Source organism: Tachypleus tridentatus, chromosome 2 (assembly GCF_004210375.1).
Source record: "Tachypleus tridentatus isolate NWPU-2018 chromosome 2, ASM421037v1, whole genome shotgun sequence".
Classification (NCBI taxonomy): domain Eukaryota; kingdom Metazoa; phylum Arthropoda; class Merostomata; order Xiphosura; family Limulidae; genus Tachypleus; species Tachypleus tridentatus.
This window is the reverse complement of record NC_134826.1, coordinates 22384419-22606053: the sequence shown is the minus strand read 5'-3', so window position 1 is coordinate 22606053 and position 221635 is coordinate 22384419. Positions and strand designations below refer to the sequence as shown.

General features: G+C 32.9%; 2 protein-coding genes across 4 annotated transcripts; both read right to left on the bottom strand.

Annotated features, from left to right (window-relative positions):
• Positions 1-13064: 13064 nt before the first annotated feature.
• On the bottom strand, positions 13065-25601 carry ND-MLRQ (NADH dehydrogenase (ubiquinone) MLRQ subunit). The gene is made up of 4 exons (XM_076480446.1): positions 25421-25601; positions 15527-15615; positions 14851-14908; positions 13065-13491 (listed from the first exon to the last, which is right to left on the bottom strand). Exons 1-4 carry the CDS (start codon positions 25454-25456, stop codon positions 13435-13437), a joined length of 240 nt encoding a protein of 79 aa, XP_076336561.1. The 5' UTR covers positions 25457-25601; the 3' UTR covers positions 13065-13434.
• A 6125-nt stretch (positions 25602-31726) lies between these two features.
• Positions 31727-164067, bottom strand: LOC143239400 (talin-2-like). 3 transcript variants are annotated; one of them, XM_076480417.1, is made up of 60 exons: positions 163498-164067; positions 133220-133380; positions 132887-132984; positions 132054-132183; positions 130129-130223; positions 129198-129267; positions 128759-128901; positions 126099-126226; positions 125634-125697; positions 123156-123260; positions 122858-122947; positions 117899-117964; positions 116853-116954; positions 116508-116584; positions 113872-113966; positions 113255-113343; positions 112245-112497; positions 110574-110625; positions 107743-107893; positions 107391-107492; positions 106666-106833; positions 106058-106159; positions 105711-105938; positions 105134-105265; positions 104466-104594; positions 96906-97019; positions 96216-96329; positions 95937-96071; positions 95348-95476; positions 94771-94854; positions 91100-91327; positions 88108-88227; positions 87562-87759; positions 86664-86803; positions 86227-86320; positions 85465-85554; positions 84730-84852; positions 84249-84392; positions 83453-83614; positions 79900-80040; positions 76744-76925; positions 75547-75679; positions 72714-72815; positions 72009-72179; positions 71654-71800; positions 70424-70525; positions 69662-69781; positions 65560-65706; positions 64008-64177; positions 62667-62850; positions 60361-60486; positions 50016-50132; positions 48617-48802; positions 45630-45734; positions 42615-42720; positions 41052-41179; positions 39996-40121; positions 39505-39567; positions 35699-35881; positions 31727-34781 (listed from the first exon to the last, which is right to left on the bottom strand). In XM_076480417.1, the coding sequence occupies exons 2-60, from the start codon at positions 133353-133355 to the stop codon at positions 34527-34529; spliced, it is 7674 nt and encodes a 2557-aa protein (XP_076336532.1). In that variant the 5' UTR covers positions 133356-133380; positions 163498-164067; the 3' UTR covers positions 31727-34526. The 3 variants fall into 3 exon arrangements, with proteins under 3 accessions (XP_076336532.1, XP_076336542.1, XP_076336549.1); XM_076480427.1 differs by lacking the exon at positions 163498-164067 and adding an exon at positions 146513-146530; XM_076480434.1 differs by lacking the exons at positions 31727-34781; positions 35699-35881; positions 39505-39567; ... (4 more) ...; positions 48617-48802; positions 50016-50132 and adding an exon at positions 52886-54393.
• Between the last annotated feature and the right edge of the window lie 57568 nt (positions 164068-221635).

Genomic DNA, 221635 nt, shown 5'->3' with positions numbered 1-221635 from the left:
GAGTAGCCCAAGAGTTGGCGGTGGGTGGTGATGACTAGCTGCCTTCCCTCTAGTCTTACACTGCTAAATTAGGGACGGCTAGCACAAATAGCCCTCGAGTAGCTTTGTGCGAAATTCCAAAACAAACAATACTGTCTAATTTAACCTATAATTCGCTGGCCTCATGTGCTTAAAAGAAGGAGGTAACAGATGTGGGTATTTTAACCCACAACGTCCAACATCTTTACTACCTTTCGCTGTCTCCAACCAGATGCGAAAAGGTGGTTGCTCTCAAAAAAAGTAAAATAAACACAATAAACAATAAAAAAGAAATAATTAAAATACAAGTCATCAACGTGGAAGGCAAAAGAAGCTGAACTTAGAGTTAGCGATCCATCCTGAATATCATGTCTGGACATAAAAACCATGATATAAATGTATTGCTATTCTAAACCTAACCTAAATTTTTAGTCACCACCCTTCCATGCTAATATCTGGATCGTCAAATGTGCTAAAGAGATTCATACAGTACAGGGTCTTATATAGGGAAGGTGATACAACTACATGAATCCATTCATATACCAGTTTGGCCGTCATTTTTTTTATTTCATTCCTCTAAGTTGCACGCTGAATCCTTTTTTTTTTTTTCCACACACCTCTTTTCATGCTTTAGGTGTTTTTGATTATATATCATGACTTTGGTCAATACACACCAACAAAACACACTGAATAGAAAAGTGACGTTCGCTGGAAACTAACATTAGCCTTAGGATCGCAATAATATTATTCGAAACAAACCTTTACTTTACAGAAACAATGAGATTCTTTAAAATATGTAATGATGTTTTCCTCTCTAAACAATGTTAAAAGTTTGTTTTTCTATATACTAACGCCATGGAATTTAGATTAACAGTTTCTTGTCATCCCCCATGCAATCGATACACCCGTGTCAAGCATCATTATTTATGCTAATTGCTTTATCTAATGGCCCGGCATGGCCAAGCGTGTTAAGGCGTGCGACTCGTAATCTGAGGGTCGCGAGTTCGAATCCCAGTCGCACCAAACATGCTCGCCCTTTCAGCCGTGGGGGCGTTATAATGTGACGGTCAATCCACTATATGTTGGTTAAAGAGTAGCCCAAGAGTTGGCGGTAAGTGGTGATGACTAGCTGCCTTCCCTCTGGTCTTACACTACTAAATTAGAGACGGCTAGCACAGATAACCCTGGAGTAGCTTTGTGCGAAATTCAAAAAACAAAACAACAAACTTTATCTAATACCACGTGATCCAAATCGCTCTTTAACTATGATAATTTCATCAAATTTAGTAAATTTGTGCAGAAAAGTTAGAAATGAATAATCAATAATAACTGTCAACCTGTATAATTATTTTGAAAACTTGAACTAGAAATTGCTAATCTAGAATGCTTGGCCTAACCAATACTTACGTATCTGCCAGTAATTTCACCTTATGGTTTTGCTGCTCTAAATCAACCATCTTTAATCCAAATGTCAAAAACACTAAAAACATTTCACTTTTACTCTTGGGTGAAGCTGTAGTAAATATGTTAAACCGATAGCTAAAGTGACTTTTTGCATATGCGTTGGCAAATATTTTAGATAAGTTTAAGCGATTTTTGCTGAATGACATTGCACATGTGGCTTATATCTACACCAAATGAGAATCGTAATTGTCGGTTGAAAAGATCTATCAGTGTGCCAAACTGGAAGAAAATTCATAAAACCTCTACTTTTGGTGTAAAAAAAATAAAGGAACTCAATCAAAATTATAGATATTATATCTCATGTATTTCTTAATGGATTACCTTAAAAATCGGTATGTGGAGTAATAGACTAATAGAGCACATTCACTGAAAATATCTGATAGTTAAAATTACTATAGTCCGAGCTACATTAAGGTAGAAAATCGCTAAATTATCACTCCTGTTAGTAAAACACAATGAGTCGTGCAGTTTTGTTTTTGTTTTTTTCCTTTTGCTGCAAGAAATGGCTTGAGAATTTTGGTTTGATTTAGTATAGTAATACCTTGAAATCTACATATTTGTCTCCAAATATCATTTTGGTAATTAGAAAGCTAATTTTAAGAGTAGTTCTGCTGTCTCCCCATTGATGTTTTGTATTTTAATTATTTATTTCTTATTATTGTATTTTTAAATTAATTTTTAACATCTAATAAAAGTAAAAAATATAGACCAGTTCTACATAACTAGCTAAGAATATATATCACAAATGAGGAATATTTGGGTAATTTTTCTAAACTTTATGTTTATAGTTAATGACACCCTCGTAAATCGGAGGTCCTAAGATCGTAAATATGCACTAATTCTTTTGCTTATTTGAAAATTGCACACGGAAACGGCTATTCCATGAAAGCTTTTGAATAATTTGGCTTTGTTTCTGTACCGACTCCTTAACATAGGGCAATCCTTTCGAAAGGAGTGATAGAGATACTTGTAAAAAGTTTATATGAGTTGAGACACTTTTACTGATATTTGTTATTTGTAATAGTCTTTGACATAAGTTATCTAAGGACTGTGATATACTTCACTAGGACCTTGGTCTGACTTGAAAGTGCGATGTTGCTTTTTTTTTTTTTTCGTCTTTGTCTTTGTAGACGTGTTTAACTTCTCCTAGTCTGTACTCCAGCAACCAGAAAAATTCATGTTCAAAGTAAAATCCAGAAATTTAAAAATATTTCACTAACGTGAATAAATATTTTACTTTGTTTGTTCACTTATTTCATTAGTCTTTATTTGCTGTCTGGGTACATAATAACTCCCTGTAAAACATTTCTGAATCTTGCATTTTGCTGATAGTTGACTTTCTTATCTGTTAAACTTTGTGAACCTGAATACCACATCTATTCTAATGTCATCAATTAATAAAGGTAATTAATACTTTTTTATTTAAATCACTGCAAGTTAAAGTACACAATTATTATTTCTCTCTTGTTGCATAACATATAACAATTAAGAATTTTTTTTTGTTTCCTGACATCTATTTTTTTTACTTTATTAAGTATCTTAAAATAGTTTTGAAAGTTATGATAACGTATAAAAGAAGTAAGCTGTATCACCTTAGTTTTATAGCTCACAGAGACTGAGTTATGCCCTTTTGTGTATGTGCTTTTGTTCCTTAAATACTTCGAAAAGTTATTGTATAACTTATTTAACTAGAGTTATAGTTTGTTTTGTCGTGTGAACATTTTTATGAGGTCTTTACTTTCTTCTTCTTTTTTGTAAAACTTCTAACTTTATAGATATGCTTGTCGTGAAATAACGATTTGTAGAACCTATTGTTTAAATTTGAAAAGTAACGAATTGTACTTTATTTGGTGAAATGTAAACGTGAGGCTGCATTTTCTGATAATCAATGTATGTTGGCAATATTCTTATTAAATTGTATAATTTTCTCAGTTTGTTTCTTTGCTTTTCGTGTTACGTTCGACTTTTTTGTTATATATTAAGAGAAACTAATTGTTTTTTTCAGTCTGAACAAGCACCATATGCAAAATGTCTGAGAGACTTTTAAACAGTCAAGTGAAAGACCCCTGGAATAGAGGTATATTCATGTCTAATTTTAAACTACTGACCAGTTGAGGAACTGTCAGGGTTTTCATAAGTAGTTTAACGATTTTAAGAAACTATATGTTGTGTTCTGAAGTATCTAACATTTTTCAGTTTTGATTCAGAACGTTCTCTTGTATTTGACACTACATGTTCAAATGCATACTTCTTGAGCTTGCATTTATAGCGTATAGGTGCATTCCGCATGAATCGTTTTAGATAGCATTAACTTATATTTAAAGTAAACTCTGTATTATGGTATCGTATAGAAATGTTTTAAGTCCCCCTATGGGTCAATATTTTTTTACTTCACTCTGATTATTACTGCTATATGAGAATGGTCAACATGAGTTTTTTAATGTTATATTTATTTATCTATGTCACAAGCAGCATAATAGTGCTTTTATCATTCTTACTACATTGGACTCGATTGATCTTTTCACGTATTAAAGCTTTATTTGTGTATACATCATACATTCTTTTATGAAAGAGGCATAGCGTCTTACGTCACTCGTAACGAGTATGCTACGTTAAGTTAGTCTCAAGTTTAAATTTTAATTTATATTAAATTTCAAATGAATGTTGGCTGGAATATGTGGATATTATATACTGAGCCACTCAATAGTATAGTGTGTTAATATAATCGCATTTGTATATTTGTTAACAATTTTAAGTACGTAGTTCTTAGTCCTACGTGAATAGGACGTATCAAGGTTTTACATGTCTTGGAATAATTTCAATCTGAGGAAATCGTAGCATTGTTTGTAATTCTAAATAAAATTAATTCTTTTTTTAAAATTTCACTTCTTCTTCCTCCGGTTTAATTGCCTGTTTCTCCTCCTGTAGTCAGTAAAGCAAACGTTACCAGGCTTATTAAAAGGAAATAATACTGAATAAGTCTTAAGTTGGATAATCGTCACCAAGCTTACTCAGTTATTGTTTTCTGTTACAGAATAAAAATTAATTGTTTAATTGTTCCCAGTTCATATCCGTATTTATGATTTCTGGTTAAGTCAATGTTATCTATACTTCTCATTAGAGATCTCGTAACATTATTTTAATCCAGCACCTAACGTTTTAGTTTGAATTCTACATTAGAACACCACAATGAATCTCTTTTTTTTATCCTACAGACTGGAGTATTATAATTAAATCTGTGGGGAATATGATGCTTTGGTTTTTGTCAAATTTCAGATGAGGTATGTGTGTCTACGTTTTCTGATAACAAAACCATATTTGATTAGCTACTGGGTTCATCAGGTGCAATCCAACCTCCTGATTCTAACATTGTAAATTCGAAGACTTACCACTACCCCACTGAGGTACATGAACATAACTCCATGATATATAACATGAATATAAAGCACTATATATTATAAAGGAACAAACGGTATAAGTATAGATGGTATACAATGAAATTCATGTAAATTAATTATTTAAAAGACCTCCCTGGTGGCCAAGTTGGAAGACTGTGGTCTGATAACGCTAACACTTGGATTCCGATGCTCACAGAGGGCAGAGCATACATAGCCCATTATATAACTTTATTCTTAAGAACAAAATAAACAAAAAGATTATATGAAGAAAAAAAATGAGCTCATGTCCGAAACTGGGAAGGTTATTATAAAAATTTACATTTTCCTATTTTAATGTTTTTAAAATAATTATCACGCATGTAAGTGCATAAAATTATAAATAAATATACATAACAGTTAAAAAAGGGGTTATTTTATCCATTGAAGATTTCCTATAATTTTTTAACATTATTTAATTGAAATGGTTCTTCTGTAACTTTTTAATTTATGTTTTTACCACTACAGATGCTTTTATTGCAATCGTTAAACCTTATTTGAGAACCAGTGAGCAAGGTTTAGCCATGGTTCAAGGAATGGGTGTTAGTAGGCCAATTTTCATCAGTGAGACACTAGCCCACGCTTTTTTTAACTGATTACTCCCACTTTCCGAAATGTTTACATTAACTATAAGTACATTTACAGGAAACTTTCTGACTTATTTTACAATATACGATTTTAAAAGCTCTAATAGATTTTTACATTGTAATGTATCTTGTCAAAACGAAACGATATTCCATTAAACTCAGCAATCAAATGACAATCTGAGGTACAGGTTTGACGAGGGCGACTATTCTAGCTTGTCACCTCCCAAAAACCCAGAAAAACTCCCAAAAAGATTGAAATACTTGAATTTGAAGTTAAAAATAAGGATGAAAAATGTTTAGCCCTTTTTTACACACAAAACATTAATTATAAAAAAGGGAAAAAGCTATTTTAGTCAAGCTAGTTAACTGATGTTACTCTTGTATCTACTTCTACATGTGTGTGTGTGTAGGCAATGTTAAAGACATTTTTGTTTCAGGATTGTCATATAAAACTACAAAAAGGTTACCTGTGTGTAACTGTGATGATAGCCTAGATGAAAAAAAATAAATAAAGCAAACCTTTTGATTTCCTCATGTTCGACCAAATAATGGTATTTGACTCTTATTTTCATAGTGCAACTTTCGGTCGAAAGTGCAGCGGGAAATGGTCCGTCAATCAGAATCTACAGATTCACATTAACTCTAAACCGCACTCCAACTACAAATCTTTAGCTTGTATTTCAGTTTTATTGTTTATCACGCTATGAACAATTATGAAAAGACGAATGGACAAATGTTTATTATTTTCATTTTACAAATACTAAATTATCCAGTTTTAGAGTATTCAACTAGAGGGCCACCAAGAAATATCTTTACTCCCTCTCAGATTGATCATGAAGGTTTGGTTTGTTTTGAATTTCGCGCAAAGCTACACGAGGGCTATCTACGCTAGCCATCCCTAATTTAGTAGTATAAGGCTAAAGGGAAGGCAGCTAGTCATCACCACCCACCGCCAACTTTTGGGCTACTTTAAACCAACGAATAGTGGGATTGACCGTCACATTATAACGCCCCAACGGTTGAAAAGGCGAGCATGTTTGATGTGACGGTGATTCGAGCCCGTGACCCTTAGAACGAGTCGAGTGCCTTAACCACCTGTCCAAATCATGAAGGAACACTTAACTAAAGTTTGCCACAAATTCAGTGAACTAATGCAAGTTTAGTGCCTTCATTGAAGCTCTCAAGAAACTGAAATTTGCTGTCGATGTTTTAAATATTTGGTTCCACATTTTCCTAAACGTTTCATTATCTGCTCTGAAAAAACATATTATTAAACTTTTAACTTTCGATGTTTTACAAAATAAACTTGAAAAAAATATATATCTACTGTGTAATTAATTTATATTTTCTACAGATTTTATTTTAAGCAGTAGCTTATATATTTTAACGCAAAGTTATCTGCGATTCGTCCAGAGGGTGAATCCTCCTATTTTAGTTTTGCAAGTTCGAAACGTTACCGCTGGTTCTTTTCTTTCTTTCACGAATTGTATTTATGTATAAACACACACACACTGGCTCTGTTAACAGTCTCATGATTCTCAGCTGTTAATAATAATTATTATTATAATATTATTTAATTATTTAAAATATTTTCTTGCTAGAATTTGTGTTAGCAACTACAGATTGTTAAAATAATTACAGTGGACGCATAATAATGCTAACTAGTGCACAGTTTAAACACACACTTTTATCAAACAGCTTGTATTCGTGGTTCAGTGAAGACGCCTTACTTGAGTACCTGTACTTTGTACAAAGCATTTCACTTTGCCAGGAACGCCCGCTTTTATTTCATATCAAGTATTACATGAATGGTAGAATCTTCAAGCAATTAGATCCGGAATTCAGCACAGCTTTTATGCAACGAGTGGAGACACTCTGGTACGTGTGTTCCTTGAAAATCGCAACAAGTAAATATCTAATTATAGCAGAACGTTAACAGAATGTGAACACAAACATATAATATCAGTCCGTGACCTGTTGAAATTGTTCTCAACTGATTCAAGAAGAGTTATCAAATAACCATATAGAAAACACATACAAAATAATTCTAGCTGGATTAATTAAGAATAAACAACCGAAGACTGTGAGAAATAATTCTAACAGCCCAGAACAACAGCAACACTTACCATTATTCTTATTACTACCTTCATTTAGTATTTGGTTGACGCTTTGGTCCAAGGCGACTTACAGAAATTTAAGATAAATAAATACATACACATACAACAGATATATACTCTCACATAATTCCAGACAGTGTTCTGTTTCAAGAATAAGTAAAACCAAAATTAAGAGTTACAAATGTTTTTATCCCTTGTTTTTAAACCTCATTCGTCAGGTTGTGTTGTAACCTACAGAGTGTATAATTCTTCTTGTGATTCATGGCTTGCGCACGTCAGGACTGTGCAAATTTCAACGTTAATCGTCCCTTAAGTTACGTCATTTTAGTGTTTACAAACTGACTAACAAATAACACACTAATGTATAATGGTGCGAGTGGTTAAAACAGGTAACACTCCAAACGGCCTTCCGCCCTTTTGGGGAAAATAAATCATCAAATGTTCTGATTAGTTTCACAGCCCCAGTACCATTTTTATTGTTGTTGTTCTTCGGTCACAGATGATGACAGAAAAATATGAACACGTGCCCCCTAGTGGCACAGCAGTAAATTTGCGGACTTATACTGCTTGAAACTAGGTTTCGATACTCGTGGTGGACAGAGCACACATAGTCCTCTGTGTTTAAATACAAAACAAACAAAGAAACACTATGAACACGCACGTTGCAAAATATTAATTATATCGATCATCATATGTGCACAAATAATAACTACTGTAAATGTTTGAATCATATTAGATAAAAATGTGTTTTTATATAATCATTATCTTACATAATTTCATATTATCATAAATTATTTTATTACTAAAGATTTTATCTGTTGTTAATTATATTTAGAATATAATAGTAGTTATCACAATGTAATATATATATATTTAGTATTAGTTCATAGAGCAGTCACTTTCCCACAACTCTCTTTAGGCAGTAGTATAGATGTGGGACGTTGCGAGCTTGTGCACCCACATCTATCTATCCTCATATATAAATTACGATTCGGATTATTTTATTTTTTCAACATCTGAGATTGGTAAACGGTGTATCCCCACCGCAATATGGTCCCGTTTTGGAACTACCTCCACAACCCAATGTACATTTTATATTCCACATTATGGTCTATGTCCCGGGGGCCCTTCTAATTGATGCAATGTCTTCAGTTTTGTTTCGGTCTGTTTTGTTCATATATATAAACCGCACTACTGTGAGATTTATTACAAATTCATATCTCTAAGTATTTTTACAACGAATAAGAAATTAAATAATTTTTGGCATAGCAATAATTATGGAATTGAAATTGTTTGGGATTAATCACAAAGCTATATAATGAGTTATCTGTGCTCTCCCGACACGGGTATCGAAACCTAGTTTCTAACATTGCGAGTCCACAGATATACTACTGTGCCACTGAGGGGAGCACAATAATTGTGAATTGTTTTCATTCAAGTTCAAAATAACTGCTTGAAGAAAGAAGTATTCTCGCAAAAAAGAAAAAAAATGAGTGGACATACGTTTGTTGTGATACTTGTACTTGTTTTTTATTAAGCACAAAGGTACACAAAGGGCTGTCTCCGCTAGTACAGAGGTAAATCTATGAACTTACAACGTTAAAATCAGGGGTTTAATTCCTTTCGATGGCTCAGCAGATAGCTCAATGTGATTTTGCTATAAGAAAACACACACACAAAGGGCTATCTGTGTTCTGCTCACTTTGCAAACGTACCGCTATGCCACTAGGAGGCTTGCACTCATACAAATATGACTGTTTATTTACCACGCTAAAGATAGACGAACACCATTCACTGCACCACAGTTAGGTATTGTTATCTGACCCGTGTTATTAGTGCTCTGTTAATCAACAATATTAAGGTGCACAAACTTCTGATAAATGTATATAGAAATCCGACAGAGTACACAACGGACCTTCGATCACTGGGGTCCTCTAGTGGTACGCCGGTATATCTGCAGACTCAGACTGCTAAAAATAGGTTTCGAAAAATGTAGCGGGCAGAATACAGACAGCCCTTTGTGTAGCTTTATGCTTAAAAGGAAACGACAACATCGATCATTGGTTATGGCAATATTATATATAAATATAGAGAGAGATATGCCCGTATATATCTGTATATTGAAACAGTTATAAGAAAGTTATGAAAAAATAATAAAAATAACAATAAATATTTACAGCGATAAAAGCAAACCTTTCATTGTCGTCGAGATATTTTTATTCTAGTAAACATTCCCCTTAATAAAGGGCTTAGTAGTTAGGGTGTTTGACTCGAAATATATGGGTCGTAGGTTTGAATTCCTGTCACCAAATATGCTGGTCCGTGAGAGCACTATGACCATCACATTATTCGTTAGTAAAAGAGTGACCCAAGAATGAGAGGTGGGTGGTGTTGACTACCCGCCTTTTATTACAAGTCATCCGCTGGAATAACGGTAAGTCTATGAATTTAAAACGCTAAATCAGGGGTTCGATTCCCTCGGTGAACACAGCAGATAGCCCGATGTGGTTTTGCGAGAAGAATCACACATTTCACTGCTAAATTAGCGACGACTAGTGTAGATCGCCCTCGTGTAGTTTTGTACGAAAACATACTATCGTTTCTGGGTTGGCCAAAGCCTTAGTTGAAAGATGAAGTTGACCAAAACGTGACCTACTGTGCAGAAAAAGTCAGAATAAAAGTACTCTGAATTTTCGTTTCATGAAAGGCAAGAAGTTTAGCTACAATATAGCAACGAATCTTGTGACCTGACAAGCCGTGGACCACATAGCCTTCTAGAAATCCTCCTGGATGGATTGTTGGTGTAATAAGGAGTGATCTGTTTGAGGTTATCTTTCGTGCTGATGCACTAAACTTTTGTTAGCCCAATTAGCACAACATCGGTTATCTTTGCCAAATTATTCAGGCTTCTTAGGGATATGCAAAAGACCATCGGGCTCGGCTTTAAACTTTTACCATTCATCTAGATGATGGATGCTATCTCTGATATTGGAAAGTTTTCGCTAGTGTCTGATTAAATCTGAATCCTCTGATAAAGGGAGACAGAGTAACACAAAGTGAAAAAAAATGTTTATATCGTTATCGTTACGTGGTCCAAACTTACATTACGTTTACCTGCACCAAAATAACCAGCTTAATGATATAACACGTTACAACGCTGACTTTTAAGAGAATGACCAGTCACGTAGAGACGCACATCATTTTCATAACATTCCAAGATACCAATTTTGTATGGTGTATCGAGTTCTCAGTTCCACTAGGTATCTGTCGTGAGTGAAATGACAGAAAAACATCTCAAAAGATGAACGCTGTAACCTCCGAATGATATACAAATCCTGTAAAAAGCAATTTTTTGAATAATGCATAAATATTGTGTTCCACTTTACATCACGTATCCAATCAGTTTATTTCATTAGTTCATTTTCAATTGTACAAGTTATTTTCAGACCTATTTCACAATATTCGTCAAAAAGTCACCATCTAAGAATACCATAGCTTTGCCCAACTGTATTATTACATATTAAACTTTATTATTTCCATATATTACTTTTTAATTATTTGTTTTGTACAAATAATGACTCTAGAAAAATTACCATTATATCTATTTTTCTCAAACAAATAAGATAAATGAACATATGATCGTGCTTTGCTTGAGTTTTTGGTATGAAAAATATTTTGAATTGTATTTGTCAAAATGATACTGGGAAAACAATTATTTACACTTTTAAACTACAACTTCAAGTGTTTTCATTCAGCTGTTTTGCTGGTCCTTTGGCATGCATTCATGGATGGGACCAATATCCCCAGAAATACCACATTATTTTGCAATAGTAACAGTATTTTCCCAGGAAATTTGCAAACGTTTTTGTGATAGAGACAGTTAGACTGAGTGTTTACTTCAACATATAATTAACAAAGCTGGGCACCTTTTAAACAAATAAAATCTGTACTTAAACAATAAAAACAAAATTACTGTGTACCCACAGTCTTTTAGTTGGTGTTTAATTTTCTTTGTCATCTTTTTCTATATATCAGACACTAAATTAGATATTCCAGTTGATGATCTGGTGTTTCCTTTCTGTGTACTAATGAAGAACTGAACCAAAAGAACACACGAATACAGAATAGTAACAAACTGTCTTTATCCAAAGGATAGCATCATCTTGTGACACATTTCCGATAGAATCGGTCTGTCATAATCAACCAGCCAACGATATTCCAGTGCAAACATGTTCAACTCAAATTCTATATATGATATTGAAACATCCTTGTGGGCAGAGGAGATATCAACTACTAGGGAGAGCAAAGCAACAATCTGGATCATCTGTTATTTATTGTCTTGACAGTGTGGAAACTAAAATGTTGCTAAAAGTAGAACACCCATGACATGTTTGGATAATTCAAGTATTCTATAACAAACTAATAGTCAGACAGAATATGTATGAAGGCTTCATAGAGAAAAATGCTTATTCAAAAAAAAGTAAAAGACAGTTAAGGTGCACAACGTGCTTTAAAATAAAGCATATCTTCTCCAGCTCTTAAAAAAAACCCACCAAGAAACTGATGAGTGTGAGGAATCCAATGCTTTAGTGTTTCTGTTGTTTACATGTAGCATAAAATACAAAGGTTGTTCCATAACTGACCGTATTAATGTTTGTTTTTACTGTAAACATTCTTCGTGATTGTATCTCAGAAGACTGTTATGGGCATTAACACTTTTACTGATAAGGAGAGAACGTTTCGACCTTAACCTGAAGATGACTTAGGAAGGTCAAAATGTTGTTCTCTCCTTATCAATAAAAGTGTTAATGCCCATAACAGCCATTCTGATATACATTTTTATTTCGAGTAGGTTTCTCATCTCCAAGAATTCTTCATTTTTCTTTTTGGATCAGCTCCACAAGGCTCAATTGTTTTGTATATTAAAAAAAAATCTCTCTCTCTCAAGTAAAAACCCAAGCATTCTAAATACATATGGTAAAAATCCTTTGTTAAACCCAATTAAAAATAATTAAGCAGAGGAAATTTCAAATGGCTAATAGTAAACACGTACAAACAGGACTTCCATGTTTCTCTCTTTAGAACTTGAACTTCAGTTATCATCATGCTCATAATTTATTATTAGCAAGAAAATGGCACTAGTGATTTAAAAACAATAGAAGTATGGTTATTAGAGGTATTGTAATCTTTTCAGTGCATTAAGTAATTAAAATAAATTGTTTAATCTTAATTGTGGAAACAGACAAGCATACTGATGTATGCTTAGAGCCCTCACTTGATAAATGAACACAATTTAGATACATTTGAAGAGAATCAAGTTTTTGCTGTAGTAGGACCTGAGCTGCAATTACTTATATTTTAAAAAAAACAATGGAGTTTGATTTCTAAAACATTTCTTCCTACAATAAATTACTGTGGTAACTTACACACTGAAAAAACAAATATTTTCCTTGGTAATGTTTATTACATTCTGACTGATACAATTTCTATTGAAAAAAATCTAGAAAGATCATTGATAAAAAATGGTTTGAACTTACATCAAAACTCGATACATAAACTACTTACTACTTAAAATAAACGATTCTTCTACAACTCCTCATGACAGTTCTTGAAATTTATTATACCTCTGGTCCCAAACCAAAATAAAGTTAATACAAAAAAGGGTTTCAAAAACTGAGTAAATTACATTTCAAAAGATACAATATTTAAATATATTTCAAACATCCATATTTTAAAAAAATTGTAAATTTTGAGATTCCTGTTCTTAAGTTGTGGAAAGAGTATAATGGAGAACATCCAAGAAAAATGATGGACTCAAAATGAGGGCCGTTTGTCATCCAACTTTTCATAGTCCACATTGGGCGAATAGAACTACATTGGAAGATAAAAAACACAATACTTAACACTAATAAATCAACATTTAAATAAGTTTATACATTCTACTCAATTAAATATTTATATAACTATTTTAAGAAAGGTATGTTGAAGATGCTTTTGTAGTTTTAATAAATTTGTGTTTGAAAATAATGTTCGAATAAAACTATCTCTAGCCTCACTACCAATTATAAGTTTTACAATGACCTAGATGACATACAGAAGGATTCACAATGGATCATGTAAATAAATTACTTTTAAAAAGAACAACAAATTGGTTATTACTGTTTTCAATTATTTTAACTATCCACTACTCAAAGTACCTCCATTACAATTTTATTATTTTGGATCAAATCAAACATATGCCACTTAAAACTGTTATTGTCACAACTCTCAAAAAATAACCAACTACAGTGGAACCCTTCTAAGCAGTCACCCCTTGAAAGCAGTCATTCAATCACAGTCCCTTTTTTTGTTTACATAATCCCTAATTATGTACAGTGGAACCCCTCTAATTAGGCCATTTCGTCTCAGTCCCGAAGGTGGCTGCTATAGAGGGGTTCCACTGTAATCAAACGTAGTTCATTATTAATATGTTTGAATATTTCTTCTACCCAAGTAATTAAATTGATGATAAAGAAGTTTGATATTCAAAAGGATATTTTTATGTAACATGTAAACACACAAGAATTAACATCCATTTGTGCTTAAGTAAAAAAACTTGTCTCTAATATGCACACCTACAAAACAGTGTAAATATTTTGAATGTGTTATAAGAAAGCATTTCATACAAAAATGTCATAGGCTATCTTTACATGGCTGACATAAAGGTTAATATTATCAACTCTATGCAATCATTTGAAGACCAGTAAATGAGAATTATATCTTTGAATATTTCAAGCTTATGCCACACATCTCATTAGAATGAAGTTAGTTTTTAATACAAGTTTCCCACAATTTAATTTTTTTTTGTAATTTAACAGTGTTTCAATAGTAGTGTTCTATATAGTTTTTGTTTTTTCCTTTTTGAATTTCCCACAAAGCTACACAAGGACTATCTCCTCTAGCCGTCCCTAATTTAGCAGTGTAAGACTAGAGGAAAGGCAGCTAGTCATCACCATCCACTGCCAACTCTTGTACTACTCTTTTACCAACAAATAGTGGAATTAAATTTCACATTATAATACCCCCATGGCTTATAGGCCAAGCAGGTTTGGTGTGATGGGGATTCGAACCCACGACCCTCAGATTATGAGTCGAGTGCCTCAACCTCCTGGCCATGCCATCCCATAGAGTTTTTATTAAATTTTAAAAAACATAACTTACAGAATTATCATAATAATATTACTAGCTTACCTTGTACTGTTTTTTGTCATATTCATTCCATGGTTCAGGATTCTGCTTTTTATTCCAACTACAGAAAAATTAAATGAAAGATAGTTTTTTTTAGCAAAATTCATACACATAAACAGTTTAATGTAACAAGATTCTAAAAACATAGAAATAAAAATTACTTTTCTAAAGAAGTTGTAAACATTTTGCCACTTTAAAGGTACTTTTCATCATTCTCACTTTCAAAGGCACTATGTTCCCCCCCCCTTTAAATTTATAAAAACTCTAAAAATAAACAATTAATTTGTTTAGTACATTTGTCCTTAATTTGTTTGACCAAATGAGTAACATTAGAATTTTGCCCTTGAAGAATTTTTTAAAAAATGAAATGTTTAAAAAAGTAAACTTTTCTGCATTTTTAATGAACTAAAAAGTTCTAATATGATAAACAATGATATTTTTATTTTTAGTAGCATAATATATATCTAAACGTTTTAAAATAGTCTGTATAATTTGGTAGTAAAAAATGCAAGCTGGAGAAATAAACCTAAAGTAAAAAAAAAAACCCTCACTGAGTATTTAAAGTTGGTAGATTAGTCACTATAACTAGTTTGCATTCAAGCAATTTATATGATACTTGTTTTCACAGATTTATCCACACATGTACACATAAAATTATTATGAACTTTTCCTCTGTTACCTAACTTCAGGACTCTTCACAGCAAGCCTTCCCAGGTATAGACCTGCAACGACTACACCAATTCCTACTGTAGCTACCAGGGGCACCAACTGAATAGTTGCAATAAAAGTATAGACAAAAATAAAAGTAAACATGATTATAACGGTGATACATAATAGTTCACAACTAGCTTTATTAGTTCATAATTCTTAAGAATAAAGACTGAAAATTTGTTCAACGATTACACTGGTCAAAATAATCAAGGAATAATGGAAGTTCTTTCTCTCTGTGTGTATTATAATAAAACAAAAGCAACCACAAACAAAAATAAAAAATGCTGAACAAATAAAAAAGATCCCCAGGGTACAGGCTATAATGTGGGATATAAAAATGTACCTTATGTTTTGGAGGTGACTGGAAGTAAGACCCACAATGCAGTGGGGATACACTGTCTATCAGTCTGACATGAAGAATTTCATAAATAATATTAATAAAATAATCAAAATTAAATAATAAAATGATCAAAAGAAATAGAAATTAAGAGAGCAAGATGTGGGCACTCAAGCCCACAATGTTCCACATCTATATCACCCTTCACTGCCTGCAGACAGTTGTTGGAAGGTGACTGGTCCCCAAAGTAGTGATATAAAAAAACAGGAGAGAAAGTAATACTAAGGTACTACCACCTGGGAGTAAGAAAGATAAAACAACCTCCCAAAGTTGGCATTTCAGTCTCCATTATGACAGTAAGACACTAATTAGTAGCACAGTAAACAAATTTTCTAGTACAGAGTCCTAACCATTTACTTAAACTAACTAGTTTTAACTCCCAACCACCACCCATTAAGTTCACTATAACTGACAATTTTCAGACTCTGAAGAAGTCTTTATATGCAAGGTGTTCGTCTGCATAAAATTAGTGTCTAGTTGTTTAAAATGATGTTTTTAATTAAATATATCACAAACTTTCAGTAAAATTTATTTAATTTTTTCTTTATATTTATTTAATACATTTTTATATTTAACAGAATATTTTAATAATTTTATTTAATTTCTTAATTAAATCCATTAAATATTAATTTTTGCATCAGTAGTTCAACATTAACAGAAAAATTTATTACAAATTAAGATACTTGATTTTTGTAAAGACATTGTTTTTTCACGTTCGACATAGTAAATAAGATTTTTTAATATATATTTATTTGAATTTAACAAAAACTTCAAAACTGTTTCAATTTTATAATTAAAACTTTTGCCACAACTGAAAAACTGATTTAAGTCAAAAGCACGAATTTATGTAATGTCGTCATTTAAGTTGAATGAAACTTTAGAAATCCTTTACATACAATACTTAGTTTTCTGTACTGTTAAATGGGTTTTACACTTTCATTAGAATTTACTATAATGTAACTAAGTTTATCCTTCATTTGGGAATCAATTGAAACATATCTTATAGCAAGCCAAAATGTATGTCCTTCCTGACTTCCAATTATTTTTAATATAATACACTCAATTAAAAATCCCTTAATGTTTTAACACAGGCAACAAATCTTGAGACAAAAAAAGATCTTATAGTAAAGGTTAATAAATTAACCATAACGAGAAACTGAAATTAACTACAAGTTAATAACTTTCCACACTAAAAGAATATTCAATATAACTGAATTCTATCTGGCATGCATGGGATGCTCCAGAAAGAAGCTTCACAGCACAAATGGGCCACCTGACCTCAGCAGCTCTCACTGATATATTTATTTTGAGCTCAGCACATCAACAAATGACTTGCATTACAGTCCAAAGTTTTCATGTGCCTCATTAACCATAGTACAACATTAACAGTTGCTTGTTACCTCAGTGCAATTCATTTTGGGGCAGACATAAGAAGAATGGTTAATGGTTGCCCTATTGGGCAAATAAATATATGTCCTATGTCTGGACATTGATGATGAAATTGGTCATTCAAAGTGTCACTTTGAAATATCAATAAAAAGTGTTTTCTCCATTGGGAATCTTCTTTGGCTGTTTGGCTTTCAGTATTAACCACTGTCCACTGTTTTATAACCAGGTAAACTGTTTCTTCATACACAATATGTACATGTACATTTCATTCTTACATTCTTTGTTTCACTGTAGATTTTTACCAGTTACAATCTACAAAGCAACTACAACTTAATGTAAGGATAGTAAAATTCGAGTCAATTGTTTCACACTGTTAAGAACAATTGCTAAGCTGCAAAGTCTAAAACAACAAGTATAAACTATGAACACATACTTCAGTAGCAGACATATGTACAACAGATCACATGATTAGTCATTCAAGCTTACATCATATAAACATTAAACAACAGATGTTGATGTTTGGAAACTCCATTTACCCTTTACTGATTTAAGTACTGTAATTTTAACTTTATGTTTAACATTCTAAACATACATGATCTATCAGTACCACTAAAATTCCCTATCTCAAGGTTGCCAGCACTCTGCATAATATCTACTGTAAAATGTATGTAAACACTATTACATTTTACTTAATACGAATAATTAAAATTGACAATTGAATTTATAAAACAACAAATTTTATTAATAACTGATCTTCATGTCAATAGTATGGAAATTATTTGATTCAAAATGCTAAAACATCAGCAAGACTTGTTTTCCAGGGCGAGCAAATGAGGTGTTGGAAACACTGACTTTGGCCAAGTGACTATGTTGTTTAGGACTTGGTAGTTGTAAAAAAAGTACAAGGGCACTTGTAGTACAAGTTACAATAATGGTGAGTAATAAAAGACATTATCAAACTACATTATGTCAAAAGAACCTCTAAACTATTACTTATAATGTTAATATCAATGTATTAGTAATGTGCCCACTTGTAACATTTCAGGTTCACCCCAGTTACATTCATGAAGTTTACTTAAATAGAAATTGTTAGTTATTAGAACTGTTATAAGAAATATCCAGAGTAAAATAAATACTGTAATAAATACACAAACAAGTGTTACTAGTTAGATAGATTTTAAAATATTTAGTTTTCATGTGTCCATTTAATAAACACAACTGAAAGTGTAGACATACCCCTGACAGCCATAATTCTATTTAGATAGATTTTAAAATATTTGGTTTTTATGTGTCCATTTAATGAACACAACAACTGTCCATTTAATGAACACAACAACTGAAAGTATAGACATATCCCTGACAGCCATAACTTCAACAAAAATTAAAGCCAAAATCACAAATTTACAAAAGTTAATCTTTACTTTAGCCTAAAAATAAATGTATAAAGCTGCCAAAGCAGGGATTAACTTTTATAAATTTGTGGTTTTAATTCTTGCTTCATTACTTGTTTTAACAGCATCCCTACTTTATTTTAAAAGTCGTGATTCTTGTTCATTTACTTTTTACATCTATTTATACTTTACCTTTAGAAACTATTACATCTAACCATCATTATATAGCTCCACCTGTTGGTCTGAAATGGGTTTAAAATATTTTAGTATGTGCATGACATATATATTTAAAGATGCCACCTCAAGCATTGGGAAAAGCCATCAAAACTTAATCTTACCCTTTAAAGGAGTAAAGAGAAACTGAAATTTCTGACCACTCCTGTATATTTCAGGAAACCTAAATTTCCATCATGGATCACACAAATTCATAATGTTTATAAAAAAATTGCATACATTTATGGGAATAACAAAAGTAAATGCCCACAGACCAATCAAGTAAGCTGCAGAAATCTTGTAGCAATAGTCTGAGTCATCTAGGGTATAGCCCTGCTGATATGATCAAGTTGGTAGCTAGGTAGTGGACAAAAAAGTTGCTGTTTCAGACATTTTTGAACTGTTATACTAGAAATGTTAATGGCCTTTTTTGTATGTAATTAGTATATATGCACATAATAAGTTATAACCAATATTTTTAATGATCAGTTTTTTTTTTGCTTAGTAATTCACTATTGTGTTTTTTTTGGGACATTAATCATTTGAAAACCTTGTTGATCCATACTATTAAGTACTACAGTACTTAATATTACTTTGAAAACTTAAATCATAAGGGAAGTAACTAACAAAAGTGTCAACACAATCCTATTCAATCAACTGACTATAAATGTCCACTCTTAGTAATGCTTTTCAGTAAGCAAAACAATGTCTGAAGGATATTCAAAATGTCCACTGAGCCCCTTTTATTTTGATTAGAGCTGAGTGATTAGGAGCATTTGCCCATTAACCAATTATATTTGATGAACCATACGAGGTCTGTTCAAAAAATATGCGGACTGACGTCATAAAACAAAATGTACTTTATTTAGAAGTTACAGGTCTGGAACCCCTTCAAAGTACTCCCCTCTCCAATGCACACACTTATCCCAACGGTGTTTCCACTTGTTGAAACAGTCCTGGTACGCTTCTTTTGTAATGTCCTCCAGCTCCTTCGTCGCATTTGCCTTAATCTCGGGAATCGTCTCAAATCTTCTTCCTTTCAAGGGTCTTTTGAGTTTGGGGAACAAGAAAAAATCGCAAGGAGCAAGGTCAGGTGAGTAGGGGGGTAGGGAAGAACAGTGATCGAGTGTTTGGCCAAAAACTCACGAGTTCTGAGGGCTGAATTTCGCAGCAACGCAGTGCATCTTCAATTTTTCGGTCAAAATCTCGTAACAAGAACCAACTGATATCTCACACTCTTCAGCAAGCTTCCTGACAGTCAGACGTCAATTTGCCTGCACCAGGGTGTTGATTTTGTTGACGTGTGGGTCGTCAGTTGACGTGGAAGGACGTCCAGGACGCTCATCATCTTCAATGGACTGTCGACCATCCTTAAAACGTTCATGCTACTTGAAACATGCCGTACGCTTCATAGCAACATCACCGTAAGCCGTGTTAAGCATAGCAAAAAGTTTCAGTCGCAAATTTTCCAAGTTTAACACAAAATTTCACAGCAAGTCTTTGCTCCTTCAGGTCATTCATTCTGAAATCCGCCAAACGAAAAAAATCGCACTTCACTTAAAACCGCGTAGTTAATACACAAATGAAGATATCTGCAATCGGGAAATGGCGTTGTAATCAGCTGATCTGTGCAAACCTAGCGACACCAAGCGGATTCCCCTGGAACCAACTGGAGCTGCACAATTCAAACAGTCCGCATATTTTTTGAACAGCCCTCGTACAACGTTCCTCAAACCATGGTAGATACAAACAATAAAAGTTATAGTTTTCCTACATAAAATCTATTTCCGACAGATACTTACATCCCGAGATAAATAGCTGTATTTTTCAGTGTTGCTCTCTATAGACAAAACACTTATGTTTTCTATTTACCCTCCATTGTAATTGACTGATCCCAATGTGTTTGTCATGCAAGTCATCATGCATCAATCCTCCATTAGGAAGAGTGCAACACACTGTGGAGTGCCCTTCCACGTTTGGCAGATAATGGAAGCATTGGGAAGGAAGTGTGAAAAGAGTTAAGTACCTGTCAGAAATACATTTTCATTGTAGTAAAATTATATCTTCTGATATGGTACATTACCTCTGTTAACATAAATATCTAAAATCCATAATTGAAGAGATGGAGCACAAATGTGAGGAAAAGAAGATTCCAAAGGACACTTCCTAAGATGAAAAACTCAGATTTGAAGACCTGATGAGGGGAGCCACACCACTTCTGAAACAAGTGTAATCTTTGCCCACCACAGAAAGAAGTTGCATATGTGGGCAAAAAAAAGGCAGGATCACATTTAAGTGAGAGAAAGTAATCTGAACCATGCAATATTTATGAAACTCAATCCCAGAGATGAGAAAATAGATAAAACAAATAACATGTAGAGTTGCTTGAGCAGGATGGATCGTACATGGCAAGTTAACTACATCCAAATCAATGCCACTGGGAACCAACATTCCCATGAGAGTAGAATGAGGATCATACTGATGGCAAGTAAACTACAATCCAAAACCCAACTATCTGGTGAGGGTGGAAAAGAGGATTATACCATTTTCACTTCAAGTTCATAAGATCAAAGTGAATCTATTACTTCACAACTCATGAAAAGGGCACATGTGAATATGATAACTGGCAGATCAATCTAGATACCCGATATCTGGAATAGGAAAGACATCTATAAAATATGACCTATCTCATGCAAGGTGAAATTTATTAAAACCACTCCAAGTACATTAACATTCTCAGAATAAAACATTGAGGATAGTAGAAGGGAAAGAACTGCAAGAATCTGCAATTACTTCCACCATGACCCACAACACTGATGGAGTATAAATGAGGGAGGACTACACATGAGGACTTGTGATGACTGATTTTACTCTAAATCCAAAATCCAGCCATAGAGTACTCACTTTCACACTGAGGTATGATTAGGGATCACATCTGAAGGAATGAACTGTAATTTTGATATATCACTCACATTTGCTTTAAGTTTCATATTGGATGATATCACATCACCTTCACCAGCAAATCGCCACTGTTGGTTTCATAATCATTTCTACACTTCTGTTGTACACTTCAATAACACATTCAGGAGGATGCCTCTATGGTCAACCACCACAATAGCTTGGAATTGGAAGGTGGTAAGGACTCTCAAAACTTCGTCAGAAGAAAAGGGGGAAGAAAAAGGCAAGGTGGAAATTCTGTAGGAATATCACACCTGGAACAGTAAAAATGGGTGACCATAAAACCATATCTTTAAAAACACACCATACCAATTTACTCAATACAAGGCATGGACCCTTGTTATATCCTTCTTCTTTACCCATATAGTCCATGGATGGTTATAGTCCTGGCAGGCAAATTTATGAAGCAATTCTATCATGAGAATGAATGTACAAGTGATTTTGTGGAACATCCCACTCCTACAGTGTGCTCTGCATGGCCATGAAATTACAAAACACAATCTAACATAGCTTTACGATGCAGGATCCAAACAGTGAGCAAAAAGAACGTATTAGCAAAGAAAACCACAGCAAAAAAAGATGTGTCTAGCAACATGTGTGTAAAGCAAGAACTGAAGATGACAAATGAGACCCTGAGGTAATTAGGAATCAAAGAGAAACATGGAATGAGAAAATATGACATACCTGAGAAAGCATATCAAAAAATGCTTCATTAGGCATTATTTATAATTATTAAGATTATTAGTAGCACCCAAGACCTTACTATTATTTGCAAATTTAAGTAATCTATTAACCATTCCTTCATCTGTAATAGATGTAAAACAAAAAGAGTAAAAGTCCTAAGGTAGAGCCCTGAGGTACCTCATTTGTAACATTAATCCAGTCTGACTGAAGTCCATTTGTCACCCTCTATTTTTTCCACCCAGCCACTCTTTTATCCAATTATCTAAATTTAACCTTCACACCTACAATGATAATTCTTTGTAGATGCCTGTATGTGGTATCTTGCCAAGTGCTTTCTGAAATTTATGATGCACAACAAATCTACTAAACTGCTGTTCATAGGTAACAGATTAACCCTTTTCCAATGGGTTTCGTATAATATATACAAGTTCATCTGCACATGTCAAGCACTTGCAATATAACTTTTGATACAGCACATGTATCTTCACAAAATTTGGTAGACTTTTAGTTCAGATTACAAGTATTTTGTACACAAAAGATCAGATTTTTAATGAAATATTTTTATTAAAGATTTGTTTGTGAAAATAGTCTTTTTTGTTACAAGTCTGAGTGCAAAGTGATTTCATGTTATGATTAAAAAAAAACTTTTAATCATCCCAAAAACCTCAAATATTATTTGCATAATCTCTAAAACCTCCTAAGTACATTTCAATTGTTTGTTTCCAGTAATACTTTATATTTTATGTTATTTTCTATATTCTATGTGAAGTCTGTCACTTGACCAATGTCGTAACCATCATAAAAATATTAGAATATAGATTACACTTCTTCTATGCTAGAATGAATATATGTTATAACACAAAAATGTAAATGTGTAGTCCAAGTAGATTAATTTTCATAAATCTATACATAAACATATATATTTATTTTTATTATACTGACCTAACATTACATAGCCTGCACTAACGCTGTACATGTGCACTCAGGCCATGTATCCAGTAACATAAAACTGATCTTTAGCCTTCAGTCTTGGCCATATTTTGAAGTAGACAGTCACACTTCAACTATTATACATTATATATATATGTATTAAAATTATTACAATTTGGAAATAAATTACTAAACTTATTTTTATTAGAATACAGAACAATAGACCAAGAAGTAAAGCAAACAATTATTTCTTCTTGCTATGACCTTTGTACTTGGGTGTTGCTAGACGTAGGTTGCTAAGCCTTTTAGAATTTTGCATGAGTAGGATATCAAACATTTAAAGTTTTATATATATATACACACACACACACACACAGTTGAATAATAAAAAAAATATAAATAATTACACTGATACCATAGAATTACACTGCAATTTACTGAGCTTAAAAACTGAAGTTTTTTATATTTCCTAAAATATGAAACTTTGAGTAGAATAAAGACACAACCTTGCACCTTGAAAACTTTGATCCAAAACCATGGAAGCCTTTTCAAAGATTAAAATGACAGAAAAACCTACTCTGGGGACATAATAGACTGTTGATTGGTTATTCACATGTCATATACTGTAGTAAGAGTTTATATGGGGCTGTTTCAAAAACAGAAAGAGTTGAAAGGGGCCACCGTGTTTGATTAAGTACATAAGCCATATCTCAGCAAAATAAAAAGATATAGGTTCTTATTTTATATTCTAGCTTTTCAATGTTAGTAATTTGAGTTCCTAACTTGTATGAAATTATAGACTTAGTATGTTGACATCACAAACACCTAATTTTAAACAGTATTGTATTCAGCATACCATGTGACTCACTTGTATATCTAAATGTGTTCTTTTAATATTTACTTTTAAAAAATCAACACAAACATACAGTCTGTAATAATGTCTAGGTAGTTTTACTAGTCATATGCATACCTGTACTGCTTTTACAATACTATGAATTCTCCTGTGTAATAACAATATTCTGTACTTGCATAACTTATGTTTTAAATAATTCATCATATAACACAACTGCACCAAAACATGACCAATTTCTTTTAACTTTAATACAATGAAATAATTCATTTTAATCGTTATAAATAATATACTCATTACTAGGTATACACATTTAATTCTGGTCTACATAGGTAGCTTGTTTTAATCAGAAGTTTAATATTACTTGGTAATTTTTCTACATCTATTGGTGGATTGATATTCATATATCAGCATACCAAGGCAAGTCTTACAGGATTCAACCCTTCTCATACACCGAACTAACCCCCCACCATTAAAAATCCTAAAATTATCATTGTTTTTCCAGGTAAAGTTATCATTTTTGATTAATGTTCGTTATTTTCACACTCAACGCACCCGAAATATTTTTAATTTGTAAATTAGTTCTGTTACACACATACACACAATTACATTTTTAGCCATTTACTAATATGTAGTATTACATAACCAGAGCCCAAACATTAAGTACTATAATTTTTTACTTTAAATTTATACGACTTGAACTAATGCTACACGTGACACTTAAGCAAATTATAAAAACTAAACTGTAACTAACTTATGTTAGCCAGTATAGCTACACTCAACAGTTAGCGCCTTGCATTTAAATTAGATCAACGTGGTCTATACACACTGTGCTGCAGCATGTTACCAACGTAGGCTATATAGTAAATACGAGAAACAACTTGTAAGGGGTAGGAGTGATTTTTGCCCACTGCTAGTGCTTGCGCAGGCTTACTACAAACACTTCACCAGTTACAAGTAGAAGTACTACGTATAATATTTAACAATTTCTGAGTGAAAGTAACTAATCACTATATTATAAATAAATGCATAATAAATATACTAACTTACAGAAGGATATTTGCGAAAGCTACGGAATGTTATCATTTTGTTACGATTAGTCCTTAAACGTTAGAGCTCAGCAAAAATGTTTTCCTCTCTCTCGCACGCAGGTTATCAAAAATAAAAGGAATATCCAGGTCAGGACTCAGATTAATTTGCGTTAGCCTGCTTCATATCAAAAGAGGACGCTACTGCATCGACAAGTGATAAAATATATTCATATTATTTTTTAACAAAACATTATCTCTACCTGTATAATGTCTAACTATAATTGCTATATTAAATATATATATGCAAAAACGGGTCGTTTGGGTTGAAAAAATATTTTACATAAAAGAGCGAACAACGTTTCGACCAAGTGGGTTTTCTCGACATCACTGATTATATTAAATATAGTATTTTAATACAGCTATTGAGCGATTACGTTTTTAAAGAGTAATTTCAAAAATTATATTTTAGTGCACTACTGTAAAGTTATATCAGCATTTTTACTTCATAGTTTATGCCAGCAGAGGAAAAGATTTTATTTGTTTGTAGTTAAGTACAAAACTGCACAATGGGCTATCTGTGCTCTGCCCATCACAGGCATTAAAATCCGGTTTCAAGCCTGTAAGTCCGCAGACATTCCGCTGTGCTGCTTAAGGGCTAAAACAAAACAAAACACAACGTATTAACAATTTAGGTATTTTACATGCTATATCACTTGTGTTTTGTAGCTTATATTAATTCACTATTACAAGCACTTTATTTTCACCAACTTAAACATAAGAATATGAAACCAATTCAATACAGCAATATTTTCTTAGAACTTCCAAGCCCATTATGTTAAATAACACGATAAATCAAAATAACCGAAGAATGGATGTCTTCAGCTCGTTAAATAATTGAATGATTTATTTAATATACAAAAATATCTCGTTAAATTTACACTTCTGTAAGTAGCACATAAAATATTTATGCATATAAATAAATATATTTTAATAGATTATAGTCAAATAGAAAATGAGCACAAAATGTAAAATTTTTATTCGAGTTTATCTGTTTTTCGTATAACAAAGCCACATGGGGCTATCGGTTGTGTCAACCAAGGAGAATCGACCCTTTGAGCTTAGCCTTGTAAATCGGTTGACTTGCTGCTGTCCCAGCGAGAAACGTAAATAATCGAATAGATGTTTTGTATTACATGTATACATATTATGATGCTATCATGCAGCTCAACAGTAAGCCTAAGGGTTTATAAGGTTAAAATAGGGGTTCAATACCTGCAGTGTACATATCACAAATATCTCATTGTGTAGATTTGTGTTTAACAACAAATAACGCATAAAGAAGTTTTCCATGGCATAACTTCAGTGCACATATAATATATAGCTATTATTTCGTACATGTTCTAAAATATTTCATGGTAATAAATGAAACAATAAATGGCGTTGCATTAAAAATTTAAATACAGTTTTGTACTGTTGGTGTTGTTTTTGGAATTTCGCACAAAGCTACTCGAGGGCTATCTGTGCTAGCCGTCCCCAATTTAGCAGTGTAAGACTAGAGGGAAGGCAGCTAGTCATCACCACCCAATCTTGGGCTACTCTTTTACCAACAAATAGTGGGATTGACCGTCACATTATAACGCCCCCACGGCTGGGAGGGCGAGCATGTTTGGCGCTACTCGGGCGTGAGGCCGCGACCCTCAGATTACGAAGCGCACGCCTTAACGCGCTAGGCCATGCCGGGTCCCAGTTTTGTACTAAGATGTATGTTATTTACTCTAAAGTATTTTTTTCAGCATGTTTCTACGATCATGTCCGTATATAAAGTTAAAACAACTTTCGAAACAAGTAATGAATTACTCTTAATTACATTACTTTGGGCTGACTTACCTGTTAAGTGTATAAAATTTTTATAAAATAAATTATATTTTAGGTTAAGAACTATTAAGTTAATCGAACTCGATTAATATAAATCTAAATATAATGAATAAAATTTTTCTTAAGTTTCCTCAGATTTCTAGAAGTCTAATAATAATATTATTCTTCTCATAGCATAAAACGTGGAATGACATTGCATTAAGACTATTTATTATTAAATCATTTTCCCGCAAAAATACTCGCCCTGTAAGAGGTAGGAGTGTTGTAATGCAACGATTAATCCAAGTATTCGTTGGTGAAAGAGTATGCAGTGGATGATGCTGACAAGCTGCCTTCCTCTGGTCTGTCATTGTTAAATTAGGAACTAGCACAGATATTACTCGTGTAGTTTTATGCAAAATAAAAACAAACCAAACCCTTTCTTTATCTAGAATTACAGTTTAAAACAATCTCATATAGAATATCTTCTTTCACTGTTTCAAAGTAAATTAATTTTGGGTATGAGCCCTTAGAACTTACATACATATAAATGAATACTTCTGAAGCTATCAAGTGCATTAATTATAAATAGGCGAATTTTAAACAGCACTACAAATCAATGAATAATAATGAAATTAATATAAATAAAACAACATTAGAGAGCCTCAGAAAGGATAGATAATACTCGTGATTTACACTAATATATATATATACATTACACAAGCTATTGTAATTATTGTTGTTATACTTCCTCGTGTAAATAAAAACATTTTTTTTTTATAAGTCTCAGCGATAGCGACTAGGATCGCGTATCTGTAAACCAAAAATTTGTTTGTTGAAAGTTTAATTAATGTTTACTAGTCTCGTTTTCGAAACGTTTCTGTGACTACCGTAGCAAATGGGGCCAGATTTTATGTTTGATACTGACAACCTAGAAATGACAAATTCTGTGCGGTTAGACGAAAACATTTGAGATTCTAGACTTTCTGATCATAAACAATAACATAAACTAAGTTTTCTAGACGGCTCCTTTTGCGTGATATTAAAAAAAAGTTCTCCAAGAGTCATTAAAATAAGCATAACAAATTTCTAAAATATTAAAAAAGGCAGTTTTTTTATTTCAAAATGATTTTATTCAATTAAAATATTAACGAAAACAATACAGCAAGACGAACTGACGCCAAGGTCTATGTATATGTTTATAACAGGAAAAGTACAACGTGTTTTTTAAGTTTTATCGTGTGGAATTTTAGTTATCTAGAGACTATAGGCTAGTTTTATTTGAAGGTGTGTTTGTAGCGAAGCTACACTAGGGACTATCTGTGCTCTGCTCACCACGGGTATCGAAATCCGGTTTCTAGCGTAATAAGTTCGCAGTCATTCCGCTGTGTCACTAAGAGACTCTATGAAAAGGTATTTCTAATTGTATTTTATTTAATGGCTGGAGTGCCTATACTGTGACTCCGAGAGATCGCGATTCATGTTTCTTTGCCACAAAATCGCAGAAATCATTTAAAACTTATGTTACCTCACTTAGGGAATAATTTATTTTTGTACATACAAAAGTAAATCATGTCTGGTTATTGGGATTTACTTAATAAGGTTTATACATTAAAAGCTGATTTTCCTCATATTGTGCACACGCTTAAAGTAGTGTTAGTAAGTAAACATGTTACATAAAGATTCGAAAACTTCCTGAATAGTTAAAAATATGGGTATCTGTAAAGTTTTCAAATAACTGGAATACATAAATTTTCAAAGTAACTGAAATAAATATTTCATAAGGATAAAACTTTATTTTCATTCTCTTGAAAATTACATATATCAAATATATGAGAATTTTTTCTTAGCATTAACTTAACCCTAATTACGAAACAAAAACATATGGAAGGGAAGCAAACATTTATAAACCAAATCCACTTAGCAAGCGTGTAACATTATTGAAATAAAATAATAATAAAAAAAAGTACTGTTAATATATATTTTTTAACTTCAGCTTTAATTAACCTTTTAATACTGAATTTTGCGACTGAACTTAATGAAAGAAAGTGGAATTTCCGGTATGAAAATAAAACTATTTTATAAATTAGCTTGTCTTGAGTGTTAGACAATTTCATAAACTTAAAGCGATCTTTGTAATGATTACTGGATAAAATAACTACACATATAAAGTGTACACTTCCTGGACCTACCTTCATTCTTATTTATATTACACAGTCTCATTTTGAATATATCAGCCATTATACATCAACAAAGTTTTGTTAAATATAACATATAGCTGTACTCAACACACTATTTAAAATATACATTTTATAGATTTCAGTATTGAAGATATGTACCAGTTATTACTAATATAAAATTCAAAGGTATTACATTAGAGTAACCACACTCTTAAGTGAACAAATATCACCATTAAGTAAACTCTACACTTAGCAACACTAAACTGTGGGAGTTAGTGTGAAAAGCATAAAACCTTTGAAACATAAAAATTCTCTGCTAGCTAAAAGTTAAAATTTAGATGATCTCAAATATTCTTATTTCTATAGAAATAAGTTGCAAATGGGTCACATTTCTGTTTCTTATAGCATTACTTGAGTCAAAACTATATGTTCTGATGACAAAATACAATAAAAAAAACCAAAAGAAACTAAACTTCCATTATAACTAAATCATTGAAAGTTAAAAACAGCCTCAAAGTGATAAGCACTATGTATGATGCAAAGATAAAACTTTCTTATCAATGGACTAAAATTTCCAGTGTTCTACTTCTGACAGAATAGTTTAGTTACTACCAGTATCCCTAGCTTAAAAGTTAAATGAAGTTACGATAAACAAGGATGATCCTAAATTTGAAACAAATTTGTTAAAACCCACAACACAATTTGCAAATCAAACTATTGACTCCACTAAAACTAAACACTGTGTTACTACAGTTAGTTGTTGTAGTGTGGTTTAAGGTAACTGATATTTGAATGTGACAAAATAAGATTGTATAACATTATTTTATATGATTTTCTTAACAATTTTTCACTTTTATAAAAACAATATAAAACTTATGATTCAAATTACACAAACTTCTGAGTACTACCTTTCTTCACACTAAATATACATTTTACTAGAGCTGTGCAATAACTGAAAGTAGTACAAAACTTGTAACAATAAGTAGTTCGAAAGATATTTAAATATCAACAATTTGTCTGGATCAGAAATTTGTGCAAAGCTACACAAGGCTATGCGTGATAGCCATCCTTAATTTTGAACGTGTACAATAGAGGAAAGGCAATTGGCAAGCATCATCTATTGGAAACTCTTGGGCTACTCTAATCAAGTAGGGAGATTTGACAATCACACTTATAACCTATAGCCTCAAAGTGCAGAGCAGTTTGCAGCAACAGATGCAAACCATGGATTCATTGTCCAGTATAATAATTATATATAAACATGCGACAAAATACTTGAGGTTTTAAATAAATAAAATTTGACATGGTATTTCTTTTCTTACATAAATTTCATAACATACATAAAATAAATCATTTAGAAACATTACTGTTTAATTTTTTTCAGTTATTTTTGTTTCACTACTAGCCTAAATTTGGGAAAACCTTCCGATAAATTTTTAAAATTACTAATTGGAAAAAAGTATGGTTACAATAAGAAAATCAAACAAACAAACACCTATCACAATATTTTAAAAACTACACAAATTTTTATTTCTGACCTATAGTTTAACTTAGGGCCTATAAAAAAAAGTTAAGTTCACATAGAGGTTTATACTGTAATAGCCAATTATTATTAGTCTATAAAACGTTTTATTACAGTTTTATTTAACCACATTTTCCTTATCTTAAAAATTAATCTCAGAAATCTAATTTTTCTTTTATACAAAATAATGTTTCTGAAAAACAATTCTAATAGTGATGAATTGAAAGTTGAATTTAAACTAAGAATTAGTATGAAAAATTCTTTTCTCACTACACACTTACTGCTCATATAGTGTTATTCTTACCAAATTACAAAACAAATGTGCAAACTTATGAGGGGTGAGAATGGGGGGGGTATAAGAGTCACTTTCCACTTCAAATTAAATTGCTTATTTTAGTAACGTACTAAATATAACTTTCATTCTCACAAAAGCTACTTTAGCTCAAACTAAAATTATACAAGTCTCGTATATATATATTTCTATGATCAGTAGCTGCTATGCCTTATATAAAGCTAATATACATTTTCAACATGAAACACAATATTTTTCTAAAGCTGAAGATTATTTTATTAATTATTAAAATTCACAGATAACCACAGTTTCTCTTATATACATGTATTACCATTAATATACTACAACGTTTTGCTAAAATAGTTTAACTATTTTATAACTTTGAAAGATATGCAAACTTGGGCTGTCATTAGTATTAAAATCTAGTACAATGATAAATAAACCTCTCTATGCAGCTGACCAAGAAAAAGATCGAGGTACAAATGATAAAAACTTTATTTTCAATTCCAAGAAGTGGCTTATACATAGATTGATAAACATTATTAATAAACAAAATAAACAATTTCTGAGCTTTCATGCTTTAACACTCAATTATTGGACAAAATTGTTTAATTACAGCAAAAGCAGAAATAGTTTTACATACAATAACTTTCTGATACTCAAACCATAAAATTCCAATTATGATAAATATTAAAGAAACAACCAAACTTTAATTACAAAAATATTGTAATCAAATATTAAACTGGTTAAAATAAACTTTGACCACAGTTTACTTCACAATGTCCATGTTATACCTATTATTCATGCACGCATAAGCAACATTATAAAGTACATTATATTAACATACATTCCCATAATTCATATTTCTATGTTAAAATAAAAGGATGCTACAATAAAGATATGACTATTCATATAATATCACTAATTTTTATTTAGAGAAAAATCAGTTTTATCTACCATGCAGTTTAATTCAAATTAACAAAAACCTGTTACTTTTTCAGTCTACTCTGATTACACATCTTGTTAGATAGAATTTCCTGTAAAAATTTAATGTATTATAAACAGTTGTTTAGTGTGTGTGTGTGTTTTATGCCTACTGTGTAATTTGTGTAGTAAAAGTACTTACAAAACAAGTACTTCAATTCTCATCTTAAACTCAAGTTTTGGCACAAATATCTTTCATTTATCACACTAAATATCAAGCAGAAATTTTTCAAATTTAGTCAAGAAATGATAATATCACAATGTTGGTTATAAAACTATCAAGTTGGAGATAAACTAGTGCAAGAACATTCAATTATTTATGTTTCCAAAATATATAACCTTCATAACAAGTCTTTGTAAATATCTACACATACCTTACATTATATGGAAGCAAAGTTTAATTTTCAAACTCATTCAAAATTTGTACACCCATTTAAATACTGAGATTTGGTATCAAAATAAATGTTTCCTATAGACCATTCATGAACACTGAAAGAAATGTAGGTAAATAAATAAGTATTTTTAAAGATACAGAAAGAGTGAAAGAAATAATCCATGCAGATACCCAAGTAATATTACATATGCTTTTTTGTGAATTATCAAACATTTATTCTCCTTTCACTCATAATTCCAATACCATTACTATGGTTTTTCATAGCCAGCAAATACAGCTGTTACATTTATCAGTAAATTACTTCAGGACACAACCAGAGCAAATATAATATTTCAGTTGATCTGTTTCTTCCCCGTTGTTCCTAATCATTAATGAACATTACAACCATAAACTTTGATGTTTTTATATGTCACATTTTATATGGTTTTTAGGAAATAGTACATAAATACATAATAGTTATGAAGAATACTTAAGACATAATAGTGAAATGGCAAACTATCTAGGGTAATCAGATATCCTAGTTTTGCCGGGAGAGTCTAATTTTTTTTTTTGTAGTTTGTCCCAGCATTTCAAGAGCAGTTCTCGGGATGTACAGAACATCCTGGTTTCATGTTGAAAATATTAAACTCTGTCACAACGAGGGGTGTTGGGCTGTCCCAGCTTTTTGGTTTGGAAATCTGGTAACCCTAGAACCATCCTATGGTATATACTGGATACAAGTGTAACACTACAGTGTCATCACACATATTTGTAGGAGGTTGGTTAATCAACTAGCCTGAAAACTGAAGTTACTGAACACTATATATGTACCCAAAAACCTTTAACTTCAATGATCAGAGTATTAAAAAGAGCACAAAAAATACAGAAATTTTCAAATTTAACTTTCTACTGTTTTAATAAACTGGACACTAAAAATAACTAAAATTCATTGGAAGGTGACATTTCAACGAATACTAATAGCAACCATCAGGTTTTTTTCTTATGTATAATAACAATTCAATACATAAAAAGCAAAACTGTCTTAAAGAGAGAGAACATAGCATTACAAAGCTGCTTAATAACACAAAAAAAAATATTACTTTTCTCAAAAAACAAAAACAACCAATACATTCTTAATAGACATCATAACAAACGAGAGCTATACGTTTCTGAAATTCTCGTAGCGTATAGCACAATCTACCCAATATTAACCAAATCAGTTAAAACTACCATGATCAATGGATAATGACTTATAAATTAAAGAAGCTTTATTTATTTGCTTAATATCAACTTTAATAAAATTAATTACATTAGGATTTTTCATATTCATTAAAAGGTAAAAGGCACATTATTAGCTGCAGTAAACATAGCCGCCTCAACTGTTTGAATATTGTTCATCAAAAAAAAATTAATCACTAGTTCAGTGTTTTTTTTTATTTTATGAACTGCTAATCATGAACATATAAACAGTTTTACAGTAATAATCATAACACAATACATTATACGATGTTATCCAATGCACATAAATCTACTATCTTGTTTGAAAATAAAATGACTACACTACCTTATTAAAAAGGCAACAAATTCAGAATCAATGTATTCCACCCATTAATTTTCACAAATTCATTTCTTTCCATAGTATAATAAATTTTATCATTTGATGTGCTTGGTATTTGCATTTCTTTGCACAAAATTATTTTCAAAATGATCCACAAAACTGGTTAACAAGTTTCGAAATTTATGTTATAATTTCTAGTTTCCATTTAGATCAAGCCATGCTAGTTTCAATGATCTTGCATAACAGCTCATTTTGTTCACATCACACTAAACGTAAGAGATCAGCTCAAAGAAACATGTTAGTTATATATTTGTTTTAATAAAATGCATTTTTTTTTTTTTGAAGCTGTGTGCTGGAGCACTTCATGAACCATAACCATGGTAATCGTCTGGAGACTTATTTCCGTACTTTGCTTTGCGGAGAGCTGCTAGCCGTTCTCTTGCCTCTTCTAGTTCTCTTTCTTTTCGTAAGATTTCTTCTCTTGCAATAATTTCTTGGGCAATACCTCCTACCATTCTTTTATTAATAATCAGGCTTCTCTCTTCATCATTTTCAATTGACTTTTGAGCTGCTCGAACTAGGTTATCTGTAGCTCTTTTGACTGCATTTCCAGCATTCTGTAAAAATATAATCGTATCTTCAAACTGAATTTAGAAAGTATAGGTAATAAAAAATACAAATCTCCTGCCATTTGTTAATTCCATGGTTTATCAGTGATTCAAAAGTTAACATTTTTCATTCACGAAATATACTTTTAACTCAGGGCAACAAAAAGCTTCAGAAGTGTTAAACGGGACAGTATAAAGCAAAGTGTGTACTTCTGAAAAACTAACACAGTGGTATATCTATCCTTTCATATGAGTTCCTTATAGGTTTCCACATTTATTGATCAGCCAGCACTAAACTTGTCACAGTAATACAGGATTGACAACACGAGGAAGATGTGTGGATTCCCATCTAATTTCATTAAAAGCTATAAAATGAGCATAACTTGACACAGTGATAAAGGATAACACGAGAGACTGAGTCTCCTATTTAATTTCATTACAATTGAATTCTTGAAAACTGTATGCCTTTTGTTTTAGTATTGTACCTTTATGGTGTTTTTAGTTTGTTTAGGAAGGTTTGTTAGTTAAGAATAAAACAACTGAGCCACAATTTCTTATTCATTGTGATAAACAAGTTTTTATTTTACCTGTGTCAACAATGATTCATCTATACATTTCTTGTCCATTTCAGTAAGTAACCACTTCAATAATATTTTGCTTAAATCCCAGAGAAAACATTAATTTACTGCATGAAAAATACAAACATTAATAGAAGTACACAAACAAATAGTTTTCAGCTTCTTGTAAATAACAAATGTCTCAAGGAATTGAAATAAAAATATTATTACCTGACACTATAATAATACTATAAATTCCTCACAGACACACAAAGTATTTATCCTGGCTAACGTGCAAATAGATAATATTAACGTGTTGATATGAAGGCATTTACTGGAAGAATCATTACTAGCAACAATACAACTTACCTGTAGCCGCCTCATAGAGTGAGACTCGGGGTCCGCTTTAACTTTACAAGCAACAAGTAGTTGGGCTGTAGAACTTGCTACCTGTTTAGCAGAAGATATCATCTTTTCTTCCGTAGCATGGCCTTGTACAAGTGCATTAGCTGCTTCAACGAGGCTGTGAGTGGTAGCAGCAACGAGACGTGCCTGGGGAAAAATGAATGGAATAGTTTAAAAGTTCATTTATGACTTGCCACATCAAATACAAAATAGGCTACTATCATTGTCACTTTAATAGAGTGTTTAGGCAGAGTATTCATGATGAAACTTTGTATAATGGACAGCTACTGCCTGTTGTGGAGACAAGCATAGAAGATGACTTGAAGACAAAGACCGGAAGACTTTCGAAACATCATCTACACTTGTGTCTTCACAACAGGAAGATGCCGTTGATTCTACAATGTTTTATCATTATTTCCTTTTACTTGCTATACAGCTGAAAACAAGCATGCAAAGCTAGGGATACTAACATGCATATAGACAGTTTCTATTGTTTTGTTTACTTCTTTTAATTAATACTGTAATTGTGTGTGTTCCTGATATTTTTTTGAAGAACATAAATTCATGATGATTTGAAATATCAACGTTGAAAACAAAAAATACACCACAAAAATATTGCATTAATCTATAGCTATGTTATTAACTAAACCAAAAGATATAAAATCATTGCTCTTTGCTATCAATCTGACAATTTTTTCAGAACTACGTGCCAGTCATAACTCAAGCTTTTAGTCTTTTATTTACTTTAATAAAAATCAGATGACTGATAGCCACATAGAGTTAGTACCAATTAAAACAAATAGTTTCAAAAATGTCTTTGAGGTACAACTTCTGAGACATTAAAATCTAAAAAGATATTCTTAGCAACTGAAATCCACATACTCCAGTCTGTAATTTAATTTGATTTCTTTAATAACTTTATTTCTTTTAGGCTGTACTCAAAAGTTGAAGTATTGTTAAGAAGTGAAATGGTTCTGATACTTTATCACAATAATGGTAACCTTGTAATGTGGTTTTCCAGATCTTTATTTTTTAATTCCAATACAGAATGGAGTATATGTACTTCATTTGCTAAGAATATCTTTAAATTTCAATGTCTCAGAAGTTATACCTGAGAAAAAGACATTTTTGAAGACTACAAACTACTTGTGAGAAACTTGATTCCTTTAACTTTTTAGTCACAATTTAACAAATGAAAGTTTTCACTTCCAGTTTATTTATTGTGTCTACATATTAAGTTTTCTCTGCTACAATAAATTCATATTCTAAATATTACAATCTGATTTAACATGAAAGGTTTATATTTTATATTAAGGATGTAATAATTTTGCTGTAATAATGTGTGACAAGATAAATAAGAAATTGCAAATTAAAAAACAAACAAACTACAAACAAGGATCATAAAGAGACAAGAAAACAAGGCTAGAGATACTGTAGACATTATTTACACAAACTACAAACCATATTCTGGTTCCATGTTGTTACCTAGAATTACCTTTGGTGGAGTCAAAATAAGAATTTGTAGTGTGTGTAAATAATATCTACAAAGATTACTTTGTATGGCATCTAACCTCATACACTGTAATGGTAATTATACATGACCAGTTGCTAGCAGATATGGCTCATGATGATTTACTGTAGCTATTGACCACATGATCACATTAATTCAAGATGTAAAATAGCTGAAATTTGTCATGGTAATTTGTTTGAGAATGTAGTTAGCATTTATAGTTTCTGTGCAACTAAATTCTCTGTACATAATGTATAGCAATGGGCAGATATATTACTTAGACTAAAGACATATTACTAAGACTAAAGACATATTACTAAGACTAAAGACATATTACTTAGACTAAAGATATATTACTTAGACTAAAGACATATTACTTAGACTAAAGACATATTACTTAGACTAAAGACATATTACTAAGACTAAAGACATATTACTAAGACTAAAGACATATTACTTAGACTAAAGATATATTACTTAGACTAAAGACATATTACTTAGACTAAAGATATATTACTTAGACTAAAGACATATTACTTAGACTAAAGACATATTACTTAGACTAAAGATATATTACTTAGACTAAAGACATATTACTAAGACTAAAGACATATTACTTAGACTAAAGACATATTACTAAGACTAAAGACATATTACTAAGACTAAAGACATATTACTAAGACTAAAGACATATTACTAAGACTAAAGACATATTACTAAGACTAAAGACATATTACTTAGACTAAAGACATATTACTAAGACTAAAGACATATTACTAAGACTAAAGACATATTACTTAGACTAAAGACATATTACTAAGACTAAGACATATTACTAAGACTAAAGACATATTACTTAGACTAAAGACATATTACTAAGACTAAAGACATATTACTTAGACTAAAGACATATTACTTAGACTAAAGACATATTACTTAGACTAAAGACATATTACTTAGACTAAAGACATATTACTTAGACTAAAGACATTACTTAGACTAAAGACATATTACTTAGACTAAAGACATATTACTTAGACTAAAGACATATTACTTAGACTAAAGACATATTACTTAGACTAAAGACATATTACTTAGACTAAAGACATATTACTTAGACTAAAGACATATTACTTAGACTAAAGACATATTACTTAGACTAAAGACATATTACTTAGACTAAAGACATATTACTTAGACTAAAGACATATTATCCACTAAGTGCATATGAAATTTTACCAACAGAAAAGCAGCATATTTAAATCAAACATACATTTAAAACTTAAATAAGCCTTTGTGTCTTTTAAGGTACTTATTCAACAAAGGTGTGTAATAAAACTTAATATCATATGTATTAGTTTTTTAATCCTTCACTTCATATATAATATGGGTGTTGGCTCCATAAAAACACCAATTATATGATCTATAAAGCATTGAGTATTTATACATTGCAGTCATCTAATGTTCATCTATTACTGGCTGGTAATTCTTGTTTCATCCTGAACTTAAGCTGTTTGAAAGAACACCATACATTCTTAAGAAAGCTAACTTCAAAGGGTAATGATAACATTGTTTTCACTGGAATTATGATGTTTTTTAACTCGTGTGAAACATAGAAAAAAAAAACAAATAGGCTTTTCACTAGCTCTACGACTTTTGCAGTACTTTATTCTGCAAAAGGTTTGGGTGCAATACATATGCTGCAGGCTGGCAATAGAACAACAATTGCAAATGGGCCACTCCGAGCACATTTTCTTTTTCTTGCAAGCCTCAGACATGTGCTTTTTGCATTTTTATAAGTGTACAGCTTTAGCAGTCAATAGTAAAGATTTTAAAGTGTTGTTAGATCTGAATCTTCACTGTTTAAGGTATTTTTTACCTGAACGTTCTATTAGGGTTTTTGCAATTACTTATGATTGCTATTATAAACAAATGTCATGGTTCATGATGGAAGAAGAAACCATAAAAATAATGTGTGTGTGTGTGTGTGTGTGTGTGTGTGTGTGTGTGTGTGTGTGTGTGTGTGTGTATATATATATATATATATTTCAAATGAATTCCACATATAATATATATTGCATTCATTGAAAAAAAATGGAGTTAATATCTTGATGTCCAAACTTGGACAAAGAGAATCAACAATGGAGTTGTCACTTTATTAACTCTTCAATTTCTAGTAATTAAATATTAACTTCTGTTGTCTTGGGCCAGAATTTTAGGGAATTGGCACACAGCCAGGTTAACACACAGATAAACTTACAGCAGAAACAAGTCCTTCAGACCACTGACCATCATCAGATGTATATAAAGGATGTGCTCCAATCTGTGTAAGAATATATTACACTTAAAGAAACTACATAAAAAGTTTAAAATAAAAACTGCAAAGAGACAATTCTGATAGCATTTAGAAAATTATATACAAGATTTTAAAACAAATAATATTTAACCTGAAAATAATTAGCAATTATGAAACAGTATGCTATTACTGCTTATCTCTTTATAGTTAAAAAACAACTAAAAATATACAATACATCTGTAGATCCACACATAACAATCCTCAGTAAACACATGTTAGATAACAGAAACACACAAGTTGCTAGTATTGTATATATAAACAATAATATATTTTATAAGCCTCTCAACTATCCTTCATCATTTTCAAATTAAATAGTGATGGTCACTTGAAAGATAAAATTTAAATATGATTATTTGTACTCAGAATATTTATGTTTTAAGGAAATATCGGTGTACCATTCCAGCATCAAGTAACTCCTTCTGAGCAGAGGACGCTGCTTTCACGAGGGCAGATGTGGCTGCTGTGATCGACTTTGCAGCTTCCAAGATCATTTCATCAAAGTTCATTTCTTCATTAGCTTCCTGAAAACAATAACAGTATTTGCTTACAAATATAGAAATAATACCAGCATTTTTATATTTCTATCAATGAACAATGGACAGTTTTTCTCCCCCCACAGATAATATCTTTTCAGCACCACAATGACAAACCGGAAAAAAGCCATCACTCTGTACACTAGATCAGTGGTTTAATTTCAACCATAAGACATGCTCCAGAATAAATTACATGCAACTTAGCCAACTCAGCAGACCTTAAAATATACAAGTTGGTTCCTCAACATTAAAAAAATAGGCATTTGCTAACCATAAAATTTGTCTTATTAATTTACAGAACATCAATAAACAATTAAATCATTCCTGAATGTCTTCAAGTTTTTATTTCACAGTTACAACAGCCTGAATCAGGTTAATCAAACTAGAATCCTATTAATTATAGGGCACAGTTAAAAGTTAAATGTGATGCAAGAGAACAGTTTATTTGTACATGTTCATCAGAACAACACCTGAATACCATTCTTCAAAACCCTTAATGTAGAAACAGTTCACCCATTAAACCAGTAAATGATGATTAATGTTTCCAGACTTTAACTGTGCTTCATAAAACAGTGAATACACTTATTTTTTCCAGAGATAACAGATTTTATTAGTTGATATTTTCCTTCTCTGTAAGCATATGTTTGATTCCTGGTTGACACAAATGCAACAACCAAGAATATCAAACATATCTTACAGCCAAAGGATTTTCCATTTCTTGTTCACCAAAGTGCTGAACAACATTGCTCAGCTTCGTCTGGACTTGGAGTAAACAACGTTTAAACAAATTTGATTGAAATCAATTATGTGACAAAAAAACTATTTACATTTTATTACCTGTATGGTTCAATAAATAAAAATATTACAGAAATATAAACTGTTATGGCATTTTACAAATATAAAAAATAGCCACTAAACCTTGACACTACGTTTTCTTGGTTTCAAATGAGCGAGTTTTTTAGCAGCAGCATCAATTGAGGAAGCTGCTCCAAGTAATTCAGTTTCGGCTATCACTGTCGGATCATCTGGATCAATCCAGTCACTACCTGAAAGTTTTAGAAATATGTCATTTAAAAAAAAAACTGAATGTGAAATTACCTTCATTATGAAACTACATTTATGAAAGCTTTTGATATTAAATTAAAAATTACCACAATTATTTAGAACTACTAAAGCAAACCCATTTCCTTTAACAGCTTTCAAACCAAGTGACTTATTACAGAATGCACAAAACAGTGAAATTAGATGATGGAATTATTAGGTATTATTTATGATGATTGACTGTAATATAACAAAAATTGTAATAAACTAAAACTACAGGACAAAACTCTTGGGTTATTCAGGTTTTAAAGTTAATGGTTCCGATTCATAGTTAGGGACCAAAGTTTGACATTACCCTAGAATTTTAGGAATGATATATAATTAAAACTGAATTATATGAACATAATAAAGATTTCCTTTATACCATTTAATTAAAGGAACTATCAAATGGTAACACAATAGTATACCAGAAATAATATGTATTTGCTGTGCATTTTGTAGTTTTTCAAAACCTTTAGTCCTCTCAGGTATGGACCTAACAAGGCAGTGAAATTTTATTTTTTTAAATTAATCTGCACAACCTTTAAATGTAACAGTATTCAACATGCCTCATTTGACTTCTCGAAGTAAAATTAGATAATTTTAAGGTGACTCAAAAGTAAATCTGCCAAATTTATGAAGCTTTTTGGTATCAACGAAAAACTTTACATCATGAAACTTCAGTTAACTGCTAAATAACATTTTGTCTTACAATGATATTGGAAGACTGGGGGAAAGTCATGTTTAAATATTTACAGTCTTAGGTTAAAAATAACGTTACAAAGAAACTATTTATAAAACCTTTTCTTAACAGCAGTTAGAACATTTATTTGTACTTTATAGAAAAAAATTAAAATGTTTAGTTTAACAGTAACACTAATTCTTCACTCATTCATTCAGTACTGTTAGGAATAAACATTTCTGAAGGCAATTGTGATATGCTTGTTATGAATAACACAAAGAAGAATGATTAAAAGTCTGTTTTGAATTTTGTGCAAAGCTACATGAAGACTATACACATTAGTCATCCCTAATTTAGCAGTGTAAGACTACAGGGAAGGCAGTTATCACTACCCATCTCTAATTCTTGGGCTACTTTTTACAAAAAAAACAGTGGGATTGACCATCACATTTTAATGTCCCCATGACTGAAAGGGCGAGCATGTTTGATGTGATGAGGATTCGAACCAACGGCCCTCAGATTACAAGTCAAGTGCCATAACCACTTGATAATGATGGGCCTATTAAAATTGTGATCCTGATAGAAAATAAGTAGAGTGCTATAATAGAATAAAGTTATCTCACTGAAAGTAGTAAAGAATTTGAGTTTATTTAATAAACCTCAGTCAATAACATAAATGACACACACATACATAAAGTATTATAACAACTAGCACTAACCTTTCAGGATTTCAGCAGCATTTACAATCTCAGAAACAGACTGGGCAATTGTTCTAGACATGCTGACTAACTGCTGTTTCCCTTCATTGCTGGGTCTCTGAATTACCTAATGCATCAAATTAAAACAAGTTTTTCTTCACTTCAAAGTAACAGTTTGTGCACAACTCAAGAGCTAAAAACAAAATTTTTTAAGAGACAGTAGTTCTAGCAATGAAAATTTTCTCTGGTACTTATAAAAACACGTGCATTATGAACCTTATGCTGCTCCAGGAACACCATTTCTAATATCTGCTTGTTTAGATAATTGTAACAATTGTAAACTGCTATACATTATAAAACACAAAGTAGTAGTAATTCTGGTTAACATGCACTACACAACTAGATTACTTGGACTCTTTAATACTTAAAAAATCAGGTAACTGCACATACATGCTGTAATGATCAGTTTAGTTAATAAACAGTGAGGATATACAAACCAAGATAAAACATACCAAGTAGCAAAGGAACACAAATGGATGTAAGGCAAAAATTTAACAAGTAAGTAGCAAGGGCATCCAGTTGAAGAAAGAATGTAACTTTAGTCACTAAACAGCAAAGGTACACACTTATAGTCCTCAACGTTAGGATATGTAGTCCACACAATGTTAAAAGGTACACACTTATAGTCCTCAACGTTAGGATATGTAGTCCACACAATGTTAAAAGGTACACACTTATAGTCCTCAACGTTAGGATATGTAGTCCACACAAATGTTAAAAGGCACACACTTATAGTCTTCAACATTAAGATACTAAGTCCACACAATGTTGTTATAAGTGCATTAATCAATACAATACCATGGCAAATAATATGTCTTGAAAATATTTGTCCATGTTAAGACACACTTAATATGTTGGTAGTGAACAAGGCAAAGATTTTTGCCAAAGGGAAAGCATAGTGGATTCAGTTTTGTTTTTTTTAAATTTCATACAAAGCTACACAAGGGCTATCTGTTCTAGCTGTCCCTACTTTAGCAGTTTAAGGCTAAAGGGAAAGCAACAACTCTTGGGCTACTCCTCTACCAACGATTAGTGGGATTGACAGTGCTATTGTAATGCTCCCACAGCTGAAAGGGGGAGCACATTTGGTGTGACAGGGATTCGAACCCACGCCCCCTCAGATTACAAGTCAAGTAACTTAACCACCTGCCCCTTCCAGGCTGTTTACAGTAGTTCACAGTAGACTAATTTGTATCTATCTGTTTTTTAAAACAATTTTGCAATGGGAGCATATTTGATGTGACCGGGTTCAAACCTCACAACCTGCAGATTACAAGTCAAGCACCCTAAGCAACTGTCCATGCTGGGCCTTGGGTTTCTGTACTAATGAAATATATTTGGTTAAATCATAAATTAAAAGGAACTATATTCAACTTCCTCTGCAAATTAAATTCAAAACAAAACTTGCAATATTTAATGACAGCACAATAAAACAAAAAACAGTTCTTTCAATTTTGTTTTCAAACAATGATATTCCTCACATAAAACTCAGCTAAACTTTTGCATGTCCGCTCTATGAAGTAGTAGCAAATAATTTTTCTCTAAAATCACAATAAATTGACAAACTTCACTGTTGTCTTTGAAACTAAAGAATGCCATAATCCAAAATCAAACTACACATGGTAGTGGTTATGGTTGTCAATCACCTTGAGATTTAAAAAATGATAAAAATATTTCTCATTTAAACCAATAAAGTGACAAAGTTACTAGCCAAAGAATTGTTCTTTTTAATAAATATTTCTTCCATGGCAGTAAGGCAATGCTTTCAGGAGTCACTCAGAAATACTTAGTTCTCTTGATCCAAAATTATAGCATGAATTTCTATAAATTTGACATTTACTTCAGACTTAGTTTGTAACAAACTTCATTCAAATCTACTCAATGTATTCTCTATCAACCATTGTCATCTCTTGAGCTGTCTTCACCAATGAATAGTTTGACTGACCATCAAATTAAAACACCATTTCATGGCTGAAATAATAAGCATGTTCACAGACAGGATTCAATGTACCACAACATACAGGTAGCAAGTTGTGTGCCATGTGCCCTAACCACCAGACCCAGTTTGTTAAAACAATCAGCTATATTTAATTGTAAATTCAAACAAGTTAATGTGAAATAAATTGTAGCATTAAACATTCTAGTTGTTTATCAACAGTTTTATTTTCAATGTCAGTAACAACAAATGGAAAAACAAGGGAAAAAAGATTCTCTCTTTTTTGTTTTATGACACTTTAGTTTTTATACTGCATTTCATATTTAAAGAAAATGCCATGAGTTTTCTAATAGCTTAAGAATATTAAAAGGATTGTAACTGACGATAAGACAAATTTAGTCATGAAATATAATGAGGTTACCCAACAGAAGATAGTGTAAATTGAGGCACTAACAAGGGAAAGAAGCTCTTGAAGATAATACATAAATTTATCCCCCAAGTAGCAAAGGTGCTCATCTGATGTCACTAAACAACAAAGTTACCTAAATGGAGGTAAAATACAACTTTAGTCATTTAGTAGCAAAAGTACCAAGCTGAAGACAGGGAGTGAATTTAATTAGTAACTAGGTTTTATTCTCCATACAGGCTGTATAAACGTGTAGTAGGTACACAAAGATACGTGGTGTGTGCGCACGTATGTCTGAGGTGTATATTAATGGTACAGGCAAAAGTTTAAAACTCTTCTTGGTGCATAAGCTTTACATATAATAAGTATTATTTCTTGAATAAAGCACCATTTTCAAAGATACGAGTTTCACATCAGCTGTTCCAGTATGTTTTCTCACAAGTAATACTTGCAGAAAATCAAGAAAAATTACAAATAAGCCTAGTGAACAATTTAATATTTTGAATGATTCAAAGTCTTAAACTATGAGTTGTTACAATTGTTACAGCATTTTGACACACATTTAGAAAAGCAGATAAATTCACAGTAATATTAAGTAACTGACGATCAATACATAAACACAACAAGGACATACCCGATGAACCATGGTTAACAATTCCTTGTAATTTATGGCACACTTTTGACCTGATTCTAAGATTCTGATTTTTATTTCCTGACTTTCAGCATTGAAAGCAGCTGCCTATGGAAAAAAAAACACTTTTAACAAATACAGACTATATTTAAGAATACAAGGTAATTCACTCACATGCTTCTAAGATAATTATTTTCAGTTATGCCATGTATCAAGATTTTCATTTTTTCTTTATTTCTTTGTCCTTGCTTTATTATTTTTCATTTACACTTTTATATATAGCATTTATTTAATATTTTTATTGCACTGGCATGGAGAGTGAGACAATCATTCAATACCTACAGTCTAAATCACATTACTACTTAGACCAGTGGTTCCCAACCTTTTTTATGCCCCACACCCCTAAAATTTTTAATATGTTCTCACACCCCTCACAATAATTATTTATTTAAGAATAAAGGTGAAGGTGGTCAAAACAAATGTTATTTTGCACCCCCTGGAACGCTATTTCGCACCCCTGGTTCGGAACCACTGACTTAGAAAGACCCTCACTAATGAAGGTTTTGTGTAACATCTGTCGTTAAACAAGACATTGACTTCCACAATACTGCATGTTCTTCTTGATAAGACCCATCTGCATGTTTTGAAATAGGTTTAGCTCATTAAGAGTTTTGACACAACCTTCCATGTCGGGTAATGCCTTTGCTAAAACTCAGCTAGTCTATGTTGGTGTTTAATCAAGAACACTTGTATTCAGGGAATTCCAACTTCCCTTGCAAGGTTTCACTTCACAGATACCTCATTCACATGTTTGGTACTTATTTTCTTGTTTGTTTGTTAAGCACAATGTTACACAATGGACTATCTGTGCTGTGCTCATTTTGAGTACTGAAACCTGGTTTTTAATGGTGGGAATCCACAGCCTAACTGCTAAGCCATTGGGAGCCACTTGGGGTAGTTATGTAATCAGTAGTTATGGTTTCTAAGAGAGACAAGACTCGTACATCACTGTTCTGCAGGTATCTAAAAACACTTCTTTTTCACTTCTTGCATTATCAACAATTCCAATGTTTTGGTTATAGCAGTACGGTAGTGACCTGTATCAACAGAAAATCTGTTGGCATGTCCACTCACGTACTGCACTGAGAGATCTTATCATCTCAGAGACTCGCATCCACTCAATAATTTAAAATCTTTCATATTTAAGTATATCAGCAATCAGGGATAACATGGTGGAATAGTCTTCTCATTCAAATACAAAGCTGTTTGCAGAGGGGTCTTTTAATGCTGTTAACAGAACAATTAGTGATAACATGGTGGAATAGTCTTCTCATTCAAATACAAAGCTGTTTGCAGAGTGGTCTTTTAATGCTGTTAACAGAACAATCTTTTGTCGTCTCGTAACATTCAGTTATCTCCATTAGGTTCTTAGATGTGGAAACAAGATACCATTCTTTTGGTTTCAAATTCTGGTCCAGTTTTGTCCATTTTCAGTAGGAGATCCATTACTAAGAATAGACAGTACAATTTCAGTTTGTCTGTCGTGCAGTTGAATTTTAAAGGAACTTATCTGCAACTTTCCACAGCCATCCCTTACAGATGAAATCTCTCATTTTATTTCTCACAATTTTCTTCATCATAGAGCAATTCTTTGCCTCTTAATACCCTTTATTTACTTCCTATTGGACAATAACTTTCTCTAGTTATTGTTATTCAAAGCTATCATAAAGGCAGCTTTACATAATTATTTTACTTTCTGTGGTGGTAATTCTGGTGGTAATGCAGCTACTGGGTTATTCAAATCTTGTCATGTGGGATATTTTCCCGATTTTCAAAATATTCCTCAGTCGTATTTATGTTACATTAAAAACTGTCTGAGAATGGTTTTTTTTTGCCAATTGTTAGTTGTAGTGCTTTCCTTAGAAGATTTGCATTTGAAATTGTCTTTATTTCTGCTTGCAAACATTCTGAGATACAAGCATTTGGCATCCAATTCATGTTATATTCTCATGGATCAGTCTTCCAATGTCTGACAGAAGTTCTTATGCTAAAGTTTAGGTCAATTTTCAAAGGTCAGTTCTGCTTTTCTTCTAGAGCTTTATTTTACTTACCTGTCAGTGACAATAGCAGAGATTCCAAGAATCCTTTATGAACTTCTTACACAAACAATTTTTGTAGATATCTGATTCTGCTGCCAACTAAAGTTATGTCATCATCCTCTTATAAGGTGGTCTTTCATGGTTATGTTCACTTAAGTGAACTTCATTTGTCAGGTATTCCAAGATACTTCCCTTTGTACATGCTACTTTACTTGCAATATAGACAAAGTATTCTTTGAGTTTGGGCAATACGTTTTCGTTGATAAGACTACTGACATTAAGCCTTGCCACAAAAAAGTAGAACAACATATCAAAAACAAGAGACGTACATTTTCTTCAAGTACCAAAAGGGAAGAACTGGTCAAATCTCTCCAGCATGACAATAATAAACACACACACAAGAAAACTTTAATCCATGCACAATTCAGATGATATTTTATTGATGGATGTTGTTTCTTAATTTTTGGGTGAACAATTAGTGTACTATGTTGAAAAACAAACAATTACATATTTCTCCAGCAATAACTGTATTTTAAGACTGGTTACTCAAAATATTATAGCATACGAACAGGATTTTGTAAATTTCACCTAGGTTGGTCAGAAAAGGTAAAAAACTAAAGTGTTGTTAATTATTACATCAAACAAAAATGTTGTTTCTCTGTCACAACATCATTTGAAATTATTGTTGATATTTTAGTGCAAATCTAGATAATGGGTTATCTCGCTCTCCATCATAAGAAATCAAACGTTCTGTATCTGTAAAAATAACAAGTACAAAGTCAAGACGGGTCATGTATTAAAGTTTAAGAATGGTTATAAAATTTGAAAAAGTCTTTTTCAAACATGACTGTAACAATTAATTCATAATACACTTAATCTCTTACAATATACCTTTGAAGTTGTGAGAAGGTCAAAGAGAGCTTTCCTGCCCATATTAGCTGCAACAATTACATCGTCTTGTTTCCCACTGTTTCCTGCAGCAACAGCTTTTGCTGTTGCTAGTGTAACAGGCTTAGTAGCTCGAACAAGATCTTCTGGAGTTGCCTTTTTTGTTGGAATGTCGGACATATTGTACGCCTTAAAAGAAAGCTATAATTCACATTTTGCCATACTTGAAGTATAAACTTCACAAACTACAATTATGTCTAGATCCTCTATTTTCTTTTTAAGCCATTTTAATGGACTAAAGAAAATTTATTAACAAAATACACTAACGATCCATAATAGTTTTAGTTCTCAACACAACATTTTTAAAATAATTCAATAACTATTTGTTTTAATTTTTGAAGACTTATTTTTCTATCTATAAGAAACAGTGTATATAACATACAAATAGGAAATTTTCAAATTAGACAAAAGCCCATTTGATTTACATACAATATGAAGGATTTATAGTATACAATACCACGATAAATTTAAAAACAACCAACACAAGATCTCTGAAACTTTGTCATAAATACTACATACACATACAAAGTATACAAGTACATTCATTACACATTTTCCACAACGAAGGCCAAATCTATTGTATTTTAGAAATTATAGTTGTTAAATTTTAACAAAATATTGCTATGCACATTCATCATTTCTAAAAGTTTAAAATCATACTCCACAACTGTTCCTATTTTCCTAATCATTCAGTGGATTAGTGTTCTTTTTTTAGTTAACCTGTTCAGTGTCGTAGACGAGATAACTCATCCAAGCCGATCAGTAACATACTGCCATGGACGAGTTAATTCGTTCTCAATAATACCTAACTTCAACGCTAGATGTCAGCACCACATATGCATTTGACCTACTTACAAATTGTTTCACTTTCGATCCAAAATGGAGTCATGAAAAAAAGTTACAAAATGAAGAAGCATTAGAGTTGTATTGTAGCAGCTGAAATACTTGCCAGTCAACAGGTTAATTTTATTGAAGTAATTTCTTGGTGATGCCTTAAGTAGTTTTTAAACATTTAGTTTGAAATAATGAACTTGAAACCTGAATAAAATAAAACTTAGAATCCCAATAAACACTAATATTACATTTAATAATGTACATTGATATAAAAAAGTTTAATTAAAGTTTGAAAGTAGAAGTGATTTGCACAGAAAAGTTTTAAAGAAGCTTCTGTTGTGAAAGGGTAAAAGAGTTGCAATCGTGAGCAAATAACAGAAGGTAAAGCCAATTAAACACATCTCTGAATGGGTGCAGTTTAGCTTCAGGTTTACAATGCCACTGCTGTGTGTACATTTTTCAAGGGGATCAGGACAGGCAATGTTCAAAATTCTTAGGTATTACGTACTCGAATTTCTTGGCCAATAACTTCAATTGTGGACTCCAAAGCTCTAGTTCCACGGGCATGTTCATCTTCTAGAGATTTGACGGTCTTCAGTAATGATGTGACATTTGTTACCATTACCTATGGATTAAAGATAAAAAACTTTAAGGCACAAAGATAATGACAAAGGAACTGCACTGGTTACCAATCCAGATACATGTTAAACAGCACCCATACTTTTTAACTTGGGTGTACATATCAAGTGAGAAAAAAAAAAACAGCAAATACTTTGTAGTTAAGTCTTTCAATCTCAACACTGATTAATTAATTACTCAGACTCAGAACAATCATACAGCATATAACAAAAAGTTTTCTTATATCTAGTAACAATGTTACATGTGCCAAAATTAAATAAGAACATGCAAAAAAATTAATTTTAATTTCATGGATCCTAGTAACAACCACCTGAATGTTATAAATATCTTTCAAACCATTTTCATTATGAAAAAACAAAGAATAAGAAGGGTACTCATTACTAAGGGATGGCTAACAAAAGTTAGTTAAATAATTTTTTTCACACATAATGAAGTAAAATTTTACTCCACTTTTTAAACTAACACTGCTACAAAGGCATAAGCAGTTTAAAACACGAACTAGATGTGTTATCTTTTATACATCTTCTGATAGTTCACCATTTATATGCCCAACATGACTCATGCATTTGGTTAATTTGCATTATGCTCTCCAAAAAACAAAATAATTTATGAACAAAAAGAAAAATTCAAATCTTTTGCGATTGTATTTTTAAATATTATTTTCCACAATTCAACTTCAAACATATACAACTGTTTGGTTCCAATACAACTACATAAATTTTAAAAATAATCTCTTTGTGGGGCAAAGCCACATCACCTCGAATTTTGAACTTCCAAAAGGTAATTTGGTCAGCAATACCCACTGCAAATACATGGGTATTCTTTCACAAAGATGCAGTGGGATTCACCATCACACTGCAATGCCCCTGTGGCTGAAAGAGCAAATATACAGCTCTGGGTTCAATTCTCGTGATTCACAGAATTAAAAGCCATAATCAATAAGCAATCAGAAAAAAACAACAACAAATAATAGGTGTAATTTACATGCTCTTCATTACTTTATGTCCCCAACCAACAGTCTCGTACATGGAGAAATACTACATTGTTTCACCTACAGTTGTTTTATGTTAAAGAATTGAGAGATGAACAAATAGTTAGGAAACAGTCTGTCACACTCACAGTGTTATTAACAACATCTACCACAAAAATATAATTGTGTTTAGTTATCATACCAGAGATTAGAACTATTACAGTAAACAGTTAGTGAAAATAAACTGTGTACAATGCCACCATGCAACTCAACACAGTACAGACTATAAACGTGCCACGACCATGATAAAAACCTAAGACTTCCTGAATGATTGAGGCACATCTTCATTTCTCCTCTTCGGTCTGCTCCTCTTCTCTACCTGATCTTTTTTATTATTATCATCATTGAAAGGGAATGTGGATGACAATGAAAAAATGGACTCCATGTATTTTAAATTGAAAAATTTGAGCATATATAAATAAATAAAATATTTTTTATAAACTTGCAGTAAATTAAAACAAACCATACTGATGAAATCTCAGAAGTTGAATGTGTAGTGTAATTACTGTTATTACTGTCATATTATTGTACAGAAAGTAATCCTGATATAGAAATGTAACTTATCCTTTGGCTTAGGTTTAAAATATTCACATCTATATTCATTTTTAATAACCACTTATTACATTCTCATTTGTGACCATTTTAAAGTTCTTATGAATAACCACTTCTTGTTTTATGGACTTTCATAACATGCCTCAATGCCTGGATGGGATTTTCTTGACTAAAAAAACCATGGATAAGTAATAAATGTTTACAAGAAAACTTTATTATTAAACATCCTATAATTCTGAATTTATCACTTACTGCATTGTAGTTAAGCACAGAAGAACTGGTATTTATATACCCGATATCCAATCACTATTTTACATTCTAAATATAACCTTTTTGTCACACAACAAATTTCATTTTAAAAAGAGAAAATTAACTAAAACAGTGATTATCACGTGAAAACTGTTTACGAGATTTTCAATAGTAAGAATGACAGTTTATTTTTATTATTCAAATTTTGTGATTTTCTGGCCTTTACCTGCACCAGTTTTTGTAAACCAATCATGGCTTTATTTTTCTTTTTTTTAAAAAGTATGACAGGGCATTCATTATCAATCACTTTGGATGTAAGTTAAGAAAACTGTAAAATTTGATACTTGAATTATTTTATATATAATTTCACAAGTTGACTGTTCAAATGTAGTTATATGTGTTGGATCTTCATTGAGAATGTTAAAACCAAGCAGAGAAATGGAGTAATTGCTGGGCTGAAATTGTGCATCATGTATTATACCCTACTGTACTCTTGACTTGAAATGTTAATAAACACATTTCATATTTTATTTTATATTAGAAAAAAACAAAATAAAAACTTTTCATTATATGTATAATACTGTAATTTGAAATCATAATTTTCCTCATGACAATAAATATAAAACATATCACTAAGATCTTGCGTTTTCTTTATCTACTTAATGCAACTAAGATACTGAATTGGCTAGTAAAAATATTTAAGGTAACTACACATAACCCAATTTCTATTTGGGAAAAATAAGAACCATGTAGCACACATTTCAATTATGCACTACAAAATGATAACCTTGCATGAAAAATTAAAATTTATGCATCACCATATTTTAAATTATGCAATTTACCTACAACTTTAAGAAAAATAACACTTAAAATAAGGTTAAACATAATTAATGCAATTACACCAGCAATAGTAATTTAATAGTTTTTATTCTCTGACAAATGACAACGTACATACATACTTTTACATTTTCAAAGTCTTTTGAAAGGTCATTAATTAAGCAGCTGCCTAGTCAATAAGCATCACTTGCCGAAAAAGGAAGTAACAATCTAAGTTATAACTATGTTACAAACCTGGCAACACCAACCTTTTAGACCATATGTAAGTTATACTGTGCCAGTATAAACGTGTTAAACTTGGGTGCCCAGATCTTATTTTGTGTGCCTGGCTAAATTTGAATGTAGTAATTTTATAGATTTATTTTAATTAATGGCTAATCAGAAAAATGTAGATTTGTTGCTTATAGCCATATTAAATTTTTTTCCCCCCTTACATATAATTTTATGATGAGCTTCATACAACTATTATGAATTAACAACTTATACTAAAATGATAGTTATGCAAGATCTTTGAGCAAATGACGTTGAATGTTTCGAGTTTGGACTTATCACTTTATCTACAGTCCAATCAACATGTCTAATAAACTCGTTTCTTTTACTTTTTACCTTTGTTGTTTTAAATGCTAACAGAAAATTGTCAGTAAGAATATCCTACTATTATGATATACAAACCATAGGTATTATTTCATAGATAGTCATATCTCAGAAGTAAACAACAAAAAGATACTTTATATCTAACTTACAGCTAGTTTACTACTATTATATTTACTATAAAAATTATTTAGTAGCAAAAACCAAATAGAAAACACGTATTTTTTTTTTTTTGTAATCACAGACTCATCTTTTGGTCTTGAGAGAGAAAATTTAATAAACGTGCAAAAGAAACAGTAAAAGTTGAAAACTTTCACAAATGATAAACAAGAATGAATAGAAATTAATAAGAATCAAACCACATTGCAATTCATTTTGAACTAGTTGTATATTTTTTTTTAGGAAAACTGCATTTTAAATTAACGATAAGTCACTTTACGACAGATTACCTTCTTCACTACTTTTAGGTTTCATTGTACTTAAAGACCACGTAAATTTACACTTAAACCAATGAGATTTTAAATACTTAAAAACAAAACAGTTTATTGTACAAAGTATTATTCTTACAAAAATAAAGTAAAAACAAAGAAAAAGCTTTATACATTAAATATTCATTTCCTTAATTTTTTATGTTGAAATTTTTATTAAGAATCAGACATTTCATTTAAGAGTATAAAATAAATTAATAAGAAGAATTATAGGACAATGACTATCGTGATCTGTTTTTCTTTGGTTAAAAGGATATTCAAATTGACAAAGAAAAACTTAATGAGCTTCTATTTAGATTGTACTGTTCACAAACTTGAAAGAAAAAAATGACAATGGTTTAAATGATGATCTACAGTGCTGAAAATTTTCAAGGCTTCCAAACAGTATCTACTGATTCCAAATTTTCTACAGAAAGCAAACGGATAAGTTCTTCCTCTTGGTCAGAAACCAGCCACTCCATAGGCTCTGTGTCTGATGTGCAACTTTCATATGCTTGCACCTGGTGACAAAGAGCAATGTTGCTAAGAAGCGTGATTTAATAAAGGTTATGTGACTCGTGGTTCATAGGAAAAACAGTCAGAAATTATATTAAAATAACTCAGGAAGCAGCTCGTAGCAGTTCTTTTTTTAGTGGTAGCTCAAAGAAGTGTCTAACATTACATACACTTCATGCATTTCCACTGCAACAAATTGAATATAAGCACAGTCAACATAGATGGCGAACAGCAGGAAGTGTGGTAACATGCTTTGACAACATACAGTCAAAAGGTATGATGGTCTGAAACACATTCTAACACAATGGTATTTAGTGCTAACATGCCTCAAACACACATGCTCATTCAAAACAAAAATTATTTTAAAACTAATTTTATATCAATTGAAGTACTGACAAAATGTCTGATTAAACTATCATAATTACCAATGAAAGAAATGCAGGCTAATAAAAAACTAAACCTAGTCATGTATTTTCACAATAATGACAATAAAACCACCCTTCTAAAATTCACTTTAGAAGGAAGCACATTACTTGTAATTATCATATGTCATTCATATGAAGTTTTTAAACTTCAAAAAAGTTTACTTAATTTGTTGAAAGAGTAGGCTACTTTACATATCGTGCAAAAAAATATTAAAATGACAGTAATACATAGAAAATTACTGTATTAAGCTGATAATATACACAGTAATACAGTCAAACTTTACTCTAATAAAGAGCTGTGGGTTAACTTTTGTAACTGTCCCCTATGTGCTCAGTTGATTACAAAGCCCATGACCCCAAAGTGCCCATCACGGTTTCCACACTGTAACATTTGATATGTTTTTGTATCTTCAAGACATTTGGCAAGCTTTTGGTAAATGTTACAAATACACATTATACAGAAAAAATCTGATTTTTTTTAACTAAGCATTTTCACTAAAAATTACAAGGAGGAAGTATTTTGCCTGTTCTAATTTTTTGTTAAAACTAAAAATACTCTTCTTTATTCGAAAATTGTGAAATTTCATTTTTATAATCTTGAAAGCCTCCTAAATATATAAACGTTGTTTCAGTAAAACTTGGCCCCCTGCTAGTACAGCAGTAACTATGGATTTACAAGGCTAAAATCAGGGGTTTGATTCCCCTTAGTGGGCTCAGCAAATAGCCCAATGTGGCTTTGCTATAAGAAAACACAAACACACAGTAAAACTTTATATTTTGCTACTTTATATATCCTAATTCTCTACCCATTTGGCCAATTTGACTGATCTCGTAACCAGTGGAAAATGATACTAAGGAATCTAAACTATCCATTTTCTTTCTAGAATTACTGCAAATTGTAACATGAAACCACAACTGTTTATCTGAAATAGCTTAAAGCTCAAACAGTATCTATTTATACATAAATTTATTATTTTATTTCCCTTTGAAGCATGTCTAAATAATAATCCTGCCACTCAAGTTGTACCTAATTTGGTAACATGCAGCTCATACTACTGAGTTACATAATACACAATCTGCTTGGCAAACAATTAATTTTTCATCATCTTATCTAACCTAATCTTATTTTAACTTCATAAATGATGTAATTTTTACATTCAAATTACTTTTACAATAATAAATATGCATGAAAATCAATAAATATAATACTTACTTGGATCTTTGTTTTTTTGTTATCAGCTGTTGATGAAATTTTACCATACTTTTACAGACTAATGGTACTAGTACACCAAATTTTTATTTTATTAAATAAAGTACCAAAGAACACCTGATAAACATAAAAAAGGGCAAAAATGTCCTATAATTGTCAATTTTTCTGGCTTTCTGACTAAGCCAGATATAAAAGTGTAATAGTACTAATTAATTTATCCTGAGTTTGTAACCCACTGAAAACAAGGTTATGGAGGTTCCTAGAAGGTCTAAGCGATAAGACATGTGAATAACTGTGATCAGACAAGCAGACAGAGTGTAAAAGTCACATGAAACAGAAGTACGATCAGAGAGAAGATAAAAAATGTAAAGTTAACAATCATGAGAACAAATGGCCTAACATTTGGTATGCTAGAATGAGATTAACAGAAGAAATTATTCTCCTCATCTCTTAAAAATTGTTAAAGCAGTGGCTCCCAACCTTTGTTTTTGCCCTGCACCCCTAAAAAATGTTAATATGTTCCTGCACCCCTCACAGTAATTATTTATTTAGGACAGTACCCTTAATATAATCAAAAACTGAAATGCTATCTCACACCCCCAGTTGGGAACCACTGTGTTAAAGGGTATTATAAACAAATTGAACCTACCTGTGTGGACAAAAGGCAGACAATTATTGGAAGTATGAAGATGAAATGACTATTGGAAGTACCAAAAGCAGATGATTATTGGAAGTTCAGAATACAACTGTAGTAACTTGTGTAACAACAGCGTAAGTGAATTATACACAAATACTACTGCATTAAAGAAAAAAAAAAGAATAGTTTGGCTTCTCAATTGAATTCTAAATAAATTGAATTGACCTAAGTGAACTTTTGACAACAAGAAGAAAACTGTAGTGTTTAAGATACAACTATGATCCCTACCGTGTAAAGAAAGTTTGTACAGACATTTAATTTGTTTTGAATACGTATTATTTTAGAAACAAGTGGAGTGGGTGCTTTTTGTTTATTGTCAAATTTATCACCAACAAGTCACAGACACCTACTGCAGAAGAATATTCAGCTTAACATACCCATATACTGTCAGCGTGAATATTGTGAGAAAAAGTTTCAAATAGGAGGAGAAAAATAACCAATTTTCTGTACAGAAAACAATGTTATACAATACATCAATTGAAAGACTGAGACTATGGCTTTCTGTTCATTATAAATAAGGTAGTAATCCAGATAAAAACTACTGACAATTTGTGAGAGAGACAACATAAAAGATATGCATGGCAAATGGGTCTGATTTTCTAGTTTATGGCCCTATGAATAAATAAGATTTAAGGCTGTAAACTTTGCTTTAGTAACATCTGTATTATAATGAGCAATTTGTGTTAAATTACATATTTCTCAAAACAGGAGGTATGCAAAATTTAAAATACTTCCTTGTAGAAACTGAGAACTTAAAACTTGTACAATATTAAATGTTTACTTATTAACTATGTTTTCATGCCAAGTTTAGAAATATAATGAAGTAGTTTAATTAAATTTTGAACATCTCTAAAAAGTTGTGATGTGCAATTTGATGTCCTTGTTGTGAAAAGGTTAAATAAATTTCCTCTTGACAATAAATAATAAAAATTGTATTACTTTTTTTTTGGCAATCTTTAGAATCATATGATATATATGGAATTTCACATATTCTAGTAATTTGCTTTGAGTTTCCTTTATTCTAGTTTCCAAGTTCAATATATTACTGCTGTTTGCCACATAAAGTCTAGTTTCACGACTTTGTTTTAACGTTACGGTGTGGTGTTATATTTGTCAGTAATTGTTTGTTACATTGTTATTGTTCTTTACTATTCCAAGATTTTTAAAGATAAGTTAGAACTGTAGGTGCAAATAAGCAGTGTTCCCAACCATAACCATAAATCCACAAGTCCCAACAACGAGTAGCATTTAAAAGTGCAACTTGCACTTTACACCATCAATGACAAACTGTTTGAAAGAAACACCAAGTATGGAGAGGATGCTAAGTACACCTACTTCTTTTTAGATAAAGACAATTTTAAAAATAAAAAAAATTACTACAATAAAATTAATGCTCATTTTCTTCAAAGGTCACTTGGGTCAACCAACGTACATTCTCAAGAAAACCACTGAAAATTACAGGGTTATTTTAAATACAATTTAGCCAAAATGCACTACACCAGCATGGTATTTTTTTTATGAACTGTAATGAAATTTCTTCATACAGATAAAGGTTTTAGCAGAAAAGCCTAAAAATATCATCCTACTTCCAGTTAATTACAAATTATCAGGGTGTTTCAAGTTTATATACAATAATTCCATTAGCTGGATGTGATTTATTCTTAAAGAGTAAAAATGGTACCAGTGTAATTACAAAAAAACAGAAGTTTTGTTTATATGGGTAACATCATTCATCTCTGTTAAAAAAACACTAAGTTAGAAGTTTGACTTCAATAAAAGGTAATAAATTATGTTCAATTTTATTATCAGTAATTTGAAAATATTACAATAAAATTCTAACAATCTTTAAACAATGCATTTTTCTACTTCATATCAATATAAATTAATTCAGTACAAAAATATACACGGATCAGATTAGTGGTGATAATTAAAATCTTGATATGAATGTGGTTGAGTAGCAAGGCACTTACAAAACTGCATGTATTAGCAGAACACTAAGTATATCACAACTAAATTTGTAAGGAGTTATGGGTTTCAACAACATAAACCTGGCATACCATTCCGATAGTTAATACATTAGTTGTGTCCAAGGCTAACTGATAAAATGTGATGAAAACAGTCTGTTTCACAGTATCCATAGTTTACAGATATGTTTACATCTGAAAACATTCCTGTATGTATTGATGCAAATTCCACAGTGGTACAAAGTTCTACCAGCAATACCACTGATAGAGAAAGCATACATATTTAATAATTAATTATATTTTATGTACGTGATTTGCAATGATGAATTATGCAAATAAAAGTTTTCAATTTATTTTTTTGAAACAATAATATTCTCAGTTTGTACAAGTTTGAACCAAAAAATTAATGATGTATTTTGTCTCTTAACACTCAATTTAGAACATTTCTGTTTCATTGTAATACATGATAAGGGAAACACAATATCTAAACACCATACTTATAAATCATGCTACATACACCAGCTGGTTAGATACAACTGATATAATCCTTTGGTTAAAAAAGAAACACACTGCATTTTCTCCTGTGACTGTTAGTTTAAAAACAATGACCACAGTAAACAATAAAAATAAGTCTGAACTACATCAATGGCCAAAACTATGACATTATAACACAATTCAAAATGAGTTAGTTAATTTTCAATAGATAGATATTTTAATTAATTAACAAAACACTCAAACTTTTCATAAAGAATGTGTTATATCAACAATGTATAGTTTACAGTATGTTCCTCTATTTCTACTACATTTTTTTATGTAAAACCATATGTTAAAAAATCAACAGTAATCAAATTACAATTTAATATGCCATGTTACTTACATAATGAAGTATGAATTTTTAAACAAGGTTTACACTGCTAAAAGTACTATTGACAAAAATTTGCTATTTTATATTCCAAATGTAAACAAACCACATTAACCTTTTACTGCAGTGAGATGTATATTTCTCAGTGACTGTACCCACACTGTTAGGCAGCAAGGAGTATCCTTAATTAGTAGGAAAATATGCTCGATACACTTGATTCGGACAGCTTGAAAAGATAGTGAAAGTGAACCAAGTAGTGTTTAAATATGTGATGTTGAAGAGCCAATAAGACAAGAGGATGATAGCTCTCCATCTAGTAATGACAGTCAAAATGATGAACATGGACCTAGTAGAGGAAGGAATAAACAGCGTTGACACTGGGAAACGTTTGTCCCAGTTGTAGTGTGAGGGAGTGGAAGTAACGAGGAATATACGTCAAGCTGCAGCAAACGGGTAAAAGTAATGGTTAAAATGATAAAATTATTACTAAATAAACTAAAAATAACATTGTATTAAAATGAAATTACTTTGCAAGACAAATATTAAGTTATATAGAGTTATGTTGAACACCTTTGGGTCATATAATACCATAACAAAGTGGATAATTTACAAAAGTGAAAACTTAGTAAATAAATGAAACAGGCTAATATTTTTGGGTTCAGAGCAAGTTTTGCTTCCCATTTTCTTTAAACCTAAAAATGTACTAATCAAAATTTGAAAGAGATGAACTTGACTAGACTAAAATAGTGATATTTTACATTCAGTGCAGAAATGACACAAAACGTAATTAAAGATAAAAATTAAAATTGCTTACCTTAGCTGATTCTTTCAAATGGAACATAGCAGGATCATTAATACCTTTTCCTGAAGCAGCCTTAGTAGCTTGGATAAGGTCGCCCAAAGCATTTGCAACATCTTTGACAGCATTAATAAGAAGCACCTGTGATGTAGCATAAAATACAGTCCATAACACTAAACTAACAGTGTAGCTAGTATGAAGCTAGCAACAATGGTTATTTTAAGTTTCATTTTTGTTTTTTTAAAAGACTTTTACTATGCAACAACATAGATAACACTGAACTCCACAATGTTAAAAAAAGTTAGAAGTGAATTTAAAAAAAAAAAAGAAAAAAGTTATTTTTACTTGTCAAATTTAATGTACATGTTTTTGGTCTAGAGTTCAGGACAATTAGATACTAATTTATGATTTAAATGTTAATACTAAATCATCACAACTAAGTAAAAAATTTGTACTGATTCAGAATAGGAGGAATAGCTTCAAGAATGAAGACTTGCAAATTACAAGTTTTCTCCACTAATACAATAACATTTATTTTAGTAGTATGGGTATTCCCTTTTGAGAAAAATAAGATATACTTGCCTTACAATTTTTGAGAGGTGCTACAGTGTTTTGGAATAATCAGGATTAACACTCAACGTGCTATAAAGTTCTCAATATAGTCATGAACTTCTTTTAAAGTAATGTCATTTATTATAATCACACTAGCATTACATGATAGTGAATTTATGAAATTATAAAAGCAACATTTTCTTACTAAATTTTGTGGAATACAGCCTTGCAAATTATAATAAAAAAAAATGTTACCATAATCAGAAGATTTCTACTTTTTTTTTTTTTTTTTTTATTTGAGAAAGTTGAAAAAAAATATTTTCCAAATCATTTTAAATTCTTAATGCTTGATAGAAGTACTAAACATTTTTCACACACAAAACAAGTGTGGATTAGTTTTGATAGATTTCATTTTTCCACATTCCAGATTTTAGAACCGAAAACATGAATGTACTGATGGATTATGTCAGAGGTAATAAATGGTGTGCCTAACTATTGAAGATAATGCTACATCTCCTGGTACACAGCATTAACAATATCATTTATAATTTCCATGTTGCTCAGTAGAGCAGCTTATAAAAGTAAATAACTTAACTGTAACGAATGATGCATTTATTATTTAATGTTGATATAAAGTACTAAAGTTCTATGTTAGTTCCATCATTCTAAAAAAGTTGAAAAGGTTAAAAGATACTGTCTAAGTCTTACTCAACAAATATTTTGATTATAATATGGTATAAATTCTCAAGTTTATAATTTACGAGTCTACATACGAGGTACATACAAACTAAGAAGTAAAAAAACGTTGGTGAAACAAAGGAGTAGGCAAGACTTCCTTTTTTATTTTGTATATTTGAGTCAAATTATATAAAGGCTATCTGGGCTAGCATGTTCTTAATTTTGAACTGATAAACTAGATGAAGATAAGCCAGTCAACAGCATCCAGTATTCCAAAGTACTAGGTGCAATTCTGTGCCTACTGTAAGTGAGCCATAGACAAATTAATGAACATTACAGCTCACTAACCAAGAAGCTATACTCAATTTGCTAGCATTGTAATTTAAAAATTGGATTCAGGTTATCAGCAAGTTCAAGTGAATTTTCTTCTCCATCAGTGTATCTTTTATCTATACTAAGCTGTAATAAACACTATAGAAGTTTCAAAAGCTTTTATTATTCATGATCCCCCCACTTGCTAGAAACCGGATTTCAATACAAGTGGTGGGCAGAGCACAGATATCATTGTGTAGTTTTATGTTTAACTGCAAACAAAGAAATAATTACCATTTATTATCTAACAATTAAAAAAATAACTACATAATTTCTTATAAAAGTTTACTAACCTGCAGAGTCTTCAACAGAAAATAAAAGATATACAATTTTACAGTATGTGGCAGTGTGGAATTTTTAAAACTTGGAACAAACAGATATTAATATGCTGTTGGTAACCATAAACACAGATCCATCACACTCCTTGACACGTTTAGTCCGAGATGTATCACAAACGTTCTGTTTTTGTTTTATTAAATTCAAACTTGTTTTATTTGTGCATATACCTTAAAAACAGTAAATAAACATTTCAAAACTATGTAAGAAACATTTTAATAAGCATTATGATGAACTTACTCACCATTCACTCACAGAAACTAATGACAGATGAATTATTTCAGTCATAAAACATTCTACACAGCTAACTACCGAAATTTATTATTTTAAAACACCAGTATATTTTTCACAACATCAGATACCAAGACAAAAGTAAAACCCACCTGTGCTTCAGGATTACTTGAACCAAGGGATGCTGCTCCAAACTTGACAGCTTCAGACAGCTGAACAATAGTTGTAACTGAATTTTGAGCAGCCAGAGCCAGCTGTTCCTGGCTAGAGGCAGCTCCTGCAACTAATGTTTTTGTATCCTCAACCAGCGCCTTTGCAGTTTTTAGGATATTTTCCCTAAACAAGGAACATGACATGGAAATTTTCAGTTACTGCAATAAAAATGTCTATTATTTCGTACAATACCACATATGTTGCTTTCATATAGCATGCTGTCAGTTTAATATCGAATGGCTTCAGTTATTTTTCTTCTGTCAAAGTATGTATCTCAAGAAGAGAATATACAAAGACATTCCACAAAATATTATATTTGATTTTTCTAGTATTAAATTTCAAAATTTATCATGTTAACTCACATGAAAATTAAATAAATCAATAGATTATGTATGATGTGGACACCGAATCTGTTACTTAGACATGGTTGTGAAACTGCCTTATTATTTAGGTATGACCTACATACAATCGTAGAAACAAAATGAGTCACATTTAGTGCTAAAATGTGAAAGTCAACTTCTATTTAGGTTTTACTTCATGAAAAAGTAACTAACGTTAAGCATAAGTTCAATAAAAAGGTAAATTAACACTGTACAACACATTTTTTTTACAATAGCTTAGTTAGAACTAAACTATATTGTACTTAATACTATCTATCTATAAACTTATGATGTTATTTCAGGACTTAAATGTTACATATTTTTTAAAACTTCAAGCTTTTATTGTTATTATACTATATGATTGACGAATTATATTTACAATATTTCATTCACAAATAATTTGTAGCAGTTTTCATTGAGCATTCCAGCTTCTCAAAGTAAGAAGGTGCTTGCACTGTTTTTCTGGTTAAAATTATTAATGTGAATGCTTATACAGGTGCAACCAACAGCAGAATTACAATGTGACAAGATTTCAGTGTCAGCAATTATAATTCTTTTCCATTATTACAGAAATTCTGTATTTAAAGAAGTACTATAGCAATAAAGATACTAATATAGAAGAAATGTCTCGCAGGTTTGTCATATCTATTATGATAACAGTCAGATTTTGTGTGTGCATTTTGCTATCTGAATAGCACATATATACAATTTTTGTAACAGACATACAAACAAGCATATTATTATACAGATGGTTACTATATGACATTATTGCTATTTGGGCAATATCTATGTACTCTACTCTGACTACTCATGTACTACCCATCTAACTATTATTTAGAATATTATAAAACAGACCTATTTTAAAACTAGTTTTTAATGTTCAAGAAAAGTAAAAATAACCTATGATCAGCGAAACTTTCATTTTCATTCTCTGCATGTAATGTTCCAGCTGTAGCAAACATAATGGTGGTGTCCAGGTCTCCAATGATACCACTAACAGTGCTCGCAGCATTAATACAAGCTTGGGTTCCACGAGAACCTGCCTGGAGAGCTGCTAAAACAAAAGATGCCTGGGGTATAAAAAAAAAAAAGTCTATAAGTGGACAATAACATTTACCATCAATCACAAATATTTCATACTACACTGCAATTTAAGCAAATGTTGATATTATACTGAAGAAAGCTGATGATGAAAAAAAGACCGAAGACTCCAAACTAACTGTACTTTGTCATTTTTGCTGTTGTTTTTTACTTTAATGACAAGATAATACAAGTTACAAAGCCTGCTGTCAAAATTAAATACAGATAAACATTATGTATTTGCATACTATCCAATTAGTCTTAGTTGCACACAAGCTTTTATTTTTAGCCCCATTAAAAACAATATATAATTACATATTAAGAATAAAATGTTGATAATTCTTGATGAAGAGAAACCCACTTGAAGTAAAAATGTATCTCAGAATGGGTGGTATGGGTATTAACACACTTATTGATAAAACAAAGTTTCAACTTTCTTAGATCATCTTCAGCTTAACAAAAAGAGGTTAACTTCCAGATGACCTAAGAAGGTTGAACTGTTGTTCTTTGCTTTGTTGGTAAAAATTTTAATGCCCATACCAGCCATTCTGAGATGCAAAAACCTAAACCTGTCAGATTAAAAAGGTAAAACACTAACTGTATAGCCTTTAAGATGAGTTTTGCATATTAAACCAAAACCTAGTGATTTTTAAAAGCTGTTAATAGTTCAGATGAAACTGTATAGTTTTGTGCCAAAATTCTTTTTTTTTTTATATATATATATGGTTAACAACTTTTTCATGAAACACAGAAGAAATAAGTTCAAGGACGAGAAGAAATTAGGTTGATAAAATCTGAAAGTTAAAGGCATGCACAGCTGAGCCTATAGTCAGTGATACAGTCTGGGAGAGGGAGGGAAATAGAAAATTGGTTATTTTAAACAAAATGTAGTTCATTTTAACTTTAGAACTGCATGCAGAACTAATATTAATATTACTGTTTCTATATTGTGTATCTACTATATTTATGCATTAACAACAGTTGGAAAAACACTTTCCACAAGACAGTTCTTTTACAGACAGTATTCCTTTCATTTGATGTTTTTGTGTTGTATTGAATGGAGCAGAGCCTGATTTAGAATGTTAAAAAAAGGTATCCTGATGCATTTGTGAAATAATTTCATTTTCAGCCCCCAGTACTGTATTTAAATAAAGTGGGTTACTTTCAATCAGCAAAATTTTATCACCCGTGTATAGCTCTAAAGGATTAGATTAGCTGTTCTCTGCTTTTTATAGCCCCACCTACTCATCTTTTAAAAAACTTTAAAAAGGTAGCAAGATAGACCATTACCTTTAATAATGTAATTAAAATAAACTATTTTAAAACAATTTTCTATGCAGGGCTTTAAACCAAACTTGACACTAGGATTTACCTTTTCTGAAACATTTCTTGCATTTCCAGCTACATCTCGTTGACAAAAAACATCACCGGGACTGCTCTGACAAGAACCAGCAGATTTTGTAAGGTCTATGCATGCTGCTCCTAGATCTTGGACAGCTGTTCTGATTCGAACTGCAACCTAACAAGTTACAAAACAAACTAATACTATTCCCCAAGAGATTGTAACTCAGAATTTTTCATAAGCTTTAATTCTTTAAATGAAACATTGGTAGACTAATCTTTTTTTAACTGAGCACTTCAAGACAAGTTTTTCTATATATCATATTAGTAAGCAGAATTTAAATCATAAATGTCATTTATTATTTGCAAAGGTATAAAGGTCCTCAAAATTTAGTGTCAAACAATCAATACAGATTTCTGGACAAGCAGCTAGTAATTTGTTTTTGTTTTGTCATGTCGATAAGATTTTGCTACTAGATGTGCACAATAATAATATTGTTAAAAGTCACTTTAATAACAATACTATTACTCAAATTTAAAGATTTAAATTATTTTTACTAGAAGCATTCCTTCAGGGCACTTTCCTAAGCTACCAATTTCAAATTTCTTTTAATGGTGTAAAAGTCTGTTTTCTAAAACATTTTTAGAAAGACAATAAAGCAAAAAGTTACCAATCAAAACACTGTGGCGAAAATTAAGTTTAAAACTCACATAAATACACGATTCAAGAAGCCCAGATCCCCATTAAATAGTGCTAATACTGTACCTCCCCAGTTTTAAAATAAATACAACTTATTTATAATATGAGAGCAAAACTAATGACGACCATATCCACGAGATGGTTTTTAAACCTTAAAAACCACCGAGTACCTTACATCCACATACGAGTTTAAAACACTAATGCAAAACAGGTTTACCACTATTATTAACAACTATTGTTATTTTGTAACACAAATTGTACTCTGTCTATAGAAAATTACAAGTAAAATATTAAAAAGAGATAATCTCTTCAATGTTTTTTTAAAATTTAAGCCACTCTTAAATAACAGTTTGTTAATAGTCATGTGAAAAATAAGTTTATTCCATAATTGTTTTGCACCACGTTAAATCAAATGAATGGTAACATTTTTCTTACACTGAAGAATCGTGGTTGTACTGAAAAAATTCAGAGCTGCAAATACAACTAGACACTGAGTGGTTTGGATTAGTGATAGAACTCTGGAGAGGAGTAAGACAGGATGGTAAGCATAAATGTCATGGCCACTCCAGTCTTGGGCAAATATATTCACTTATAGGGCTAGCAGGTGTGGAATAGAAAACTAAATGGATGGAAGTTTGGTGTTCCAGAGGGAGTTGAAAGCCTCAGTATGAGGTGTTCCCAGCTGAGAATGCACCCACAAAAAGATCTGTAGATCAAGGATCATTCCATGAAGAGAACCTTGTTGGGTTGAAATAATGATCCATAACCACATTTAGGGTACAAAGAACATCGCAAGCTACGACTACCTTGAAATGACCATGGGTCCAAGAGATCTAAGGTCTGTAAGCACAGAGAAATGAATTTGGTACTCTCTGTTGGCTTGGTGAGATAGGTGATCTCTGTTGAGTTGTCAGTGTACCATAACTACCCTCCCACACAGGAGAGGAAGTAAGTGGAACAAAGCTCAACACACTGTTCTAAGTACAAGAATGTTGATGATATGGAAAGAAGACTTGTTGACCAACCAGAGGCTGGAAATCTCCAGTGTTCAGATAAGCACCCTAATCCTCTTTGAATGTGTCCACGAAAAGATGTAAATCTGGATCAGGTTGAGAAAGCAGATTTTCCACAGTTGTCTGGTCCCTAACTAGCCACCAAGCCAGGCTGGTACTGATGAGGAAAGAAAGGGCCCAAAGGAATCCAAGGAGGAGTTCCATTGATTAAAAAGTGTCAACTCGTAGGAATGAGAGCTTTTTAGAAAGACCATATCCCCAAAAGAGATTGAACCTACGAGTTGTGAAGGATGCAAGGTGAGGGTCTTGTGGGCTACTTGCTCCATAACCCAAAGATGACGAGGAAAAAGCTTGGCCAGACTGAGGTTGAAATTCAAGAAATCCCTCAAATTAAGAAGCTATTAAGTGGGGGTATGAATGTACTTCTCTCCCTTTGTCAGGAATCCCAAATGTGCTGCTTTCTGTAGGAGTAAACAAGTGGTCTTTGAGCATTGAATGGTAAGAGGACAGCAGGAACCACTTGTCCATGTAATGACAAGTGTGAATACCCTCAGAGTTAATATGTCAAGCAAAACTTGTTACCACTTAACAAAACACGTAAGGAGCCGAGGTTAATTCAAATGGCTGGGCCCTAAACTGGAACACTCAACAACTTCTAGCTATAAATAACTCACAAACAGTGCGAGTATTGTGGAGATGTACCTCGAACTGCAGAGTAAAAAGAAAAAGAATTATATTATCAAGAATGCAGTAAATATAATCAAAGTTCAGCACTAAGTACAGAAAAACAAACAAACATGTGGGCAATGTAACAATGCAAAAAATTAAGTCCTACCACTGACAAAGATTAGGATAAGGCACATGTTTAACAATGATGAAGAAAAATTATTCAGATAGAACAATGAATTATTTGTTACTAGTAGGAATGAAATATGAAGTACAAACATCCTCAACATACCTGGTTGACAAAGTACTCAGAATATCAAACTGACAAAGCAAAAGAAATTTACTTTTAAGTCTATAAAATACATAATAATGAATGAGTTACTTGAATAAACTTACCCATGAAACAAAGTAATAATCAATACCTAACTCATAGTAAATTTGAATTAACTTAGTGATAACAGCCAAATAAAATACCTAATTTACCAAAGTCGGAGCACTGATGGCGTGAAATACTCAATTCTTCTATATGAAAAGAAAGATAAAGCCATACAAATAGCACTTGAGCCACACCTACAATGAGTACTGAAGCCAGGTGTGAAGTGTACAAGTTAAAATACTTACCACTGATCCACTGAGGGGAAGAAAAAACACTCAAAATGAACAATGTGTTGGCACAGCAACAGGAAAAAAAACTAGCAAAAACACCCTTGTCTCGAACATACACAAAAAATTGTGTCATCCTGAGTAACCAGCTGTAAAAATGTGTGTAAGTTTCTCCTGCAGAGTGTGACAAAAGTAAGATGATACCAGAAGGAGTCCAAAAAGTTTTCTCCGTGTATTTACCCTCAGTAAAACTGTGAGGTTGAAAAGGAGAAGAAATTGCTGACTTAACATATGATTCTAGCTTCCTCCGAGTTAAGACTTGTACCAGTAACCCTAACTCTACAGATAAAGTCAAACTCATTTTTTTGTGAATTAGTACCAGTAACAAAAACTAATGTAATTGATACATTGAATTGTGAATTCCTGAAGAGTTATAACATTACTCGGTAACAATAAACAAATGCCTTTAAAACAATCAAATCCAAACAGTAAAAGAAAACTTAAAAACAAAATAGAAGTGGCAAATAAGCACAATCATAAACAGCAGTGACATGCAAAAAACATGAACTTTGGCAAATCTAGAAAGTGAGGAGTGAGTGGAAACAATAGAGTGAGCCAGTTGCATCAACACAGGTGGTGCAATACTATTGGTGGAGGATAGTTGTCACATGTTCAAAAATGGAAGGAAAATATAGCCTGATGCAATGACTGAAAAATATATTGGAAAACTGTGCTAATTTCTATTGGCATATCTCTGTGGTATCAAACATTTAAAATTACTTGTTTTTTTTATAAAGATTGTATATCCTTATAAAAATATGTTATTTATACAGAACAACCAAAAACTGACTGCAAAAAATTAAAACAAACTTTTGGTTTATTACAGTACTCTTGTTACAGTTAAAGTAAATCAATCGGATGTCTAAATCATGCACACAATAAATATCTAATAGTAAAAAGAATAAATTATACTAAAACCTGGAATATGTTGATTGTCAAAAAGTATTAAAACATTAAAATATCTTATTACTAAAAACAGTAAAGTAAATTTAAAGAATCATTAAAAGAGCATCTGATAACTAAGAATTAAATATACTTTGCATTTCTAAAGAACTTACACTTATCTTACAACTTAATATATCGAAGCATACCTCTGAATTTGAAGTAGCACTTACTGCTCCACGGGAATCATTGGCAACAATAGCATACTGGTGAGAAAGATCTGCCGCATGAGGACTAAGTTGACTGACATCTGTTGTTGATTTAGTAACCTGAAAAAGTTAGTTTTCTCAAGCACATAAACTAACTTGTAACAATGAAGCTCGGCCTATAATGAAACGATATTGTTTTACTTTATACACACACAACCATTAATTCACCAATCCTAAAACTCAGTTCTTGTCAATGGTTGCCACTGGTCCAAATAAGCTCTAGTAAAAGAAGGTACCAGCATACAATCATACTACATTCATTTATCTCAGGAAGGGGTTGAAGAGGACCCAATACTTATCCTGCACAAGGGCCCACAATCAAATATGGCTGCCACCAGTTCTTGCCAGATGTGAAAAATAATTGGAGCCATCACTGTTACTTTCATTAAAATAAATTAAATACTTCAGTTTCATAGTTTAATTTGTTGATTTATTACTAATTTACTAGACTGAGGAAACTCAAGTGAAGTGTTGACAACAGTAATAAACAAACATTAGAGACCTGTGATGAATAAATATAAAATAACTGTGTATTAATTGTTTTTCTATATTATTATTATTAGACTTTATTTCATTTTCAAAACTTCTGTGAGAATATACGTAGCTTTTATTTATTTTTTTTTAAAGAATTAAGATATATGCACATGTTTACAGATTTCAAAGGTGACTTTTTATATTAAAGTATCACAAACAGTACAATACCATTTCTTGAGCAATTCTGGCAATTTCCTTGCAAGCATTCACCATTCTAGTTTGGTAGTCAGCGAAGGAAACAGTTGTAGTGACAGTCACATGTTCGTCAACCTACACACACACACACACATACAAAAAGAGAGGTTAACTGGTATTTATAGACAACCAAGACCTTGAGTAAATAGTGTCTCAGTATGTGAAAATTATTGTGGAATGCTTATTAAAATATTTCATTTGCTTAAACATTAATAATGACTTACACTCTTTTTTGTTGCTTAAAACAACAAATGCTACAATTATCCTTCTATAGTCACTTGTTTGAATGATCCATGTAATACAACTTGTAATGTTTAGTTATACAACCACAACACTTAAAGAGGGTTTTTAATTTCTAAACATATTTATGAATGGTAGGCTTGAAAGAATTTATTTACAAATGCAGCATTTGAAACTTACACCTAACAGACACTGTGTTACTTTATTTATACAAAATGGCACCTGCTTTTATGAGAGGATGATTCATACCGGCTGCATATGAAAATAAACAACCTAGAACAGTTTCTTGATTAAATTTTTAGAAAAAAGTTCAGTGTATTTATGAAACATTCATGCTCGCACTTTGAGCTTTGATCCAAGACCTTCAAAAATTAATTATATCTGGAGCTTTTCAGTACCTATTGTAAAAGTTTGGTCAAAATACACTAATCCAATCTTAAGATATCCTGTCTGTGAGATATAGACAGAAGGAGAAGGATGATGAACCAACATGCCCTGCTATGTTTTGCAGTGGGGGCATAAAATTGCACATTTCATACAAATTAAGAGAGTTTTTGCACACTAATAAAAGAAGAAAACATGATATAAATTACTAGAGGAAACACAAGAAGGTATAAAAAATAATTAATAAACTATTCTTGTAAAGCAAATTTAAATTATCTAACTACTTTGAAATTTCTTTGTAGTTCTTTTAATGTGACAAAGAAAATCCTCATGTACACCTTTAAATTCTCACAGCATATGCTTGGTTTAATTCTAACTAGTTATTAAATATAAAATGTTAAAGACACAGTACATGTCTACAGAAATATTTCCATCTTCTATTAATTATAAACCAACCCAATTCCATCATCAGTATTTGTAACTATCCAATTACATAAAAAAACCAAAACCAAAAACTAAACATGCTGCCATCCCAACAACTGTTCTTTTTTAAGATGTAAAAATAATGGAGAAACCTACCTTTGCAACTGCTTTATTAATGGACTCAACCAATCCTGTCACTATTCCAGCTTCAGTCGCTGCAGCTTCCAGAGTGTGTAAAAGATCATGTAGAGCATCTTGCATTGCATCTGCTGAGTCGTCAATTTCTGTATGAACATGAGTAGCCTAGAAACATTAAAGGAAAAAAGGTTTTTCTAAGAATCTATGACAATGTTTTTTCTTATATAAACTACTAAATGTATGTTTTATATATTTAACAGCCTGGTATTTTCAAAGTAAATTTTTCAGGTAGGATAACAGAACTTCAGTTAGGTTTGAATATAAAATACGTTAGTTGACTTATAATTCAAGTTTTGCTAATGAAATAATTTACCTTTGGATTCCCTCCAGATTCTTTAGCAGCATACACAAGCTGCAATGCACATTCAGTTACAGTTTTAGTCTGATCTAGCAGAGCCATCTGTTGCTTAGAACTTTGTGTTTTGGAAGCACTACCAACTGCACTTTGAACAAGTGGATTGAAATAATTCACCAACTGTGAAACCTGAACAAAAATTATTCAAAACTTGTTCAAACACTAAACATTCACAATAAAAAACTGACCAATTATGGTATGAAAACGTTAAATACAGGACATATTACTCGAAGGTTAATATAGGTTTAGTAATCTGATTTCCTGCTTGATGAAGTTTTGCCCACGATGAAAAACTTATTCTTAATTATTATTATTTGAGAATTCATGGATCAATTTCACAATCTTTTTTGTTTTTTTAAACAAAGAAAAGTAATTTTTTTCAGATATATACGAGGACAAAAGGCAGATGTTTTACACAGTTAATTTTTCTTACTCTTAAAATACTGAACTCTAAATATCTGGGAAACAAACATCTTTTCACTAAAATGTCACACTAAGTTTTGTACTAAAAAGTTGTAGGTATGCTATGAAGTACTTATGTAACTCTAACATCTGCTTACATCATTACAAATTTCTGATTACTTATAAAGGCCAAATACATGCATACATTTCTCTGTAAAGGTCCCAGCTGAAAAGATCATTAAATTTTAGATCACAACTTACTGAATGACCCAGCTTCTCCGCTTCTCCTTTAGATGATGTTCGAACACTGTCAATTTTCTCCATGATTTCTGTTGCACTGTTTTCCATCTGTTCCTGAAATCCCTGTGATTAAATTTTTTTCAATACTGTTGTAATATGAAAAGTTCTAATATTTTCTATAATAAAAGCAACAACAGAGATACAAATATGATACCGTGTACCTTTGAACACAATACAGTATTTACTAACACCAATGTCTAGAGTAGTATACTGTATTAATATTATACAGCCACATTAAGCCAAAAGCTGTTATTCATCCTTAATTATTTTTATATTGGCTGTTGTATTTTATGTCACTTCCACTGGGGAAGGATATTTATGCAAGAAAAAAAAAATCATATTGTAACCCTAAGCATTTCTCACAAAACCATGGAATTTTTTTAATTAAAAGTTTAAGTATATTGTACACAAAGAATGACATTATTATAATTATTTTGTTTTCTAATAAAATTGTTATTTATCTATAGCAGTTACCTGCCCTTAAACTGTTGAAACAGTTCGACTGTAAAGTGATTTTCATTTTAAGTATAAAACCATTTTTATTCATTTTATAGATTTCATATTCCATTTGCATAATCTCTAGGGCATACATAAATATTAGAAGTTTCTTGAGATAAATGTTATTTTGGTTTTTAATTTTCTCTACCATATCACTAACTAGCTACTGTCATCAATGTACAGTGGAACAAAATTACTGAAATTAGGAAACTGAAAAAAGTACATACCTATCAATCTTTTTATAGAATGTTTTAAAATATATTGTTCTGGTTACATTTGTATTTAAGTCTTTGTTTTCACACATAGAGTTAATTTTTAGGTTTTTTTACTTTTCTTATTTGTTCTTTATAATTTATTCTTTGTCTTGATACAAATCAATGGTGCCCTTGCAGCATATTAGAGTGTCACGTAATATCATAAGCCTTGAAAACTGGTGCAAAGTATGTTGCATATTTAAAAAAATGTTTAAACCTTTCAATTATACATATTAAAATATAAATAATTAAAATATCAAAGTAAGACCAAAATACAAGTTAACCATATCTCTAATTATAACATACTTAGGTAAGAAGCAACCATAGATCAAGCAGCCAACAATACTACAGTCACTTACATGTACTCTGACAACAAATATGTGTCTATGTCAAAACAGTTATTGTAGTATTATAGTATAAAATAAGTTATTTCTCATGATTATACATGTGTGTAGATAACCTCTATACGTAGGCTATAAAAGCTCTAACAAATCTGTTGAAGGTTGACAAAATATATTGTTTCAACTGCATTCGCTCGGAGATCTTTCAAATGTACATAACAGTAGGTTAAGTAAGCCTCTTATAATCTAGATGTAATCTACATAACCATCATTTTATGACTGAGGATACAGAATACCAAGGTAGAGAAGTTGTATCGCTAATGGGTCATGTGACAATACATTTAGTTTTAAATAGTTTAAAGGTTTCTTTTGAAATAAGTAGCACAAAAATATATTTAAAGGGGTACATTTTGTCAAAGATGCAATATTTAATTTGATGCAACAGAGATTTTTTCCATATTTTTTATTTTATGGTGTAATAACCTCACACTTAACCCTTTACAGACTGTCAGTTTTCAAAGTTGCTTGTTCATGGGATCAGAATTACATTTTTAAAATTTTGTTACACTTTCTGTCCTGAAGTCATAATAAAAATAAAAACATAAGGACAGGGGGGGGGGGGACAAAACTGTAAAGATGCTAATCCTGCTATCCATATTCTCATGTCCAGGTTTAACAGTTAAGATGTGATGTACATTATAAATCACAAACTGAGACAGAATAATGAAAATCAAGTAAACATGCATTTTGTGTTCAAATTTTTGAACCTAAAAAATATAATTTGCATTATTTCATTCAACTTGTTACTTTCCATTACACAATATTCACCATATGTATACATCCATTACACAATATTCACCATATGTATACATCATTTTCCTTATCAACAGCATTGTGATATTTGGTCCATTTACCAAGGTACCAAAGCCCTTGTCACTTGATATTAAATAAGGTAATACAACTAGTCAGTCTTTTGGCAATTATTACTCGAATGGTGTCTCTTCAATTTCATCATCACATGTTTGAAACCAACTAAATTAATAAATTTTATCTCGGACCCAAGAAAATTATTTCTCAAAGCTATAAGAGAATAGTTGTAGAGTAATAGCCACAAAGCTAGCATAGCTATATAACAAATATGCACCTACCTTTACTAGTTTTACTACTTTGTAAACAGTAAAAATCTTGAGAAAAGCTTATTTGACTATCAAAATTTAACACAAAAATTACTTTATATCAAAGAGGAAAACAATTAATAAGATATCTGGGTATTAGATAAGCATGTATTTACTGATCACTTTTTGGACTTAAAAGGGTTAAGTGGAATCATGCAAGATTTTTTGATTACTTTGTGTTTCCAGATAAACATCAGTATTTTCAAAGTGTATATTCATAAACTTGTCTTGCTTCTTTTGCACTACAGAGTTTGAGTTAGAATTCTATATACACAAGTGATTATTTCAGTCATCCAAACATGTTTTCCTTAAATTGAATTACACTGAATTAAAGAAACTGTACTTCCAGATGTGAAATCCACAGACTGTACTTGATGGTATAATAATTGAAGCCAAGGGAGTAGCTTACATTTCACGTAGTTTTAATTTGAACAGGGAAATTCAAGCATTACGTATTTTATACTTATAACACAAAAAGAATGAAATATAATACACTGGTAACTCTTAGACACAAAACACTACAAACCTTCAAGGTGTTGTCCTGGCGTGGAGCCAGATTTTGACTCATAATATTCAATGCTGCTTGATCCAGTTCTTTAATACAAGCACTCAATTTCTCAATAGCTTCTTCACATTCTTTCTGACCAGGAGCTTTATCTCTAAAAACAAATAGGACAGACTTTTTATACAAACTTACACAAAAAAGATCAAATTTACATATGAAAATTACTTTTTTACTTCAAAACACCTATCTTGATGTTTTTTTGGTGTACCATTCAAAGATTATAAAGTATTAAGCACAGGGCTGATATCAAGACTATAATAAAGTACACAAAGAAACCAAATGTATCAAAAAGATGTAACTTGTGAAATAAAATGCCTCATGGTGTCATGCTCTAACAAAATAATACTGAAAAAGATATAGCACTCAAATGCAAATAGTTTGATATTATTTTCTGTAACAAATATTAAGTTCTTCCTTCCTTTATACAAGATTTGTAGTAATATACAAACCTTAAAAGAAAATAAGTAAATTATCAACATACACAAAAAATGGACCACTTTAAACCTTCATACATTTCATCCTTTATGACACAGTCACTTTTCTATATATTTTTTCTTGAAGTCTATACATCAAGTCAAAAATCAAACACATTAAAATGAGAATTTGTTACAATAACTTAAAGCAGAATTAGCCACATTTTGTAATTAAGTAAACAAAGGTGTATTTTAAATATTTGTTATTTTTGCAACTTTTGTTTCTATCTACAATGGATTCTGAGGCATAGGGTTAACAAAGACTTTAAGGAAACTTCCAGAATCTTTTCCACTACAACATTAAAATTTCCAGAACTTCTGCATCATGTTACACGGGAGTGATATGGTATTTTTCATACTTTTTTCTTCCATTAAGTGTCCCACCAGTGAAGACTGCAAAAAGTCTTGATTTTGTGAGGAAGGAGATTCAAAACAGACACACGGAATATAAACAAACTTCAATGCAGTTTGTTTACATTTTTGTTTCATTAAGCCAACTATTTCATGAAAGATTTTTACAGAAACTAAAATTTCAGAACTGACTTAAAAACATGTTTTCCAGGACTTCCAGCATTGAATTCACACTACAGGTAATTTTCATGACTTTCTAGGAATGAAAGGTTCATGAAAACAGTTACATAGCATCAAATTATCTAATGTCATAAAAACCTGTATTGTTACTTACTTGATGGAAGTGACCAACTTCTTAATAGCATCTGAAACATTCTTGCTGTGACTCGCTAAAGTCTGCCATGCAGGAGGGTCTTGAGGGTTGACAGCAAGGGATTTAGCTGTTTGAATCATGTTACACGATCCATCAATAATAGATTTACCAGCCGAGGTAATGGGCTCCTGAGCTGCACAAGCCTACATTTTAACAAATTTATCTTCACTTTTACTCCATAAAAAGTGAATCTTTGTTACGTAAATAGCTTGATCATTTGATAAAAATATAGAACATACAGATATTAGTTAAAATTTAACAGGCAAAGAGGCTTTGAATATCACTGAAAGTTAAAGCTATAATAGGGAATGAAAATGGCCAGAATCCAAAAAGTCTGAAAACCTGAGCTACAATCAGTAGGATTTCAATCACGTAATAAAATAGTTTAAGCATTTTTAACTACACAACTAAATTGTGTCAATTAGTGGTATATTGTTCCCTATTGTACTTTATAAAACATGAAAATGCAACACCTACTTAACGAAACTGCACTAGTTTATCAGCAGTACGCTATTTCAATTTAGACCATAAATACAGAAAACTTCCTTTCTAGAAGGCAATCAGAACATAAGATACTATGTTAGCACTTATTGTGCCTACTTTTATGTCTATGAATTCTAAAATATGTGCTCGAGTATTTAACCATTGTGAACACAAAATGAATGGAATCATACACTGTTTTGAGATAAACTCTTTTCTTCAAGTGAACAGGACTGTAGGTAACTCCACGACCTTTTGCATTGATTCTCAGTTACCAAAACGAGGTAATCTTGAACTACATTTCAGTAAGCATTTACATTTTGTTGAGTGTTCAGACAATAAGAGGTCAATAATTGAGTGATATATGCTAATCTCAATGTAATGTATCTTAGTGTTGAATATATTGTTCACCAATTTTAAGAAAATGTTGATTTCATGGTGTAAGCTCTTTGCACACGTATTAATCAACTGCTCATTTGATCATGACTATTTATCATTGCCATAAACTTCTGTAGTTCACCAAAAGAAGAAATGAAAGGAATGTTGAATTAAAATTTATTTTTTATAGAATTTAATGTACAGAACATAAAAAATTGAGGTTTTTCTTCAACTCTTTCAAAATGGGCTGTCAATTTGGCTGAACATGTAACTTCTTTTTACTCATTTAAAGCCTATACAGATGTAATACTCCTGACTTTCAATATTCACATAATTTGACAGTTTTTCAGTTAACAATATATCAGTGACATACAAAAAATATTTATTAGAAATACTTCACAAAAACTGAAATAAAAGATATAAATATTATCCATTAATATACTGAGTATTTGTTTTAATTTGTCCATGTGCAAAGTAATTTTCAAGTTAAGATTAAAATTTGACAAGTAACAAAGTGCCAAGTAAAATGATTAGGCTTTTCCATAAGTAGCAAAAAGATTTGAAAATAAAAACACCGGTCTCATAAGAAGCAATACACCCGAGAACTTTCTACCAAATTACAGCTCAAAGCATTTCTAGTAATTAAGGTATATGCACAAATAATTTTTGTTTTCTTGAGATGTTGAAAGTATAGAAAGAAACCTGTAGTTCATGTTAATGCTTTTGTATCAGAAGTAATAAAAACCATGACACACTTTCTAGAACACTTTATGTTCAAGATGTAGCCCAGTATATTATTATATCTTTCATCTTACTCCTACTTTTGGTTTACACTAATGGTGTTACTATACTAAATAACGTTTTATTTAATTAAATAATGCACCATAGAACACAGAATAATATATAAAAGAGAGACAATATCCCATAACTAAAGTTTTTCTAGCTTTCAAATTATGCAACAAGAGTCGTTACAAATTCATCTAAACTAGTCACTGTTTTTCCAACAGAAACAGAGCTTGTACTTTGAGTGAAATTGACGATTATTCTTTCAGAAAACAATGTAATATAATACATCATTTGATAGACAAAAACCTTGGCTATTGACAAATCCTGAGAATGTGACAAAAGGGGTTTGATTTTCTACTTGATGGCTCTGTGACCAAATAAGGCTGAAAGTGATGATGACATTATAATGGGGAAATTTAAGTTAAGTTTTATATTTCATAGAGAGATGGTACACAAATTAAAGAAGAGAGGGAATGTTACAATTCTCACAGTAGAGGAAACTGAGGATGTTTTAAAATATTTCTTTATAAGATTAATAACTCAAAATTTATATAATGTTGAAATTTGGATTATTAGCAACATTTTTAAGCCAAGTTTATTTACATATCATGACGAGAAAGTAGTTTAATTAAACTTGAATGTAACTAACTAAAACCTAATGACACGCAAACAAAATGATACCAGTTCTGAAAAAGTAAAATAAAATTAATTTTGAAAAACAAAAGTCAAACATTTTAACACTAATTCACATCACTATAACCACAGCTGATATGTTATTGTGGCTAAATGTGGATTTCAAGCTTGCTTACAATTAGACACATGAAAATATGCATATATATTTGTGTGTGATTGTGAATGTATGAGTGAAGGAAGCTAAAAAAACACTACACAATGGCCAACGTCCTGAATATGATCATGTACTTTAAAAAGCACTAAGACATTTTGTCCCAAACAGTTATTATGCACTTTTAAAGTCAGAACAGGTGCCTGTCTCCAGTATAGAATAACAGTTCAGAATTGATGTTTTTAAAGGTTTACTAAAAATTTAATAGAACTATGAGAAAAACACATAACAATGCTACATAAAAAAAACTAAATAGACTAACCCATCCTTTTGTAACTAGCACTGTACAACTGTCCTGGGTTTTGCAGAATGCAAGTACACATACAAGACACTGAACTGAAGCTAATAATTCAAAGTTTGTGGATAAGCCTATTTTCTCAGCAAATTTGTACTGATCTCGGAAATAACCCAGGGACAATGATGGATTTCTATGTATAATACAACAACAACAAAAGAACTTGGCCTTTAATTAATATGCAGCTTCTGTTATTAACCCTTTCAAATAGCTTAGCTGACAATGTGTCTCTTACAAATCATTAAAAATTTGCTAGGAAAGGCATATCTCTCAACCTCTTCATTTATCTAATTAACAAGTTACTATTACAGAGGCATGAGACAGTTCTGTTTACCTTTGGACTAATCTTTGCTGGTACACTTGCAAATTCTGGAGAGTTGGCAAAAGTGGTGAGGCTCTCAACAGCTTCAATTAGTGGTTTTGTAGCAGCTGAACAGTTTTGGCGGTTTGCTTCACTTGGGTCTTGGTCAAGTGCCTGGAAAACAGAAAAGTTCCTTAGTAATTGGTAAGATCTTACATTATTAAAAACAAATATAAATGTTTACTCATAGCCTGAAGAAGGTTATTTGAATGTTATAAAATCTTGAATGATTCAACAAAAAAATTGAACAGTTACCTTATAATCTTTTAAAATATGTAAACAAAAATAACAAAATCTGGTGGTTAATATAGCAAATAACTTTTGTAAAATATTTTCTTTACAGAAGAGAAAAAACTGATTTATTATGAAGTACATGTATTTTGTTACTTGTCTACGACAAATTTAACCAAAGACATTTTATTAATGAATGTGGATGTTAAAACAGTATGAAAGTTTGGTCTTTATATTAAAAGAAACTTATGAAATTGTCACCTAATTTTGTATTGGTTTTTTTTTTTTTTAAATGTTACTGCATAAGAAATACTTTTCATACATGTACATTTTGCATGTGTGACAGCTGTTGTTAAGTACAATATCAGCTGTTATATCTATAATTTACAAAATATGTTTCTTACATTTCACTTAACTTTCAAAATATAGATATTATAGTCTAGCAATTAAGGAAAAGATACAATTTACTGTACTCAATTAATTTGTATAGATCTATTTTTGAATATATTACACAATATTTCAGAGTTCTCATTATCTCTAGAAGGTTAAATATTTAATAAAACTAGATAAATAAATTTTCAATAAGTTTGGAAGGTTCTGTACAAGTTTTATGTAAAACTCAGAGAAATAAATTAAAGGTAATCAAAGACAAGACTGCATTATGTAATTTGAAATAATGGGTTTAAAAAAACACCACTTATGTTCATTTCAGCTTCTATTCTGAAAACAAAAACAATAAGTAGAATTTAAAATGCTAAATTGATTTCTTAATATAAATGCTCATAATTACTATTAATTTTGGTAATGAAAAATAATTCACATTTTGTTTATAATAAATATGAAGGTTATAACTGTAACTGTAAATAATTCACATTTTGTTTATAATAAATATGAAGATTATAACTGTAACTGTAAATAATTCACATTTTGTTTATAATAAATATGAAGATTATAACTGTAACTGTAAATAATTCACATTTTGTTTATAATAAATATGAAGATTATAACTGTAACTGTAAATAATTCACATTTTGTTTATAATAAATATGAAGATTATAACTGTAACTGTAAATAATTCACATTTTGTTTATAATAAATATGAAGATTATAACTGTAACTGTAAATAATTCACATTTTGTTTATAATAAATATGAAGGTTATAACTGTAACTGTAAATAATTCACATTTTGTTTATAATAAATATGAAGGTTATAACTGTAACTGTAAATAATTCACATTTTGTTTATAATAAATATGAAGGTTATAACTGTAACTGTAAATAATTCACATTTTGTTTATAATAAATATGAAGGTTATAACTGTAACTGTAAATAATTCACATTTTGTTTATAATAAATATGAAGGTTATAACTGTAACTGTAAATAATTCACATTTTGTTTATAATAAATATGAAGGTTATAACTGTAACTGTAAATAATTCACATTTTGTTTATAATAAATATGAAGGTTATAACTGTAACTGTAAATAATTCACATTTTGTTTATAATAAATATGAAGGTTATAACTGTAACTGTAAATAATTCACATTTTGTTTATAATAAATATGAAGGTTATAACTGTAACTGTAAATAATTCACATTTTGTTTATAATAAATATGAAGGTTATAACTGTAACTGTAAATAATTCACATTTTGTTTATAATAAATATGAAGGTTATAACTGTAACTGTAAATAATTCACATTTTGTTTATAATAAATATGAAGGTTATAACTGTAACTGTAAATAATTCACATTTTGTTTATAATAAATATGAAGGTTATAACTGTAACTGTAAATAATTCACATTTTGTTTATAATAAATATGAAGGTTATAACTGTAACTGTAAATAATTCACATTTTGTTTATAATAAATATGAAGGTTATAACTGTAACTGTAAATAATTCACATTTTGTTTATAATAAATATGAAGGTTATAACTGTAACTGTAAATAATTCACATTTTGTTTATAATAAATATGAAGGTTATAACTGTAACTGTAAATAATTCACATTTTGTTTATAATAAATATGAAGGTTATAACTGTAACTGTAAATAATTCACATTTTGTTTATAATAAATATGAAGGTTATAACTGTAACTGTAAATAATTCACATTTTGTTTATAATAAATATGAAGGTTATAACTGTAACTGTAAATAATTCACATTTTGTTTATAATAAATATGAAGGTTATAACTGTAACTGTAAATAATTCACATTTTGTTTATAATAAATATGAAGGTTATAACTGTAACTGTAAATAATTCACATTTTGTTTATAATAAATATGAAGGTTATAACTGTAACTGTAAATAATTCACATTTTGTTTATAATAAATATGAAGGTTATAACTGTAACTGTAAATAATTCACATTTTGTTTATAATAAATATGAAGGTTATAACTAACTGTACAAATGGATGACTTATCTTTCACACTTCTAGTTTTTATTCAGTGTATTTTGTTTATGAAACTTCATGTTATATGATAAGCAGTGCAATAATACAATTCAAAGAAAAGTCATCTTATTTTGTTTTGTCCACATATTTCAATTAGCCTATTAGAAACTGATCTACTTTTTAAAGCAAGTTTTAGTTTAAATATTTGTACCAAAATTCAGTTTTTAATATAAATATGGTAAAAATTAAGTTTTTCCTGTATTTATTCAGCCACTTTTATTCTAATGTATATTTATAGAACCTCTTAATTCTTAACTGACATACAAAATTCATGATATTTTCGTTTCTGACAAACTGTACTGTCCTTTTCCTTTTATACAATAAATACAAGACAGAATTGTGAAAGATGTGAGAAAATCTGATGGAACACATACACAAATCTGAAAGAAACTTGTATATTTGCTTCCACATAGTAGATCATGGTATGATGCTCAATATAAAAAATGAACACTTATATAATGATTTGTTTCAGATACTTGTTCATATTCACACGAGAGAGGAAAAGCAGACAGCCAACAGCACCTACCACTAATTATTTGGACACTATAATAGAATAGTAAAATTTGGTCATAACTCCTATTATGTACCTTTTATGAAAAGTCATGGAACACTGAATTTACAGTGTAGCATGTTAACTACTGGTCACAGATGGCCAAGACAATAAAGTCTACAACAAAGTAGTGTCAGAGAATGAAAAGAAGTCTCACAAAACTAAAATGCACAGTTTTCACATATTGGTTCATTCAAGGTAAAATTTTTCTCTTCAGCTGAAGACTAAATGAAAACAAGAAGTTTACTTATTGTATCCATTATTAACACAAAAGTGTACCTTAATCTCTTTGACCAAGTTAGCAGTTGCATTTGCCACTTCTTTGGCCGATTGTACAAAATGTCGTTTAGCAACAGGATTTGCAGTCTTAGAAGATGCAATTCGACAAGAATTACACAGTGATGAAGTATGTTTAGCTATAATTGTAGCTGCCGAAAGAACCTGAAAAACAAAAAGTTTCATCATCAAATTTACATAATATAATAATCGAGCTATTTAGCATGTAGACAGTTAGCATACACAGATGATGCTGCCACCTAATGTACAGTGCTATGAACTAAAAATCACAAGGTTACAGATGCAAAGTTCACCTGTACCTAGTTGTTGGGTCTTTGAACAACACTTTACTTAATGTGTGCTTTAGTCTACCCAGCTGCAAAACAGATACTAGGAAATGGCTGGGAGTTAACCTTTAATAGATTGGCATCCCATTTAGAAGTAAATGTGAAATTAATATCAACTGCTTGTGCTACAGGAAACAGAACTTAAGAACCTGACCTATGTGCCTTTAACACATGAATTGAACTTTTAATTCAATACAGTTAGTATTAACCACACAGTCCTATAATTAGAATAACTAAAAAAAATACACTCCTAATAGCAATAAAAAACAGTTTATTACTCAGGCATAAACACTTTATTTAAGCCAATGTTATACCGTTATAAGTTAATCTATGCCTATTTAGAAATACAACTCTTTTAATTCTATTGTAAAGGAACACAAACTCTCATAAAGCCACACAAAATTGAGTAAGTCTTAAAGCATATTCAAAAAATAACAAATATAAAAACACACCTGTTGCTGGTTGCTAGTTTGGTTTGTTAATTGTTGACAGGCCATTTGTATGGCTTGGCTAGCTCGTGCAAACTGTGCAAGGTCCACAAGTCCTGGTTTCCCAGCCACACTTGAGGGATCTGACACACCAACAAGGTACGCTGCCTGGAAATATTATAGTCGTTATAACTTAAGGAACCTTTGAGTGTTCTCATAAACCTTAATACAGAATATTAAATCACTTGAAACAAAGGAGAATTCAAAAGCTAAATTGTATACACTTAATTAAAAAACTAACTTCTTCTCTTAGGAACTACTACCACATTCAGATTAATTGTAAGGTTTATAAAAATCATTATGGTGCTGTCAAAAAAATATGAAGGTTGAGTTAATCCAAATTTATTTTGAATTAAAAAAGACAGCATGTGGAGAATAACATTATGCAAGATTCGTTGAAGTTCCAGACTTTTCAGGCATCCCATTCAGAGAAAAACATTTTTACCTGAGCAGCATTTTCAATCAAACCACATATTGACTCAGAAACGTCTTTGACAGCTTCACCAAATTTCTCATGTTCACTCTTCTTAGCATGATTTGCTATTCCAGTCATCCCTTCACCAAGGTTCTAAACATCAGAAACAAATTAAGAATGATATACTTGTGGAATGTTTTCACATGCTTTAAATTAAGATCATTGTTTTATTGCATTTTGAGAGATCTAAACTCAAGTAATAGATAATGCTACTTGAAAAACATTCTATGAAAAATTTAAATACGTTGACAATAAATAAGTTCTTCATTCTATTAGTACTGAATAAGTTTCAATATAGTTAACTGTGAACGATACACAATTCTAGATACTTAAAATGTTCTTGTGTTATGTTTACTAAATCTGTTAAGCCTAATATTAGTAAGCTAATAAAGAACAAACTACTGTCAAACTGTAACTTCCTACGTCTTACCTTGTACACAATACGTGACAAGCTTTAAACTGAATGCACATATGAACACAACAAAACTGCTTCTAAAAACCTCCAACATATAATAATTATACCAAAAAATCTTACTTCTCTATAATTCAAATATTTATGTCATTTTTTTTATCTAATGTTTTCACCACTAGATGACTCATTTTAGATGACTTTACAAGGTATTTGTTGACTTTTTGTTCCAACTAAAACTTTATTTAGTGGTAACATTACTGAAATACAAGGTATGAACACTACTAAATAATTACCTTTGATTTATCCATAACATTATCCAAACATTCAAAGTACGAGAAATCACTGACAGCTTCAGAAGGCTTTTCTAAAAGTGGCCTCATCATCTGTTGATCAAGCAATTTAGATTAATAAAAACATGTACAACAACTTAACATCTTACAGATTTAACTTGACAGTGTACTTTTATATTTCAAAACACTAAGCTAGAGTTATAGTAACCTAGAGTTACAGATCAGATACCATGTAAATTGTAAACTTTCTTTTGTAGGAGGAATGTTTTTGTTGTTTAAATCATTACTTTATTATACTGCATACACAAGTAACATTTCAGAGAACATTTTGTTTCTCCATGTGCAGCCTGACAGACTAGTTATGGTACTGTATGAAAGGCCTCTTGGGCAGCAATTAGAAGATACACAAGAATGTTACTTTTACACATTTCTCATTTTCAACCTATGAACAATAAACTACGGTTTACTAGTATAACAACAATTTAGTAACTTGGTAAACTGAATAAAAAATACAATAGTAATTAGTCTGACACTTTTTAGTAATCACAAAGCTTCAAATATTGCTTTAAAACCAACTCATCTTTGTAGATTATATAAACATGCATTTTAGTCAGAAAAAAAGAAAACTTTGGACCAAAAAACAAATTAATGTACTTTTTTTTTTTTGGACAAAATTAAAATCAAAGTCATATTTGGGACTAATTCTTTTATTTGGTGTAAAAAAAAAAAAAGACATTGTATATTAATACTAAATCAACTCTTCACCTGAATATTCCTGATGGCACTATCACATTCCTTCTGACCTGGTGCTGCAGATGTACAGACATTTATCAAATGGTTGATGCTTTCTGTCACAGCTCTACATTAAGAACAACATAACATAACTTTATAAAATTATCTACAACAGTTTAAAGCAATAAGAATATAACTAGAGCTTATTAAACAGTAGAAATTACCAAAATAATTTTGTATAAACTACAACATATTGTTAAAAAACATAATACAAGATAAAAATTCTAAAAATAATTTATAAGACTGGCTCCAACAACTGAATACAAAAGATGAGTTTCATTAATTTAATTTAAAATAACTAATTACAACAACATATAAAAGACAAAATATAATAAAAGTGTCCCTACAACAGCCATTCACTCTACAATATAAAAAATAAAATTAATGATGAAATATAGAAGAAGATTTACCTTGCAGCAAGAGCTAATTGATTTTTTGCATTAGGAGCACTTGGATCTGCAGCAACAGATTTAGCTGCTACAAGTAGCTTGCTTGACACCATAGAAACGTTCTTAAGGCTTACCACCATCTGCCCTCGAACTTCAGTATCCTAGAAAGCAGTGTCACATAATTATGTCATCAAAATGTACCATATGAAATTATTAGGCACTGCATACATAAGCAAACATAATTAGTTTAATTTTGAAAAAAAACTACCAATGTTATGGTACAATTACATTGTGAAATCATGTATCATAAGAAATTTACAAAAATACCAGGGAAAAAAAAAATTCCTTCAACAAAAATAATAGTTTCAAAAACCTGCAACAAAATATTTTGGTTCCAGAAACTCTGATCTCTACAAAACCATATTAGAATCTGTCAGTTATTTCAGTTTGTAACTGTTTGGAAAATATTATTTTACTAATAATATTGTTTTTGACAAAAAAATGTTTGTTTATTTTGAATTCTGCACAAATCTATTCAAGGCTATGCTGTCCATCTCTAACATAGCAATGATAGGCCAGAGGAAGGCAGCTGGTCAACACTACCTACCACTATATCCTTTAACCTATAAATAGTAAGATTGACCATCACATATTAACACCCCCACAGCTGAAAGTGCAAGGATGTTTGGTGATGTGGATTCAAACCCACGATCTAGAGATGGAAAGTCAAACACCCATACCCAGGCACGTTATGCCCTGTTGCTGGTACAACTTTATTATATCATGATTGCACGTCCCACCTGCAGGTAGCTAAGCAAACAGCACCTTTACTTATAATCACATTTATATTATACTTTAACACAATTAATTTTAAAAAATGTAAGGAAAGTTTACTAAACAGATTTATTATGCAACTTACTTTTGTTTGCCCAATAATCTCCATACCACAGTCCAGCAGATCACCAAAAGCATTACCAAACTTTTTTGCAGAGACAGCTAACTGACTTGGTGAGCCTTTAGAAGATTCCATTACATTTCCAACTTCAATGTTCAAAGTGGCAGCAGCAGAGTTTAAGTTATTTTGAAGTTCATTGTATGATCGATTAGAGCTTGGAAACTGTAGAAAAATACACAAGTCATTTCTTATTTTGTACTACTAGAAATACAATATTAGTTTTTGTAAAACTCCTTTAAAGTTATTTATAAAATAAGAATAATTACAACAAATAATCTAAAGAAATTTCCATTGAAAAACAGACTTCTAAAATAGCTTAACAAATTATTTCAAGGCCCATTATACAAATTAAATATATATTAAATGAGCTTAAACCTTCTATACTTAATGATAATGCAATCACAGATATAGTTTATATTTTTTTTATCATAATTCACCATAAGTATTAACACTACAACTATACTTCACTTGTATGAAAAAGTTTGTTATAACTTGTATATGAAGTTATACCTCTTGAGCGTTCAGAGCTTGAGTAGCTTCCGTAATGCCACGAATTGCATCATCAACGTCTCTCTGCCCTGGCAGACAGTTTACACAGTTGTTTAAAGCTGCTGACACAGATTTGGCTACCTAAAAACATTTTTATAAGCAGATTAGTTAACCCCATTAACAAAATCTTAAATTATAGCTACATACATCTAGACAGGCAGATAGTTGGCTGTAATTAAACAAAAAGCTACATGACTGGCTATCTATACTCTGCCCATCATTAGTATTGAAATCCAGTTTAATGTTGTAAGTTTGCAGACATACTGCTGTGCTCTGCCACTTGCAGTTTCACCTAGATAATCTTATTTTACTATACTTCAGATTATGCATTCACCAAATGACATGTAATGGACGTTTCTTGTCTTTAAAATGAAACGTTACATCATTACAAATATCACAGTATATTTGAAAAGCCCTTTAATCTTTTGTGATGGGTTTGGTATACAACACACAAGTTCATAAACATGTTTGCACAGAAAGTATTTATACTATAACTTTTAAAGCAGTATGTGTATCATCTTCAACATTTGCAAACTTTTTGTTTTACTTGTTTGTAAATACATCAAGCCTGTTTCATGAAAATGTGTTACGAGTCAAAATACAAGGTGATTTTCATGTGATTAAAACAGTATTGTCCACAAATTCTCAAATATCACTTGCATACTCTCTACATACTTCCTACACACATTTCATACACTTGTTTAAAGTAAACCTTTATATTTCAGGTTATTTTCTCTACCTCAACTCTATATCGGGTTGGTCAATTTGACTGACCTTGTCACAACAACAAAAAAATCAAAATCAGTATTGATTAACATTTTGCTTCTTTCTGGAATTAAACTTCATTTGTTTATTCTAAATAAATTTAAACTCTTAACAGTACAAATATATTTACACTTATATTTTATTGCCCTTTGAACAACTAACTACTACTACTGTCCAGGCTATTATAAGTTGTAAATCACATGTGAAAAGTGGAACTCCATTATGCTACTGAATTACGTTATTCACAAGATATTCCAAGTCCAAGCTGTTAGCATTCAAGCTTTATGAAATAGTTTTTCTTATATTATTTTTTATTTCACCTGATCTATATTTCCTTAATTTGTATTATTATAAAACATAACTAAAATGAACATAAAATAAAACAACAAATAAAGTACTTATCTGGGTCTTCCTTTTTTTAGTGTCAACTATCAATGAAACTTAACCCTAACTGAGAAACTGTCAATTCTTGGTTCAGAAAACAATGTAATATAATAAGTGATTTGACAGATGAAGACGTTGGCTTTCTGTTGGTTATACATAACACAGAACGAAACGTAAGAGAGAACTATTAACAAATCCTGAAAACGAGGATCCGACAGGTGGGTGTGGCAAGAGGGGTCTAATTTTCTATTTGATGGTTCTATATTCTATATTATATTTGATGGTTAAAGGATATAAAATTTTGATTTTTTTGAGCAATGATGATTTTATAGTGAGTAATATACAATAAATTTTGTACCCACTGAAAAGGTGATGAATGACACAGAAGAGGGGATGCCTACAAAACAACTAAAAAAAAAAAAGTAACATTTCTCACACTAGGGGAAATCCACAATTTTAAAAAAATATTGCATCTTGTAAAATCAAGGACTTAAAATTCAGATACTATTAAAATATTGATTACTAGCCACAATTTTATGCCATACAAATTAGTACAATGTAAAAAAAACAAAAAAACTTTACATTTTGAAAATAACTCACTAAAAGACCCTACATGCACAGTTTACACCTACACCATATAAAAGGTTTTGAATCTTTTGTTGAAATTCAATTTAACTGTGGTGAAATGCAAATACAGCTGGAATCTACAGCTGAACTGTGTGCTATGGTTATACTACAGGAGTTTCCACTAGGAAATTTCCCTATTTACAGAAACATTCATAGCACAAAACTGTAACATTTCAATGAAAGGGAAACCTGTATTGTTGAACTGTATCAGTAAAACAGAAAAGAAAAGGCTACACCAAATCTGGTTGCTAGTTGCACAACAGAAACTTAAATAGTTTGTCACCAAAACTGTAAACAAGATCATTCACATGGATACGGGTCTAAAAAAGTGACAAAAATTGTGTTGACAAATTTCTTTCAAAGCACAAACTGAATGAATGACTAACTATTGAAAAGATGTACCAGTAGCATTTGAAATGACACACAACAAACAGAAGTACACCATCACTATGGACAAAGAATATCCATTTAGTCTTTTGGAAAAAATCACAAAAATTATCTTTCAACCAATAGTACAACATTCGTGAGGAGGTATTGAACATGTTGCAAAAGTTTTTAGAAGGGATTTTGGAGGGTTGCAGACCACAATGGTAAACTAAATAACAGCAAGTTCAGAAAACTGCTAAGGTGAATGCAAAAACTTTACATACCATCAGAATATGCTGAATTACCTTTCCACAAAGAAAGGTCATATTCATATAAATTAAGTGAATATAAGTTACAGCTTCATCAAGTTAAAGCTCCAGCCATAACTCCAAGTCAACAAAACGTTCCTCTAAAGGATATAAGAATGAATGGGACCTCACATTGCATCAATTACACATATCTACTTTGATCTTTAGAATGCACAAGTGGAAGTCTTTGTTTTTATAAAGAATAGGACAACACTGACCTCAGTGTATTGTGCAAAACCAATCTGCAAATTAGGAAAAACACAATGAATAGTAAACAAGGGCTGTATGGCTTAGGGATTCATTCTTGTACCGCCAACACAGATCATGATACTTTCTGTGCAAATATAAACCTTGCAAAAAAAAAAATCCTACAAATTAATAAGGAAACGAGTTTGGCAAATATTTGGAACACAAATGAAATGCAAAAAAACAAGGTTAAAAGGAATATGAAATCCTGCAACAATACTTTCACTTTAAGAGAGAAAATCTGAATTAAAACTTACCTGTGTCAATCTCTGTGGATTTTCTGGGTTCCCAGGATTCTGAACAGATCTTCGAGCTTCTTCAATAAGCTGAGCAGACTTAGTCATAACATCTTGAGCACTGTCAATGATCTTCAACTGAATATCCTGCTCCGAGGTTGTGGCAGCTACACCTCTTACAGCTCCAGTAAGAACTTTCAGAGCATTTGCAGTATCTCTTGCTGCAATTCCTGTGTAGTTCTCATTACCCTAAAAAACAGAACATAACTGATGACTAATATAGTACAAGAGTGCGACTACATTTTTATTGTAAGTTCATAAATTCAAACAATTCAATTTCCAAAACTGCTTTCTTTACACTTAACACATTAGTTTAACTCTCTCGCTAGAGACTCAGTTGATCTGACCAAACAACTTACCCAAAATTGGCTTTCAGTTTTTATATTATAATTTCTGTTGTACGAGTCTTCACGAAATTTCATTTTTTTTTTTTTAAGTGGTGAGTTTCATCCACAGACAATTCATTAAAAATCGATTCTTTATCATCACTAAATGTTTCTCCAGAAATGTATAGAGTGAAATTAGTGACTGCTCCAAGTGCAAAGTTCTGTTTCTGTTCAGATTAAAATTACTTTTATCTGAAAAATCTTAAATTTCACATACATAATTCTCAAAATCTCCTAAATAAACTTAAGACTTATTGGTAAAACTTTACTTTCTTTACCCTAACTCAACACGAGGTTGGTCAGCTTCTTGTAACCACAATAAAACAAATTTAAATTATCTCCTTTTCTTTCTAGAATGCCTTTACATTGTAACATGAAACTACATTTATTTACCCTAAAGCTTTAATTAAACTCATAAAAGTATCTTTCCTGTTTAAACTTTAAATATTATTGTTTTATTGCCTTTTGAACTGTGTTTAAATAAATATTCCTGCCATAAAATCTGTAAATCAACTGGTGAACATGAAGCTCATGAAATATTATCAAATTACATAATGCACAGGTTACTAACCAGTACATGTTGTAACACATTTTATTTATTATTATTATTATTCTTTAGTTTACCTAATCTAACTTTCACATTGTAGTTGTTTTTATAATAAATAAAAATACACATGAAAAAAAAAAAATACTTATTTGGGTCTTTTTGCTTCTGACAACCAATCTGTTTTTGATAATGGTACTACTAAGTAATTTTTATTTCATTAAATATTGCACCAAAGAGAACACAGAATAACATCACATAAAAAAAGACAATGTATAATAACTATTACAGCTTTTCTGGATGGGTAATTATATAACAAGAGACATTAAAAATTCAACCAAGCTTGTTATTGGGTTTCCCATGGGAATAAAGTTGGAACTAGAAGTGGACAATTCTCCAAGGAGAAAACAATGTAAAATACGTTATTTGATAAATTAAAATCTTGGCCTTCTAGTGGTTACAAATAATAAGGTATTAAGATGTCAGTAAATGGTAATTTGTGAAAGAAAGGATGCAACAGGTGGGTGTGGTAATTGGAGTCCGATTTCCAATTTGATGGCTCTAAACCAAATAACGTTGAAAAATTATTTTGCTCGAGTGATGATAACATCACAATGAGTAATTTGCATTAAATTTCAAACTTCTTGTAGTGATGGTTGACAAGTTTGAAAAGAGGGATAATCAGAGATCAAGTGTCACAATTCTCATAGTAGGGGAAATTCAGAATTATTTTTTAATATTGCTTTATAAAATTAAGAACTAAAAACTTTCCAAATTTTATGTCTTTTCTATGTTTGTATTCCAAGTATATGTATATTCCATGATGAGGAAGCAGTTTAACTAAAAGTTAAACCTTGTGATTTGCACAGAAAAAGATGGCTGTAGTTAAAGGGTTAAAAATAGCTTTAAATCTGGTGGTAAGTAGAAACAGTAAACGATAAATAAAGTACCAGGACTAACAATGTTTTAAAAGGTCAAAGATCATATATACACAATCCTCTCTTTCATTTTTGTTAGGCCAATAAAACAGTGGACAGGAACCAGAGGACTGAAAGTTCGTTAACGTAACTCTTATTTGATATGCAGCAATATGAATTATTCTGAAAATTATAGGCTAGTTATTACCATTGTTGCAGTAGAACCAATTTTTGAGAATCAGATTAAAGCAGATTTGCAAAATCTGCTACTGAAATGTGATACCATGAAAGAAGACCAACACAAAATTCACTGAAGGGAAATCTTGTCTTTCTAATCGGTATTTTTCTAGAGGATGTTACTTGTTATCTAGATGATGGAAAGGGTATATATGGACTTAGATTTTCAAAAAGCTTTTGATACAGCACCACATGGGAAGATCAGTTAAAAATATCACAGTAAGGTTGTGCATTAGTTAGTTGAATCGTAGGATGGTTGAACAAGGGAAAGCAAATAGTTACTACTAATGGAAACCAGTCAAACTGGATTCTTGATAGTTATGGAATGTTTCAATAGCCAGTGTTTGGCCCTTTGTTTTTTTTTTTATTTACATTAATGATGTTGACATAAGTACAGTATCAGATGATATTAAACTGTTGTCTACATCTACCTATATTGAAGAAGTTGAGTACCACAAAATGACTTTGCAAGTTGGACAAATATTTGGCAAAAATCTTTTAATTATATTTAGTGTAGGTTAATGAATTTGAGTTGATATAACTAATTCACTTGTGTAATCAAAGTAAGTGATCTTGGTATAGTAATGAATAAGTCACTAAAAGTTATTGCTTTGTTGCTTTAACTAAAATCTTACTGAATTTTAGAGCATAATTAAAAACATACTGATTACAAAGGAAGTGCTAGATTATTTTTCTACACAAATCACTAGTTATCTTACATGTGAAATACTGTGTATAATTTTGGTCTCTTCATCTAAAAAACGAATACTGGATTTATCAGAAAGGGTTCAGAAGAGTGCCACTAAGATGATTCTGGGAATAGATGGGTTGTCTCGTAGGGATGGGTTAAGATCTCTCAGTTTTTGCTGAGAAAAGAAGAGTAGAGAGGTGACCTTTAATACTGAATTTCACAAGACTACTCAGGAGAATCTTTGTATTATATGTGGGAAACAATAGGATGAGAGAACTCGTTTTAAGAGAAGAAAAAGACAAACTAGCATCTTTTTAAGACAGTTTTAATTTTTAACATTATGACTGACTTATGAAATAAGTTCTCATTGCTAATAATGGAGGCTAATATTTGTTACAAAAGTTTTAGGAGTTGCAAACATTTAGGATGATTCAAGTTATTTTTAACATTAGTTGGTATAAGCAAGGATGACTTTGAGGGAACGAATGGTTTTACCTATGATGACTATAAACTCATGAAGTAAAAATATAGCCTGTACTTAACTTTAATTACAGGTTTAATACTCATACCAGCTGTCTTTAGAATACAAATGGTGTTCCATTGACTGTATGCTCTCTTACTTGTTGAAGAGAAAAAAATCATAAACAACTACTTTGGAAAAGTGGAACAACAGAGAATAAAGTGTTTGTTTGGAATAAAGCACAAAGTTACACAATACACTATCTGTGTTCTGTCCACCACAGGTATCAAAACAGTTTCTTTTTTTTTTTAATGGTGCAACATACCACTGTGCTACTGGCATGCGTGTACTATAAAACTGTACAAGTTATGTTTGTTTTGATGAAGTATGGGCATACCTGAGAAGCTGCTGTAAGAAGTTGAGCCATTGAGGATCCAACTGTTTTGGAAGTGCTTCCTAGCTGAAGTGTTGAGGATTCATTCTATTAACAAAAAAGAAGTTTTTAAACGTTTCTTTATCTTTGGTTTCTTTTAGACTAGCAAATAATATCTCCATCAAAATTGTAGTTAGATTCAAAAATAAACCTACAACATTTGTAAAAATAAATACAAGCACACCACACAAGCTTTCACAGAATTATTATTTTTTGCATAAATGCTGTTAAGTATTAGAATTTATGACAAAACACTATTTTCTATTGCACCAGTCAACAACAATCTTTCATTTTGATAAGTCTTCTTTTTAATACATTCTGCTTAATATTTTGTTTTTTTAGAATAAAGGATCATTTCTTTTACTGTTCACTATTTCAGCAAAAATAAGCTGTAATTTAAAAATTTAGAAAATCTTAAAGTGAATCTAAAAATATTTTATGAATATGCAACTTTGTCTGCTCTTACTAAGATATGGAAGAAGAAAGAAAGAAAAAAGATGAAAATAGTTTGAAAGTAAAAGTGTCCATATTAGTAACTTACAGTTTCACCAGGCAATGGCTTCAAATCAAATTCTTTTACAGCTCTTTTGAAAGCTTCCAACTCATCATTCAAGCTATTGATAAGGTCAAGAGCACTGTCAAGTTCAAGGGTTCCACAAGCTTCTTGAGCCTAAAAAAAAACAAAAAAAACGCACGTCATTACAGAGAGCAATCACATAGTTAAAATAATTTAAATGTCATATAATAAAGACAGCACCAACATTTAATTCTCAAATTAGACAGACTGTGAGATTTAATAACACCCAAGGTTTTGATACTTTTGTTTCAGAACAAAACTATTTTGAACCAAAACTGTAAAAAAAAAAAAGAATTACCTTTTATATTAAAATCAAATCAAGACTTAAACATATGCAGAATGTTATAAATAAATGTTACGAGAACAACCTATGAACGATATGAAGAGTACATGTTATTTATGATGATCTGGATCAAAATCTTTCATAAATAACTCCAAGAAATAAACAGGTCTCGCACTACTTGTATATGTAATCATAACAGCTGAATTTTATTTCATTTGTGGAATAAAAGTTTTTCTATATTTACACACAAAACCAAATGTAAACTGTTACCTTTGATAAAGCACTACGAAGTTCTGATAGAGCTGTGGCCATGTCCCTAGAAGTATTATTCAGCTGTGTGACTGAGGACGGGTCAGCAATTGTTGGAAGAGCGGCTTTTGATGCCGAAATCATACCAACACATGGCTATGAAAATAAAATTCAAACCACATTTAGAAATAAGTAGAGCTGAAATAACATACAAGGATGTAGATGACTCTGTTATAAAACACAATTACAAAAGAAATTTAAAAAAAGGAAATCTGTTCACCCATTCTGTAACAAACTAACCTGAATCATTTGTTCAGATGCATTAATCAAAAACAGCTGGTTGTTGGCATTATCTGGTTCTTTCATGGTTCCCTTGACTCCCTGCACTACAGCTGGAATTGTTTCAGCAACTTTCTAATAATAATAATAATCGTGTTTTTAACTCATTCTAAACTAGTTAGATTACATTTCCATAAAAGCTAACAGTTATAAAAAAAATTATCATGAAGCATACACAGTGAAGATATAAACTACCAAGAAATTCATGGTAATTTATGAATCCCAGAGATTTTACCAAGTATCCCAGAAATGAATTATTATTTTACATTCTGGCAGCTATAAATCTGTGCATCATATTCTAGTTAAGCTTAAATAAACAACTACCAACTTTATTTCTTTAGGCTTATATCATCTTTGCCTTGGAAGTGAACTTGGAAAGAAAATGCATTACAGTAACACATTCCCACCCACAATATCATCTTATTAATAAATAAAGAAACCAATTTTACGTCTCTTTACTTGTATTATCACACACCCATTATTATTTGTTACACCAATTGTACACTGGTAACAAAATTAATCGATTTTCTTATGAGATAATAGAAAAAAAACAATGTTTATTTAGTGAACCTGAAAATTTAAAAATTAACACATTTTGATTTAAATACAATTAAAAATATTTCTTATTAATGTGAAGATTAAAAACTTTACTTTGCAGCTTTCAATAAGTTGCTCTTGGGTTGCCCAGTTCTGATTGTGTGACGATGCTCTCTGGGCTGCAGCTATATTCTGGGTAGCCATGGATGCAGCATTTTTTGCAGCATTCTGATGGTAAAGATAAAAATTCATTATTAAAACATCTACAAATACCACTAACAGGTTATATTTTTAACATGTGTATCAAGCAGTCTTAGACCATACAACAGTGCTTGAAACTTTACACAAAAATGTCTTGTCATTTCAGCACGTGCTTCAGTCTATTTAAAGACCATACAAAAGCATTTGCAACTATACAATAATGTGACAGCAGAACATATGATACAACTTTACAATGAACTGGTTGGTTGGTTGGTTGATTTAGTGTTTTATGACACAAAGCAGCTAAGCTATCTGTGCCAAACATCCAATAAAAAGATAAAAATAAAGTAAATGTAGTAAAAGTCATAAAAGGAAATGAAGGTAAAACAAAATATCATTGAAAAACAGAAAAAGCATAAAACCAATGTTGACACCTAGTCTACAATGTTAAGACAGAAAGCAGAATAAGAGAAGTTGTAAAGGACTTTCTGTAGCATAATGGTAATGATCATAACTCACCAGGAAGACTAACAGGTAAGTACAAAGACACCTGAAGTTCGCTTTTCCAGTCCTGGTTCTGGGTTATGCGTCATTATGGCCAGTAACAAAAAGTAAAGTAATAAAAGTGTTAAAAAACATGCAGCAAAATTGTAATAATAACTCGCCAGGACGACTAACGAGTAGTTCAAACAGTAGCGTTAGTCAACTGAAGTTGGCCTTTCCAGTCCTGGTGTTGAGTTATTTAATGTCATGGCCATTTCCAATTTCAAATCGAACTACAGAGAATGAGACTCTTAATTAAAAGGGAACCACAATTAAAAAGGTGTAATGAATAAATATTAAACACTTAAATGACATTAAAAAGATTAATGGCCATTAAAAAACTAAAAACTTTATCAAGGAAAACAGTGTCACCATCACCAATAACACTTTCTAATGTTATGGACAAACTTTGTGACAGAACATGGTTAAAATAGTGCCGTCGTTGAGAGTTGTAACGATAGCAAGAAAGTAAAATGTGGCTTACAGTGATTTGAGTGTTACACAAACTACACACTGGTGCAACAGTTCCAGATAGAAGAAAACGATGAATTAAAAAACTGTGACCAATGCTTAGTCTAGTTAGAACAATTTCCTCCTTTTGAACCTTACGGAAACTAGATGGCCAAAGTCCAATACAGGATTTTATTTGGAAAAGCTTGTTGTCGCGTTGCTCACTCCAAGTTGACTACCAACTGACATGGAGCCGAGCCTTGAATACAGGACCATAGTCCATGTATTGAATAGACGCAGTGGTGATAGTGCCAAAGCAGATAGATTTAGTTGCCGTATCTTCAAGCTCGTTACTGCGAATACCAACGTGGCCTGGTATCCAGAAAACCTGGATAGAAGTAGATGATAATGAGAAATGGGCCAGTTGGTTTTGAATATCAGCAAGAACAGGGTGTGAACCAACATGAAGCAATTCCAGGGCCAGTAGAGAACTAAGCAAGTCAGTTCTAACTATCAATAGTGCAATTGGAGTACTGCTTGGCCTCAATATGATCCAGGGCAAGAGAAATGGCATACAGTTCAGTAGTAGTGAATACAGAAGCTGTAGAGGGGATTTTGCAGGCAACCACCAAACTGCAACAAACCATGGCAGAGCCCACAGAGTCACCTGATTTGGAACCATCTGTATAAATTGGAATGGAAAATTGTTCGAAAGATGTTCAGTAAATAAAAGACAGTACTTCCAATCGGGAGTATCTGCCTTTCTCAGATGACTTAAAGAAAGGTCACATTTGGGGACTGTAATAAGCCATGGTGGGATGGGCTGACCTGTGGATTCTGCAATGTTATCCAAGGACAGACCCAATTCATCCAATTGCACCTGGACGCAAAGGCAGATTATTTATTCTGAAAAAGTATGGCCCACCAAGGAAGAAAAACACATCCTCAGGTGGAATGTTTTGGTAAGGAACGAAGTTTCAAAGAATATAGTAAAGGCAGTTATAAACAGCGAAGGTGCAGAGAAGATTCACGAGATTCTACGTATAAACTGAACTGGGGAGTTGCGGAAAGCCTCAGTGTAGAGTCGAAGTCCTTGATAATGAATGGGGTCCAGAATCTTTAAGACTGAGGGTATGGCAGAGCCATAGACCACTGATCATTAGTCAAGTTTCGATTGAAACTTCACAGATACAGAGTTCAGGATCAGGGTGAATACCCCGTTAGTGGCAAAAGTGCATGCAAACGGTTTTTAGAGAATGAGAAATTAAAGTCGTTCACCGTGGTCCACTTCAGTACACGATCTAGGGCAGTTTGTAGTTGCCTCTCAATATATCTTATGTTCGATGACTGACACGAGATGTGAAAGTTGTCAACATAGAGCCTGTTTGCAACAGTGAGTGGGAGTTGTTCAGTGATGGCATTAATCTTTATACTGAAAAGTGTGATACTCAAAATACAGACCTGAGGGACCCCAAGTTTCTGTAGAAAAGAACGGGAAATTGTCAAAACCACACAAACTTGGAATCTCCTGTTCATTAAAAATTTTTTTTAATAAACATGGGTAAATGGCTACGTAACCTATATATATGGAGGTCTCGCAAAATGCCATATCTCCATGTTGTGTCATAAGTCTTCTAAATGTCAAAGAATATTGATACAAGATGTTGTAGTTTGAGAAAGGCTTCTCTGATTGATGTTTCAAGTCGAATTAGGTGGTCCGTGGAGGAGTGCTATCATCAGAACCCACACTGGGTGGGCGAGAGGAGGTTGTTTGATTCAATGAACCAAACAAGATGAGCATTAACCATCCTCTCAAAGGTCTTACAGAGACAGCTCATCAAAGCAATTGGACGGTAGTTTGAAGGAATCTTGAGATTGTTCCCAGGCTTAGAGAAAGGTAAGATAACAGCCTGGCACTAGGCATCAGGAAAAACAAACATTCTCCTGCCAGATTCGGTTAAAAACAATTAGAAGAATATCAAGAAAAGCAGGAGAGAGATAGCACAGCATGTCATAGCGTACATCATCAGGTCCAACAGATGTACTGCCAGACTGATGAAGGGCCAGTTCCAGTTCCACCAGTGTAAAGGGACAATTATAGTCAAAGAGACAGTCAGTTCGAAAGGAAAGAGGTGAATGCTCTGCCCGAGACTTGATGGCCAAGAAGGTGGAGGAACAAGCAGAAGTGCTAGATACCTGGCAAAAGCTTTGACCTAGAATATAGGCGATGCTCCAAACATAAGCTACCTCTTGGCCATCAGAGAGTAAGATCGAGGAGGGGACAGAATTGTAGTCCCCACTGACATTTCAAACCGTGTCCCATGTGATCTTGGAACTGGTGGTAGAAGATATGCTAGTTGTGAACTTAATCTAAGATTCATTCTGGCTCTGATGTCTTACCCACCTAGCATGTGCACGAGTCCATTGGAAAGCGATGCAGTTTGAAAGTGTGGGATATCTACAGAAAGTATCCCAGGCCCGTGTTTAAGCCTTCCCGTGCTATATGGTAGGCAGGATTCCACCACGGATGAGGATATCGTGCAAAACGTGTCAAGGTTTTAGGAATACACTGAGCAGCTGCTTGTATATTACACTCAGGTACTGCTGCCACACAGTCATCTACTGATGACTGACTGATGATGGCAGGATCAAGTTCTGCGAGAGCAGTGAAAGTGGACCAGTCTGCCTGATCCAGCTTCCACTGGGGCACGCGGGTAGGGTGGCATCGACCACGGCCAGTCTCTCTCAAAAGTATAGGAAAATGATCACTAATTATTGTCAACCATCCATGAAAAATGGAAGAATAATGAAGGGGAGCAAATTGAGAGATCAATAGCAGTAAAGGACTGACTAGGTGAGTGAAAATAAGTGGAAGAACCAGTATTGAAAAGAGAAAGGTTGTGATCAGAGAACATACGCTCCACAGAGCGACCCCTCCTATCAATAACAGCACTTCCCCAGAAGGGATTATGTCCATTAAAGTCCTCCAGGATTAGAAAGGGAGACAGCAACTGTTCAACGAGAGCATCAAGGTCTGATTGATCATATGTCTCTCCAGGCAACAGGTAGAGAAAACAAACAGTGATCGTATGACCCAAGGAAACATGGATGGCTACGGCCTCCAAAGGTGTGTTGAGTGACAAAGACAGGGTGGGCATATGCTTATGAACCAACAGTGCCACCCCTCCACGTACTCGTCCATCACACAGCCTGTCATTTCTGTCCAGAGAAAACTGCCGAAAGGTGACTGTATTGACAGGTTTCAGGAATGTTTCTTGTAAGGAAAGACATACAAGATGGTAGGAAGCAATCAGTGTTTTGATATCATCCAGATTAGAATGTAAACCTTGACAGTTCCATTGTATCAAAGTGGCCATTTTTAATGACGGGTAGGCGAAGTGGCTGGAGAACCCTTCTGTTTATGACCATGTCATTTTTCTTTACTGTCCTTATTCGGAGGTCTATCGACCTCCATGAATCCTGCCCTGGGTCGATTGGACAGGTCTTTGTTGTTGGAAGGGGTTTCCCGTGACTGAGGATGCGAATGAATGATTGTTTTGTATCTTGGGGTGGGAGAAAAAGATGAATCTGAAGAAATGCCTGTAATTGAAACCAAAGGATGTGGATCTTGGGGTTTGTTGGAATGTATGGGAGGAACAGAGATGGGTGTGGAAGTTGATTCAACCTTTTTAACCATGAAGAGCAAAAGGCTTTTCATTTGTTTTGAAAACGATTCTCTTGAAGGCACAGAGAGATCTGTCTGCCCTCCTACTGTAGTTGTGGAATGAAGTGCAGCAGCATATGTCCGTGATGAAGTGGCAGACAGCAATTTCCAAGTCTCAGGATAACTAATATTATGAGTCTTTTTCAAACGCTGCACCTCTTTTTCCTCCAAACATTTAGGGCAAGAACGAAAGCAGGAAGGGTGAGAACCATTGCAGTTGACACAATGACATTGGAAACACTGGAGAGGGTTTGAAATGTACAGCCATACCCTGCAAATGAGATAACCTGCCTTGATGGTGGCAGGTGCATACGGTGATGTAAATGCCAAAACGAGGATATGTGTTGGCAGTGTAACTCCATCTTTGAGAGTGGAGATGCACCTCACTGCAGAAACTCCTTTAGTGGAGAAACCAGCAAGAATCTTTGACTCAGGAACATTTTTCAAATCCCTCTCAACAATAACTCCTTGTGATGAATTCAAGGTAGCATGAGGGGAAACATCAATAGGTTCATTCCCAATTGCTTTTGAATTCAAGAGGAGTTCACTGCATTGAGATGTGGATGTTTCAACTAATATGTCTCCAGATCAAAGCTTCTTTACTGACTTTGGAGGGCCAGCAAGTCCCTTCTGAATAAAAAAAGGGGATATTCTGAAAGAGAATGTAATATAAGAAAATGGGGTACAGGTGTTACAGATGTTGAAGATTGGTGCTCAGTCTTCACGATGTGGTCGTTTACCTATTGAAGGTTTTAACACTATTTGACGTAAATTTTTCGTAGGAGGATCCATAGGAAAAAAAGAAACTTTTGGTACCCACTGACCCCACCCACCATAAAGCCCTACGTGTGGACGCACTACAATGTTACGCAAGAACATTGCAGCAACGCCAGTGATTCGTGAGCACTATACCCAAACACCAGCATCAGACACAATGTCCACAACACCCGTTGAGAACTTCCAACACTGGTACTTGGTTGACCCTAGCCCAAGTGGACCAGCCGATTGACCCAAGGGGGCCACCCAAAGGCTGCCAGTCTACAGGAATTCAAGGCCAAAGTGATGTGTTAGGGTTGGACCCCTCAACCACCAGGATCCTCTCCTCCCCTTCACGGGTCACCATGCATGGCAAACACGTGAGTGGATGTTTAGATCCCAGAAGAGGTAACCAAAAAGAACAAAACCTTCCCTGGGAGGTCCCCTCACCACGTACAGGAATCCACACTGAGGGGACAATGAACTGAAAAGTGAAATGAAAAGAAGTTGTCTGTCAATCTTGCTGCTTAAACAGCAGAAACTTTCTTGGCAATATTACACCTAGTTAATCTTTCATTTCATATTTGTTTCTAATTTTAGCTAAAGGTATGTAGAAGTCCAACACTAGGAATATGTGACTATAAATTTATCACTTGTTCAATTATATCACCACTCCCAGTTTTATTTATTGACCATAAATATGGTGTAAATTAATGTGACAACACTGAGTTTGTTCAATTTAAATTATAGAAAGTGTCTGTACAGTGAATTTGGGAACAGATGAGTTACTAACGAATTCCTAAAATGTATAATAAGTTACAAAATATCTTACTTTTTTTTTTTAGCAGCAAGTTTCTTACACTGATGAAGACATGAGATTAGGATCTTCAATTTACAAGAGCACTTTTTGACCAGATAAAGATTAAATACACTGACAATTACTCTTAATAATATAATAACAACATTGAATTTTGTTGTACAAATTTATTGAATTTAATTAAAATATATAAAAATCATTTTCCATGCACTGTAAAACCTTGGAACTATTTTCTAAATCACTGAATATGGTGGTCATGACTATACATTTGTATGTCACTATTATTTCTATTGTCCAGAAATATTTACAATTACAGACCACTTGTTGTATGCAAGTTTCTTCAGTTTTTAAGACCACACTTAAGTAAACTAAAGATACTTAACAGTAAACTGAAACACATAAGGCTACATGGGAATGTCATGATTTCAGTTTCTTTGGCTATCTTTATCCCCAAAACAGCTGTTTAATTTCAAGATGTGACTGGAAGTATATAAAATTTTGGTTTGCAAGTCTTCACAGACTTTACCTAATTTCCTTATTAGTGATACAGGGAGATATGCCCAGGTGCTGACAACTGTCGTTTCAGTTTATAAGATTCCTTCCTGTAATAATAGTTTTCATTTAGCATGTTAGCGTGCTGTTCTGGCTTGGTTTGAGGTGTGGTTTCAGAAACCAAAACACAAGGATTTAAAATTTAATGCTTCCATGGGAAAACACAAAGTATTCTACTTCAAAATATTGGTTCTTAACCTGTTTATCATTCACTAATCTTACTCTATAGATATCCTTTATCACAAAAACTGGTACATCCTTTAAACCATAAGCATGCCTAGGGGTAGAGTATACTGTAATCTTGTCAGAAATTTGTTAATCAATCAAAAAATAAGTCCTAAACATGTCGTCATGGCTCAAATATAGATATATGGTTCTCTATCAGCATGTACAAATTATTCACATACAGAGAAATTAACTATGTATATCGCACACACAATACAAAACACTACTAACAAAGAATTTGAAGATACCAATATGAGTGCTGCTATTTGAATAACAATATTTTTGTTGGATTTTTCTACTTTTCTTCCCCAGTTTCACTTTATCATAAGCTTTATTTGTACATTTAATATCAGTAGCTTCACTCAATATTAAATATACAAGTAAGTAAAACAAATTTCCTACTTACTTCTAGTCTGTGAATCAATTTTTTCTTTAATGCATTGCTGGCCGCAGCATTTGTGGCTGTTCTCAATTCCTCTGCAGCTCGACGCAGAGCAGCTTGTGATTCAGAGTCATGTGGGTTACCAGCACAGCCCTAGTAAAGGTTATTTGAAAAGTAAATATAAATCATATATTTAGCTATATAAATTAATCATAAATAATGGATTTCTGGTGTTTGAATTAGCCAAATTATTGGTTTTTATGAAAGCTTAACAAGTTCCTCAAAAGTTGACAACGGTAGTTAACTGAAGAAGAGAATCGTGTCAAACTGGAGAAAACATTTCATCTTTTAAGTCTGAAACTTCATTTTCTTTTCCCTTCCTAAATATCTTTCAAACTTGAAAGTTTGACTGATTCAAACCAAAATTGCATATTTTAATCTACAACATAAGATTTCTAGGAGGAGCTATATGTTTCTAATATAGTCCATATACAAAGCAGACTAGCTTAATTTTAAAGTTTTACATAGAAACAAAATGGAAAAGAACAGCTTAAAAAACAAGTAATTTTATTAATGAAAATCGTTCCTAAAAATAAGAAAAACCGAAACTTTTTATAAATATCATATTTATGCATGTTTCATTTACAGTAAGTAATAAACAGTTATATAATAGATAAAAATACTTTCAATACCTTTGCTGCTTCTACCATTCGTGTTGTTGCATCTGCTAGTAATTTGGCTGCTGCTAACAACCGTTTTTGTAGATCTGAATCGGGCTGCGACTCTGCTTCTCCTTTAATGGCTTGAATAAGATGAGCTGTTGCCTGAAAGACAGAAACAGGCCGAGTTAAACAGCCACTTTATAATCACTTGTAAGACAGCACTGTTAAACCTTGACAAAAGTTATCCTACACCTAAATGTTCTCATAATAATTTTAAACCCAGACAGAATTAAAATATAAACCAATAAATAAGTTTATCTACTTAATAAGAATAATTTCATTTTATGTTCAAAAGGAGTTGAAGGTGTTATTAGAATCAAAATTATTAAAGTATTTTAGTTTACACTGAGGAAAATATTAAATGTAATCTTTCTATAAATCATGAAGAATATTTTATTAAACAGACTTGAAATGGAATTCCAAAAGATATGCTTGTAACAATAAACAAAGTAAAATAATTGAAGATATTTCAAATTTAACTTTTACACAATAATCTCAAATTATAAAATAATTTGTTTTGTTTTTTTAATATAGAAACAGTAAATACCTTGGCAAGAACCTTTGCCTGTCTGACCATCTCATTGGCATCACCTGTACTGCTAAAAAGCTTGTCAGTTGCATCAAGTATGGTGTCTACGGCCCCTTCGTGCTCTGAAGGTTGTCCGTGTTGCTCTGGGTAACATCGCACGTGATTCAACAAATCATTCAGAGACTGTGTAACATCTGTAGCCGCAGTTCCAAGTTCCTTAAGCAAGCCCTCATCCCGTACAGCTTCCTAAAGAAAGTAGTTTATACAAGTTAAGTTTAATGTGGAAAACCACCTTGTAGACATTCATAAAAATTACAAATATCAGTTTTCAGTACATTTCTAATGTTGGTTAGAAAGACACAAACCTGACAAACTGTAACAACATTCTCAACAGCTTTAGCCACTTCCTTTGCTGCTTCACTCAGTTGCTGCTGACAAGCAGGGTTGTTGATAGTTGGTGCAACCACCTAATTTTGTAAAGAACACAATTTTGTATACATTAATATGAAAAATAAACACAGGCACAGTTACAAGAAATAATCAAATCATAATTTCATATAGTATCAAATGCCTATGATGGTGAAGAGTGACCTACAGATTACTGGTTTTGTAATCTTTCTATTATTATTATTATTACTGGAACACTGTACAGGATTGGTAAAAATGTAACTACAAAGCATCATCTTTATCAGTTATTGTGTTTTACTTTGATGCAATATCACAAACTACCAATCCATGAAAAATTATTTGTACACTCACAGACTACCAAAATATCATTTAACTGTAATTACAATATTCACAACACTTCCAGTATATGCAGTTATCATACAAAACCTTTCACAAACACAAGAATCATTAATAAATCAAGTTAACCTACTTTCAACCACCTAAACAATTAATAATTGATGTGATTATTTTATTTTCTCGGAACTTTTACGTGGCATATAAATAATTTTACAATTATTTCCATTACCTTGGCACAAGCAACCAACTGAGATGTTGCTAAGGCACACTGAGTTGCAGAATTTATCACTCTGTTCTGCAAGGGTGGGTCATCACACCTGCTAGCTACATTCTTGGCTTTCAAAACTAATGCTGCTGTAGCATTTGCCACTGCTTTGGCCAGGCTCAAAAGAACATCCTATCATTAGACAAATAAAAACATTAGCAGATTTGGGATCTCCAACAGTAAACTATAATGTTGTATACAACTATGATTCAATCTTTTTTTTTTTTTTCCCACAATCTCATATCTAATGTAAATTGTAAGTTTGATGTTCTTTTCTAACCACTATAATGATAAAAAATAAGAAAAAAGAAATTATTTTAGAATATAATAAAAATCTGAATTTTATTTTAACATTTTAGAAATAAAATATAATTCCTTTCTTATAAACTTGAAATTGCCCTGAGAATACAAGTTTTGTTTTCTTCATTTTTAAGCCATACAATCACACTAGCAGTTTTGCTCCATTATAACAAGTACTCTTTAGCACGAGTATAATATGCTTAAAGTTCTAGTTAAATAATTGAACATGTTAATTATTTTTGACTCAGGTGCTTATTTCTTTAAAATGGATAAGAATAGAGATACTCCATAAAACACTTCAGTTAATTCTAATTCAAACTACCTAGAATTAATCAATAATATTTAAAATGTTCCAATTTTCACTGTTATCAAATGTAATTTATTTTTACCTGCACTTCCTTGTCCACTGCATCTTCTTCACCAATCGTATAAAGAACACCATGGCTTGCTTCTCCGACACGAGTGGCAGCTTGAAGAAGGCTCTGACGAGGCTGTTAAACGTTTTAAAAACACTGTATAGTACTATCTTAAGGAGTTACGATCAACAAACATTTTTATAATGAATATCACACTCAGGACCATCTATAAAAATAAAGAATAAATAATACAATAAACAATATAGATATATGCATGGTTGAACAACCATCCTCTGTTTCATATCAATACATAAACAAGAAATAATAAAAAAGGTACTATTAGATCATGAACACAAAAACAGGATTTGTATTAAATTTATCTCACCTCCTTGCTGCCTGGCTCAGCAGCTTTTAGTAAATCATAAAATGTTAGACAAAGATTTCGAGCAGCATCCAATAAGTTATCCCCTTGACTTTCATCCATGAGAGCAGCGATCATTTTCACGTCTTTAGACATTTCTGGAAGGTTGGTGGTACTGTGACACAGAAATGTTCATTAAATACTGACTCAATCAAAAAAAAAAAAAAGACATTTGAAAGTATTATAAATGACTCAATACCTCAAATGTTATACTGACTAATCCAAAATTAAATATTTTCAATTCATAACAAGTTATTTTTGAACTTTCTCCAATGTAAGTTTTAAATCACTCAACAAGATCTATATGTTTCAAACAAAGTTGAATTAAAAAGATGTTTCTAAATCAAAATCAAATTACTTTACATTTATTACTGTAATTAAATATTGTTGACCAACACAAACGTGACTGGTGTTTCAATGAGCTTGCATGCAACTATTTAAAAATACCTTTTACAATCAATTGGATTTTGATATCCTATATTCGTTTTATTTATTTTTTGTTTGTTTGAAGTTAAGTGTAAAGCAAAACAATGGGCCATCAGTGCTCTTCCCACCACAGATATCATAGCCTGGCTCCTAGCACTGTAAGTTTGCAGACATACCACTCTGCAACTGGAGCCTCCTTGTTTTTTTGTTTTTTTTATAGGTGAATGTTTATGCTAATAACTATTAATATCTTCCCTATACATACTGTGAATACATAAACAGTAATATCTCACTGTTCTTTATCTTACTATAATGGTACTATGATAAATGGTATCTTGTCAAATTGAAACAAAAACTGAACAAAAAAAAAAACAAACTGAAATTGTGATAGAAACAAGAGTACTAGTTTGGCTAAGTGGAATGCAACGTGATCTGAAAAAAAAACTTAAGACATATTTCTCTTGCCTTTAGTGATTTTAACCCTATGGTTACCAGGTCCTTACATCACAAGAACCTAATGTAACTCTTGTTAAACATTTTCTTCCAAAAAATAAAATTAGTGGATGAAACTGTTCAAAATTTGACAAAAAATACTTTATTCAAAATATGTAGTTTTAGATAAATAAAATACTTAAGTTTGATGTTTTTCATCTTACAATTCACAAACACACAGTTAAAATGATATGTATAAGATTAAGAAATGTAAATACATACATGCCTGTTAACTCTCCATTGAATAATTTTAAAATATCTTACTTGGGTTATACTCGTAATTTTCATCTTTACCTTTAACTTATAGTTTATTTTTAATGTTTCAGTTTTATTTCCTGTTCTTAATTATTTACTACTCATCTCAACTCACATCAACACATGTCTAGAGCCAATATAACAGCATCATCAGCACAGTCACTTCAGCACAATGCTTTTTGCTCCTGCATAGTAAGCCTCGCAGAGCAAAGTGAGGTTTAGGTTAATTTTTAAAAATTAAATTTTTAAAATACGAATTTTAAAACATGAATAATCCATAATTAACTAAAATATAAGAGTGAAACCTAAGTAAAATATAAAACTCTATTGAATTAATATGTATAAGGTACAAACAAAGTGCTATCAAGAACAAACCTCCAACAATGCTAAAAGAGCAGCATGATGTGCTGGTTAATGAATAATGAAAGCCAGTTTTAAATTAACCATTGAAAGACTAATTTCAAATTAGCTCTTTCTATTGGTTATAAGCATGCACTTCAAATAAGCAGATGGTGGCTTAGAATTCACATTTATAGTATAGAAAGTGGGCATAGCTGCTGTCAGGGAGTAACATTATTTATTTGTTCTCTGAATTGACCCAAAATAATTTGAAAAACCCAACAGGTAAATAAACTTCTATGTGTAGTTTTATACCTAGATATATGCTGCAAATGAAAAAAATTATTTAAATAGAAACCATATGTTAAGAATTTGTTTGAACATTTGTGTATCATGCAACAACAAAACTGAAGTAAACCTTTTTAAAGGTTTACTTTGAAACAAAGAAACTAAAACTCTGAATCATAACATACATTTAATACTAACTTCATTAAAATACATTAGAAGTAAAGTAGCTTAATTAAGTTTTGTATATAACCAAGTAAAATCTGTGACATGCACAGCATGAAGTTTAAAGATGACATTGTAGTTAACCCTATCTGCCAGGGCACCATTTACTGTGTATGTCATAAGCCTTACATTCAAACTTTTATTAAACTATTATCTGTTTGTAATACCAATTAACATAGCATAAAATTACGAAATCCATATTTTAATAGTATATAAGTTTTAAGGTTTTAATTTTACAAGGTATCATTACACAAAATTCTTGAATTTCCCATAGCGTGCGATACATTTTCTCTAGATATCTCCTCTTCTCTAATTTATGCAATCAAATCGACCAAGCCCAAGTTGAAAGAGTTAAAGGATTAACTTCTTTGCTTAAAGACTTTTAATCACTTTGTACCTATATTTCTTTGGTTTATTAACTTTTGAGATTTTTAACATGATTATTCATGCATGCCTAAGAGTAATGCTTAAAATTTTTTCCCAGGTTTAAGTAAACACAATAACAACAAAACAATCTGCACATTTCATATAATCTAAACATATTCACTACTTCCTCATAACTCTAAAGTAATGTGTCATTAACTCCTTTTAAGACAATTTCTATTGCAGAAGTGTGAAGATATATCCATCAGCTTGGCAATTGTACTTTTATATATTATCTTTCAATGTTAATAGGAATGACAAAGTGTTCTGAGGTGTATTATTCAATTTAAGTGTTAATTTCTCCGAGATAGAGAAATAAAGATAAAGGTAATGAATTTTCAGATGCTTACATGATATTAATAGCAGCACCTACACCAGGATGATCGACTTCTTCGGGAGATCCTAGAAATACATTAGTAACGATCATAAACATCAACATCATGCTCACTAAACTACAGACTGTATCAACTAAGCAGAAGAATCAAAATTTCCATTTTTCAACAAAACACAAGCAGATAAATTGTTTGATAATAACAAAAACAAGTTAGGTTCTCAAAACAACCATGTTCCAGTAATGTTACACTGTATGGCTAAGTTTCTTCAATTTGATGATGTGTTTTATTCTTAAACTTGAGCATGCACAAGAAAGTGGTCTTATTGGTATGTAGGCAATACTGATGTCACAGTAATTCACTGGAGATATTGTCTGAACACGAGTTTCTTCAAGAGAGAACAAGGGTCTGATAATGTACTGATGTTGAAATATCCAGAACCACAAAGCCAGTGGCAGATGTACCTTGCAGAAGGTTATATTAGAATGCTTTAAAAGATACACCTTTGAAGGACAGTACAATAAAATAATTTTGGTTGAAGAGAAAGATTTATCAAGAACACCAATTTACAAAGTCTCTAGGCTGACACGAGAAGGCAGTGTGGATTTATGGTTGGTTAGTGAATTATTTCAAACCTGTTTGTGTTCTGAATCTGCTGAGTGCAACATATGCTTATCCAGCAGAGCAACAATTCTTGAGAAATACTATTACATTATCCAGAGTAGATCCCTGGACCTTACAGATGTAACAATCTACATGCACTATACAATAGTTCTTAGATGTATTTTATCGAGAAAACAAATTATTTAATGGTTGTAAACAATAATCTTCTATCACTTTCTCTAACAATATGCATTTTCAATTTTCCAAGAGGTAGAAAGACCCATAAAGTGCGAGAAAATAATAGACAATATCCATAACAGAAACGATTTTGAGTGATAAACAGTAAATTTGCTTTTGATCTTGATTTTCAAAATGACCTCAAAATTTCCAAATCTTAAATCAAATGTAGAACTTTGTAATATCTGTTGCATTACTTTCTTCAATAGCCATTAATCTTGTATTGAAATGTTATGGTCACAATACTGGGGTATATTTTATATGCACCAGTGGTTAGTTGACAATCAATACTCAAAAGTTAACTAAGTCTAGAACTTTGTATGCAGCACCTTTTATATAACATTACTCAAAATCTACCCATCAATTCGAGAAATTCTCCCCACAAGAGAGAGACAGATGGACAGAGGCAAACCAATATTGCTTTGCTGTAGGAGCATAAAAAAATTCCATTACTTGTGTAAGTTGGTGTAAAGCAGAAATACTTCTAAGAGTTTCCCAATTTTATTTTTTTAACCCTCTTAAATTGACATAGCAAAAAAAATATTTAGAAGAGGGTAATAATATATTTTCTGTTAACAAAAAACATCAAATAAAAAGAAACACAGCAAATGCCTTGCAAATTACATAAAGTTAAAAACTTTTCATCACTTACAACAGACAAATAGACTAACAACCATATATATTTTAATCATTTTTCACTTCAGTTAACAACTTTAATTATTTACAGTAAGAAAAGTCTTCTTTATTCAAAATTTACACACAGTAACTAATCTTAATTAAACAAAAAAAAAGTGATTTGTCAGTTTGAAATGTTAATAGCAGTTTGATAAAAAAATTTTCAATACTCACCAGATGTTAAGGTTATCACCTGAGCTGTAGCAGCATTCATTGCTCCAAGGTGAGAAGACACACTCTGCTTTTTAACATCAAAAGTATTTTGTTTCCATTGAAGAGAAGCAGGATCTGTTCCTATTTCAGGGAGATCGGCTTTTGTCTGAAGTTCTTTTTGAGCTGAATCTACCGCATCTCGTCCTGCATCAATGGAACTCAATAAAGCTTGTTGGGGTTCTGTCAGTGTTCTGTGAACTTTAGGATGTTGAGGCTAAAATTACAGATTAAAAAGTCAAAGCTCGTCTCAAGGCTTATGAGATTTACAATAATTAATGAATTCATCTAATAATGAAATAAAATGGTACTAAAAATGTATTTGATTCAATATATACTAAATTATAAAAATTAGCCATCATTAGAAAATAAACTTTATTTCTTGTAGAGAGGCAAAAAAAGTGAAAGATTATTCAAATTTTTCCAAATAAATCTTTGTTAAATGATTTTACTTGATAAAAATATGTTTATATTTGACTTCCTAAAAAATATATCTTATTTAATGAAGCAGTAACAACAGGCATCAAATTAAAGTTTCAATGCAAATAACAATAAATGTGTCTTGGAAAAGAAAGGTAAAATTCCACGAGATAAACAGAAGTTTGGGGATTGAAAAACCCAAAAAAATGTTCCATCTGTACCAGTATTTCACATTCTAAATCCCTGTGATGTAGTTTTTATTAAAACTACTTTCATTTTTTACAGCTGTACTTTATGTTCTAAATCCATGATGTAGTTCGTTGCTCAAACTATTTTCATGTCAACTTTACTGGATTCACCGCTACTACATATTTACAACTGTGTATAACACATGTTTCTAAGTAACTAATTCTTACCATTCCTGAGAAAACTGTCAGTTTAGCTTTTAAAAACATAAGACTGATGTTCCAAACAAGCTCTACATATATAAATCAGCTCTAAGTTGGTCAAATTAAATCAGTTTAAGAAAATGAAACCATCTAGTTCACACTCACTGTGGTAGGTGCATGGCCACTATGAGCATGTCCCTTCACTTCTCCATATTGAATACCTTGCATGTGACCAGTGCTGTAGTTCTGAGCCCCTGAAATAAAGGTTTTGAAACGATTTATTTTGTGTTTGATCACTGTCTATACAGCTATTCTTATTAGAAATAACATCTCTTCCATAACTGAAATGTATGTTACATTGCTAACCTCAAATACTTTATCTTTTTTCATTCTACATTTTGTCACACAGTTATTTAAATACAAAGTATTAGGCACAGACAACTTCAATTGTTTACTAACAAGTTTAAGCATTAATATTTTGGAATAAAAAGTAATTATTTCTTTCAAAAGTCAAGAACTGTATACAAACTTGAAAGTCCAATCCTTAAATTAATTACTATTCAAGATAAAATTTTATTTATAATAAAATAAGTTTGGATCTCAGTTCCAAATATTTTGTGCAACATTAAGTTTATACTTTGACTAATTATATATATACAATGACAATGTTATGAAATATAAAAAGCACATTCTCAAATAATTAAAACATAAGGTATATAACTTTTTTCTTTAATGATATATAAACTGTATATTAAAAACCATTTTTCCGAGTTATTTCTTACCATCTGCCCCAGTTCTCATTACAGCAGGAATTGCAACAGAACCTGAGCTGGCATGAGAGAGTTTTGCTGCTGGAGTGTGTTGTAGAATTGTGGCCCTAAACAACAACAAATTATTAACACACATATACACCAATATTAAAAAAGTATCCTTAGTGCATGTCCAAGTACAAACTATTATAATACAGACTTGCTAACAAACTGAAATACATACATAATAGATTGTACCCTGCAATGAAGTCATACAAGTAATCAAATTTGATGGTTCATTAATTTAGCTTCTTGATAAATATTATATACAAACATGTTTGATTTATCAAGGTGACAATATCATAGGTGTAAATAACAATATTTGTTTTATAAAACACAACATAATCTTCATTACTTTGCACAGAATCAAACTAATCTAGAAAAAAGTATTCTTTTCAGTATATTAAAAACAGACAAGTTAATTTTGTTAAATTTAAGTTAAATTTCTTAAAACTTCCTTTAGATGTTTTCAATGGAGAGTCCAATTGTTTTTATTTACTTGCATCTATTCATCCAGTGACTTAATAAAAATATACAAAAAGAAAGACCTCTCTCAGTTTCTACTATGACTTATAATATTGTCCACATTCAAATATAATGGATTAAAAACTAACTAGCAGAGCAAATTATTTTTAAAACTTTTCTCAAAACCCATTAAACAAGAAACAACAATCACATGGATTTTAACTGTCATTTAGTACATTTAGAATGCAAGTACCGTATAACCCGAAATATAAAGACATACTCAAATTTTGAAAATGTTAAATTGAATAAAGTTTGAATTTTTACTAAATGTATTAGGTAGTTTCTAAAAAGGTTAAAAAAAAAGCATTAAACATTCTTGGAAACTTTCATTATGTTTTTTGTATCAATTTGACAAAAGTTATTGAAAAGTTTATACATGGTGTTACACAAGGCTAGTTATTCATTTTCACACAAAACTTTGTCATCACTAGAATTTTTGCTACCATCGTATAAGTTAGATTTGCTTTTTTGAACCTGTGGTTCATCCTTTTCTGATTCCAACATCTGTTGTGTTATATATGCAACATTTATTTAAAGCTTTAACGATTTCTGATGGTAACTTCTAGTTATAATAAAAAGACTGAATGTGTGAGAATATAAGGCTCAGTCAATTTTTCAGAAGGTATTTGGAATAAAAAATGTACATTATACTTAGGCAAATATGGTAAGTTAAGCAAACAGTTTTGCTACACAAGAGCATTTGTAAAGCAGTATTTCACTCTTGTTTTTCAATCCCCCCCCATCGTTAACTTCAAGAAATTCCAAAAATTAATTTAAAATGTTACATTTTAAAATATTTTTGTATATTTTCCTCATTTCCTATTTATATCTGAAACTGATGCAATAGTGTTACTAAAGTACTAACCTTGGCCTCTCCTGCTTTCAGCATGCAGGTAAAGTAGAATCATTCTGATTAAAAGGTACTTATTATACCAAGAATACAAAACATTTCAATGGATACATTTACAAAGTGACTATTTTTCACAAAGCCCACACTGAAAAGATTTTATCTCATAATGTTATGAAATTTTACACTATTTAGAAAAAACTGCAACCAATAAAACATGAAACTTAAACACTAAAAACAACAGCACTTTTAAAGATGTTTTGTATTACAATGAAAAACAATCTTTCACAGAACAATCAAGCATGTGTTGATATGCACATGCTTTATTTTTTAATTTACTCATTTGAGATTATCAAACAAAAACCTAGGGCTTTTACACTACTCAAACTATTTTGTATAAAACATCCGTCAACAAGCATTTTATTATTATAATAATTGAAATCATTGGATTGGCTTAACATCAAAATTTGTAGCATCAACTTTTAGTACATCAGCTAGTATATGGATTTCAAATTATAAAATTATCAAAGCTAAAAGTGTTCAAAAACGTCGTCAGCCAAAACCACTTACTATACAAGTCACTCTAATCCATTTATCTGATTACAGGTTATCAAAATTAGTCAAAATCATGTTAACTAAATGCCAAATAATGGTGAAATACAGGAAATATGTTTAAAAGTAGGCTCTATGTAATATAGTTGAAGTTCTATCAAAATTATGTCAATTTCTCTTTGCATGCCAGGCAGATCAAGCATCTTCTACAAACAAGTTTATTTATCCTGAATAACTTTACAATACAGTTCAAAACACAAATCTGACTTTGAAACATGACTACAAGCTTAAATATTTGTGAATTTGCTTAAAAAGGAAGAGAGAAAAGACTAGGTTGTGTTTTGTCATAAATTAATACAAATAAAGATTCAATATTAAACAACATCAAAAGAAATAAAAGAAAAATATGCTAATACAAGTACACACACACAGTCATAAAACAGAATTACACTTGCATGACAACATTACTTAGATTTAAGGAAGCTTTAAGAGGAAAAACAATTTAAATATCAAATATAAAAGAATTTTCCCAATGACTTTTAAACCTACATTTTAATATTTGACAAGTATCTTTTTGCACAAGAATTTAACAGTTGCTAAGTTATTTGATAAAACAGACACAATAGCATGTAAAGTGGTTGAGCAGTATTTCAGCTACTGCACTGAAAAGTACACATATACTTACTTTGCAGGAGACACACTATCTTCTACCATCGTTGAACCTTCATTTCCTTCAATTCCAAAATGGTCCTTGGATTTTTGCTGTAATTAAATTTTTAAAAGTTTAATTACATAAACAATTATTAGTTTTAGCTTAATGATACCAACATTTAACACTAAAGCAAATTTAAAGGGCTCCTCATTTTTAAAATATTAGTATGAAGCTGATATATACAAATGTTGAGCCATAACACAAAAATGTTAAATATACTTAAGCTATGATTAAAAAAGAAATTTTACCATTTTTTCCTTCAAAGCACTAAAAGCAAATAAATAATGAGCAATATAATGAAAGGTTTATAAATCTTACCTTTTTTAAAATAATATCTATATATCCTGCAATAAGTTGAGAGATCTGTTCACCCTCTGTTGTCTGAACTGAGTAATAAGCATCAGAATAGTCACCAAAGTCCTTGAAGGAAATACAAAAGCAAAGCTCATACATAGATGCTGGAATAAATCATGACAAATACTTTCAAAATTAAACAGGAATCAAAATATTACACATTCTCACATTCACAATACATTTAACTTTACTTTAGAAAATTTCATCTTTTTAAGCTGTCTTTCCCAATTGAGAATGCATAGCCTTTCCATTTGTCATTATATTATATCCATTGAAAGTGAACATATTGCATGGATTAAATAAAATAAAAAAAAAAAAAAACTCGCAAAGAAATACAACTTTACATGAGGGAATGTAATCTTATAGATAGCTTTCCCTTGAGTGAATGTAATTTTATTTCGTTATTTCTATCCTTCTTGAGCATTTCGTTTTCTTACTTTGTTAACTCTACTAGCTAAGAATCAGTAAGTTAAAATTTGAATAATAAAACTGTATGATAACTTCTGACTGCATTCAGGATCTCAGGATAGTCACATTCAAAAGATCCTTTTGATTTAAAGTGTAGAGCTACACTACAGAATATAAACACTGTACCCACAGTGGGTATCAAACCACGACCATGTGTGTTATACGCACTGAAGCATACTGCCGAGCCACCAATAAATTTAATTCACTGTCTAAAATAGAACTATTTGAAAATTTGTGCCCAACCAAGGGAAGATGAGAATGGTCTGAAACCTGGTTTAATTCCGAAAGATGGTAGAGAGATAGACTAAGGTCTTTAACACTTTTTTAAAAACAGATATTCTGGGGGAAAAGAATATCAATAAACAATATAATTGTTTTAAAAATATAGTAATTTATTTCTTCAATAAACAGAACAATACTAACTACCATTGTAGTTTGCAAGTTCTGTTTCTACTGTGGAACTACCTGCAATTCTCTTCTTAGATGAAAAAGAAAATTCTATAAATGATCATTACATATTTAGTCAAAACATTCAAACTTACCAAAGTGAAACTGTTTGGAGATGCTGCCCACCTTCTAACTGTAGTCAATGGCCAAGTTTTCAAAATCTATAACATGCAGAAAACATTATATTACAATAAGATGATGCATGCTAAATATTTTACTAAAACAACACACCTTAGTCTATTTTTTCCTCAGAAGAAAAATAAAGACAGAGAGAGAGAGAGGAACATACCTAGTGCGTTTCTCAAGACAGACAGACAGAGAGAGAGAGAGAGAGAGAGGAACATATATAGTGTATTTTTCAAGACAGAGAGAGAGAGAGGAACATATATAGTGTATTTTTCAAGACAGAGAGAGAGAGAGAGAGAAACATACCTAGTGCGTTTCTCAAGACAGACAGAGAGAGAGAGAGAGAGAGAGAGGAACATACATAGTACTTCTCAAGACAGACAGAGAGAGAGAGAGAGAGAGAGAGAAACATATATAGTGTATTTTTCAAGACAGAGAGAGAGAGAGAGAGAGAACATATATAGTGTATTTTTCAAGACAGAGAGAGAGAGAGAGAGAGAGATAGAAAACATACCCAGTGCGCTTCTCAAGACAGACAGACAGAGAGAGAGAGAGAGAGAGAGGAACATATATAGTGTATTTTTCAAGACAGAGAGAGAGAGAGAGAGAGGAACATATATAGTGTATTTTTCAAGACAGAGAGAGAGAGAGAGAGAGAGAGAGGAACATACCTAGTGCGTTTCTCAAGACAGACAGACAGAGAGAGAGAGAGAGAACATACCTAGTGCGTTTCTCAAGACAGACAGAGAGAGAGAGAGAGAGAGGAACATACCTAGTGTATTTTCCAAGACAGAGAGAGAGAGGAACATATATAGTGTATTTTCCAAGACAGAGAGAGAGAGGAACATATATAGTGTATTTTCCAAGACAGAGAGAGAGAGAGAACATATATAGTGTATTTTCCAAGACAGAGAGAGAGAGAGAACATATATAGTGTATTTTCCAAGACAGAGAGAGAGGAACATATATAGTGTATTTTCCAAGACAGAGAGAGAGAGGAACATATATAGTGTATTTTCAAGACAGAGAGAGATATATATATAGGAACATATAGTGTATTTTCAAGACAGAGAGAGAGAGAGATGAAACATATATAGTGTATTTTCAAGACAGAGAGAGAGAGAGGAACATATATAGTGTATTTTTCAAGACAGAGAGAGAGTGTATTTTTCAAGACAGAGAGAGAGATAAAACATATAGTGTATTTTTCAAGATCAGAGAGAGAGAGAGAAAAAACATATATAGTGTATTTTCAAGACAGAGAGAGAGAAAAAACATATATAGTGTATTTTTTCAAGATCAGAGAGAGATATATAGTGTATTTTCAAGACAGAGAGAGAGAGAGAGAAGAAACATATATAGTGTATTTTTCAAGAGAGAGAGAGAGAGAAACATATATAGTGTATTTTTCAAGACAGAGAGAGAGAGAAAAACATATATAGTGTATTTTTCAAGACAGAGAGAGAGAGAGAAAAACATATATAGTGTATTTTTCAAGACAGAGAGAGAGAGAGAGAAACATATATAGTGTATTTTTCAAGACAGAGAGAGAGAGAGAGAGAGAAACATATATGGTGTATTTTTCAAGAGAGAGAGAGAGAGAGAAACATATATGGTGTATTTTTCAAGAGAGAGAGAGAGAGAGAAACATATATAGTGTATTTTTCAAGACAGAGAGAGAGAGAGAGAGGAAACATATATAGTGTATTTTTCAAGACAGAGAGAGAGAGAGGAACATATATAGTGTATTTTTCAAGACAGAGAGAGAGAGAGAGGAACATATATAGTGTATTTTTCAAGACAGAGAGAGAGAGAAAACATATATAGTGTATTTTTCAAGACAGAGAAAACATATATATAGTGTATTTTCAAGACAGAGAGAAAGAGAAAAAAAACATATATAGTGTATTTTCAAGACAGAGAGAAAGAGAGAGAGAAAACATATATAGTGTATTTTCAAGACAGAGAGAAAGAGAAAACATATATATAGTGTATTTTTCAAGACAGAGAGAGAGAGAGAGAGAGAGAAAAACATATATAGTGTATTTTTCAAGACAGAGAGAGAGAGAGAGAGAGAGAAAAACATATATAGTGTATTTTTCAAGACAGAGAGAGAGAGAGAGAAAACATATATAGTGTATTTTCAAGACAGAGAGAGAGAGAGAAAAACATATATAGTGTATTTTTCAAGACAAGAGAGAGAGAGAGAGAGATATATGTTCATACATAGTGTGTATTTCTCAAGATATATATATATAAGTTCATATACAGTGCATTCTTCAAATATCAGAGAGAGAGAGATATATAAATGTTCATACATAGTGTATTCTTCAAGAGAGAGAGAAACATCATACACAGTGCATTTTTTCAAGACAGAGAGAGATATATATAGAGAAACACATATAAAGTGTATTTTCAAAACAGAGAGAGATATAGAGAGAAACATAGTGTACCTTTCAAGAGAGAGAGAGAGAGAAACATATATAGTGTATTTTCAAGACATAGAGAGAGAGAGAGAGAGAGATAGAGAACACATATATAGTGCATTTTCAAGAGAGAGAGATATAGAGATAAAAACATATACAGAAGACAGAGAGAGAGAAAACATATATAGTGTATTTTCAAGACAGAGAGAGATATATGAACATATATAGTGCATTTTTTCAAGACAGAGAGAGAGATTTTCAAGATATATATAGAAGAAACATATATAGTGTATTTTCAAGACAGAGAGATATATATATATATATATATATGAAAACATATATAGTGTATATATTCAAATATAGAGAGAGATATACATATATATATATTCAAGACAGAGAGAGAGAGAGAGAGATATATATCAGACAGAGAGAGAGAGAGAGAGAAACATATATAGTGTATTTTCTTCAAATATCAGTATATTTATCAGATATATATATAGAGATAAAACATATATAGTGTATTTTCAAGACAGAGAGAGATAGAGAGTATTTCTTTCAAATATCAGAGATATATATATATATATACATATATAGTGTATTTTCAAGACATAGAGAGAGATATATATATACATATAGTGTAGAATATATATATATATATATAACATACATAGTGTATTTTTCAAAGATCATAGAGAGATATATATATATATAAAACACATATAGTGTATTTTCAAGATCATATATAGATATATATATATATGTTCATTAAACATAACATCAAGTGTATTTTTCAAGACATATAGAGAGTTTTTCCTCTCAGAGAGAGAGAGAGAAACACATATATAGTGTATTTTTCAAGACAGAGAGAGAGATATATAGGAACATATATAGTGTATTTTCAAGACAGAGAGAGAGAGAGGAACATATATAGTGTATTTTTCAAGACAGAGAGAGAGAGATATAGTGTAAAGATATATATATAGTGTATTTTCAAGACAGAGAGAGAGAGAGAACATACATAGTGTATTTTTCAAGACAGAGAGAGAGAGAGAGGAACATATATAGTGTATTTTTCAAGACAGAGAGAGAGAGAGAGAAACATATATAGTGTATTTTTCAAGACAGAGAGAGAGAGAAAAACATATATAGTGTATTTTTTCAAGACAGAGAGAGAGAGAGAGAACATATATATAGTGTATTTTCAAGACAGAGAGAGAGAGAGAACATATATAGTGTATTTTCAAGACAAAGATCAGAGAGAGAGAGAACATATATAGTGTATTTTTCAAGACAGAGAGAGAGAGATAAACATATATAGTGTATTTTCAAGACAGTGCATTTCTCAAGAGAGAGAGAATATATAACATATATAGTGCATATCAACTTCAAATATATAGTGTATTTTTCAAGACAGAGAGAGAGAGAGGAACATATATAGTGTATTTTTCAAGACAGAGAGAGAGAGAGAAACATATATAGTGTATTTTTCAAGACAGAGAGAGAGAGAGAGAGAGAGAGAGAAACATATATAGTGTATTTTTCAAGACAGAGAGAGAGAGAGAGGAACATATATAGTGTATTTTCGAGAGAGAGGAACATATATAGTGTATTTTTGGAGAGAGAGAGAGAGAGAGAGAGAGGAACATATATAGTGTATTTTTCAGAGAGAGAGGAACATATATAGTGTATTTTTCAAGACAGAGACAGAGAGAGGAACATATATAGTGTATTTTTCAAGACAGAGAGAGAGAGAGAGGAACATACATAGTGCGTTTCTCAAGACTGCCAATACACAAAATGGAGTGTTGCCCTTTGTTCAAATTTATGTATTTAATAAATTACATGGATGACATTTTTAACTTTTATTTAATGTGGATATTGAAATATAAATAAAAGATCATGTGCATAATATATAGTTCAGCACTATAAGATTGTTTGTTTTTTGAATTTAGTGCAAAGCTACACAAGGGCTACCTGCACTAGCCATCCCTAACTTAACTGTGTAAGACTAGAGGGAAGGCAGCTAGTCATCACCAACCACTGCCAACTCTCAGGCTACTCCTTGAACAGTGGGATAGACCATCACTTAATAATGCCCCCACAACTGAAAGGGCAAGGATGTTTGGCATGATGGTGATTCAAACCTGTGACCATAAGATTATGATTCAAGCACCTTGATCACCAGGTCATGCCAGGTCTTCACTATAAGAACCTTAATCCTTTTAATTAGTCATTGTCCAGGGTTACTGATGATGGGTGGAACTCTTCCAAAGCTGGTATCAACTCCATGACAAGCAGTAATTAAAAAACAGATTGATTTCACACTTAATTTTGGTATTTAATACATTAATTAATTACCTCAGAAAATCTGAGATACAAATAAATAGTACAACATCATCACTAATTGATCTAAATGTCACATTTGCACTAATTTACCTAAAATTTCTTATATAATCCTTCAAGAAACAGTTCATAAAAGATGCAACTTATATTTCCACTTACTTCTTTTGTCTTTTCATCTAATCTGAGAACACTATCCTTCGTTACACCAAGTAAGCGGAGTACTAACTTGTTTTTACCTTTCATTTTCTCCTGAAAATCATTAACAAGATGAAATGAACCTCATAGCTTTCTCATATATGAAAATTTTTAAAGATTTCAAAAGTAACAAACTAAACGTTGTTTGGATATATTTACTTAATAACAACAACAAAAACATGTTTTAAATATAGATCAGAAAACAACGAGAAAATAAAGGAAATAACTGGAAAATTAACATCCCTAAAACACATACACTTACCTTTACCAAGAAGAAGGTAACTCCGTATGTTCTCAATGAACGAGCGTGAGACACGTATTTCACCTTAGCTTCAATTTCACTGAGACGTAAGCAAGTTTTGTGTTCCTAATGGAAAACATAACTGTGGATATAGAGTTTACTTTAACATAGAAAGCCAAGTATCATTCACTAATATTAAGCATGCTTGTAGAATAGAATAATAAATCACATAATTTAATGTTACAAATAACACTGCACAGCAATTTTTTTTGAAAAGTTTTGCTTCCTGAAAAGGTTTTGCTGATTGTGACAGGTACCTGGTGGGTATGCACAAATATAGTTTTGGTTTTGCTTCATCACGTAGAAACTCTGAGAAATAAACAGTTAACTGTTTACCGGAAATAACGTATTTCACTGCGTTTATGTTTCTAATACGCTATTAAGTTCAACATAATTAAAAGTGTTTTGCTCCTGATTTTCGTTTGTATTCAATGTCCAGTGCATCATGTTGCAATGTTCAACAGTAGTCAGCAAGCATTGACAGATTCCAGTTTCCCTGATATTGTGGAAAAACAATATCAATGTCCCGATGAAACTAAAGATTTCGATGAAACGGTACATGGGCAAATTTGGATGCAATTTTCGTGTTCAGCAGCCAAAAGTCTATGAAGGAACACCCAACAGTGTTCAAGAAGCAAAAACTTTGTTGTGCAGGGTAATCTTTGTGCAGCTTACAATAATGTTTTAACCTTCCTGGGTGATCTTTGGGTTAACAGAGTTTGCAACTAACCCTTGCCTAAAGATGACCTTGAAAGATTGAAATGTTGTTCTCTGCTTTATCAGTAAATGTCAATACCCATATCACCTGTTCCAAGACACATTTTTACTTCAAGGTGGGTTTCTTGTCATCAAGAATGAACTTTTATGTATTGAGCAATGATGAAGTTTTTAAGGTTCACATGCATATGCAATTGTTATACATACAAAAGAAAAACACAGTTTCCAAGAAAATGACGCAGTGGACATTTGTAGATATATCCTACTGTTAACTCATATACTGATAAAACAATAACCCATGGTGTGACACACTTTAAATGTAATGTTAGGGTTACAAAAGTAAAACTTTTGCATTTACAAATCAACAGGTACAAAAATGTAATTATATTGTCATGTGCTGATTCCATCCATCCATGCCTGAGAGAAAGAACAAATATTACAAGAACTATAACCAATGCAAAGTAATATTACTACAAGTTCATCAACTTACACCAATGATTCTAAACCAGCAGGCTCCAAGACATGCAATTATGGGCTGCTGTAGGCCAATATAACTGTTACTACCCTAAATTAATAAGTTATGGGGTTTTACTAAAATAACTCTGTTCAATAACAGAGGGAGTCCTATGATGCAAAAGTTTGAGAAGCCCCAAGTTAATATGATTATGCACTAGTTGATATAACTTATGGGATCAAACTGTACAAACAGTTTAATTAATGTTATTTTATTTCTGATAAAGACCAAAAAGTGGAAAGTGCATATTATACAACAGAGTTTATATCATTTTCATATACATTTCATTAGTAAGTCCCTGTTACAACTGTGTACAAACACGAGCAATGCACAGTGTTAAACATGGTCTGAAAAGAAAAACAGCATTAAAATGTGCAAAACATAAGTCAAGATTTTGTAATAAAAGGAAAATGTGTACACAGTTAGGTACTAGTGTGTATTCAAATCCAAGACACACAAATTGTATTATGCATCTGGGTTTGATGATGGACCATGTACTCAAGCCTATGCCAATGCATGTAAAAGGAATCATGAGATTGACCTTGTGGCTACAAAACCTTTTTAATTTTGGCCTAATCCTTTTTTTTTTTTTTTAAAAAAGGATTTCCAAATGACTGAATTTATGTACAAAATATATTATCAATAGGGTCTACATGTATACTGGATATGAATGGTTACTGATTCAGCTTGAATCTGAAATATTCTGGAACATTGCAGAAATACAATAATTATAAAAGACATGAAAATGCCACTGAGTATGTACACTTATCTAACAGATTATTTATAAACATACATACAATTGCTAAGTAAAATGTCCTTGGAGGGAATGTTATTTTCAATAATTACACCGAAAACTATTTAAAACCTTAAATATTTTCTAAACAAAGATAAAACCCATTTAGATTACTCTACAAATTCTTAATAGTATATCTCAGCATGGCTGGTGTGGGTATTAGCACTTTTACTAATAAAGCAGAGAACAACATTTCTACCTGCTGAGGTTTTAATAGAATTTACCTTAAAATTTAAATTTATTTTTTTTATCCCAGTAATACAACTTAGGTGTTGTTAATGGCTGAACTATGCCCCAAATTATATACTTGCGTATTTCACAATATACATGTAAGTGAAGAATTTGAAAAATACAACAAAACTATAATTTCCATTACAAAACATCTTTTGAACTAAATATTAACAAAATATTTTACCAAAAATATTTTCTTTTCAATTCCCTTTATTTTCCAATAATCTTTTGGTAAAAACTCCTTAAGGCTGAAAAGTAAACAAAACACAAGTTTCAATAGCAAATAAACAAAAATTTAACTGTGTACAAATCAACATTTCCATTAATGTACAATAAATGGTATAATAATATTTTATGTGAAGAATATTTTAATTTAATGAAAACTTACATTTTTAATATAAAAACCTGTCCCTTACTTTAAATATATTTAAAAACAAATATTATAATCCCTAATGAAAATCTTTACTTTTGTATACTCTAATATTTAAAGACATTTTCAACTTCATTATTTGATAATTTGTTTTTAAAATAAAGCAGCTGTCATTAATTTACTTTAAAATAATTATTTTGTCATTATTCTAAAATAAAACAAAAAACAGCTTTTAAATTGTGTGGTAAATTATATTTAGAATAAACTTTATCATCTTACTCCAGAAATCCAGGCTTGTGTTTTAGCTCACTGTAATCTCCAAACTGAATCTGACACTGAATTCCAGCAAACTTGCAGGCCTGCTCAATTGTTACTGGATGTGTACCATTTAGAATGGCATCTCTTGCCTAAATAAATAATAAATTAGGTTAGCTTCTTTTTTTGTTTAATAGGCTTGCACTGAATTTGTTTTAATTAGGTGGCATTGGATTTTATTTGTAAAGAGTATCTCTTTGTGCTAGTAATTAACCTAAAAGCTACATGATGGGCTATCTGCTATGCCCACCACACATATCAAAACATGGTTTCTAGCATTGCAAGTCTGAAGAGGGTATTTCTTTAACTTTGTTGTAGAATTTAATAAACAAACAACAAACTACATGAGGGCTACCTTCACTAGTCATCACTACTTTGGAAATGGTAAATTATAGGGAAGGCATTCAGTCAATACTATCCACTGCCTAACTCTTTGGCCACCCTTATCATACCAAATAGTGGAATTTGATTATTACTTATATAATAAATCCACATTCCCAAAGTGTGGAGCCAGGTTTTTTGTGTTAACAGCAGTGCCCCAACTCCACAGTCTAGTATGTTAACCAGTGGAACATGCTACTCAGTCATGGTATTACTGATGACACGTAATTATCAGTACTGCAGTCTAGTATAATCATAATTAAATGTATTACAAACTGCCATTTTGAATATCTTTAATTCTTATGACAAACTCACAAATAAAAATTTTACATACAACATTGAGTATTCAGATGTTCTTTCTCCAAATATCAACGTACACTGTTTGATTTCTCAACACATAAATACTCAATCTGATGGTTAATATTGCTAATTTCACATTAGTTCAGTATAGTTTAAAGCATTCTGTAAAACAATAATACACATTTCATGTTCAAATTCTCAATTATTAAATAACAGCTTAGAAAAACAGGCAATACAGAATGATGGTTATTATTTTGTTAAGTTAAATCATTGTTAAAATTAATGTATTTATTTATTAAACAAATGTATTGTATTTATAGAAAGCTACTATCCCTCATTTTGAACTGTTGACCAGAAGGAAGGCAGTCAGTCAACAGTTACCTACCACCTACACAAAGGGACTCAACTTCATTTATAGAAAGCTACTATCCCTCATTTTGAACTGTTGACCAGAAGGAAGGCAGTCAGTCAACAGTTACCTACCACCTACACAAAGGGACTCAACTTCATTTATAGAAAGCTACTATCCCTCATTTTGAACTGTTGACCAGAAGGAAGGCAGTCAGTCAACAGTTACCTACCACCTACACAAAGGGACTCAACTGTCGCTCAAAAAACGTTCTTGTATGGTTAAGATATAGGGAGTAATTTTTGCTTGGATTTGAAACTGGCTTGAAGTGAAGGAATCTAGGAGTTGTACCACTAGGCCAGCCCATGTCCCAATGGAAAAAAAGGAAACTTTTAAAACCTATACATGCACACACACATCATCATGCGAGCGCGTGTGCATGCGTCGTGTGTGTGTACATACACAAAATAAATATTAAAGTCTACAGAGAGTTTTGTCTTTATGAAAATTAAATAATGTTAAATAAGAATGGCTAATCTTAAAAACAAAGTCATTATACACTGCACATAATAAATTACAGTGACAGTAGTTACTTTAGAAAATAATCAATTCAAGTAACAATTAAAAGTACCTTTTGATGATAAATACTTAAGTAAAAAGTACCAAACACACACAGCACTTAAGTAGCACAAAAATGAAAAGTATCGACAAAAAATAATAATAATAATCATATTATTAAAAATAGCCTACATACAACTTAAAGTCACATGTAAAAGGCACTACCAAATATGAGCTCAAAAAAATAAACTTATTTTTATTAAAACAATCAGTATTACTATCTATGACAAATTTTCACACACTCAACTTATTATTTATCTTCAACAGCAGGTGATTCTCAAAAATCCTACTAGGTACATTAGATCATCTAAGTGTAAACAGGAGCCCTATGGAACCAATGTTTGCATGCTACAACTTCATCAGTTAAAATAAGTCTTTCAAATAAGGCCATGAATGATTACTTGTGTCAACTTGATAGTCATGGCATAACAAAGTCATCATGGTTAACACCAGCTGTAAAACGACTGGGTCCTCTTCCTGCTTAGCAGCACAGGAAACTCTACTTCTTGTGACTGTCTTATTTTAAAAAGTAGATATGCACCGACTGATGCAAAAATCAGTCATCACAGCAAACAGTACAATTTTTTAAAAATGTAACAGTCTTATAAAAGAAGTGTAGTGTAGTGAAAGTAATTACTTTTTTGAGTTTACTCAAATAATACAATTTTTAGAGTAATTAATTAAGTAGTAATACAGGTGATTTAATTAGCATAAGGAAGTAACCCTACTTCATTACTCCTCAATGCTGGTAATGTTACTTCCTTATGCTAATTACAAACAAGCAGTATCATTACATTTCCAAAACACTTTGAAGAAAAAAGGTATGCAAACTTATGCTATTTGCTGTTAATTTGATATAAATAAAAAACACTGCATGTTAAAAATAAAGTATCAAGGACAATAAACTATGTCTTTTTTTTTGAAATACATCATCTCTATCTCTCGATAAACCAATCAGTTTAAAATGTACACATACCTGTACATACAGCAAATTCAACTGAACAGGATCTCTAGAATCAACATTTTGATCAGAAAAGAAGAATTTTCTTCTCAGTAAGAGAGTTTCTTCTTGACTTATACCTTGCTCCCTCAATGTTTTTGAATGGTCAACCCAGTTCACTAAATTAAGTAGGACAGAAATAAATCAAAGTTACTTTGAAGATTAATGTTAGATGAACGGTCACTAATTTAAATACAATAGTAAAAGATCTCTTCATATACTTACTGATTCAAACCAATGCAATTTTCTTACTTTGAACATATACTTACAAAAATAACAATATTAGAATCAATACATACATTTTCACAAATTTGGGAATGTTACAGAAATATGTATACACACACACGCATTGCAGTGAAAGTATAAATAAGTTAAGACTATAAATAAACAACTGCTACTATTTTATCAAACTTACAGTCGTCGTCAGTTTTTAGTTTCTTTTTTAACTGTTCCATTTTCTGGTCTCTATCTTTATCCTTCTTTTCCTAATTAAAACAACATGACTTGATTTAATTATTTTAAATTATTGACAAGAAAAATCTTAATTTTGTCTAAAAGCTTTACCAACTTCCACTTTTCACTGGTGTTTCAGTAATAGACAGAAAACCATTGAAAGAGTCCACGTTGTAAGTAAACATTTAACATAAAATTTGGAGGTTTTTTTTTCATTTCTTTATTGTATTTGCATATCAACAAAATTCCTTTTCCTTTTCTGTTTGAAAGTAATGACTGTTGAGACAGACGAAGTCATATTCTCAATTATACAGACTAAAGCTACAAAACTGGATTTAGTACTATGAAATACAGGAAATTAATTCTTGATAGGTTAATGAGCAAGTGAAAACAAAACAAGTCAAAAGTGAAAAATGAAGATTGATCGAGCAACTGTAACATCGTTAAAATTTGACTTATGCAAATTTTTATCATAATTCGGATTTATAGAACAGAATCTAATTTTTTATATCTTCCCAAAACAACAAAAATCTTTATTTAAAATACCCCATTGTAAACATTTCATTAATGAATGAAAAAACTGTGCCATCTCACTACAAACAAGTCTTGTGCTTGGTTATTTTCTCAAGTACAGAAACATGATTACAATTATTTTACAATATATTTTAATACCAATATTTTAACATTTTAACTTATATATGGCATGATTTATCCTACAAAAACAATATTAACTGAATATTTTTATAATCCAGGTGCATATGCAAAGTTGTTTAACAAAGAATTATTAATTATTCACTTGACATTTTTGAAAATAGGGAAACATGTCTAACTAAGAACAAATTTAATATGAAAGTTTAAGTTTGATTGGTCTCATTATTCTTATAGTAACATACCCTCCTTAGGGTAAGTGTACCCGTGGTTGAGGCATCTTTAACTGGCTCCTCAGTAAGTTCTCTCACAAGTGAAAATTCATCATGATTAGTGATTCCTGTAAAGAGTTTCAAACCATAACATCCAGTAAGTTACACATGCTAACTCAAAATCTTACAAATGTATACTTGAATACAGAGTAGTCATCAAAATAAGCATGTTTAACTGCCACCAGATTTTACCTCTTGTAATAAAATCAGCTGCAGGCACTTAAAACAGGTAATTCTGCTTAAATAAAACAAATAATGTATTAGTTAATACAAAATTGATTTGTATAATGTAATAAAGAGATTATCATTTTCCAAAAGGCATATTAGTGTCACCACTTTGATTATCTACAGATATTCGGATAATGTTTTATAAGCTATTTTGCTGGAAAAAAAAAAAATCTACTTTTGGTAATTAGTGTTGGTAATTTATTGAATTTAGTACAATTTGAAGTTTTATGAAAATATTGAAATAAATACTGTACATAAGCTGTGAACTTCTATTTGTAAACAACTAGTATAGTTGGTATAGTGTTAGGTGGCAAAGAAGAATAACAGAAGCCTAAATTTTACAATGCTTTGGTAATAATACAAAAAAAAATAATGCAGCCATTTTACTTTTGCAAAATCTTGCCTTGTAAACTTATAGGATAAGCTTTTCCTCATCAAAGGATACATACAAGTATAACATTATTTAATAAAAAAATGAGTATAAATCTGGTATCACACAAACTAAGTTATATCACATTAACAGTACAAGACACTACAAATAGAAATTGTCTTATATCTTGAATGCAGTGGGAGAACAAGTGTTTCAGGGGCCCTGGGGCAAACAACTGATCAAGACCCTTTTCATAAAAGACAACGATACCAGGCCTTCTAGGCATTGTGGGCCCCATGGCATTACCTTTTTATTTCTATCTCTGCTTGGGTGATTTGAAAGGTTAAAAATAAAAACATTTACCTTTCAACTTCACTCCCTTTCTTATTTTACAATATTCCATAAGCTATTTTCTTTCCAAAATACAAAACCTAACAACTTATCAACTACTGTGATGCTTTTTATTTTATAGTTTAAGTGTAAATATCCAAAATGAGCTACAAAATTGCCTATTTAAGTTTTGTTAATAATCAAGTTTGTGATGATTTCTTCTCAATTTGGTATTTTTTGCATAATTTTATACTTTTTGCCTCATGACAATCCCTAGATATTATTAAAAATATTTAGTAAATGTTAACAAAAAGAACTTGGGACTTGTACAGTACATTTTCTTATTTTAATAAAGTATGAAGAAACATTAAGATCTTGGTGCTGAGCAACTTAATTTTTTTAAAATCTTCTCAAATAAACTTTAGCAGCATAATGTTATAAAACCGCAAATTGTAGTTTATATATGCCCACTATCAACAATTTAAGTGATATGTCACTTTTTGAAAACATGTTTTTTGGAAAAAATAAAATAAAAAAAATGCTAAATAAAACTTTCATTTCATAAACATTGTGTTTTTTTTCTAACAGTAAAGAGATTATGTATCCAAATGTTAGAGATTTATGGACAAATATTTACAGCTAGAACTTTTAAAGTTAGACTTTTTATCTTATCAATATCACAATGATATTTCACAGAATCCATCCAAAACCCAGTTGTGCACAAAACATTACAGTTGAATATATGTTAGAAGCACTTGTGCCAAGCATCATTTAACCCTGAAGCTATAAAAACTCTAAACAGCTATACGTTATATTGCATCGAGTAAAACAGCCTGTTGTTTCTGCAACTAGGTAGGTAACAGCTTAATAATTTACCCTGCAAATTTTGAAGTAATTATTTTAATTTTCATGTAATTTTGTTACATTGTAGAAACATTTTCTTCCAGAATTTTCCAAAAAATCAACTAACCTATTTTCGTACAAATAACAACCATGAGATTGGCTACAGGCTGACTGTCATCTACTCGTAATGTTTTCACAGCATCATCCAACATTCTGACACGCAATGTCCTGGTCTTCTTCTTATATTCCAACAAATCCTAAAAGAAAGAAACAAAATAATGAGAAATACATAGGCCATAACTTCAAAAGTTATTCACAACAAAAGATTATGCATTTGAAAATACAAAAGTCTGACAAAGTTGCAGCAATTAACAATTCAAGATTCCATTGCACACACAGTTATCTATTTAGAGAGGAAACAATAACTCTTATGAACAATGAAATCATGGGGGCAAAGCAAATTTAACAAAATATGTTTTGCTGAAAGTGTTTGAGAATACATTTTAGCATCATATACAGCTAGTAATATGATTTAAGATTTAATAAAATTCCAAATATAAATCACATTTAATTCTACAACTATTAATTCAAGGCCTTTCATGTACAAGGAGCTAGTTTAATAAAATTTAAGGGCTTTCAGTGCTTTTCAATGGAGATTTATTAAAATTCAAGGATCTTCAAAGTGCAAAAGAAAATCTATCCAAACAATTTATGGTATGTTATTTCATTTATTTCTAAATTGAGCTTAGCGATAATAAATCTGCAAATCATCAGAAAATGTGATAATTTCAGTTATAAAAATTAAATACTATCTTATAACAAAAATGTTTAATTCCAACATTTGCTCTAACAGAATTATAACAGGAATTGAAAATTCTAAAGTAACATTTTTTTTCACTTCAGTGCATTGAAAAATGGTTAAACAATGAGAGATTAAAGTTCCCATTAATGAGATCTTACCCCATCTCGAAGAAGATAATGTTCCAAAGATCTCCCCGATTCCAACCACACACCTTTTTTAGGATCCTCATCAGCTAAGAACAATCCATATTCCTTTGCTATAGGAATGAAACTTTCATCTGTTACAACTCTATATTTGTACATTCATATATAAGCAGTTAAGAAGTTAAAATATATAGTGTGTAAAGTGTGTATGCATTTGTTTGAAAAATATAATACATGAATTATCAGAGCTTCTCCTTTCTGATTTTATATATATATGAAAATACAAACATTCAGTATTAAGACACATTTTAACCTTTTAGAAAATAATGTAGCATTACTAAAACTTACATTCTCCAAAGTTCGCTTCAGATATTTTTTCTCGTATTGTTCGACAGGCATCATAAACTAGCATGGACGGCTTGAATTTCATTGTTTTTATAACATTTTTTTCGACAACATTTATTTTCAACGAAAGGTTCGCCATCTTCGAAGTTATTTTTCTTCTTTAACTGGTGTGAAAAAAGAAAGTCAATGTTATAAAAACTTTATTCTTGAGGACAAGAAGCGCACTTGAAATATAAACTTTAAATGTTAATAGTTATGTGTTTATATTTGATACTTCAGTAACAACCTAAAATCTTACTTAAAATTTTGAATTTTTGCAGGAAAATATGATAGAAAAGTCAATGTATACACAAAAATACAAAGGAAATTGCTTTTCAAGTCCTATTTTAAGAACAGCATAAAAACAAATAAAGACAACAGTTTAACAAGTACCTTGGTAATTGGCCTACAATGGCCAGGTGGGTTAAGGCATTTGACTTGTAATCTGAGGGTCATGGGTTTGAATCCCCATCTTGCTAAACATGCTCGCCCTTTCAGCTGTGGGGCATTATAGGCTAGTTTATAGTTCAGAGCAAATCACAATGTGGTAGTTCATACTTGAACAGCCCAACATGACCACATGAATAGGGCACTCGACTCAAATTCCGAGGTTGCAGATTCGAATCCCTATTACATTAAACATGCTTGCCCTTTCATCCGTGGGGGCATTATGCTGTGATGGTCAATTCCACTATTTGTTGGTAAAAGAGTAGCCCAAGAATTGGCAGTGGATGGTGATGAATGGCTGCCCTCCCTCTAGTCTTACACTGCTAAATTAGGGATGGCTAGTGCAGATAGCCCTTGTGTAGCTTTGTGAAAAAAAAATCAAAACAAAACTTGATAATTCAAGCTAAATCATTAGCACATCATTGAATAGTACTGTAGATAAAAAATAATTCCAAATGACTTAAAAAGATTTCAAATTGTCTTCAATAAGAGCTTAAAGTTTAAAGCTTAGTATACAAATAATAATTTAACACTGGAGATCTGAGTGATTTGCATTCCAGTTTATGACAGTGGTATAACATATGTAGTTTTTAACTGATAATAACCAGACTGAACAATTTTAAATGTCTCATGTCACAGATTAGTAAAGCAAATGAAGACAGCCATAATTAGTAATAAAACATTCATCCTATAACATTTAGACTTGCATAACCAATGGTTAACATACACAATTTCCCTTTGTATTTAGAAAAAAACTTTCAAATGTATAAAATCAGAATTATGTGGCTCTCAAAGTGTAGTTTATTGCCCAGCAGTGTCCTCAGGGTGGTCCAAACCAGGAGTCGTTCATGCACCCCACCAAAGCTGAATTCATTCTTCACATTAATTCTGACAATTTTTGTGTATTTTTCCAGTACTAAGCAAGAAAAGAGATGGGATAAGACCAATAGGTGGTCTGTAGGGTCAATTACTCCAGCGAAGTGTTTCACAAACAAATACAAGTTTGCAAACCACTGTTATACATAATTATCCCAACTGAAGAGCAAAACCTATAAATCACTATTTTCTTATGTTGTTTTCTAGCATATATCCAATCATAAATTAATTTAATGATACATTTTCTAGAGGAATTGTAAATAAAAACAAAATCACCTTTATTATTTTTTGAAACTAATATTACGTACACTCAACAGTCTAATTTTAAGGTATTTAAATAGTAACAAAAAATTGACACTATATATTTCAACTTCAATATTAGTTGTTCAATATACACTTGATTTGTATTACATACTTTTCTAATAAACTTCCAGTTTTTCTCACTAATAATTCCCTTAAAACATGACTATTATATTAGAAGAAAGGTATACTTCTAACACCCAGAAATAGCATTACCTTAAAATTATTTTGACACTATTTATGGTATCTGGCATTTTCAACAGGGTGTACTTGTACAAGATATGAGCAAAGTCAGAGACCCCTAAGGATCAGTTATAGCCATCCCCAATTTAGAACTACTCACTAAAGAGAGGGCAATCAACTGTCTATGGAGTTACTCTTAACCACAAAGTGAAATTGACTGTCACTGTTCTAATGTCCACCCAGCCAAAAATGTAGAGCACATTAAGCAGCACACTGAATTGAACATTGGACCTTTTGATTCTCAGCACACCATACCAACCATTAGGCCACATTTGACTCTGACCCTAACATTCATGGATTAGTAGAATTACTCTTAATATTTGAAAGTTGTCTCATTACACTAGGTTTAACATAGTTATAACTAAGGCCATTTTTGGAGGACTTCAACCCCCACTTTCAGTAAGTCTGCTCACAAAATAGAATTAGTTGAGAAAAGGATCAGAATGAGAAATCACCATGAAAAAAAAAAATGTTGTTAAAAATTTTCCACAACAAAAACTTTTACAAACAATTCAATTCCTTCAATCTATAAACTGGTTTTGTATAAAACTAATTCACCTGTGTTTTAAAAGTTCTAATGGAGTATAATATATGAACAATGAAAGTACATATTCTTCAGAGAACCTGCTTCTCAAATATTTTAAATTTCCATTAAGTGTAACTGGTGGCTTATTGGAAGCTTTCTCAGATAATAAATTCCCAAATCTCACCAATGATGTCATGACAGAAAACAGAAGTTCAGCAAAAATCAACAACAACAAAAAGTTTATAAAAAAAATTTTTTGTTTATGGTTAAATGACAGCAAAAAGATTTTATATACCAGAAAACTAAACAAACCTAAGTTTATACAAAAAAAATAACTGAAGACTTTTTTTTAAATAAGAAAAAAGACTTATTAATAAACAGGACTTGGTGGAAATCTAGCCAAGTGTCCAATAACATGGATGGTATTATAACATTACAAAACATACTACAGATTATGATGTTACAGAAGCATTTTTTCTACTTTCTTTACAAGAATTATAGATATATTGTAAACTACACGTAAATCAAAACAAATGTTCCAACATGCTATCATTTTTAAGGAATCGAGATGACATCTGTGGAAAGATGCAGAATTAATTCAAAAAAGTAATATCTTTTACGAAGATATTATACCTTGAAAATGCTATCAGCAACATTTGAACATGAGATTCATGGGGTTGTGTCACTGAGGAACTGTACTAGATACTATTAAGGTTAAGTATCATATTAGATAATACTGTTACAGAAACCAGCCAATACAACAGTTTACTTAACCAATTTATAGTGGGTTAAGATCTTTCATTAAGACCTCAACTAACATTCTTTATCATTAAAGAAACTGACACAATAGCATGTGGATAATGGATGAATGCGAGTGTAATACACACATTTTCAAATATAGCCAAAACTGAAACTTGTTTTTGCAACCCAATCATCTCCTTCAAATTTAAAATGTTTTGCATTATTTCTGTAAATTTAATATACTTCAATAAAGATAAAATTATTTGACCAACAAAAATTCATCTTGTATCAGATTCAGAGAAATACATGGATCCCTTCGGTCTATGTGATCCTACGTCAACTACAAACAGCACTCAAAGAACTAAAGTTAATGCAAATAAACCAACTTGACAGACCAAAAGCCAACAGCTGGTGAACAGCTATTATTTTAACTAAAATACACTGGTGTATTTTGAGGTAATCCTGAAGCAACATTTAAGTTAGAAAACTCATTTTTTTGGGTGCATTATAAACCAATGTAATATAGATTTCTTACACAAAAAAACGAACTTCAAACTTTGCAGAGGCAATATTATGATCCAGCAAGGTTATGAGGAATTTTTAGGTATTAAAATAACTTATAATTACATCTCTATTCTATTAGTGAATTTTTCTTGAAAACTATAAATTAAACAGTTTGTTCATTGTATGTGATGTGTACAAGGAATGAAATGCACTTTAATGGATAATTCCAAAAGTGTTTTTATACATTCACCATTCCCGTTATAAACCTACGACATCATCTAACTAGAGCCATATTTCCCGTTAACTGAAGTATGCCACTTAGGGCTCTCTGCATATGCAAAGACCAGTTTAGCTCAGATGGGTCAACTTGGCCTCACTCGGGAAGGAAGGGGGGAAATCACCGAATAAGTTATTTCCTGTACATTTATTAACAATAAAATAAATAACGTTAATAAAAGAGTTAATATATATCCAGAGACCTGATGTTCGTTCCCCACTACCGTATAATAAAGGAGTAATGACAAATGCGATTTGCGTGGTATTTGGCTACTCGCTTTTCCTCTTCTGGTAATTCAAAATTCGGTACAAATGATCTACAGGTATCTATGTGCGAAACACGAGAAACAAACTATTCAAGCCTCGCTGAGGAGCTTGGAATTCAACCCCACACTCCCATTGTTTCTAATTTTCTCACTTCGTGTTTGCTTTAGCAATTTCCTACACTTCTCATATACAGGAGATGGGAAGCTTTTGCAAATGTTTTGCCTATAGGGGCCCTGCAAAACCTCACTAAGATTCTGACTCAAAGCAATCTAGTTTCTTAATAATATCTTTAATTTAAAAAATAAAAATATTTACATTGTCAACGTACAGTGCCCTAAAATACTGATATCAAATGATTTACTACAATTATATAATTAAACAAAATATTACAAACTTACAATATTTTTAGAAACACACTAAATTACTTCCCAATAATTCTAAATAACGGGTTTTCCATAGTACATACCAACTATACTATCGGCTTTTTCCAAATGTTTATCTTTATTTTTTGGGCACAACGCAATGACTAAAAATAGAATTCAGGTGCCTAAATCAACTCAGTAGAATGTCTACTAGGTTTACATTTCTTATAAATACCGATTAGGAAGCAAAACGTCTCAAAGAAAATAAACTTTCAGAAAATTTATATATAGTTTGAACCGACAGGTTCTGTTCACAGTACAACGTAGATCTCGGTATAGGTCACACGTATTACACAATGTCATGCGCTAAACTAGGCAATGCGTAAAGCAGTACATTGTTCAGTTTTTATCTAGGCCTAAACGTAAAGACAAGTTGAATGCTCTTTTTATTACCAAACTGTAAAATACTAATATAAGTGGAGCTAAACATAGTTTAAAAAATTGTGATATACCACACTTCAACCTTTTTCCCTAATACTTAAACTACTTTCAACATCATACTTACAAGCATCGTTGAATTAAACGCATTAAGCTGTAACGGTAAACATCTTGATTTTTACGTTTCAATTTTATGTAGGTAATTACACCAGGGAATTAAACCCCATCATTTTACTCATAGCAGAATCTGATTTTAGTGAGAAAAATCTCCAACGTCATCAGTTTCCTACTTTACTATATCAAGAAATAGAAACTAGGCTACAGCGGTTCACTACTGTATCACACATCTATTTTTCAATGTATTAATCTCTCGTAAGACTAACTAAAAAAGTTTTATTGTACAGCAACATGTCCTCTATTTATCTCATACTGTTCATTAATACAGACTGTTTACTATTAGACAATGTTTTGCAGTCTTAGGTCCTTACTTCACTTTCAAAGTATTGCTCAATAAAGATAACTCGACAATAGTTTACATACTATATAAGGTCCTTTATTCACTTCTAAAACATTACTCGATAATGCTCAAACACTGCATTAAATTTTTATTTCACACATAACATGTTTATCAAGAAAGTGAAACATTTCTCGAAATTCAAGTTTCGAGCCCTTACTTATTTCCAAAATGTTCCATGGGAAAGATTATACCCGGCTCTGATTGTACCTAACAATAATTACGTTAGCTCTTTTATTTTTCTCAGGATCTTTTAGGATAACTATATCACAATGTGTAAGATACTATACCTCCATCCATTCTGGGTACTAAGACAATGAGCAGTATCATAATAGATACAAGGAAACTACAAGAAATTAATCAAATCTGTAACCCGAACACAAGCAAAAAAATAAAAAATACATATACATATATGTAGACATATATATACATATATAACTAAAGGATAATTTTTATATTTTTGTTCTAAATTTTGACAATCCACAGTATTTTTTTAACAAAAGTTAAGTGAATAATAATTTTTCATAAAAATTGATATTATTTAAAAATAAAATGGTATAAATTCTGTCCTTATACAACACTAAAAACGTAAATAAATGTACTCATGCGGGTTTTAACGCAACACGAGATTTGTTGGTTTATCTCGGCTGTTACATCGTCTAAACTAAAGTGATTTAAAAAGATCTTAAAGCCAGTCCTTATTATTCACATACGTATCAAGCTTTTATTTAAACTCAGATTTACGGTCTCTAAAACATCCGAAGTCAACCCACATTCCAAAGGTCAATCACCCTGTTAGAAAAATAAAACGGTCTTAGCTGAAGATGACTCTTACCTTGCCAATTTTTATGTTTGTCCCCTAGTCCGACTATTCTCACCGTTAAATATAATAAAAGATGGTGCATTAATACTAACAACTCCCTTTACACTATTAAATATTCCAATCAGATTCCCCTCAAATCTTTTTTCAAGAGATATCTTTGAGCGATTTCAACCTAAAACCGTACCATTAGCTACAGCATACTGCTTGGACGGATTTAGAGTGATCAACTATTACACCAAGATCCTTTCCTTTCATAACACTGTTCATTCCCAACCAAATTATATCACGAAGTTAATAATAACAAGATCATTGTAAAAACGATTACCACATAAAACTTCACTTTGAATTTATGATTTTAAATCCCTCTCTTGTATTTATGCACAAAGCTACACAAAGGGTTATCTATCCACCATGGGAATCTGAAGTCGGTTTCTAACAGTCCAAGTCCAAAGATATCCCACTGTGCCCCCTGGGAGCTAAAATTTTCCAAGGCCAATAACTGTCAAATCGTTCCCAATTACAACGCCAGGCTTCTATTAAATTTTAAATTGAATATAAAAACTTAGTAGCTTTTCGGCTATCAGTTTGACTCTGGTACTCAAAAGAATTTTCAAACCAGCAAAACTAATCTTCAAATCATACAATAGTTATGTTCCAGTTATCTAGAAATAAAACGTATAATAAATTAGTTTTTCATTTCGACCAAGAAAGTGAAACAGAAGTCAAACTGCGTGTAACATTAAAAAGTATTTTCGTATTGTATCAAAATAGCAAAAAAAAAAAAAAATACAAATATTATTATGGACTTTTGCTATCTATCTTATTACCTGGCGTAAAAGGGTGGGGTCTTTTTCAAAAAGAATGCGGACCTTTTTTGCCAATAAGAAAATTTAAAATGATCATTATGAAAAACAGCAGATAGACCTTTTATAACTTTTAGAGTAACGAGGCGTACACATCCATCCTCTAAACTACACACGTTCCTTCGTGAAAGTTCAGTTATATTTTTCAATTTTATTTTCAGGCGGCATCTGGGGATTTGGCTCAAAAATCAGGATACAGCAAAAAAAAAAAAAATTATATTTCTTATCAACTTAACTTCCAAAATAATAATTTAGGATAAACCAGCGAACTAGCCCAAGAGCTAAATTGTATGTTTGTAAGTACTACGCACCACTACTATAAAAGACATAATAAATGGTGCTGCATCTAGCAGATGCTGACCTCAAAACAATATTCTCATTTACTTCATTAGCGCGTTCTTTGAAACTGTTAATATAAACACGTTAAAACATTCTTAAAATTAAGAAGTTTTAATTTCTGGACATTCTAAATCCGGCTGAGATTACGTGAAAAATGCAGATTGAAGTGTTATTTGTTGTAGAATGAGTGGTCACGAACGTTTGTGGCGTTTCTTAGAATAGTTGTATTATGCCCTTCTCGACCTTGCGTTTTAGAGAACACCGTACAACTATCACAAGGAGCAAAGATATTTCTATTTATCGAAAACTGTTTTCTGATTAGTCAACTGCAAAAAGGTAGTTTGTGCTGTGAATGCAGTTCTGGCACTTTCAAAACAATTCTAACTTTTGACGGAGGTAGTTCTCCTCTGTCAAAACTTGCTTGTTCATGTCTCTTGTTCTTGCCAACTTGGTTCGACTTTTCTAGTTTCTCTTCCTTCACCCCTTCAACAGTCCAACAACTTAACTAATAACATATATTCACCCATTTACCAACTTTCCTCTAACTGCATAAAATAAGATTTCTTTTATTATCATTTTCACTTCTTCGCTGTGCTGATTCTATTACTTGCAAGAAATTGCTATAAATGTCCGCCTTCAAATTGGAATCGCGAATCTCGCTTTTGCGAAGACAGAGAGCAAGTTTGTACTACCACAAATGGATTTTAATAAATTTATACGGTAAATATAGGTTAATGATGGATATATTATAGGATTTTAATGGATTAAAAGGGAAAGAAAATGATTATTTAAAAAAAAAAAGAGAACAACTCGTAAGTTGTAAATAGTTCAAAACACAGTTTGACTTTTCTCTTATGGTGATTTGGTCATCAATTGTTTGTTTGCTCTAGATTGTGTTATTACTAATTTAGTTACACAACCAACTTTATTATACAAAAGCAATCACTTTGGAACATGTATTTTGTATTTATGGTCACTTTACGTTAAAACAGTAATGAATAATTCTGTTTAACCTGCAAAGCAAATGCATACATAATTTAAAACAATGTTTTATGTAAAATTTCACATCTTGTAACATATTACAAAAAAATGTTTGAAATATTACAGCAACCAATAAGAACAAAATTTCTTATACATCACGTGCTAACTCGTGTTAAGCTTATTTCAAACTCTAAACAGTGCATTGTATTTTTCGGGCTCACCTACAGGTTCAACTTTCCAGTTTAAGTCTCTAAAGGTTTTATAACAGCACGGAATATTTTTAAAACTTAAATTATTTCTGAAACACCCGAAAATATTTTCTGCATATCACTTACAACAACACACATTTCAAATGCTGAGTGACATCAAAAATTCAATATAGTAAAAACACTACACTGCATTGATAGTTCAAAACTGACTATATAAAAAAAGAAAAGGAAAACCGAAGTTTGTTACCTCTGTGTAAAAGAATTTCGTTGATAGTTATAAAAAGACAACTTTCAAACTATTTAAAACCAAGCATATTCGAAAGTAGAAATGACTGTATGTTGAATACTGCCAACTTCAATATGGTTCACGTTTTAATAAAGTTAGAAAAGAAAAAAAAACAGTCCTTACACTTCAGATAATTATAACATTTTTTATTTTAATCGACGTTTCTTCTTTCCGGCTTCTTCAGAATTAGTACCTAAAACTATTTTACGTACCAGTCCAACAGTTTTGTGTACTAGCCCTGAAGATATAGCATAGGCAAAATATCGATTAAAATAAAAGTTCTCTTGTAATTATGTGGAAGGTATAGGTCGTTTTTCTTTTATCTTTATGATTAAGACGTTATAAAAGTATAACTTTCAAACTATTTAAAACTGCAAACATTCAAAAGTAGAAATGACTGTCTACATATGACCCCTTCCTTGAGACGGACCCTGGTATTCTAAAGTACGAGAAACACTGTTGTATAACATATTCCTTACAATGAAGTAACTTATGCGAAATTCATCTACGCCATAAAATAAGGGTGGAAGGGGGGAGTAAAATTAATTACAGTTGTTTTTGGAGAACGTTGTATAAATTTTACTTATTAAATCAGTGGTCTACTTGATAAACACAGAAAGCCTCTAAAGCATGTGCCTGGCCACGAGACCAAGCAAGCTGTAGAATTCCGTGGAATTAAACTTGGGAAGTAGCTGAGCTATTCTGACAAATATATGATTAAGTGAATGAAAATATTAATGTATAACACTGGCGTGTTGTGTACTTTAAACTGAAGATTAATATGTCTTTTGGACTTTTTTTTTTTTTTTTAATAAGAGCTCTTTCAACCTCTTCCCCAGGATGAAATATACCTATCCAAAACTAATGTTTTCAACGGGGTATATTGGGCGACAATCTTTGCTGGTGTACAGAGTTCATAGACTCAGTTCTTGTAGATGATGTCAACGCATTTTCTTTTCTCGGAGCCAATGAACATGACTCACCCGCCTGGTGTAGTTTTAGCCAGATAATTCGTGATGACGAGAAACCCACTTGAAGTGAAAAATGTATTCCCAAGATTGCCGGTATGTGTATTAAAAAACTAATTAAAATAAAGTAAAGAAAAATAGTTCGACCTTCTTAGGCCATCTTGAGGTTAACCTTTCAGATCAAAACGTTATTCTTTATTTTAATTAAAAGTTTTAATACCTATACTAGCGGTCTTGAGACTACATTTAGCTAAAGAAGTCTGACCAGAAGTACTGATCACTACCTTAGCCTCGTTTTCGGCTGACAAAAATACATTATACTCTTACCTACATTACAAAATATCAAAATCTTTGTTTTACTTTGATGACAACTGTGTATAATCATCATTGGTATTCTTCTGTATTTTACACCATGATCAGTTAAAACTAAAACTTCCACCCACAGCCCCTCGATTACTCTATACAGCACTGGCTAACAACCACGAAGAAAACTGGTGCCGACATTTTCATGATACAACGTATCTTCGTTTAAACCCTTCAGTCTATTACAAAGTGGCTAAATTGACTTTGCTTTGCCTACGAATAATTCTACACTAGAATAAGAAGCGTGATTTAAACTTCTTAACAAAGTGATCCAATATTCAGAATTCCACGAAGACGCATTATCAATGTATTTTAGTAAAGGGTACAGACTTCACAAAATAAAATACGGGGAAGTTGTGTCTTGTTTGTGTCCTTTTTGAATTTCGCGCAAAGCTACACAAGGCTTTCTGCATTAGCCGTCTCGTCTATACTTTAGCAGTGAAAGACTAGTTTTTTTTTTGTTTTTTTTTAAATTTTGCACAAAGCTACTCGAGGGCTATCTGCGCTAGCCGTCCCTAATTTAGCAGTGTACGACTAGAGGGAAGGCAGCTAGTCATCACCATCCACCGCCAACTCTTGGGCTACTCTTACCAACGAATAATGGGATTGCCCGTCACATTATAACGCCTCCACGGCTGAAAGGGCGAGCATGTTTGGCGCGACGGGGATGCGAACCCGCGACCCTCAGATTACGAGTCGCACGCCTTAACACGCTTGGCCATGCCGGGCCGTGAAAGACTAGAGGAAGGCAGCTATAGTCATCACCACTCACCGCCAACTCTTGGACTACTTATTCTTTTACCAACGAATTGTGGCAATGACTAACTTTATAACGACCCCATGGCTGAAAGGGAAAACATGTTTGGTGGGTCACAGATTCGAACCCGCGACCCTCATATTACGACTCGAGCGCCCTAACCATCTAGTAATGATGTAACAGTGACATGACAAGACATTTTGTGCCTTGGAAAATTGCCAACAGATTTAAATCTTTACATAACACTGAATAGAAGTTGCAAAGGAATGATTGAGAACTACGTTCAAAACATATTAAAACAAGGAAACATGTTAGAAAAAAATTACAATAATTACTGACAAACAAGGACATGGTGGGGGGGCATGATCAGTATTCAGGCCAAAAATAAGGGCTTGATCCCTTTGTTATATTGTTTAAACGCAAAGAGAACAAAACTAGTATTTACCTAAGTATCTAAGTTATAATTGAGAGACGACGTTAAAACCTATCACTGAAAATATTTTGATAATTGATTTCATAAACGTTTATCAGATATATTACGTTGACTGAAATTTTAGTCTTTATTCAATTTAAAATAAAAGTTCTAGAAAAACTGCATAATGCCCGGTTTTCGCTACATTGTGATGCTATATATTTTATACGTAAATCTTTTAGTATTTGTTCTGACATTTAAGACTTTACATATTAATTTATATTTTGTTTCTCAAAACTATTTCCTCACGATAAAGTTTTGAAAATTACTATTCAGTTTTTTTTATCTTTTCGGTCGCTTTAAAACACGATGGAAGAAATTAAATTACGATAAGCCTATAAAAAGGAAACTGATAAACTAATTTAAAAGGAAACCTTCAAGTAAATTAAATCATACAATAATCACGGTTTCGTCGAGGGCCCTAACCACCTGGCCATGCCGGGCCAAAATCTTCTGGTATTTGTACGACAAGTACAGTAGGTCTGACACATGGATCTTTCTTTGCCCATTGAAAAGAAACTTTCCACAGTATTCTCAGAAAAAAAAATTGTGGACACTATTTTATAAGGGTTAATACACATGAATCTGTACATCCGTAGTAGAATTAAACAGAAATAGCTGTAAATGAACGAGTTCGAGTGATGACCGGGTATAACTTTAGTAGATGTCACCAATACATAAGCAGTTGATTTTTGGATAGATATTAACAGTTCAATGAGGTCAAATATAAAGCTATCAGGAGCATCCTAATCACCTCACCATGCTGGGCTGATTGCTACCATTAGGAAAACTGATAAACATGAGTTTGTATTATGAGCGTTTAAAATATTTTCATAGGTTACCATTGTGTATTTTGGCTAGTCGTCGTGAGACATCAAAAGGAAGCTTTAAACAGGATCTGTATGAACACAATATCTTGTCACATTTTAAGTAATACATACTTCAAAAATAAGTTTAAAAAAAAGACATTTTCACATCATAAAGTTTGTATTCCGTCTTCTAATTCAAAGTTGTATGTCAGATATGCATGATTTCACGTAACAGTCTCATATGCTTTCATCTTTCAAGTGTATAACCGAAGTATGGGGTAAAAACCCTTATCACTCGGACTTTTTTGGGCTCTAATAAGTTTAAATGGTTCCTTAAACAAGAAGTATTACCATACAAGTTTATAAAGGAATCGAATAATACCAAACTACATTTTAAAAAATTTCATAATCCCTTATTACATAGTAGCGAAACAAATTACATCTGCAGTTAGACTGATATTTCTGAAAAGAAAAAAAAAAACACGTTTGTTTGTGTATGCAATCAGTTTCAATCTAGTACAGATTTAGTTTACTCGCTACCCCGATACATTTTTATCTATTTTCAATGCAACCATTCAGAATTTAGTGCATATACAGATTAGATGGTACTGAAGATGTTTAACATATATGTATTTATGTACTTTATCGTTTGACTTACAGTGAAAAACATAGTAAAGAAACATTAAAAAAACAAGAAAACAGAACTACTATAGCTTTTTCCAAATACAATACGACAATCCCTTGGATATTTTTAGCCTAACTGGCGATTTAACAATTCTGAAAAGTCTATTCAAATATCATATATTTCCTGAATGAATAAAAGATTGTCGAATAACAGTCTTTTTGGTAACAAGATCAAATACACCTATTTTTTGTAACAAATGCGTACTTACATTTCAGCTTACCGAGAGTACAGAGAATACGGAAATACTAGAACATTTTCCCCTGTCTTGCAAGCTCGAGATGGCCTTATTCTTGCTGTACACGAGACCTGAATTACGCCTTATACGTGTCCACATTTTAATTGAGCTGGTATCGAAACATCGCTGTTTTCTGGGTGGAGAAAGAGGCCAAAGCTCGTTCCATAGTGGAATGTGAAGCCAATAGATACCTCTTCACCGCACTGCACCAAAGCAATGAAACGGGGCAGGCTTCCACCGAACCCTTCTCGCAGCTGATAGGACGTCTGTCATTCTATGGCCACTTCCTTCCTTCCTCACATGTCGATACATTGCGCAAGTTTTAGACATTTAAATATAATCCATACGAACAATCGACAGTTTTTGTTGTTGTTTTCTTTTTACCCTCTTTTTAACCTAATTACTCTACGAGTACGTTTCACCATAAGTTTCACACAGTTTTAATTCTCAAAGTGTTGCAAATTTCTTACAATAAATGAAATAACCTTATTTGTGACCTAAAACGACGCCGATTCCAGAACAACAACAACAACAAAAAAAAAAAAAAAAAAAAGGGCGGGATTACATTCTGTAGCAATGTCCCATCAGCCAATAAGGTTACAGAAAGATGTAAAGTTAGTTGCTAGGATTCAATACGGGTATTTGTGGAACAAGTTCCAAGGTAGTAGATCGTTAAGGATCATGGGTAGAACAAGTTTAGAGCTTTACTACCCTAAACCAGATACTTTAACAGATATAAATTAACAAGATGATTATTAAACAATTATTCATTAGTTATCTAACTTCTTTGTTTTAATATAACAAACTACACTAGAGAACGCATAGTTTTGGATCCTCAATTGGATTCTTCTAAATGCATCTGAAAACAAGATATAAATAAAGCGATTTCTACTTGTCTATCGTGTATAAAAAACAACTACAACATTGAAACAGGCAACTAATATTCAAGAGCACAAAACAGTGACGACAGCCAAAATACAGAAATGTGTATATTTCATACTTTGAAGCGGGTGATTTAGCAATGGCTGCGTTAGAAAACAAAAACTGTCGATTTTTTTTTTTTTTTTTTCAACAACGCATGAGTCATCCCGGTATCGTGTTGTACATAAAAGAAAGTTATTCCGTGAGGTTTATCGTTGTTTAGATAGCACAAAAAGAAAACGTTTGACAATATTTTCGAGGTCTAGTTCTTGACTGGACCCGAGACCTGAATCGATACTTGGAACAAACATGGAAAAAATTGTAACTGCAAAGAAACATATTTAAAATATTCAGATGCGAGTGTGATGTTTACGTTAACCCTGGGCCCTGGCTAGATGAGAAAAGAACTTGTTCGAAGATATTCTAATCGATCTAACATGCCAACTGAATCGGTGATTAATCGATTAATTATTGCACTGACAGCAGTACACAGAAAATGGGCGCAAAGGGATCGTTATCTTCTAAAATATGGATTAGAATCGTGTATATAAGAAATCAAACAGCACAACAATTTTTTGGAAAAAATTTGCTTCCTGAAAAGTTTTTGCTGATTGTGACAGGTACCTGGTGGGTTGTACAAATATAGTTTTGGTTTTGCTTCATCACGTAGGAACTCTGAGAAATAGACAGTTAACTGTTTGCCGGCAATAACATATTTAACTGCGTTTATGTTTCTAATACGCTATTAAGTTTAACATAATTAAAAGAGTTTTGCTCCTGATTTTCGTTTGTATTCAATGTCCGGTGCATCACCTTGCAGTGTCCAACAGTAGTCAGCAAGCATTGACAGATTCCAGTTGCCCCGATATCGTTTTTCCATTGTAGCAATATCCTGGTGAAACTGAAGATTTCGATGAAACGGTACGTGATGGGCAAATTTGGATGCGATTTTCGTGATCAGCAGCCAAAAGTCTATGAAGAAACACCCAACAGTGTTCAAGAAACAAAAACTTTGTTGTGCAGCGTCATTGGTTTCAATATTTTGCGATATTAACGGTACATCAAAACCCATAAATGGAGTATTGAAATTCAATGACGATTTTTCTAATCATTATCAAATTACAAATGCCATTTCTGTCAAAGAGTAAATTTTGAAAGGATGTTGTAATACCCAGTAGGCACCACCATAATATAGTCAATAGAAGTATCATGTTAGATTTTCTTTAATATTTAGTTGTTTTTTTCGATTTAGATGTTGGTTTGACCTTCATTCATAAAGATCTATCAAAACAGGCCTAAATCACCTGTTTCTGGAACTATAATTGTATTGACCATCCTTGTACTTTTATATAAAAGACGCTGGGCTGGTCCGAGTGGCAGGCATTAACGATACAAAAATAAAAACTGTTCTGCCCCTTATCGGTCTGTTTTATTCCATGAAACAAAATTACATTCAGCGCCTAATGGCAAAGTAGAATACGGGATAAACAGCCAAAAATGTGGCGGTTTGTTTGTTGAATTTCAACCAAAGCTATACAAGGGCTATCTGCACTAATCATCCATCATTTAGCAGTGATAGACCAGAGGAAAGGTAGCCATTCAACACTATCCGCCGTCAACACTCGAGCTACTTTTTACTGAAGAACAGTAGGGTTGATCGTGATATTATAACATCCTTAACCAGCAATTGAACAAAAATTAGTGTGGTTTAGTCTTAACAAAAACATGTAAACCGAAGATTCCGTAACTGTATTTTACACAGGGTTAAAGTGTCACGTGCAGACTGTTACCATTTATTCATATTTTTTATTATAAATTAAATGATCGGTTTGTTGTTAAACACAAAGCTACACTATGGGCTATATAAGCTATGCCCACTGTGCAGTGGCGTAATTATAGAAGACCCTCCCCAAACTAAAGAAGTAGATCTACATTTATTCCTCATGTAAGCAATTCATAATGTTGTTTGGCCCTTAGCTTTCTTTTAGTTACCCACAGAAAGGGCATACTTAATCATTGCTACCGCGGGTACTAAAACCCAATTTTTTAGTTTTACAAGCCCCCAGTCTTATCGCTTAGTGGGCCCGGTATGCCCAAGCGCGTTTAGGCGTGCGACTCGTAATCTGAGGGTCGCGAGTTCGCATCCCTGTCGCGCCAAACATGCTCGCCCTTTCAGCCGTGGGGGCGTTATAATGTGACGGTCAATCCCACTATTCGTTGGTAAAAGAGTAGCCCAAGAGTTGGCGGTGGGTGGTAATGACTGGCTGCCTTCCCTCCAGTATTACACTGCTAAATTAGGTTCGGCTAGCACAGATAGCCCTCAAGTAGCTTTGTGCGAATTTCAAAACCTTACCTTACCTTATCGCTTAGTGAGTAAAGAAAGGGCATTTGGATTTGTAATGCGACAGTTCTTTGTATAATTGTACATGAAACCGGAATGAGTTAGCAGACCTGGAACTTCCCTAAAGGTAATAAGTAACTAAGGTTACAAATTAGAAAATTCCATAGATGTTGGTGTTTGTTGTAACACCTGGGATAAACATATTTTCTCTCTATCTTTTACAACACACGTTTAACAAACAACGCAACGAAAGATATACTTTAGCCTTCTTTTTCGCGATTTCGACCATGGAAATCATGGACGAAACGCAGCCTCTCTAATCACATGAAACAATGTTATTACGACATAGGTTCTCATGACATAAGGTGAAACGGTTTCATTTATTTTAGTGTAAAATTACACCACGAGGTATATGGCTGTTCACACTGAGACATCGAGTACAGTAAAATTACACCATGAGGTATATGGCTATCCACACTGAGGAATCGAATACAGTATTTTCGCCTTGTAAGGTGATACTGACCCACTGGTAGACCGAGTGGTTTGTTTTGATGTTCACGCAAACCTACACGAGAGTTATCTTAGTTCTCCCTAATTTAGTAGTGAAGGAATAGAGGGAAGGCAGCTAGTCACCAACACCCAATGTCTACTCTTGGGATACATTTTACCTTCGAATAGTGGAACTGACCGTCGCTTTTAACGCCCCCACGGCCGACAGGGCGAGCGTTTGTGTGTGTGGGTGTGAAAGCCATTAACGTATTAGCAGGCCCTCGGTAATAAAACTCGTACGACTGACCTAGTGAGTACAGCAGTCTTGAGTGAGGTCAGCTTTCGTTATTCCAGAAAGTTCGATGACAAAAAAGATGCCTCATCACGTACTCTTGTGGATTTAACGAGATAACGTTATATGTAAATATGATTTTGTTTAAAGCAAAGCCACAACGGGCTTTCTGCGGTGTTAACCGAGGAGAAATCGAACCTTTGATTTTAGAGTTGTAAATCTGAAGACTTACCACTGTCCCTCTGGGGGACACAAAATAAATGATACGATAACTATAGATGCTCGCTGCAGTAATAAAACGTTTTGTTTTGTGTTAAGGCGTTTTTCTTTTTGTACATTTTATTCGCACTAAGTTTCCAGAGTATTAATGTACTGTGTAAAACACATCACACGCTAAGCATTGCATCTCTTGACTGGAATATCTGACAAATAAGCTTTTCTTTACAAAATAAAGCAGAAAGATAAAGATGATAATCACATCTGAGAAGACCATACTAAAAGGGTGCTAAGTTAACAGCTTATATTGTTTTACAGCAATTATTCTAGGAATTGTTTTATTTCACAGAAGAGTTTTTACCACATCATATGGGTGGGTGTGTTTGGTTTTTTTATGACTCAAAGCAACTAGGCTATCTTCGCCGTAATAAAACATTTAATTTTGTGTTCATCTTTTACAATTCACACTAAATTTTCGTTTAATCTTAAAGTTTATTCAAAATGTAAAAGGTTATACTTTTACCAAAGAATAATGGGATTGACCGATACATTATAACGCCCCCGCGGCTGAAAGGGCGAACATGTTTGGTGCGACGGGGATTCGAACCCATGATATTCATATTACGAGTCGAGTACCTTAACCATCTGGCCATGTCGGGCCTCAGATATTTGGAAGTAGAGAAAAAGTGTCCGCAGTTCGAAAAATTGTTATATGAAGTAAAAAGAATGTCGCCAACCACGAAAGTGAGGAGAGCTCGCGCGACCCCTACATCCTGCTCTTACATTCTGATTTTCTTCACTATGGTATTTAAAAAACTTCTTCGGTCGCAGATTGGAAGTCGCTTCTTTATTGGGTATTTAATTCAGTCAAATAGAAACACAAGTTTGACTTTTAAAACACACAAGTAGTAATTTCTCACTGTAATTTGTACTACTTATCACGCATGTGCTAAAAATTCTTATATTTTCTTCCATCCTGAAGGATAATGTGTATTAATATACTGCGTATTAAATAACAGTTCCGATACTATTTCAGTATATGGACACTCCCTTCTCTGTAGAAATGAATGGATCGGAAGCTTGATTTCGCAAAGGGTAAGATGGTTTCAGTCAGCTTTGTTTTTTGTTTTTTTTAATATAGGGTAAACTGCATTGGTATCAACGATACACATTTCTGTAAACATTTTTGTATATTGTGTTATGAAGATACGATATAGCTTTGATTATATGGGTGTGAAAATAATAAAACTAGGATCATCTCTTATGTAACGAATAGCAGTGAGTAACTAAATTGATACATAAAAACTACTTAAGCTAAAAAATGTTTGCTATTTAACCAAAGTTTCAGCTTACTGCTTCTATGTAACGTATTTGGAGAAACTAACACAGTTTACGCCAATCTTATGGAAGATGGAACAAACGTCTCATTAAACCATGAGTATTCAACAGTAAGTTTCTTTGTTAAGTACTGAACCATACACGGGGCTATCTGTGCTCTTCTCACTGTAGGCATCAAAACTCAGTATTTCATGTTGTAAGCTGAGACACAAGGTGAGTCAAGATCTCAACAATGTAAATAGTAGCACACAGTGAGCACGCAGACACGCATTAATTTGTTTTGCAAAGTATAACTAATTATATCAAATAAACATAAGTGAAACATTAGAACTGAAAGCAATGTCGTCATATGAAGAAATATTACACACAAAACATTCTTTATTCTATAAGTAGCTTGTATTCAACAAAAAATAAAGCAAAACGTTCATATATTATACATTTTTTTCGTAATTTTACTACTGTACATGTAAAACAAAAACAACTGATGTTTAAGGTTTGATTAAAAACAAACAAACAAGCAAAGAAATATTTCAATTTACCAGCCCAGGTTTTTCTAAATACAGTGTCAGTATTTTGACGAGTAAATTATGTGTTGTTTTTGGTTTGAAAAAACAGTAACTATTATTTTTGGCACTTTAATGGATAGTTAGCTTGTATTATAACAAAACAATGTGACAACTACAACCAATATACAATCACAGTGAAACAGGTCTATCAGTAGTAGATTTTTTATAATATTTTACATCATTTACCATTTGTTGCTGACACGTATTGGTTTGAAGCATTCCAAGATGTGTTAAAAACAGACATGAAGCCTAATCTATAATTCATTTACCAGTTTTCACTCACTTATACTGGTTGTTTTTCTCAAGGTATTTCATTTGTTATTAATTAGAAAACTACACAATGGATTATACGTGCCGTGCTCACCCAGGTATGTAAATCTAGTTTTTAGCATTATAAGCATTCAGACAAACCACAAAGTAACTGACGAGCTTCAGAGAATTCTAGTCCTCATATCAAGGGTAATAACAAAATAGTAAGAGTACAATTTCTCTAACAGTGGAGGAGTGTACATTATAATATATGGTGTTTTAAGGTGTCTTTCACTCACACAGTACCAATAGAAAAAAAACTCCTGAGAATACCAAACAATGAAGTTTTATGCATTAAACCGTAAAAGTACAGATTACATAAATTTGATTGGCCAATCAAAAAAAAAAAAAAAAAAAAGTACATTTTTAAGTTTTAAATGTTTTCCCAAGGTCTTGGTTAGGCTTAAACAAATTCAACTGTCATGCTACAGTGTACTGTTGACAAGAAATATATATATGGTTCCTATCAGATACAGCTGTGTTTTGGACCATTGGAGTGGGTGATGTTTTTTCACTTTTTAAAGTTACATGAACTATACATAAGACTAAAAGTATAAATAAGAAACGGTTCTACCAGAAAGTTATACAATGAAATATGATGGTTTATCTGATGAAATGTTCCACTTTAAACATGATCTTAAAGTCACTAAAACATGGTCTTTTTAATTCAAATTTAAAGTTGCTTTTAACTTCACTCTTATTCCATGTTAGTGTGGTTCAAAAATGTTTTAAAAAGATAAAAACTTTGCAAGTGCACCCAAAAAGAGAGAGAAAAAAAAAAGCAAAACTTGTAACAAAATGTTTTAAAAGCAGTAGCTCAAAATAAAGGTTTAAAATCATACAAGGATATTTCCAAAACAAAATTGTTGTCATTGAAGTTTTACAGGATTCAAAGAATTAAAAGTTAAGAATGTTTAATACACACACACACAAAAAGTGTACAGGCAACACATGCCAATAGCACTGTGTTTAGGATACACAGTCAATGATCAGTATTTGGTTAGATTTCTTTGGTTTGGATAACTGATTTTATTCTTTAGCCAGTACTTGCAACAAGTTCTTGGTATATTGCTTACTGGAACAGATAACCATCCTTCCTGCATTACACAAATTAATGCATTGGAGACTATGGGCTTGCATGCCAAGCCCAAAGTTGACTCTCTAGATCTAGAGCACACTGCATTTGCTTGATAGCATTCTGAGCTGGTCATACCAATAGATCCATGCCATTTTATGTAAACCAACTTGTAATAATGTTGACAGTGTGACACAGAGCCATATCTTGCTGAAATGACAAAAGGTTATTTCCATAAAATTGCCAGAATAATTGGAATACTGCAATGTCGACAATTTCAAGGTACCCATTTACAGCATGATAACGTTAAACAACAACTGCTGGGCCAAACCTATATCAGCCAGAAACACGGATCTTTTACAGTTAGTTAATACAGTCAACACCACAGCAATCATGTTACACCCATACTCACACACATCTGATTTGAATACTACAAACTGTGGTTCATTGCCCTGCAAGTCCAGGTCCCATGTTTAGCACTAAATGCATCACTAATGATGTGCTTTATTTATTAACTTGACGAGAGGCTTGTGGTCAACAGATTTACTACAGAAACCCAGTTCATATAGTTCAGCACACTGACTTCATACTGATTATAATCTCAGCACAATGGACAAACTTAACAGTGCACACCAATTCTGTTTGAGCATCATTTGACAACTTCACACCATTCTCCTTTGTCATCTTTGGTTGGAAAGAGAACCAAACCCAAACCTTCCATCAGATAATTGCATCTTATACAGTTGTTCTAAATTAATTCAATCTGACTGCCAGACCTTTCCGACAAATGGCACCCAAATCACTGTCACTTCTTAGAAGTCAGCTTTCATTGTTTTAGTATTGCATTACAGACCATTTTCTGGGCAATTGGAGACAGTGTACCCATGATACATGGCATCATAATAAATCAAGTACATTTACATATCTACATGACCACATCCTGCATTTGAATAGCTCATTATACATTTCTGGCAATATAGTGTATATAGACTATTCAAATATTTACAGAGTTTCATCAAAGACAGCAGGTTACATTAGCTTCAGGTTAATTTTATAATGTCTAAAATGACTGTCCAAAGTTACTCTTTGTAAAATTTCAAGTATTCTGTGTTATTATACAGAAGTTCTACTTAATCTGTTCAACTTTTCCTTATGCAATGTGACAATGTCACATGTATTTGTAAAAGTACCAAATGCTCCATGTTGTACTCTTATGATGTCTACATTTCACTAATATAAGAATGAAATGGAAACTCTATAGCCCGAGCACGTCCAAAAAGATGGACCTTTCTTCTTCAGGAGCAAACTGGAAATTCACTAATATAAGAATGAAATGGAAACTCTATAGCCCGAGCACTTCCAAAAAGAAGGCCCTTTCTTCTTCAGGAGCAAACTGGAAATTCACCAATATAAATGCTCTGCTGCCTGTTAATCAAGTATATTTTAATAATATGGACAGCAAGAAGAACAAAGTTAAAAACTGTTTCTAAAGGATACTCAAATTAGCATCTCAGTACCATTATTATCACTTTGTTTTGTAACTGTACATCTAAATATACATCAACTGTCACATTGTTCTTGGTTTGTACACATCTTAACCAATTGTGATCCGCTGATTTTACACTAATAAATATTAATTACCCAACTATAAGTCACACATGCAAGACACACACACATTAATTATAAAGCTGTACTTTAATAATGTTCTTAGAAATACTGGGAAAAATTTAATGTGGTCAATAATTTGTTTTTTAAAATAAGACTTTCATAAGTCAATAGAAAAGAATAATTATAAGATGTATACATATGCATCTATTCAAACTTAAAAACGTGAAAGTGATTTCACAATTTTTTCACTGTCTGTTAATTATATGAAACATACAATTGAAAAGTATGAAAGAAAATACACAACTAACCAATACGTTTAGTTATTTACAAAGTAAAAGTTTGAATAGCCTCTTCGTGGGATAGATATCTCAGCAGCCCAAAGACTATTTCAATACTTAAATATGTTTAAGAAAATCTACAGGAGAAAAAAACTACAACAATCATATGAATTACATGAACTCTATACTAAACAGTATATATTATATAAATTATCCTTGGCTTCTGTTGATAGATACTAGAAAGATTAGGCTACGTTACTAGGTAATTGTGTTTTTTGAGGCATCAAAAGCACGAAATACAATGACAGCTGACCTCAGATTCACTTTTCTGAAACAAACTAACATATTTTACATTAATAAGTTCTGATTTGGCATTCTACAAGTTTGAGTTTTCTAAACAAAGATTTGGTTTGTTTTGAATTTTGTACAAAGCTACACAATAGCTATCTGTGCTAGCTGTCCCTAATTTAGCAGTGCAAGACTAGAGGGAAGGCAGCTAGTCATTACCACCAACTGTTGGGCTGCTCTTTTACCAACAAATAGTTGGATTGATTGTCACTTTATAACACTCTCACAGCTGAAAGGGCAAGCAATTTGGTGCAACAGGGATTTGAACCTGTAACTCTCGGATTATGAGTAAAGTGCTTTAACCACCTGGCCATGCCAGGCCCAAAACAGAAAGACAAGAATCAATTTAACTAGTGTTTTTACTAGCTTTTAATGGCTAATGAAAAGAATCATAAGAGTAGACTGTGAAACAATTCTTAAATACAACCATTGGTAATTTTTCACCTTCACACAAGACATTCTGTTTTAAGTGAATGATGCAAGGATCTGGTGTGTGAACTCCATCTGTCAGCTCTGACTTACAGTTTTTAAAGTAATTACACATAATGGTTATTCTAAGTTTGGGGATGTGAAGAGTTGTCTTTACTGGATTTGTAATGGTGCACAGATGTACAAAAAAAAAAATTTAGAAAAATTTCTTTATAATTGTAATTTTATATCATTCATAAGAAAATAAAGTATGCAATAAGAATTATCTACAATCACAAAAAATAAAATTTCTTTGGTAAGTCAAAGTACAGTTATCAGTTTAGTATTACAAATCATACTAGGGTCATGTTAAAACATGACTATACTGAACTTAGTTTTAAAATAACAGCTAACAAGAATGTATATGGCAAAACTACCTGGTGTGTGTGTGTGTGTGTGTGTGTGTGTGTGCGCGCGCATGCGCCAAAATATATGGTATAAGTATAGTTGTATCAGTGAAGAGACACTAATAAACACAATGGCTCTGTCAACTTCCTTAGTGTTTCAACAACAATAAACAACTTTGATGAGAGGAAAAATTCTGACCTATGCAATGAAATATGGCTAATACAACTTACTTTTACATGGACCTGACAGAAAGTGTCTGAAGAATGTGGTGTTTACTGGTCGTAATGAAGTTTACACTGGCAAAAATGAATGGCGCTACAAACGTTTTCATCTTAGAGACAAAGAAAGCCATTCACATAGATAAAGATTAGTGTACAATATGATCTTTCATAGTCCATGAAGTTAATACTTAATAATAAATAAATAATTTTACAGACCAGAAAAAAACAGAATATGTTCCTCTTGACTATCAATGTATACAGTAACAGTAAACTCTGTCTTGAATAATAGTAGTTACAGTTCAACCTAGGGGTGTCAGTGACAGCACGATACACGTGTACTCGTAAGCTATGATGTAATATTACACTGTCAGTGACTGACATGAATCAGTTGGCTGAATTACAGGCTAGGAAAGTAATATGGCATGATTTCAAACTAGTATTTACACCGTATAGAAGACATATGTTCTCATTCAATAGACAAAATTACATATATAGGTGATATATGAAAGACCTGTCATAGCATAACCATTTAGCAAAGATTTTCCATTTAAAACATACAATGTTACTTATTACATATAGAGAGTTAATATCACTCATGTTTTGCAACACTTAGACTAAAAAACAATCAAATCAGTAAAAAAATTTTTTTAATTCATTTTGACACATTTTCTACTTTTTGCAGATGTACATGTCTCAGATGACTTATTCATAGTTCATTTTATTTTTTAGTCTAAAAGAATCAAAATTATACGGAGCCTCCAACTTTTCCATTTTTAGTAATAGGATGGGTAGTTTAGGTACTTTCTAAATTTTAAACAGTAGAGTGAATGAACATCATCACTTTTAAAGTTTTTCTTGATTCATCTTAGTTTTTGATTATGATAAAATCAGTTTCTGTAGCACATTGTGCTTATGTTGCTTGAGAGAATTTTGTGTTTAAATTTTAATAGAGTAAATAGAAATCGTTGGAACTAAATAGCAAACTGTTATATAATAGAAACTATATCCTTTCTAAATTCTAAAATAATAAACTTAGGATGAGAGTTTCAGGAGGTTTTGTAATAACAAAAATAAAGGGGAGTACCCAGTTTGAGGTTACTGTTTCATAGCAGGTGGTTTCTTTATCTTGTAATTTGGTAGCTAGGTAAACACTGAAGGATCAACTAAAACTTTCTTAGTCCTGTAATTAGAATAATTTAATAACGTGTTTCACTGATAAACATACGTCAACATCCATCTTTGAATGAAGGCTATAAATAAAAGAATCCTTCCTGTTTGTGCTATCTGGACACTTGAAATCAATGACTTTGGATTTCTCAAAGCTAGTATACCACATTTTCAGGGTTCGGTATTTCATTTGCTTAATCTTATCTGTGCAATTACATGATCTCTCTCTCTCTCTCTCTCTTTTGTTTTTATATAACAGATATGATCTAGACATTCCATTTAGTTATCTTGTCCCACCTCTCCTGTCAACATAGTTATGACTTGTATTATTTTTAATTGTTGAGGCTAATAATGTTTGAACGGTCACTTGACAAACAAAACAAGTGATGATATGCAATGCAACATTCCATATTTAGAGTTTTACAAGAAGGCAAAACAATTGAAGAGTGTAAAATAATACTTGCACAAGAAATATTAGGCTTTTGCCACAGCAGTTTATAGAAGAATTTAAGCAATGTTTTATATATCTGATATTTCTGCCATCACAGCTATAGGCAATGAATATAACTACATATGCATGATTACAAAGACAAACTTTAGTCTCTGGGCAGCACAGAACTTCTACCTTTGAATAAAATTCTATATAAAAATGCAACAATTGTTCAATAAATATTCATGGTGAACAATGATTTGAAAACTACATGTTACATTCTTACTTTGTCTGAAAAATTCTTACTGGGCTTTCAAATATGTTCGGTTATTTTTTTTAATACAGAAACATCTGATAAACCTTGTAGACAGTAAAGAGCAGCACACTTCAGTATGGTGTTTTAAGTTGAGGTAATGGATAAAAACATGCGATTGAGATGTAGAACATTTGGTATGTCAGATGTAGGAAATCAAATCCCATGACAATATTGTATGGAGAATGTCTGAATACAATCTTTAGTCATGACAGAACCCTAAACCTAGACTTCCATAAATTACACTTATTAACTTTAATATTGAATTTCACCTTAAACTTAGGTGAACTTAAACAGCCAAATGAGGTCAACAAATGTACAGGTAACTTGAATATCATTTACCTGCTTGAAGTGCTAGTAGCACAGTTAGCAAAGCAGTGGCCTCAAAACAACAAGGTGTGGGATCTAATCCTAGTTTCAATCTCTTTTTTATCCATTTTTGGAAAGATATACTGAACAAAGAAACCAGCCTTCTGTCACTAATTTATTTTCATTATTTTATTATTTAGAAACTGAGTGAGAACAAATATTGACATGCCATCTTAGTATATACTTGCATAGTTCATGGTTACCCACATCCTGTATTGTATGTATTTTGAGATGTTCACAACATTCTTCAAAAAAACAAAACATATACTCACATAATATTTATATTATAAGACCCTTACAGTTTGAATAGTGTATTAACTTTTAACAAAAGCCAAAAAGTTCCATACTGAGAATTCTTTTACCATATCAAAATTATATTCTTAAACAGTGCTCGTTGCATACCTTTATAACAAACTTTGTGTAACTGTATTTCTCAAAATGGTTTTTCAAAACATGCATGTTTTGGGTGCAGTTTTACGAGAGTACAATTACCTAATTGCCTTCAGATTGTAAACTTTACAAAAAAACTAAAAATTATTTGATCCATCATTTCGCAAGTTCACTTCATAAGAAACATTCAGCATAAAAAAAAACAACACATTGTTGGAATTTATGAAGTAAAATACAGTTAACAATAGAACACATGAAGTTATACAAGACAGTTAAAATATTGGCAACTCGTAGGTCCACTCATGAAGAGCACTAGTATTGTTTATACAGTTTTGTAAATACTAATAAAATATCAAATGAAACAGAAACTTGCAAAATTTAAAACTTAGAATAAATCCAAAGAGCTGAATACTACAGTCCACTCACCAATTTATATTAAATAATCAGTTCTTAAAACAAATCACAATAAAAAGTTGATGTTTCTACATCATTTACACTTGTCATCCAAACAACTAGAATCAACTAAGTTAGTATAAACTAACTACACAACCATGTTATGTGCTTCTATAGTACATGCAACTGGTCTCTAGTTGAACAGTTTTTAATTATAAATTATCTAACATACATAAACCTATATTTTATCTTTTTGACAAGAAATATCAGAAACTTTTTCTGATCTTAATTTCAGCTTAAGAGTCTCATCCTCACACATCATCTTGTACAAAGATGTTCCATTGTGTCGTAATACAAACTGTTTGTGTTTGCATTACAGCTGTGCAATTAACTTGATTACCTATGAACATGGAAACATTTATTGGCATTATGTAGAATAACCAGTTCATTAAAATTTTGATTATGGACCATCTGTGCTCTGCCCGACTCATAGTCAACTCAGGACATGATAATACGTTATTTTTAACCATCTGGCAAAAGTAACAAGTTAATGAGTGTGATGATTAATTAATTAGCAAGTTCCCCTAATTATCCAGATTTAATTTCAATCTTTTTCTTCTCAAAACAATATTATCTCTGGCATTTAAATCCCATTACAACATGTATCAAAACAGGAGTACCATGATACTTCCTGAAAACAATGATTTCAATGTATAAACAAAGGTAAGTTAAACTGCTGATCTATTTGGTAGTTTATTGTTCTATATTCGTATTTCATTAAAACCAGCTATTAACAATCATTAAATAGCTTGATTCACGTATGAACTAGAACAAATACAATATTTCAAAAGCAATGTAATTCCTAAAATGAAATTGTGAGTATCGTACCATAGCTTCAGTTTGTGGATGTACCAGCATATTATACGCAGAGAATTTTCCTTTGAATTCCAACAATTGAAATGTGTGGAAGTCTCCATGACAACCATGCTTATTATCCACACAAACAGGACTGAAAACATTCTTTACTCTTTGTTTCCAGTTCATTACTGGAGTTTAGTGATATGAACCTACGAAATGTTTTAAGTAGACATCGGCTTAATGCAAATTACCATTGATTCCCAGCAAGTTGTTTATAATGATTATTAGGAGTACAATAATCACCTTTGCTGGTCAAGTTCAAACATTAACATTTTGACTGCTTTGATACTGTTAAAATTCTCAAAATATTTAGAATACATTGGTACTGTTTGCTATCCTTCTTAAACACTTCCTGGAAAACAATTCTTATAGATACATAAGAAAAGCTGTAAATCACCCTTCACTCCAAATAATCAGGTTTATAACCTGAATAAAATTATTTTGATGATTATGGTTTATTATTACAAATAGTTTTCAACTGAACACAACAGTTTGTCCCTGAAGAAAGCTTTTGAAAGTACTCTAGTTATAGAGTTTTTATCATTTAATGATTTTACTACATTGAGACTAAATTGTATTCTTGGTTCCCTACATTTTGTTTTTGTAGCAACTGCTACCGAGTGCTACACACCATGAAACAAATAATATTAACTTTAACACACTGGGGTATGACAAGGCAAAGTATTTGTTATTACTACTTTCAAACATTTTTCAGTTCACTTTTGTGCATATCAGATGATCTGTAACAAGATCAGAAATGGATTTTATTGACCATTAAGCCTACAAATACAGTATATGAACTTTACTTCCTTTACAGTATTTCACTTCAATATGGAACACAATCAAAGGCAGCCCAATGCTGCCTGTTTAAAATCAGTGTAAACACACACTTCACTACAATTCTGTACTTCTGTACAAAGGTTGTTTCCAGGACATCTTCAGCAACTGTAGGTACTTGATGGAGTAAATCATATTACCTAATATCATTACATACACCAACAATACAACCGAATCCAGACAAACATGCAGACCACAACTTCATGAATCATCCTTTTTTGTAAGGAGTAACACCAATCAGCTTAGCCTAATGAAAGTATGTATTATCATTAAATACACTTAAGATATGGTTCCAATAATATGTGGAAGTAATGAAACAGTTCAACAGGATGTACTGTGGTACATCAACAAATGTTTACTCTTGTCTACCCAATACTTCTGCTAATACCACAAACATGGCACATTCCATTAAGAAAATGTAGCTGGACCTGACAGCAGAATACCTCTAGTGGAAATTTTGCTTTCTACCTCAGAAGTGAAATACGATTCATTACTTAAACACAAATAATGCTTTTCATGCATATGTCTGCTACACACTTCCTTATGTGTCATTAAAACCAAAAACAGCTGTTTGTAAACACTTCATTGTGTGCAGGCCTAACTCTCTGATATTCACAGTGAAAGTTAAATGCTGTGTACAAAGTCAACCGACAAGAAGGTACCACCCATCTGCAACGACCCACTATCAGTGAGGCAAACAGCAGTCATTTGCACTGTTATAATGTAAAAAAACTACATAATACTTTAAGTAAGTCCTAACAAATTATTTTTATCAAGACATTTACGGATTTGGACTTTTATACTTCCTAAAATTATATTATTATTAAAAGTTTTCCCCATAAGAAACAACACAGCCTCAATTACTTCACCGATTTATTTACCATCATGCGTAGGCCGCTGTAACAAACAAATATATACAGTACGTCCAAACTCAATTGTATTTATTACAGCTTATCAAAAACACCGAATTTTGTGACCCAAACAAGCCGTTTTTGCATATATATTTGCGACTATGTTGACTTTTTAAATTCGAGTTAGGGGGCAGCCCTCGATAATTTGACAAAATAATTATTATAAAGCAATAGCAATACTTGGATTAGTATTTATAACACTTACAAGCTTATAGATTAGTAGTAGTACTACCTTGGTACCTACACCTAGTGTAGTAACACTGTACTACTAAACTTTAGCTCACTACAACAGAGACAGAGCTTTGAAAAATACTGCAGTACAGCTAATCAAAGTCCCAGTGTTAATATGCGTTAATTCCAACTTCTGAACATCTTAATTCACTATTAATTTCTACAAAATTCTTTCACTTACAAGCAAACTTCGAAGGATGTTACCATGTGTTTCCGACTGCACACTCTTGAACCTCCAAAATGGCGTGGGATGTGACGTCACTCTCTTGTTGCAAAAAAAAATTTAAGTGTTATACAAGAATGCAAACTGAATAGCTTGCACAAAACAGAACTTTCGGAGAGAAGCTTCCTTATTTATTTAATTTATCGTAATTATTAGTTTCAGTAACTGATATAAACAGTTTGTGGACCTTAGAAGTGACGTAGACAAGGTTGACATACAGGAAATACGATTCACAGCTTGAGCTTCTTCACACACATACGAAACCAACGCCCATCTTACAGGGTAGGCCATATAAGGCAATGGCTTTCAAATTGCTTACTTACACCGTCCTACTTTTTACTTTTCAAATTCTGCCAGTCGTTGTGTATTTTAAAGATTTGGCTTCGAAAATAAATATAAAATAATTAAGAATAAATCGTCAATCGAAATCTACAACAATATTATGCCATATGGATATAAACTAAACAAAAATCGTCCTACATAGACTAGTTATCACTTGATGAAGTCTTATGACGTCATAAGTTACGCGGCAATTGTGGGTGTTCTTACATTCAAACGTCAAATATTTGCATTTATTTGCATGTTTATATGAATGGTTGTCGTCCCTCTGTGGGCAAGCGGTAAGTTTTCGGATTTACAACGCTAAAACCAGGGATTTGAATATCTTCAGTGGATACAGCGATGTGGCTTTGCTATAAGAAAACACACACAGATTAACGTATTTAGAATTTCACATTATCAATAATACAGTTTAGAGCCAATACTTTTCTTAATGTAAATCATAATTTTTTCTAAATTTTGCGCGAAGCTAGTCAAGGGATTTCATATCGCAACTAGAGAAAAAACGACTGATCAACATCATCCACCGCCGACTCTTGGACCCACTCTAATAGAATACTGGAGACTGACCGTAGTTATAACGCCCCACAACAGCTGAAAAGATGGTCATATTAGAAGTGGGGAGATTCGAATCCGCGAATTGCAGATTGTGCGTCGAGCGCTCTAACCACTGGATAGACCAGGTTGATCAACGATCTTGGGGACTGACATGGCCAAGCGCGTTAAGGCGTGCGCTTCATAATCTGAGGGTCGCGGGTTCACGCCCCGTCGCACAAATATGCTCGCCCTTTCAGCCGTGGGACCGTTATAATGTGACGTTCAATTCCACTATTCGTTGGTAAAAGAGTAGCCCAAGAGTTGGCGATGGGTGGTGATGACTAGCTGCCTTCCCTCTAGTCTTACACTGCTAAATTAGGGACGGCTAGCACAGATAGCCCTCGAGTAGCTTTGTGCGAAATTCTAAAACAAACAAACAAATCAACGATCTTGAATAACAGAAGAATTCTAACTAAAAAATGAGAAGGGGGTAAAAGTAATAAAGATAATACTGATAAAAACTTACTAATACTGCACACGTTATTTAAAATTGGAATTTGCAATTTCTGCTCTTCCTGCAAATATCTTTTGTTTCTTTTATTTGGCTGAAAATATACTTGAATAAATATTGCTCAGGTATTTACTGTTCAGTTTGAATATATATGAGCCGATAGACTCTATCTACATGATTACTTAAATGTGCTAAACTGTCTCAATGTTGGGAGAGACAAAAGCAGAGTGAGCATTCTGCTATAATACTGTGAAATAGAAGTTAAAAAATCTTGATTTTTTTATTTAAAAAACTCAGATTAAAATGATCGAAACCAAACTTGGAAGCAATAGTAACGCATGTTTGTTTGTTTTGTTTTTGAATTTCGCACAAAGCTACTCGAGGGTTATCTGCGCAAGCCGTCCCTAATTTCGTAGTGCGAGATTAGAGGGGAGGCAGTTAGTCATCACCACTCACCGCTAACTCTTGGGCCACTCTTTTACCAACGAATAGTGGGATTGACCGTCACATTATAACGCCCCCACGGCTGAAAGGGCGAGCATGTTTGGCGCGACGGGAATGCGAACCCGTGACCCTCAGATTAAGAGTCGCACGCCTCAACGCGCTTGGCCATGCCGGGCCCGTAACGCATGTTTTGCTTCAAGAAGGGCCCGGCATGGCCAGGTGTGTTAACGTTTGACACATAATTTAAGGGTCGAGGGTTCGAATCCTGGTCACACCAAACATGTTCGCCCTTTCAGTCATGGTGGCGTTATAATGTGACGGTCAATCCCACTATTCGTTGGTAAAAGAGTGGCCCAAGAGTTAGCGGTGAGTGGTGATGACTAACTGCCTCCCCTCTAGTCTCGCACTACGAAATTAGGGACGGCTAGCGCAGACAGCTCTCGTGCAGCTTTGCGCAAAATTCAAAAAGCAAACAAACGCTTCAAGAAAATAAAAACGTCATCTTTGCCAGTAAGAAATGTCATCATTAAACTGTGTTTGTGTGTTTTCCTTTCAGCAAAGCCACGTTGGCCTATTTACCGAGTACTCCGAGAGGAACCAAACCTTTGATTTTAGCGTTGTAAGTCCGCAGACTCACCGCTGTACCAGAAGGGGACCACCAAATTGACCATATGCAATTGTGTTTCTTCGGTTTTTGAATATCGAATACGAAAATGTCAATGTGATTAAAATAATTGTTTAGATCAATGTAATTCCCCATAAAAGAAGCAAAACTAATGAATTCAGAAACACAATTCTATAATAAATCAAATTAGTCGCTAATAATTTCATTCTTTTTCTTACACGTTATATGTACTTATTCAAATGTTTAAGTCTTATGTCAGTAGAGCATCACTAAGATAATTTTTAGTTCGCAAAAAGCCATCAACAATGGTTTTCTGCCAATCACAGCAGGTTATTGTGAACTGTAGTAATTACAAGTTTGTTTGTTTTTGAATTTCGCCCAAAGCAACACGAGGGTTATCTGCGCTAGCCGTCCCTAACTTATCAGTGTAAGACTAGAAGGGAGGCAGCTAGTCATCACCACCCACCGCCAACTCTTGGGCTACCCTTTTACTAACGAATAGTGGGAATGATCGTCACATTATAACAACTCTTTTACCAACGAACAGTGGGATTGATCGTCACAATATAACACCCCGACAGCTGAAAAAGCGATAATGTTTCGTACGACGAGAATTCGAACCCATGATCCTCGGATTAGGAGTCACATGCCTTAAGCACCCGGGCATGCTGGGCCTCTTGAAAGAGAAGAAAAAACGGTTGCTTGTATTCAGTACAGAAACTGGCCTTTCAGAGAAGTAATTGATATACCACGTAATGTATAGGCATGGCTAAGTGATTAGGGTACTCGACTCGCAAGGTTCGAATCCCTGTCTCACCGAACACGCTAACCATTTTAGCCATGAGGAAATTATAATGTGATATTCAATCCCGCTATTCGTTGGTAAAAGAGTAGCTCAAGAGTTGGCGGTGGGTGGTAATAACTAGCTGGCTTCTCTCTAGTCTTTCTCTGCTAAATTAAAGACAGCTAGCGCAGATATCCCTCGTGTAGCTTTATGTAAAAGTCATAAATCAAACGTAAGATGCATAATTTCGAATAGCCTAAAACTGAGTTAATCTGTAACTTAGTTTTAAAAGTTAAACGTCAATATGTATATAATTCCTTATATTTACTAACAAGATTGCTGAACATTGTTTTTCTTTATTAATACAAATATATTTTAACGTACAAACAATAACACAAGTTATGATAATGGTGGTTATTACAAATAATGATTTACGTTCAAAAGTTTTACAAACACACAAACAATATCGAGTCTTTTACCTGGTCTGGAAGTTCCTTGGTATCTTATCGAGGGTTCACGATGAGCAAATAAATCTTTAGTTGATACGGACACAGTTCACTTAACAGGGAGTTATGTCGCTCTGCGTTCTTTGTTGATTGCACGTCGAGTTTTTTTATCGCTGAAGTTACATAAAAATACTAATGTGCGGTGTGAATCCACTGCAGTTAAATGACTTGTAATGTTCAAAATTTATAAAAGATGCTGGTCAATATATCTAATGTTCCCGATTAATAAGAGCTAATCACTGTTCTAGCTTCCGAGGTTTATAGTATGCCAACTGTAACAAACCAACAATATATACTATATCTTGGTTACATTTATGTGCGTGAGGACAATTTCTAGTAATTGCAGCATGTACAACAATGTAGACGATACACATGTTATGAAGAGGCATGTGATCGAGGTCTGAATGAAGACTGGTCAAAATGCCAGTATTTCTACGTATTTCTATACGTAGTTTGATGTTACATTCATCTCCGATATTTACAAACTTACGAATGTCTGAGTCAAAGCGACTCTCACGAGTAATAGGAAAACACTCAACGTTAAAAAATTTTCGGATGCATTTCAGACGTGATAGGGCTTTAAGGTATAATGGTGACACAGCTTTGAGTGGATGTCCCACAGTGGGTAACAATACTGAAACTGTCATCAAGACAGAACTTATGTTCTTCAGTCTTGCAGTTATAAGCATAAGTCATCAGGACAAAACTTATGTTCTTCAGTCTTGCAGTCATAAGCATATATCATCAGGGCAGAACTTATGTTCTTTAGCTTTGCAGTCATAAACATATGTCATTAGGACAGAACTTACGTTCTTCAGTCTTGCAGTCATAAACATATGTCATCAGGGCAGAACTTATGTTCTTTAGCCTTGCAGTCATAAGCATAAGTCATCAGGACAGAACTTATGTTCTTCAGTCTTGCAGTCATAAACATATGTCATTAGGACAGAACTTACGTTCTTCAGTCTTGCAGTCATAAACATATGTCATTAGGACAGAACTTATGTTCTTCAGTCTTGCAGTCATAAACATATGTCATCAGGGCAGAACTTATGTTCTTTAGTCCAGCAATCATAAACATATGTCATTATGACAGAACTTACGTTCTTTAGTCTAGCAGTCATAAACATATGTCATTAGGACAGAACTTACGTTCTTCAGTCTAGCAGTCATAAACATATGTCATTAGAACAGAACTTACGTTCTTCAGTCTAGCAGTCATAAACATATGTCATCAGGACAGAACTTACGTTTTCTAGTCTTGCAGTCATAAACATATGTCATCAGGACAGAACTTATGTTCATTAGTCTTGCAGTCATAAACATTTTTTTTCCTTTTAGATGGCGATGAATTTAGACTTTCCCGATCCAATTCATAACTGTATAATCGTTTGGACCGAAATATGGAAACGTAATCCAATCAGTAGATTTCCTTCGCGTCATCTTCCAACCATTACTCCTTTAGCAACATCAGAAAATCAAGGCACCGAGTGGCCAAACACTGACTCAGAATGGCTAAACCTTAACGACTCTTGAACCAGATCATGAACTTATCAAGAATAAATTAATTCCTTCATTTCAGTCTTTTTCGTTATCGAGACAGTAAGTCCGCATCATAATTTCCAATGGAATCTTCCAATAGCACCTCGTGATTCTGGATGGTACACAATAGATTTCATCTGTTTATCACTGAGCTGGAAAACAACTTGTTGAAACAACCCCAACATAAAATTTGATCACTCATCAGACTGAATTTCTTTTGACAAGGCAACAAAAGTAAAAAAAAAAAAAAAAATCAAAGCATTAAAATATTTTGGGTTGAAATGTTTCTGAAAGGGATGGCTTAAGGAAAACAAGTTGATGTACACATAACAGTCAACAAATACCGGGATCCCTGACTGAGTTTTTGGTTAATGTCCAAAACAATCCACAATCACAAGACTGAAGTGTTCTTCAAAAGCTGGGGTATCTTTCAAAGGAGCAAAAGGAATTTCGGATTAGATTTTCCGGCCAACTGACAGGTATGACAAGTTTTACAAGACTGAGAAACATGATACCTAGTTTTTGGTCAAAAGAAACGTCTAATGATTTTGTCATATGTCTTGTTTACACCCAAATGACCTCATATGGGAAGTTCCTGAAGAACTTTCAATATTATTTCAGAGCAACACGCTTTCAGAACAACGATTTGATAGACTACAGCCTAACATTCTGAAGCTGGCACATCTGATGGTCTCCATTTCATCATAATCACATCATTTTTGAAAAAATAACCAGTTGGAACTTTTATCGACATTTATTTAACTTCTGAACCTAAATTACAAAATAACTAAGCTTCAGGCTATTTGAAAATGTCGTACGTAAGATAATTCGCCTTTAACATAATGTCTTAAAACTAGTTTACCTGATACCAGATTTCTGAAAGTTTCATTAGTTTACTGTGTTTGTTTTTCACAAAGTGATAAGACATACTAGTGTGGTTGTTTTTTCACAAAGTGACAAGACATACAATTGTGGTTGTTGACTCCCCTGAGTCAAGCAAGTATAATGTTCCGCTAACAATTATATATAATTAAGGAAATGCATGTTCACTGTCTAAGCCGTAAAACCTGCTTAAGGTTTTACTAAAGCAAGATTCTTTTTTTTTTCCTGTAAGTGCATATTTGAATTTTGAAGAAATTTGTGGATCCTTTTCGTGGTCAGTTCTCGGGTTACCTTTAGCAAAAGGAAATTCATTAGGTGAACCAAATCCCTCACATCCATCTTTGTCATTCATCAGGGAATTGTCAGCATGACAATCATTCACAAACTCCCTGTTGGATCCAAAAATGTTTGAGACAAATCTATAATATCATCCTCTTGACAAGTGTCTATCATTTGTTTTTGGCTTAATTTCTTCGCCTGAGCTCAAGTCACAGCAAACTAGGGAAACACATCAGGATTCTCTTGACAAACAAGATCGTTAACCATTTTAGGTTCGGCAACAGCTTTTCTCCCAGCCAAATCATTCCCCAACAATAAAGATCCACCCTTAATAAACTGGTCCCAAACCTAGGTCTGATGTTAAATAATGTTTAAGAAGGGGAACACATTAAGAAAGCCACCTTCAGTACCCAGAGCAACAACAGCTCAACCAGTGGCAGATGTTTATTTTTGAATTTCGCGCAAAACTACTCGAGAGCTATCTGCGCTAGCTGTCCTTAATTTAGCAATGCAAGACTAGAGGAAAGGCAGCTAGTCATCACCACCCACCACCAACTCTTGGGCTACTCTTTTACCAACGAATTGTGGGATTGGTCGTCACATTATAACGACCCCACGGCTGAAAGGGCGAGCATGTTTGGTGCGACCGGAATTCGAACCCGCGACCCTCGGGTTACGAGTCGAACAGCTTAACCCACTTGGCCATGCCGGGCCCCAGTGGCAGAACTCGGATACAAAAGCAGTATTCTAACAACAGTGATTGAGTCGCTTCTGTATCACACAGAATAATTATGAGTACGGGTTTGGCAATGCTATTTGTCAACCACACAGAAACAACAGATACAAGAGGCCTAAAGTCCTCACTAATTACATTAGTCTTTATATCAATGGCCATATGAACAACATCTGGTGATCTGGTGAAACTACGCCTACACGTGGACACGAATACACTGGGTGTTGCCTCATTTTCTTTTCTATTTTTCAAACACCAACAATCGGACATAACACGACCAGGTTTTTATACAAAAATGATAGTCAGGCCTGGATGGTTTTGTTAAAGTTTTACCTGACTGTTGGAAGATTTCGAACTAGAGAAGCTGGATTATTTAGAAGAATTTTGAACTTTAATGAACTGAACAGATGCAGTTGTTTTACTGACATGGCAGGAATTTATATTTGATTAAAAGCAGTTTTATGTGTTAAAGTGTAATCATTGAAAAGAGCAGCTCCTTCCTGCGGTGTTTCAACTTTCTTTTCGTTCAAGTAGGTTTTGAAGTCGTCATCTGCACAACGTTTAAATTCCTCAATTAGATATAGTTGTCTTAGTTTGTCGAAACTATTGCCGATATGCACACAATTACACCATCAATGAAAATAAACCTCTTTTTCGTGGGCAAATTCCATATAAGTTTGATTATCTTGCTTGTAATAACCTCGAGACTTTTGGCAATAAGCCTTCGGTGCTAACCCTAATGCATTGGGAATAGCTGCTTTAACCTTATCATAATTCGAAGAATCTTCTAGAAAGGGAGAGAGTGAGTGACCTAAGCTTCTTGTGCTTTATTAGATAAAATACTTTATAATAATAATGGCCACTTTTCTGTGGGCTATTCCACGGTTTGGGTAATTTTTTTTTAAATCTTGGAAATATTTATCAACTTAATTATAATTAAATGATGGTACTTTAACAAATCGCTTAAGTTCAAAGTTGTCATTTTGCTTTGGTCAGTTGGAGTTGAATCTAAGTTTCATTACTTTAAGCTTAATTTCTTTTTCGGCTTCGAGACGGCCCGGCATGGCTTCCTGGTTAAGGCGTTTGACTCGTCATTAGCTGTGTTTTGCAGTACGATCGATCTGTTTTTGGGATATATGACGAAAGTTTGAGGAATATTACGTCATTCAAAATTGCGTTAGAAGGGGAAGGAGACCAGTAAAAAAAACAACTTCTTATCAACTCAATAAAGAAAAAAACGGTATCAATGGGGTCTGAAATACAAGAACTGGACGCAAGAACAATTGAGGAAGGTGTTATTCAGTGACGAGACTCATTTCTTCGTACAGGGTCAAAGAAGTCTGCATGTTCACAGATCTCCAGGTGAGAAACTTCGATAATCAATCAGTTCGTAAAACATCCCTTGAAGAAAATATTTTGGGGCTTTTTCAGCTATTATGACATTGGAGGCTTACATATCATAAAAAGTATAATACGAGGACCACAGTGCATCCAAGTTTTGCAGAGAAGAGTCGTTCCAGAACTGAAAAAGAGATTTCTAGATGGGTCTGGCATTTTTCAGCAAGATCTGGCTCCGTGCCACACATCGAAACTTGTGAAGAATTTTATTATTACAACGTGAATAAAGGTGCTGGACTGGCCTGGAAACTCTCCGGACTTAAATCCTGTTGAAAATCTTTGGGCGATTTGTAAAGAAAAACTTCGGGGAAAAGACTGTTTACGAAAGATAGGCTAATTGAGGCCATAATTGAGGTGTGGTACCGCGATCCAAAAATTAGTAAAAATTGCAGTTAACTCTTGGACTCGATACTAAAGCGGATTAATGATCTTCCGAAAAATAAAGGCGCTCATATCATGTATTAATTTGTGAGTAGGCCTGGCATGACCAAGCGCGTAAGGCGTGCGACTCGTAATCCGAGGGTCGCGGGTTCGCGCCCGCGTCGCGCTAAACATGCTCGCCCTCCCAGCCGTGGGGGTGTATAATGTTACGGTCAATCCCACTATTCTTTGGTAAAAGAGTAGCCCAAGAGTTGGCGGTGGGTGGTGATGACTAGCTGCCTTCACTCTAGTCTTACACCGCTAAATTAGGGACGGCTAGCACAGATAGCCCTCGAGTAGCTTTGTGTGAAATTCCAAAACAAACAAACAAACAAACACATTTGTGAGTAATTTTTGGATTCTCAGAAATAAAACGTAAAAAAATTGAAAAAAATCGTAATTTTCCGTCTTGTTTCAATTAATTTGCACAAGGGTGTACAAGTAACTTGAAGGAGTTATGAGGACTGAACTTAGTTTAGTTAAATACGATAATGACCCTTCAACTATTCTTTTGTTTATTCTATCTGCTAGTTGGTACTCAAACTCTCTTTCGAAGAGATATCTAATAAGAGTAAACAGATAATTAGAAAATAACGAAGCAGGTGATGAAATACAATGTTATTTAGTAACGGATAAACAATTACACAATGTCAAAAATAAAACTGAAAGAGAGAGAAATTCATATCAATATGTTAGTATAGTATAGTATATGTTAGTATAGTGTAGTATATGTTAGTATAGTATAGTATAGTCAAATGATTATTGTAAAGACAGTTGTAAGCTTGTTATGTTAAACCACTGGGACATTTGACCATGAAAGAAATTTCAACGCTACAATTTATCAAGAACAGTTGGCAGTTTCATTAACAATTTAAATGTGAAGATTAGTTTAGATGTCTGTAAAGGTGAAATTTGCCTTCATATTCAGTTTTGTTTTGCTATAGCAAAGTCACAATGGGCTATCTGCTGTGTACGTCGAAAGGAAATGAACCTCTTAATTTATGACTGTAAATTCGAAGACTTACCACTGTCCTATCGAATATACGTTTTTCCTATCTTTTCTTAAAAAGGAAATTTACATTTGATTGGCAAGGCTGTTTAATGGAAATAAGAAATATCTCTTTTATTTTAAAACCTAGAACTCAGAGGTTTTGAAATACACAATTTTAGGCTAATATTATTGATAAGAATTGCAACATCGCGTTAAAAATTAGTTAGTGGCCAGCATCTGTCTTTCCATTTTTACAACTTGAGATTACGCTATCGGCCCAAAACTATGTTAGAAGTTAGACTATAAACCATGTATCATGGCTATGTGATAAAATATATCGTTTGAGCCCAATAACATACAAGGAAGAGCTGCAGAATTCAGGTCTTTTCGCTTTTTTTTTTTCCGATTGAAAACTTGGCTTTCAGTACTATAATATCTTCTGTTTAATATTTCCTTGCAATGTGGCATCTTTTGAAAATAAGTTTTTTTTTTTTATTTCGCGCCAAGCTATAGGAGGGTACCTGCACTAGCCGTTCCTAATTTAGCAGTTTAAGACCAGAAATAAGTCAGATAGTCATCACCCCCCACCGCCAACTCTTGGGCTACTCTTTTACCAACGAATAGTGGGATTGACCGTGACTTTATAACTCTCCCACGGCTGATAGGCAGACCATGTTTGGTTGGACGGAGACTCAAACCCATGATCCTCAGATTACGAATCGAAATCCCTAACCACCTGGTCATGCCGGACCTTGAAAATAATAATAAATTTTAATAGGTTATTAAATGGTGATTACAAATACCCAAAAAAGGATTTCTAAATGTAATAAAATGAAACAAAATCGATCAACAAAAGGAAAATTATGAGAACCAAACGTTCACACTTGTATGTTAATAAACAACGTAGACCACTGTTGTTATAGTGTTGTTACATTTCAGTTTTGTATAAAATACTAATTCACTGATTTTTTTGAAATATTTTTATCATACATTAAACTATTTAATAACAAATTTGCACCTATTAATATATATATGTATATATTTATAACTGTAATATACCATCAAATTATGCTATAGCAGCTAAATATATTTTTCTATAGATGTTAGGTATTCAACAGGGACCCCAGAGCTCAGCGGCAAGTCTGAAGAGTTATAACGCTGAAAAGCAGGTTCAGATACCCCATTGTGAGCACCATAACCAAAGCCGATATTCTTCCAAGGTCAAACGTGGGTATCAAGCTACAACACACGTTTGTGAGAGTGAATGTAGGAGGCCTAGAAACAACCGAGCACAAGACCTCGCTATCCTCACAACCAGTTATGACCATCCGTAGCTACGAAAGTGTTCAACAGTGGAGCAACAGTTTGATTTCAAGGGTCGCCATGTTGAATGTTTATTCAGAAGTTTAGATTTAATCAGATTTTACATACACAGTGTTAGTTTAGTATTTCAAATTTGTTATTATCATAAGTGTTTATAGTGTAAACAAGCACTAAGAAAAGTGTTCTCTAATACGGTTCTGTCAAAGCACTAACAGTTGTCATTATCCTTATATGAAAAGAATTCATGCATGTGAAACATATTTCACATGACTGTTCAACTTCAGAAACTCGAGGATGAACTACAGGGCCCGGCATGACCAGATGGTTAAGGCATTCGCCTCGTAATCTGAGGGCCGAGGGCAGTCAATTCCACTATTCGTTGGTAAAAGAGTAGCCCAAGAGTTGGCGGTGGGTGGTGATGATTAGCTGCCCCACCTCTAGTCTTACACTGGTAAATTAGGGATGGCTAGCGCAGATAGTCCTCGTGGTGTTTTGCGCGAAATTCAAACCAAACCATTTTCCTTTATTATAGTTCTAATGCTTATTCTAGTTGTCACAATGTTAAGTGACATTCCTTACCTAACTTTCGTTCCACAAAATGTGTTATTCTATGTACTTCTTACTTTTTAATATTGACCTAACTCTCAGTCAATATTTCGTTGTTACTACTCTTAACCGAATAACGGGAGTGACTGTCACAACTATAACGCCTCTACAACTAAAACTGCGGGCTACGTTTAGCGGCATATCGTAGCTACAGCTTCTGATTAGCAGACCGGTGTGCTAATTATACATCTGTGCCTCGCTTATAAAGATGAGCGCTATTACACTTCATCGTTATTAGTTTGTAGCTCAACTGGTACTTCCTTAGCAATGAAGTTCATGTGCTTAATCTGATTTATACCCTAACAATTGTTCATCACAACTGATGAAATATATATAACACGTAAACCATTACAATGTGGCATTACGAGTTCTGGTATCTGACAGAAGTCCTCGTCGGCGCTAGATGTAACAAATGTGATTGCTGTATTGCAGTCTATTGTCCTTTACTTTCGCTCATGGATTTTTAGAATTTACCCTTTTCCGGCATGCTTAAATTAGTCCTTTTTTTTTTTTGAATTTTGCACAAAGCTACTCGAGGGCTATCTGTGCTAGCCGTCCCTAATTTAGCAGTGTAAGACTAGAGGGAAGGCAGCTAGTCATCACCACCCACCGCCAACTCTTGGGCTACTCTTTTATCAACGAATAGTGGGATTGACCGTCACATTATAACGCCCCCACGGCTGGGAGGGCGAGCATGTTTGGCGCGACGCGGGCGCGAACCCGCGACCCTCGGATTACGAGTCGCACGCCTCACGCGCTAGGCCATGCCGGGCCTATAAATTAGTGTCAAAAGAGTTTCGGGGATTCTGTTGGTGTTACCTTTGAAGCAAAGTTGCAATTATGCTATAGTTTATCAGAATCTATCAAGTGACAAAATTTATCTGTCACTAATATACAAAGAAAAAGTTTGATTTATCTAGATGAAAAAAAACAACAACATACAAACCTTTAGTTTATCATACACATTACTGACGTAACTTCTAAATTATGGTGTATATACAAATTTATATTTATAAATGTGTACCATAAATACATACCACATTCATTTAACAATGTTGTACATCCGACATATACACAATTTTAATCAAGGTTGGTTAAAATCAGTGTAGGGCCAAATAAACACGACTTGCATTGTTTCAATGTGTTTTTTCGTTGTTTTTGTTGAGCTGTATTCTATTTGTTCTTATTTCATCGATTGTTATGGCTTTATTCTAAAGCTTTAAAACACGACCTGATATTTTATGTAAGTTCAGGTTTATGATAGTGTTGAAGAGTGAAATAGTAAATATGTATCGGTTTGACCAAACTTAAATACCACGTCTTTTTCTTAATTAAAACTAAGTCAACTTCCCATAGTCTATGTTTGAAGTAAATAATGTATTTAACACAGGCGTTGTGTTAAGAACTTCAGGGCATTCCCATCTGCAATACAAGAGGACAACACACACTCCATTCTCCATCCGTGTCGTAAGTCTCCAAAGGTTTGAGATTTGCTAAACTTGAATTGAACATGTGGACCAGGGTGAGCATGTCATCAAATCTTAACTATTACTTCATTTCAGCCACCTTTAAGTATAGACACTCTTCTGAGAAACTTCTTTCACTTTCAATAGTGTCCCATTTTTTTGTTTCTGACGCCCATGGCTAGTATCAGCTATTAATAAGATGGTAATTATCTCCCAAGGACAATAAATAGATGGATTACAGTAACAGTCTACGTATAGGTCATAAAGCAGATAGATAAAGAACTGGCTCTGGTTCAAACTGTACTGCAAAGTTCAAATATGTTAGTAGACCATGACGTAAAGAGAAAGAAGATATTCGTAATTGTTCTCTTAAGCTCCAAACAACAACAAAAAAAAAACGTTCTCTACTTTTTGAACACCTTTGTAAAAATACGAAGTGGACTTTGATCCTGTAGAAGGTCATAAATCTTAAAAATAAACGCCGACTTTGACGGAATTACCCTATTATCTTGATAATAAACAAACCAGTTGTGAAAGTTATATATGTACAAATTTACTTACTGATTTAAGTGTTAATATGATTTATAACAAAACCACCCACGAAATAAATTTGTTCCCAATTAGAAAATCGTTGCGTCAAGACATAATTCTATGATCTAGGTTAAAGCACTTGATATATGAGATATAGGTGTCGCATCTGAGTAAAAATAAGCCAGCGGCTTCGTGTTATTCATTTTTAATTGATCTGGTCTTTAGTTAGTTATCACCATTAGATTCCATCAAGGAACATAGGGCCGCAATCGCTTGCGGATCCTTCAACAAGTATTTAAGTGCACCCACTGCACCGAGCCGTCCCTAATTTAGTAGTGTAAGACTAGGAAGGCAGCTAGTCATCACCACCCACCGCCAACTCTTGTACCAACAAATTGTGGGATTGACTGTCACATAATAACGCCCCCACGGCTGGGAGGGCGAGCATGTTTGGTGCGACGCGGGCGCGAACCCCGGATTATAAGTCGCACGCTTTACGCGCTAGGCCATGCCAGGCCGATCTGGTATTTACATTGTTTAATAAACTATAAATTACAATTAGATACAAATTAAAACATTTAAAACATTACCGTCATGGTCTTCAAGGCGCCCTCTAACGAAGAACCAGTATGAATAAGCAAATATAATGGTAGATGTTCTCACGAAGTTGACAAACAACCTTCAGTTAATCTGGGTAAACAAAAAAAATAACAAAACTTCTTTTTGTACCACGTTTCTGCTATGAAGTCAATCTTTAACAGACAGTAAACATTTTATGAGTTTGAAACGTATAGATTATCATTTTAGTATATTAAACTATCCAGATACGACTTTTAAAAGCAATAATTTTCTACAGGCAGATAATAAAACAAGTTAACTTGTTTTGATTTAAGCTTTCTCACCTGAATGTATAAAATCATGAGTAGCATAGTTCGCGCGCACAACTCTTGAACAAAATAGTGATATAAATAAAAACCAACATATTTTAGTTACAACTTTATTTTCAGATTGTGGATAGCAAATTTAGTATTATTTCAATATATACATATCGACTTTGTTAGACTCGATAAAGTTATGTGTTTATATTTTTTAATACAAGTATGTTATACTAAAATCATTTTTAAATATGCAACTCAACTAATAAAGTGACAAACACGGCGTACATATAGTCATGGAGAAACGGTATGTATAAGAACTACATTTTGATATTGTTTAGCAATTGGTAGGTAGAGTTATGCCACAGAATTGTGAATGTTTTTGGGAAGACCATGTAATAGCCACTTTCGATACAAAATACTCACGTAGTAAGATCATTCGAATAATGGATAGCATTGGTATTTCTATAGTATAGTACTTCTATCAGGTTAACACGATATGTTTGTTTATTTCTTGAATTTCATGGAAAGCCGATCAAGGGTTATATATGCGCTAACCGTACCTAATTTTGAAGTGGTAAACCAGAAGGCAGGCAATTAATCAACGCCACCTACCACCAACTATTGGGCTTCTCCAATCGAATAACGGTTTGTTAGTTGATAGGCGCAAAGATTCACAATGAGCTATTAAAATCTACTTTTAAGCGCTATAAGCCCACATACTAACCGATGATCCACCGAGTTGGATCTCAAATAGTGGAATTGATCGATATATTATACCACCCCTCGGTGAGAACTGTTGATGACGGGATTCAAAACCGCGATCTTCAGATTATGAATAGTATGTCATGTCCACCAGTCCAGGCCAGGCCGATGTGTGATGTAAAAACCATCATTGTTGTATTGTTGTAATATCCATTAGTTAATAGTAACAACTAAACGTCATGGCAACGCACGTGGAAACGAAAAATGAGGTCTCAAAAGTCGAGAGTCTATACACACTCGTCTCATAAACAGAATAACAAACAGAAACGTATTAGAGCTTGTTTCATACTTATATTGAGAAAACGGCCCGGCATGACTAGATAGTTAGGAGGCGTCTGACTCGCAATGCGAAGAGTGAGGGTTTGAATCCCCGTCCCACTGAAACCGTTCGCCCTTTCAGCCTCTGGGGCATTATAATGGAACTATTCGTTGGTAAAAGAGTAGCCTAAGAGTTGGCTATGGGTGGTAATGACCAGCTGCCTTCTCTTTAGCCTTTCACTGTTTCGTGTAGCTTTGCGCGAAGTTCGAAACAAAGAAAAATACTTAGAAAACAAAACCACTGTTTATTGCTTTCGAAGTCAACGAATACAGACCAGAATACGAATTTGAAACGCTTCTGTGGTGACCATTTTACTATTCACAAGCACATTTATTAATTATAGTATGTATCGTTCTCAAAAGTGATTGTTACTCCTGATGTATTCTTTTCCATTTCAGATACGATAAAGAGAGAGTTAGGTAAACAATTAATACACTGTGCGCACTTATCATATCAATTACACAGGCAGCTATTATCTGTACTTCAACACAATAACACTGGGAAAAGGTTACCTCAGAAGATATTAGGTTACCAATCATAGTTCTCTTTACTCTGCTTTAGGTATTGCATCAAAGTCCAACACAGTTCACGCCCTTATATTTGTATTACAGTAAAGTTTAGAATGCACGAGGAAATTAGTTATGTCTTCCATACTTTGTTCTGTGTTGTTGTTTTTTACTTTGACATCTACTACTTCAAATATTCCAAGGAAGTTAATAATGTGATAACATGCTAGAGGAAAAACTCAATTTACGAGAGAGTTTTTCTTTTTCAGATGTATTAAGTCGTTCGACTCGTAATCTGAGGGTCGCAGGTTCGAATCGCCGTCGCACCAAACATGCTTGCCCTTTCAGCCATGGGGGAGTTATAATGTGACGGTCAATCTCACTATTCGTTGGTAAAAGAGTAGCCCAAGAGTTGGCGGTGGGTGCTGATGACTAGTTGTCTTCCCTCTAGTCTTACACTGCTAAATTAGGGACGGCTAGAGCAGATAGCTTTGTGCGAAATTAAAACAAACAAACAAACAACTTTTTTCAGTTTCAAACAATAATGGAGATAATCGAATTTATAAAGTGAATCGTGAATCTAACTTATTATCCTTCCAAAAAAAAAAAAAATCTTAATTAGTTTGCATGGGAAAGTTTTTCACAGAACTAAATATTTCATTTGTATTAAAGTATTAGTGGAAAAACCAAATTCACACTACAGAGCTAATAGACATAACACTGAACTTCCAGAGTAGAAAGGGAAGCGGTAGTGAATGGCAACACTGAAGCTATTTAACGAAAAGGTAATTATATGGAAATCTAACGGAAGCCCTGAGATTAGCGAAAAATAGAGGAAATAAATAAGAGAAAAATGGTTTTAGATACTTTTTCTGGTAAGTCGTATAGAATGTGAGATAAAATAACTCTACTTACCGAAGAATTTAATAAAGTAAATAACTAACTGTTTGACTAGGATTATAAGCTCACATCAGCCTTCAGCGAATTTTTATGATGCAGACTGATAGAATAGGCTTAGCTTTGGCGGAAACTGTGATACTGAGGGAAAAAAATGCTAAGTTTAGGTCATGATACACACAGATAGGAGAGACTTTAATGTTGCTGGAAAGTGTACTGCTAAACGTGAGGTCTTAATGGAGAAGGACAGATGGAGGAAATGTGTTAGAAGTGGAAACTGTACCGTTAAGTTTAAGTGTGATACGTACAAGCGATGATGGAAGCAGACAGAGGAGGCCGTGATGGAAGTTGTCCTGCTTAGTTCAGATATGCGATGGGGAAGGCTTTAATCTCAACGGAAAATGCATTACAAGTTTAAATATGATGTATACAGATATAGGAGACTTGGCTCTGGTTGAGTCTGCACTGTAAAGTTGAAATATGTTATATAAATCATGATGTATAAAGATTTGGAATACTTGGCACTGGTTGGATCTGTACTGTAAACTGTAAATATGTTATATAAATCATGATGCATACAGATATAGGATACTTGGCACTGGTTGGATCTGTACAGTAAAGTGTAAATATGTTATATAAATCATGATGTATACAGATATAGGAGACTTGGCTCTGGTTGAGTCTGCACTGTAAAGTTGAAATATGTTATATAAATCATGATGTATAAAGATTTGGAATACTTGGCACTGGTTGGATCTGTACTGTAAACTGTAAATATGTTATATAAATCATGATGCATACAGGTATAGAAGACTTGGCTCTGGTTGAGTCTGTACTGTAAACTGTAAATATGTTATATAAATCATGATGTATACAGATTTGGAATACTTGACTCTGGTTGAGTCTGTACTGTAAACTGTAAATATGTTATATTCATCATGATCTATACAGATATAGGAGACTTGACTCTGGTTGAATCTATACTGCTAATTTTGGCGTTATCTGGTCTTTATCAGGCTCTGTTATACGATCAAAGTTCGACTTAGGGATGGAACTGTACTATGAGTACCCGTGTACATTATTAATACTTCTTAAATAGCACCATGGAAATGATATAATCCATTAACTGTTATTAGCTCATAGCTGCTACATTTTTATGTTACCGTTATAAGTTTCGTTGTTAGGTATTAACAACGGTATGTATAATGTTACTTACACAATTGTTTCATGGTGAATTCTTGTTTACATACCTGGTAACTATCCAACTATTATCTTGTACAACTGTCGCTGAAAATGATCTTAACTGTTGTTTTTCACACCACTCTTAATTAACTGGTATGGTGTTTTAATTGTGTGTACTGGTGCTAAGTATTGCGATGGTTGTTGCTTTTTACGTTGGAAAGTTTTGTTGATAATTGTTAAAAAATTTGGAGTTCATACTGCTGTTAACTGTTACGTTGTTTATAATTAAGTGCTAAGTTCCTATGTTGTTTATACCATTGTTTAATGAAACATTATGTTGTTTGTAAAGCTCTTAAAAGGTAAATCCTTATTTTATATGTACCATTGTTAACCGGCGAACAATTATATTGTGGTAACTTTTTAAGTTGCCAGTAAGTAAGACATTATTTTGTTTATACCATTTTAAACTAAGTTTTTGTTGGTAATATAAATAATCGTTGAATCAACCTTTCATTTTATAAAATAATATTAAAATTACATAACATAATGTTTAGTAACAACAAGAGACCTGTTGGTCCATCTGAGCTGTCCCGCCCTCTAAGTCAAACTAAAACTATTTTAAAAAGTTTGAAACCAGTTCTTATCATTAATATATCTATCAAGCTTTCTTTTAAACTCGCTCAAATTTACTGATTCCACGACATCCGAAGGCAACAAATTCCATAGACCAACCATCCTATTAGAAAAATAAAACTGTCTTAGTGAAGACGGCTTTTACCTTACCTAAATCTACATCTGTGTTCCCTGGTTTTATAATTCTCACTGTTCAGTATGAAATATGCTGATGCATCAACATTATCAGTTATTTTTACAATCTTAAACACTTCAATGAGACCCTCTCTAACTCTCCTTTTTACAAGGGAAAAAACTTTTAAGGAACGTAATGTCTCCTCTTATGACAAAACCCCCTCTCAGGCACAATTCTAGTAACCCTTCTCTGAATCCTTTCCAACAGTTCAATGTCCTATCTAAAGTGAGGAGCTGAAGACAGAACACAGTATTCCAAATGTAGCCTAACCACTGACCTATACAATGAAATTCTAACTTCTTTAGACTTGTATTCAACACTTCTATAGATAAATTCCTAGAACTGTAGTAGCTTTAACACTAGCAACAGTACACTGCTTAGATGGCTTAAGAGACTGCTTAACCATTACACCAAGGTCCCCTTCTTTTATGCAATTGTTAAGGTTATTCCCCTCCAAATTGTACTTATAATTTTAATTATCATAACCCACGAGTAATATCTTGCATTTGGCATAATTAAAATCCATCTTATTTGTTAGGGAATTTTAAAAACTACGAGAGAAAGATTTCAAGTAAGATTTTTTTTCGTGTTTCTGAAAGTCGTTAAACTGGAATTAACCTTCTGGATTAGTACTGAATATGGAATAAAAATAATTCGTAATTTTTAAGTAGTAGTGAGAACGGTAATTAAGATAAATGATAATGACAAAGTAATACGACAGTCACCCAAAAAGTTGGTATAGTATTGGCTTCATACTGCTGTGTAATCGATGTATAAAAATTATTTCGATGCATTTGTCTGTAATCGATACTTTTCTGGTACTGGCTGTCAGCACATCTGGGAGTGCAGATTTCCGCCCTTCTGTCTCCTGAACACTCACTTCTGACTCCGCCTTCCATCTCTGCCATTTTTATTTTTTTATATTGTATGGTATTCTGAGTTAGTGTTGCGTTCTGTTTTTAACTTTAGGAAGACCTAATTCTGAAAGAAGGCACGCTACAAATGTATTACATCCATATTTTATAGTTGCATTTAAATAAAAAATCTTACACGAATAATAATTTTCAAGTTTATATATAACGTCTGAACATCTCAGAAGAGAACGAAATAAAAGAAGGTTAAAAAAAAGGAAGAATTTTACGCCTGTTTTGACTTTTATTGTACCTTCGACGTTTGCTGTAAATGAGCACACTTTAAAGACGAAAGAAACATGGCGACGTGGTGACGGTTGTAAACTGTTCTTTGGAAAACTGTCCTCCGAGAGCAGACTTTCAATCGATTAAATTTTACACGATTCTTGCTTACAAACAATAGAAACCAAAATTTTGTGTGTGTGTTTTCTTTTAGCAAAGCCACATGGGGCTATCTGCTGAACCCACCAAAGGGTATCGAACCGATGATTTTAGCTTTGTAAATCCGTAGACTTACCGCTGTACTAGCGAGGGTCTCCAAAAAGTTATAACTAAGGTTATTACTGTATACTGTTTTTTTTAACCTAATCAAGGTTTAATTTGTTTTTTATTTAAAGGTGTAATTTCACGTGATAAAATATAAGTTAGTATTGTGCACGTGTCTTTATTGAAACCTGACAAAATCAAGCAAAATTACGCTGGATGACTGATATAATTGAAGTGAGAATATGGTACAATTAACAATGAATTCTAAAGAAAGTAATATCGATAACTGAATACTAATGAGAAATTTTGATTACGTTAGGACATAAACACGTTTTCTAACACGACTATATATACATACACGTATATGTATAGAGAGAAAGGGGGGAAAACGGTCGAATTCTTTAAGTTTTACAGAGGCTGAATACATCATTTTGGAGCCTCATCAAGTCGTTCCAGTTTATGTCATCACGTCTACTTATGCTCTCTATAATGCAATGCAAAGTATTTCCACATACCATATACCTAGTATATGAAGACAACGGTTTCCCAGCGCCAGTTTCGACAGTATTCCCAGTACCAATAACAATAGTACAATCGCACAAAAATCCACTGGTATGTCTGCGTATTGAATAGCGTAAATACCTATTTCATTTTCTATCTGTTTGAGGTATGCGATGGTTTAATGGATATGTCATGGAAACAGTTTATGTACACGTGTTCTAAGTCACTTTTTCATACGGAAATTCTTCATTTAAGTACCATGCCGCCTTTTGACGCTGAGCTTTGGAACATCTGTTACAAGCTTCTGCTGTTTGCTTATCATGGTTGCGTTACGACTTGTTTCAGGTCTCTTTCTGAATGGTCCTGATCATCTAAACTGATACATATTCCTTTAGTTTTTTTAATGTTGTTAAAATTTGCATATAGTCGTCTTGGAGATTCTAAATTGTTTATTGTACAGCACAATGGGCTATATGTTGGGTACACTGCGAAAAATCGAATACCCAAGATTTTGGTGTTGTAAGTGCGTAAACCTGCCACTGTCCTACGGGGAGGGATAAAACTCTTAAATCTCCGACCTGAACATAGCTTTATGATTCGCGGGTATGATTGTTTTGCGTAGGAAAGTGCCGATACGTGCTATCGCAACTTTATATCGGCTGCGGTTGTCGCATGACTTGATGGTATTGCATATTTCAAACTGGTTTAAGATGACATATCCAGTTTTCTGTGTTATTAAGAGTCTACGATAAAATCGGATATTATCGTGTTACACTATCTCATGAAAGAAATAACTCGGATATTATCGTGTTACACTGTCTCATGAAAGAAATAACTCGGATATTATCATGTTACACTGTCTCATGAAAGAAATAACTCGGATATTATCATGTTACACTGTCTCATGAAAGAAATAACTCGGATATTATCATGTTACACTGTCTCATGAAAGAAATACAAAAATTCCTCATGTTTTACAAACCCACAATTTCATTGAGGGGTAAACGATGAAAATGATTGTTTGTTTTTGAATTTCGCGTAAAGCTACTCGAGGGCTATCTACGCTAGCCGTCCCTAATTTAATAGTGTAAGACTAGAGGGAAGGCAGCTAGTTATCACCACCCACTGCTAACTCTTGGGCTACTCTTTTACCAACGAATAGTGGGATTGAACGTCACATTATAACGCCCCCACGGCTGAAAGGGCGAACATATTTAGTGCGACGGGGATTCGAACCCGCGATCCTCAGATTACAAATCGATCACCTTAACTCACCTGACCATGCCGGGCCATGAGAATATGTATCTTAACGCATTTCTCAAAAATTAACAAGTGTCGCGTTTTTCAATAACATTATGTGTCGCGTGGACAAGAAACAAATTCAATGAGACAGAAAAGACCTGGGTAAGAAGTGAAGAAACTGAAGAGTGCTTATGTTCCAGAGGAAAATGTGTTTTGATTGATATGAAAATCCTTACCCTTATCATATAAGGTATCTGTTACTTCCTGTTCCCTTCACAGATCGGGCGAAGAGCGGATTCTTATGTAACAATACGAGTGTGTGTTTGTGTGTTTTTCATATAGCAAAGCCACAAAGGGCTATCTCCTTAGCCCACCGAGGGGAATCGAACCCCTGATTTTAGCGTTGTAAATCCGGAGACATAAACAATACGAGAAAAACAATAGAAACGACATACTGTCATCATGGCGGCTCGTTGTACGGTGGTACTTTAAAAAAACAACATATTACTAACTATGTGTGTTGATATAAATCTTAGCATAAAAGCTGCCTGCCTTACAGAAATTTTATGCTAAGAGCCAGGTTAAGGATTTAGGGATTCTGGGCAAGTTTTGTAGGGGGCCTCTAAAAATTGGCCTTCACAAATAAGTCAAACACAATCTATCACCGTTCACTAACTGCTGTATTTTACGCCTTGTAAGACACTACGTCGTGGAAAACGCACCCTAATTTTGGAAAGACAATTCTGAGACAAAAACATTTTGACTCAGCAACCGACACCTTGATGTAATCTTGGCTTTTTTTCAACCTACTGAATAAAAACAGTCAAATACATCATATTATTCACAGTATATCAACAATATTAGTTAAATTAGATGTCTTATGCTATTGAAAATACTTGTAATTGGTAAGTAATGAGATTACGATCTGTATAAGAAACCGTTTTCAGTAGACCCTAAGATAACCTCTTGTCTTATCCCGTCACTTTTGTCTTGGAAGACGTATGGGAAATTTTCAAGGTATTTTTAAAGAAAACATTGCGTCTTACAAGGCATAAAATACAACACCGCCTGAACAATACGCAGATAAAATTGATGAGTAAATAATGTATACAACACTGATTACAATATTCATAATAAATATTAAGTTTACGATAACGCGTTTTTTATTGGTTGAAAAACGTTTATGAAAAAATAAGTTGCAAGAACATGCTAATGAAAATAGTTTTTTACGACGACTAAAATCACCGTTGTCATGGTTATGCATTTGCAAAACAAATGATTTGCAATGAGTCATCCAATTCTGATTAATTTTCTTTCTAGTCGAGAAAGTCCGTCTATCCGGGCGACCCAGAACAACTGCACCCATTTTTTCCCTCTCTCTTCTTAACCCAGCTGTGTTTATACAGATGATCAGCTATCTGCATTAGCACTACCCTTAGTTTGCTTACTGTTAATCAAACAACTGCACAACTATACAATGGGCTATTTGAGTACTACCTACTGCGAGCATCGAAATCCGAATTTTTATGTCGTAAGCCTGCAGACTTACCGCTGAACCACTAGAGGGCGACACAGTCGGATCCAATTTATTAAAAACATAACACGTATTTCACATAAGAAAGTTACTTGTATCCTAGCTTTTATGAATCAGTATTGATGATAGGGGAAAAGGAATAATTTATAGAATTATGTTTGAAACAAATGAAAGGTGTTAGAACTATGTTTATATTTTGTTCATAAAACGTTTTCTGGAAATTGACATAATGAGAAACACCATTATCTGCTTTAGTCTTCTGTGTATGCTAATTATCAAGAATGTTTATTTGTATTACATTGCAGGACCATCTCCCCACGTAAGTATTTATTAAAGAAGTAATAACCCATATGGAATTACAAGTCCTTTAAGAAGCTCGTAGGTCATTTGTAAATGCTGTCCATGTACCCCAGGCAACATAATAAACAAGGATTTCCATTTGAAAGCGCCCTGACATGGCCATTAAAACACTCGACTCGTAATCTGAGGGTCGCAGGTTCAAATCCCCGTCACACCGAACATTCTCGCCCTTTCAACTGTGGGGGTGCTATAATGTGACGGTCAACCACACTATTTGTTGGTGAAAGAGTAGTCTTAGAGATGGCGATGGATGGTGATGACTAGTTGCCTTCCCTCTAGTCTTAGATTGCTAAATTAGAAACAGCTAGCGCGGATAGCCCTCGTGTAGCTTTGCGCGAAATTCGAAACAAAATCAAACCATTTGAAAGCAATACAAAATGCTTGCTTCAACGACATATGTTTTCAAATATCACAAACTTTAAGTACCTGAAGAATGAAATGGGCGTTCTTGTTATTTCATACAAACATATGTCGATCAAGTCGCCAAATGTAGCGTCTGTGAATTACGGTGTAACCGTTGAAACTGTGACTTTTGTACACTAGCTGGATTGTGGGAAGAAGTTCATGCTTTGCTATGCAACTTTTTGCAATGAAAACTACTATGCAGGGCTATTGTTAAGATGCATGGTCGTGAGACAGAGTATGACTGTAATAACGTGGTGAAGTTTAAGATCTGTACTTTTGTTTATTATCTGCACGTGGCCTGGCGTGGCCAGGTGGTTAAGACACTCGACTCGTAATCTGAGGGTCGCGGGTTCGAATACCCGTCACACCAAACGTTCTCGCCCTTTTCAACTGTGGGGGCGTTATAACGTGACGGTCAATCCCACTATTCTTTGGTAAAACAGTAGTCCAAAAGTTGGCGTTGGGTGGTGATGATTAGCTGCCCCACCTCTAGTCTCACACTGCTAAATTAGGGACGGCTAGTGCGGATAGCCCTCGAGTAGCTTTGCGCGAAATTAAAAAAAAACAATTATCTACATAAAAACGAAACCTGTTTGGTTCATCAAACATTCAGTAATTTGCATATAAATACATACAATATAAAACTTTGCAATGCAATACGTACTTACATTTCATAATTAACAATATCTGTTAGATATTATATTTTTGAAACAAAACTATTATTTTGACTTACTACATATTTATTCTTGCTCTTGAAACAACGGAGTTTTATATTAAAACTGTAACAGTACTCTGAGGGTTACGAGTTCGAATCTCCGTTACACTAAACATGCTCGCCCATTCAGCCGTGGGAGCGTTATTTATGTGATGGTCAATCCCACTATTTTTTGGTAAAAGAGTAATCGAAGAGTTGGTGGTGGATGGTGATGACTAGCTGTCTAGCCCCTATAGTCTTACTCTGCTAAATTAGCCCCGCAGATAGCCCTCGTATAGCTTAAAAAAACAAGTTTTTGAAAGTTTTTAGCTGTTGTAAATAATATTATAAAATATTTTGTATATTTTGATAACTAGCTATAACCTATAAAATAAAATACTGACCAAGTTTGAGTGAGTACGCTTTTGGTGAAACATTTATTCCAAACACTTAATAACGGTCATAGCTAACTCCAAAGCTCCTTCGCTATAAAAATCGCAATCGTTTCTGAGTTAACCCCGTAATAAAATTAAAACTGTAACGTGACGAGATTATTCAAGACTCCCTTTCGGATAAAAAGTAGTTTAAGAGACAAAACCTCTTGGTAAAGTTTCATATTCGTTCAAAACGTAGATTTTAAAGTTGGAAATTGACGTCAACTCATTCCGTCTTGTAATAGACACTGATTGTTTCTTCACGATGTTGTAAAGTTCTGCAGTATTTTAAGGAGAAGCAATGTTAGTGTGTTTGTTTTGAATTTTCGCGTAAAGCTACATGAGGGTTATCCGTCCGTAATTTAGCAATGTAAGGCTAGAGGGAAGGCAGCGAGTCATCACCACTTAGCGCCAGCTCTTGAGTTACTCTTTTACTAACGAAAGGTAGAACTGACCGTTCTATTATAACGACACCACGGTTGAAAGTGCGAGCATGTTTAGTGTGACGGGGTTTGAAAAACTAAAAACCCGTTTGTTAGTCGCTGCTGGTTTTAGACATGGTAATTCAAGGAGCAGTGTTTAGCTAACACAAGTTGGAGAGTTGGATATTTTCAAGCTATCAGTAGCTGATGAACAACATTTCAACAAAAACCTCAGTTCAATACCTTATTATAGATTTGACTCTGTAAGCAACATCTTGACTTTCCAATCTGTGTTGAAACAACGTGTTTTACGAGCTTCACGCAACTAAGGTGCTTAAACGTTGTACACATTCGAGTTAGGTATCTATAATTAACTTCTGATGCAACGTTAATTTGTTAACTATTTACCAGGTATGATATGCAAATTTTATCAAAATCCATATTGTAAATACGAATCATTATGAAGCTATAGCTTATTAAGCTTATGCGTACGTGAAAACAAAAACACAACAGAACAAACTCTTAAACTGACACCGATCTTTGTACTTGTTGTTTTGAATTAAGCACAAAACTTCACAATGGGCTATCTGTGCTCTGTCCACCACGGGTATCGAAACCTAGATTTTAGCGTTGTAAGTTCGCAGACATACCGCTGAGCCACTGGGGGGCCAATGACCTTTGATAATTAATAGAGTAAATTTATATTTTCCCATATTTTAACATACGCGTTTAAAATCTTATGTTCTAGTATATACTTTACTATGGTTTTTTAATAAGTAAAGTGTAACATTTCTGTGCTTTGAAGTTAACTTTACAAGAAATTAATTTTACAGTGGCCAGGTGGTTAGAGCACTCCACTCGCAAACAGAGAGTAGTGGGTTCGAATCCCCGTCACACCCAACATGTTGGCCCTTTCATAATGTGACAGTCAGTCTCACTATTCATTGGTAAAAGAGTAGCTCAAAAGTAGGTGTTGGGTGGTAATGACTAGCTGCCTTCCCTCTAGTCATACACAATTAAACTATGGACAGCTAGAGCAAATAGACCTCGCGTAGCTTTGTGCAAAATTCAAAACAAACTTAATCAAAAAGTACTATTCAACTTATTCCACGTGGCCTCTTTAAAAAGTATATGTATTGTATTAGCATAATTTTTGGTTTGCGGTGATAATATGGTTAGCGCAGATAGCCCTCGTGTAGCTTTGCGCGAAATTCAAAAGCAAACAATAATATGGTTAGTATTTTATATAAAGTGGGTAGAATGAAACAAAAATATTGTTGCTTGAGACATCCCAATCAGTTGAAACCGCCACTGCTTTTCAGTTTGTTTTGTTTTTGTTTTAAATTCGCACAAAGCTACTCGAGGGCTATCTGCGCTAGCCGTCCCTAATTTAGCAGTGTAAGACTAGAGGGAAGGCAGCTAGTCATCACCACCCACCGCCAACTCTTGGGCTACATTTTTACCAATGAATAGTGGGATTGACAGTCACATTATAACGCCCCCCGGCTGAAAGGGCGAGCATGTTTGGCGCGACGGGGATTTGAACCCGCGGCCCTCATATTACGAGTCGCACGCCTTAACACGCTTGACCATGCCGGGCCCTGCTTTCCAGTTAAACCCATCTGTGAATACAGCAGTTAGTTCAACGTAGCTTTGCTCTAAAACAACCAAACAACCCTAATAAAGCAGCATTTTCAGAAAGCTGGGTTTTTACTTTAATATTTATCTAGAGACAAACTAGAAATCAAATTTTTATTTGAGTTAATGATTGTTTGAAGACGTCATCTTTGTTGGATAGGTTCTTGAAATTGTATTCGTTTTAATTTTGATCATATCCATAATACTACGTACACTTAACAGTTACGCTCAGAAATTGTAGTCGTTGTAATTTTGATCATATCCATAATACTACGTACACTTAACAGTTACGCTCAGAAATTGTAGTCGTTGCAATTTTGATCATATCCATAATACGACGTACACTTAACAGTTACGCTCTGAAATTGTAGTCGATTAATTTTGATCATATCCATAATACTACGTACACTTAACAGTTACGCTCTGAAATTGTAGTCGTTGCAATTTTGATCATATCCATAATACGACGTACACTTAACAGTTACGCTCAGAAATTGTAGTCGTTGCAATTTTGATCATATCCATAACACTACGTACACTTAACAGTTACGCTCTGAAATTGTAGTCGTTGTAATTTTGATCATATCCATAATACTACGTACACTTAACAGTTACGCTCAGAAATTGTAGTCGTTGTAATTTTGATCATATCCATAATACTACGTACACTTAACAGTTACGCTCAGAAATTGTAGTCGTTGTAATTTTGATCATATCCATAATACTACGTACACTTAACAGTTACGCTCAGAAATTGTAGTCGTTTTAAATTTGATTCTAACCAACCATAATATCACGTACACCAAACTATTAGGCTCTCGAAATTGCAGTCATTTTAATTTTGATAATATCCATAATACACACCAAACCCGAAAATATAAATACTGTTATCAATCTAAAATTTCCCTCGGTGGGCTGAGCAGATAGCCCTTTGTGGCTTTGCTATATGAAAAACACACATCAATCTAAAAACCTCACAATTTAGTTACAAGAAACGAAACGACCCCCTCACACACACACATACATAAACGAACCTAACAGACGTTCTCATATTCTTCAGTTAGAAACACGGACTAAAAGTCAGGTCAGAGATCCGTGGGGTTTTGAAAAAGCTGTCTCTAATTTAGAATTGCTAATAACAGGAAAACCAACCAATAAGCAGTCTCGGCTACCAATAATGTTACTGTTGATCAAATAGCATGATTGACTGTCGCAAATATGATAACCCTACTGATGAGTGTATGAAATATGTTAAGCGATATATTGCGATTCGAACCTTGAACCTTCTAATTGTATTAACTTGTATTAATCGTTATTGTAAATTGTACTGTTGTTTGTATATTAGAATATAGTTGTCTTAAGAAAGAAAATTGTATGTATTAATCTTATTGGCAAATATCATAAATTTGATACACGTTAATATTTAATTAACTTCTACATTAAAATTAAAATTCCGGCTATTAGAAATTGTAATATAATAAATCTGAAGCTCGTCCGGGATAAATCATGATACGCAACAACTGAAATTCAAAATATATTTCTATCACAAGCGTATTATATTACCCTTTCCTAGAAAAAGGTACAATTAATTAATCAAATAGGCTTGAGCGTGGAGTTGAGTTTCAGTTGCTATTGAAACACCTCTTCTCCCCCTCCCCCCCAAACTCTCCGCGCTATGTGGTTATGGACGCTTTATTTAAAAAACAACAACAAAAAACTGTCATATCTCATTAGTCGGTTTGACAACAGTAGTCCAAGATTTGTGTTCCTTGGTTCTGGTCAGTTCCCTTCCTGCTGGTCTACTTCATGGGCAGTTAACGCAGATAACCGTAGTGTAAACTTTCGCGAAGTTCAACAAATAATTAAATAACTGTCCCAAGTAATGAAGAAGCACTTACAACCTGTAAGGACTACCAGGTGTAAACATTAACTATTTGTTTGCAGAGTTTATCAATTTCTATTTCGATACCATTAATTAATAACCTTATAGCATATAAATTAACAAGCTGGTTTTATATTTTGGATTATTACTCATTTGTATTCGAACTTGCATACTTAAATAACTCCAACATTGATTAGAAGAAGGAATAGCAAACAGATGGTAGAAATATGTAAAATGAAATACCGCAAACAATAGCATACCGTATTACCAATACCACATTAATTTATAGAAAGTATAAACCAAAACAGCGGTAGTCGTTTTTAGGTGAAGCAAAACCAGAATAATGGCTTATATAACACGCAGATGTGATTCAGGTTAAGAACACTTTATGAAGCTTATAGGTAGGAACATTTTCACTATTTACAAAAACGAAACTTTCTGTTAGAGTGATCTGTGATTTAGTAAACAAGATATTGCAGCCCAAAGAATTATCACTCACTTCATTTACCAGGCTATTGGAGAAGCCAACACAGTTACCATCTACTTTACTTACCAGAGGATCAAAATAGCCAACACAATTACCACTTACTTTACTTACCAGAGAATCAACATAGCCAACAAAATTACTACTTACTTTACTTACCAGAGGGTCAAAGTAGCCAACACAATTACCACTTACTTTACTTACCAGAGGATTAAAGTAGCCAACACAATTACCACTTACTTTACTTACCAGAGAATTAAAGTAGCCAACACAATTACCACTTACTTTACTTACCAGAGGATTAAAGTAGCCAACACAATTACCACTTACTTTACTTACCAGAGGATTAAAGTAGCCAACACAATTACCACTTACTTTACTTACCAGAGGATTAAAGTAGCCAACACAATTACCACTTACTTTACTTACCAGAGGATTAAAGTAGTCAACACAATTACCACTTACTTTATTTACCAGAGGATTAAAGTAGCCAACACAATTATCACTTACTTTATTTACCAGAGGATTAAAGTAGCCAACACAATTACCACTTACTTTACTTACCAGAGGATTAAAGTAGCCAACACAATTACCACTTACTTTACTTACCAGAGGATTAAAGTAGCCAACACAATTATCACTTACTTTACTTACCAGAGGATTAAAGTAGCCAACACAATTACCACTTACTTTACTTACCAGAGAATAAAAGTAGCCAACACAATTACCACTTACTTTACTTACCAGAGGGTCAAAGTAGCCAACAAAATTACTACTTACTTTACTTACCAGAGGGTCAAAGTAGCCAACACAATTACCACTTACTTTACTTGGAGGATTAAAGTAGCCAACACAATTACCACTTACTTTACTTACCAGAGGATTAAAGTAGCCAACACAATTACCACTTACTTTACTTACCAGAGGATTAAAGTAGCCAACACAATTACCACTTACTTTACTTACCAGAGGATTAAAGTAGCCAACACAATTACCACTTACTTTACTTACCAGAGGATTAAAGTAGCCAACACAATTACCACTTACTTTACTTACCAGAGGATTAAAGTAGCCAACACAATTACCACTTACTTTACTTACCAGAGGATTAAAGTAGCCAACACAATTACCACTTACTTTACTTACCAGAGGATTAAAGTAGCCAACACAATTACCACTTACTTTACTTACCAGAGGATTAAAGTAGCCAACACAATTACCACTTACTTTACTTACCAGAGGATTAAAGTAGCCAACACAATTACCACTTACTTTACTTACCAGAGGATTAAAGTAGCCAACACAATTACCACTTACTTTACTTACCAGAGGATTAAAGTAGCCAACACAATTACCACTTACTTTACTTACCAGAGGGTCAAAGTAGCCAACAAAATTACTACTTACTTTACTTACCAGAGGGTCAAAGTAGCCAACACAATTACCACTTACTTTACTTACCAGAGGATTAAAGTAGCCAACACAATTACCACTTACTTTACTTACCAGAGGATTAAAGTAGCCAACACAATTACCACTTACTTTACTTACCAGAGGATTAAAGTAGCCAACACAATTACCACTTACTTTACTTACCAGAGGATTAAAGTAGCCAACACAATTACCACTCACTTTATTTACCAGAGGATTAAAGTAGCCAACACAATTACCACTTACTTTACTTACCAGAGGATTAAAGTAGCCAACACAATTACCACTCACTTTATTTACCAGAGGATTAAAGTAGCCAACACAATTACCACTTACTTTACTTACCAGAGGATTAAAGTAGCCAACACAATTACCACTTACTTTACTTACCAGAGGATTAAAGTAGCCAACACAATTACCACTTACTTTACTTACCAGAGGATTAAAGTAGCCAACACAATTACCACTTACTTTACTTACCAGAGGATTAAAGTAGCCAACACAATTACCACTTACTTTACTTACCAGAGGATTAAAGTAGCCAACACAATTACCACTCACTTTATTTACCAGAGGATTAAAGTAGCCAACACAATTACCACTTACTTTACTTACCAGAGGATTAAAGTAGCCAACACAATTACCACTTACTTTACTTACCAGAGGATTAAAGTAGCCAACACAATTATCACTTACTTTACTTACCAGAGGATTAAAGTAGCCAACACAATTACCACTTACTTTACTTACCAGAGGATTAAAGTAGCCAACACAATTACCACTTACTTTACTTACCAGAATATCGGAGGAGTCAACATAATTACAACAATGTTACTTACTAGTGTACTTCAAAATGCAACAAGCCCTTGCCGTAGTTCGACATGCCCACTTGACTGAAAAGCAGATAGTATGGGAAGGAGTAGAAAGTGCTTGAAACAGAAAACGATTATCGGAAGAGAGCTGAAAGACCAGAGTATTCATCTTGATTAGAACATGGTAGCGGATCACACGTAAAGCCTAGTAGAGTGGGGATAAACCCGATGTGAGAACCTCTAATTGAAAAGCTTCCTTTATACAGGCGATTCTATTCACTAGGTCCCCGCTGGCTCAGCGGCAAGACTGAGGTCTTAGAACGTTACGATTAGGGCTTCAATCCCCGAAGTGAACAAAGTTCGGAGAGCCCATTGTGTACTTAAAAACATTTACCTTCACAGCTTTACAAAAGTCCAATTGAGGCAACGCGAATAATATTCTCGTTAGTATATAAAACCAAAACATTAGTTTATAATTTCAAAACTATTCCCATTAGAAGGGCCCGGCATGGCCAGGTGGGTTAATCCGAGATCCGAGGGTCAGGGGGTTCGAATCCTCATCGCACCAAACATGCTTGTCCTTTCAGCCGTGGGGGCGTTATAATGTGACGGTCAATCCCACTATTCGTTGATAAAAGAGTAGCTCAAGTGTTGGCGGTGAGTGGCGATGACTAGCTGCCTTCCCTCTGGTCTTACACTGCTAAATTAGGGACGGCTAGCGCAGACAGCTCTCGAGTGGCTTTGCGCGAAATTCAAAACAAACAAACAAGCCAATCAGAAGTATTCGGGTATGTATCATATGGGAAAATGTCAGAAACTGTAACAAACTTTACTGTTTTCATTCACTCCTACCGTTTCTTCTTTCTCTTAAGAAAACCTATTCATAAAGAATAATCCATAATACAAGATACTGGTTCACTACTATAAATTATATCATTGTCCTGGTATTTATCAGTTTATATCCCGTTAAAAACATAAAAGATCGTGCGTTAATGAGTTTAGAAGATTACACTAAGTTCTTGACACGTTTTTGATACAACACCAAATCATTATATATATTTCGGTATCACTTATTTCAGCTTACGATTCTTCAAATCTCTTTAGTAACATATTTAGTTATATAAGTCACAGCTCTATTACTTTTAAAGTTGTTAGGCGCAGATTAGCCTAAATAACTGAGTTTGAAACAGTGGTTTAAAAAAGTTGCCATCTGGAAAAGAAAATAATGTTTTATAATAAATCAAAACAACGAGTGTGTGTTTTTCTATATAGTAAAGCCACATCGGGCTATCTGCTGAGTTCTCCGAAGGGAATCGAATCCCGTATCTTAACGTTGTGAATCCGTAGACTTATCGCTGTACGTGCGGGGGATTGAATGACGAGCTGTCTAAGATATTACCACTGAGAGAACCAAACCCCGAATTCTTACGTTATAAATATTCACCTTATATTTGGATCACTGAATGAAATTTTGTTTTGGAAAAGAAGGAAGTTACTGCAGCTGTATATGCAGTATTATGATTCTAAGAAAGATTACTTGAACAACATCTACGTAACATCTTGTAAGATAATGTATATACCGAACTAAGAAAGCGAGAGGCGACACACTTATAAAAAGTCCATACTTTTTCAAGCCCGAAGCGAATTCTTTTCCGGTTACAAATCCGTGTTTGTTTTTGAATTTCGCGCAAAGGTACACGAGAGCTATCTGTGATAGCCGTCCCTAATTTAGCAGAGGGAAGGCAGCCAGACATCACCACCCACCGCCAACTCTTGGGCTACTCTTTTACCAGTGAATAGTGAGATTGACCGCAACATTATAACGGCCCCAACGGCTGAAAGGGCGAGCATGTTTGGTGCTACTGGGATTCGAACCCGCGATCCTGAAATTACGAATCGAACACTTTAACCCACCTGGCAATGTGGGTCCATAAAAATCGGTTAATGTTAACGGGTGATAACTGTAAAAAAAATAAAAAATAAAATAAGAATAATACAGACAGATAACTAGTTTTTAATTAACGGTACGTATTTTCTTCTTTAAAGTTATTTGCCCATATATGGCAGAGCGGTAAATTTGTGGACTTATAACGCAAGAAACCACGTTTCGATAGCTGTGGTGGGCACAGCACAGACAGCCCATAATGTAGTTTCGTGAGTAATATGAAATAAAGAAAGTACAGTAAACGTTTCTCGTTGGAACAGCAAAAAGTTTTCAAATTTACAACACTAAAACCAGAGGTTCGATTCCCCTCGGTCGACACAGCAAATAGCCCGATGTGTTTTGCTATAAAAATACACACAAACATACTTTTTTACTGTTAACCATTTTATTACATAAACACATAAACGCATACACAAAGATATAAAAATATACTAGAAAGCAACAAAACATTACATTTTAATTTTCAAATTTTATGCAGATGCCTTACATCGGAATTTTTGTTAACTGTACATGGGCCTACGAGGCATCAACCTTTAACATAGTTCACTGCGCCGTCTGGTGAGTGTGAACAGAAATGTTCGAAATTTTGATCGTAAAATTCATTCAACTGCGGTGTTGAATCTGAATATCTTATTCTATTTTTAGCACACAAGAAGGACTACAGTTTGAAACAATAATTATTTGATGTTTATACTTCTGTCTTACTGATGAAGGGTATCAGAATATATCAGCCTTTTTTACAAGATTACCTAAAACGAAAAGGATTAGGGAGATAGTTACACAACACTGGACTAACAATACTTTTGATATCATGTTTTGATAATATAACATGGTTTTTATTAGTGTTTGGTTTGGTTTGTTATGAATTTTGCGCAAAGCTGCATGAGGGCTATCTGCGCTAGCCGTCCCTAATGTAGCAGTGTAAGACTAAAGGGAAGGCAGCTAGCCATCACCACCCACCGCCAACTCTTGGCCTACTCTTTTACCAAATAGTGGAATTGACCGTCATATTATAACGCCCTCACTGCTGAAAGGGCGAGTATGTTTGGTACGACGGGGATTCGAACCCGCGACACTCAGATTACGAGTCGAACTCCTTAATCCACCTGGCCGTGCCGGGCCTTTTAAAAAGGCAATACATCATCTGTTCGCTCCTCAAACTATACCTCTTTATGATTAAATCTGTCATTAGCTCTTCAAAAACTAATATGAAAATATGCTATATATTAAGCTAAGACATCAGGCAATGTATTAACAGTTTACAATCATTTGAAACTATTGCGAACATAGAAAAACGTTTTTGTCTTAACACTTGAAATTATTGTTCTTTTCGCAATAGAAATTATGATAATTTTCATATTATTTGTTTGTTCTTATACTTTAAGTACTTCCATATAAGCTGTGATACACTACAAACAAAGCGAAACAAAAAGTGAATGTTGTACAATGTTGCATTGTTATAACGTCAAGGGAGAATTTTTAAGCCAGTAGTTCTTCCGAAATATCCAGAATAGATTTCTTCTCGTACATTGTTGTATAGAGTTCAATACTTCCATACGTTATATTTTGTAATTTTGGGAGGGTTTATAAAAAAAGTAATGAGCTGTTTAAAAGACTACGGACAACTCAGCACTGACGATTCATTTATATATTTTGTTTTGTTTTAGGCCTTAACTGTGAATTAGTACAGTTACTTTATACTAGAATATGTTGTGAAACAAATGGATATGAACAAGTTAGCACTGAAGATTCGTTTACACTATTTTGTCTTGTTTTAGGCCTTAACTGTGAATTAATACGGTTGCTTTGTCTTAGAATATGTTGTGAAACAAAGGACTACTTAAGTTTTTATTTTCCTAAAAGATTGTTGAAGAAGCAAGAGAGAGCATCTGATTTACATGTAATGCTACTTTACATATTCATGAGGTAGTCACAACCATATACTTCAGAAATTATAACGGAATAATTTATGATTCGTTTGTTCTGAAATTAACGTTTACTCCAAAATTACATCAAAATGATGATTACAAACTCATTTCATGGCGTTGGTCGAAAACTTGTCTCATTACGTCAACCCCAATAGATGTATATAGTTAAATGACTAAAAGCTGTTTAAGAAATTATATATATATAATTCGACACTTCAATGAGATACTGGTAACATCCTTAGGCCTAAAACGTTATACAGTTTCCTAACGTTTGATCAAAGGTCCCTAATAAATTACACATTAGATAGTAGGACTGGTTTAAGAAGTTATAGCTAGTTAAAATGCATTAATGCGTGTTTTTTTTTATAACAAAGCCACAATGGACTGTCTTTTGTGACCATTGAGGTGAATCGAACCTCTAATTTTAGCAGCGTATATCACAAGATTTATCGCTCTTTCATCCAGGGTTAAAAAAAATATTTAAGTTTCTACAGATTATTAAAGATTCCTTCGACAAGAGATTAATATTAGCTATAATACGTTCATTAAGCTAAGAACAACAAGAGATTAATAACAACTATAATACGTTCATTAAGCTTAAAACAACAAGAGATTAATAACAGTCATAATACTTTCTTGTTCATAGATGAGAACAAGAAGAGATTAATAACAGTTATAATATGTTTATTACACTAAAAACAACAAGATATTAATAACAGCTATAATACGTTCATTACATTAGGAACAACAAGGGATTAATAACAGCTATAATACGTTCATTGAACTAAGAACAACAACAGATTAATAACAGCTATAATACGTTCATTGAACTAAGAACGACAACAGATTAATAACAGCTATAATACGTTCATTAAACTAAGAACAACAACAGATTAATAATAACTATAATACGTTCATTACATTAGGAACAACAAGGGACTAATAACAGCAATAATACGTTCATTAAACTAAGAACAACAACAGATTAATAACAGCTATAATACGTTCATTACATTAAGAACAACAAGGGATTAATAACAGCTATAATACGTTCAAAACGTTAGGAATCGAATTCCTGTCTTCTTGACGGGCAGAAGACACTGTGTAGCTTTTCCTTTAGCAACCACGAAATCACAAACAAGTCTTCCTCTTATTTTTGTTTCGTAACTATAACAGGAGTAAACTGTTTTACAATTATGTCCATTTTTACCTGAGTTTCCTTCCCGTGATTTACGTCTTTTATAATGATTCTTGTTACAAAAAGGGGATAATGTATTATGAGATGCGATGTTTTACTGGTTTGTTTGTCTGGAATTAAGCACAAAGCTACACAATGGGCTATCTGTGATATGCCCACAACAAGTATCGAAGCGTGGCGAGAGTCTGCAGACATTTCACTGTACTCCTGTAGAATTCAACAGCACTGGTGAAAAATGAATATAAAACGTTCTAGTTATTTTAATTCCAACAGAAAACTGATTATTAAACTATAGCGAGTAGTAAGACAGTGTCAAAACCCTTTAACAACTATGTTTTTAACGGTACACAATGGTACTTGCTGTTAAAAGTCGTGAACCAGTTTCAGATGAGAGAACTTTAAGCAGATGAACAGATTTATATTTGCTTGTTTTAGATATTCACAAGAAGCTGCTCTATTCTTTATAATTTCAAATTAATAACCACCCGGCATATCCAGGTGGTTAAGACATTTGACTCGTAATCTATGGGTTACGGGTTGGAACCCCCGTCACACCAAACGTGCTCGTCCTTTCAGCCGTGGGGAGTGTTATAATGTGACGGTCAATCCCACTATTCGTTAGTGAAAGAGTAGCCCAAGAGTTGGCGGTGGGTGGTGATGATGAGCCGCCTTCCTACTGGTCTTACACTGCTTAATTAGGGACGGCTGGCACAGAAAGTCTTCAGTTTCAGGTAGTTTTGCGTAAAATTCAAAATAAATAATCAAACAATAGACTAGATGGGACGTAGCTAGTCAATAACACTCATAGCCAACTCTTTGTCTCTTCTAAATGTGGGACTTGACAGCCACACTTATAACATACCTAAAGCTGTGAACTCTCGAATTAGCAGGCTAACTACTGGACGTCGCCTGGCCCAAACAAAAGGAACTCATTCTTGCACACTGAATAAACTATTATTTGTGAGTGCTTTACCCTGACTTGAACTTCACATCAAGGAATGAAGGAAGTGTGTTGTATTTATTATACTTCTATATTTCAGACTTTTTAAAATCGATATTCAATTTTTTAGCAGACAGACAAATTTTATGAGTAATACCAAAATGGATAGTGAAACTTTAGAATATATGTATATCTCTTACCCGTGGGTGTGGCCTCTTTTGTTAGACCTGCATAATATTTCAATGAATCAAGCCAGGTTTGTATAGGAAGGTCTTTAGGCTTAACACAGTTTGTTTCTTTGTTGTTCAATACAAATCTACACAGTCGGGTGTCTTTACTGTGCTCTCCACGAGTATCGAACTGGTGTTATCAGCTGTAAGATTTACCGTTGAGTCACTGGGGGCAACTTAACACACATAACCAAGTTTCTTTACTTTTTACTGAACTGAATTCACTGGCTTTTAATCACGTGGCTATGAACGGCGAGAAATATTTCGTAATTTACGATGTTGAATAAACCTGAACAGAAACTACAGAAACAAGTGTGTAAGTTAGTCGATATCCTTATTCGTGGTAAATTAAGGTAAAGTTTCATTCACAATACTTTTGTAAAAAAATCTAACTATAATATATGTTAGTTATAAACTCCGAACAATGCTTAACCGGATAGTGGAGTTAGAGTTATGGCTTTAGAAATTCCCTATTGTTACAGGAATTGAATCGTTTATTGATTTGTTTCAAAGCAAATCCACAGGGGGCTATCTGTTGTGACCACCACAGAAAGCAAAACCCGAGTTTTAAAGTTGTATTGTTTGTTTGTTTGTTTTTAAATTTCACGCAAAGCTACTCGAGGGCTTTCTGTGCTAGCCGTCCCTAATTTAACAGTGTAAGACTAGAGGGAAGGCAGCTAGTCATCACCACCCACCGCCAACTCTTGGGCTACTCTTTTACCAACGAATAGTGGGATTGACCGTCACATTATAACGCACCCACGGCTGAAAGGGCGAGCATGTTTGGTGCGACGGGGATGCGAGCCTTAACACGCTTGGCCATGCCGGGTCCTTTAAAGTTGTAAGTTCACAAACTTACTGGTGTCCCACGAGGAGACCACAAGGTTTGAAAGGAATCAGTATTGTAAAATGATAAATAATTTATTCATATTTACTGAATATTAAAATAGATTATGTTGAACATTGAGCATGCACTCTAAGATATGCAGCATTAATTTTAAAAAAATTGTACTTACATGAAATGCACATTTGTTCCATTTTAAAACAACAACTGAGACATCGCTGAATCACTCATTCAGTACGTAACTAAATTTTATCAGAGTCTGTATTCTACTCATGGTTCGAAAGCAGGGTTTTTTTACTTTCTGAAAACATCACTCACCGAAAATAAAGCCTTAAGGGAGAAAACATCTCTTTCAAATGTACCTAATCCAGAAATATTCATATCTAAGATATTGAAGTATCAAATTCAGATGTCTAAGTTTGACTTTCCGGAAATAAAGTAATTTTTTTTTCAACAATAAGCAACATGAATAGAAATGTCGTAACCCAATGTAGAAATTACTTCAATATTTAGAAATGGTTTGTTTTGTTTTGTATTTCGTGCAAAGCTACACGAGGGCTATTTGCTCTAGCCGTCCCTAATTTAGCAGTGTAAGACAAGAGGGAAGGCAGCTAGTCATCATCACCCATCACCAACTCTTGGACTACTTTTTTACCAAAGAATAGTGGGATTGAAGTATCATTAAAACGCCCCCACGGCTGAGAGGACGAACTCGTTTGGTGTGACGGGATTCGAACCCGCGACCCTCAGATTACGAGTCGATTTCGAAGTGATTCTGGATTATTTTAATTTTACATAATCTTTTACAAACTGTAAGAGAGATTTTACACAAATTCTGTTAGAATAGCATTTCCCTATTGAGTAAAATTCATTAATATTCTAAACAATTAAAATTTGCAATCTGTCATACCTCGCTGATCAGTAGGTGAACAAGTTAGTTATCCCCAAGTGGCACAGCGGAATGTCTGCTGACATACAATACTAAAACCGGGGTTCAATATTCGGGGTAAGCAGAGCAGAGATAGCCCATTGTGTTTAACTTCAATGAAACAAAAACTATCTAGTGCATTATCATAACTTAGGAGAAAAATATTAATTTACAATGTTTTTATCTCCTGAAGTTTTATACTGTTTAATTAATTTGAAGTGAAATTATTTGATTAATGTATAAGCTTTAAAACAGTTTCTTCATTTGTGAAAACGTTGAAACGTGTAACAGTTTTCCAATAAGTTAAACCACCGATAATAGGTGCGCGTTATTTAACAGCGTGTACTTTTAATCTAAATACTATGGTTCAAGTGTTTACAGACATACAACAGCAGTGGATCATAATATCATCGTGTGACAGACGTGGTTCTGAATGTCATAGTGTGACAGCCGTGGACCATAGTATCATAGCGTGACATCCGTGGATTAGAATGTCATAATGAAAAAGCTGAGGATCAGAATGCCATAGTGAAAAAACTATGGATCAGAATGTTACAGTGTAACAGCCGTGGATCAGAATGTCATAGTGTAACAGCTATGGATCAGAGTATCATAGTGTAACAGCCGTGGATCAGAACGCTATAGTGTAACAGCCGTGGATTAGAATGTCAGTGAAAAAGCCGTGGATCAGAATGTTATAGTGTAACAGCTATGGATCAGAATGTCAGTGAAAAAGCCGTGGATCAGAATGTCACAGTGTAACAGCTGTGGATCAGAATGCTATAGGGTAACAGCCGTGGATCAGAATGTCACAGTGTAACAGCTGTGGATCAGAATGCCACAGTGTAACAGCCGTGGATCAGAATGTCACAGTGTAACAGCCGTGGATCAGAATCCCACAGTGTAACAGCTGTGGATCAGAATGTCACAGTGTAACAGCTGTGGATCAGAATGCTATAGGGTAACAGCCGTGGATTAGAATGTCACAGTGTAACAGCTGTGGATGAGAATGCCATAGGGTAACAGCCGTGGATAGAATGTCACAGTTTAACAGTTGTGGATTACAATGTCATTATGTGTATTCTAGGGTAAAACAGAACTTTAAGATCATGAATCATCAAAAATGAAATCATTACCTTACCTGCTGACATCATGTTTCTCGAAACATGTAATTATTTGTTTTAGAAGTGGGGTTTACAGAGAAGGAATATTGTACCACAAAATGGCGTCCATATAAAACCGAGTAAAAATACGTTACTTGACACGTAAAATGTAAATCGTTAAAAATAGATACATAGAAAACGTATTTTTTTAATACAGACATCTAGTACTGTTTTTCGTAAACACGTAAAAAGAATATATTTTAACGGATATTATACTTGGGTTACGGTTGAAAAAAAACAAAAAACTTTAAAGGTTTGTTTATAACCTTAGTGAACCTAACCGAACCTTGATTTGATATAAGTGTAAATTCAGGAAATTATGCACAATTGTTTCAATAACATTCTTTACCTTAACATATACAGTTAAAGTTCTAGTAATTAATATATTTCTTTGGTCTAACGTCGAAAAGTGGACATGTCGTTCCGTAAAGCCTGCAGACCGAAAAGTGGACATGTCGTTCCGTAAAGCCTACAGTCCGAAAAGTGGACATGTCGTTCCGTAAAGCTTACAGACCGAAAAGTGGACATGTCGTTCCGTAAAGCCTACAGACCGATAGTTTCTATTACCGAATTCATTCTAATTCACATTCGTGTGTAAGTGTGAATTTTCTCATAGGAAAGCCACACTGGGCTGTCTACTGTGTCTACCGAATGGAATCGAACCACTGATTTTAGCGTTGTAAATCCGAATACTTACCGTCGTCCTACAGAGAAACATACGAATAAGTAGTGATTATTGTTCTCCACGAAAGTTAACTTTTACGTGTTTTTTTTACAAGTAATGAGATGTCTAATACTTCAATCAGATACAGTTTTGTGTGAAACAAAATTGTGATTGTGTAATGTGTATACTTCGTTAAACACAACTTTAATACACGTGGTACTTCGTTAAACACAACTTTAATACACGTGGTATGTTATTTAAGAACATGTTTCTAAAGTCATTTAAACAGAGGAAAGATGAAAGGTTTCAGTCACTCAAGTGAAACTACAACATTATTTAGCAAGTTTAAAACTGTGCAGAAAGACCTCTTACTTATTTTTAATGTTTAAGTAATGAATTATTTTTAAGAATGCACGAGTGGAAAGCAAAAGACCGAAGGAACACTTGTAAGAATTTCGGCTTTCTTTCAGACATATTTATGTAAGTTTATTTATACATAACAGAAGAAGTGATGTTCAAGGTATTTCTGTGTTCTGACATAACGTAATTTGATGGTCCAAGCCTAAACTAATACAACATACATAAAACAACATACCTTGGCCTTCTACGTTCCGTGTTAACTTGGTTATTACATGGTCGGTTATCCAGATATCCTAATGTTTTGTAACTGTCGGTTATAGACGGCTTAATGTGTTGTATCAACGTACTGATTATAGTGTCGGTTATCTAGATAGCCTAATGATTTGTTACTGTCGTTCATAGATGGCTTAATGTGTTGTATCAACGTACTGATTTTAGTGTCGGTTATCCAGATAGCGTAATATTTTGCAACTGGCAGTTATAGACGGCTTAATGTGTAGTGTCAACGTACTGATTATAGTGTCGGTTATCCAGATAGCGTAATATTTTGTAACTGTCAGTTATAGACGGCTTAATGTGTTGTATCAACGTACTGATTATAGTGTCGGTTATCTAGATAGCCTAATGATTTGTTACTGTCGTTCATAGATGGCTTAATGTGTTGTATCAACGTACTGATTTTAGTGTCGGTTATCCAGATAGCGTAATATTTTGTAACTGTCAGTTATAGACGGCTTAATGTGTAGTATCAACGTACTGATTATAGTGTCGGTTATCCAGATAGCCTAATGATTTGTTACTGTCGTTCATAGATGGCTTAATGTGTAGTATCAACGCTCTGATTTTAGTGTCGGTTATCCAGATAGCGTAATATTTTGTAACTGTCAGTTATAGACGGCTTAATGTGTAGTATCAACGTACTGATTATAGTGTCGGTTATCCAGATAGCCTAATGATTTGTTACTGTCGTTCATAGATGGCTTAATGTGTTGTATCAACGCCTGATTTTAGTGTCGGTTGCCAGATAGCGTAATATTTTGTAACTGTCGGTTATAGACGGCTTAATGTGTTGCATCAACGTACTGATTATACTGTTGCCAGATAGCCTAATGATTTGTAACTGTCGTTCATAGATGGCTTAATGTGTTGTATCAACGTACTGATTATAGTGTTGCCAGATAGCCTAATGATTTGTTACTGTCGGTCATAGACGGCTTATTGTGTTGTATCAACGTACTTATTATACTGTTATCCAGATAGCCTAATGTTCTGTATAAGTTATTTTTTAGGTGACTTCTGACAGCCGTTATTTCGCTCATTCAAGTGTTTGGAGTTTAAATTTGTGAATTATTAACGTTTGTGCTTGTAACTATATAGTTTTGTATTAATTAATATAAAATAGTAAAACTGAATTGGATAAAATTACTTATATCTGATGCTATTCCCATCTATCAACAGTTCCATCAGTAAAACCGGTAAAAAGAGAACCGTATTACGTATTCTTGTTAATAAAGGCTGAGCTAACTGGGTCACCGTTAACACTTTCAGTTATACGTATCTGTAATCACGTGCAATTAGTTAAGGAAATAGATTTCACACATCAATTGATCTTTTTTTTATATCTAAAGACGTTCTTTTGTTTTCTTACCTCTGGTTCTCTTCTCACATAGTTACATTAAAAGTAAGATTATATCTTTACGTTGCTAGATATTTTTTGGTAAAAACATATTACCATTATCTTAAAATCTGCTTGATTTTTACACTTCTACAAAAATTGTATGATTTAGGCGTATTATAGTCATAATGTATTAAAAATAAACCAACAAACACACACAAAACCACATAAGAGAGAGAGACAGCTTAAATACACCTAAGATGTATTAGTATAAAATCATGTTTACGTCATTGTACAATAAAACTACGGTCGGTTTTTCTCATATTTCTAACTCAGAAAAAGTTTGATACAGATATATTGTACAATAAAACTGCGGTCGGTTTTTCTCATATCTTTAACTCAGAGAAAGTTTGATAGAGATATATTGTACAATAAAACTGCGGTCGCTTTTTCTCGTATCTTTAACTCAGAGAAAGTTTGATAGAGATATATTGTACAATAAAACTGCGGTCGGTTTTTCTCATATCTTTAACTCAGAGAAAGTTTGATACAGATATAGTGTGTAATTCGGTTTTATTCCTCACCATAAAATATAAGCGAAACGAATCAAACGGTCTCTAAGCATTTGCTATATCCCCCCGCTGTATGTAAGCGTTTTTTCATTAAGTCACCGACGTGTAAAGCGTAACATAGAGCAAGGTATTCACTACCAGGTATATTAACTCCTAACATTTGTTAAAATAAATTATTTTTGTTCTTTACATATCGGAAACCAAATCAATTACTTTATAACTGGATGGTAGTAGATTTTGTCAACGATTTATCACATTGTTAGTCTGGTTTACAAACGAATCTTATATACAGCTATGTACACTGTTTTCAGTAGAATACTCCGTAAATTCTCTTACACTGTTTTCAGTAGAATACTCCGTAAATTCTCTTACACTGTTTTCAGTAGAATACTCCGTAAATTCTCTTACACTGTTTTCAGTTGTGTTTTGCAATCCTCTTACGCTGTTTTGGATAGAGTATTTCGTAAATCCCCTTACACTGTTTTCAGTTGAGTATTTGATAAATCCCATTACACTGTTTTCAGTAGTGTTTCGTAAATCCCCTTACACTGTTTTCAGTTGAGTATTTGATAAATCCCATTACACTGTTTTCAGTAGTGTTTCGTAAATCCCCTTACACTGTTTTCAGTTGAGTATTTGATAAATCCCATTACACTGTTTTCAGTAGTTTCGTAAATCCCCTTACGCTGTTTTTATTAGAGGATTTCGTGAATCCCGTTACACTGTTTTAGTAGAGTGTCTCGTAAATCCCCTTACGCTGTTTTTGATAGAGTATTTCATAAATCCCTTTACACTGTTTTTAGTTGAGTATTTCAAAAATCCCATTACACTGTTTTCAGTAGTGTTTCGTAAATCCCCTTACACTGTTTCCAGTAGTGTTTCGTAAATCCCCTTACACTGTTTTAGTTGAGTATTTCGTAAATCCCATTACACAGTTTTCAGTAGTATTTTGTAAATCCCCATACACTACTTTTAGTAGAGAATTTCATAAATCTGCTGCTCGATTAAGGAGCAACAGTGAGCCCAATCGCTGTTGTTAATATGCACAGAGCTGTTTACAATCTGACAACTTGCACTCAAATAAGCAGTTTTGTACTAGTGTCATTTCGTGTTCATCAGAAGAACACACAAAAAGACTGCTGAGTCACTAGTGTCATCTTTTAATTGTAAATAAGAACGGTACTTTTACGATAAGCATCATGCTTGAATGCATCACAAGAAGTAGGAGTTCCCGCTGACCGCTAGTCGATGTTAGAATCTGTCAGGGGTCACCAAAGTGTGCCCATTGGCGGGCAGCCAAGCGAGTGTACCATCAACTGGCGCCTAGAACCGGAGGCACATCAGTCTCATTCGAGTCAAAACGAAATCAGACGAAGCAATAGGCGACTTGCTGGCGCCAACACTGCGTCTCTCGACTCCAATATTGCGGGAAGCGGAACAGCCTATCTCACGAGAGAAGCGAAATTACGATCTTCCTACGAAGAACGCGAGGGGAAGATAGAACTTATGCAGTAATTGTGAAGATAGCGTATACTGATGCATCACCATCCTAAATGAATGTATCAATGAACATGAATAACCCTAGACAAATAGAAGTTAAATAAAAGACGTCTTAAAACCAGAGCATGTAATGATATTTACTATCACGATATACACGATCAAATCTGATACATTGATTGCCTTGTTGGGGGCGTTGATCAGAACGTGGCTATGCTTTGTTAAGCCCATTGATACAAGTCGATGTTTCATAAAATTTGTCATAGCTTCATAGTTTCAGTTAATTAACACGTTAATACAGATACGATCGCTTTTAATAGTTATGTTTGATGAGGCGAGTTAGGGAGCTGTCACCTTGTATAATTTTCTAAACACAAAATGTAATATAAGTAAAATATGAATGGAATTATGGAACAAGTAAATTAAGGGATTGCAACTAAGGAAAGTCTCCTCCAAAGAGTCTACATATAATGTTACAAGTAAACTAAGGGATAGCAGCTAAGGAAAGTCTCCTCCAAAGTGACTAAATATAATGTTACAAGTAAATTAAGAGATAGCAACTAAGGAAAGTCTCCTCCAAAGAGTCTACATATAATGTTACAAGTAAACTAAGGGATAGCAGCTAAGGAAAGTCTCCTCCAAAGTGTTTTCGTGTAATGTTACAAGTAAATTAAGGGATATCAGCTAAGGAAAGTCTCCTCTAAGGTGTTTTCATGTAATGTTACAAGTAAATTAAGGGATAGCAGCTAAGGAAAGTCTCTTCCAAAGTACTTTGGTGTAATGTTTATATTTGAATGAATTAAATAACAATAGATATCTAACATAAATACTCAGACATGCGCAGTGAAAAATTTGTAAAATAATTTTATAAACCTTCGTTAAAAAGACATCATATTGCCGCATGTCTTCTTTAAAAAAATTCATGTTGATACTTTTGTTTTATATGATGTTTGGAATAAGTTGTTGCCAAGATTCAGCACACAAAACTAATGAGTTGAAACAATTACGTTATATTTGATGTAGCGTAACCGGCACTTTCCCAGTTATGATTGTTTACGTTTTTTTCTTCATGTACTTATAAACTTGAAGAATGCAAATTGTCATTACAAATGATTGATTTAAAAAATCAAAACACAAACAAGTGTGTTTGTTTTTTAATTTCGCGGAAAGCTACACGAGGGCTATCTGCTCTAGTTGTCCCTAATTTAGCAGTGTAAGACTAGAGGGAAGGCATCACCACCTACCGCCAATTCTTGGGCTACTCTTTTACCAACGAACAGTGGGATTGACCGTAACATTATAACGCTCCCACGACTGAAAGGGCGAGCATGTTTGGTGCGACGGGGATTCGAATCCTCGGATTACGAGTCGAACTCCTTAACCCACCTGGCCATGCCGGGCCCAAAGAGAAAGAAGACAGGGTAAAACAGCAACTGTTGCTTAGTCCTAATTCTGAAAAGCGGAAACATAGATTATTAATAGTTTCGCAAGATCTCACAAAATAAATAACAGTTTGTTTGTTGTTAATAACAAAGCTTCATAATGAACTATCTGTGTTGTGCCCACCATAAATATCGAAATCCAATTTTTAGCCTTCAGGCTTACCGACGTTCTGCTGGGAAGCATAAAAAACGGTATATCAACGTTTGTATAAATTAATGCCATAATAAGAATCACAGAATTATTTTATTAATAATAATAATTCATAATAATAAGATTAGTTAAATGTTATCTGTAGTTAAGCACAAACTTTCATAATGGGCTACCTGTGCTTTGCCCACTACGGGTATCGAAGCCCAGTTTCCAGCGTTGTGAGTCCGTAGACATGCCGCTGTGCAACTAGAGGGGGTATTATCTAAAACAGAGAGATCAAATAATTAATACAAATTAGAATGTCGCAATAACTGATATTAATAAACATTTGATACTAAAATAAAGCACGTTAATAAATGATTACTTATGTTTTCACAATAACACAATAGGCAGATATAAGTGAAGAGACCTAAGCACATTGATCCTGACAAAATAAGCACAAGTGCAGGCAGTGCATTTTTCTACGCATTTTGTAGAATTTATTCACCCGTACTTGTCAGTCCTCCTATGAAGAGAAAAGATAATCTATATTTATTCACCCGTACTTGTCAGTCCTCCTACGAAGAGAAAAGATAATCTACATTTATTCACCCGTACTTGTCACACCTCCTATGAAGAGAAAAGTTAATCTATATTTATTCACCCGTACTTGTCAGTCCTCCTGTGAAGAGAAAAGTTAATCTATATTTATTCACCCGTACTTGTCAGTCCTCCTATGAACAGAAAAGTTAATCTATATTTATTCACCCGTACTTGTCAGTCCTCCTATGAACAGAAAAGTTAATCTATATTTATTCACCCGTACTTGTCAGTCCTCCTATGAACAGAAAAGTTAATCTATATTTATTCACCCGTACTTGTCAGTCCTCCTATGAAGAGAAAAGTTAATCTATATTTATTCACCCGTACTTGTCAGTCCTCCTATGAAGAGAAAAGATAATCTATATTTATTCACCCGTACTTGTCAGTCCTCCTTCGAAGAGAAAAGTTAATCTATATTTATTCACCTGTACTTGTCAGTCCTTCTATGAAGAGAAAAGTTAATCTATATTTATTCACCCGTACTTGTCAGTCCTCCTATGAAGAGAAAAGTTAATCTATATTTATTCACCCGTACTTGTCAGTCCTCCTATGAAGAGAAAAGTTAATCTATATTTATTCACCCGTACTTGTCAGTCCTCCTATGAAAAGAAAAGATAATCTATATTTACTTCCAGCTAGATGTTGTAATCGGGATTTTTTTACTTTGCACTGTTGTAAGTTGTATTAAAAACATAAACCACGTTTAGATAAACTGTTATTAATAGCATCATTATGATATAGCATATCTTACTAATAGCATCATTGTGAGATGGCATATCTTACTAATAGCATCATTATGGGATAGCATATCTTACTGATAGCATCATTATAAGATAGAATATCTTACTAATAGCATCATTATGGGATAGCATATAGCATCATTATAAGATAACATATCTTACTAATAGCATCATTATGGGATGGCATATCTTACTAATAGCGTCATTATGAGATGGCATATCTTACTAATATCATCATTATGGGATAAAATACCTTACGTATAGCATCATTATGGGATGGTATATCTTACTAATGGCATCATTATGACATAGCATATCTTACTAATAGCATCATTATAAGATAGAATATCTTACTAATAGCATCATTATGGGATAGCATATAGCATCATTATAAGATAACATATCTTACTAATAGCATCATTATGGGATGACATATCTTACTAATAGCATCATTATGAGATGGCATATCTTACTAATATCATCATTATGGGATAAAATACCTTACGAATAGCATCATTATGGGATGGTATATCTTACTAATGGCATCATTATGACATAGCATATCTTACTAATAGCATCATTATGGAATGGTATATCTTACTAAGAGCATCATTATGGGATGGTATATCTTACTAATAGCATCATTATGGAATAACGTATTTTACCAATGGTATTTTTATGGAATAGCATATATTAATAGGACTATCATGGGATAGAGATGGTGAACAGTAAAATACACGAGCAGTGAGTTTCCTGAACATGGTAAATTATCCCTCCTGCAGTCCCGGCTTCCAATGAAAACACGGGTAACATATTTAAAGTAAAACGTGTGGCCTAGCTTCAAATCATGTTTCAAGGTTCATATGACTCAAAGCACGCCATATATAGGTGGGGTGGGCTGATGGTACAGAAGATTCAGGTATCAAAAGGTCAGCTAAAGTATTTCGGGCGTGCATGCGGCTGTAAGCCTCTATGCTTATAGTATCTCGACTTCCAACTGTCCATCCATGGCGACTACTGATCTGACCTTTATATAAGTTCTACACAAGTCATGGAATTCACGCATTTCATTGACACAAGTCCGTCACCAGGTAGGGTCTGTGTTATACCACATCATTAGTTGGGACGTGTGTTATCTTACATTATCAGCTGGAGCAGTGTGTTATCTTACATTATCAGCTGGAGCAGTGTGTTAACCCACATTACTAGCTACGGCATATGTTATCCCACATTACTGGATGAACTACAACCTAGGATAAGTATTATCCCTGTAGAGAAACATATACCCTTACAGGAACTAAAAAGACAATACAACAAGGAATATGTTAGGTATTCATGATGTTAGAAAAACTCGTCAACTGAAGAGGTATTAATGGAAATGAAAAAAAAAAGGTTTTATAATGTGTTATAAAACTCGAATTATAATGTGTTTATTGATTTCTATCAAGAAATATGGTAGTTTATTCCACTTTATATTATATATATATCAATAAAAATGAATCATGTTTGGATAATTCTGGTTTCGCTAATTATGTTGTAATAAAACACTAAAATACGGTTTGTTTATTTATCAAAACATTGTCGCATTAATCTTCGTGTTCGATACAAGTAATCTTTTCTATACTTTTCATGTATAAAACATGTTGAAATGTCACACGATTTGAGATCTTGGAGAAGTTTATGTTTTGTATAAAAATAATTTTTTAGTATGTGGCAAAGAAAGAAGGTTGTGTAAAAATGAAACCAGATTAACATTAAATACTCTTTAGTGGCTAAAACAGGACGTTAATTGTGGCAAAGAAAGAAGGTTGTGTAAAAATGAAACCAGATTAACATTAAATACTCTTTAGTGGCTAAAACAGGACGTTAATTGTGGCAAAGAAAGAAGGTTGTGTAAAATGAAACCAGATTAACATTAAATACTCTTTAGTGGCTAAAACAGGACGTTAATTGTGGCAAAGAAAGAAGGTTGTGTAAAATGAAACCAGATTAACATTAAATACTCTTTAGTGGCTAAAACAGGACGTTAATTGTGGCAAAGAAAGAAGGTTGTGCAAAATGAAACCAGATTAACATTAAATACTCTTTAGTGGCTAAAACAGGACGTTAATTGTGGCAAAGAAAGAAGGTTGTGTAAAAATGACATCAGATTAACATTAAATACCTTTAGTGGCTAAAACAGGACGTTAATTGTGGCAAAGAAAGAAGGTTGTGTGAAAATGACATCAGATTAACATTAAATACTCTTTAGTGGCTAAAACAGGACGTTAATTGTGGCAAAGAAAGAAGGTTGTGTAAAAATGACATCAGATTAACATTAAATACTCTTTAGTGGCTAAAACAGGACGTTAATTGTGGCAAAGAAAGAAGGTTGTGTAAAAATGACATCAGATTAACATTAAATACTCTTTAGTGGCTAAAACAGGACGTTTATTGTGGCAAAGAAAGAAGGTTGTGTGAAAATGACATCAGATTAACATTAAATAATCTTTAGTATAAAACAGGACGTTTTTTGTGACAAAGACAGAAGGTTGTGTAAAATGACATCAGATTAACATTAAATACTCTTTAGTGGCTAAAACAGGACGTTAATTGTGGCAAAGACAGAAGGTTGTGTAAAAATGACATCAGATTAACATTAAATACTCTTTAGTGGCTAAAACAGGACGTTAATTGTGGCAAAGAAAGAAGGTTGTGTAAAATGACATCAGATTAACATTAAATACTCTTTAGTGGCTAAAACAGGACGTTTATTGTGGCAAAGAAAGAAGGTTGTGTGAAAATGACATCAGATTAACATTAAATAATCTTTAGTGGCTAAAACAGGACGTTTTTTGTGACAAAGACAGAAGGTTGTGTAAAAATGACATCAGATTAACATTAAATACTCTTTAGTGGCTAAAACAGGACGTTAATTGTGGCAAAGAATATAAACTGAAAACTTTAAAAGAGTAAAACCAAATGTTCAACTGTCAGAGTTGACTGACAATGATGGTAATATCGAAAGGCTGAGTCTATGTCTTGAATAAACAAGAAGTATACACCAGTTATAATATTGCGATATAAAACAAAAACAACATCTTAATGCACCATCTGGCCAAGTGGTGGGGGCGCTTGACTCGTCATTTGAGGATCGCGGGTTCGAATCCCCATCACACCAAGCATGCTTGACCTTTCAGCCGTAGGGGCATTATAATGTGACAGTCAATCCCATTGTTCATTGGTAAAAGAGTAGCTGCCCTCCCTCTAGTCTTACACTGCTAAATTAGGGACGGTTAGTGCAGATAACCCTTGAGTAGCTTTGAACGAAATTAAAAAAAACAACAACAAAATTTGAAATATTTTTTTCTTTGTTCTGAACCTTTACATTTCTGACGATGGAAACGTGAGGATTTGGAAACGTTTAATAAATGTCTCCTATCATCTCGTTCGAGAACTACATGTTATTTGAACGTGTCAAGGATTCTTGTTTTGTATGCAATCATTCCATCTTGAAGCGACCAGAATAAAATATCGAAAGATATACCGTGTATTATGAAAGTATCTAAGATGAAGTTTGATTGTTTTAGGACTATCACGCAAAGCTACGCAGGGGCTATCTACATATTTTGATTACTTGTTGTTAAGCTCAAAGATATGGGATGGACTTTCTCTGCTCTTGGATTTTTAGCGTTATTAGCCCACGCATTTATCCCTGGGTCATTGGCTTTATATATATATAAATATAAATAGCAGTCCTTAAATTTCAGATTATGAACTAGCTACCATCCTCCTAGTCTATAATCTCAGGAGTTGGCGGTCATTTGACCTGACTGTACAGTAGGATGTCATAGCCACTGTTTTAGCCGAAAGTGCGGAGGGTGTTTGTGCGAAAATTAAAATGAAAACAAGATTTTGCCACTTAAATGTTGTCGTCTTCTGTGAGATGCTCATATATATTCTTAACGCACACAAGATATCAGTAACTTAGGCTTAGAAACGAAGCAACATGTTAATCACTTGGGTTAATTTTTTTAGAATACTTTACAGGTTCCTAAGAGAGTGAACACACAAATTACTTGGTCAAGAACTGAAAATGCCTTATCTGATTCAGAAAATTAATCTAAATTACTCAGGCGTGGTTAATTTCACTGTGAAGTGGGAAACATCTGTCAGTGGTTGTGTATCGTGAAGAATAGACACCGTGGATCGTCTGGTCTTACAAGAAATTATTGCAGTTTTTAATTACATCATTTCAATTTTTGACAGAAACAGAGAGTTTCACACCAGTGGAATGCCCGTAAATGTTTGCCGGTCTTTTTATAAACAAAACCTACTGATAGTTATTCTAATTTACTGACTTTCGTTTAATGAGATAATAAAAACAATATATTGAAAATCAATAAGTTTTCATGAATCCCCGTTTCTTCGTTAAAGAAGTGGCTAAGGACTGAATGAATGAAGGTAATTGTTTACTAGAAAGACTGATAAAAAAAACGTAAGTCAGCTGACGTTTGTAAAACACCACTCGTAACTAAATGTGCCCTTAATCACCAAATCTATTATCCTTGTGTATTGAATTTTCAGAAAAGAATCTTTCAGAGCAGAAATAACATGACGTCTAGAAACTCAAAATCAACACCGGAGCAGTCGACATCACCGGACAGTTTGGTGGTGACTCATCAAGATTAGGCCTAAAGTAGCCAGAGAGCACGGGTATCCTGGGGAAGACCAGCGGACCGTACCGCAATACAACATAAATAAAGATTAACGATATGCAGTAGACGTCAGGCTTAACAAAGTTTATGGAAAGAGCTAGAAACAAGCGGATGAACCGAGCGACTAAAGGGGAAGTCGGTGCTAAGTTTACGCAGAACAAAAACAAAGTCGTACACGTACACATGCAGCTGTAGTTCTGTTCAGAGGGAGACAGAACAAATGCGCATCACACCAGAGATATTAGATAATAAACCAACTATAACCGTATTAGTCATCACAGTTCTCTCAGCAAGTTACGTAAGGGCTGGAAAGGGTAATCATAAACTTGTTATCTCACATAAAAGTCCCTTATTCTAAACTGCTTATAACGCAGCTTTTACGAAATTCTTTATTATACATATTACGTGAAACTCTATACAAACAAGAAAAAGAATAAACAGATAGCACTGTTTCACTGCATAACAAACGAACACTTCTAGGCTTCTACATTTATTCCAAAAGTAATTTTACTTACACCTGCATATATATTGTTTGTTTGTTTGTTTTTTGGAATTTCGCACAAAGCTACTCGAGGGCTATCTGTGCTAGCCGACCCTAATTTAGCAGTGTAAGACTAGAGGGAAGGCAGCTAGTCATCACCACCCACCGCCAACTCTTGGGCTACTCTTTTACCAACGAATAGTGGGATTGACCGTCACATTATAACGCCTCCACGGCTGGGAGGGCGAGCATGTTTAGCGCGACGGGGATGCGAACCCGCGACCCTCTGATTACGAGTCTCACGCCTTAACGCGCTTGGCCATGCCGGGCCACCCTGCATATATATTTGAGTATGCACACTGGAATCACTAATTCCATATATATATATGCATTTTTAATCTTAAAACAAAAAAAATAAAAATGGTGCATTTATTTTAATATAAACGTTTTAAGTTAATTCACTTAGAATTAGAAGTTAAACTTGTCTTTTATGTAAGAACAAGGGCAGTTAAATAAAAACAAAACCTCCCATTTCCCTAAGAAGCGTTTTCACTTTACCATTACAGTGATGTTATGCAAAGAATGCTATTTAACAGGGGGATACCACACAAGGGAATTGGCGCGTTCAGGAAACATAATGATGCTAGACATAAGCAAAACACACACGCGCACAAACGAGATCATCCAGCAGTTAATTGACTGTGTTCGTAAGAGATAGGAAGAAATGATAGCAGTTTACATACTGCCAACATTTCGTCACTACGGAGCTGTAAACAAATTTTTACATCTACAGACTTGTATTCTAACAGCAATCTACGTACGATAAATATAATTATACTTTAGATTGCAAAAGTTGAGAATAATAAAGAAGGCGACATACAAGCCCATACTAATACGTTGGCTTTTAGTAATAGCCGTAAATCATGTTCTATGTGTATATACTATAGTAGTGGGCTGTTAATATAAAGTAATAAAGTAATGGTTACCACTGGTGTATTTACTGTATTAGTAGGTTGTTAATATTAAGTAATAAAGTAATGGTTAACACTGGTGTATTCACTGTATTAGTAGGTTGTTAATATTAAGTAATAAAGTAATGGTTAACACCGGTGTATTTACTGTATTAGTAGGTTGTTAATATTAAGTAATAAAGTAATGGCTAACACAGATATATTTACTGCAGCAGTAGGTTGTCAGTTACGTGTTTGATAAAGAAATTGGTTGTTAGGGATATATTAAGAAATTAAGTTAGTTCAATTTTCGTGAAATAAACAATACTGATAAACTATTTATTGCACATAAACCTGAAGCGGAAGTGAACTTTAACCTTTAATTAGTGTAAAAAAAGTAAATGCCACGTGACACAAAATAGGGAACTTTTTGAACTAAATAACTTTCTATTTTAAGTTTTAAATGTATCGTTTCAAAGCTGCCATGTATTGCTCAAAGGTAACGCATTTTCACATCATGACACGAAACTGGACAAAAATAAATGTTTTTAAAATTTCGTTAAACAACAGTTTTTACCACTGTAATGGCTAACACTATAACCTTATTATTAACACTATAATCTTATAACCTAAGATCCTAGGTTTGTCCCTGAAAAACATTTAAACGTTTTATCCATTCTACACACATACAGCTAAAAGACTTTCAATGAAAAGTGTTTTTATCGAACGAGTGTAAAAGATGAAATACCTAAAAACGTGTAGTTGTTTTTGTATAACTGTATCCTCGGATGAATTCTTGTTCTTTAAAAAAACGACACATGTATAGTCGAAAGAGCTACATCTACTGTAGCCAATGATATTATACGTCCACTTCCACCATGTTGGATTCTTTTTTTTAAGTAGAGTAGCCAACCCTACATAGTCTTTTATTTAACTATAAATTGTCTCTGTTATACGTCTATACTATATTTTGATCAATTAGAAGTAAGATTCATGTTACACAAATAAAACAAACCAATTAAAATAATTTGTCTTTTTTTTTACAAAATGCACGATGTATTTTCATAGTTGATTCATGGCAGTTTTATTGTGGTTCCTAACCAGGGGCATTGCAACATTCGCTATATGTAAACACAGAAAAACCGAAAATACCATACCGGCCACTAACATCTATAAAAGTAAGTTTTATAACCATATATTGTAACAACACACTTCCTACAAATTATCAAACTGGGATATTTAGTTCCCAGTTCCTTAATAGAAGTTAGTTACTACACACGTGATTTCCTGTTCGATATTTTAGGGTGAGATCGATGTTTATTGTTTTAACATGATGATATGTCCGTGATCCACGTTTAGTGTTTCACTTGTTTGTTCTGACGAACGTCTTATTCTTTTTATAATTAATCAAAAAAAAAAAAAAAAAAAAATAACAACTTAAGTCGTTATTAATTTTGTTCTAAAATTAAGTTCAGTGTTTTAAAGACTAGTAATTAAAATATAAGAATAAATAAATTAATTAACATTAATTAATTAATTAATTAACACAAATTTTGTGTGTAAAGCAAACGCAACGGCTCTAGAACCAATATGTAAGAAATGACCAAAATGTTTTGAGGTCTATAACAAAAGTTACATGACTAGTTTTCGAATCTGAAACAATCAAACGATCCAAAGTTAACTGTATAGATAAAGCAGTTTATTTATTTGTTTTGAATGTTCGCGCAAACCTACACGAGGGCTATCTGCGCTAGCCGTCCCTAATTTAGCAGTGTAAATCTAGAGGGAAGCCAGTTAGTCATTACCACCCACCGCCAACTCTTGGGCTACTTATTTACTAGCGAATAGTGGGATTAACCGTCACATTATAACGTCCTCACGGCTGAAAGGGCGAGCATGTTTGATGTGATAAGGATTCGAACACGCATTCCTCGGATTACGAGTCCAGCGCCTCAACCACCCGGCCATGCCGGGCCATATAAAGTACTATGAATAGTAAGCCCGGCATGGCCAAGCGCGTTAAGGCGTGCGACTCGTAATCTGAGGGTCGCGGGTTCGCATCCCCGTCGCGTCAAACATGCTCGCCCTTTCAGCCGTGGGGGTGTTATAATGTAACGGTCAATCTCACTATTCGTTGGTAAAAGAGTAGCCCAAGAGTTGGCGGTGGGTGGTGATGACTAGCTGCCTTCCCTCTAGTCTTACACTGCTAAATTAGGGACGGCTAGCGCACATAGCCCTCGTGTAACTTTGTGCGAAATTCGAAAACAAAGAAACAAACAAACTGTGAATAGTTTTGGAATCTGTAGTGGTCAGATAATATGACGTCGCTTACATGAAACTTGAAATTGTATAAAATTACCTGATATTAACATACTGTGTGTTTTCTGTTTAGCATTTAATGCTATTTTTTAAATAATATAAAAATATCGAGACCGCACTCTGCTTGAAAAGGAATACCGTCCACTTTTTACACTAAAGGGCCAGAATCAAACTTACAGGTTAAAATTAAAACTGTATTTCATGCCAACAACAGCTTGGCTGTGTTTGGGATGTCAAGTTAAAAACACATATATCTAAATATATATAAAAGTCATAGTACAAGTAAACTTAAAAATAAAGAACCCTGGATATTAGATATGAAAAAAAAGGATATAACGAGAGAAG

Excerpts from the sequence above, each read along its gene's own strand:
- LOC143239400 (XM_076480417.1), bottom strand. The coding sequence starts at position 133,355 with ATGGCGAACCTTTCGTTGAAAATAAATGTTGTCGAAAAAAATGTTATA. Across the intron at positions 130,224-132,053 it reads TGTTATTTGTACGAAAATAG|GAATCACTAATCATGATGAA; the intron begins GTTAGTTGATTT and ends AACTCTTTACAG. Across the intron at positions 69,782-70,423 it reads CCAGAATTGCTCAAGAAATG|GTTACTAAATCAACAACAGA; the intron begins GTATTGTACTGT and ends TAACTTTTTCAG.
- ND-MLRQ (XM_076480446.1), bottom strand. The coding sequence starts at position 25,456 with ATGATAACATTCCGTAGCTTTCGCAAATATCCTTCT. Across the intron at positions 15,616-25,420 it reads GCTTTCGCAAATATCCTTCT|TTGGTGCCCCTGGTAGCTAC; the intron begins GTAAGTTAGTAT and ends GCAACTATTCAG. Across the intron at positions 14,909-15,526 it reads GTGAAGAGTCCTGAAGTTAG|TTGGAATAAAAAGCAGAATC; the intron begins GTAACAGAGGAA and ends ATTTTTCTGTAG.